General features: G+C 45.4%; 4 protein-coding genes, 5 long non-coding RNA genes, 1 other non-coding gene and 1 pseudogene across 14 annotated transcripts; 6 read left to right on the top strand and 5 right to left on the bottom strand.

Moving 5' to 3' along the window:
• Nucleotides 1-42,805: 42,805 nt before the first annotated feature.
• LOC144340778 (uncharacterized) lies at nt 42,806-43,479 on the bottom strand (annotated as a pseudogene).
• An 8,333-nt stretch (nt 43,480-51,812) lies between these two features.
• On the bottom strand, nt 51,813-58,089 carry LOC144340689 (uncharacterized). Its single transcript, XM_078001084.1, has 2 exons — nt 57,931-58,089; nt 51,813-52,993 (listed from the first exon to the last, which is right to left on the bottom strand). The coding sequence occupies exon 2, from the start codon at nt 52,984-52,986 to the stop codon at nt 52,144-52,146; it is 843 nt and encodes a 280-aa protein (XP_077857210.1). The 5' UTR covers nt 52,987-52,993; nt 57,931-58,089; the 3' UTR covers nt 51,813-52,143.
• Nucleotides 58,090-86,862: 28,773 nt separating this feature from the next.
• On the bottom strand, nt 86,863-96,018 carry LOC717853 (uncharacterized). Its single transcript, XR_013416122.1, has 5 exons — nt 94,981-96,018; nt 93,951-94,224; nt 93,323-93,577; nt 89,717-89,842; nt 86,863-87,844 (listed from the first exon to the last, which is right to left on the bottom strand). It is a non-coding gene; the product is annotated as an uncharacterized LOC717853 (long non-coding RNA).
• Nucleotides 96,019-99,064: 3,046 nt separating this feature from the next.
• On the bottom strand, nt 99,065-126,196 carry LOC114677426 (uncharacterized). The gene is made up of 5 exons (XR_013416121.1): nt 125,787-126,196; nt 123,485-123,690; nt 115,527-115,592; nt 104,726-104,887; nt 99,065-99,988 (listed from the first exon to the last, which is right to left on the bottom strand). It is a non-coding gene; the product is annotated as an uncharacterized LOC114677426 (long non-coding RNA).
• LOC144340240 (uncharacterized) lies at nt 125,697-126,098 on the top strand. The gene is made up of 2 exons (XR_013416124.1): nt 125,697-125,818; nt 125,898-126,098. It is a non-coding gene; the product is annotated as an uncharacterized LOC144340240 (long non-coding RNA).
• A 98-nt stretch (nt 126,197-126,294) lies between the features above and the next one.
• PDCD2 (programmed cell death 2) lies at nt 126,295-133,490 on the top strand. 3 transcript variants are annotated; one of them, XM_001086513.5, is made up of 6 exons: nt 126,295-126,591; nt 127,141-127,383; nt 127,695-127,826; nt 130,760-130,863; nt 131,902-132,015; nt 133,136-133,490. In XM_001086513.5, exons 1-6 carry the CDS (start codon nt 126,309-126,311, stop codon nt 133,292-133,294), a joined length of 1,035 nt encoding a protein of 344 aa, XP_001086513.1. In that variant the 5' UTR covers nt 126,295-126,308; the 3' UTR covers nt 133,295-133,490. The 3 variants fall into 3 exon arrangements, 2 of the variants coding, with proteins under 2 accessions (XP_001086513.1, XP_014993238.1); XR_003728696.2 differs by lacking the exon at nt 130,760-130,863; XM_015137752.3 differs by lacking the exons at nt 130,760-130,863; nt 131,902-132,015; nt 133,136-133,490 and adding an exon at nt 128,557-129,737.
• A 4,531-nt stretch (nt 133,491-138,021) lies between these two features.
• TBP (TATA-box binding protein) lies at nt 138,022-157,158 on the bottom strand. Of its 3 annotated transcripts, XM_028846940.2 has the most exons (9): nt 157,064-157,158; nt 154,799-154,821; nt 154,463-154,664; nt 149,354-149,757; nt 146,272-146,359; nt 143,861-143,952; nt 141,085-141,252; nt 139,383-139,477; nt 138,022-138,701 (listed from the first exon to the last, which is right to left on the bottom strand). In XM_028846940.2, the coding sequence occupies exons 3-9, from the start codon at nt 154,514-154,516 to the stop codon at nt 138,622-138,624; spliced, it is 981 nt and encodes a 326-aa protein (XP_028702773.1). In that variant the 5' UTR covers nt 154,517-154,664; nt 154,799-154,821; nt 157,064-157,158; the 3' UTR covers nt 138,022-138,621. The 3 variants fall into 3 exon arrangements, with proteins under 3 accessions (XP_028702773.1, XP_014993245.1, XP_014993246.1); XM_015137759.3 differs by lacking the exon at nt 154,799-154,821; XM_015137760.3 differs by lacking the exon at nt 154,799-154,821 and having other exon boundaries at nt 154,463-154,667.
• A 1,021-nt stretch (nt 157,159-158,179) lies between these two features.
• On the top strand, nt 158,180-176,928 carry PSMB1 (proteasome 20S subunit beta 1). The gene is made up of 6 exons (NM_001260636.1): nt 158,180-158,368; nt 162,670-162,777; nt 165,886-165,967; nt 168,341-168,470; nt 174,729-174,835; nt 176,639-176,928. Exons 1-6 carry the CDS (start codon nt 158,256-158,258, stop codon nt 176,822-176,824), a joined length of 726 nt encoding a protein of 241 aa, NP_001247565.1. The 5' UTR covers nt 158,180-158,255; the 3' UTR covers nt 176,825-176,928.
• Nucleotides 176,929-177,790: 862 nt separating this feature from the next.
• LOC144340239 (uncharacterized) lies at nt 177,791-232,845 on the top strand. The gene is made up of 3 exons (XR_013416123.1): nt 177,791-177,984; nt 229,996-230,061; nt 232,618-232,845. It is a non-coding gene; the product is annotated as an uncharacterized LOC144340239 (long non-coding RNA).
• Nucleotides 232,846-272,982: 40,137 nt separating this feature from the next.
• Nucleotides 272,983-281,655, top strand: LOC114677427 (uncharacterized). The gene is made up of 3 exons (XR_003728698.2): nt 272,983-273,113; nt 279,587-279,770; nt 281,525-281,655. It is a non-coding gene; the product is annotated as an uncharacterized LOC114677427 (long non-coding RNA).
• Nucleotides 281,656-287,848: 6,193 nt separating this feature from the next.
• LOC114677775 (U6 spliceosomal RNA) lies at nt 287,849-287,955 on the top strand. Its single transcript, XR_003729221.2, has one exon. It is a non-coding gene; the product is annotated as a U6 spliceosomal RNA (small nuclear RNA).
• The last annotated feature ends 403 nt before the right edge of the window (nt 287,956-288,358 follow it).

A 288,358-nucleotide genomic window follows, 5' to 3' on the forward strand; every position in this document is an offset into this window, starting at 1 on the left:
GCGACACAGAGAAACACCACTAACCTCAAAGACACCTGCTGCTTTGTAATGAGATGAGAGACGATGTGGACGGACTACTGTAAATATTCGAAAAGGAGAAACAATGCAAGGAAAGAATCGTATCAGTTACCCTTTACATTCTTAGAAAAAACGATTTTTCTTTTGGGATGATTTTAAAAGAAAATGACATTTCTGGATTTTTTTTAACTTTTCTTTCTGAGACAGGGTCTTGGCTCTGTCGCCAAGATTGGAGTACAGTGGAGCAATAGCAGCTCACTGTAGCCTTAAGTGATCTTCCCACCTCAGCCTCCAGAGTACCAGGGACCACAGGCACGCACCACCACACTCAGCTAACTTCTGTTATACAGATGGGGTCTTGCTATGATGTCCAGGCTGGTCTTCAACCCCTTGGCCTCAAGTGATCCTCCTGTCTTGACCTCACAAAGATTTAGCCTAAGCGACCATGTCTTATCGGAAAACAGACATTAGAGCAAATGCATTTCTGTAAGATTTTCTACCTCTTTTCACTGGGGAAAAAGGTAACTTGCCTCCAAGGGTCGGAGACAAAGACGTTACTGCAGAGAAGAGCGCTGTGCATCCCGGGAACCGCTACACCACGAGGCACGGCCGTGCACACTGGACGCAGGAGTAACAAACGAGGCTAGCACAGGCCGATGCTGGCCCTCTCCAGAAGCAGGCCTATCCTTCCTCCTCTCCTCAGCCCCCTCTCCCTTCAGGCCTCAGTGGCTGCTGACAGCGGAGAGGCCACAACTAGAGGAGGCTCTCAACTCCACCAGGGACAGGAGTCCCGGACGCTGGGGACTCAACTGCTGTCCTCCGCATCCACCTCCTTCTGGTCCAGCCTTCTCAGGAGCCAGGCGTGGCCACTTTGACCCTCTTTCCCTTCTGTGGCTCCTACAAAAAACCAGTGCAGTGAGCCCAGGCTGCCTCACACTCCAGGGATATCTGGCACAGGCCCCCTCCATGTCCTTATCCAAGCTCCTGGGGCCAGAAGGGTCTTGCAATATTTCACTTTCCAGTTGACCATCCCCAGCCTGAAATCCAAAGTGCTCTAAAGAGCATTTCCTTCGAGTGTCATGAGGAAGCTCAGAATGTTTCAGGTTTTGGAGCATTTTGGAGTAGGGACTCTCAGCCTTAATTTGAACCCCTTCAAGGAAGCCACACACTGAAGCCCCTGATGTCCACCCTACACAATCCCAGCACACCATCTGAAGTCCTCAGCAACAGATTTTCTTTCTTCAAAAATAACCACAAGTCACAAACTCACACGCAATCACAGAAGGGGGTTGTGGACACCCACACAGATGATGAAATTTAACTGTCACATTTTTACCTAGGTAATTTAAAGTCATTCCTCAAAACACACCTGTTTTACTGAGTTGCATTTTAAGGTGAACACACACAAATCATTTCAGGGAAACAAACGTCACTTTGGGCTGCGTGTGGTTTCTTGACTCCCGTGAATAACTCAGCGTTCACCCTCACTTCTGGATAAGGGAGATGATGCAAAGAAAACTGTTAAAACAAAGACATGAAAACAAGTTTAAGAAGGGTTTGAAAGGTTCCTCCTGTCCTCCTGGAGGGGAGACGAGGATGCCTGGAAAGCTCACGGGGGACAGGAGCACAGCCTCCTCGGTGTGTCATGGACGCTGCCTCGCCAAGGGGAGAGGATGATGCCTGGAAGGCTCACAGGGGTGGGAGCACAGCCTCCTCAGTGCTTTCTACACTCAGCAGCTTCAGAAATTCCTGCAGAAGCAGAACACATCATGAGAACTGAGACTGGAACACCCCAAAGAAAGGGACGAGGGGTCAAAAAAAGCATTCGATCATTACCAAGGAGCGCGGGCATGAAGCCGCTTCAAAGACCGTGTGAGAAGTCACTCATAGGCGTTTCAGAAAATAAGGGTAGTGCGAGATTGCGCGATCAGCTCAAACAGGCTGCCGTCCCTCAGGCCATGAAGTCCCTGAGATGAGCCTCTCACTGAGCAGAAGTCACTCGTATCTCTGCCAGAGAAAGTACTACAAGCTGACACATAACCTCATGAAACCTAGGCTTCAGCCGGTCGACAACAGTGAGTCTGACATGGTACATCCCTCCAGATAGTTAAAGGCCCCAGGGGTTCATCAGACAACCTCGAAGGGCTGTGTCTGTCCAGCTCCTTTTCCAAGTTCTGGATGATTTTTCCTAATGCACTATAAGCAGCATGTTCCAATAGAGATGTAATTAACTGGATGGGTGTCCTCTTAATTTTGAAATTAGAAACACACTTGGCCAGGCATGGTGGCTCATGCCTGTGATCTCAGTACTTTGGGTGGCTGAGACAGCTGGACTGCTTAAGTCCAGGAGTTCAAGTCCAGCCTGGGCAACATTGCAAAACTCCATCTCTACAAAAAATACAAAACTAAGTCAGGCATGGGGACACGTGGAACATGTGCCTGTGGGTCCTGGCTACTCAGGAGACTGAGGCAGGAAGATCACTTGAGCCTGGGAGGTTGAGGCTGTAGTAAGCTGTGCTCACACCACTGCCTGGGTAACAAAAAGGTTTTTTTGCCTGTCTCAAAAAAACCAAAGAGAAAAAGAATTATATACCTGACTAGGCCAAAATAAAAGAGGCCTTCGCTGCCTACATAAAGGGCTTTCAGAATTCACTTCCATCCTTAGGAAAGGGGGCCAACACCAGGCTGTCTCCCTTAAGATGCCCTGTCTCATATGGGAAAAAAAAAATCAAGAGAAATCAAATAAAGGCCATAAAATACATCAGTTTCAACACTAAAATTTGATAGTACGCTTTAAATTGAAGATGAGTTAAGTCACATTTCCAAACCTCTGAAAGCACGGTTACTGGGAGGGAATGGTTTGCAACACACAAACGCAGCTCTGTAGAAGTGCCCAGGCTGGATGAAGGCTCAAACGTCAGTGCAAGGAGAAAGTCTGAACAAACGCTCTCCTGCCCTGCTGCTGTCCTCTTCCAAAACACACTGTTTATCTGTCAGTTTAGAACAAGGCCTAGGGAGGTGGGAGGCAGGCCTGGGAGGGTCACCTAGCATCCAAGCTCCTCACCCACACAACTGCACGAGGCTGAGCTGAGCAGTACACACAAACACGACTGATTCTCCCCAAAAAGAAGACGGAAGGCAGCACACTGCCACGCCAGGCACCCTGCAGATGAGAAGATTGAGGGGAGCCAGAGGTACCTTTAATCTTGCTTGCATGGTGGAGGGAGAGGAATAATGCCACTCACTTGAGTGTTGCACAATTCTTTCTAGCACTGAGTGGCAGAAAACAAAAATTATAGATGCTTCCTCAGATAAATGTTTCTGAAGAACTGAACATAAATTACGTTCAGGAAATAGCATTATGAATGCCTCAAGTGCTTCTGTTTTCAATAATCCCAGAGTAATTCTATAAACCCGGGAATCAGTCTCACCCAACTCCAGGATCACGGCCCAGGTGACGTGGGCACACACATATCCTGAAGCTCCAATGCTCAACTAAAGTGGCGCGAGTGAAAATGATCCTGGGTATAATTTACACGGACACAGGAAGGTGGCTGAGCCCCAAACCCCTAAACCAGGAAGACCAGTGTCCTTCAGGGGCCTCACCTCTGTCCTTTCGCAGCCTCTGGGAACCACCACTCTGCTCTCTACTGACAGAAACGCCCCTCCAAGGTACAACCAGGAAGATCATCATTCAAAACTGAGGAACGTGGCAGAACAAAGCTGTCAGGAGATTTTAATCACCAACACCACTTGTTACATGACCCAAAGATGATTAAAATCCCAGGCCCTTCAAGACTGAATGTTATCTATACTTAAATGCATTTCATCACCATATTGGGGGGTTATTCCTTTGTTTTGCTGCAAATATATCCAACTGCTGTAAAAGGAAAAGGCAATTTGTTAACGAAGCTTCTTGGAGTGTCTCAACAGGCCTCGAGGTAGCATAAAAGGCAGGACTTCCTGGCAGAAACGCTCAGCTCTGAGGTCAGGTGGAGTTCTTGAGCACCAACCAAGGCAAAATAAGGTCGAAGACCACACTACACTTTCCTCAATCACATCTTCATTCCACCTTTCCTTCTATTTCTCACGACTTCACTGGGAGAAATTGTGCTGAAAGAAAATGGAAACACACACAAACACAGGAGACCCTACGGATGCTGAGAATGGGTGCAGCCATCACAGTCCGAATGTCCTTTCAGGACCATCTGACCTGGCCGGGATCCAAGTATCCAAGTGCAGGATTGTATGTCAGACCCGTGAAGCCAGGATTACAGCCACTGAACGGCAGTTTTCCATCCCACGGAAACCAGCCTTGCTAGGGGCTTCCTCGGGGACCACTGACCTCACGCCACCACCCGTCAACTACTTCAACTAACCTACATCATGGCAGAGGCCTCCCTAGGCAGACCAGCCCTGCCCAAGTCTGCTTCATGGCAAACCCTCCAGACAAACGTCCTTGGCCTCCTCCGGGAGGCTGTGCTCGGAAGGTGCCCTCATTTACTTCTGTGGCTCTGAGACATTTAACTAGAGCCCAACACATTTCTTCCTGTTCACATAGTATTGAGTTAAAAGATTATTATGAGTAAACTTTCACTAGGAAAAATACCATTTCAGGAGCCCCAGTGACCACAATGAAAATGTTTTTACCTTCCCTTACGTGACATCGGCAACGCCAGGTCCAGGAAACGTTCTGGATCTCACATAATGGCGTATCCACTCATAGTAAGTCTTGGTCTTGTTTCACAAGCTATCAAATGCTGCCCAGAAGCAGGAAAAACCTCACAACGTGGCAGGGAGGGGCGACCAGCGTGAGTTCTAAGGCCAGACCACCTGGGTCTGCTGACAGCGTGGTGAGGGGCAAACAGTGCAGGGTCTGAGGCCAGACCGCCCGGGTCCCACTGACAGTGTGGCTTTAGGAGTTTCCTAAATCCTCTGCTCTTCAAGTTTCATGTCAGAAAAATGCAGTGATAACCGTGTCCACCTCGTTTAAATATATATATACACACACACACACATATATATATATATACATACATATACACACACGCACATATATATACTCCAAAACTACAGCCCTATAAAGGTCATTAATCCTAGTTATCCTCAAGGCATTGAGCGACCAATAATGAGCCATTCCCCTGCTGCTGACCTGCCTCAGCCCCACCCTCTGGAAACCCCGCATCCACACCAGCCACACAGGATGAGGCCGAGGAAGGAGCAGGACTGTGTCTTGGGAACTTAAACTCTGGAAGCTGAGTTAAATCAGTGCCGCTCAAATCTTGTCACCAACTATCTTGTTAAATTGGGAGATTCCATCTCTGGGGATCTTGAAGGAACCTGAGGCTCTACATTGAGTGAGGTGAGCACTCGTGCTGCAATGAGACGGCAGGGAAAGCAACCGAATCTGGGGTCGCAGCTGCCTGAGGCTTGGGTCCCACCGGGAAAGTGGCACCAGGGCCCTCAGGACAGTGGCGGAGGTCCCAGGAGGCAAGTCCCGGCACAGAGACTCATGGACCCAAAGATTGCTCCAGGGCCAGAAGGGGCTGCTGCGCTGACAGCCACCAGGCAGGCAGCCTTCGAGCTCCTCCAGTTGCCATCCTGCAGGCAGGGAGGACAGTGCCCAGACCACCCCGGGGCTCCCCCCAGCCTGCCAGGCTGGTACTCTTACTCTGACAAGAGTCCCCATGTTCCAAGCTAGGTTGAAACAGTGCCTCAGGCCTCGGGGCACATGCACCCCCCTGCAGGGCGACTCCTACCCAACACCTGGGGATGGCTATTCCCACACATCCCCAACTCACAGCAAAACTTAAAAATGAAAGTCGGAAGATACAGCCAGGAAACCAATGCTCAAGAAGGAACTCCAGGGTGACTCTTCCTAGAGCCATTGCTACTGAACATCTTTAAAAACATTTCCAGGATGACTTCCTAGAGCAATTGCTGTTGAAAATCTTTAAAATTCTTCATTTCAAAATTAGCTTTTATTACACTGTCTTCCCTATTCTACCAAGACTCTAGAAAACAAAACCATTACAATTTCCAATTCTATCTTATAGCAAGTTAGAAATACACATGTTTCCTCAAAGGATTCTACGTGTTTTCTTGGCAATATCCTTTCCATGCCCCATGCTACTGCCCCCAACAGGGAAGGCTTTTCCAACCCAACCCAACCCAACCGCTCTGAGACAGGCCCCTAACGAATCGTCTACAAACTCTTGAGACAGGCTTGCCCTGACAAATCATCTGCAAACTCCATCTTCCACTAAAAACAGTACCGAAAATGAGCATATTACCACTTTTAAAAAATTACTGTAAAGTGGACAGTGTTCAGTTCTGTGAATTTCGGCACAAATATTCCCATAATCGTCATCACACAAGCAGAACAGTCCAACAGCCCCAAACCCACTCACGGGGCCTCATAACCATACCCTCCCATTCTCAGCAACCACCCTCTCCGTGTCCTCCCATCCCCCAGGTCTATCTTTTGCGAGTGTTGTCGCAAAACACTCGCAAAATCACGATTTCCTGGGCATTGTGCTTGGAGGTGCACCCGGGGTGTCCTGTGATCAACAGCCAGGCCTCGGGGCTGCTGGGTATTTATTATTCCACATATGGCTGTGGCACATTGTAACCTGTTTTGGGCAACTATAGACAGTGCTATTAACATCTGGGCACAGTTTTTCTTAAACATCAGATTCTGTTTCTCTAGGGTAAATACCTAGGATTGGGGTCACCGGGCCCCACGTTTGTGTGAGTTCAGTTTTGTAAGAAACCGCCAAGCTGTCTGCACCGTGCTGAACCCCAGCATCGCACAGGAGTCCCGACTGCCTGTCCTCACCAGCACCTGGGGCTGTCGGAAGACCTTAGTCAGGCGCTCCAGCAGGGGTGTGAACAAATTCACTGCGGCTTCGGTGCACATCTCGGTGCAACCAGTCATGCTGAAGGTCATTTCAGATGCTTTCGGGCCATCCTCCCGTCCTTCTCAGCGAAGCATCTGTTCAGGTCTCTTCCGCTTTTAAGTCAGGTGGTTTGTTCTCTGTCATGAGCCGTGGGAGTCCTGTGCATTCTGGATACGAGTCCTTGGCCGGCTGCATGGTTCGTAGACATCTTCTCCCCATCTATCGAAAATGTGTCTCTTCAATTCCCTAGGGGTGTCTTTTATATTAGAAGTTTAATTTTGATGAGTCTTACCTACTTTTTTCTTCCTTGATTATGGATCATGGTATGGCTAAGAGCTCTCACCCTAGGTCTCCACAATTTCCCTTTCTTCTGCAGGTTTTGTAGTTTGGTATTTTACATTCAGGGCTATGGTCCACCTTAATTTTCATACAGAAATTTCTCCCTGTTTTCACTCTTTTGCATACGGCTGTCCCATAATTCCAGCACCATTTGTTGAAAAGACTCAAATTCCACTGAACTGCTTTTGCATCTTTGGATCTGTTCTGGACTCCACTCTGTCAGCTGACCCGTGTGTGTGCATCCTGAGCATAATTTATGACTTTAGTGGCTGTCTCTGTGAAAAAAAGTAACTCTGTCTGGAAGCAAAAACTACATTAGAAGCGCTCTAAATAAGATTCTTCCTGTTGTCAGGAGAGCAAAGCCACTGCCCTAAGCAGAGGTGAGGCCTCAACAGCTCCCAGGCACAACCTTAACACACAATGGGGAAGGGAATTCATTTCAAGGGCCACAACATGAGACCAGCATAGCCATGAAAACTGCAATAATTTCACAACAGAATGAAATTCATAAAGAATTGCTGAGAAGCGTGTGATAAGTTACATAAATCACTGTTCCTTAAATTCTGACGGTTGACTAGAACAGATATAGCTTCACGGTACAGTTCAAACAGGAGAAAGGTAGGTAAGGGTGGTTTCCACACCACACAGGGCCTGCAGGAAAGGGACACTCTTCCTCTAAACGGGAGATCCCGGGAGTGATGTGATAAGCCATGGTGAGAGTCACAGAACTGTGCAAGCCGGAGTCGCGGCCTTTGCCCCACCACGGAGCCTGTGTCCATGAACGATGAGGCTCAAATGTCAGGCGGGGGCAACCGAGGCAGTTATCAGGGGACAAGAAAACGAGCGCACGGTGGAGGCAAAGGTCTGAAATCGCGCAGCAACTTCGAGTCAAGTGGGACAAACTGACTCAAAATACAGGTTCCAAAAACCACCACAGAGAGCTGTTCCTCGGCTCTGGAAAGGCTAAGTGACTAATGCCCACACTGAGCATCTGCTCCCAGAGACGACCCTGGTGACCTAAGGCCCAGCTCCTCCGAACCCGCGCCGAACCTCAGTGAGGAACTTTGTTGGTATCTTACAGCACATTGACATGTTCCCTTAAAATCTGGTATTTCATCAACAATGCAGGCGCCAGCTTTGACTCATACACATTTCGATTAAACAAGATAATTTACACCCTGACCATGCCAGGTAAGAGGTTTACTACAATCTTTAAACAGAGCCAGAGGCTACAGTCTGCTCCTACACAACACCATGTCTCTACAAGTTCCATGGGTTTTTACTTTCCATGTCTTCACTTGCCTAGTGCTAGAAAGCAGATTAAAAACAGAAGGAACCCAGAAACACTATTGAATGAGACTCAAATATCTTGCAGTCATCATCGTGATGAGATGTTTATTAAACGGAAATGTTCTCCCCTATAGAAAGCAGCACACAGCACACATCAACACGCACTGATAACTGTCGCCAGCATTCCAGATCATCTTCCCTTCCATGGCCACAGTGCAGGGCAATAGACCACGCACACCTGCAGACCCACGGAAAGCGGGGTGACACGGCCGATTCTTGTAGCAAGCAGGCCAGGGTGCACTCAAAGTGCATCTCTTTCCAGAGGGCCGCCATGGAAAGTTACACATTTATTCTACGAGTTAATGGCACTGCACCGAACATTTCTGTAAGATTCTCTAAGCAAGCATTTCCTTCTGCCTAAAATGGCCCGACACAAACTGAAAAAGCTCTTGGAGCTGCCAAAGACTTCAATATCCCCTTAACTATTGTCATGCACATCCATGTGAAGAGACCACCAAACAGGGTTTGTGAGCGCAACATGGCTGTTTATTTCACCTGGGTGCAGGCGGGCTGAGTCCAAAGAGTCAGCGAAGGGAGCTAAGTGTGGGGCCGTTTTATAGGATTTGGTTAGGTAAAGGAATATTACAGTCAAATGGGGGTTGTTCTCTGGCGGGCAGGAGTGGGGGTCACAAGGTGCTCAGTGGGGGAGCTTTTTGAGCCAGGATGAGCCAGGAAAAGGAATTTCACACACACACACAAAATCATCGCTTAAGGCAAGGACCGGCCATTTTCACTTATTTCTGGTAGAATGTTATCAGTTAAGTCCAGGCAGGGCATTTGCACTTTTGTGATTCTTCAGTTACTTCAGGCCATCTGGGCGTATATACGTGCAAGTCACAGGCGACGCAATGGCTTGGCTTGGGCTCAGAGGCCTGACAACGATAGTCTTTACTTTTAAGGTGTGGGGTAAGATCATATAATCCCCAACTAAGCTCCTGATGCTGTGTGTGGCATCTAGCAACAGCACGTTCCATTCCTGGATTACATTTGACTCAAGAGTCCACAGTGAGAACGATTTCTGGTGAATGAAACACCAGGCAGGAGGGTGATTCCGCTGGGCAGCTCTTCACACACAGCCCAGGAGCTGAGGGGAGAGGAAGAGGCCCACGCGCGTCCACCGTGCTCACGACCCCTTGGAATGCGCCCCACTCCTAGAGACCCGGACCCAAGGGAAATCTGACCTGAAAATGGGCAAACCCTCACTTTGGCAGAGGGACAGGGACTCGGCCCACAACTTGACCTCAGAGCAACACAAGTGCAGACATAGCACCCCAGGACACCCTCTCCACCCAAATTCAAGGAGGAAAACCAACGCCCCGCCCCCTTGCGGAAACCCCCGGCTGCTGGAGCAGACACCTGCCGGCGTGTGCAGCCTCTCCTGTCCCACGTTCCGGGCTCAGCACCTGTGCCTCAGCCCTGGCACTGCTCGCCACACCCACCAGGTGTTCCAGGAGGGGCAGGTCCTAAGGTCTCCACTGCACCAAAGCCTGCAAGGCAAAGGGGCAGCTCCCTCCAGCAGGAGTCCAGAAGCACACACTGCACCAGCGTCACAGCGTGAGAATTCTCCCCTCGGTCTCCGAGTCTCCAGTCTGTTGCCCGCCACGGTCTTCTGCCAACGGTGAGGCCCAAGCTGGGCGGCACATTTGGTTCTCACCATTTCCCTTGTCAAATCAATACTGCAAACATATCCAATTCATCCTGTCACTAAAAATGAAATAATCCGCCATCTCCATCACAGATGATGCAATCAGGTTTTCATTACCGGGTTTTTGTTTTGTTTAGTTTTTTGTTTTTTTTCTATTTTGAGATGGAGTTTCTGCTCTGTCGCCCAGGGTGGAGTGCAGTGGTGCGATCTTGGCTCACTGCAACCTCTGCCTCCCGGGTACAAGTGATTCTCCTGCCTCAGCCTCCCAAATAGCTGGGATTTCAGGTGCCTGCCACCATGCCCGGCTAATTTTCATATTTTCAGTACAGACGGGGTTTCACCATGTTGACCAGGCTGGTCTCGAACTCCTAACCTCAGGGGATCCACCTGCCTCCTTCTCTCAAAGTGCTGGAATTACAGGCATAAGCCACCACTCCCGACCATTACTGGTGTAATTTCTAAGCCACTCTCTCTCACACCCACTCCTTTTTTTTTTTTTTTTTTTTTTTTTTTTTTAAAGAACCAGCTTTATGCCTATATTTTTTCCAAGAGAACCAGTTACCCCATTTCAAGTACAAATAAGACATGGTGTTTAAAAACCAAAAATGCCCATTTGCACAGAAGTCTCCAAATACCCAGTCGATTGAGAATAAGATCAAGCTGTTGGCTGAATACAACTTCCCTTTCCATCTGTCTGCCTGTGAGTTAGACACAAGGACGAAGCCACGAGCTGGGGACATAAAGGCAGGAACCACCAAGGTAGCCGAGACTCCAAATAAAAGCTGGAAGGACCAACACAAATGCACCACACCCTGCACACCCTCCTCTCCTTCCTTTTCAGAATTTCCAGAGGATGAAACAGGGACCTTCTCAGACGTCCCACGGTGCAGGCGGCCAGAGGGGAAGGCGGCGGCAGCCTGAATGAGGCGACCGGGAAATCACATTCCACAAACAGAAATTCTCCATGTGCTTTACATCCTCTGTCTCTGAAGAACTATGCCAGTCTAACAGTCGCTAGAAAACGACATTCAAGTGTCATTTCCCATTTCAAGCAAAGAAAACAGTGGTGGGGCATGAGGGAAAAACATAGCCATGTGTTCTGGGCTATTAAATAAGGTTTTTTCTGTTATAAACGTATAATTTTACATTCTCAGATTTCTGTATAATTGATATGCTTCCTAATTAGCAGACATAGTAATAAAAAGTGAATTCCAAGTGTAAGATCGGAGGAACCGTTCACATGGCTTCAGGTTCTGCTACTGGGTTTCAACTTAAGAAAATGGTTCTGTGTGTTGGTAACAAGGCCTGAGAGTCTGTGTGAGAGTCAGTGTGGCTGTAATCAGGGTTCGTGTTGGTTCCCTAGCAGAGGATGTTACACTGTTACATTATCTTCTACAAAAAATCCTGAAAAAAATGAAGGCTGAATAGACATACACACCCTCCCAAAATAATCCAAATGTCCACCGATATGAAAAACAGATGAATTACGGCTTCCATCGTGGAATATTCTTCAGCAGTGAAAACAAACTATAGCCACAGGTGCCAACTAGGATAAAGAAAACCTTTTAAACACGCTTAAAGTGAACTGACTAGGCAGAATTCCTTGATTACAGGCATCTGCTCCAAAAGGGTACTGTTATTAATCCTGTGATGTAGAATGATAGTTAGCAACCCTGTTTCGGGGCACATCTAGAAAAAAGCAAAATAATGACTACACAATTTTAAATTCTTTGTAAATTATAACTATTACTATGAAAATTCTAAAAATGTGAAAATCTTCCCAACTGTTATTGGACACGCTTCAAAATAAATACCCTGGCATTGCTTGCCACACCCACAGTTGTGCCAAAATAAATGAAAATATAACCCAAGGTAGTAGAATTGAAACCTGAAGATGTACGAGCCGTCCCTGCCTCGCTATCTATACATCGTGTAGAAATTTAAGAGCAGGTAGTGACACTGCAATGCAAGGCTCAAACCAACTGGGTATTTGGAAACTTCTATGCAAAGTGGCATTTTCGGTTTTTAAACACGGTGTTATTTGTACTTCAAACAGGTAACTGTTTGGTTCCCTTGGAAAAAATATAGCCATAAACCTGATTTTTTTAAAAAAATACGGGAGTGGGTATGAGAGAGAGTAGCTTAGAAATTTTAAAAGTATCAGCAGGGAGCAGTGGCTCATGCCTGTCATCCCAGCACTTTGAGAGGCAGGCCCAAGGGGCCTTTGAGGACACCGGTCTCCTCTGCTGCCTGCCTGCTGGACTGGCCCCCCAGGACATTCACTGGGTTTCCACCCCGTCTCATTCAACATCCCAAGGGTGGTCTTCATCCTCGTCTGGGGCTCAGCTCTGCCCCAATTTCCTAAATCTCTGCCTTCAGAGCCTGAAAACACCCACGCCCAGGGTCACCCTAAGTCCACGTTTACCCCAGAGAGTCCCCATTTTATGTTTTCCAGGCATCGCCTTAGTGATAATTTATCCTGTAAATTCCAACTGCCTTCACACCTCACCCTTGCTGTCTTCCAGCAGACCCCACTCAGATGCACATGCCCCAGACCCAACACCCAGGTCTGTACATGCTGCCCTGCTCTACCCATGTGGGGACCACCTCTCTTTCTTGAGGAATCAGCTGGCGATCATCTCCTTGTGGAGGGCTGCCCTGACTTCCAACTCTCTCCAGCAAAGGCAGAAGCCGTCCTCGGTAACTTCCTCAAAACTCAGGCCAAGTATGAAGATGGCGCAGATGCTAGCTGTGCCTGGGATGCCAAGGGCAGGGTCCACAGATGCTCTGCACATGGCCCGGGGCACCGCCTGAACACAGCAAGTGCTGAAGAAATAAAACTGACATGCGATGACCTCTGATAGGGCCTCCTTCACCATCCACATCTGTCTCCCCACTGGACAGTAAAATCCACAAGACACGGAGGGCTTGTCTCACTCATCTTCAAACTCCCAGGGTCACCCTGGTAGGTAAAGGGGACTCAAATGTCTTCTGAAGGAAGCAGCTGGTTAGCTGCCGAGTTGAAGGGCCTCTGAAATTCAGAGCTCTGCATAGGAGTCCAGCACACTTTATTATGAATGACTCCAACCACGGCAGAAGTGGCCGTGGAACCAGTGCTAACCAATTCAGGGTTTGTTCACTGTTTCTCAGTTCATTATCACAACTCATTCTCACAGAGCAGCTGCGCACAGATCCTCAGACATCTACACAGAGTGGGACGATGGCGCCAAGTCACGTCAACGTCCTGTTGCAGACTGGGAGACACCAGTCAGACACGGACCCAGGTAGAGCACAGACCTCGCGTTAAATCGGCTCCGTGTAAACAGCACTCCCTGCCAGGCCCTTTCCTATCTGCACAGCTTCTACAAATTCAACTCTCGCACCTGACACCTAAGAATACTGCACACCCCCGAGTGAATCCCCTACTCACCTCCCAAAATGACCCGGCATGGCCGAGTACAAAAAATTTCAACATAAGGGAACTGGAGGGCATGTGGGGCTTTCTCGAGTCCCTGCTGCCTCCTGATGGGAGGGCCCAATGCTTCACACCCCTAGTGAAGGGCAGGTCTCTTCGGCCCCCAGGCTTTGACCTGGAGCTTAAATTAGCATTAACTAATTTCACTTTCCAGGACCAACTTCAAAGGCCTGCAAAGCTAGAGAAGGGAGAGGAGATGGAACACGCCCTCACCTCAGATCTGCTGCAAGCACACACTTCTCAGATGCGTCCCAAGGTGCACAGCGTGTCCGATGCCTGTTTCACATCCACCGACCTGCAGGTCTTCTATGTGGCATCAGCCTCCTGGGCACTGGGAACAAGAGGTATAATGGCAAGTCCCCTATGCAGCAAAGCTGAGGCAAAGGGACCCAACACGTTGGAACTGACCTTTTTCTGACAGTCTCAAAACAGAAGGAAAATACTGTACAGCCAACTTCCCCTCACGCAGGTTTATTTACCTGTGACTCAGAGGCCATGACAGACAACTTCAGGTTCTCACCGATTCCTATTTTCCCCATCCAGGAAGCCTTTGTTTTTAATATCGTACGAACTTGCCATTTTGTAGGCCAAAAACAGCAAATATCGGCAGTTTCCTACAGTTCAACTGAATAAAATATGATCATGGCCTTTTGTGAAACCATGAAGAAAAGGTGGATATCTCAATATGTGTTTCCAGACTGGTTTTGTTCCTGAAGCGGTAACTCTGTTCACTCAGGATATTAGACACTGAAGAATAAACATCAATATCCCACCAAGAAAACCAAAGGAATGAAATAATTTTGCATCCACCTTGGAGCCTTTTTAGGACAAGGCAGGACACAAACTTCTAAAAAGCTGCAATTCTCCCTCTGTATACACAGGGACATGGATTCCAGAACATGCCCCGAGTTTACCCAAATCTACGTATCCACAGGACCCCACGGCCACCCTATGGAACCACATGTAGGAAACGTCGGCCCTCCACAAAGCCAGGCTTTTTCAGTAAGGGTTTGGTTGGAAAAAAAATTAACACAAGTGATCCTTCGAAGCTCAAAACCCATGTTGTTCAGGGTCAGCTGCATTTATTACTTGTGTCATATCTGAGGCCTGAAAGCCATCATTCTCGATACCTTAATGTGACGGTTAACAAACTAACTGTTCCGATTAGAAAGAGGAAAAAGCTTATTTTTAAGCTGACAATGAGAGTGGATGCGGCTACAGTGAACGGAGAACAGACCTAAGCAAGCACCAAGGCTGGGGTGACTGCCTGTGCTCAGACCCACCAGGGCCTGTTCCTCCATCTCCCTCTGCTGAAAGGGATAACCGCTTCTCCCCCACGGTTAAAGGGCCTTTTTAAAATATTCACACGAGAAGTGCTATGAAAAGCTGAAAGGTCACAGATAACATTTTTAAAAATAAACATTAACGTAAGCATTTAACAAGCCAATTACGATTTAAAGGAAAAAAAAAAACGGTATTAAGTTCCTGGGTGCAGGGGCTCATGGCCGTAATCCCAGCACTTTGGGTGGCCGAGGTGGGTGCATCACCTGAAGTCAAGAGTTTAAGACCAGCCTGGCCAACATGGTGAAATCCCTTCTCTAACGAAAATACGAAAATTAGCCAGGCATGGTGGCGGAAGCCTGTAGCCCCAGTTACTTGGGAGGCTGAGGGAGGAGAATCACTTGAACCCGGGAGGGAGAGTTTGCAATGAGCCAAGATCGTGCCATTGCACGTCAGCCTGGGCGTTGAGTGTGAAACTCCATCCCAAAAAGAAAAAAAAATATTAAGTTTTCCTTCCAATGAACCTATCATTCAGCCACCGAGGTATCCTATAGCTACTTATTCAGCCATGAGATACACCACAGGCGATATAGGCGAACAGGACACAGTTCTTCCCTGAAAGAAGGCTGCACCCTCAACAGAAGGGAGGCACATACTCCGAATGGAATCGGCATAGGGAACAGATGCTGCTGCATGTGGAACTGGCTGCACAGAGCACCCACTCAAGTGTCTGAGAAACAAGGAGCCTTTGGTGCCATCACCTTCCATACTTGAGCTGGGGCAGTGGGGAGCCTGTCATCACCAAGGACAAAAAGCCCCAGAACCACACAACGAGCTTACAAACTCACCGAGGCGATGACTGAGCAATGTGTGTGGAGTGATGCGAACACGCAGATGTCAGGGCCACGCGCGGTGTTGGTTTTGTGCATCAACCTGAGCGTGCCCAGGGTGCCCAGATGGCTGGTTCTGCATTATTTCTGTGTGAGATGCATGTTTGCCTCTGGACTGAGTGGAGACCCATCCTCGCCGGTGTGGGGGGGCACCACCCTATACCCCCAGGGCCCGAGTAAAACAGCAAGGCGGGGAAAACTGGGTTCACTCCACCTGTCTGGCTGATGGGCCAGTGACATCTGTCTTCTGCAGCCCGTGCTTCTGGGTCTCAGCTCCTCAGACCCCGGTGGGATCTGCACCCTCCGCTTCTCAAGTCTTCAAGCCACACCCTCCCAGGACTCTAGCTTGCAGCCTGTGGGTCCTGGGGCTTCTTGGACTCTGTAGCCCCTGCAGCAAGCCTCGCCCTGGAGACACACGCACACCCGGCTGGCTGTCTCTCTGGAAGCCCTGACTAAAAGCCGCCCCTAAAAGTGGTCTTCAGAATTTCTTTCTAGCCCTAAGATCCCAGCGCCCCTCCTACAATTCTAGGCGGAAAGGTGAACGGAGACCAATGGACAGAGGTGTGTGCGAGGACACGCCAGGCAGCAGCACTGGGCAGGAGGGCACTAACGCTCACTAAGCAAAGAATCAATGTTGGTTGCCACAAAAATGAGAGCAGTAAAGATTTCTTCAAACAGAAATGAGTTTGTTTCATGATTTGCTCTTAATACATAAGAAAGCATAAAATTAGGCCTATTAACAATTACGTAAGTCTTTAGAGGCCCTTGAACTACTTCTGCCCCGAGTCCTTCCCTTGCTATTGATGGAAATATGGGAGAAACCAGGAGGTCTGAGCGTGGACCTGGCCGTGCTCCCAGGGGCCGAGGAAAGCACCCATCTGTCCAGTCTTTCCTCCAGCCCGCGGTTCCCTCTTACCCAGACTCTTGGGCTGACGCGGCTCATGCACTCAACAGCGCCATCATTAAACGTTTAGCTTCGCATCACGAGGGCCTCCTCTGGCCTCTTCTGACCACTCCTGAACCTCCAGTCAGCATTAGTCTGCAGGACACACGTGGACAAAGTTGATGGATCACGGCCTCCAACGAGGAAGGTGCCAGGCAAGGAGTCGGAGAGCCGGGGATGGAGCAGCCCTCACCCAGAGAGGCGAAGGCCAACAGCGGCCACCACCGAGGACCTCCCTTCCCACCCTGAGGGCAGCTCACCCAGGGAAGCAAAGGCCAACACCGGCCACCACTGAGGGCCTCGAGGGCTCTCCCCATCCCGAAGGCGGCTGCGATCACATTTCCCATCGCACCAAGAGACCCCTGTATTGAGCACAAACCTTTCCAACCTTCGAATCAATAAGGAATCACAACACAGACATTCCCTCAATCCAAATGGCCAGCCCACAAAACAGACACGCAATCATACACATTTCCTGTGGGAAAATCAGTCAGTCTCTGGGGCCTCGCGCCAGGGGTGGGGGAGCATCATGGGGAGACGCCCCAGCCCCAGCCTGGCTCCTCCCTCTATAGCTCCTTTTCCCTCCTCTTCCCCCCGACCCCTTCCCAGCCCCTTCTAGCCTCAGAGGCTCCTTCCTCAAATTCTTTCCCCTTGATGAAGTCATTCATGCCCAAAATACAAGGCAAAGTCATGGGGGCTCAAGAGAAAATCCATACCGTGGCTCGCGTTTTAGATTCTCATAAGTTTGAGAATAACCAAGCAAGAATCTTTGGCATCTGAATGTGGTCTGAAGGATTCTGAGCACAATGCCCGGCACTAGCCCGGAGTGGATCATGGGTGTCTCGGACATCTTCACAACTCTACATCAGTTATTTTGAAACACACCAGCAGAATAGAACCATGTGAATAGCTGCTTCTCAGTTAAAAGTAGGAAAAGACTCCAAAAGCTGCCCTCAAGGAACATCCTTCCCATGAAGAGTTTTCTGCATCGGGCCCTTCAGGCAGAGGCAAGGCCCCTGGGCCCAACTCCCTCATCCCTGCGTCATAAAGCAGCAAAGACGGTGGGGAATAAAGCAAGTGAAGGAGTCAGTCCCGCACAAAACGGGCTCCAGAAGCCACAGCTACTCTCCCAGTGTGGGAGCCAAGTTCAGAGACCTGGAAACACCAGCATTCCCAGGGAGGAGGGCAGAACAATGCCATTTCCCCCTAGTTTAGGGAGACACCACCCCACGTCCTCTGGCCTTAAAAGAGGAGAGACTTCACATAAATGATTTCAATGACTCCACCACACACAGAAAGTGGGCTGAGGGCTAACACAACCATATAAATGCCTGGCAAAAACACATTAAATGAACACACAGATAAGCAAGGTTCTCCTGTTATCCACGAAATATTCAGAAACAAATCCAGTAAGCAATCTCTTTGCAATCAAAAGACCAATTCAGAGGTGCAGATTAAAAATCAACATACAACTGAACCCTTAATACACCGAGAACCAAATTCCACGGAAGTGTTATCACATCACCACCTCCCAGCTGAAGGAAGTAGCACTGGCCACTGACCAGCTGTTCACTCGTGGATCAGTGAACGAAAGGCAGTGCTGTCCAGGACAATGATGAGATGTTAACCTGAAAAGGGCAAAATTGCAGAGGCTGGAGGGACCTTCCAGGTAACCCGGCCCCCTCAGTGGACAGAGGACCCCCGTGGGACCACAGAGCCCAGAGCTCCAGTGTGTTCGGGGCAAGGACTCAACTGCAACCCTGATGATGTCTGAACGCCTTCTGCCCTTCTGTGTCTCGGCCCCACTAACAGGGAATCCGTGAATGCTAAGGAAATGTAACGCATTTTACAATACATGTAGATTTTTAGCAAATTAAAGATAAACAGTGACAAACTTTGAGAATTAACTAAAATATAGTTCAGTGAATGCCCAAACTCAAAGCTAGTCTCCAAGAGGTGATAAGCTGTGTGTGGTGGTTAACGCCTGTAAATCCCAGCAGTTGGGGAGGCTGACACAGGAGAATCACTTGAGCCTAGAAAGTTGGGGTTGCAGTGAGCTGTCATTGCACTACTGCACCCAGCCTGAGAAACAGAGTGAGACTGTCAAAAACAAACAAACAAAAACAAATTAAAGGAGTTCAAATGAACTCGCCCATACCCTTTAAATTTTCATTTGGGTACATGGGGTGATCTAGTTCCTTTTTCCCTTGCAATACATGAATAATCTAATAATTAAATATAATCTAACAATTACATGGGAAAATTTAATTATTTTCCCATTTCATTATTCCCTATCTCAGGGAAAAAGTTAAAAGTATTCCCTATTTCAGGGAAAAAGCTAAAAATCATTTTAAACCTTCCTTCCACAAAACAGTATACTCAGTCATCTCTATCTGCTTGATCATGTGGAATTCAGCTTCACATGTCTACAATACGGTTTTTGTTAAACAGCGTTTATGTAGACAGGCGAGAGAAAGAAACACTTGGTCTATGTAGAAGCAGCAGAAGACACGTTTTAACAGAAAAGGGAGAAGATACCACCGTGTGAATCTGGAAATTCTGTCCTCATCTTGTCCACACACACAGAAAACACCCAAGCACGTGCCTAGTGTCCAACAGGAGCACAGAAAGGACAGAGATCCCTCCAGTTGTTTAATGACCAGCCCCACTTGTCACCGCCACATAACAAAATCCGCACGGCAACTTCAGCACGTTTCATTCACGATTCCACGGAAATCAGGCTAAAGAACATATAGATGTTTTGCCCACATTTAAAAATCCAAGTGTGGGACTCAAAGAAATAAAACACATTATGGGTTCACTTAACTTTTCCAAATTTTTACTTGGAGAAACCTATAAAGTTCTTGTCAGTTACATCCTTAATTTTTTCAATAATTTTTAAATGCAAAGGTCGGGCAAGACTTGTAAAGAGGTACACACATACGGCCCGGCGTGGTGGCTCACACCTATAATCCCAGCACTTTGGGAGGCCGAGGTGGGCAGATCACGAGGTCAGGAAACCGAGACCATCCTGGCTAACACGGTGAAACCCCGTCTTTACTAAAAATACAAACAATTAGCCAGGCGTGGTGGCGGGTGCCTGTAGTCCCAGCTACTTGGGAGGCTGAGGCTGGAGAATTGCATGATCCCGGGAGGCAGAGCTTGCAGTGAGCTGAGATCTCACCACCGCACTCCAGCCTGGGTGACAGAGGGAAACTGTCTCAAAAAAAAAAAAAAAAAAAAAAAAAAAAAAAAAAAAAAAAAAAAAAAAAAAAAAAAGGAGGTACACACATACATGCCACATTCTTCTCTCAAAGAGACGGGCCCTTTTTTAAGATTTCAGAAGTAAATGTGGTTGTCACCCTGCTTTTGAGAGGATGGGCTGTGTTTTAAGCATGAACAGACTTTCCTCCATGCACCAAGGATGCACCATGGGGGCAGTGCTGCCGCCGCCTCCCCAGTCTCTACTCAGGGTGGGGCAAGGGGAGCTCCGTTGTCTCCCGTATACACCGTCAACAGGCCAGGTGCTCAGAAGGAGGCTTCCAGGACTCGCTGTAGGCATTCGTCAGCAGGGCAGGCAGTACCTCGTGCTGGTGGGCATGCAGCAGTAAGGGGGTCTTGCACTTCACTCCCTGGGCCCAGCCCCAGACAGAGGGGAAAGAGACACCTGTATCATAACTCATGTGTATTTATAGATACACAGAGACTCTGAAGTGCAAGGTGCAGAACTAGAAGGAATCATGGAAATAAGAGGGAAGACATTTGGTTACGACTGGCAGAGTCACCTCAAGCCTCAGCACTTCCTGCCGGAGCCCTCACTGACCAGACTCCTCCAGGGTCACTGCCACTGCCTTGCCCAGCTCATGACAGTGCAGACAGTGACAGAGCCTCAGAACAACCTCCCACTCCTTCCTCACCAGCCCAGGGGATGAGCTGTTCATGAGTGTCCCAAAGCCTGAATGCGGGAACACAGAGGTGACTGAGCAGAAAGGGGGACAGCCACAATGGCCGCGCGTGTGCAGATATTGCGGGGCACCCCAGCAGCCCTTTCCGTCTTAAAGAGGACGGCCACGGGTGTGCTGATGCTCCCGCGTGACCCAGCCGTCCTCTCCACCTTATAGGGGAATGGCCACGGGTGTGCGGATATTCCCGGGTGCCCCAGAGCCCTTTTCACCTTAAGGAGATTTTCACAGTCTCATATCAGTCTCCAAACTATTCAGTGAGGTTGGAGGAGTATCACTGTGGACCAACACTGATTGGCACCAAGTAAGGGCAATTTTATAACCATGTCTCAACCATGAAACAATCAGGTCTTTGGCCATCTGGTCTAAGCTTTTTCTGTAACAAAGTTGGATAATTAAGTTGAACTTTGGTTTTCCAAAGCTTGTTACAGAAACCACATCTTCCTAGGTGTGGCTCTGTGGTGTCACGTGCACACATCAGTAGCCAGGCTTGCCAAGACTCACGACACGTTACACGTTCACCTGAGAAGGCTGCTGAATCATTGAGGGCTCTGGCGTGCTCTGAAATGAATTTGCCACTTCAGCCTACACTCTACTCCCTTGTTTGGTTAAAGAAACCCAAAAAGCAGAATTTGTTTTGGCCAATCGCCTGCTGACCCAACTGCAGAGGTTTTAATTAGAGTACTTTCATTGCATCATAGAAAGCAAAGTCATATAGATCAACTCATTATTACCACTCCAAAGGTTTAGTAAATCTCCAGATAATCAGGCAAACATTTTAAGAAGCTACATTAAGGTTTACGATACTCAAAATTTAAAACTACATCCATGCTTCAAAAAACCACCATTCTCATTTTAGATGGCCAAATGCATATGAGAAAGAAAGAAACGTGCTGAGCGCATTTTTTGGGTAATCTTATGGAGAAACTGCCACTTTAAAAATGGCTCTAGTTCCTGGCTCCAGATGGGTGTGGTGGGTTGCCTCACTCAATTTCAACTCCACCTGAAGCTGGGACACTAGAAATCCATTCGCAGACTCCACGGCACCAGAATTCCCACTTCTGGAAACAGCCAGGAATGCAGACGTGTAGCAGAGAATTCTTTCCTGCCCACCCTAACCGTTCTCTGTGGAAGGCAACAGTCAAAGACAAGTCCACCCCCCTAGGCACAACTGCACCACGAAGAACCATTTCAAGGTGGGAAGTGATTGATCAGTGGGAACAGGCAGTTTAGCTAATCAGTTATAAGGCAGAGAAGGGGGGTTTGAAGGCCTGTATCTGGTCTTGTCCTCGGTAAATGGTCATCCGCCAGTCAGTCTAAGCCACATGGGAAGGGGCTTCTTGCAGTAAAAGTGGGGGCGCAGTTGTGGGGAGGGGGAATGTCTTAACCATCACTGTTTTACAGGATCACAGGGCTCAGGCAATGTTCAGTATTGTCACACACCAAGGTTTTTACAGTCTGAAGAAAACTACAGTCCTAAGGTGTCTGTTCTCAAAGCCCTTAAGTTCCTCCTGCTAAGATTCCCAGAGAGTCTCCACTTCTTGCACCGAACCCCAACTTACACAGGCACCTGCGTCTTCCTCCTGCAGCAAATGCAGATAAGAAGCTGTGGCTCTGCTGCAGTAATGATGCCATGCAGCCCTAACACCACAGCAGAGCAATGGCTCTGGCCTGAATGTCCCCAAAACCTCATGCTGAAACCATCTCCAAAGAGATACATTAAGAGGTGGGGCCTTCGGGAGGTCCTGCTCTCAGGACTGGGGTTGGTGTCCTTGTTGGGAGGCCTAGAGGAGCCCTCCTGCTCCTCCACCACGTGAGTTCTGACGAGACGACCGCTGCCACGCAAGACCTGTTGAGATGCTGCTGTCTGTGAGCCACAGGCCCTGGGGCACCAGATGTGCAGGTGCCTTGACCTTGGACTGCCCTGACCTTGGACTTTCCAGCTTCCAGAGCTGTGAGCAATAAATGTCTCTTTACAAATCACCTAATCGACAGCAGCTGGACAGAGGCAGTAATGTCACAACATGAGTAATGTCACAACTTTCTCAGTGGGCCAGAGGACTCCCCATGAGCCACCACTGTAAAGCAAGAACTCCCTGGAGGATGGAAAGGGGTTCACAAGGAATTCTACCCAGCACCAGGGTGTCTGTCCTTTCTTGCAGGAAGACAGCTGAGCCATGGCAGGAAACTACAGGGTAGGTGGGGCTGGACAGTAATGTGTCACCTGCTCATCTAAGCCTCAGTCTCCTGCCTCTCATCACGACAGTGGGGGTAACACCCCCCTCACCTGAGCTGTTGGGGGAGGTAAGAGTGCTGGGTGATTAACAATTGTTAGTTCCACAGAAATAAGGCAAAGAATCTGCCCCATGACTTATAAAACCAAATCAGCCCAGGAATTCCACATCACTACTAATTTGCATGGGAAAATACCAGATTCTCCTAAGTTCTGGCATGCCATTTGTATTAATAAAGTTTGCAGAGTTTTCACATACTAAGTATATAAAACAGGAAAATAAATCATGCAATTTGGAGGCTGAAGCAGGAGAATCACTTGAGCACAGGCGGCGGAGGTTGCAGTGAGCCGAGGCCTCGCCACTGTACTCCAGTCTGGGTGACAGAACGAGACTCCATCTCAAAAAATTAAAAAAAAAAAAAGATTTTGCTGCTTCATACTAGTAAAGTGGGCAGACTCTACATGCCAACGCTTATTCAAAGGTCGCCTAACACTGACTCAGGAACTCTGGCCCTCATGTGCTTGGAGTTTTAATCCTAACAGTGTTAAAGACCACTCCCCCAGGAGCTCTGAACAAGTACTCCAGGTATACGCTGAACAAGACCACACACTCTGACCGAAATCTAACTTCCCAGACCCAAACTACAGAACCACAGAAGACACTGCTTCTGTCCAACTTTGTGTTCTGCCATCGTTTGTGTCCATTATTTCCTACAAACCATCTCATTAGAATTTAGGGCACACAAAAGGCCAATACAACAGGGTTACTTTTCAAAGGTTTGGAGGTGAAGAACAGATACAATGCATTAGCTTCCTATTGCTGCTGCAACAAATTACCACAAATGCAAACCTCCTCTCAGCCCTGGAAGTCAGGAGTCCCAGGGCTGAAGTCAAGGGGTCAGTAGCTTGTATTCCTGCCTGGAGTCTCCCAATTCATAGAAGCCACCATGCAGCTTGACTCACAGCCCCACACCCCTCCTACCACTGCCCTGGCCTCAGCCCTGCACCTCCTCCGGACCCTGCCCCTGCCCCACACTCGTCCTCACCCCCACAGCCCTCTGGCCTCTATCTCGTCCTCAGGTCTCCTCCTCTGAGGCAGACCCTCGTACTGCCTTCTCAAAAGGCACATGTGAAGACACTGGACCCACCTGGACAACCCAGGGTCCTCCCCCATCTCACTGTCCGTTACACTCACATCTGAAAGCCTCTTTTGCCATGGAAACTTCATTATACTAACAATCATTTAACAAGTCCATTCTAATGATGTGAAATTTGGCATTGTTTTCCTCCTAATGAACAGATCAGTCACCCATGTAACCTATAAATATTTGACTATTAAATATACAATACTGTAGGAGACAGAGATGAGGAAGACGGTTCCTCCCTGAAAGACGACTGGACCCTAGACGGAGGGATAAACATTCTGAACAGAATCAACATAACTCAACATTTGAGTCGGAGAGGTCAAGCAATAAGACGTTCAAAAAAGCAACCAGAAAGTATGTACTGTGCCTGTAGTTCACATCTGCGCCTGGCGTCATGAGCACGAGCATGCGGAAACGCACACAGGGCCCAAGTTTAAGATCAAATATAAGGAGCTTTCCACTGTAGTATTTAACTAGATCTTATTACAAAATAGCCTCCTGATTGCAGTTTTTATCCAAAAAGTTCTCTGTAATTAAGGAAATTAATTTTCCCCTAAAAGGCAGTTCTCTAGCTATCATTCTATATAAACTAAATGGGCATATTAAAGAAAAAAGACAAATGTTTGACTTCGGGGATTTGCCTACGACTTGGATAAGCATGATTTTCTTCTGGCCAAGCAGGGAGCAGCTGGACCAGACTGGAGGGAAGGAAGAACAAATTTCCACTCTGACCTCAGTTGGGCACCAGAGTCTTCCCTGTCAGAATGTGGGTGTGGTGCTTCCCACACACCAGCCTCTGACGAAACTCAGCCCAAGGGTGTGGGAAAAGGCTGTCTACTTCTGAAAAATCTACAAAGTGCAGACACATCAAAAGCTTCAGAAGACTGTAAACGGCCAAGGAGACCACTACACCCTTGGAGTTTACAGAAAATGGTCAGCATCACACTTGCCTGAGGTCCAGGGTCAGCTCCCAGCTGCCGCGACGCCGTGAACGCAGCCCTGGCTTCCCCTCTGATGCAGAGAGCTGGTCACTCTGCCAGCAGCACTCAGAGCTCAGAACATTCTAGAGGAAAGCAACGTGTTCCTTTGAAAATGAGGAACCGGGGCCGCACAACCGAAGCTCTACGACTGTCTCAACTACTGGGTTTCGGGGTAGCATTAGGAAATCGTGAGAATCCAAATCTCAATTTCATACAGATTCCAGATTCACTGCAGGTTCCAGAATTTCCTGAGACATTCTTCCAATTTATCACTCAGGATTCCCTTGCCAAAGCTAATGAAGTCTACATTCCTTAAGGAAAACCCACCATAAGCACCACCACAAATAAGATCAACTGACGCCCGCCCTTCGCACCAAACATAGAAACTGTTACTCACACAAGACTGTGCTGGAGGCAGCTCTCAGCTGAAGCCGAATCCGTGAGACTTCATTATCCCCATTTTGGATCGAGTGTGAAGACTGTCAGCGAACCAAGGCCCCAGTGTAAAGCAGAGAACAGATCCTCTGATGCCTGCCTGAACATTTCCTTCCCACCTCTGGCTTGGATATTGAACACCCTCAGAGCTACTGAGTCACCCACATTTGCAGGTCATTTATCCAGCCACCAGGATAACACAATTATGCGATAAAAATGCCTTCTCAGGGCTTTGTCATACTCAACAAAGAAGCTCAGAAGGCTAGGTAAGCGCAAGAAAGGGGGAAGCGTCCTCCAAACAGACAAAAACCAAGGAAAACCGTGCAGAGACTCGAGAGAGAGAGCAGAAACACAGCCCGCTGTAGCCTTTCAGGTCCTGCTGGCCGCAGCCCTGCGTTAGGTGGCACCATTTCCACAGATGCATCCTGCTGGGCCCACTTGAAAGGTCCCGCTTGCGAGACACTCACCCCCACTTCCAGCTCCTGCAAGACCCGCTGCAGCCTCACTCCATCCTGGGGGCCGACTGTGCAAGTCTTCCCGGCGAGACCCCTCAGAGCCTACTCAGTGTCTGAGACTGGGAAGCACCAAGGATCCAGAAAGGCACAATCCCGTTCTCCTCGTGCTGCTTTCTGGGTTCCAAGTTGTCTAACGAGTCCTGCATAAACCCCGGGCTGGGGAGCCAGCCAGGGCCCAGCAGCACCCAGCTCATGCGCTCCACTCACCCCACAGAGGACCACGGAGGCCCCAGCACGCTCTGTCCGCGGGGCAAGACACCAGAAACAGCCACAGTTCAGGGTTCTGCCACCCGCCCCGCTGCCGTCATTACCTCCTGGGATCTGAATTCTCATTGGTTGGAAAGGTGATCCCACAGCTCCGCTGCCTTAATTACCTGCTGGGATCTGAAATTGTATTGGTAGGAAAGGGGATCTCATTGCTCAAGCACTCCCTGCTGCCTCCTTGCAAACAACATAAAAAATCCAAAACCCCTTGTAAAGAACGTTTACTATAACCTCAAAACAAGACACATCCCGAGACCAAGGAAGATACACACGCACATCTGACACCTGGTGGACGTCAGTGACCGACGCCACGGCTTCCGTGTGGCGTGTGAAGCAGGAGGCCTGTCACGGTGACTCAGGCTGGGGTCTGAATAGGGGTCTTCCAAGCAACTAGGCAACCAGGACGCACACCCCAAAACCCAAGTCCCCGCACTCATGTACCTGGCAGAAATGCTGCGTGGCCATCGACACCAGTTGTGAACCAAGACCGATCTGTGTCCTGTGGCCCTCACAACGTCCGTACATGCCTGGGCCCAGCACAGGCACGCAGGGAACCCTGCTCGCCTCCAGTGGGGTTCTCTCCTGCCAAGGGGGATGGCCCTGAAGTCCGTTGAGATTTCCAAAGCTCTACAAAGTCGTGCTTCCTCCTGCTTGTTCAGAAGGCCTAAAGCCCTGAAGACACCAGTGAGAATTGACCTAGCCTCTTAAGGCAGCTCAAATACCTAAACACAGGAACGCTGGACCTCTCTGCCCTCGAGAGCAGCTGATAACACACTGGGCTAAGCAGAAGGTACAGATGTCACATCCAGAAGCCAGTGGCGCTCAAGATTGCATTCCAGGAGCCGCCCATGTGAGTCCCTCCCAAGGCTTCCAAGTCCCACTTGATTGTTTTCATCGTATCTCTGTAACATCAGAGACATTATATCTCACGGTATCTATGAGATCGTCTCTACTTTTATGAGCACATATGCTCTCTGACTTACAATGGGATGAAACTGTTCCAATAAACCAACATAAGCTGAAAATATCCTAAATAGAAAGTGCATTTGACATCATAGTTTCAACTTACAACGGGTTCATCCAGAGGCAGCCCATCTTGGGCCAAACAATGCACTGAGTGTGACTAGTTCACACCATCACAAGGTTGAAAAAAAAAAATCAGAAATGTAACCATTGGGAGCCAGGGACCATCTGTATTGGGGCTCCTGTCTTCAGAGACAACAGAAACCTCTTCTTAGACAAGAATCACAATTTATAATCCTCAAAATGTTAAACTTAGTTTAACAATGTAGAGGTTCAAACAAAGCCAAAGTAGGCACACAAGGCCGTTTGTGTCATTCACTAAGACGCACGACTCTGTAATAACCCTCACCACAGCCCCTCAGGGTGGGTCGGTCCCAGAGGCGGTTGAGGCTTGTGGCTACGGACACTAACGAAACCAAAATCAGAGTACGCAGGTGCAGTCAAGTCATATGACTTCTCCACTAGCATATGCACAAATGTTCATCAGCAAATCTCATCTTCGCTTTACCTCCCTCCCATGACCTAAAAAGGAGTCCACCACACACACCCATACACACACACACCACTTCAAAAACATAATTAGTACTTGCATTCAATTCTGGGCATTCGGAATAGACCTAATGGGTGATTAAATCTCTCCTCCAACCCATTGCTTAGTCTTCTTAGAAGATGAAGGATTTTGCATAACACAAGTCAACATATAAAAGATCTGCTATAGAAACAGACTTTCAAGTGGTCCTCATTATAGTGATTCAACTAATATACAAAGGACCCAACACACAGCACAGTGTATATTAGAAGAATGATTAATTTGTTCCCCTAAAAATCCTAATATCTACACAGAAAAAATACCCAATACACATTTTATCATTCTTTACCAGTATAGTCATACAAAGGAGTATCACAAAAGCAAAAGAACACATTTGGTTTGACTCGCAGTTCTAAGTTTAATATAAAATTGCTAAAACCACCAAGACAAACATGACTATGAAATATTTAACGATCTTCACCTAAATTCAAGTCACCATTCAACCACCAATACCTCTGCTCAACTTACGGGAACTTTCCAAAAGTAAATTCTGGAATTAACAGGACAAAATTTTCTGGTGATAGAAATTAGGAAGAAATTGGTTGAAGGCGGTTCCTTGGCTGTCAAACTTTTTCTCAATAATATTTTGTAAAATAAAAGCGTCAAACAGATCTTTACATTAACTTACAATCTATCAAGCAATACTGGAGCAAGTTTTAAATATTAGCCACATTCTGTCAGGGCTAACATTAAATCAGTATCAGTCTCATGTCTTGCAGGATCCACAGATCATCTTCTTAAAACCACTTAAGGTTTCATAATTAACTCAATTAAACAATGTAAGTCATCTCCTTGATCTTTGACATGAAGGGGTAATTTTCCCCCAAAATAGTACCTCTTTCCTTGACATGATTTAATCTGTGGTTAGAGTATTTAACAGGATTTCTTTCCCTCTTAGAAAATAAAATATACACCTTTCCAATATGAAAAACTCTAACTGATAATGCCATAGCTTACCCAGGTCAAAAGCATTTTTTTTTTAAGTTAAAAAAAGAACCTAACTGCATCTTTGGACCTTATGTGAGGTAGTGTCCAGGGTCACTGGGACCCCTGCTTGGCCAGTGTAGCTGGGTACCAATTAAAGACAGAAACCCGAGCATTCACTCAAAGCCCCTTCCTAGCTGTTCATCCTAGTGGAAGAAGCCATTAGTACAAACGAATGCGGCATTCTACGGAGGGCTTTGGGGATAGGCTGCTTGAGAACATCAAAGTGGCTCACGTCCCCCGAGTATAAAGCCAGTGACTGCTCTCAGCTTCCATCCACAGTAGCCAAGGTCTGGAATCACCTGAGTGCCCGTCAACAGGGGATGAAGGGAACGTGGCCCGAACACACACAGGAACAATACTCCATCACACAGCGGAGAGCCCTATCATCCGCGGCAGCATGGATGGAGTTGGAAGACATTACGTTAAGCAAACGAGTCAAGCAACGAAACGGCGCATGTTCTCACTCATAAGCAGGAGCTGAGAGCAGATCTCGTGGAGGCCAAAAGTAGGTGGTCAACAGGGCCCAGCAGAGCCCACTCATAAGCAGGATGGGCAGAGGCTGGTAACGGGCACAAACACACAGCCTAATGGGAACACGAGACCTACTACTGATAAATCAGCAGGGGGATGGCAGTGGGTCATCTACCGTGTATTTCAAAACAGCTAGGAGAGAATAACTTAACACAACCAGCACAAGGAAAAGAAACTATTTAAAGTGAAAGACATCCCAAGTACACAGATTTCATCAATATAGGGGTGAATCGAGGTATCACATGCACTCTGAAAATATGTACATATATTATGTATCAACAGAAACAAAAACCAATGACAGAACCATTTGCGAAGCACGTGGAGGAGAAGAATGGGAAGCCTGACATGGTGTGGCTGTGTGTCCCCACCCAAATCTCATGCTGAACTCTAACCCTATGTTGGAGGTGAGCCCTGGTGGGAGGTGATTGACTCATGGGGGTGGTTTCTAATGGTTTAGCACAATCCCCCAAGTGCTGTCCTCATGATAGTTCTCCTGAGATCTGGTTGTTTGGAGGTGCATGGCACCTTCCCCTTCACTCTCTCTCCCCTTCCAGCCATGTGAAGACATGCCGGCCTCCCCTTCACCTTCCATTTTGATTGTAAGTTTCCCCAGATGTAGAAGCCTGTACAACCCACAGAACTGTATGCCGATTAAATATTTTTTCCCTTATTACCCAGCCTCAGATAGTTCTTTATAGCAGTGGAACAACAGTACAGTCCTCAGGACCAGCAATGTTTTCCTTCTACCCAGCGGCCAACAAGGTCCTACACCGTAGCTGGTTTTCCAAAGCTTTGCCAGAATGCTGAAGCTGTTTTGGGGATACTAACTTTCCCCATCTCTGGCAAACCAGATGGGGCATCCTATTTGCCTCTTACCACCTTTCTCAGAGAAACCCCACCTCTGAAACAGCCTCCACCAGGGGCCTCCTTCAGCAGCAGCAAAGCTGAGTGTTCCTTGCACTTCCCTTCTTCTGAACAAGTAAACATCTTAAGCTTGTTTTTCCATCTTCCCAGCTCATTGAAAAAAATATCTTATGCTATTTTCCTAACACACACACATGGAAGAGAAGTGCCGTGAGGGCAGGGGCTCTTGTTTTCCCGGATCTGAGCCTGGCCCTCAAACACTAGGCGAATACTAACACTATATCCAGAGGCAGAAATGCAAATATCCATATGACTTCAAATACCCTAAGGACCTAACAGGCCGAGTGGCCCATGTAACTATGGTGTGCTGGGCCATTCAACTGGTGTCCAAATCCCCGACCAAGTGAGCTCTTTAATTTCGAGACTTTTCAGACAGCTGTTTTGTTGTTGTTGTTGTTCTGTTTTGTTTTTATTAAAGGGATATGTTACAATTATAATCAAGAATATCCCAGGCCGAGTGTGGTGGCTCGTGCCTGTAATCCCAGCACTTTGGGAGGCCAAGGTGAGCGAATCACCTGAGGTCAGGAGTTCAAGACCAGCCTGGCCAACATGTTGAAACCCCGTCTCTACTAATACAAAAATGAACCGGCCATGGTGGCAGGCACTTATAATCCCAGCTACTCAGGAGGCTGAGGCAGGAGAATGGCGTGAACCAAGAGGTGAGGCTGCAGTGAGCCAAGATCGTGCCACTGCATTCCAGCCTGGGCAACACAGCAAGACTGTCTCAAAAAAATAAAAATAAACCAATACTCCCAGTTCTTCACCAATGTCAGATACATCAGTTTAAAGAAAAATATGAAAGCATGTTTTTATATTTCAGTGTTGAATTTAACCATATCTTTTAAGAAGATATGAAGATAGAAGTTCCCCAAGGATCGGGGGAGAAAAAAGCAGTTAAGAAAATTTTAAAACCTCAGGAGAAAAACAAATATGGGTTAAGACCTCAAGGCAAAACTTTTTCTTTACACTTTGATTTCAAAAGAACAGAGATGCCCAAATTATGAACTCTCCCATCTGCATTTTATATTCGTCTGTGTCCTTTGAAAGGCTGGAGATGGGATCCCAGGTTCCAAAGTGCCTGGCCATGGCTCACATCAGGCAGCATCTTTCACAGCCGTTTACTCCCCTGACTGTGCCTAGAGAGCTCTGTGGCCCAATTTACAAAAAAAAAAAAAAAAAAAAAAAAAAAATAGTCCTAATTTACTCACGTTCATCACTTTGAGCAGAGTCTCAAGAAATGAGACAAATATTGAGACTCCACAGAAGCAAGTACTCTCTTCCAAAAAGTCAAGTGTCATGTTCCCATGAGCCAGGCAACTTGCTTACAGAAAGCACTGGCTGACTTGCTGGTTTAATGTTAAATGCATTTAAAATGTTAAGTGATCAAACGCCCCTCCTAGTGGGTGTGCGCGTTGAGCTGGCTGCAGTAGTGATGCAGACCACGTTCTTTCCTTTGGTTTTGCTTCAAGCAGAGCACCCCACACCCAGGAAGAGGCTGAAGGATGGCATCGAGGTCTAGGACAGATTTAAGGAGAGCTGCAGGCTGACTGCCTCATCTGCAAATAGTCTCTCATTTCAGAGAAAATCACTGAACAGAGTTCATAACACGTGAATTTTTAAAATTCATATTTCTAATTTCATCCCATTAGAACTTTTGAACCTCCACCTCCCACCTAGAGAACGTCAGCTCAAGCCGATCACAGCGCAGTGCGATTTTCTATAAATAATGTGCACGCCTGCATCTGAGCTGAGATGTGAATGTCTGGAATGTGCCTGCCAGGCCCAGGAGGAACTGCAGCAAGTGTGGGGACACAAGCCGCTAAGGAATCTGATTTGGAGGGAACTGGAGGCAACTAAAACTAGGTCCACTGGTTTTTCTTGGTAAGGTTTGACCAGGCAAACTGTTATCACTGTTGCTAATTTATGGTAATTGGCATGGGGACTTAACAGTAAGTAATTAGAGCAATTACAGAATTTGCTACTCAATTACAATGGCACAGATTCCTGAGAATGGAAGAACTGTTGCCCAGGAATAGAGTTCAAGAGGTCCTCCCCATGCTCCGAGGAACATGGCATTTCCACGCACCCCTGCTTTGGTCCCTGGCCACCACCATCCTGATCTCGGCCATCTGATGGCATCAGTCCCCAAAGCTGGAAACACCTGACACCTCTTGTCACCCTCCCATCTGCCCTGCCTTCCTCCAGTCCGGGATATTCAGGGATGCCCACATACAGGACCAGGACACCAGGGTTATCCCAAACCAGTGCCTGCATTCAAAGTCCTCCACGGCAGCACAATCACCAATGGCCAATACTCCCAGAACCTTCCACCTCAAAACGGGAGCACATCTGGATTCAAGCTGACAATGCTGCATTCTCTTTGCCATGTACACATGGAGGCATGTCAGGTTCCACCTAAAGGTATCAGGTTCCACGCTGGTCAGGAGCCCAAACCTAGTCACTCTGCATGATCTCAATTCACCATCCACAGAGAAGCCTGCAGTTTTCCTCTGGTGCACGGTGTGGATGGTGGATGGTGGATGGTGGATGCATTTCCCCTGAAGACTCGGAAACAGGAGCCTGGCCAAGGAGGCCAGTCACCCCATCCCCTGCAAGGCCCGGACATGACCCTCTGCTGTCTGCACACAGTACCCAAGTCTAGCAGTGCTGGCTCTGTGGTGGGATCCATCTGGGCCTGCAGAGGACCCGGGGCACAGGAACCGTGCAGCCTGGCTGCAGCCGGAGGCCTAAGGGATCCCCACGAGGCTCTCCAGCCTAGGTGCCCTCACCACAGGCAGAGCCATGCAAGAGAGTTGCCTGCTGAACTGCAAACGCCCCAATCTGCTCAGCCAACACAGAAAGACAACAGCCACCTACAGCTGCTGAGCCCCGAAACGTGGCCACTGGGCCTGAAGGGTTGAATCTGGAATTTAATCTGTGAAGTTCTTTTCAAATGTGTTTAGCTATGTAATCAAATCTTTATTCTAATTAAATTTAAAGGAGCCTCTGGCTATGGGTTCCCTTCTCGGGCTTCACAGCTCCAGGGAGTAAGAATGGGAGAGAGAGAGGCCCAGAGCCTCTCTGCATTCTCCACGTTAACTCAACAAGTCATCATAAGGAAAGGCACTCCAGCAGGAGAGGTGTACACGGGAAGAACTGGGTTGGCCCTGACAAGCATGACCCCCATGGCATCACAGCTGCCTCAGGCAACAGGCAAAAGACAATGATGTCCACCTAGACAGGCCACCGGATGTGATGATGCACCCCCAAGCCCTAGTCCCACAGCAGCCAGAGACCACCCGCTGCTCATCCCGGGTGAAACAGGCAGAGCTACCCGAGCTATCAAAAGCAGGAAGAATTAAGGAAGCGATTCCCACGACACACGTGACACTCCTTGGAGACAGGCACAGGCTTCGCTGTGAAAGTGCAGAGGACAGTGGTGTCCCTAGGTGGGCTGCTTCTTCCAACGATCAGGAAGAAACCAGATCCATTTCCTTGTAGGAGAATCATTTGTACCGTGATTAGACAGAAGACAGAAGGTGGCTGATGTTATCAAATAATCAAGCACCTCACGGCTGCTTCTCCAAGGAAGGCCTGGAAATTTGCAGCCACCCGCGTAGGGGCCGCAGTGTTTACAATGGAGATAAGGGTGACTGAGCTCTGGCTTCCTCAGGGAAGCTAAATTTGAACTTTCACCACTGAGGAATCGGTCATTTACAGTCACTCACCCTCAATGCAGAAGAGGGCTCAAGACACTGCACCAGACTTCAACACTCAGGGTTAGGGTTAGGGTCAGGGTCAAATTCACAAGTTTTACAAGATGTATTTACTTGGCATGCCAGAAGAGATGCAGCTTCACACCCCCGACCTCCATGGTTTGCTTAGCCCCTTCACCAGTGGATCTCACCAACAGATGACACATCCACACCTCATCCATGGCAGCACAGAAAACCACTTGGAAGACAGCCACTCCCACCAAGCTTCCTGGCTTTGGTGTTTAAAATCTCCATCGTTTAAAATCTGTATCTCATACGTGAGATTACACTCCTCTGAACAAGACATTGCGACTGTCATTTCACCCAAAAGCGTTTTAGGAAATGACACGCGGTCCAGACGCCAGAGGTCACCGGCCGCCTTACTCTAGCCTAATTCCTTTGTGCCTGTATGGAGGCTTCACAGATACAGCCCATTAATGACTGTATGAGAAGCTCAGGGCATAGACGAACTCAGTGCTGAATTTTTTCCATTTATCACCCTTTGTTTTGTCCAGAAGACAGCTGAGAAAGGCAGGGGCAGATCATCTCCTCGAGTGTAATGACTCTAGCCACTTCTCTTCACCCCAGGTCACCACTCAGTCAACACGCTTTTGAGAAACCAAAGCAATTCTGTTCCCTTCACTCTGGGTTCCAAGCACTAAATTCCTCCATTTTATCAATTAGATTATCAAGCAGCCATTTGTAATCTGGACTGCAATCTGATACGAAATTTAAAGCTAATTTAAGTTGCGGTAATAGCTCCTATTTACATTATAGGTAAGGCATGAATGAAAACTTTAATGTTCATAGGACCAACTTTGTAAACAAACCAATTATTCAAGCAATGATTGTCTTCAGTTAGATGCAAATTACTTTGCTCATAAAAGATTTTCCAGTAGGAATTTTTAAATCCATGGTCTGTCTTTTCTGAGCCTGTCTCTGCACCTTCCCCTGAGTGCACAGCAGGACTTCTCAGGGCATCCCATCAGCAGGCCCACTGAAGAGAATAAGCCCGCAGCCCCCAGCCCCCAGCCCGGGAATCAAGTCCGAGCCCCAGCAGCCCCTCGTCCAGCCGGGGCTTCCTCACCAGCACAGCACCCAGAGGTCTTCCAAGTTTAATGCCACGTGTGCGTGGAAAGTAGAGTGCTGGAAGGAACACAATAGACATTCAACAATGCAAATTCCCCCCTGGAACAGCCCAGCATCCCTCTGTACCTTCCCCAAAGTACCCATGCCAGGCAGGCGTAGAGTCCAATGGGGTGCCTAGGAATCAGCATTTAACACTATTCTGATGAATAAAAGTTTGAGAGGTCGGTCAGCGAGAGGCTGTCGTGGCCTCCACTCATTTGCAGGCTCTGAAGAGGCAGATTCAGGTAACAGGCCAGACAGGGCAGGACAAGGATGGGGAGGTGGAGGGCAAATTCCATGGACCACCAACCGCCCCGCCATCCCCACTGAGACTCCGTGATTTAAAGAGAGGCAAAGCCAGGGAGAAAAGATGCCCGCACCACACGAGCGACTGAGATTTCACCTAAAGCACGCAGCATGTGGCTGAGGGCCAAGGTTGGGCAAGCCAGGAGCACAGAACGGGGTTCACAGGCCCAGAGGTGTCTCCCACACCCACACCCCGTGCAGACCTCCCAAGCACTGCCTGTGTCTCCTGCCTGGTTTAGTTCCTCCCCCCCTTCTACTGTGTTGGTTTCTCAGCCGCCACCCACCACCACACAACCCTCTCTACAAGCTTGGTGGACTGAAAAGAGCGGGGGCGGGTAAGATCTGGGCTCTGGGGCCAACGTCCTGCCTGAGACATTAGTTCCAACCCACCTAGCTGTGATGTGAGCCCCCGAGATTTCTCAAATGTGAGATGGGAAGGTAACTGAACCCACTCACCAGGACGGCTGTGCAGACTGAGATTACATATAGCCACACCTCGGCATCCACCACACGTGGGACCCCAGTCGTGTTGCCCCTGATGGGAATCCCTCTATCTATGCCCCTTCTGCTACCAGAGCCAACTCCCAGCAGTAGCTGTGGAGGGTGCATCCTCTATTCCCACTCCACTCCCATCGCTCCACGCAGTGACCTACCACGCAGCGGCCACCAGCAAATCCGGCCCCACTGGATAACCAACCACCAGCTCCCCCTCACTTTGGGGCGTCTTCCACTTGCAGTTCCGAAGCAGGCCAAGAAACTGCCCTCAAGGGCAGTCACCTGTTCCTTAGTGCATGTAATGACCTGCCACGCAGGACCACCAGCAAACCCAGCTCCACCATCCAGGCTCCTGTGGATAACCGAACCCCCACCCCCCACCTTGGAGCGTCTTCCACTTGCGGTTCTGAAGGGGGCCGAGAAACCGCTCTTAAGGGCACTCACCTGTTTCTTATTGCACTTAATGACCTGCCAAGCAGGGCCACCAGCAAACCCAGCTTCACCGTCCAGGTTCTGGTGGGTAACTGCCCCCGTCCCCCGCTTCCTCCTGGGGTGTCTGGGAGGCTCAGAAACTGCCCTCCAAGGGCACTCATCTGTTCCTTATTGCACTAATACCTCATTTACAGAAATCCACTTTGACTTTCCAGCACTGCAGTTGTGACAATTTAGCAATCCTGCTTGCAAGCTACAAGAGCTTGAGGTCACGTCCACCTCACCAGTATCCCAGAGACCCAGCACTATCCCACTGTGTTTAAAATTCCAAAATACTCCTGCAAAATGCTACTGGCATTTGCTTTGCACATAAAATGCCAAAAACCTTCAAGTGAAACAAATATCTTCAACAGTTTGATACAACGACATGTGAGTTACACATCTGCCAAGTTGTAAAGCCTCATGCATTTATAACATTTTATGTACGGTGAAATGGTTCATTAATATAAATTATGAGAATCTCTAAGAAACAGGTTTTTTCTGGCATTAGATGACCAAAGGAAAACTGGGTTCTGGCTGGCTTGCGGGCCTATAGAGGCAGACATATCTGCTGACACCAAGCTCCTTCCCATTGATGTGGCCTCATCCCAGGCCCCTCACCCGGATGCCTGCAGGCCCCTGGAGGAGCAAGCTGACCTGTCCACATTTCTCAAATGCACAGCTGTTGCTCACACTGCAGATAGAGTTCAAGGCACGAGCAGGCCACCACGCTAAAAATACCACGCAGCGTCCACGCCAGGTGAGGGTGGTTTTCACTCCATCCCAAAGCCCCAGGTATGAGTTTACAGCCATGATTACCACATGGATTTTTGGACCCTCAAGACATACTTTGTTTCCTTTTATGCAACCAAGTTAAAAGACTATCACTCAGATATAGGCTCTGAAACTGTGGAATAATTATTTGGGAACAGAGCCTCTGCCAGATCAGGATTAGCACTTGGGACAACACCCCGTGACCTCGGTCCACACAAACCCATCCAGACCAGAAGCCTCCCGCACTGTAATTTCTGTGGATTTCTGTAAACGAGGTATTACTGCAATAAGGAATAGGTGAGTGCCCTTGGAGGCAGTTTCTGAGCCTCCCAACCACACGGCCACGTTCAGGCTGAAGCCGTACCACCTCCAGAAACACTGTCCCTCGCCGAGGTGTGCCTGGCTTCTCCCTTTTTCCAAAACTTAACAAAACCTGAAAAGGACAGGTCTGTGTAGAAAAACACAAACTACTTGCGATTCCTCTTCCCAGTTCAGGCTGTAGGAAGCTCGTCTTGGCCCTCACCGTGTTCTGACTGTGGCTTGGTTCCCATAAGAAATAAAGTCAGAATTCTAGTCCCTGTCTCCTGGGCAGTGTGGCAGGCATACATACCTTCAGTTATATGAGGAAAGGCGTGGCGAGCCCCCTTCCTTCAGTAAAACTGCACAGTTCCCAGAACCCCGATGCCATCCCCCTCACACCACTGTGAACACCTGGACAGAGCACATTTCAATGCGTGCACCTTTGTGGGCTAGTTTTCTATTTCTCCACTAAATCACCCCAAATTTAGCGCCCTAAACACTGACTTATTTTCTCACATTTCTGGAAGCTGGAGTCCAAAACAGGTCCCACCATCTAACGTCGAAGTGGCGGCAGGGCTGGCTCTGGGGAAGCGACCGTCTCCTTGCCTCCCGCAGCCTCTAGAGGCTTCCGCATCCCCTGGTCCATATGGCACCCACTGTCTTCAGGACCCACAGCGGCTCTGACGGCCCCTCAACTGGAAGACGCAGAAACATCAGGAGACCGGGATCTAGTGCTAGGGCCAAGCCTCCCCTACCCTCCCAGCTCCTCACACACTCCCGTGTGAGCTAATATAGATTCCACTTTAACTAGTGTCACCTGTGTAAGGGGTAAGTGCCCAGCTGTGAACTGGTTAACCTCGCCCACACAAACCCCGAGAATAAACTCACAGGCCATGGACCACTCCACAAGCAATAAGTGACCACCTGCTCAGGGACCTCCATGCCCCAGCAGAGCCCTCCGGTACCTCCTTGTGAGCTCAGACTGGCGGCAGGGGTCTGCAGCGCCACAGGGCCCTGGATAAAAAAGACAGCTCCCATGTCGGGAGGCACCCGCCCGCGGTTGGGTTCTCAGTACTTTAATTGCCCAGGTGGACAAGCCGCTCCGCATGCAACCCCATCACCAGAATAACGGCTGCACGTGGCGAGTGCACGGGTGGCCACCACTCAGCCCAGCTGGCCGCGCTAAGCACATCACCACCGTGACGCCCAATCAGACTCAACTGCTGGAACAGTCCCGGCATCGGCCCCCACAACATTCTGGATCACAATTCAGAGTAGTGATTGCGATCAGGGCCACACGTGGCTGAATGTTTTTACAGGAGGATGCCACAGCTGGACTGACGCCACAGCTGGATCGGGCTGGACTGAGAGCATTTCCCACTGGACATCCTTACAACACCATTTTATTTGCGCTTTATTAAACTTCTATGGCTTTTTTCTGCTTATCTACCTTATGGGAGTGTTTCTTGTTCTTATGACTGCGGTGATACTTCAAGCTACAACTATCAATGTGTAAATTAGTTTGGAAGTCGCCTTATCATTAAACATTTCACAAGCAAGCAGTCAGGCACCTAACCCGGAGGCCTCTTTTCTTCTCTGAGCCAAAGCTACCTTGGACTCAAAGAAAACGGCACATGGAGAGGGGCTGGATCTCCAGCACCCATTCCTAGGGAGCCTCCTGGGGAGCAGATATGGAGGGAGAAGCCCTGGGTTAAGGCACTGTCGTACTAAAGAAAAATCTATTTGGGTAAAGTAAGCACCAGACTTAAGAGATTAAGCAAACCATGAAAAGAAACCACTAACCACAGCTTCTCCAAAACAGAACTAAACTCCCTTTAGTTTGAATTGGAAAAGCAGAAGTGATGATCAGGATACAAAAAAAAAAAAAAAAAGAAATGACACAGTATTTGAACACAGGAGAATAATCAAGGGCCACTGTCTCTTCCTGTGTCAGTGGGAGCCTCGCATCTAAGCTGGATTTAGAAGGTTGCTACTTTGGACTGAAAGGTATCCCCAACTCTAGTTTGTAAGCAAGTGGAGCAGAATGCTTCAATTATTTCAAGGTTTAGCGGTAAAGCTCTGCGACTCTCACAACCATTTTAATTGGTGTGAATTTTAAAGTGACTCAATCTGTTGGCTGGAGTATCTAACGGCTTAACCACGGGGTCACGTTGGAAAATTTTTCCAATTGCTTTTGTTTTTCCTACTGAAGATGCATTTGAACGTTCTTGTAGTTTGCAGTTGGCTGGTTCTGATGTTTGGTCCTGAGGAGGCCCAAGTATCCGTAGAGGAAGAATCTGAAACCTCAAGCCACTCGAGTGCTGTCTGGGCAGATGGAGACCCCAACCCGAGGGCCACTGACGGACTCAGCATGGGCGCAGGGCCGCCCGACGCAACGGGCCACGTATTTGCCGGTTACAAAACAACATAAGCACACACCCCCAGGTGTGCACACACGCTCTGTACACATCTGTCCCTATCAACACCAGCACACACCCCCAGGTGTGCACACACGCTCTGTACACGCTCACGTCTGTCCATGCCAACAACAGCATACACCCCGAGGTGTGCACACACGCTCTGTACACATCTGTCCCTGCCAATGCCATCACACATCCCCAAGGTGTGCACACACATTCCATACACGCTCACATCTGTCCCTGCCAACGCCAGCATACACCGCCAAGGTGTGCACACACGCTCTGTACACACTCACATCCCTCCCTGCCAATATGAGCACACATTCCCAGGGGTGCACACAGGCTCTGCACGTACTCGTGTCTGTCCCTGCAGCCTGAGTCAAACAGTCACAGAGAGGCAGAGGAGGAGGAAGAAGGATGCGATGGGCACTAAGGTCCTGGGCTGGTTCCCCTCCCTACCTCCAGAGAGACCCCTCATGTGATCCTGCCATCACTCACCCTTCCGCCTCCATCCTCCATCCTCCCACAGGGATCAGGAGGATGCCCACTGCACAGAGCTGTGATGAGCATGAACAGAAGATGGCAGGAGCTCACGCCAAGGTGCTGAGCACGGGGCCTACGGAGTGCTTCTTTCTGCTGTGGCTGACATCATCAAACAAGAGACTGACACAGCTTCTGCAGAGAATGTCACTTGCTGAGAACTGAAACGTGTGACCTAGGAGCCTGTGAAAGTCTAAGAACAAACCAACAAACCAAACGGTTTTGTTTGTTTTTCAAACACCATAGCCTGTTTTTTCTTTTTTTTTTTCATGCTCTACCTTGGGTATCATTTAGTTAAATTTCAAAGTAAGTCCAATAAATACACAAAATCACAGGACTGAGCATGGAGCATTGTTTCACTTCATGTCCTCCAGCCTTTAGGACACATTAAGGAAAGACATGATTCCAGGATTCCCATTAGAAAGGCTGCCCTGAGGCACCTGCTGGGGCAGCCAAATTGCAGCTGTTGATGCTGCCCCCAAGCTGCTTGGATGAAGCAGAAGATTCCGGAGGTCTCCTCTCTTCTGCCCCTTGTCCAGGAGAGAAGGTGGGGGGAGAAAAGTGAGAGAAGATAGGAAGAAGGAGGGGGGAAGGAGGGAGAGAGGAAGGGGGAAGGAGGGAGAGAGGAGGGGGGAGGGAGGGATGGGGGAGGGAGGGAGGAGGGGCATGTTCCATCCACCAAGGCAGCTACACTGCAGAGAGAATGGAGGGTGTGTTGCCTCTCAGGACAGCAAGTTCAAGCTGTTTATAATTGTTAGCGTAAACAGTGACCAGCTGAGGACAGGGCTGTCATTGGAGTTGACGTTTTATTTTCATAGTTGATATTGGGGACCTGGACCTAAAGCAGCGTGCCTTGCCCTTTTGCCAGATGGGCCTATGCTTCTCTATACTTGAGTCTATTTGACTAAATACCCGATATTGACTAGGAATTATGACGTGTAGGATACCCCTTACCACAGTAACGTCAAACTCATGTTCTAAATGCAATTTGTTCAGGGACTGGCTTCTAACTCTGGGTGGGAATGTTAAGCTCAGTCCAGTTCAATTCAGTAAGCATTTATCAAGAAACTCCTAGACCAAGAGCTCTGTTAGACACTGGGTATGGGGTGATGGGGATACGAAGATGTGGAATTAGAACTCGAGCAGCTCAAATGCTTCCATTTAATTCCCTAATGCAATTACTAAGCTTCAACCTGATGGCTGTAATGTCTAAATTCACTTTTTCTTTATTCCAGTTCTACATAACAAAGCGTAAATAATCACAGAGGAATGATTCTGTGTTGGACTATTCAGTGGACAGAGAAGAGCATTCTGACCAGTGTGAGACACTGTCTCCGTTCCCAGGGAGCCCGTGAGGTGGCTGCACAGAGCACACGCGTGAAGATTCAGGAGCACGAGCGTCAGGTGATGGGAGGGGCACGGAGGCAGCACCACAAAGATGCCTGCCGAGGGGCCGCTGCAGCCAGCGGGAAGGTCACAGGAGTGGGCACAGGCATCTCCCTCCAGCCGCACTTGGTTTTCAAGAGGACACATACAGGGAAGGGGATGACACCGAAATGCTGTGGCGCTGAGGGAAGGAGAGGAGGGACACAGGGCCAAGGGCTGGCCACCATCCCTTGCGTCCCTGCCTCTATGATCGCTGCCAAAATCAGCCCCAACGGGGAGAAGTGAAATGGGTGAAAGAGGTGGACAGACTTGGCTTCCATGGAATTCACAGATTCCAGTCATTAAAAATCCCTTCTGAGTTTTCATCTGGAAAACTTTGCAAATGTATTTAGCGACAAGAGGCAGAAGATGAAGCCAACACAGTTGGGCTCAAACCGCCGCCCTTCTCCTTCTCTCTGCATCCAGGACCCGCCCTGAGCCCCTGAGTGCGAGGACCCGGAGCTGCCCAGCCCAAGGGAGCGGCCCCTGACCAGAGGAGGGAGCCGCACGGCGGGGCCCCCAGCACGTGGATGGCAGGATCTGTGCTATGTCAGTCCCAGCGCCCCAAGCAGAGAAGGCCTGGGGCTCCCAGCTGAAGTTTTGCTGTCTCCTCTGTCACCAAAGTCGAGAAGGACTGAGTGAGACCAACGTCGGACCTGCTGGCTCCTCGGTGGCTGCCGATGTTGCCCTCAGGCTGCGGGTGAAACCCTCTAGGGAAGCCGAGACAGTGGCTAGAATCACAGCCACGAGTGTTCCTGGGGCCCTAAAACACAAGCGCAGCCTGAGGAAGGCAGCGCCCGCTCAGATCCCCGTCCAGGCTTGTGTGCCACACTCGAGAGGCACACGGCACCAGAACATGGTGCTTTAAGTGGCTTTGTGGGGTGTAGGAACACAAAGTGGGGCCTCGAGTGGCTCAGAAGTCACTCTCACTAGCCCGCGGGGACCCGGGCGGCCCCTCTGGATGTGGCTGGCGTCTCTCCAGGGCGGGCTCCAAAGTCCTATGGAGGAGGTGAGTGTCGGTCTTGCTCTGAGGAAGGACCCTGACAAGTATCCTGAACACGCGGGCACACAGCTGGCTGACTCATCTGAAGGGACCTGTTGAGCCACTAGCCAGGGAAGGCTGGAAAGAACTCGACTAACACACGATCCCTGCCCAGGCGCCCACCTGGGCCGCCCACGAGAAAACTAGGGAAGCTGTGAAGACGGAGGTGTGCACGGGGCTGGGAGAAACCTGGGAGAAGCCGCACTGGGGACAGGGAGGGACGGAGGGCTGGGCCCCACAAGCAAACGAGGGAGGCGCTCAGTGCCATGAAGACCCCGCTGCACCCACAGCTGCAGGCCTGGCTGGCAGCATGACCGTGGCTTCAGGCGCGGGCCCAGGAGCACGTGTGTTTGGCAGGAGCTGCCCTCCTGGAGCCACACTACGGGTACCGTCATTTTAGAGGCAGGTACCTGATATCAAGGATGACAATCCACCATGCCACCCTGAATTACAGCCATGTCCTCAGCGGGTCACTATTTACGCTGACAATTACAAAGAGTTTGAACTCGCTGTCCCAAGAGGCAACAAGCCCTTCATTATCACGGCCGCAAGCCTCTTTGCGGCCCTCCTCCCCCTCCGCTTCCCGTCGGGGCAACCTGAAGTCCCATGACAGTGACTCAGAGCCAGCCCAGTAGCTTCAGTGCAGGAAAAATCACAAAAACTCAAACACATCCTAAACATGGGCAGTTGGTAGGAGCTGATTCCTAAATTAAACCTGTTCGGAGGCTTTCTGGGCTAGCACAGCTCTGATAACAGGCTTGCGCTTTTTGCTCCCCCTGAAGGGCGGCGAGGAGGCCGGACTCTGCCATTCTGCAGGCTCCAATACATGGAGCCTGCCCTGTGGCATCGGTGGCATGTGCCAGACAGTGTGACCGTCGCCCGCAGTGAACACTCGGCACAGCAGAGCAGGCTTGGGGAAGAACAGAAAGTGACCTCTAAGCCTGCAGAAGACACTAAGCCACACACGGCCTCACGTGCACTGCGTGTCAATCACGGCCGAAGCAGGAATGAGCTCTTAATAGTTCCAGTAAATGCAAAGGCCGCCCTGGAAAACTGCGTGAACCTTTCTGACAACTCACAGGTAGGTAGCTACTGCCTGAGACACGAAGGTAAAGAATTCACCTGAAACTGCATATTATAAAACTTATTTTTAAATGATGGCACTTAATTTGAAAGACTCCCAAAGAATACTGCATTAGAAAGTGACACAGTGAAACCGTGAAGCTGACCACAGGAGTCCCTGGAAATTTCACCAAATGTTGTGTCAAAACTGGGAAACAGAAGAACCGCACCTGATGAAACATTCGATTAATCACTCGAGTCCTCCCCACATACGAAGCTATGTTAAAAAGTGTTCCAAAGGTGGAGAGGATGATATTTCTTCCGATTTCGCAGGGGATGTACACCACCCCTGCAATATGGTTCCTAACATCCATGGGGCGAGAGGATGATATTAGTCTCAATATTGCAGGAGGTGTACACTCCCTAGTGACATTGTTCCTAATATCCAGGGAAGTAGAGGAAGATATCACTCCCAATAGAGCAGGGAGTGTACACCCCTTCTGTGACATTGCTCCTAATAGCCAGCGGGGGAGAGGAAGATATTACTCCCAGTATTGCAGGGGATGCACACCCCCTTGTGATATTGTTATATCCTGGGAGGGAGACGATGATACTCGTGGCAATATCGCAGGGGGTGTACATATCCACTGTGATATTGTTCCGAATATCCAGAGGGAGAGAAAATGATGTGACTCCCAATATCACAGGGTGTGTACATCCTCCTGTGATATTGTTTCTTATATTCAGGGAGAGAGGATGATATTACTCCCAATATCGCAGTGGTTATACACACCTCCTGCGATATTGTTCCTAATATCCCGAAAGGGAGAGCAACATATTTCTCTCAATATGGCAGGGGGTGTACACCTCCTTTGTAATATTGTTCTTAATATCCATGATGGGAGAGGATGATATGACTCCCAATATCACAAGAAGTGTACAGTAGCCTGTGATACAGTTCCTAACGTCTAGGTGGGGAGAGGATGACATTACTGCTCATATCGCATGTGTTGTAAAACTCCTTTGATATTTTGCCTACAATCCTGAGGGGAGAGGGTGATATTGCTCCCAATATCGAAGAAGGCGTACACCCCCCTGTGACACTACACCCAATATCCACGTTGGAAGACGAAGACATTACGCCCAATATCGCAGGGCATGTACACCCACCCTGGGATATTGTTCCTTATATTGAGAGGGGGAGAAGATGCTATTGCTCCCAAAAACGCAGGGGCTGTGGCGGTACACCCCTCCTGTGATATTGTTCTTAATATCCTAGGGAAGAGAGGATGATACTACACCCAGTATTGCAGGGGGTATACACCCACCCAGTGATATTATTCTTAATGTACTCCACCTCCCACCACCAGGGATATCGGTCCTAATATCCAGGGGAAGAGAGGATAATATTATGCCCTATATCACAGGGGAGTGTACACACCCTCTGTGATGTTGTTCCTAGTATCCAAAGGTAGAGACGATGATATTACTGGCCATATCGCAGGGTGTGTACACCCTTCTGTGATACTGTTTTTGACATTCAGTAGGGGAGAGGACAACATTAATCCTAATATCACAGAAGGTGTACAGACCACTGTGATGTAGACCCTAAGGTACAGGGGAAAGAGAAGACTATTGCTTTCAATATCACAGGGGCTGTAACCACCCTGCCCCCTGTATATTGTTCCTAATATGCAGAGGGGTGGAGGCTCATAGTACTCCCAATATACGAGAAGGTGCATACCCACCTGTGATAGAGTTCCTAATATCCAGCGGGAAAGAGGCTGATTTTACTTTCGATATCGCAGTGGGTGTACACAGCCCCCAACCCTAGGATATCGTTCCTAATATCCAGGCGGGAAGAAGATGACATGGCTGACAATATCGAAGTGGGTGGACACTTCTTCAGTGATATGGTTCCTCTTATTCAGAGGGTGTGTGGATGATACTACTCCCAATAAAGTAGGAACCATACAGCCACCTTGGGATTTTGTCCTTAATAACCACAGGGGAGAGGTGATATTACTACCAGTATTGCAAGGGGTGTACACCCCTCCTGTGATACTGTTTCTTATATCCAGGAAAGGAGAAGATGGTGTTAGTACCAATATTGAAGGGATGGACAGCTGCCATGGGATATTGTTCTAAAGATACAGGTTGAAAGAAAATGAGATTCCATCCAATATAACAAGGGGTGTATACCCCGCCTGTGATATGAATCCTAAAACCTAAAAGAAGAGAGAATGACATTGCTTCCAAAAACACACAGGGTGTACACCCACCCTGTGATATTGTTCCTGTCATCTAAAGGAAGAGATGATGATACTACTCCCACTACCGCCAACCAACTACCACTTCTTTAAGCATCTTGACAACTTTTTGCAGGGAAAACAAGTACACAACCAGCAGGATGCAGAAAATGCTTTTCAAGAGTTCATCCAACCCTGAAAGCACAGAATAAACAAGTTTATTTCTCATTGGCAAAAATGTATTCATTGTAATGGTTTCTTTTCTTTTTCCTTTTTTTTTTTTTTTTTTTTTCCACAGAGTCTCACTCTGTCACCCAGGCCAGAGTGCAAAGGTGCAATCTCGGCTCACCGCAACCTCTGCCTCCTGGGTTCAAGAGATTCTCCTGCCTCAGCCTCTTGAGTAGCTGGGATTACAGACACATGCCACCACTCCCGGCTACTTTTTGTCTTTTTAGTAGAGACGGGATTTCACCATGTTGGTCAGGCTGGTCTCAAACTCCTGACCTCCTGATCCGCCTGCCTCAGCCTCCCAAAGTGCTGGGATTACAGGCGTGAGCCCCTGTGCCCAGCCCATTGTAATGGGTTCTATTTTGATTAATAAAGATGTGTTGCAGCCTAGTTATACAAATTTAAAATTCATGGTCCAAAACCATAATTACTTTTGCACCAACCTAATAGTTTAAGAATTAAAAGAAGCCTTTATATTAGAGAGCCCATGGATGATAAAATCATAAAGAATATTACAATCTCCATAACCCACAAACTTGGTAACTTAGACCAACTGGATGAATTAAAAGACACAATCTATTAATACTAAAACACAGGAGAAATAGGTAATCTATATATATTGATATCTACTAATAAAATGGAATCAATACCTAATAACCTTACAGAAAACTTATATATTCCATAAATCTGACATTCTATCATGTTATTCTAACTGGTGGGATTCAGGGATTTCCATTTTGATAAGAACATAGGTGAGTCTCACACACTTAATTTTAGTGCTCATTGGTCAGAAAAGCCATGTCCATTATAGGATACTGCGGAGCAATGCGTTATGGAGAATTTAGGCAAGATAATATGATTTTCAGAGTTAAAGGAAGACAACCTGATTTATGTACAGTAATTCCTCATAATATCATAGGGGATACCATATTTAAACTTTGGGGTATCCCGAGGTATAATTCTTATTTGAGCCACCTGTGAATTTCAGACACGGAGGCTTCCGAACTTTGGTGGCTTTCAATAAATGTGGAAGTTAACTCACAACCTATTTTGTGGAGGCATAAAATTCAATGAGCACTCATTTAACCTTTTATTTTAAATATTATTTTTGTAAACTTGCATTTCCAATTAGTTGAAATTTTTAACCTGTTTCAGTTCTTATCCACTTCCCCCCCCCACCCCGAGACGGAGTCTTGCCCTGTCACCTAGGCTGGAGTGCAGTGGCATTGTCTCGACTCACTGTAACCTCCGCCTCCCAGGTTCAAGCGATTCTCCTGCCTCAGCCTCCCGAGTAGCTGGGATTACAGGTGCCTGCCACCACGCCCAGCTAATTTTTGTATTTTTAGTAGAGATGGCCCTTCCCCATGTTAGTCAGGCTGGTCTTGAACCCCTGACCTTGTGATCTGCCCACCTCGGCCTCCCAAAGTGCTCGGATTACAGGCCTGAGCCACCGCACCCGGCCTCTCCAATCTTTTCAGGTGGAGGGGAGTAAGGGTTTCTTGGAATTAGGAGGAACTCCCATGTACCCAACCCATTTGGGTAAATTTCTTCCTTCAGAGTTTTTCAAATCAGCATCACCATTGTTAAAGGCCGCCCACATGGTAATAATTGTGCTATAGGGTTTTATAAACGTGAAGTTTATGTTTGGCTGAATGAACCTCCTTGCTGTGGCACAAGGGGGCCACAGGTGTTTTCACCAATTATGAAGCGGGTTCACTGTGCAATGGCTACCAACTTTTCTGAGTACAATGAGGCCAAATACATTCATAGATAAATTCCATGAAGTGAATTTATTACTTACAAATAGCAAACAAAAGACAACAGAAGTCTAGGATTCAATATGAACCACTACCACAAGATCAGGAAGGCTACCCAGAGCAGACGGATGGAGTTTTGACTATAAATGCTTCACTTGCACTACAACTGAGGGACCCCAGAAATAAGCCCACATTGGGTTTTCTCCCAGGATGTGGTTTGCTGGACACAAGCGTTAAAGGCAATTCCGTTTCGAGCAGGGCCTATAACAGAGGCTGGGCTGTTCTGACCAATGTCACTTGATTATCAGGATATTGCCTTCCCAGCATACCATACAGTTATCTTGAGAACTACCAGTAAGAAAGGGAAGAAAATGGCCCTGCACTCTTAAAACTGAAGGATCAGGATATTTGCTGTGACAGAGGCACAGACAGTAGCGACAGAGTGTTCTTGTGAGCCATCTACTAGTTCTCTTAACCGGAGCGTGGCACCAGACTGCTTTTCTATTTCCTTTCAATGGAAACTATTTCAGAATATTTTGAATTTCTACATCTATAGAGTTGTGGCACATGATCACTGGCAGTGTAGACTCTCTGCATGGTTAAAGGAAAGAGTTCAGAAGCCCATCAACCCACATTGGAGGAGACCACCTAATCCTCCAGAGAGTGTCACTCCATCTTCCTGGGGTTAGCTCCACATGCAGTAAGGCCACTATAACTAAGGCCGTCAAGACTTGCAGTCCGAAGATGAGACTTTTGACATGCTGATAAGCAGCAGTGATAAGAAAAGCCCACACACTGGTCAGGAATTTTTCAATGAAAGCAGCTGAGACGCTTCTTCATATGCTTCGGTAGGGGCTAATATCAAACTATTTCTTCCCATTTTCTTTACTCAGCAGTGCCTGAACCATGAGGCACCATAGATGTACACCTCATCAGGAGGGTGTATGGTACAGCAGCAAGGGGAGCAGCAGCACAAGAAACAAACGAGGCCACTACTTCTGCTTACATAATAACTATTGTCTTGGAGTGTAAAATAATTAATAATGTTCACATGGCTGCCCTAAGCACACAGAGATGGTGACCAGAGCAGATGCAGGGACTACAGACATACAGCCTGATTCTTGCTAATTAGGACTTATGTGTTGGCTTACGTGCTGTGCTTTTCTGCATTCATAAGCCAGGGCCTCAAAACTGCCTGCTAAGCACAGGCCAAAGGTCATGCTGGGGTGCAGTTAAACATTGATGTCTAGGAGATGAGAGCATTTTTGTGTGGAAGAAGATGACAACACCTGAAGACCACAAAACACTGTGCAGACCAAAGGGAACGCCCATCGTCCGCTCACGGTTCTGACCCAGGTGACTGCTGATGTGTTACGGAACAGTCAGCCCACAGCAGGTAGGTCAAGTTGAGCTGGTGTCCTGCATGAGGGCTGGTCCATTCCATTCGTGTTGCCAATTGTTTCAATAGCGTCTCATGCACCCCACTGGTGAGGAAGGAATTAGCACCCTACGTTTACTGGCACCGTTGAACATATAACATCTATTACTAAACAGATAAGCCAGATATCAGTTATTAATTACATACAGGAGGATGGTGTAAGCTCTCACAGGCCCAAACAGGGATTAACTTGAGTGTAGAGAGTGGTATAGCATTTAAAAAGTGAGGATATTCCTTTTTTTTTTTTTTTTTTTTTTTTTTTTTTTTGACACAGAATCTCTTTCTGTCACCCTTGCTGGAATGCGGTGGTGTGATCTCGGCGCACTGCAAGCTCCGTCTCCTGGGTAAACTGTATGTACTTAGGAATTAATACCAACTCATTATTAGCAAAAAATAAGTATCTTTACATCAAGAGTAGTTTTTCATTTAATAAAAATAGGTGGGATGTGTATAATGGACAAGGGATAATCAAAATTTGCCAAATGAGGCTAGTAAGACAATCCCAAGAATTCACAATCATTACTCACTGGTCCATTAATCACAGGACAATACATACAAATGAAACTTACCTGACCGGGCGCAGTGGCTCATGCCTGTAATCCCAGCACTTTGGGAGGCCGAGGCGGGCAAATCATGAGGTCAGGAGTTCAAGACCAGCCTAGCCAACATGGTGAAACCTTGTCTCTACTAAAAATAAAAAGAATTAGCTGGATGTAGTGGCATTCACCTGTAGTCCCAGCTACTCGGAAGGCTAAGGCAGGAGAATCGCTTAAACCCAGGGGGCGGAGGTTGCAGTGAGCCGAGATCAAACCACTGCACTCTAGCCTGGGCAACAGAGTGAGGCTCCATCTCAAAAAGAAATAATAATGAAATAAAAAAATTAAACTTACCTACATATTAGAAAAACATCCAAATTCAACCATGAATCCAGCACATTATCAAATGAATAGACAAAAATTCTACCAACAAACTGAAGAAAATATCATCTATGAAATTCAAGTACTACTGCTTAAAGAACATTTACAGAACTCTCACCTCAAGGTTTCCCCGCAAAATAAGGTGAAATGCATACTCAAGACTCTTTAAGAATGGGCCACTGATAAAAACAATATACTTGTAACTTGTGTAACATTTCATAGATTTTTTTCAAGCACTGCACGATAATTAATTTGCATCAGGCTTTCCAAATTAGAAAAGCTTCACTTATAGAACTTCTTTCCCGTGGGAGTTTTCACACGGCTTTTCAAGTAAATGTTAAAACTGAAAATATTCTTGCAGTTTCTAAACTATTAGAGTTTTAATCCTGTGTACGTTCTTGTATTTACAAGGTCCAGCCAGCTACAGCGTGCATTTTCATATGTCCTTGAGTGGGTATGAGAGAAATGAAACACTCAAACATTCTGGACATTCATAGGGTTTTTCTCAGGAATGAGCTGATGTCTTCAAATGGAACTAATACAACCGAAGGCCTTACCATAAATTTAAATTCAAAACCTTTTCTCCACTCTGACCCCTCCCAAATCTTCAGGAAAATCTGAAGTCTTGACCACATTTCCTACATTCTTAAGGTTTCTCTGCAGTGTGAGCTCTTTCATGTTTATGAGGGAATGGGAAAGAGTAAATGTTTTACCACATTTCTTACATTCAAGGGGCTTTATTTATTTATTTATTTATTTTTGAGATGGAGTCTCACTCTGTCGCCAGGCTGGAGTGCAGTGGCACAATCTCAGCTCCCTGCAACCTCCGCCTCCTGGGTTCAAGTGATTCTCCTGCCTCAGCCTCCTGAGTAGCTGGGATTACAAGCATATGCTACCACACCCAGCTATTTTTGTATTTTTAGTAGAGACGAGGTTTCACCATGTTGGCCAGGATGGTCTCGATCTCCTGACCTCGTGATCCGCATGCACAGGGCTTCCCCCCAAGCCCCTGTGGCCTTTTATGTCCTTGAAAAAGAACTAAGGCAACTGAAATGTGCCACCATGCCCAGCTAATTATTTTCTTTGTTTTTGTTTTGAGACGGAGTTTGCTTCTGTCGCCCAAGCTGGAGCGCAGTGGTGCGATCTCGGCTCACTGCAAGCTCCGCCTCCCAGGTTCACGCCATTCTCCTGCCTCAGCCTCCCGAGTAGCTGGCATGAGCCACTGGGCCCGGCTTTATTTTATTTTTTGTAGAGACAGGGTTTCATCACGATGCCCAGGTTGTTTCACATTGTTTTAATCCAGGCTGGTTATGAACTCCTGGGCTCAAGCAATACACACACCTTGGCCTCCCAAAGTGCTGGGATTATAGGCTGAGTCACTACACCCAACCTCTATATCATGACTTCTTTAGTGGCGCATAAGGTAACTGGAACGAGTGTAGGCTTTACCGCATCTCTTACAGTCATAGGGTTTTTCTCCAGTATGAATTCTTTCGTGGAGGTGAAGGGAACTGAGGCGACTGAAGGCTTGGTCACATTGTTTACATTCATAGGGTTTCTCTCCAGTATGAGTACTTCTATGGTTACAAAGGGAACTCAAACAACTAAAGGCTTTGCCACATTGTTTACATTCATAGGGTCTCTCTCCAGTATGAATGCTTCCATGGTCATGAAGGGAAGTGGAACAGCTGAAGGCTTTATCACATTTGGTACATCTCTCTCCAGTGTGAGTCCTTTCATGCATCTTAAAACAAGAAAATCTGAGTGTTTTCCCACATTCCTTACATTCGTAGGGTTTCTCTCCAGTGTGAGTTCGTCCATGTATTAGACAAGAACCGGAAACAGTGAACGCTTTACCACATTGTTTACATTTATAGGGTTTTTCTCCTGTGTGAGTTCTCTGATGTCTTTCAACTGAATTGAGAAAATGAAAAGCTTTCCCACATATCGTACATTTATAAGCTGGATTTCCACTGTGCATTATCCTGTGTCTTCTAACACCTGGAAAAGAAACAAAGAGTTTCCCACACTGTTCACATTTATATTGCTTCTCTCCATATGGTTTGTATCCTGAGTGAGCTAGGATGTGCCTATTAAGGAGGGAATGATGTACAAAGACTTTTCCACAAATACTGCATTCACATTGTTTTAATCCAGTAGAAATGTTCTCATTCAGATCAAGATTTGGAATGTGGCTGACAGCTTGTCCATACTGACTGCCTTCTTTGCTTTCACACAGTCTCTGTACCATATGATTTCTGTAAAAAAATGACAAGCACATTACTATTGGTTGGTTTAATAACTTTCTACTCATTCATAGGTCTTCGACTTACACTGCTACCAATACTAGGGAAAATGCATTTTTGTTTTGTTTAGTTTTTGTTTTTGTGCCATGACTGAATTATTTGAAAGTAAATGGGCTACTACTGAAAACACAGCTACCACCTACATGGCTATGACCAAAATAGTAACATTCATATATACAATTTTGTAGTACTATTTTCAAGTAAACTGTTTTCCAAACACTGACTGCTACACTGATGTATGTTACATTTTGGGTGAAATTTTTCTAAAAGGAAATGAATTTCAAGTGACTCTTATTTGCTTTGATTGCTTGTTTTTAAATTCATGACATGCTAAGATTCCTTCAGAGGACTTTATTTCCTCTTCTCGGTGCAAATTATCTTCTATCTTTCCCGTTTTTTGAAGTGATCTTCAATATTCTGGTCTTTCCGTTTTTTCCTAAAATGCAGATGCACAAAATTATCATGAATTATTTCAAACTATAGAAACATTACTAGATTTCATGTTCATTGTACACAGTGCCCATGCCTGATTTATTCACCAAATCATTCCCTTGCCCCATTCCAAATCACAAATAGCACTGATGATAGGGAAATACTTCTGTAATTAAGTGAAATGTGTTGTCATTCTTAGCTACAGAAGCCAGGTTCCTGCAGGTTTCCTGCATCACTTCTCTGTAGAGATTCTTCTGAGAAGAATCTAGCAAAGCCCATTCCTGCTGGGTAAAGTTCACAGCCACATCCTCAAAAGCCATGGAGTCCTAAAACATTCCACATATGTGGATAGAAGGATGAGTGAGACTGAGAGCACTGGGAATGTATACTCAATTCATAAGCTGTTTACATGATTCTAAAATTTCCAAGCATTTATTCTATGACTTGATTGTCACAACTCTTACTCTGTTCACACATACTCCCTCCCACACAGCAGTACTAATGCTAGAATTGAACTATTCAAAAATGCAACAGCAAAGTAGAAACACCCATCTCATTAGAGAATCCAGGGAGTGAGATTACGATATGCTGCTAGGAGTTACCTTTTAACTTCACTTTGTACATTTCTAGTACCTGTCATACTAAAGTCCTACCTGATGTGCATAAGTGAGTTAATATTATCAGTCCTGAGACTACTTATTCTTAAAAATACCTGCTCGCAAAGTTCAATCTTTGTTTGTATTAGGAACTTACATTTTGAGAGGGATTCCACCAACCCAAGTAATAAGAATGACTCACTGCATCTAAATGGCTTATGCAGTATATTTTCCAAAACTTCTTCTGCTGAAAGTCTATTATTTTGTGTCACTGCAGTGGTGCTTAGGGAACCAGACACAAAAACACAGTCTGAACACTAAGTGTTCAATGAATTTCCCTGGTAGACAATATTTTACATGTGCTGTCACTTGTTAACTGTGGAAGTGAACCCATTCCACGTGATTACACCAAGAGAGAATAGGCTTATTAAATTTAATTGAGTAGTAAATAAAACCAATAATTGATATTTAACAATACTAATACAACAATTTTTCAAATTTCTATTGCACAATATCAAGGCAGAAAGGAATAAGAGGAAATAGGACACATGCTTTTTAAAATGACATTAATGTCACCACTTCCAGATGCTATTCCTATGAAACCACATAAATTCCCAAATCAGGTGGTTTTAGGCAAGAAAAGCTACTCTTTCATATGCAGTAAAAATGACCAATGTCTAATCATTTTTAGTCATCTAAAAAAAGAGTGATGGCTTGTCTAACATACTTCTAAGATTTTCAAGCAAAAATATTCAGGACAGCACAGTGTTAGCAAAGAGATGAGCAAGCAGACCAAAGGAAAAAAAAAGTCTTAATGACCCAGCATCTATATGGAAAGTTGAAGAATGATAGAGTAGGCACTATAGAATAGAAAAAGAAATTACATGCACTTTAAAATATGAGGCAAACCAGGCTGGCATCTACTTGGGAAAATGCATTGCATTCTTCTCTATTCCATGAACAATAATCATCTTATTATATATTCAAATACAAAAGATAAAACCAGAATACTTTCAGAAGTCACAGGAAGATTTTTTTTTAATGAAGGATTAGGCAGAATTTTTTTTATGTAAGAAAAAAGTGATAAAGGAACAGACAAACTCAAACATATTAAAATTTAGGGGATAAAAGGAAAATAGAGTGGGCCAGGTGTCGTGGCTCACGCCTGTAATCCCAGCACCTTGGGAGGCTGAGGCAGGGGATCACCTGAGGTTAGGAGGTTGAGACCAGTCTGGCCAACATGGCAAAAATCCCGTCTTTTTGTTGTTTGTTTGTTTATTTGTTTTTGAGACGGAGTCTCGCATTGTCCCTTGGGCTGGGGTGCAGTGGCAAGATCTTGGCTCACTGCAACCTCCATCTCCTGGGTTCAAGCAATTCTCTTGCCTCAGCCTCCCGAGTAGCTGGGATTACAGGTGCCTGCCACCACGCTCAGCTAATTTTTTCGTATTTTTAGTGGAGACAGGGTTTCACCATGTTGGCCAGGCTGCTCTGGAACTCCTGACCTCGTGATCCAACCACCTTGGCCTCCCAAAGGACTGGGATTACAGGCATAAGCCACCGTGCCAGGCCTAAAACCCTGTGTTTACTAAAAATATGAAAATTAGCTGGGTGTGGTGGTGGGTGCCTATAATCCCAGTTCCTCGGGAGGCTGACACAGGAGAATCACTTGAACTCGGGAGGCGGAGGTTGCAGTAAGCAGAGATGGCGCCACTGCACTCTAGCCAGGCTACAGAGCAAGACAGCATCTCCAAAAAACAAAAAACAACACTCAGACACCCAGATAAGAGGATACACATGTGTCCACTGTCATAAATTCTTCACCAAGCTATAAGAGGGGAACTGACATTTTGGTGAATCTTTATAAATCATCAATTTATCTAACACACTTTTATTTCACCAGTAGCATTTACAAAGCTAAGTCCTACAATTCCATTTGAAATTACCCTTAAAAAGAACAGAACTTTAAAACTTACTACACTCACTCTGGGGAAGAAATAAATACGAATTTTTAGCAAATGAAATACATCATTTTACCCTACCTCTTTGGAAATAGTATTTTTATCTTTCAAGCTGTACTGACAAAATGTATCTTACAGTCAGTGAAAACCTGAAACTCAAATAAGAGGACAAGCCTTTTCAAGGTAACAAACTCAGGGAGAGGCAGTACTGACTCCAACGCAGACCTTTCTAAGTGTCACGGCAGGCCATTCTATCCCTTAGGACACCCATCCTGTTCAGTAAAGTACTCAATGACCACCTACGAGGCACTGACACTGCTCTTTGTCCTCCTGTGTGCCTTAAGTGCATTTTAATATTCAGGTTCTTGCACATCCTCTCTGGGGTGGGTTTTCCTTGTCCTTTGGGACGGTTTTTCTCTCTTCACAGGTCTGAGACAAGCTAGAGAGCAGAAATCATTTCTGCCTTTTCCTCTCAATATCAGCATCCAATTGGCAAACCATCAATGTGTCTTCGAGGAATAAAAACTCGGGCCGGAGGAATAATTTTAATGACCTAACTTTCATGACATTACATTGTATTGTCCATTAATTTTAATGTCCTAAAATTTTAATGACCCTAAGGGGTCACCATTTTAGATGAAACTATACCAGGAGATTCCTCTAAGGCCAAGAGCATCCAGCTGCTCCCCTGAGAGACTCTACCCCATACCTCAGGCTGTCCTTGGGGATGAGATGACCCCGGGGGCTGATACTCACTAGACCCTCCAATAGACATGGCCACAGTGGGTATCCTGGGTCATCCCCAGACAGTTCTAAAATGCCAGGACTAGGAAAAGACAGGAGAGTGGCTGAGGACACAACACCCTGTCAAGTTTTCACGGGGGGACCTCAACCTAAAGACATTTTGGTAATATGTACACTTAGGAAAGATGAAAAGAAGAGAGGTACAAAGATTTTTTTTACAGTAGAGTGTCAGATGATTTATTCTCCGCTTTTCTCTCATGTAAAATGTTTGGAAACAGAAAAATATTTTGGCCAAGGTGCCTCACGCCTGTAATCCCGGCGCTTTAGGAGGCCGAGGAGGGTGATCAATTAAGGTCAGGAGTTCGAAACCAACCTAGCCAACATGGCAAAACCCTGTCTCTACTAAACATACAAAAATTAGCTGGACGTGGTGGTGGCGCCTATAAGCCCAGCTACTTGGGAGGCTGAGGCAGGAGAATCGCTTGAACCCGGGAGTCAGAGGTTGCAGTGAGCTGAGACTGCATCATTGCACTCCAGCCTGGCGACAGGGTGAGACTCCGTCTCAAAAAAAAAGAAGAAAAAAAAAAAATATATATATATATATATATGTGTGTGTGTGTGTATATATGTATATATATGTGTGTGTATATATATGTATGGTTTGCTTCCTCATTCACCTTATCAAAGACTCTCATTTACGCCCCTCCCGTGGACCCCAAACCACAAACCATGACTGCAGTACCCGTTTATGAATCGCGTTTGCTCAAGCACGCCCTTTAACGTTTTAACAAAGCCTCAGGTTAATTTTAGGGGGAGAAAGGTGGGACTGGAAGCTCCGTGAACCACAGCTCCTCCCACGCTGGAACCCCGCACACCGAGTCGGGGCTCTCCCGGATCACCCTCCCGTGGTCACCGCACTACCTGGGTGGGGGAGGCGCGGGGTTCCCGAGAGGGCTCCGGCCGGCGGAAGTGGCGCCCGCAGGTACAGACAGGACGCAGGGGTCCCGCTGCCCGCCCCGCCCGGCCCTGCACAGAAGGGGACTGAGGCCCGGCTGCGCCGCGGAGACTCAGTCCGGAGGTTCCGCAGCCCATGGCTGGTTCCAGCAGGTTTCACCCAGCCCTCTTCCCCACTTCGGGAAGCCAGGCGCAGTCCACTCACCGTTCCTCGGCTTCCCGGGTGTCCCGGCGTCAGCTAAGGATGTCCCAACACCCGCAGGTCACAGGGTGGCCGAGGCTGCTGCAGAGGCACCGGGCCTCCCAGAGCCAGGAAGTAGCAGCGGAGACTCACAGGAAGAGCCTACGGTGGCGAAGGCGAGACAAAGCGCCCGCCAGCCGGATCCCGGAAGCCGCCCTCTCCTTTCCGGCGGCGTGCCTGATTGACGGGTCGCCACCCCAGCGCCCGTGATTGTATGGGGCTTCAGGCCCCGCCCCCTCAGGCCCTGAGTGACAGGAGATTGCGATCTCACGTGAGGCTGGATGTGGCCAGAATGACCGTTTTGGCCTAGCGGTTTATAGGGGGTGTGCGTCCTTCCTGCGCTGGGATCTGACCAGGCAAGGAGCACATTCGCATTTAACCTTGTATACGAGATTATAGCTATTTTACGTAATAAGATATAAAATTGCAAGCAATATAATGGCAATTCTGTAACTGCCCAGTGGGTTCACCTTGCCCGCTACCTAGACAGAGCCGATTTCTCAAGACGGAGGGAATAGCAATAGAGAAGGAGTAATTCACGCAGAGTCGGCTGTGCAGGAGACCGGAGATTTGATTTTTATTTTATTTTATTTTATTTTATTTTATTTTATTTTATTTTATTATTTCTGAAACAAAGTCTTGCTCTGTCGCCCAGGCTGGAGTGCAGCCTCTTAGTTTTATGATTATTCAAATCAGTCTCCCTGAGCATTTGGGGATAAGAGTATTTAGAAAGTTTATTTTGCCAAAGTTGGGGATGCTTGTGCATGACACAGCCTCAGGACGTCCTGATGACAGTTGCCCAAGGTGGTCAGAGCACAGCTGGGTTTTGTTGGAGATAAATGCTCGGTGACGCAAAGTGAAACCAGCACTTAAGCAAAAGTTTTCTCAGCAACGCAGTTTACCTCTGCAGAAGCGTGCTGCTCGCATCAATCACAATCGCAAGAGCACACGGAACAAAGAAAAGCAGGGGTTTTTATTCCTAATGCAATCCCTACCTCTGGCATGGGCTGGGGCCAGACCTCAAGATCTAAACTGACCCCGTTGGCTATTTGTGAATACTTTCCCAAATAAGGAAGGGGGAAGGGAGTCGTGAGTTACAACGGTGGGACGTGTGGTTTCGAAGGGAGAAATAGGTGCAGAGCAGGTAACCAAGGGAAAAGATGTGAGTTATTGATTAGAACTGACGGGGGGAAGGTTGTTTACAGTAACTAAGGGCAAGGAGGCATGGAGAGCAAGAAAGTTGAGTTTGAGAACAAAACACAAGAACGTTAACTTGTCAAACCTTGGAAGAGAAACTGACTGTATCTGACAGTTTTACACATTTTAGGGAGACAGGAGACAGCAATCAACATATGTAAGATGAACACTGGTTTGATCCGGTACAACCTGAAGCAAAAGTGAGTCAACTGGAAGCCAGGAGGGGGCTTCCAGGTCACAAGTAGGTGAGAGAGGAACGGTTGCATTCTTCTGAGTTTCTGATGAGCCTTTCCAAAGGCGGCAATAAGATATGCATTCTTCTAAACGAGCAGCGGATGACTGAATAGAATGGGAGGCAGGTTTGCCCTAAGCAGTTCCCAGATTGATTTTTCCCTTTATCTTAGTGATTTGCGGGGCCCAAAATATTTTCCTTTCCAATTTCCCCCTTTTGTAATATTTTGGAGAAAGCATTTTAGAAGAAAATCAGTCTCTGGTGGCAGGTTTTGTCTGACTTCTCATGGAGTAGCTGAGATTACAGGCGAGCGACACCACACCTAGCTAATTTTTTTTTTTTTTTTTTTTTTTTGGTGGTAGAAACGGGGGTCTCCCTTGGTTGCCCAGGCTGTCTCTGGTGCCCAACGCAGGGCTCCCCGTAATCTCTACAAATAATCCAGTGAAGGAACACCAGAGCGTGGAAAGCTGAGGACGACCGACAAAGGACTCCCGAGTAGGTTTTCACTTCAAGCTCTAGGGTAAGGAGGGCGCTCGGGGAATTCCAGGGAAACCTCGGGAAAATGTGGGTTGAGCTGAGAGTAAGTTCGCTAATTACTTAAGCCTTGTGCAGCAGTTACTGCGCCTCGGAGGGGTAATTGTCAGCACCCAAAATCTCACATCTTTGTTCCGTCTGGTAGACAAGTATTCTCCTTGGTTCCTGGAATATGGAATCATGAATGTAGAAGATTGGGACAAGGTGGGGTCAGACTTAAAACGAGCACAACAAGTGGGCCACGATATTCCCGTCTCTGCTTGGTCTGTGTGGTCTGCAATTAAAACAGCCCTGGAGCCCTTCCACACTGAGAAGGAGAAGGAGGATTTTCAGGATGACATAGGAAAGTTGAATAATCAGGAGTCTAATTATCAGCTAAGTGAACCATGACAGTCTCGTTTAAAAAAGGGTGAGAAACGGGAAGGTATGTATACTAATCTCCAAAGACTTATAAAAGAAACTGTGCCACCTACTGCACCTTTAGGGGAAGGTCTGGAATGGCCACCCCCAGGCCAGCCTTGTGAATATTTGGAAGGGGAGCCTGAGACCCGCGCCTTGCCGCTCCCATTGTTGCAGGCCCCACCAGTAACTATGGCGAAGGGAAGCTTCAGGCTTGTCCAACAGCCAATTAGGATGAGGGAATGATCTAGGCTTGCCCACCTGTTAATTATGGTAGAGGAGTGCTGCGAGTGGGTCCAAATACAAATTACGGCACAGGGACAATCCAGGCATCCATTCGCCAGGCACAAGAAATGGGGGATTTGAATGCTTGGCAGTTTCTGGTAATTATTTCACCAGCTGAGGAGGCCAGAGAACTTACTCAAGCATGCTGGGAGCCATTTCCTTTTAAAATATTAAAAGACTTAAAGCAAGCAATTGGACAATATGGGCCAAATTCCCCTTACGTTCATTCCTTGTTACAATGTGTGGCTTATAACAGACTTTGAATACATATGGATTGGGAGGCATTAGCCCGATCCACCCTGTCCCCCTCTGAATTTCTCCAATTGAAAACCTGGTGGACGGATGAAGCAACAAATCAGGCAGAAATGCTCAAGCCCAATGTCCCGTTAATATCACACCTGATCAATTGCTTGGAATTGGACAGGTATGGGGTATGCTAAATCAACAGATGGTAATGGGTGATGAGGCTGTAGATCAGCTCAGAACTACATGCCTAAGAGCCTGGGAAAAAATTCACGACCCTGCTACTGCTTATCCTTCTTTTCACACATTTCAACAGGGTCCAAGGGAGCCTTATCCTGATTCTATCGCCCTTTTGCAGGATGCGGCTCAAAAGGCTATTTCCAATTCTCATGCCAAGAAAGTGATCGTTCAGCTGCTTGCTCATGAAAATGCTAATACAGAATGTCAGGCAGCAATTAGAACTATTAAGAGAATGGCAGATCTAAATGAGGAAAAAACTTAAAGTGAATACATTAAAGCCTGCGATGGCATTGGGGGGCACTTATATAAGGCCAGCCTCCTTATATAAGGCCAGGGGGATAGAGGGGGATGCTATTACTCCCCATATCATGGGGGGTTTCTCACTCCCTGCGATGTGGATTGTAACAGTGAGGGGGAGAGAGAGGATCGCTATTACTCCCCTTTACGATGTGGATCTTAATAATTATTCCCCCCTGAAATGTGTGTTCATTATTAGCAGTCTCTTTTGTTCACGATATTAGGAACAATTTCACAGGTTATATGTACACAGCCTGCGATGGGAGAAACATTACCATCCTCTGCACCTCCCGATATTAGGAACCATATCACATAATGGGTGTACACTTTTTCAGAGATTTGGGGTAATGTCTTCCTATTTTTCCCTGAATATTAGGAGACATATCACAGGGTGGCTGTACACCCACTAATCTCTTGGCAGGAACATCATACTTTACCTACTGGAAATTAGGAGCAATATCACTGACTGGGTGTGAAGCCACTGTCATACTGGAAGTAATATCATGCTCTCCCACCAAGTTATGAGGAACAATATCACAGGGGGGTGTGTACCTTCTCTGGTACGGGGAGTAGTATCATCATCTCTTCCTTTAGATGACAGGAACAATATCACAGGGTGGGTGTACACCCCGTGTGTTTTCGGAAGCAATGTCATTCTCTCTTCTTCTAGGTTTTCAGATTCATATCACAGGCAGGGTGTACACCCCTTGTTGTATTGGAGGGAGTCTCATCCTCTTTCAACCTGCATCTTTAAAACAATATCCCATGGGGGCTGTCCATCCCTTCAATATTGGTACTAATACCATCTTCTCCTTTTCTGGATATAAGAAACAATATCACAGGAGGGGTGTACACCCCTTGCAATTTTGGTAGTAATATCACCTCTCCCTTGTGGTTATTAAGGACAAAATCCCGGGGTGACTGAACGGTTCCTACTTTATTGGGAATAATATCCACTCACCTCCTGGATATCAGGAACCATATCACTGAAGAAGTGTCCACCCACTTCGATATTGTCAGCCATGTCATCTTCTTCCCGCCTGGATATTAGGAACGATACCCCGGGTTTGGGGGCGCTGTACACCCACTGCAATATGGAAAGTAAAATCAGCCTCTTTCCCGCTGGATATTAGGAACTATATCACAGGTGTGTGCACCTTCTGGGATATTGGGAGTACTATGAGCCTCCACCCGGCTGCATATTAGGAACAATATACGGGGGGCAGGGTGGTTACAGGCCCTGCGATATTGAGAGCAATATTCTTCTCTTTCCCAAGTACATTAGAGTCTACATCACAGGGGTCTGTACACCTTCTGCGATATTGGGATTAATGTTGTCCTCTCCCCTACTGAATGTCAAAAACAGTATCATAGAAGGGTGTACACCCCCTGCGATATGGCCAGTAATATCATCGTCTCTACCTTTGGATACTAGGAACAACATCACAGAGGGTGTGTACACTCTCCTGCGATATTGAGCATAATGTTATCCTCTCTTCCCCTGGATATTAGGACTGATATCCCTGGTGGTGGGAGGTGGAGTACATTAAGAACATTATCACTGAGTGGGTGTACACCCTGCAATATTGGGTGTAGTATCCTCCTCTCTTCCCTAGGATATTAAGAATAATATCACAGGAGGAGTGTACCTCCACAGCCCCTGTGTTATTGGGAGCAATAGCATCTTCTCCCCCTCTCGATATAAGGAACAATATCCCAAGGTGGGTGTACATCCCCTGCGATATTGGGCATAATGTCTTCGTCTTCCAACGTGGATATTGGGCATAGTGTCACAGGGGGGTGTAAGCCTTCTTCGATATTGGGAGTAATATCATCCTCTCCCCTCAGGATTGTAGGCAAAATATTGAAGTGGTTTTACAGGTCGTGTGATATGAGCAGTAATATCATCCTCTCCCCACCTAGATGTTAGGAACTATATCACAGGCGGCTGTACACTTCTTTTTTTTTTTGAGACGGAGTCTAGCTCTGCCACCCAGGCTGGAGTGCAGTGGCCGGATCTCAGCTCACTGCAAGCTCCGCCTCCCGGGTTTACGCCATTCTCCTGCCTCAGCCTCCCGAGTAGCTGGGACTACAGGCACCCGTCACCTTGCCCAGCTAGTTTTTTGTATTTTTTAGTAGAGACGCAGTTTCACCATGTTAGCCAGGATGGTCTCGATCTCCTGACCTCGTGATCCGCCCATCTCGGCCTCCCAAAGTGCTAGGATTACAGTCTTGAACCACCGCGCCCAGCCTTGGCTGTACACTTCTTGTGATATTGGGAGTCCTATCCTCTCCCATCATGGATATTCAGAACAATATTACAAAGGAGGTGTACACCCCCTGCCATATTGAGAGTAATATTATGCTCTCCCCTTCGGGATATTAAGAACAATATCGCAGGAGGTGTGTACAACCCCTGTGATATTGAGAGTAATATCATCCTCTCCCCCTGAATATAAGAAACAATATCACAGGAGGATGTACACCTCCTGTGATAGTGGGAGTCATATCATTTTCTCTTTCTCTGGATATTCGGAACAATATCACAGTGGGTGTGTACACTCCCTGTGATATTGCCAGTAGTATCATCGTCTCCCTTCCAGGATATAAGGTATACACCCCCTTGTGATATTGGGGGTAATATCTTCCTCTCCCCCGCTGGCTATTAGGAACAATGTCACAGAAGGGGTGTACACCCCCTGCTCTATTGGGAGTGATATAGTCCTCTCCATCCCTGGATATTAAGAACAATATCACTAGGGAGTGTATACCTCCTGCAATATTGAAACTAATATCATCCTCTCGCCTCCTGGATATTAGGAACCATATCACAGGGGTGGTGTACACCCCCTGCGAAATCAGAAGAAATGTCATCCTTTCCACCTTTGGATGTTAGGGACAATATCACGGGGGAGGTCTACGCCTCCTGCGATATTTGGAGTCCTATCATCCTCTCCCACCCAGAATATAAGGAGCGAGATGACCAAAGGGTTGTACACCCACTGCGATAGTTTCAATAATGTCATCCTCTACCCCCTGGCTATTAGGAATAACATCATAGAGGGGTGTACACTTTCTTCGATATTGGGAGTAATATCCTCTCCCCGCCGGATATCAGGAACAAGTCGATTAATTATTAAATTAATAAATATAAGAAAAATTAAGAGTAATCATTGATGTTATAATCACAATAAGGATAGTAAAAATTAATACTCGTTAAAAATGTTAATTATTAGTATTAATAATTAATAGTAATATCACTGTTAATAATAAAATAATGATATCAGCAATTAATGTTACTTAAATCAATGCTAAGTGATGCTGGTAATAAAAAATAATTAATATTAAGAACTAATAATATTGTTAAACGTGATTAATGTTAATAATTAATTTTAAGTGTGCATAATCATATGTTTAAAATAATTATCCATAATAAATGGATTCCTATTAATTAATAGTATCATTGATAATTATTAAAATTGATCATTGATGTTTAATAATTAATTATATTATTACTCCTAATACCGCAGGGGGTGTACACCTACCTGTGATGCTGTTCCTAATATCCAGGGACGGAGAGCATGATTTTAGTTTTAATATCGCAGTAGGTGTACACTCACCGCGTGACACTGATCCTAATATAAACGGGAGTAGAGTATGACATGACTCCAAACATAGCAATGAATTGACAGCCACCCGGTGATACTGCTCCTAATATTCATGGAAAGTGTGTATTATATTACTCCCAATATCACAGGGAGGGTACAGCTCTTCTGCGATATTGTTCCTAGTATCCGGAGGAGGAGAGGATGATAATAATTCGCAGGCTGTGTTCACCCTCCCAGTGATACTGTAATTAATATCCTGGGAGGGAGAGGATGATATTACTCCCCGTCGAGCAGGAGGCATACACCCAGCCTGGGATACTGTTCCAAATATCCATGGAGGGGAGCGGTTGATATTACTCCAAATATGGCAGGGGATGTACATCCACCCTGTGACATTCTTCTCAATATCTCAAGGCGGAGAGGCTGATATTACTCCCAGTATCGCAGACACTGTACACCCCCGTGTGATACTCTTCCTGATATCCCGAAGGGGAGAAGACGGTATTAATCCCCATACTGCAGGAGGTGAACACCCACTCTGTGATATCTTTCCAAATTTGCAGGGCTAGAGAGGATAATATTCCCAATATTGCAGAAGATGTACACACCCCCTCCCCCTGTGATATTATCCTGAATATTCCAAGGCACAGAAGATGATGTTACTCTCAATATCACAGAAAGTGTACACCCCCCAGGGATGTTGTTCCCATGATCCAAGAGGGGAGAGGATGATACGACTTTCAATATTGCAGGGTTGTACACGCCCCCGGTGATGCTGTTCCTAATTTCCACCTGGGAGAGGATGATATTACTCCCAATGTCGCAGGGGTCATAAACATTCCATTGATATTGTTCCTAATACCCAGGCGGGGAGAGGATGATATTCCTCCCTATATTGCAGAGGGTGTACACCCATCTTTGATATTGTTCATAATGTCTAGAGGGGGAGATGATATTACTCTCAGAATTGTAAACACGCTGTATGTCCACCGTGGATCCTAATATCCAGGGAGGGAAATTACTCCCCAAGACGTGGGGGGTGTCCACCCCGCCTGTCACATTGTTTCTTATACCCAGGGAGGAGAGGATGATATCGCTACCAATATCGAAGAAATATTCACGCCCCCTGTGATATGGTTCCTAATATCTTCGTTGGGAGAGGATGATATTACTCTCAATATCACAGGGGTTGTCCATCCCGCCTGAGATATTGTTCCTACTATCCAGAATAAGAGAGAGTGATATTACTTCCAATAGTGCACGGCGTGTCCCCCGCCATGTGATATTGTTCTCAAGAGCTAAAGGAAGAGAAGAGAATATTATTATTTGTACTGCAGGGGGTGTACAACCAACTGCGATATTGTGAGGCAATATGAATTGTGAAAACAAGAAAGACTGGAATTTGATGAGACTCCAGTACCACCTGGGCAGCTATGCCTTCCCCACAGTCTCTCCAGCTCCCTTTTCTGTCCCGTGGGTGTAGGAGAACAGCTCTCCGCAGCAGGGTCCCACCCAGGGCTTCAGAGGACTTGATGGATTCACTCTTTCCTTCTGTTAGCAACACCAGGCACGGCTCTCTGCTGCGGATACTAACAAAACATTTTCTCTGTTTAATTTCTGAAAGGAATTTCTCTGGGATTTCCTGAACCATCAGGAGGGTCCCCGCGTAAGAGATCATTTAAGCCATGGGGAGATCAACTTACATGAATTTTCAAAAGAAACAACTAATCAGTTGCTTGCATTTTCTGTTGTACTGTTACTCAGATCTGTTCATGAAGGTCTACTATCAGTTTTTAAGGTAATTTACAGGGAAGAAAATCATTAATTAGATTAACTCATTCAGCTATGAAAGGATATAGTTTATTTTTCAAATGTAATTAACTATTAATCATCTTTTAGTATATCTGAGTTACAGTATCCTCCATCAGAAAAAAAAGTGATTGGATTACACATAAGTTTATATTCTCTATCACAGATCAATCAATATTAATCTTAGCTAAAATAATTTAACTTGTTTCTTAAAAACACATTTGCTTTTGTATGTAGCAGCAGCTAAGTATTGAAAATCAAAGAGCAAATTATAAAACAGGATTAACCAAATATTAGGAAACTTTTACAGATGTTTGCTACATCCATGGGGTAGGATATTTGCATCATCAATAAACTAATTCTTTTATTATTTCAAAGTAAATAATTTAGGTTAGAATGTTTGTTATTGACATTTTAATCTTTTTTTCAGATTATACATTTGACAGTTATTTTAAAAATGTTTAAATGTTCAAAGAAAAATTACTAGAAATAGAAAAACTAATGTGAAAAGTAACAGCCCTCAAGAATTCCATCTCCCAGAAATAACTACTGTTAATAATTAGGTAGTATTGCTACCACATTTTTGCTATGAGTGTACCAAACTGAGTTCGTAGGAAGGTACGTTGTGTTTTATAGCTAGCATTTTTCATTAACAGTGTGTTTTTGGCATCTTTGTTCTGCCTTATTCTTTTTGTCAGCTGTTTGATATTCCATTTTATCAATATGTTATTATTTACCTAAGCAGTCTTTCATTGATGGATGAGTTGTAATATTCCCTGATGTAGAAAATTCCTAATTATTATGCTGAAATGAACATCTTTGTTCATTTGGGCACTTATGTAAATACTCTTAAAAAGTAAAGTTCTAAGACAAAATATATCAATAAGGTTTTTAAAATTCTTTTATTTTATTTATTTATTTATTTTTTATAAGACAGGGTCTCGCTCTGTCACCCAGGCTAGAGTGCAGTGGTGCAGTCATGGCTTATGATAGCCTCGACCTCCTGGGCTCAAGCCATCCTCTTGCCTCAGCCTCCGGAGTAGCTGGGACCACAGGCGCGAGCCATCATATCCAGCCAAGATTATGTTTTTATTTTCATTCTTTTTTTATGTTTACTAGATGTTTATAATTATTTCATTAATTGCCTATTAATGTATTTTCTCCATTTATTCCAGTTTCATTTTTCCCACTGGTTCATTAGCCTTATTTGTGTACATATTGCTTTGTTATTTGTTCATAGGTTTTGATTTTTTTTTCCTCTGGCTTCACATTTGGAGTCATTCTGAAAAGAATCTTTGCTTTTCAAAATTAAAAATATAGGTGTACATTTTCCCTGGTACTTCTATTTTTTCTTTTTCTTTCTTTTTTTTTTTTTTTTTTTTTTTTTTTGAGACAAAGTCTCACTCTGTCACCCAGGCTGGAGTGCAGTAGCACAATCTCAGCTCACTGCAACCTCTGCCTCCTGGGTTAGAGCAGTTCTCTCCCTCAGCCTCCCGAGTAGCTGGGATTACAGGTGCCTGCCACCACGCCCGGCTAGTTTTTTTGTATTTTTAATAGAGGCGGGGTATCATCATGTTGGTCAGACTGGTCTTGAACTCCTGACCTTATGTTCCACCCGCCTCAGCCTCCCAAAGTGCTGGGATTACAGGCATGAGCCAACGTGCCCTACCTATTTTTTCTTTATTTTCCATTTATGTCTTTGGATCCAACTGGAATTTATTTCATCTTGAGAGTAAGGTACAGAGTCTAGCTTTACTTTAAAAAAAATTAATAGTTATTATTCTGTGTAAACTTGGACAAACATAAAACCCCCAAAACAAATAAGAACACCTCATGGATTGAGTTAGGGATAATTGACATTTTTCACAATATTGAAGCTTATTCAGGGACACAGTGTCTCCCCATCTTCATTCCTCAAGTCCTCTCACCTACGTGGCACCTCCAGCCTCCCAGGTGGCTGCTCAGGTTGGAAGCCTCAGATTCCTCTCCTCTCTTCATACTCCGTCCTTGGAATAGGTTTTAGAAATATGTTCCACAGTCCGGGCACGGTGGCTCATGCCTGTAATCCCAGCACTTTGGGAGGTCAAGGCAGGTGGATCACCTGAGATCAGAAGTTCGAGTCCAGCCTGGCCAACATGGTGAAACCCTGTCTCTAATAGAAATACAAAAACTAGCTGGGATGGTGGTGGGTGCCTGTAGTCCTGAGAATAGCTTGAACACGGAAGGCAGATGTTATAGTGAACTGAGATTGTGCCACTGCTTTCCAGCCTGAATGACAGAGCAAGACTCCGTCTCAAAAAAAGAAGAAGAAGAAAAAAAGAAATATGTTCCACATCTGCTTCTTCCTGTCCCTCCTGTGCCACCACCTGGCCATACCGCCTTGGTCCCTCCCTGGAATGTCGCTGGCACTGACTGGTCTGCCCACCGACTTCTGCGAGCCCTTCCCCTTGTCATAACACAGCAGCCAGACTGATCCTTCTGCAACATGTCATCCTCTCCTCAGAAGCCCTCAGGTGGGTTCACGTCTTGGAACAGAAGCCAGGTGCTCTGCAGTGGCACACATACACCGCTCTGCAGTGGGATATATACACTGCTCTGCAGTGGCACACATACACTGCTCTGCAGTGGCATATGTAGGCTGCTCTACAGTGTCACACATATGCCACTCTGCAGTGGGATACATACGCTGCTCTGCAGTGACACACATACACTGCTCTGCAGTGGGATATATACGCTGCTCTGCAGTGACACATACACTGCTCTGCAGTGGCATATGTAGGCTGCTCTGCAGTGGCACACATACGCCACTCTGCAGTGGGATACATACGCTGCTCTGCAGTGGCACACATATGCTGCTCTGCAGTGGGATATGTACGCTGCTCTGCAGTGACACATACACTGCTCGCAGTGGCATATGTAGGCTGCTCTACAGTGGCACACATACGCCACTCTGCAGTGGGATACATACGCTGCTCTGCAGTGGCACACATATGCCGCTCTGTAGTGGGATACATACACTGCTCTGCAGTGGCACACATATGCCACTCTGTAGTGGAATACATACGCCGCTCTGTAGTGGGATACATACGCCGCTCTGCAGTGGGATACATACGCTGCTCTGCAGTGACACACATATGCTGCGTGTGGGTCTGCCCTGTGGGGACATCACCCGTGCAGGCACATGTGTGTGCCTCCCGTGTTCTGCCCAGCACACTCCCTGGTGCACTCCAGGCTCTCACACATCTGAGTGAAGGGAAGGCCAGCACATTTCTTCTGTAGTTAACATCTAGCTACTTGAGTTGTTTGTTTTGTGCTTTTAAGAATTGTAGGTAGCGGCCCGGGTGCAGTGGCTAACACCTGTAATCCCAGCACTTTGGAAGGCCGAGGCAGGTGGTTCACCTGAGGTCAGGAGTTCAAGACCAGTGTGGCCAAACGTGGTGAAACCCCGTCTCTAATAAAAATACAAAAAAATTAGCCAGACTTGGTGGTGGGTGCCTGTAATCCCAGCTACTCAGGAGGCTGAAGCTGGAGAATCGCTTGAACCTGGGAGGCAGAGGTTGCAGTGAGCTGAGATCGCACCAGTGCACTCCAGCCTGGGCAAAAAAAGTAAGACTCTGTCTCAAAAAAAAAGAAAAAAGAAAAGTAAAAAGAACTGTAGGTAGTTACAGATTTTTTAATTTGTCAACTATCAATTCACTGACTTCGTTTCTCATAGGTTTCAGTTGACTGACTTGGATTTTTAAGTTATGTGGTTATATTAGCTTCAAATTATGTAATTTTTATGCTTGTAAAAATATGTATGTGCTTAGCAATTAAATGATTATGTGATTTTTTTTTAGTTGTATTGTTTTTTAGTGTTTAAGTAACTATTTCCTAGTTAAATTTCCAATTGTTTGGAATCCTTTTTTTCTTATTCATCTCCAGTTTTGTGCAGAGAGGGTGGGTGTGGCCTTTGTGATCTATTATTGTTAATGGCCTCCATTTAAAATCATTTTATTGGCTGTGATTTCCTTGCCATGTGAAACCTATTTTAGTGAAGCGTTTTAGTGAACCTATTTAGTGCAGCTTTTCTAGCTGCAAAAAATTGTTTGAAGAAAGATAATGAGAAATGGGGACTCTAATTGGCCTACAGTTCGATAGAAGAAAACTAAGTCTACCCAAACACTATAGTAGCCACTGTTTTCTCTAAACTAGGAAAAAGCAGCAGTAGAATTGTTGATTAGTCTTGCAGAAGGCTATAGTTCTCGCTGCCATCCGGTTTTTCAGCCTAAAAAACAGGTATGCCGAATGCAGGGTGCTGGGAGGGGTGTGTACGTCTCTGAAACCACCTGTCTTTTGCAGAGATGCTGGAAGGGTGCAGTTTGCCTGCTGAGTCAGACTTTGAGTTGGGCAGATCCAGCTTTCTAGCCAGCGTGGTGCTTGCTGTGGCCCTGGCCTGGTTGCTCAGTCTTCTGAGCCTCAAGTTCCATGTCTCACGGTTGAAAGTAATGCAGTGCTGATGACACTGAGGTTTTTAGTGTTAAATGGATGAGCACTGGGAAGTGTTTTTGCTGAATCCCCTGGCAGGCTTTTATTACTGTAGGCAGTAATGCAGAGCTGGGAGCAGTTTTTATTTGTCAGTGGTGAGTAATGTCAGTTTTTCTTCTCCTACACGGACTAGCTTTTGTTAACTTACTGAAACAAACAATTTTTTAAGCATTTCTGCCAGGAAGCTCCAATTTGGCAATCAGCGAAGGGGCTTTATTCTACATACGGGAGGATACAAGGGTAGTGCAAGGGGATGAAAAAGACAGTCTCCAAGAATATAAGCATCGTAACAGCTGTGCAGGTGAAAATTCATGAATGAGACTACCTCTAAAACGAAGCTGTAAAATCAACATACAGCGGGTCAGGAGAGATTTGCAAAGGTGCTTTAAAGAAATGGTGCCTTGAGAACTCGGAGGCCTCCTTGAGAATGCCTTAAGGAAAATACTGTCAGAAGGGGGCTGTCAGCAGTGAGGTTGGGAAAACAGCCTCCTGGAGGTGTGGCTTGGAGGCAGAGCATCGGGCTGCACTGGTCGGATGCCATTCCCCGTTGGCGCTGCAGACCAGCTTTACCAGTGGGGATTGACGTGCTTTCCAAGTGCAAGCCCTTAGGAAGGTGGAGCAGGGAAGATTTAGGAAGGAAGAGGAGCTTCAAGAAGGCAGCCTTTGTCTTCCAACCAGAGCAGCTGAGGCTCCAGACCATCCTCTCCCGTGCCCCACGGTGGCTATTTGGGTCCTTACCACTTCCTGTCCCCCTCCTGGCATCTCACAGGTATTCAGGCAGCTTTGCATCCTGGGCTTTCGGATATTCCTGCTGTTGAGACCACTCACGCTCTGTGGTGTCAGCAGCCACCGTTTGACTTGTTCATATGCTAGTGGGTTAGAAATGGGGAGCATCTGCCGAGGGATCTGTCCTGTGGCCTGGCCTGGGTGTGGACAGCTGTGGTCCCCCAGGGCTTCGTGGATGTTGCGTCTGAGAAGACTGGAAGTTGGCCAGAGGCCTCATGGGGGTCCTGCAGGGACAGTCTCAAGGTGACAGCGGCTGCACCCCAAGGACGGCCTGAACTAGAGAGGCACCTGCGCCTCTGACATGGCTTTACATAACACGCAGCATCTTCACACCTGCTGTGTTCTCCTGGTTCCAGGCCAGTCACCAGAGCTGGTACAGATTTGGTGGGGTCCTCCCTCTCAATGGCAGGTGTCGAAAGAACCTGTGGATATGGTCATAGCCACCCCAGACGTTCACTCCCTACCAATCCCCTGGTAGTTTCCCCAGCCTTCCCCCATCTGTACTGAAGAACTGACACCCACCATCTGGTTTTAAAATGTTTAGAATTTGTAATAATTTTATAGATACGTATTTTCTAGAGAGAGATGTAACATCCATAACAATCTAAAAACAGATTTTCTAGGAAGTTACCGTGAAATCTACAAAATCAATAAAACATTTCATCGCAGGTGCTGAGCTTTGAGGAGAGTATCAGGGTTTGGGCTCTGCTGCCTTTCCCCAAAGGACTCACTTGGGAAGCAGTCAGGTACGTGGCATCCTGGGGCCTGGCTGACCTCAAGCTTGTCTGGTACTGTTAGTTTCAGCAGCATTTCTTCTTTAGCGAGGCTGTTGGAAGATAAAAGGGGAAGGAGGAATTTCTGGGCCTTGGTGGCTGTGAGGAGCTGCAAGTGATGCTGAACGCGATCTTCCAGCTGGCCTGGGGCCCTGGTGGAGACTGAACATGGAACGAGAGGCAGGTTTTGAGGGTAGACAATGGCGTCCATGAGAACTACTGAGTAGGCAGAAAGAAAGATGGGTCTGAAGCTCAGGAGAGAAGTGGGGATGGAGGCATGCATTCTGGAATCGTAGACAACAGCAGACATACTTGTTCAGCAGGAGGAATACGCAGGTGGTTCGTCGTCTCGTCATCAGTCATCATTGGACTTTGCTTATGGCTTAGGGCATCGTTTCTTTCTCCACTGTCCCGTGATGGTGGCTTTTTACATTTTATATTTGGGGAAACTAAGATTCACAGTCAGGTTGCTGCTCAGTGAACCATTAACCATTATTGTGCATGGGCACTAATGTGGGCATTTTAATTGTCATATATCTTTAAATATTTTCTATTTTTCAGATTAGAAGATAATTCTGAAACAAATGCCAGCCACTCTTTAATTACAAAAATGACGGATGGACTGTATCATCATGTGCCTGAGAATCATTGTGTTTTAAAGGACTTGGATCATCTTCCTACTGAGACGTAAGTTCCAGGACATCCTGACAACTGTTGAAACATTGATTCTGCAGATTAGCATAGCAAACTTAGACATTTTCTATGTTTTAGATTTTATAAAGTAGTCTTAGAATCCCACTGTAACTGCTCCAAGAGGAATTATGAGATCAGTTATGACAATCTCTGTGCAAGCGTGGCACATCTGATGAGGCTGTGAATGTCACATTCTGTTTGCCACAATTCAGTGTATTTAATTAACACTTGCCGCATGTCACGGTTGTCGCTGCAGACCCACCAGTGATACGCAGCTAGCCCTGGCTCCCAGAAAGCCGCAGCCTTGCAGGTACAGAAGGAGAGTGAGGTACAGGTGAGGATCACAATGCCTGCTCCAAGTCTGGCTCTGTTTGCAGGTGGCCCCAGCTGCTCCGTGAGCTCTGCAGCACACCCTTTCCTACCCTCTTCTGCCCCAGGATTGTGCTGGAAGTGCTTCTTGTGCTCCAAAGCATCGGCAAGCAGTGTCACCACGTGTCTGGCCAGGTCACCATTGCCTCGGAGCTGAGACACAGGCAGTGGGTGGAGAGGACGCTGCGGTCTCGCCAGCGGCAGAACTACCTGCGTATATGGAGTAGGTGTGCGCTCACTTTCCTGTTTTGGAGGGGCACTGTGGGGCAGGAAGCTGTCACAGATGCAGTTCCAGTCCCTACTGAAGACACACACAGTAGGCCCCTCACTGAACCCATCGACAGGTGTTGGTATACTTGGAGTTCACAACGGATAGTATGAACCCAACGTATCTGAGACAGGGCTCAATCCTTTTAGAAAGTTTACCTTCCCAGGGTTAAGGACGTGCTGTGACAGCCTCAGGAGATCCTGACAGCATGTGCCCCAGGTACTTGGGACGCAGCTTGCTTTTATACATTTTTATACATTTTAATTAGACATAAGACATCAGTCAGTAGGTGTAAGGTGTACATTGGTTCCATCTGGAAAGGCAGGAAAACACAAAGGTGGGGGCCTTCCAGGTTATAGGTGGACAAGAGACAAAGGATTGCATTGTTTTGAGTCTTTCGAAAGCCTTTCGGTGAATACACAATTGACTTGTGAGTGGGGGTAGAGGAATAGTGACTTACACCTTAGTGTGGCTCAGTGAAGCTGCATTTTACACAGGGCAGAGGAAGCAATCATATAGGTATTTGTCTCAGGTGAGATGAGGGATGACGCCCTGTCCCACACCTGGGAAGATCAGCTGGCAACTGCATTGCCAGGGTGAAATTCAGCAGAAGTCTTTCCAGGTAGAGATCTTGAGGCCCACGAGGCATTTCCTTGTGGACAAACTGTGAGGGAGGTCTGTATGTAGCTTTTTTCTCTTGTAGCCACCTTATTTAGGAATAAAATGGGAGGCAGGTTTGCCTGAGGCAGTTCCTAGCTTGACTTTTCCCTTTGGCTTAGTGAGTTTGGGGTACTGAGATTTATTTTCCTTGCACGGTGGAAACAAAAGTTAAGTTCCCACAGCATGTTTCTGGTCATAAAAATATTGCCAAACTTCTAAAGAAAGATCCAAAACACTTACAGTGTTAAACATTGAGGCACATATGAGCTCTATGGACATTTAAGAAAGATGAATAAAAACAAGTGAGAACTACTCAGTGTTTGGCGAGGCAGTGAGTGACGGCAGTCCTGTGGTGGTTAAATGAGGCAGTAAATGTTTGCAGAGCGAGACCTCCCCAGGCCCGCCCCCTTCCCCCCACCCACAGCTCCAGCACCAACAGGAACAAATCTGTGGGTCACTGAGCACTTTTGTACCGACACGCACTGTCAAGCACTTGTATGATGATGGTAGACTTTACAAGTTCTTATAATTTGTATTCATTCATTCATTCATTCATTTTCCAACTTGTTCATTCCAGTTCAGAGTTGTGGGTGGCTGGAGCCTATCCCAGCAGCTCCGGGTACAAGGCAGGACCCACCCTGGATAGGACATGGTTCCTTCGCAGGGCCAGTCACACACCCACACTCACTCTGGGACCATGGAGATGTGCCAGTTCACCTAATGTGCACGGCTCTGGGATGTGGGAGGAAACTGGGGGATGGGAGAAAACCCATGCAGAACGTGCTTCTCCACACAGACCGTGGCCCTCACGGTGTATCGATTTCTTTTCTCATTGATGTTGTGATGAAACGGTGTGGAATGAAATGATGTTACCTGAGGACTGTGAGGACTCCCTATGCTGATTTTCATAGAAAGTTATAGTACATACTATTTTAAATAGTGTTTGTAATTTGGCCTATGGAAATGTGAGTTCTATCTACCTAAATGAATATTTGGATTTAAAGTATAACAGCAGATTAACTGGATTTGGATTTAAAATATAACAGCAGATTAACTTAATAGCAGATTAACAGCATTATGGTTCCTTCACTTACAGTATATATTTTAGAATGTGCTACATCCTTAAGAAATGACCATTTTGGATACATTTCTAGAACTTTTGGGTTGAGTGGTATCTGTGTTTTTAAAGTTTTAAATATATACCACTGGATTCCCCTTCAGAAGGGTGCTACTCAATTTACACTCTTACCAGCAGTTTATAAGACAAGGTCATTCTCTTATTAACACTCTCCAAAACCAGAATATTTTTAAATGTCTCAACTAGTTTCATGGGAAAAATAAGATCTTACTATAGTTGGGATTTCTTTAATCTGGTGGCATTGAGCGTATTGAGGCCATTTGTTTTCCTCTGGTGAGAGTCCCTCCCTAGATGTCAGAGGGCAGGGAGCAGGGGGGCTGCTGGGCGCAGACTGGGCCTGCCTGGTGCTCCGTGAGTGTGCAGAGCCCCTGGCAGCCCTGACGTAGACCGTCAGATGTCTGAGAGTCTCAGATGATGACTGATGAGCAAGGAATGCGGACGTGCAGGATGGGCCGGGAGCAAGGGCTACACCGGGCACTCCTGCCAGCCACAGGCCTGGGGGCTGGAAGCAGGCATTGGGATCTGAGGATTAGGAAAATTATTTTTTGAGAAGTTGTAACTTAAGGATGTTGATGTGGTGAAACATCTTTTTCCTGATGAAGGTGGAAAATACCAATGTTCCTCACGTTTGAATTTACTTTCATCTGTTTTTATTATCAGACTACTGTCCCCTGTGCTCAGCCTGATCCTGTTCCTCATTACGCTGGAGTTGGTCAACGTTCATGCTGTTCGTGGGAAGAATGCGCATGAGTATCAGCAGTACCTAAAGTGAGTATGTCCCACTTCTCTGTAGTCGCATTGCATCGTGGGAAAGATTGGGGGTGAGCCTGTAGGAGTGAGACTGGGGCAGCATGAGGGCCACCATCTCCTTGGTGGCCCCACCGCCGTCTCAGGCAAGGGTCTGACATCTGGTCTGCAAGAAAAACTCCCACATCCAAATATCTAAAAGCCACATTTTGTTTGTTTGTTTTTCGGAGACAGAGTTCCATCTGGAAAGGCAGGAAAACACAAAGGTGGGGGCCTTCCAGGTTATAGGTGGACAAGAGACAAAGGATTGCATTGTTTTGAGTCTTTCATAAGCCTTTTGGTAAATATACAATTGACTTGTGAGTGGGGGTAGAGGAATGGTGACTTACACTTTAGTGTGGCTCAGTGAAGATGCATTTTACACAGGGCAGAGGAAGCAATCATATAGGTATTTGTCTCAGGTGAACTGAGGGATGACACCCTGTCCCACCCCTAAACCTAACCCTAACCCTAACCCCTAAACCTAACCCCTAACCCTAACCCGGACCCTAAACCTAAACCCTAACCCGCACCCTCACACTCACCCTGACCATAACCCCTAGCCCCTAACCCTGACCCTAACCCCGAAACCCTAACCCTAACCCCTAAACCTAACATTATCCTAACCCTAACCCCAACCCTAAAACTAACCTTTAACTCTTAACCCTAACCCTTAACCCTAACACTTAACCCTCTAACCCTAACCCTAACCCCCTAACCCTAAAACCCTAAACCTAACTGCTAACCCTAAGCCTATACCCTAAACCCTAACCCTAACCACCCTAACCCTAACCACCCTAACCCTAACCCTCTAACCCTAACCCCCTAACACTAACCCTAACCCTAACTCTACCCCTACCCCAACCCCTAACCCTAACCCCAAAACACTAACCCTAACCCCTAACACTAACCCCTCACCCTCACGCTCAACCTCACCCTCACCCTCACCCTGACACTCACGCTCACCCTCACCCTGACCCTAACGCTAACCCTAACCCTAAACCCTAACCCTAACCTTAATCTCAACCCCTAACCCCAAAACCAACCCCAACCCTAACACCTAACCCCTAACCCTAACAATAACCCTAACCCTCTAACAATAACCCTAACACTAACCCTAACCCTACCGCTAAAACACCAAAACCCTAAAATCCTAACAATGACCCTGACCCTAACACCTAATCCTAAACCCTAACCCTAACCTAACCCTAACCCTCACCCTAAACCTAACCCCAACCCCTAACCTAAACCCTCTAACCCTCACCCTCACCTTAACCCTACCCTAACCCTAACTCTACCCTAACCCTAACCCAAAAACCCTAACCACTAACCCTACCCCTAAAAGCTAACCCTAACCCTAAACCCTAAAACCCTAACACTAACCGTACCCTAACCCTAAACCTTAACCCTAACCCTAAAACCCTAACCCTAACCTCTAACCCTAATCCCTAACCCTAACCCTTAACCGTAATATTAACCCCAATCCCTAAACCCAACCCCAAGCCCAACCCCAACCCTAACCCCTAACCCCTAACTCTAACCCAAACGCCTAACCCTAACCATAACCCTAACCCTAATACCATAACCCAAACACTAACCCTAACCCAACCCTAAAACCCCAAAACCCTAAAACCCTAACCCTGACCCTGACCCTAACCCCTAACCCTCACACTCACCGTAACCCTAACCCCAACTCCTAACCCTAACCTAACCCTAAAGCGAACCCTCTAACCCTCAGCCTCACCTTAACCCTACCCTAACCCTAACTCTACCCTAACCCTAACCCCTAACTCTAACCCTAAACCCTAACCCTAAAACGCTAACCCTAACCTAACCCTAACCCTAAACATTAACCCTAACCCTAAAACCCTAACCTCTAACCCTAACCCCTAACCCTAATCCCTAACCCTAACCCTAAAACCCTAACCCTAAACCCTAAACCTAACCCCAAAACCGAACCCGAACACGAACCCTAACCCTAGCCCTAACCCTAAAGCCCTAGCCCTAACCCTAAAACCCTAACCCTAATCCCTAACCCTAACCCCTAATCCTAGCCCTAGCCCTAACCCTAGTCCTAACCTAACCCCTAACCCTAACCCTATCTCTACCCTCTAACCCTCACCCTCACCCTCGCCCTCGACCTATTCCTAACCCTAAAACCCTAACCCTAAAACCCAAACCCTTGGGTGGAGAGAACCTCTGTGCGCAGGATTCAGAGGGGATTTCAGTTTCCCGTTTTCCACTCTGAACCATTCTAAGCAGTCTCTGACCTTCGTTATTCAGGGCTAGAAACAGGAAGGATTTTATTCACTGTGGATGCGGCCCCGAGTTGTCGCAAAGCGAGGCGGTGCCGCCAACGTCTGTGCTGAGCACAACGCAGCTCCGCCCTCGCGGTGCCCCCCACGCCAGGGTCTGGGCAGGGTAGAACGCTGCTCTGTCTTCACGGTACCCCCGAGGTCTGTGCAGAGGAGAACACAGCTCCGCCCTCGCGATGCTGTCAGTGTCTGGGCTGAGGAGAATGCAGCTCCGCCCTCACAAAGGTACAGCTGCTGGCACTGGCGCAGACCCGCGCGCCAGCGCGATGCAGGCACAGTCACAGACCAGCGCAGGTGCACAGTCGCAGGCCGGCGCGGCCCAGGCGCAGAGTCGCAGGCCGGTGCAGCGCAGGCCCAGAGTCATGCCCCGGGCGCGGCACAGGCCGGCGCAGGCGCAGAGTCGCGCGCAGGCGCAGAGTCGCAGGCCAGCGCGGTGCAGGCGCAGAGTCGCCCGCAGGTGCAGAGTCGCAGGCCGGCGTGGCGCAGGCGCAGAGTCGCCCGCAGGCGCAGAGTCGCAGACCGGCACGGCGCAGGCGCAGAGTCGCACACCCGCGCGGTGGAGGGGGAGGGTCGCGGTGCAGGCGCAGAGACGCACCCGGCCGGGAGAGCAGCGCAGAGAGGGGCGAAACATCAGTAATCTGAAAAGCCGGGCTCCGGTGCCCCCTGCTTGCAGCCGCGCACTACAGGGCCCTCTTGCTCACGGTGCTGTGCCAGTGCGCCCCCTGCTGGCGACTAGAGCAACTGCAGGGCCCTCTTTCTTACAGTGGTGGCCAGCGCCCCCTGCTGGCGCCGGGGCACTGCAGGGCCCTCTTGCTCGCAGTATAGTGACGGCGTGCCGCCTGCTGGCAGTTGGGGACATTGCAGGGCTCTGTGGGTCACAGTGTAGTGGCAGCACTCCCGATGCAGGCAGCTGGGGACACTGCCCGGCCCTCTTGCTCCAAGTGAAGTGGCGGCTGGCTCCGCAGCTGGCAGCTGGGGACACTGCCGGGCCCTCTTGCTTGCCTTGTAGTGGGGGCACGCCCGCTTCTGGCCGCTGGAGGCACTACAGGATCCTCTTGCTCACAGTGTGGTGGCAGCACGCCCCCTGCTGCCAACCAGGACACTGCAGGGTCCTCTTGCTCATGGTGTGGTGCCCGTGCGCCACCTGCTGGCAGCTAGGGACACTGCAGGGTCCTCTTGCTCACAGTATAGTCTCGTACGCCCCCTGCTGGCAGCTGGGGACACTGCCGGGCCCTCTTGCTTGCCTAGTAGTGGGGGCACGCCCGCTTCTGGCCGCTGGAGGCACTACAGGATCCTCTTGCTCACAGTGTGGTGGCAGCACGCCCCCTGCTGCCAACCAGGACACTGCAGGGTCCTCTTGCTCATGGTGTGGTGCCCATGCGCCACCTGCTGGCAGCTAGGGACACTGCAGGGTCCTCTTGCTCACAGTATAGTCGTCGTACGCCCCCTGCTGGATGCTGGGGACACTGCCGGGCCCTCTTGCTGGCAGTGTCATCGCAGCACAACACCTGCAGGCAGATGGGGACTATGCAGGGCCCTCTTGCTCCAAGTGTGACGGCTGGCGCCCCCTAAAGGCCGCCTTCTACACCACTTAAAGTCAGAGTGCCAGTTATTAAGCGCCATCAGTTCTGGAAATTGATGTCCCAGTTCTTGTCTAACTTGGAAGATTTTCACCAAGGGGCAATACAATGATGGCAGATAACTTCATTGAAAAAAATACAGTATGAAGAGCTTATTGTAGAAAAATAGGAGTAGATTGATCGTGCAGGAAAGCAGCATAAGAGTCCTGTGCAGGGAATTTTATTTTGGACTTATTCACATTCCTGCCTCTGTCTCAAGTCTCTGCCAGTTTTCTTTGTCTGGTTTTCCTGCTCCTGCCTTAGGTCCCCAACTTGCCCCACTTAGGCTTGTGGGACTTCCTCACTGTTGGTTGAGGCACATGTGTGGAGATTGATCCAAAGCCATTCTGGTACCAGGCTCCTTCCCGCCATCCCAGGCAGGCTGACAGCGGTCACATTTGGACCTACTGCGTCTATCTCTTTTGAATGTGCTTCTCTGCCCTAATCTGTACTTGTGGTGCCAGGTTTCTTTTAAGAATGTCCTCTTTGTCCTTATCAGCATGTAGCCAGCAGTATTGTGACATTATTACTGTCGAGTGAATGATGACTGGGGCATCTTAAGAGGAGTTGTAGGGTGTTTCTTTCTGCATAGGTACCTCTTCTCCCTCCTACCCACAATTGACAAGTGCCTATCCACTCCAGCATTACAGATGCCACTAAATGTGAATTTTTGGTGGTCCCTCCAGGTGAGCCTTCCCAGACTTTCCCTTTCCCAGGAGCTCCCCCTCCTGTTCATGTCTAGCTGTCTATCTGCTCTAACAGAGCCCACTATCCTGTGTCTTTCCCAAAAATAGTGAGGGGATGATTATTGGAAACCATAGGAAATGATATGCATGTACATGAAAACTTTACAACTTACACAAATAATCACTCAAAATCATCCTTACACCAAAAATGCAAAACTATACAATTTTTAGAAGAAACTATGGAAGAAAAGCTATGTGCCTTTGGGTTTGGTAATGAATTTTAACAAATGACACAAAAGGTTGACATACACAGAAGAAATGACAATGTGGATTTCTTAATATTTACAGTTTACACTCTGGAAAAGACCTTGTTAATGGAACAAAAAGACAAGCCACATATTGAAAAAAATTTGCAAAATACAGGTCTGAGAAAGAATTTGTATTCAAAATATATACAAAATTCTTAAAACTAAGCAATAAGTTAAACAGCTCAATTAAAAATGCACACAGTTCTGAACAGACACCTCACCAAAGACGATCTACAGATGGCAAGTGAACATACAAAAAGATGCTCAACATACTAGAGAACTGAAAACCACAATGAGATAGCACAGCTGGTCTATATCTGTTAGAACTGCTAAACTCTAAAAAAATGACAAATTGCTGGAGGAAAAACAAGAACTCTTTTCATTGCTGGTGGAAGACAGTGTGTAAGACCAGAATATGCCACCCCAAAATATGATGGCAGGAAACCAGAATATGCCACCCCAAAATATGATGGTAGGAAAACAGAATATGCCACCCCAAAATATGATGGTAGGAAACCAGAATATGTCACCCCAAAATATGTCCCTTTGGCATAAGAACTATTCTGAGCTGATGACTCTGAAAAAATGCTAAAAAGGAAGTTCTGAAAACAGAGAAGTTACCCTTGTGTAAGGAAAATTTACATCTATAAACGAAATCCCCATTTAAAAGATCTCTCTCTCTCTCTCTCTCTCAGCACCAACCAAGAAGAGAAGGATGACTAAATCACTAAAGAGTCTTATCAACAGAGAATGCATGGAGTTAAGTCTGTATAAGAAAACTTACCCTTGTCTACTGTGCTTTTGCTTGTTACCTCCCCACTACTGAGCCTCAACTCTTCTTTCTTTAAGTTGAAGATAGCATTTACACTTGAATTGAAAGCCACCTGTTGGGGATTTACTCATTTTTCCCTGAATATCTCCCATGTATCCATAAGGTATACATGTTTTTAAACTTGTCTACTTTTTTCTCATTTTAATCTGTAATTTGTTACAGAGGGTCTCATCTAAGAATTCTGTAAAGGTAGAGAGAAAATTATTTTTCCTCCCCTATTACAAGTTGGGCAGTTTTTCCCAAAGCTAAACAAGTCTCACCTTACAATCCAAAAATCACATTCATAAGTATTTTGACAGCTACTTTGATATTATTTCCAAACAAAAGCTACCATGCAATTATGTACAGAAGCCCTATTCATAATGACCAAAGGAAAAAAAGGAATCAGAAAGTCTTACGACAGATGACTGTGTGGGAACCCACTCAGACATCAAGAGTTGTCATAGGGGCCAGGCACGGTAGCTCATGCCTGTAATCCCAGCACTCTGGGAGGCCGAGGCAAGTGGATCACGAGGTCAGGAGATCGAGACCATACTGGCTAACGTGGTGAAACCTCGTCTCTACTAAAAAAAAATACAACAAATATTAGCCGGGTGTGGTGGCGAGGACCTGTAGTCCCAGCTACTTGGGAGGCTGAGGCAGAAGAATGGCATAAACCTGGGAGGCGGAGCTTGCAGTGAGCCAAGATTGTGCCACTGCACTCCAGCCTGGGTAACAGAGCAAGACTCTGTCTCAAAAAAAAAAAAAAAAAAAAAAAAAAAAAAAGAGTTGTTATAAAGATTATTTAAATGAAAACATTTGAGATACCGAAGATAAAGAAAGAAATCTTACCAGAGCTTACTTTATCTAATTAAAGCAGAGCTCCCAGAAAATACAGCTGCCATTAACCCCATCCAAAGAGTTTCTTTCAAATTCAGCTGCCAGGAAGACAGCCTACACCTTCCCATTAGCACTGATAAATGAAAATGAAATCCTAAGCTCCCAACTGACTGAACAGACCCACTCTTGGCTGAGGGGATCCCAGAGTGACTTTCAAAACTGAGTTCTCAGATTTACAGAGGGTCCCATCTTAGAATTCCGTAAAGGTAGAGAGAAAATTATTTTTCCTCCCGTATTACAAGTTGGGCACGATAGGAAGACAGGGGTCAGATACACCTCATTATATCCCCTCCTTTGCTAACCATGATGAGGCTTTCTTCCCTAAGGATTTAACAGAAACAAGCCTTTCAAAAGACTCCACCACTGATTTCAACCAACTGCCTGAAGCTGCCTCTCCTCTCTTGCCTGATAAGAGACCACCCATGATGGAGAGGTTCTGGACAGCGTACACAGGATGCACAGAGAGAGTTTTCATATCCTCTGCTTCAATTTTTAATGTCAGAGGGCTGAACACTCCACCCTGGGATCATGTTAACACTGCCATTTTTTTGTACATTGGACCCATGAAGGAGCAAGAAACTCAATTGTGCATGCATGCATTTCTCCTTTCATAAATATGCATGACTCCTCCTAGAGCTTATTAAATATATGTATTTGGCCATGCCACTCAGTATAAATTACTATTTCCTTTACCTCTCCCTTGAAGTGTCTGTTTCTGACTTCTGGCTGGAGGTTATGCTTCCTAGCCTGTCAGGACTATGCTGCAGGCTGCAACCCTTTACAGGAAATAAATCTCTCACAGGGTGCAGTGGCTCATGCCTATAATCAAAGCACTTTGGGAAGCCGAGGCGGGTGGATCACCTGAGACCAAGAGATCAAGATCATCCTGGCCAACATGGTGAAACCCTGTCTCTAACAAAAATACAAAAGTTAGTTGGGCATGGTGGTGCATGCCTGTAGTCCCAGCTACTTGAGAGGATGAGGCAGGATAATCGCTTGAACCTGGGAGGTGCAGCTTGCAGTGAGCCAAGATCACTCCACTGCACTCCAGCCTTGGCAACAAGAGTGAAACTCCGACTCAAAAAAAAAAAAAAAATGAAATCTCTCCTTTCCGAATTTATGAAGCTCATCATTCTCCAGTTGACAGCATTAAAAAGTTCAAAAAGACCTTCCATACTCTCCCACAGAAGCCCTAGAAATCTCCATTTTGTTAATCATTTTAGATGCCTGAGAACTTGTAATCCAATGAGTAGAAATGTTAGTACCCCATTTATGGTTGTCATCCTGCCAGTTCTCAGGAGTTTGTATAAGTCTAAATCTGCAAGGGTCTCATCCCATAAGGACCCTTGTCTCTTTCTTTGTTACCTTTGCCCACTGGCTCTGGCAACAGGGGTCTTTCTTTCTCCTTGGCTATCTTTGGATATGGGGGCTCCATCTTCTGTGCCACCTTAGGGAATGCCTTTTGCATGCAGGGCTAAGTCATTAAAAAGCCTACAGTTTGAATAACATTTTGAGTGAGTACTCTCTGAAGGTGGGTTGGAATCTCAGGCTTCTTTGTCTGAAAGGTAAATCTTGGGCTAGAAGTTTCTTATCCTAGCTTTGGTTTTGAGGCCTCTATGTTCTCCTCTTGGGTTGGAAGTTATTCCTGGCTTTTTGTTTCATGGTGTCTCTGTGATCTTGATCTTGCTCCTTTCATGGGAACTTCTCAGTTGACTAAATTCTCCCTTCTCAAACCTCTGCTGTGTGTTCCACCAATATGGAACTAATTCTGTCTACTTCCTTTCCTGTTTGCATGACTTTACTAAGAATTATTTAGAACTTTAATAGTTCTTTTGAGAAAATTTTGATCTTCCAAATTGCCTCCTTTAGACCTTTCCTTTCCTAATTGAGTCTCTCAACTCCCTATAATCACTGAAATTTTAGGAACCCCACTCCATGCCTTGGAGGCTCTCAATGTGCTCAAGGATCTGCAAAAGCAGACACCTGAGGCTGAAAAATAAAATAGAAAAAATAAAATTTAATTATCAGCTTCATAAGATTATATGTCAAAAGAAAATCTTGAAAATCTTAAAAATCTCCAAAAACATTGGTGATAAAAAGCTTTAGCCCTCATATGAAGAAGATAATAACTTGTTCCATTTTCCAGCAACACAGTTATAATACAAACATAAAATGGGGTAAAGACAAAAACCAAGTCTTCTATATAAACTAGTAAATTTTTTATTATTGTCATCACATTAGTCAGGGTTCCCCAGAAAGGCACAATCTGTAGGATATATGTATATAGACAGATGAGAGAAGGTTCACATAATTATGAAGGCTGAGAAAGTCCATGATAGGCTGTCTCCAAGTTGGGGAACCAGGAAAGCTGGTAGCATTGCTCAGTCCATGTCCAAAGGACTCAGAATCAGTTAAGCCAATGGTGTAACTCTCGTTCTGAGGCCAAAGGCCTGAGACCCTGAAGTTCTGATGTCAAAGGCAAGAGAAAGATGTTTCCGTTTCAGAAGGAGATAATTCACCTTTCCTCTTCCTTTTTGTTCTATCTGGGCTCTCAAGCAATTGGATGGTGCCTGTATTCGTCTGTTTTTATACTGCTATGAAGAAGTACCTGACTCTGAGCAATTTACAAAGAACAAAGAGGTTTAATGGACTGACAGTTCCACATGGCTGGAGGGGCCTCACAATCATGATGGAAGGGGAAGCAAAGATATCTTTCTTCACATGGCAGCAGCAAGAAGTGCTAAGCCAAAGGGGAAAAGCCCCTTATAAAATCATTATACCATGAGAACTCACTCACTATCATGAGAACAGCATGGCAGTAACCACCACCATGATTCAGTCGTCCCCAACCGGGTCCCTCCCACAACATGTAAGGATTATAGGAGCTAAAATTCAAGATGAGATCTGGGTGGGGACACAGTCAAATCGTATCAGTGCCCATCCACATTGGGTCAGAGTGGATCTTCCTTATCTCAGTGTCTTCCAGAAACACCCTCACACTCATGCCTAGAAACTGTGCTTTACCAGCTATGTTAGTATCTCTTAATCCAATCCAGCAGACATCTAAAATTAACCGTCAGAATATTTATGCCTGATTCGTGACTAAAATTTCAGGATGAAAGCTATGAGATCTCTATTTGTGTTTGTATGTCTATTAATGTATGTTCTGTATGTGATTTTTCTTAACTCTGGATAGCACTGCAAAATTCATTTATAAAATCCTCTAAAAGTGTTCTATTCTAACTTGGCTTGGAAAAAAAATCATTGATAAATAAATATTCTCCAAACTCCTAGAAATATAAGAACCGATCCAAATGTTTTTCAAGTTAACATGATTTGGATACAACTTAGTTAAATAAGATAAATTTAATATTTTTTGTGTAATAAAACAACTATGTCTTCAGAGGAGTTACCACTATTAAATATAAAACAAACAAGTTTTTTTTTTTTTTTTTTTTTTGAGATGTAATCTCTCTCTGTCACCCAGGCTGGGGTACAGTGGTGCGATCTCGGCTCACTGCAAGTTCCGCCTCCTGGGTTCAGGCCATTCTCCTGCCTCAGCCTCCCAAGTAACCAGGACTACAGGCACCTGCCACCGTGCCCAGCTAATTTTTTTTTGTATTTTTAGTAGAGACAGGGTTCCACAGTCTTAGCCAGGAAGGTCTTGATCTCCTGACCTCATGATCCACCCTCCTCAGCCTCCCAAAGTGCTGGGATTACAGGTGTGAGTCCACATGCCCGGCCAACAAACAAGTGTCTATTCTGCTTGAGTGCTTACCAGAAGCTAATATTATACTTACTAGATAATTAGAATCAAATCTATAAGCGTAAAGATTTTAAGTTGTCATTCTTATGAAAAACATTATTTCCTTTTTTTTATGGTGAAAACATATACATCTATTTAGAATCAGCCAGCTGGAATCAGTTTAGATGATCCCAAGTTTTTTGGCAACATCCAAAGCATCCTAATCAGGAGCCAGTCGAACATATTCCTACTTCTCTCTGTCAGGCCGAATCAGGATGTTGACCGTGGCCACATCCACGTCCCAGAGCTTCTTCACAGTCTGTTTGATCCGGTGCTTGTTGGCTTTAACTTCGACAGTGAACACAAGCATATTGTTGTCTTCTATCTTCTTCATGGCTGACTCAGTGGTCAGTGGAAACTTGATGATAGCATGGTGGTCAAGCTTGTTTCTCTGGGGGACGCTCTTCCCAGGATATCTGGGCTGCCTCCAGAGTCGCAGTGTCTAGGGATATTGGAAGGTGGGTGAGGTACAGATCTTTTCTGGGGGGGGGGCTGTGGATACATTTCAACCCTGCTTTCTTGGCCTTTAAAGCCTTTGCTTTGGCTTCAGCTTTAGGAGGGGCAGGAGCTTCTTTCGTTTTTGGTGCCATCTTGTGAAAAGCGAAAAACATTATTTCAATAATAAGTTTTTTACAGTAAATCTGCCTAATAGTAGTTTACAAAATACTTTTGGTAATTTTTAACCTTAAAGTTAAGCTAAGTAAAATATTTCCATTAAATATCTACATCATTTATAAATAAGATATAATACTAAAACATTAATTACTGAACATAAGTAATTCAGGTTTATATACTTTTGGCTTCTTATTTTTACAGAGAAACTAGAATTTTGGCCTGTTAATAAACATGTTTTTGCCTATCACATTGAGAAATTGAGACGGAGCGACACTCAGTCTCAAAAAAAAAAAAGAAAAGAAAAAAAAAAAGAAATCTCTTTCTCTTAAGCTAACTCTTGTTTTTTTGAGATGGAGTCTCGCTCTGTCGCCCAGGCTGGAGGGCTCACTGCAAGCTCCACCTCCCAGGTTCACGCCATTCTCCTGCCTCAGCCTCCCGAGTAGCTGGGACTACAGGCGCCCGCCACCACGCCGGCTAATTTCTTTTATTTTTTAGTAGAGACGGGGTTTCATCATGTTAGCCAGGATGGTCTTGATCTCCTGACCTCGTGATCCGCCTATCTCGGACTCCCAAAGTGCTGGGATTACAGGCGTGAGCCACCGCACCTGGCCACTCTTAAGCTAACTCTAACTCACAACAATTTTAGTAGATTATGCTTTTGTAAACAGAAATGGAGCATTTATCTTTTTTTCCCCACCTGATTTCTCTAGAATTTTGAAATTCTTACTGAATACTCTTACTTTCATGACAATATAGTTGTTAGCAAAAGTCCAGTAAGAATCTGTTCACCTTGTAACAGGACATAATTGGAAAGTTTGGTTATATTATCAAGGCTTTTACTGAAATATCATATTTAGGAAGTGTACCTCAGACTAGTTATGACTAGCAATTGTAAGGAACTAAGGTTGAATTTTATGGAGTCAATGCTTACAAAGCACTCTGAGAAAAGCCAGTCTGATACCTAGATTATGGGGTTCATAGCCTTACAGATTAGTAAGGGAGGACATTTCCTTGTAGGCCCAGGAATTTGGGGCTATTTTGAGGGCCTCAAGCAGAGAGGAATTCACACAAAGCTATAAGGACTGCAGCTGAAATTTGATAGTATGTTCTTGGCTTGGCTTTTAGCCTCAATAAGGTCTTTAAAAGTCCAATCTGAGATTCTGTATGAAAATTTGCAGCAAGGAAGCTTGAAAGCACCTATGTGGTCAACTCTTGTTCTTGCTGCATTTACATAAATGATCAGGCAAAATCTAACAAGGCTAGACTTATTTTTGAAACAAGAATAATCTTACTTTGATTATCTATGATCAAAAATGATGGTTACTACAGAGATAAATTTTATATTTCAATGGAAAACTATAAGTTGGATGGGCGTGGTGGCACATGCCTATAATTCCAGCACTTTGGGAGGCCAGGAGTTCAAGACCAGCCTAGGCAACATGGTGAAACCTCGTGTCTACTAAAAACAGAAAAATTAGATGGGCATGATGGCATGTGCCTGTAGTCCCAGCTAATCAGGAGGCTGAGGAGGGAGGATCGCTTGCACGTAGGAGGTAGAGGTTGCAGTGAGCTAAGATTGCACCTTTGCACTCCAGCCTGGGAAACAGAGCCAGACCCTGTCTCAAAAAAATCTTTTTTGAGGAAAACTATATGTAACGTAAATGATGAGTAGATAGGTGCAGCAAACCAACATGGCACATGTATACCTATGTAACAAACCTGCACGTTGTGCACATGTACCCTAGAACTTAAAGTATAATAAAAAATTTAAATAAATAAAAGGAAATCTATAGCCTTTGTGGGTTATCAGATTCTAGTCTAGTTTCTTGTCTTTGGGCTAGTTTTACCTGTTTGTAAACTGGATCCTGCCATCTGATGAATTTTGTCCTACAATGATACTTGTGGAATAAGAAGCCAAATATTGTCTCTCCTATTAATGTATCTATTGTCAGTTAATTTGAAGGTCTCCAACCCTGGAACAAAGTTAGAAGAGGAAGGTTTTGCTCCCCAAATGCATAACCAAATTGTGGTACATTCATGCAATGGAATACTATTTAGCCGTAGAAAGGAACAAGCTACCAACTCACACAAAGACATTAGTGAATCTTGCATGCACATTGCTAAGTGGAAGAAGACAGTCTGAGGAGAATATACACAGTGTGACTTCATTTGATGAGATTCTGGAGAAGGCAAACTACACAGATGGGAAGCCATTGGTTCCATGGAGTGGGGGTTTGAAGCATTCCATATGATACTTTAATAGTGGGTACCTGCCACTATGCATTTGTCAAAACACGCAGAATTTTACAGCCAAACAGGTAAGCCAAACTCTATTCAAATTAAATAAAATTATTCAGGATGTGGAGTATCACAACACAGAATACATCATGTGAAAAAGAAATTAACTATGCTACAAATTACTATGGTTTGGATGTGGTTTGTCCCTGCAAAAACTCGTGTTGAAATTTGACCCCCAGTGTGGCAGTGTGGGGCGGTGGGGCCCAGTGAAAGGTGTTTGGGTCATGAGGACGGATTCCTCGTGAATAGGTTAATGTCCTCCATGGGGATGAGTGAGTTCTGCTCTCACAGGAATGGATTAATTCCTGCAGGGGTAGGAGTTAACAAGAGTCTGGGCTCCTTGGCTTCCCTCCTGCTGTCGCTCTTGCCATGTGATCTCTGGTGCACCCCTTGCTCCCCTTCCACTTTCCACCATGAGGTGAAAAAGACTGAGGCCCCACCAGATGCAACTGCCTAATCTCGGACATTCCAGCCACCAGTATTGTGAGCCAAATGGACCTTTTTTACTTATAAATTACCCAGCCTCAGGTATTCTGTTACAGAAGCACAAAGTGGACTAAGACACAAATGTATGAAAAAACTTACTGAAGGTGTAGAGAAAATGGTGTTGACCTAAGTCACTTCAAAAATGAATAGACTCTGTAGGCTGAAGGCAAATGAACTACACTTCATCACTGGATTCCATTTTATAAAGTTCTTTCCAACAGGAGTAATTGTGAACAATTGTAAAACCACAGTATCCTTATCTGGAATAAAACAATGACTTACATAACTTGCAGATGGTAGGAACCAGGTCTCTCACTGTTGAAGTGGGAGATTACAAATTAGCAAGGGGAGAAGGCTAGAATGATTCATATGATAGATCAGAGGTGGAGACATCAACATAAACTTACATTTGGTTTAATATAGATACATACAGTTCCACACAGAAACCTTTATAATTAGGGGTGTATAGGTCTGTTAGATGCACACGTATACTTCCTAGCATTGCTAAGGAGGGACAAGATATAATGTGCTCATTCAGCAGTCAGATGTAAGTTTTCCTACCATTCTCAAAGGAATCAGGCTCTTTGAAGAAATGTCTGGTACTAGAACTGGGACAGTAAATATATGAGCCAGATAATCTTGAAGTATCAGAAAGTAAATATGTACAAAAAAAATTAAAATATGTCATAAAAATAAATAAAAATTAATTCTTTTATTGAAAGAAAAATAGGAGCCAATAAAAAGAGCTACCCATGACTAACACAGGAATGAATTGTGCAACATAATGCTGTAGTGCTGAATAGTATCTAAAGCTTTAGGTAATTATCTAGGTGTCTGTGTTTGTATACATAGGTGAATAAGCAAATGGAGTTGAATAGAAATCACCTTTGCAAAAGAATTCCAAATAATTGAGGTAGACAGTCAGCCGTCAAGAAGGTGGAGCTCCTCACTCTGTAAGTGTGGGCTCCACATAGTGACTTGTTCCGAAAGAACACGTGCAGTATGGACAAGGAGGAAAAATAACATCACAGTGGAGAAACCTGACAAACTAGCTCTGCCGAACAATCCAAGTGAACATCAAAGGCGACAGTTCACCATGAGAAAATGAAGTGACAAGAGTAGCACTTCACCTCTGTGATCTACTTCTTCCAGACCCAGAACCCCAGTCTAATTATAAGAAAAATTCCATGTTTAATTACAATGGGGGACATTCTACAAAATTCCTGACCAATCCTCCTCAATACTGTCAAGGTCATCATGAGATGGAAAGCCAGACACGCTGTCACATCCAGGAGCCACCTACGTGATGACTACATGTCATGCGGGATCCTGGATGGGTCAGGGTAAGATGGAACTAAGGGAATCCAAATGAAATATGAATTTTAGTTAATAATAGTCCATCAGTATTTGTTCATTAACTGTGACACATTATGTAAGATATTAATAAGCCACGTGAGACACACTGACAGAAGATGTTAATAAGAGAAGAAAGTAGGTTGACGCTACAGTGGAAATCTCTGCAACTTTTCTTTTTTGCAATTTCTGTGTAAGTCAAAAACTGCTATAAAATATAGCTGTATTTGAAACATTGTTATGTTTTTCTAACACTTCCTTGTTTAATTATTTATACCATGAACTGCTAGTAATTGACACTGTTAACTAGTCCTGTTTTTTAAATAAGAGCATTTATGACACAAAAAAATTAAACAATACAGACTGATATATAAATCAAAATAAATGTTCTTTACATGTTTTCTGTTACAGTGGTAACACATATGTGTAAACTTATTTATCATATTTTTTTCTTGTGCTGTGGTTGTATCCTGGGTTCATTCTCTAAAATGCTGTTCACTTTAGACCAGGAAAAAAAATAACCTACCAGACTCTGTTTCAATTCATGACAAAATATTTTCAAAAGAGTGACTTTGTAAAAATATGTTCCAATGGCAAATTGATTCACTGTGACTGGATCACTTCTTCCAAAGACTTCTTGTCTTTATTTTGTTCCATGCCTACTTTTTAGCCATAATACAACAGAATCAAATATTGGCCACTGGGAAAAAAATATTCAAAGAAAGAAAGAATGTGAACAGAACTTGTGACCATGAATATTCAATGTTTTACCACAAAGATTTCTAAAACAGAAGCGTGTAAAAGGATATTAAAAGTCAATTTCCTCAATGAGGCTTTGCAGAAAATGGGGAAACTAGAGAAAAAAAATGAAAGGACATTCTACGGGTGATTTTAGATGTTACTATGCTTTACGGAAAAAAAATACTTTACCTTTTAAAGAATCACAAAGAAGTATTAGAAACCAAAACTCTGGAATGTTTCCAAATTTGGTTGAACCTCTATGTTGTTATGTCTATAGAGCTAGTCATGAAGTTGATGATTTTTTAAAAATCTGTGCCTTGTGTAATAAAATACCCAATGAATACTTAATGCTCATAGGAAAACATGTTAGACCTTGTGAAAGGAAAATCAACCTTGGGGACCCAAAATCACTAAGCTAAAGTGAAAAGTCAAGCTGGGGCTGCTGAGGGCAAACCCGCCTCCCATTCTGTCCAAAGTCACCCGTCTGCTCACCAAGAGAAACGTGTATCTGAGTGCCTCATCGGGAGAGGGTAACCGGCAACTCAAAAGAATGAAACTATTTGTGTCTTACCTACCTATGACCTGGAGGCTCCCTGTCTGGCCTTCTCTTCAAGTTGTCTCACCTTCCTGGACTGAACCAAGGTACATCTTTCACATATTGATCGATGTCTCACGTCTCCCTAAAGTGTGTAAAACCAAGCTGGGCCCCGAGCACCTTGGGCCTGTGTTGTCGGGACCTCCTGCAGAGGCATCAGGGGCGCATCCTCAAACTTGGAAAAATAAACTTTCTAAAAAATCTGAGACCTGTCTCAGACTTTCACGGTTCACACCTGTAATGTAGGATGTCAATGTTTATAAAACAGATATTATTCTATCTACTATTAAAATATGCTGCCAATTAACCTTAGACTTTCTCAACAAAATAAAAAATGTTGATGAGGTACAAATAATATATTTAAACTTAAATAATGTTGCAAGTTTTAATATGCCTACTCTTCAATTTTTCAATACCATTTTTACTACTTTAACACTGTAAGAAAAATGAGTAATGAAAGCATGAATAAAAGTGTTTACAGGGGGTGCACATGTTTCCTCCAGCCTCCACCCATCCCCAGCTTTCATCCCAACTGTCCTGAGGTGGCTCTAAGCATTGCTCCTTTCTCTGTACCAAGATCTCCCCGCTGAAGCAAACCCAAATCTTACCATATGTTATGACACGCTGTGATGATGAGCAACCAAAGCCTCGAGGAAGGGATGCTTTTGTAAAACAAGATTTGCAGGATATAACGTGTGAAGTAAAGCCCATGGCAGAGCTCCCTTTAGCACCCAGGGAGCAGACAGGAAGCTTTTGCCTCACGTTCCTCACTGGCCCACAGCCACGTCTCCCCAGGTCAGTCTTGAGGACAATGAAACTCTAGTCTTCACTGTGGACACACTACCAGGTGCTCCAAAGTCATGGCCTCTTCTCTGGTGGGTCCTGAGGAGAACAAATCTCTGGTTCTAATCCTAACCCCAATCCTGTCTCTAGACTTTGACCCTAACCCTAAACCCTGATCCCTACCCTGGTCCCTAATTCTGACCCTGACTTTGACCCTGACTCTGATCTTGACCCTGACCATGACCCCACCTCTAACCATACTTCTGGCCCATTCCAACCCACCTGCTTAAAGTTTTGCAAGACCATATAGCTTTTTCTTTTCTTTTTTTTTTTTTTTTGGTGCCAGTGGAGGTGAGAAGAAATAACATGTGACTTTTTCAGGAAAAATCTCTAATAACAGAGTTCTATTCAACATGCTCTTTTCTCTTTTCTATAGCAATAATTTTAGCAATATTAATAGCTTCAAAAACTAACTTAGCTATTAGGTTTTTAAAAATGTCTTTAGTCTTCCAGTTTGTAAGCCACACTGATCAGGACTACAGAGTTGAATTATTAGAAGTGATAAAAGAAAGATAATGCTTATCTTTTGAAAACATGAATTACCTGTTAAATGGGCACAAACAAGTTTTGTTCTATTCATCAGGTAATACACAAAACTTTACACAAAAAGTGAGGGTCAGGGAATGCAGAGAACACACAACTGACTTCATGGCAGGAAGATTCTTAGTGCTAATTCAATGTTACAACTTATTAGCCACAAAATATAATTATATTTGAAATTTTTATCGTGGACACTAACCATCATTACGGACACAGGATGGCCATTAACCAATGAGAAAAGATGGTTTTATCTACCTTTGGTCTTTGATGATGGTGACGTAAAGATGGGGTTTTGGTGTGGATGTCCTTTCTGTTTGTTAGTTTTCCTTCTAACAGTCAGGATCCTCAGCTGCAGGTCTGTTGGAGTTTGCTGGAGGTCCACTCCAGACCCTGTTTGCCTGGGTATCAGCCACAGAGGCTGCAGAATGGTGAATATTGCTGAACAGCAAATGTTGCTGCCTGGTTGTCCCTCTGGAAGTTTCATCTCAGAGGGGCACCTGGCTGTGTGAGGAGTCAGTCGGCCCCTACTGGGGGATGCCTCCCAGTTAGGCTTCTCGGGGCTCAGGGACCCACTCGAGGAAGCAGTCTGTCCGTTCTCAGATCTCAAACTCCGTGCTGGGAGAACCACTACTCTCCTCAAAGCTGTCAGACAGGGACATTTAAATCTGCAGAGGTTTGTGCACACTTTTGTTTGGCTATGCTCTGTCCCCAGAGGTGGAGTCTACAGAGGCAGACAGGCCTCCTTGAGCTGCGGTGGGCTCTACCCTGTTAGAGCTTCCCGGTCACTTTGTTTATCTGCTCAAGCCTCAGCAATGGCGGGCACCCCTCCCCCAGCCTCGCTGCTGCCTTGCAGTTAGATCTCAGACTGCTGTGCTAGCAATGAGCGAAGCTCCGTGGGCATGGAATCCTCCAAGATAGGTGCAGGATATAATCTCCTAGTGTGCAGTTTGCTAAGATCCTTGGAAAAGCACAGTATTAGGTGGGAGTGACCCGAATTTCCAGGTGTTGTGTGTCAGGGATTCCCTTGGCTAGGAAAGGGAATTCCCTTACCCCTTGCACTACCTGGGTAAGGCAACACGTCACCCTGCTTCGGCTCTTGCTCGGTGGGCTGCACCCACTGTCCAGCACCCACTGTCAAATGCACCCCAGCGAGATGAACCCGGTACCTCAGTTGGAAATGCAGAAATCACCTGTCTTCTGTGTCACTCACGCTGGGAGTTGTAGCCTGGAGCTGTTCCTAATCGGCCATATTGAAACCACCCAGCTTTAGCTTCTTTCCAGGTAATGCTGCAACTGCATTTGAGACCAGAGGCATTAACAAGGGTTAAATTGTGAAACTGTCTAGCATTAGATATGGCAGTAGCAACTAGGTGTTCAGCCATTTGATTCCCTGCAGTCAAAGGTCCTAGAACCCGAACCCGAACCCTAACCTGAATCCAAACCCAAACCCGAACCCTAACCAGAACTCTAGCCCTAGCCCTAACCCAAACCCGAACCTGAACCCGAACCCTAACCCAAACCCTAACCCAAACCCAAACCCAAACACGAACCCTAACCCTAATGCTTAACCCTAATCCTAACCCTAACCCTAACCCTAGCCCCTAACTGTAACCCTAACCCTCACCGTAACCCTCACCCTCACCCTCATCCTAACCCTCACCCTCACCCTAACCCTCACCCACACCCTCACCCCTAACCCTCAACCTCACCATCACCCTAACCATCACCCTAGCCCTTGCCCTTGCCTAGCCCTGACCCTGACCCTCGCCCTGACCCTAACCCTCACCAAGACCCTCACCCTCACCCTCACCGTAGCCGTTACCCTGACCATAACCTGAGCCCCAGCCGTTACCCTGACCCTGACCCGAGCCCCAGCCATAACCCTGACCCTGACCCAAGCCCGAGCCCTAACCCTGACCCTGACCCAAGCCCTAACCGTAACCCTGACCAGAGCCCTAGCCGTAACCCTAAACTGTAACCTTGACCCTAACCCGAGCCATAACCTTAAACCCTAATAATAACCCTAATCCCAACTCCAACCCTAAACCGTAACCCTGACCCTATCTCTAACTCTAGCTGTAACCCTAAATTGTAACCCTGACCATAACCCTAGCCCTAGTCATAACCCTAAACCCTAACCATAACCCTAATCCCAACTCCAACCCTAATCCTAACCCCAAATCTAACCTTAACCCCAATCGTAACCCCAACCCCTAACTGTAACCACTAACCCTGAGCAACCCTAACCATATGCTAGTGGCTACATTTGTGTTGATTATGTCAGTGTTCATTATTGTGAGCACTGTATTGGGTTGCAGCTTGCATGGGGAGTGAGGATTTATAACATTTTCGTTTTTAGGTAGTGTGCCAGCATTACAGATGTTTGGTACATGAGTACTGCAGGTGTTGTATTCGTATTTCAGATGGCATGACTGCATTATGAAGAATGCCTTTGTGTTCTGAGGCTGCAGTATGGACCTTGCACTGCAGCCATCTCGCCTTGGGTGGGGAGAACCTCAGCGCATAGGATTTAGAGGGTCTTTTGGTTTCCAGTTTTCCACACCGAGCCCTTCAAACTAGTCTGTGACCCTCAAGATTCAGGGCTGCAAACAGGAAGGATTTCGCTCACCGTGGATTTGGTCCTGAGTTGTCCCAAAGCGAGATAGTGCCTCCAAGGTCTGTGCTGAGGAGAAAGCAGCCCTGCCCTTACAGTGTCCTCTGCGTCTGTGCTGGGGAGAACACTGCTCTGCCTTTGCAGTGCCCCTGGGTCTGTTCTGAGCAGAATGCAGCTCTGCCTTCGTGGTAACCCCTGGGTCTGTGCTGCTCAGAACGCAGGTCTGCCCTCACAGTGCCCCCCAGTCTGTGGTGAGCAGAATGCAGCTCCACCTTCGTGGTGCCCTCTGGGTGTGTGCTGAGAAGAATGTAGTTCCGCCCTCACATAGGCTATGCACGGCTCTGGGAGGCAGGCAGGTGGCAGAACCTCAGGAATCTGAAAAGGCTAACTCAGGCACCCCCTGTTGGCAGCCGAGCACTGCAGGGCCTGCTTGCTCATGGTGCTGTGCCCATGTGCCACCTGTTGGTGACTAGGACAACTGTAGGACCCTCTTGCTCACAGTGTAGTGGCAGCATGCCCCCTGCTGGCAACGAGGGCACAGCAGGGTCCCCTTTCTCATGGTGTGGTGTCCGTGCGCCCCCCTGCTGGCAGCTGGGGACACTGCCTGGCCCTCTTGCTTGCCGTGTAGTGGTGGCACACCACCTGTAGGCATCTGGGGGACTATGCAGGACCCTCTTGCTCCAGGTGTGAGGCTAGTGCCCCCTACTAACCTCTTTCTGCACCACTTAAAGTCGGAGCACCAGTAATTCAGCGCCATCAGTTTGGGAAATTCAAACTCAAAAGGAGCTGTCGCTGGAGAGAGCTGTTGTCCCAGTTCTTGTCTAACTTGGAAGAAAGATTTTCACCAGGAGGCAGTACAAAGATGGCAGATAACTTCATTGAAAATAAATACAGTGTAAACAGCTTATTGTAGAAAAAAATAGGTAGGACCCAAGGGAAGAGTGGGCTGATTGTGCAGGAAAACAGGCCAAGTGTCCTGTGCAGGAAATTTTAATTTGGGTTTCTTCACATTCATGCCTCTGTCTCAAGTCTCCACCTGTTTTCTTTGTCTGGTTTTCCTGCTCCTGCCTTAGATCCCTAACTTTCCCCACTTGGGCTTGTGGGACCCCCTCACTGTTGGTTGGGGCACATGTGCGGTGATCAATCCAAATCCACTCGGGGACTGGGCTCCTTCCTGCCATCTCAGGAAGGTCTCATGGTGGTCACGTCTGTACCTACTGCACCTGCCTATCTCTTTTGAATGTCCTCTGCCTTAATCTGTACTTATGGTGCCAAGTTTCTCTTAAGAATGCTCCCTTCGTCCTACTTATCGGCATGTAGCCAGCAATATTCTTTTTTTTTTTTTTTTTTTGAGATGGAGTCTTGCTCTGTCACCCAGGCTGGAGTGCAGTGGTGCAATCTCAGCTCACTGCAAGCTCCATCTCCTAGGTTCACACCATTCTCCTGCCTCAGCCTCCCGAGTAGCTGGGACTACGGGTGCCCGCCACCACGTCTGGCTAATTTTTTGTATTTTTAGTAGAGACGTGGTTTCACTGTGTTATCCAGGATGGACTCAATCTCCTGACCTCGTGATCCGCCTGCCTCTCGGCCTCCCAAAGTGCTGGGATTACAGTCGAGAGCGACTGCACCTGGCTTACAATTTCTGGAAGAAAACATAGAAGAAAAGCTATGTGTCTTTGGGTTTGGTAATGAATCTTAACAAACGACACAAAAAGTCGATACACATAGAAGAAATAATAATGTGGATTTTTTAATATTAAAAGTTTACACCCTGGAAAAGATCTTATTAAGAGAATAAAAAAAAACAAGCCACATACTGAAAGACAATATTTGCAAAATTCAAATCTGAGAATTTGTATTCAAAATATACAAAAAAAAAAACCCTTAAAACTAAACAATAAGTTAAACAGCCCAATTAAAAATGCACACAGATCTGAACAGACACCTCACCAAAGAAGATCTACAGATGGCAAGTAAACATACAAAAAGATGCTCAACATAGTACAGAACTGAAAACCACAATGAGATAGCACAGCTGGTATATATCTGTTAGAATTGCTAAACTCTAAAAAAATGACAAATTGCTGGAGGAAAGACAAGAACTCTTCATTGCTGGTGGAACACAGTGTAGAAGACCATAATATGCCACCTCAAAATATAATGGTAGGAATCCAGAATATGCCAACCCAAAATATGTCTCTTTGGCTTAAGAATTATTCCAAGATGATTATTTTGAAAAAATGCTATGAAAGAAGTTCTGAAAACAGAGTAGAAGTTACTCTTGTGTAAGGAAAATTAACATCTATAAAGGAAATCCCCATTTAAAAGCTACCTATCTCTCTTTCCACCAAGAAGAGAAGGATAACTAAATCACTGAAGAGTCTTATCAACGGAGAATGCACGCACTTAAGTCTGTATATCAAACTTTACCTACTGTCCTTTTGCTGGTTACCTTCCCATTACTGCACCTCAAATCTTCTTTAAGTTGAAGATAGTATTTACACTTGAATTGAAAGCCAATTGTTGGAGATTTACTCATTTTTCCCTGAGTGTCTCCCATGTATCCATAAGGTATACATGTTTTCAGACTTTTCCACATTTTTCTCATTTTAATCTGTCATTTGTTACAGAGGGTCCCATCTAAGAATTCTGAAAACAGAGAGAGAAAATTATTTTTCTTCCCCTATTACAAGTGGGGCAGTTTTTCCCAAAGCTCAACAAGTCTCACCTTACAATCCAAAAATCACATTCCTAAATACTTTAGCAAATACTTTGATGTTATTTCCAAACAAAAGGTACCATGCAATTATGTACAGAAACCCTATCCATAATGACCAAAGGGAAAAAAAGGAATCAGAAAGTCTTACAATAGATGACTGTGTGGGAACCCACTCAGACATCAAAAATTGTTATAAAGATTATTGGAATGAAAACATTTGAGATACTGAGGATAAAGGAACAAATCTTGCCAGAACTTACTTTATCAAATTAGAGCAGAGCTCCCAAAAAATACAGCTGCCATTAACATCATCCAAGGAGTTTCTTGCAAATTCAGCTGACATGAAGACAGCCTGATCATTCCCATTAGCATTGATAAATGAAAATGAAATCCTAACCTCCCAACTGACTGAACAGATCCATGGTTCAATTATCTCCCCCCAGGTCCCTCCCATGACACGTGGGGATTATAGGAACTACAATTCGAGATGAGATTTGGATTGAGACACGACCAAACCATATCATTCCACCCTGGCCCCTCCCAAATGTCATGTGCTCACATTTCAAAACAGAATCATACCCTTCCAACAGTCCCCCAAAGTCTTAACTCATTACAGCATTAACTCAAAAATTCAAGCCCAAAGTCTTGTCTGAGACAAGGCAAGTCCCTTCTGCCTATGAGCCTGTAAAATCAAAAGCAACTTAGTTACTACTTAGATAAAATGGTGGTACAGGCATTGGATAAATACACACATTCCAAATTGGAGAAATTGGCCAAAAAAAGGAGCTACAGGCCCCATGCAAGTCTCAAATCCAATAGGGCAGTCTTTAAGCTCAAAGGTCCAAAATGATGTCCTTTTACTCCATGTGTCACATCCAGGTCATGTTGATGCAAGAGGTGGGCTCCCATGGCCTTAGGCAGTTCTGCCCCTGTGACTTTGCAGGGTACAGCTCCTCTCCCAATTGCTTACATGGGCTAGCATTGAGTGTCTGTGGCTTTCCCAGGCACACAATGCAAGCTGTCAGTGGATCTACCATCCTGGGGTCTGGAGGACAGTGGCCCTCTCCTCACAGCTCCATTAGGCAGTACCCCAGTGGGGACTCTATGTGGGGGCTCCAACCTGACATTTCCCTTCCACACTGCCATAGCAGAGGTTCTCCATGAGGGCTCTGGCCCAGTAGCAGACTTCTGCCTGGACATCCAGGCCTTTCCCTACATCCCCTGAAATTTAGGCAGAGGTTCCCAAACCTCAATTCTTGACTTCTGCACACTTACAGGCCCAATACCACGTGGAAGCTGCCAAGGCTTGGGGATTGCACTATCTGAAGCAACTACCTGAGCTGTATGTTGGCCCTTTTTACAAATGGCTGGAGTGGCTGGGACACAGGGCACCAAGTGCCAAGGCTGTACACAGCAGGATGGCCCTGGCCCTGGCCCAGGAAACCACTTTTCTCTCCTAGGCCTCTAGGCCTATGATGGGAGAAGCTTGCTGTGAAGACCTGTGACATGATCTGGAGAAATTTTCCCCATTGTTTTGGTGATTAACATTCAGCTACTTATTACTTATGCAAATTTCTGCAGCAGGCTTGAATTTCTCCCCAGAAAACAGGGTTTTCTTTTTTATCACATCATCAGGCTGCAAATTTCCCAAACTTTTAAGCTCTGCCTCCGCTTGAATGCTTTGCCACCGGATACCCTAAATCATCTGTCAAGTTCAGAGTTCCACAGATTTCTAGGGCAGGGACAAAATGCCCCCAGTCTCTTTGCATAGGAAGAGTGACCTTTACTCCAATTCCCAACAATTTCCTCATCTCCATCTGAGACAACCTCTACCTGGACTTTATTGTCCATATCACTGTCCGCATTTTGGTTAAAGCTATTCAACAAATCTCTAGGAAGTTCCAAATTTTCCCACATCTTCCTGTCTTCTGAGCTCTCCAAGTCTCTAGAAAGTTCCAAACTTTCCCACATTTCCATAACTTCTTTTGAGCCCTCCAAACTGTTCCAGCTTCGGCCGGGCGCGGTGGCTCACGCCTGTAATCCCAGCTCTCAGGGAGGCAGAGGCGGGAGGATAGCTTGAGCCCAGCAGTTCGAGACCTGCCTGGGTAATATAGCGAGACCCCGTTCTCCACAAAAAGGAAAAAAAAAAAAAAAAAGACAAACTGTTCCAGCTTCTGCCTGTTACCCAGTTCCAAAATTGCTTCCACATTTTGGGGTATCCTTATAACAGCACCCCACTCTCTGTGGTACCAATTTACTGTATTAGTTTGTATTGGGCTGCTATAAGGACACGCCCAAGACTGGGTAACTTATAAAGAAAAAAGGTTTAATTGACTCATAGTTCTGCAAGGCTTGGGAGGCCTCAGGAAACTTACAATCATGATGGAAGGGTAAGCAAACATGTCCTTCTTCACATGGCAGCATAAAGGAGAACTGCATAGGGAAGTTGGGGGAAAGCCCCCTATAAAACCATCAAATTGCATGAGAACTCACTCAAGATCCCAAGAACATCATGGAGGTAACCACCCCCATGATTCAATTACCTCCCACTCTGTCCCTCCCACAACACATGGGGATTATGTGGACAATTCAAGATGAGACTTGCATGGGGATACAGCCAAAAAATATCAGGAGACATTAAAATTAAATGCGGCCAGGCGCTGTGGCTCAAGCCTGTAATCCTAGCACTTTGGGAGGCCGAGACGGGCGGATCACGAGGTCAGGAGATCGAGACCATCCTGGCGAACACGGTGAAACCCCGTCTCTACTAAAAAATACAAAAAACTAGCCGGGCGAGGCGGCGGGCGCCTGTAGTCCCAGCTACTCGGGAGGCTGAGGCAGGAGAATGGCGTGAACCTGGGAGGCAGAGCTTGCAGTGAGCTGAGATCCCGCCACTGCACTCCAGCCCGGGCGACAGAGCGAGACTCCGTCTCAAAAAAAAAAAAAAAAAATTAAATGCAATGTGTTATCCTGTATGGGATCTTGGAACATTAAGTTAAAAAGGACATTAGTTAAAACTAAGGAAATCTGAATAAAGTATGAACTTCAGTTAATAATAATGTATTAGTAATGGCTTCTTAATTATAACAAATATACTATATTAATATTAGATGTTAATAATAAAGAAAAATGGCTATGGTGTATATGGGAACTCTGGGTGCAATCTTCACTTTCTTTTTTTTTTGTTTTTTGGAAATCTAAAACTTTTATTTTCTTTTCTTTTCTTTTCTTTGAGACAAAATCTCTCTCTATCACCCAGGCTGGAGTGTAGTAGCATGATCTCAGCTCACTGCAACCTCTGCCTCCCAGGTTCAAGTGATTCCCCTTCCTCAGCCTCCCAAGTAGCTGGCATTACAGGTGTGCACCACCATGCCTGGCTGATTTTTGTATTTGTAGTAGAGATGGGGTTTCACCATGTTGTCCAGGCTGGTCTTGAACTTCTGAAGTTCAGTGATCTGCCTGTCTCAGCCTCCTAAAACTTTCCTAAAATAAAATTTTATTGTAAAAAAGGGATCATAGAGGAATATTACGAGTAACTGTATGCTAACAAATTGGATAACCTAGATGAAATAGGCTCATTCCTAGAAAAAGACACAAACTACCAAAACTGACTCAAAAAGTAGAAAATCTGAATAAATGTATAACAAGAGATTGAATTAGTAATTTTTAAATTCTCACAAAGAAAAGTCCAGACTCAGGTGGTTTCACTGGTGAATTCTACAAAGTGTTCACAGAATCAAAATCAAACATTTACAAATTTTTCCAAATAATAAGAGGGAATGCTTCCCAATTTATCCTATGGGGTCAGTTTTCACCTGATATCAAAATCAGAAGAGGACATCACAGAAAAAGAAAACTACAGTACAATACCTGTTATGAATAGAGACACAAAAATTCTCAAGAAAATACTAGCAAACCAAATCTAGCAACATATAAAAAGGACCACACACCATGACCAGGGAGATTTATCACAGGAATTCAAGGTTGTTTTAACATTCCAAAATCAGTCAATGTAATAAACAATATTAAATGGACAAAAGCCGTATGATCATGTCAATAGATACAAAAAGAGTATTTGACAAAATATAACACCCTTTATGATGAAAAACACTCAACAAACTAGGAACAGAAAGAGACTTCCTCATCCTACGTAGAGAACATCTGCGAAAACTCACAGTTAACATCATACTTAATGGTTAAAGACAATGATTTACCCCGAGATCAACAAGAAAACAAGAATGTCTATTTTCACATCATCTATTTAACACTGTACTATAGTTTTGACCCAGGACAGTTAGGCAAGAAAATAAATGACATGAGATTGTAATGAAAGAAGTTAAAGTATCTCTATTCACAGATAATATGCACTTATATGTAGAAAAACCTAAGGAATTCATAAAAATACCTTATCAGAGTTAATAAATGAGTTCAGCATGGTTTTAGTATACAATACCTGCACAGAAAAATAATTGTATTTCTAAACAGTAGCAATGAACAATCTAAAAGTTAAGAAAATTCCATTAACAACAGCATTACAAGTGATAAAATAGGAATAAACAAAATAAGTGAAAGATTTACACATTGAAAATTACAGAACATTGCTTAAAAAATAAAGAAGATCAAAATTAATGGAAAGACATTTCATCCTCATGGATTAGAAGACTTACTTTTTTCTTTTTTTTTTTCAAAATGAAGCATTTCTCTGTCATCCAGCCTGGAGTACAGTGGTGCAATCACAGCTCACTGCAGCCTTAACCTCCTTGTCTCAAATGATCTTTCTGCATCAGCCTGTTGAGTCTGGAACTACAGGCATGCGCCACCACACCTGGCTAATTAAACAAAAAAAAATTGTAGAGATGGGGTCATTCCTATGTTACCCAGGCTGGTCTTGAACTCCTAGGTGTGAGCGATCCTCTTGTCTTGGCCTCCCAAAGTGTTGGGATTATAGGCAGGAGCCATGGCACCCAGCCAGAAAACTTAATATTGTTAAGACAATAATACTCCCCAAATCGATCTACAGATTCAATATGACCCCATCAGAATCTTAGCTGCATTTTCTGTAGTAATCAGCAACCTGATCCTAAATTGAAAGGACTCACTATACCCAAAATCTTGAAAATGAAAAACAGAGTTAGAGAACTAACACTTTCCAATTTCAAAACTTACACATAGTACTAACATACAGATGTATAAATGACCAGAGTAATAAAATTGAGAATCCAGAAAAAACCCTTGTATTTGTCATCAATTTATTTATTCATTCATTTTTTGAGACAGGGTCTTGCTCTGTCGCCTAGGCTAGAGTGCAGTGGCATGATCTTGGCTTACTGAAAGGTCCTTCTCCTGGGCTCAAGCAATCTTCTCACCTCAGCCTCCCAAGTGGCTGGGACTACAGGTGCACACCACCACGTCTGGCCAATTTTTGTATTCTTTGTAGAGACAGGGCTTTGCCATATTGTCCAGGCTGGTCTCTAACTCCTGGACTCAAGTGATCCACCTGCCTCAGCCTCACAAAGTGCTGGGATTACAGGCATGGGCTACTGTACCTGGTAATCAATTTATTTTTGACAAGAATGTCAAGATAATCCAATGGGGAAAAAGTAGTCTTTTCAACAAATGGTGCTGGGACAACGGCATATCCACATGCAAAGCAATAAAGCTGGACTCCTACCTCATGCCATATATAAAAAGTAACTCACATTGGATTACAGACTAAATGTGAGCTAAACTTATAAAACTCTTAGACAAATACATAGAATTAAATTTTCATTACTGGAGTTAGGCAATACTTTCTTAAATATGATTCCAAAAGCATAAACAACAAAAGAAAAAATAGACAAATTGGTCTTCATTAAACTTAAAAACCTTTGTACTTCAAAGGACACCATGAAGAAAGTGAAAGATTAATCTAGAATGACAGAAAATATTTGCAAATCAGATGTCTGATAAGGGACTTGGTCCAGGCATATTAAAAGAAAACTCTTAAAACTCAATAATAAAAGACAATCCCATTAAGAAGTGGGCAAATAATTTGAATAGACATTCTCCAAAGAAGATGACCAAAAAACACATGAAAAGATGCTCCACCTCCTTAGTCACTAGGGAAATGCAAATCAAAAGCATAGGGGTTACTTCTTCAGACTCACCAGAATGGCTGCAATAAAAAAGATAACATGTTGATAAGAACGTGTAAGAATCTTAACCTTCACACATTTTTGGTAGGAATGTAAAATGGTGCAAATGATTTTGTCAACAGTCTGGCAGTTCCTCAAAATGTTAAATGTAGAGTTACCATATGACCCAGCAATTGAAGGCTAACTAGAAGCCATGTTCAGAAACATGAAAACCCCAAGGATAGCACCAGCAGGCACTCAGTGGAGACTCTGCTTTTGCTCCAGGCAAACAGGATGTTCCAAGGGACCAAGGGAGGCCAGCATCTGCTGTAAGCACACAACCCATTTAGAAGATGAAGAGTTAAGAACTCCGGGAAGGCTCGTGCCTCATCGCTGCTGGGCCTTACAGAGGAGGCACAGGATATGAGGTTTGGTCCAACCCAGCTGGCAGGGCTGGCTTTTTCAGTTAAAATGGGCCCAACTTGGCTAGGTAAGGAGGACAGAGGGCAGGCACTCCGAACAGGGTTGAACTTGCCTTCCCTCACATGCCTGTCTCCACCCTGACCCCAAACTACGAAAGTCCTCAGTCCTTCTCTAATTCAGGAACCAAAACTGTTTATGAATGATGTTTCTGGAGTCACAGGGCTCTGGCAACATAAATCTATTTTCATCATTCAACTTCTATACTAAAGGATAATTCATCACGATTACCATCATTATATCTTATATTCCATGTTAAAATATACTACAAACAAAGTTTTCTTGATACCTAAGAGGGTCTATCTAAACTTACCATATGTTTAAACAAATCAGAGCATGAATGATTCTAGAATGTATAAAACTCTTTCTGTCTAAAACAGAAATCAAAAATCCTTTTGGCTTGCCTGATTGCCTGGTTCTTGATTCAGTATGTTTTGGACAAACCTCCTGATCATGTGAGGTTCTCTCACTGTCAGCACAAACAGGGCTCATGTTTGGTGTGTACTTCAAGGCTGGATATCTGTCTTCGTGCCCTGAATTAAATCATAAGCTTCCTGATTGAAAGTGACCTTCTAAGCCCCTGCACTGATGGCTCAGAGAGGGTGAGAGACTTCTCAAAGCCACAGAGAAACTTGATTCCAGGCTGGAAATAAAATCCTTATTTCCTGACGCTGACCCAGCGCTCCAACTGTGTATGCATTCTTCTTACCACTGAAAACATAGTCCTGCTGGTTTCATCTTAAACTCAGTTACTATTGACTTAAACACTTTAGGATGTCACGCTTTTGCTGATCAAGGTGCAGCTCTGGCTCAGAACCATCCCCAAAGGAACCGCCGCACCGTTGCTCAGTCTACACATGAAGTGGCCATCACCCGCATGTTGGACTTACGTTTGCATTTCCTTCACGAGCATCCAAAATAATGAAAAGGAGAATTTTAACAGTATTTTCTTGTACCTAGGTCCTTTTACACTAGGGAGGACCCTTAGGGCCTGAACTCATGTGATGTTCTTTAACAAACCAAAGGGAGGGAGGCTCCTGGCCATTTCCATCACTCATGCAAAGGCCCATGCCATGTTGAAGCTCTCATAGCTACTTCAGCATGAGATGCACATATATTATTTTTAATCTTTAAGCACTTGGGAGATGTAGCGTCCCCTTTATAGAGGCAGATAACCGAATGCCCCATTCACGGTCATCCTGCTCACTCTCTGCCACAGTGCCTGACTCAGTTCCCTCCCAGCTAACCTCCCCCTTCAGGCTGGTTTTCACAAAAAAGCAAAATTAAACTTGAAGGGCAAATGTTTCTGACACTGCATTTCTATTGTCCTTTGTCATTTCTTCAAAATACTCGTGTTTTTTAAAAGCATTCTTTCTCTCTTTTGCACCCAAATCAAGGTAGTGTTGCCTGAAGTAGTCAGAGAAGCTGGGGAAAGTAGCAAGTTTCAATGTAGATGCCCCCTCCCACATGCACAAGACATACAAAGAGGGAAGTCCAGGTCTACTGTGACACCCAAGGTGCTGCCAGAGGACAAGAAGATCAGAGCACACCTAGTCATCTCTGGGCTGCTCACAAGGGCCCCACACAAGGACGTCTAACTGTGCACATCACCCCACCAGAAAGAAAGCCACTCTAATGTGTTAGAAGACATTCTTCCAGGCTTCTTTAACATGTATGTTTTTAAAAAATTAGGATCGTACACTGTTATATTTTTCTTTATAGTTTGAATAGAGCTATATAACCACATACCTCAACATTCAAAAGGTATTTAGTGAAATCTCCGGCTACCCAGCCCACTCCCCAGAGGTAACCAATGACTTCAGCTTTTAATGTGCCCTTCCAGAGATTTCTTACGCATATGAAGGCAAACAAATGTGAATTGTCTCTATCTTCCCTCTTTTCTAAACAGTGGTACACACTACCCACACTGGCCCACTTCATGCTTTTTTCATTTAATTGGAGTATTTTGAAAACAGTCTTTTGCTGGATGTTCATAGTTCTACTGGGGCAGTACCCCTGATTCACAGCTGCCCCTGAACTGGAGAAAGATTACGTCTCATAATTATAAGGTGCCCCCAGAGATGTGACAGGCTCCTGTCACACTGGCCAGCAAAGAACCAGGCTGAAGACCCAGGCATTAATTTATCAGTCAAAATTTGCTGAGGAACAGGCCACTTCCCAGACCCCAAGCAGCCATACATTTAAAAGTTTTAATTGTCATATTATGAGTGGCAGGAAACTGCTGTGGCTTACCACTGACTACAGGCACACAGCAGGCACTGGAATCTTCACTGAATTAATGAATTAAACCTGTTGACCAGTTTTTTTTTGTTGTTGTTTATTTGTTTTTTGGAGAAAGGGTCTTATTCTGTTGCCCAGATTGCAGTGCAGCAGTACTCACTGCAGTCTCAACCTCCCATGTTCCAGCAATCTTCCCACCTCAGCCTCTCCAGTAGCTAGAACTATAAGCTCACAACCACCACACTCTATTTTTTTTTTCTTTTTTTTTGTATAGACAGGGTCTCACCATGTAGCCAGTGCTGGTCTCAAATTCCTGGGTTCCAGTGATCCTCCTGCCTCAGTCTCCCAAATTGCTGGGATTACAGGTGTGGCCTGACTTGACCAGTTTTAAAATAAAACTCTAAAATTTTATTAAATTGATGTTGGCTGACAATGTCAGAAAACAGGAAGACAGCACAAGGTTTGAGCACAAAGTCATGAAATGTGTTCCATGCCCCTTATAAAGCAATGAGTCCCACCAGTCCGGCCTTGTGGACATTGCATTTGCCATAATCTTCCCCCATCTGGAGCCAAATATCAGCATGCAGGTGAAGATGTTTTCAAACAACAGAAACAGGGAGGCAAGGTTTCAAAGAATACTTGCACACGGTGACAAGAAGCAAGGCTGTTTTCTTGCAAAAGGCTTTGCTTCCAAATAACTCAAGAAGGAAGCACTGAATTGCTCTGACCAGCTCCCCCCTTCTTCTGGTCAGACTTGGGTGGGAGCCACCGGGTCACACACACTAGGTGGTGTTCCACACTAGCGACTGCATGGCAGGCACTGCGTCTGTTGCAGGCAAGTGGATTCTCCTAAGAGTCTGAGGACTTCCCACCCACTCCCCATCCCACATCCTTCCCTTCAGCAGAACAGACCCTAGAAAGAGAAGAACGTCTGAGAAATCCCATTTATGAGAGGGCAACCCCGGGAACCACCAGGCCACCAGGGCTTCAGAAAGGCCAGGAGGTTCACAGAAGTGTCCTCTTGAGTGGCTGTGTCTCTATTTGAACTCACTTCTTCAAGCTAGGTAGAAACTTACTCATTGAATCCATATTTTCCTGTGCTGGGCTGAACAGTAAAAGAAAATGTGGTCTCCATTTTATCCCCAAGAGAGCTTGGTATACAGTAGATACTAAAAGCGTTTACTAAATGACAGGTGACCAGCATGAGGCAGGCCCTACCTTTGTTCAAGGCCTCTGAGCACAGCAGGAAAAGGGCCCAACCCAGGGCTCAGGAAGTCGCATCCCACGGGGCAGACGGCAGTGAGCAGTGAGACATGTTGGCCAGGCTAGTCTCGAACTCCTGACCTCGTGATCCATCCGCCTCGGCCCCTCAAAGTGCTGGGATTACAGGTGTGAGCTACCACGCCCAGCCAGAAGTGATATTTTAAAAGGGTTTAGGGGCTCAAGGAAGCCTTTACAATGTAGTAAATTTAAACACACACACACAAGAACACAACACCGAATCTGCAGTGAGGTCCCAATTAGGTCAGAAGTTACTTTGGCACAACACAGCACAGATGGGCAAGGCCCCTGGGCTAGGAATCCTGTCTAAGCCAGGAGCCACTCAGGCCAAAGAAGTCAGGACCTCTGGGCTGGGCCCAGGCAAGGTCGTTTCAGAAAGTTCTAGCTCCTGCTCCTCAAGGATATTCCTTGAACCAGAATCATTCCCTAGAGCCAGCTGGAGATGTTCTACACCAGACCCAGAGTCCAAATCTGCACTCTCACGAGATTCAGCATTCATGTGCACATTAAAGATTGAAAAACAGGGTAATAAACAGCCCAGTAAGCATCTCACTAGTCACACCTATCGGCTGTCTTTCAGTGTTCATTCATTCAACAAAATGAATGCCAGAGAGGCCTGGGCCTGAATGGGTGTTGACTCCAAGGTGCTGAACAACTGACCTGTCTTCATGCGGCTGATGGTTTGCTCGAGTCAGAAGTTAAGACAGTAATCACACATGCAAATATGTAATTGCAAACTCTGAGAGACGCAAAAGAAGACTGGAAAACACAGGCCCTGATTTAAACTGAGTGTATAAGGAGTGGAAATAATCAGGTGAAGCATGAGGACAGAGAGCATTTCATCCCATGGCACAACCAAAGGAGCCTGGAGAGTCCCAGGAACGAGGAGGACGGTGTGGGCAGCCAGGCAAGCAGGAGCTTGTGTGTGTCTGAGATGCTCCAGGGAAACGCTGACACGGGAGTTGGCTCCAGGACGTGCTGGGGGCCTTCAAGTGTCTCCCACATTCCCCCACGCATCCAGGTGGGTCACAGGGTCACAGTATCACCACATCAGAGGAAGAAGACCCTCAAGTCTCACTGTCAGGGTGGGGTCACATGCGCAGCTCTAAACCATTCACTGGCAGGGGCTGAGACTCGCCTTAGACTGTCAGAGCTCCTGGCCTAGAGCAGGGTCTGTTGGGAGGGGATGGCGATGCTGGCCTACCATCCAAGCCCAGGGATATTCCAGCTGTAAAGGAGCTCACGCGTGTGCATGGCAAACATGAGCCGCCTCGGACCTTCAAGCCAGGGAGCACATGTGCACATCTGTGTCCTGTAGGAAACTAAGAAACACAGAAAGAACTCCATGTAGGAAAACAGAGTGCAATCGGTCTTAAAAGAAATACAGGCGGACATCCTAATGAGGAACCTGCTGGAGCATGGGACTCGGCAGTTGTTTGCTACGGAATGACTTCCTGGGCTGGCACGTTGGGACCATTTAAAATCGGGCCACACACCTATGAGTCAGATGAGGTGGAGCCTGGCGCCTGCCCAGGTGCTATCCACCCAAGATCCACAGTGATGATGGCCCAGCCGTTGGCACTCGCAGAACTGCCCAGACAAGCATCGTGTCAGACTGCCCAGGGTGATGGCTAAACCCACTGTACCCTGTGGTCCCCTCTGAGCAGAGACAGTCGCTGCAGAGGGCCTGCCACTCTGGTTCACGCATGTGTTCTGCATCGACGCACCCAGCCCTGATAATGTAGAAGTTGGGGAGGGGTAGAAGTGGAGGACACAGAGGTCTATGAATGTGGTCTCTGTCCAGAAGGGATTTATCATACAGGAGAGAAGACAGAGTCTATGCCAAGCTTTGTGTGCATGCTGTCTTTAATCCTGATGGCAACTCTAGGGAGGTGACATTGTTCCCACTTTACAAATGAGGAGACTGAAACCTAGAGGGGTTTAATAACCTGCCCATAGTCACAAGGCTAGTAAATGAGGAGCTGAGGCTGAATTCAAGAAGGCAATTTTGAAAACACCTAAAGAGCTACAATGATGGGAGAGAGAATTCCAAATGGAAGGTTAGATACAAGGGGTGCCCTTTGTGGGAAGAAACACCCCAGGTGGGAGGAGATGCCCCTCACGGAGGCAATGGACAAGGATGGCCCATCAGCAAGGGAGCAGGATGAACGGGCCAGGGCCACTCCAGAAACAAGTGAAAGCTCAGGAGACTCTAGTGCTGAGAGGTGGGGCCAGGGGAGGGGTGCTAGGGAGTTGGCCTGGGCCCAAGTGTGTGAGGCATGAGCACAGGCTGTTCATCTGTCCCTGCCTTCACAAGACTTTCCTGAAAGGTTAATTCACTTAGGCAGATGCCTAGAACTCCAGCCTGTGGAAGAAAGTGGGGTCCCATTCCAATGTGAGCTCATGATACATGGAGGAATTAGGCAGTTCTCCATCCGAGCTGTGCTGCCCCCTGGGAGGGACTGAGGGGATGCAGACTGGGTCACTGGAGTTGTACAAATACAGACAGAAAACACAGCAAAGTTGCAAAGAGCCAGGCTCTGAGTGGACACACCTGGGTTCCAATCCTCACCTGTATTGGCTGTGTAACTTTGGATAATTTATTTAACTTCTCTGATCCTGTTTCCCCTTTGTAAAATGGATAAAAACATTCATCCCAGAGTAGTAGTGCGAATCTAATATGAATACATGTTCTGTGCTCAACACAGGCCCTGGTGAGTGAATAAGACCCCAGCCAATGGGAGCAATTCATACACTCAACTTGCTCACCAAGCTGTTTGTTCTCCCCCAGGCCTAGAGATGGGTTCAGCATCTCACAGCCATCCACAGGGATGGCTGCTGAGCCCTTCTCAAAAACCCAAAGTTGCAAGCACAGTAAAGAGTGACCTCTTGCATGTGTGGCATTATAATAGTACAGAATAGTAAGTCTGTTTTGGGCTCACACTGTGGGCCTGAGCTGCTGGCAGATTCAGCCTTCCTGCAGCTGAACCACAAGCCCTCATCTCTGAGTAGAAGCCAATGCTTTCCTAGGCCTGTCCCTTTACTGCTGGTAGGTGGCTGTTTTCAGGGCACTTTTTAAAAATGAAAGAATCTTTTCATAATTCCATGAGCGAAAAGCTGTGTTGAGTGTGACCAGAGCCCACAGCTCTGAGTGGAGATAAAGAGTGGTAGGTTCTGTCCCCACCCCCCAAGCCACACAATTCAATCGGCCTCTGCTAGGTGACATCCACACCAGGGTCTATGGTGGGTGGGGTGGGTCACCAGGAGTACTCTGACCTCCACTACAGAAAGCCTACTGCAGGGCTGCTGACGGAAGTGGATGAGGTGGCCAGGCCTGCAGTCCTGGGCCTGTGCTCCCTGCATGTATTAGTCTGTTTTCATGCTGCTGATAAAGACATATCTGAGACTGGGAAGAAAAAGAGGTTTAATGGGACTTACATTTCCACATGGCTGGGGAGGCCTCAGAATCATGGTAGGAGTTGAAAGGCACTTCCTACATGGTGGTGGCAAGAGAAAATGAGGAAGATACAAAAGCAGAAACCCCTGATAAAACCATCAGATCTTGTGAGACTCATTCACTATAACAAGAACATAGTGGGGGAAACCGCCCCCATGATTCAAATTATCTCCCACCAGATCTCTCCCACAACATGTGGAAATTCTGGGAGTATAATGTAAGATCAGATTTGGGTGGGGACACAGAGCCGAACCATATCATTTTACCCCTGGCCCCTCCAAATCTCATGTCCTCACATTTCAAAACCAATCACACCTTCCCAACAGTCCCCCAAAGTCTTAACTCATTTCAGCATTAACCCAAAAGTCCACAGTCTAAAGTCTCATCTGAGACAATGCAAGTCCCTATGAGCCTGTAAAATGAAAAGCAAGCTAGTCACTTCCTAGATGCAATGGGGGTACAGGTATTGGGTAAATACAGCCATTCCAAATGGGAGAAACTGGCCAAAACAAAGGGGTTACAGGGCCCATGCAAGTCTGAAATCCAGTGGGGCAGTCAAATATTAAGGCTCCAAAATGATCTCCTTTGACTCCAGGTCTCACATCCAGGTCATGCTGATGCAACAGATGGGTTCCCATGGTCTTGGGCAGCTCCGTCCCTGTGGTTTTGCAGGGTACAGCCTCCCTCCCAGCTGCTTTCACAGGCTGGCACTGAGGGTCTGTAGCTTTTCCAGGCGAACAGTGCAAGCTGTCGGTGGATCCACCATTCTGGGGTCTGGAGGACTTTGGCCCTCTTCTCACAGCTCCACTAAGCAGCGCCCCAGTAGGGACTCTGTGTGGGAGCTCCAACCCCACATTTCCCTGCAGCACTGCCCTAGCAGAGGTTCTCCACGAACATCCCGCCCCTGCACCAAACTTCTGACTGGACATTCAGGCATTTCCATACATCTTCTGAAATCTAGACAGAGGTTCCCAAACCCCAAGTCTTGACTTCTGTGCATTTGCTGGCTCAACACCATGTGGAAGCTGACAAGGCTTGGGGCTTGCACCCTCTGAAGCCACGGCCTGAGCTGTACATTGGTCCCTTTCAGCCATGGCTGGAGCAGCTGGGATGCAGGGTACCAAGTCACTAGGCTGCACACAGCTCGGGGACCCTGGGCCAGGCCAACAAAACCATTTTCTCTTAGGCCTCTGGGCCTACGATGGGAGGGGCTGCCGTGAAGCTCTTTGACATTCCTGGAGACATTTTTCTATTGTCTTGGGGATTAACATTCGGCTCCTCATTACTCAAGCAAATTTCTGCAGCTGGCAAGAATTTCTCCTCAGAAATTGGGTTTTTATTTTCTATCACATTGTTAGGCTGCGAATTTTCCAAACTTCAATGCTCTGCTTCCTTTATAAAACTGAATGCCTTTAATGGCACCCCACCTCTTAAACGCTTTGCTGCTTAGAAATTTCTTCCACCAGATACCCTAAATAATTTCTCTCAAGTTCAAAGTTCCACAAATCTCTAGGGCGGGGTAAAATGCTGCCAGTCTCTTTGCTAAAACATAACAAGAGTTACCTTTGCTACAGTTTCCAACAAGTTCCTCATCTCCATCTGAGACCATCTCAGCCTGGACCTTATTGTCCATATCACTATCAGACTTTTGGTCAAAGTTATTCAAAATGTCTCTAGGAAGTTCCAAACTTCCCCACATTTTCCTGTCTTCTTCTGAGCCCTCCAAACTTCCAATATCTGCCTGTTACCCAGTTCCAATGTCGCTTCCACAGTTTCAGGTATCTTCTCAGCAATGCCCCACTCTACTGGTACCTATTTACTGTATTAGTTCCTTTTCACACTGCTGATAAAGACATACCCCAGACTGGGAAGAAAAAACGGTTTAATTGGACTTACAGCTCCACATGGCTGGGGAGGCCTCAGAATCACGGTGAGAGGTGAAAGGCACTTCTTACATGGTGGCTGCAAGAGAGAATAAGGAAGATGCAAAAGTGGGAAACCCCTGATAAAACCATCAGATCTCATGAGGCTCATTCACTACCACGAGAACAGTATGGGGGAACCACCCCCATGATTCAAATTATCTCCCACCGGGTCCCTCCCACAACATGCGGGAATTATGAGAGTACAATTCAAGATGAGATTTGGGTGAGGACACAGACAAACCATATCACTGCACCTGCCCCATCTCCACCAGACAGACCTGACACAGGGACAAACACACCCACACCAGCATTCATGGGCAGGATCAGAGGCTCAGGCTGCTGAGAAGAGGGTCTAGGATGCATGAGGGCATTTAGGAAGCAGCTCATCCCTGAGTGGTGTCCTTCCTACAACCCATGGGGCCACATCCCTGGGGAACTGCTACCAGCTCGCGGTGCAGGACAGGTGAGTGTGGGCTCACAGGTAAACCCTTCTGAGGGGCAGACCTCCTTGCACACAGGGACCTGGGGCTGCTCATATGCTGAGGAGTGGAGTGAAGCCTCCTCAACAGTGAGACCCTCAAGGGACAGACCTCCACACATGCAGGGATCCCAGCTGCTCACCTCCTGAGGAGTGGAGTGGGGTTATATCAACATACCATTTATCTCAATCACATCTCTCTGATGTCTGCTGCTCCTGTCCATGCAGACACACAGTGTCACCTTCCAGGCAAACTATCCCACCTCTGGCAAAGGAGCATATTCATGCAAAGTTTTTAAACAAAACAAACCCACCTGAGGTGGCATAGGATTTAATACTCAGCACCAATCACTCGTGTGCCACCGCATAGCCAGTTGACTGGCACTAGTGGGCCTCACACAGGACCTCATGCATATGCGTACCATCTATCCTATCTCAGAAGTCAAGGCAAAAAGAGAGATCTGACATCACAGAACTGATTTGTAATCCAGCTTTTGACAAGCGTACTGATGTGATAAGAGAAAATAAATGCACCCACTCAGCAGGCGGGCTTTTAGGAGGAGCAGAGAAATTCCCACAGTGCTCTGACAGCCCTCGAGACAAAGGCTTCACAAACACCCTCCCATGAGTGCAGAAGGGATGAGCTGCCAGCCAGGCAAGCCAGGCACACCTCCCAGGCTGAAGGTGGAGTGCAAGCTCTTGGCCCTGCGGGTATCCACAGCTCATCACGAGTGAAACTGCTGTGAGGTCTTCATTCCACACGTGAAGCTCAGGCACGTTTTCCAAGAAAGATTGTCCAACTTTCATTGTACACAAAGAGCCCCGGCACAGAGATGTCCTGGGACCTCTGGCACAGTGCCAGGCCTGTTCTCATCTCAGGTCCCAGCTTCTCCTACAACATCCAGCCCACCAGCAGGGCCCCAGAGATTGGTCAGCTGGTATGAACTCAAGGAAAGCCAGGAAATGCATAAGAGCAGCCAATCAAACCACAGAATTAGAAGAAGCGCTGTGAAAGCCCTTCACACATCAGCAGCGGGGACCTTAAATTTTGTAAGATAAAGGATCTTTTCCAATTTTGATTAATCAACAAACAGCTAATAAGCTGTGGTTGAAGTCCTCCAGGATGTACAACTGCCTCACCCCAAATCCAGATAGGGGTCACAGTCTCTGTGTACACTGGAACCAGGAACAATCCCAGTGCTGAGTCGTAGGTAAGATCAATGACAGAGACCACCCCCATAGGGCAGATTTGCATCACTGAAAGCCAGTGTTAGTGGGGCATGGTGGGGTGCGCCTGTAATCCTGGCTACTCGGGAGGCTGAGACAGGACACACACAAGCTGCGGTTCACTTACACAATGGAATACTAAGCCTCCATCAAAAGTAAGGTCTACTGATACATACAACACAGGATCACTCAAGCCCAGGTGGTAGAGGCTGCCGTGAGCCATGATTGCATCACTGCACTCCAGCCTGGGCAACAGAACAAGACCCCATCTCATAAATAAAGCTGTCATCCTAAGTGGCTAAAGGTCATGAGCATGAGTTTCCGTGTGAGTAGTCAAAACAGCAAGCATGTTATGTGCCGAATGTGGCCACCAGAGAACATGGGCTAGAACATCTGCTGGGAACAGCCCCCACCTCCATCAGCAGGACACACACAAGCTGCGGTTCACTTACACAATGGAATACTAAGCCTCTATCAAAAGTGAGGTCTACAGATACATACAACACAGATGGATCGTGAAGACATGACATTGAACTAGAGAAGACAGAAAGTGCTCAGCCTAATAATAAACTGGTCTTTGGCAATATAGACCCTGATAGTGGTTACCCTGGGAGTAGGTACTCACTAGAAAAGGGCATAAAGGAACCTCCCTGGATGCTAGAATGTTCCACATCTTGATCAACAAGCTGTACACTTAAGATGAGTGTACTTCACTGTAATACACACATTCACTGAACACAGCAGACACTGTCATTGGGCTAAGGGGGTCTGGGACAGCTTCCTGAACAGGCAGTGAATTGAGCCCTGAGGCAGGGATGCAGAGCTGAACTTCCACTGGCAAGAGTAGGAAAGGTTCAGCTTGCTGGGAGGTCACAGAATGGGTGGGGGGTGCGGGGGGGAGGGAGGTGACAGACACCTGCAAATAGAACTTTCCTCATTAAAGTGGTATGTTGGATACTGTGATTTTCCCCTGATATCCATTTCTCCCCTTTTTAAAAATTGACTATCTCCATCTTCTTCAATTTTAGCAAGGTCTATCCCACAGCCTCCCTTGCAGCTAGATGTTACCACCAAAGCAAGCTCTGGCCAATGAACCTAAGTGGAAATGATGATCTACCCATTATCCACCACCCCACCTTGCCCATTGCCTGTTGGCCTAGGATTAGCAAGCAGTGGAATGCTTGGCTCTGGGTGGGAAGCCATGGGTTAGGGATGGCAGAGTGGCCCTGTCAGCCCTGGAGCATTCTTTCAGCCTGGACAGTGAGTGTGTTTGGAGCTTTCAGCTGCTTCATTTTAGTTGTGCTGTATCCAAAACTTTAGTAACTGAAACCAAGTGTGTTCTCAATTTCCCCATGGATATGACTCTGGAAGGAAAAGATTTAAGGAGAACAGATGGAACATTGTAGAACCTTCAATGTGCAGGGCAGCAAAGTCTGTAATGACTCAAGTTCTAAATAGCACAGCTATCTGGTGGTAACAAGGTGGGATTTGTATTAAGACTGCATTTATGCAGCAAGCATAAATGTAACCATATGATTCAGTTGATCATGTAAATGGGGGTCCAATATCCCCATGAGCCATCTTGTGCCTAAGTAGCAGGCCCATAATATTGTCTGATTCTCTCAGAGGGCCATTTATCTGTTTTTCAATTTCTTATAGCTATGCTTCTCTTTTCATGGGAAGCACAGACAGGGAACCCCAGGAGTTCACCTGTTTTTATGGGCAGTAGGAAGAAAGATGGCTTAATAGTGCCAATAACACAATTACCTGCCTACTGGTCAGGTAATTTGGTGCAAGCTCTATGCCCACATATCCAGTATAATCCAGTGGGGGCTGTCCAGTCCTGGTTGGACTCCGGGTGGGTCCACACAGTTTGCAACTTTGGGAATTTACTCAATGGATTTCTCTCTGTGTGATTTGAACTCCATCAAGTGACTGTTTTTGTGGTACCATTATACAGTTTCTGTCTCAGATAACTAAGTTGTCCTATAGGGTGAGTGAATTCTTTTCCTTCTCTAGCTATGCAACATTGTCCAATAATTGAGGCTTTTAGGACCTAGAAATTATCAGGGTGATTCTTTTGAGTCAGGAATTCATCAGGAACTGGGTCTGTAGTTACTAATTCTCGGGCTTCCCATGGCCATTGATCTCCCATTACAGTTCCTCCACATACATAACATGAAGTGACATTGAGAGACTGGGCTACATGCTAGGCTAATTGTAAAAACAAATTTCTTGTTTTTCTTGGAATTTCTACTGGCACATTTAGTTCATCATAGAAAGTTTGAAACACTGGCTGAGAGCGTTTGTAAACTCTCCTTGAACCAAGATATTTACTCAAGGATCCAGTCCAGCTCCGTCAATTCCTAAGGTCACACACTCCTCTTTTTTCCAGCGAGGATCGGGGGATTGGTTATTACTAGCTCTAAGGGGTTACATTGTCTCTTAGTACAGGAAGGGCCATTTTTTCCTTTCTGAAGGTGAACTGGATCCTTTTCTTTTTTTTTTTTTTTTTTAAATCTAAGTGGCCTAGATGACACAAGACCAATATTTACATTTATTTCCACACAGTCTTAATTTATGACAGATGTACTTATTTTCTGTCATATAGCCTCTTTTCCAATTAAGAGAACCACACCTTATTCCTAACATAATACTATTAATGACAGCACAGGCATCAAATTTTAAAGTGACTTGTTTGGGCACCCCTTTTTCTTCTGTTTTGGCTAACACTTTACTTGTATCGTTTATGAGCCCCCACCAGTCCTCAGTCCTTAATCTTATTTTTTTAAATGTGGTCATGGAAGGCTCAGATGGAGAATAACACACATCAGGTTGGTCATTTCCTGGGCTACATACCTTGTATAGAATAACATTATACAAACAAGTTCTTTTTAAAGAGTTCCAGTACACTTATAATAACCATAAAACAATAGGACTGTAGCAACCTCTTGTCCTACTTCAGTGACTTGATGTATATACTGGGAACAGTCCTCAGTCTAGGAAGGTCAGTTGAAGTCCTTACTGTAAAAGTCCAAATTTTAAGGAAAATGAGTCCTGCGATGAGTTTCCTTATGCTTCGGCTGTGCATGGACCAATCAGCTTCTGAGTGTGACTGGAGTAGGGCTTGTCGTCAAAGCTGCTGCCGTCCACGTACCGCTCAGTCTACTGATGTTTAAGGATGGTCTTGGAGGTTGGGCCTGCTAGAAGAAACTGAGTCCAATACCTCTACACAGTTATATTTAACTGGGCTCTCAGATACCAGGAGCAAGGTGGTGGGGTTTAGGGTGTTGCAAACTTCAATGGCTATGTGGGGATTTTCACATAGCAAGCTTTGGTACTTGGTTAATCTAGTATTTGTTAACCAATGATGTCTTTTGGTAGTCATTAAGTTACCACAGCATAGGGGACCTTTATATTCAGGTTTTGCCTAAGGGTTACTTTATCTGCTTCTTGTGCTAACAGGGCCATTGCTGCTAGGGCCCTTAGACCTGGGGACCAGGCTTTGGAAATCCTGTCCAGTTGTTTTGAGAGATAGACCACTGGCCTTGGCCAGGGCCCCACAGTCTGGGTTAAAACTCCAACTGCCATTTTTTCTCTTTCTGACACATACAGTGTAAAGAGTTTTGTCAGGTCAGGTAACCTCAGGGCTGGGACTGACATGAGTTTTTCTTTTAACTCATGAAAAGCTCATTGCTGTTGGTTGTAATAGATGTAGTTTATGTAATCTACATTTTTATTAACTGTCACCTACTAAAATATTGACTGAAATCCTGCAGCTATTTGATTTCAAGCTTTAAATTGATTTAGTATTCCTCATGGGACTTCATTTGTGTCTAAATAGACATGAGAGTCGAAAGCCCCATAAGGGGCTTCTCTCGCTTTCCAATGTCTTATTTTTTTTCCTTCTGGTTGATGAAATGCCAGGGTGAAAGGGATAGCCAATTGGACTAAAGTGCAAGTGCCACTCCAGTTATTCGGCAGAGTGCCCAGTAAAGGTCCACCACAATACCACCACACATCTGCTTGGGGATGAACAAGGGCTAACTGATTGATAAGCTCTTGAAAATTCTTAAGCTCACTGCATCCTTTCAGGTCTCCAAGGAACACTAAGTTTTCTCCCTGTTGTGAGAGACACGAAGTGAACTTAGTTTTGGGAGATGGAAGCTGGATGGCCCTCAGGGGCTGACTCGCATGGTGCTGGACTTTGGCATATAGCAGAGAGAGCTTGGCATGACTTATTACTCCAGGCTGTAGAATCCTTGAAAAGAGCTACCATGCAGCCCACACCTGGTCAACTGGAGGACCACCTTAGTGGAAAGGGGACAATCTGGGCCTCTGGCCTGCCATGTGCACAAGTGTAACAATTGCTTTTGTTTAACATGCAGATGGAATATTTGATCTATTTTAACCAGGCATTTGCATCTTGGTATCCTATCTTAATTGCTAAAGTTTGTTTTAAGTCTTTAAATTCTATGATCCTCTAGTAAAATGAATGTGTGGTTTTAAGAAATCACAAAAACTGGTTGGGGCAGTCCATCCTTGCTCTTTAGTGGTCCACAGAACGTTGGACCAACTGTGGCATGAAAGCTCTACATCAGGGGGCAACACTCCTGATTGGCACAGGGGTCTTTATCGAAATCTCCCTGGATTAAATGGTCCCAGTTTACTAATGCCCAGTCTGAGGAGAGTCAGGAGGGACAGAAGTACTTTTCTGACGTAGAAAGCTGTCTTTGACTTGGCAAGTCCTCACAGGTTATAACAAAGCAAGCATTAAATGCAAGAGTTAGAGGTGAAATTGACTTGGTTATGTTAATAACTAGATGGTCAGCAATAGAACGAGAAAAGAAAAAAGAGTAATAGAATAGATGAAAAGAGTTAAATTTTTCTTAGCTTTAATTTGGTAGGGTTTTCCACTGGGACTATGGCCCATGACTCTGGAGGTCATGGCACTTTCTTGACTCGGGTGTGATGAGTCCATCCTTTTTTTTCTTTCCTTAGGATTCTTCTGAACTGGTGACGTGTGCTCACAATGAGGTTTCCTCTAAGAGTTTTTTGTGTTTTTTTTACTTTTTTTTTTGTTAGCAAAGCAGTTGCTGCTACAGATTGAATGTATTTGGGCCATCTGTTGGTTAACGGGTTAAGGATTTTTGATAGGAAGGCCTCAGTGCTTTCAGGATAAGTCCTTGTTTACACTGACAACAAAGTGGTACAGGAGTGTTATAAGGTTATGGAGAATACCTTCAATTATCAATTATAGGTTTTAAATTTACCTTAGCTTTTAAAGGAATAGGGTACACTTTCTTTTTAACTACTTGTATATCTCTCTCTTTGACTTTTCTTTTGACTGTATCTGTTCTCTCTCTCTGCCTCTTTCTTTCTCTCTCTCTCTTTGACTCCCTCTTTGTCTGTCTCTTCTTTTCTGTCTCTTCCTCTCTCTCTTTGCCTTTTTTCCTCTCTGTCTCTTTGCTTTCCTTTCTCTGCTGGTCTTTCCTTGCCTCTGCCAGCCGCTTATGCTGCTGTTCTCTCAACCACTGTGTGTTGGGGGCAGGGGATCTAAAACCAGCTGTAACCAAGTGTCTATGTATAGGAACTGCTCTGGGTTCCCTGGCTTACAGGTTACCTTGTGCCATACCTTTGAAACAAAGGACCTCTCCAGGCTTCCTTACAATGGCCAACCTATTTCTAATGCTGGCCAGTCTATCTTACACAAAGTTTTGTTTTCCTAGAGTCATAGTACTCCATAGTCTCCTTTAAATTCTTTCTTGACATTTTTCAATATAGTTCCTAGTAGCATGGGCTTATTTGTGCCTGACCTATGCTTCTTTGAGACAAAACACCATGCTCACACCACATGCACACCACAAAACAAAGAATGGGTAAAAAGGGCACACACACACTTTTGCAGTTTGCGCCAAACTAAAACCAAAACCAAAATCAGAGTATCCAGAAATCCAAGCCAGGTCAAAACCAAAACCAAAGTATCAAGCAATCAAAGTCAAGTCAAAAACAAAAACCAAAGTGCCAGTACAGGCACACGAAGGGTGATCAGGCCATCCTTCCACTCAAATGGAGTGGGCAAGTTCCCAAGACCAATCCTGTCAAGCAATTCAAACCAAGTCAAAACCAAAACCAAAACCAAAGTGCCAATAAAGGCACGCCATGGGTGATCAGGCCATGCTTCCACTCAAACAGAGGGGGCAAGTTTCAAAGACTAGTCTTACCAAGTTTTAGATGTCCAGCCTCCAAGTGCCCGTTCCTTCCCGGTGTTCAGCTCCTGCATTGATTCTCCATGGGGGCCTGACACACACTGCTCTGGCGAGGTGTCCCACCGGGGCAAATGCCTACTTGGGAGCGCTCTCAGGATCCACGTCACTCGGGCTGGTCGGGGTCCCCCACAGGGATGTTCCACAAGTCGCAGACAAAACTCCTCAGACACCGAGTTAAAGAAGGAAGGGGTTTATTTGGCTGGGCGCATTGGCAAGACTCCTGTCTCAAGAGGCGAGCTCCCCAAGTGAGCAATTCCTGTCCCTCTTAAGGGCTCATGACTCTAAGGGGGTGCACATGACAGGGTCGTGATCGATTGAACAAGCAGGGGATACGTGACTGGGGGCTGCATGCACTGGTAATTAAATTGGAGCAAAATAGGATAGGAATTTTCACAGTGCTTTTCTATACAATGTCTGTAATCTATAGATAACATAACTGATTAGGTCAGGGGTCGATCTTTGACTACCAGGCCCAGGGTGTGGCGTTCAGCTGTCTGCTTGTGGATTTCATTTCTGCCTTTTAGCTTTTACTTCTTCTTTCTTTGGAGGCAGAAACTGGGCATAAGACAATATGAGGGGTGATCTCCTCCCTTAAAAGGGTAAAGTCAAGCTGGGAACTATGTCAGACAAACCTGCCTCCCATTCTATTCCTAAATAAGATATAGCTACCAAGATAAGAGGCTACATACCTCCCTTAAAATTTGCATACAAGGAAATTCCTTGTGGAAAAAGGACGGACAGAACTCAAAAGTTATCCCTCTAAGGTGCACCTGAGACAAATGCATATATGATTGTTTCCCCTCCCCTACTGTTTATGTAAAAATGATGATTCACTGAGCCAGCCTAAATTGTGTATTCAGTGGAAGGCTGATCAAGGACTCAAAAGAATGCAATCTTTTGCCTCTTATCTACTCATGACCTGGAAGCCCTTGCCTCAAGTTCAGCTTTACCTGACTAAAGTACATATTACACATACTGATTGATGTCTCATGTCTCCCTAACATGTACAAAAGCAAACTGTACCCTGACCACCTAGGGCACATGTTGTCAGGGCCTTCTGGGGCTGCCATGGGCGCAACCTTAACCTTGGTGAAATAAACTTTCTAAACTGATGGATGCCGGATGCGGTGGCTCATGCCTATAATCCCAGCACTTTGGGAAGCTGAGGCGGGCAGATCACCTGAGGTCGGGAATTTGAGACAAGCCTGGCCAACATGGCGAAACCCTGTCTCTACCAAAGATACAAAAATTAGCTGGGTGTGGTGGCACACACCTATAACTCCAGCTGCTCAGGAGGCTGAGGCAAGAGGATCACTTGCCCAGGAGGCAGAGGTTGCAGCCACTGCACTCCAGCCTGGGTGACAGAGCAAGATGCCATCTCAAAAAAGAAAAAAAAAATTGATGGAGAGTTGAGATAACTTTTGATTCACAATGTAAATGTTTATTTAAAAACAGACATTATTTTATGTACCATTACAAATATACTACTACTCAACTGCTCGGGAGGCTGAGGCAGGCGAATGCTTGAACTGGGGAGGCGGAGGCTGCAGTGAGCCAAGATCGCGCCATTGCTCTCTAGCCTGGGCGACAGAGTGAGACTCCATCTCAAATAAAACAAAAAGAAAACAAATATACTGCCAATTAAACTGTGATTTTGTCAAAAATAAACGTTGATGACTTTACTTCCATTAAAGCCACTGTAGTAGCCAATGGAAAGCTTCCTTTTTGTTCTCTGAAGGTTCACTGAAAAGTCAACTGACAAAAGGCAGATTAATTGGAGAAAGGGCATACAAATTTATTAACATGCACATGGGGGAGAACTAGAGTGATTTTGCTGAAGCCCCAAATGGGGTTCAGAAGCTTATATACCATCTTGAGGTTACAGAATGGGGGTTTGGATTGTGGCATAACAGGTTATGGGAGTGGGAGACCTGGCTGACAACCACGGTCTTGTTATGTAAATGAGACCTCACAGGTAGAAGTCTTCAGAGAGAACAGCTGGTGCATGTTTCTTTCAGACCTCTGCAAACCAACAGTAAAATTCGAAACCCTCCAACCTACTGATGGACCCTCTGCTTGCCCAAGGGCATTCTTAAGTTAACCTGAAAAACCAGTTCAGGCAATGACGGGTGGGGGTTGGCCATGCCTCATAATACACGCCTCCCTTGGAATTCAGGCACAGCAAGCCAGCATTAACGTTAAAACAGAGACCTTAAGACTGACAGAAAAGACTCTTTTGCAGAGGCTTCTTCATTACCTTCAGGGCACACAGGATTCTCGCTTTCCACTGTACGGTCCTCACTTTACCTGTTCAACCTTCATTTACCTTTCACTGCCTACTCCTGGGTAACACTTGGCCAACGCACAGGTTTCCCACATCCTGAGGACACCAGCAGGCAAGGTTTGAGTGACGGCTCTGCCTGGCTGGCGGTCACCCGCAGGCCCACAGCAGGACATGAGCAGAGGTGAGGGGGGCGCCGTCACCAGCTCTGACTCTTCCAAAGACCAGAACCATCCCTGAGCACCCGGAGGAACCAGGTAAGCGGCTCGGAAGCAGAGGCGCCAGGGGCGGGGCCAACGCTGGGAGGTTTCCTTGCCCCGCTCCCTCGCTTGGGTCCTGCAGCCGCTCCCGTTAGACGCGTTCCCGCCTCCTGCCCTCCGGAAAGTGCCCGCCTCTTGCCTTCCGCCCCGCGCCCGACTTCCGCCTACCGGCCCGGCTGTGGGCTGCGCCCCACGCCCCTCACGCCAGCCCCGCCCCTCACGCCAGCTCGCGCCCCGCATGGCTGCCGCCGGGGCCAGACTTGTGGAGCTGGGCTTCGCCGAGTCAGCGCCGGCGTGGCGACTGCGCAGCGAGCAGTTCCCCAGCAAGGTGGGCGGGCGGCCGGCATGGCTGGGCGCGGCCGGGCTGCCCGGGCCCCGGGCCCTGGCTTGCGCGCTGTGCGGCCGCCCGCTCTCCTTCCTGCTGCAGGTGTACGCGCCGCTGCCCGGCCGCGCGGACGCCTTCCACCGCGGCATCTTCCTCTTCTGCTGCCGCGAGCCGCCGTGCTGTGCCGGCCTGCGAGGTGAGCCGCCAGACGGGGTCGAGACGGGGCCGAGACGGGGCCATGCCTCCCACGCGTGCGCGTTAATTCCGGGAGCCAGGAGGGAGACGGCGGAAAGCACCGCTGCCGCCCCATCCTCGAGCTCCCTCCCCCGCGCTTCCCCAGGAGCACCTTCTCCCGGGCCCTTCCAGGATGTCCTCATTTTTACTACACAAGCTTCTAACTGCCCATGCGCATCGGTAGCCCCCAGCTTTTAATCAGTGGGTGCTAGGTATGGTGCTATTCAGATAATAGAAATTGTCTTGGAAAGATGGGTCCCAGTAGCTTTTTCGTATTTTTGGCAGTCGTTCTTAACGATCAGTCTTACTAATTGGATTAACTCAGACTAGCTCCAGGAGGCAACTCAATTGCGTACCAGACGAAATCTAGTTTCGGGATTTTAAAAGCTTATTCCTGAAAGCAAAAACTTTCATTTTTTAAAAAAGTATTTTCAGTTTTATGTGTAGAGGATGAAATATTTGAATTGCTGTTTTGTTTGAAGATATAACTTTTCTCTGCATTCTCTTTTAGTTTTTAGGAATCAGCTACCCAGGAAAAACGATTTTTACTCATATGAGCCACCTTCTGAGAATCCTCCCCCAGAAACAGGAGAATCAGTGTGTCTCCAGCTTAAGTCTGGTGCTCATCTCTGCAGGGTTTGTGGCTGTTTAGGCCCCAAAACGTGCTCCAGATGCCACAAAGCATATTACTGCAGCAAGGAGCATCAGACCCTAGACTGGAGATTGGGACATAAGCAGACTTGTGCACAACCAGGTGAGTAATCTTTTTTTAAAAATCTCAGTTCAGTTTCATCGCCTTTGTCAACCCAAATATTTCCAGGATAACTTTAAAGTTAAAATTAGGGAAGGTATAGTACTTCAAAATTTTTCATACCTGGAACACCTTTGTAAAAAAGAGGCTGTAAAGTCTGAATCACTGAGTAATGTCACCATATAGGCATTTAATTTATTACCCTTTATCTAAAATGCCAGAACTATAGGGAATACAGTACTTTAGAGACAACCATTTATTAAACTGTCTTCAAAACTAAATGATTACTAATAGTGCTGTCCCTTTCGTTTCAGATCATTTCGACCATATAATTCCAGACCACAACTTCCTTTTTCCAGAATTTGAAATTGTAATAGAAACAGAAGAGGAGATTATGCCTGAGGTTGTGGAAAAGGAAGATTACTCAGAGATTACAGGGAGCATGGGTAAGCAGTTTGAGGACTTCATCCATTAAGTGGTTAAACATAATGCTTGGAAGAAAGCTCAGTGTGTCTAGAGCAGAGGTACCTCAGCTGAAAATATACTTCCCGGACTGTGTTTTCTGACACCTATGAGGTGTGTTCCGCTCCCTGTAAAGACAAGGGTGGGTATCCAGATGGTCGCATAAATAGGGCTGCACAAGACGCTGGAAGCTTGCTAAGTTCCTCTGGGTCCCAGATCTGTTTCTCAGGTTGGGATAGTGTGAGTGCCTAGCACAGTGTCGGGCATGCAGAAGGGCCCCTTAAAAGTTTCTCTTTCATCTGGCCAGTTTTAGATACACAATTTTGTCAGTTTACTTACAGTGCATACTCGGGTAGTACTTGTGCTGACCAAGTATCTTAGAGGTTTATTTTATTATAGTAGCCAACATTTATCCTGCACTTACCTTACATACTGTTTGTGCATGAGCTCATTAAAATCCTGACAGCAGACCAGTAAGTCAGAAACTGCCCCATTTTGAAGGTGAGGAAATTGAGGTTCTGGGTATAACTTGCTTTGGTCACATAATGTTAAATTTTACAATTTGAGCCTTGAGCCATACACAAAACCGCCACAAAATTAGATTTATAGACTCAAAATGAAAACATTAGCTTACTGGTTTGTAGTTAATACCAGTCCTACATTCCAAAACATGTTTGAGTCTTACTCTGTGCCTGACCTTGTGCTTGATAATAGGGATATAATGGGAAGCAACACTCCAGTGGTCAGATGCTCACAGTCTCATGGAGGATCCCAAATAATACTTGGGGAAGTTACATTCCATGTAATGACTGATAAGAGTATAATACTGGTGCCATCAGAACACATGTGACATCACTGAAGACTGCCTGGAAGGGACCACACGTGTGTTCATACCTGTACGATAAAAACAATCATGAAAATGCTTACCTTTAGGAGAAGGCAGAGCCTAGAGTAGGAGGATCAAGGATGAAAGCTGGACTTCAAATATGCCTTATTAGTATAAATGTGACTGTGGAACTGTGTATTTTAAGATTATGAAGTAAGGTAAGTTAAAAAGCAGTCCCTAATTATCACAAGTAAAAAACTCTTGATGTAGTCATATAACCACACTAAGAACTCTTCTAGGTGACTTCAACACATGGGACAGTACATCTCTAGTGGAATATACCCTGAGAATGAAAAGAATGTAACAGTGTTAGTATTTTCAATAAACATGTTATTAATAACCTGTTGCTGTTATTTTGAGATGGTTGTGTGTATATTGGGGGGATAAAGGAAATGAGTAATTATGTTGGTGTTACTGAAAACTGAGGCGCTGGGCGTAGGAGGAAGATAATGTTGATTGTGTCTATGTACCATTTCTCTCTAAAAGGAACTCCAGGCTCTTTGGAGAGGTGGTTGGTTCCAGAACTGGGTCAGGAAATGTTCATATAATGTGGGAACGTGGTCATATCAAAGATTAAGGATGCCAGGAAGGATTACTAGGGCCATGTCAGAACTCAAGCAACATGAAAAGGCTCCTGCTGGCAAAAGATGGACAGTTTGAACATCTCCAAGGACACTAACTGCATCAGATATGTTTAACGGGTTCAAAATGATACTTTTAAAAAACTCAGTAATCATCTTTGTAGGATACTTAGGAACAGACTTATTTTCAAATTGGTAAATAAAAGGAAAGAGTTTGAGTTCTAGGGGTACATAACTTAATTATGAATAAAGTGATATGTGTGGGATTTACTTCAGAGTAATGATGGAGTTGGAAGTGGCAGAGAAAGGAAACACTGGACTTGATAAGTGTTGAAGCTGATTAATGGTACATGGCGGTTCATTATAGTATTTCCACTTTTGTGTATGTTCAAAATGTTCCAAAATAAAAGGAGAATTAAAAAGAAAAATGCTTCCTGGAGGTAGCCGTGTTTTACCTGAGACTTGAATTTGAGTTCCCAGATGAAAGAGTTTGGCAGGAGGCAGTAGGGCCTGAGGGAACAGCGTTTACAGTGTCCTAATGGTTACACTGAAACTTTCCTCGTATAATTGATGGAACATCAATCTGAAGGCATCCTACACTTCCTCCATCAGACCTGATGGTGCAAGTGAACACCATCAGTGTCTTTCCAGTTTCATCAGTTACTTTAGCTTCTCTTACTCAAGGTATATCAGTTCTATTTTAATGTACATTACAAAGACTAATGGTTATACTTAGAGACATGGGTCTGCTGGGGACAGCAGTGGCTCAGGGTGGCTGTAATCCCAGGAAGAAATGTGGAGAAGGAAATGAACATTTTTTTTTTTTTTAGGACAGAGTCTCACTCTGTCTCCCAGGCTGGAGTGTAGTGGCACCATCTCGGTTCACTGCAACCTCTGCCTCCTGGGTTCAAGCAACTCTCCTGCCTCAGCCTCCCGAGTAGCTGAGATTACAGGCACCTACCACCACGCCTGGCTAGTTTTTATATTTTTAGTAGAGACGGGGTTTCACCATGTTGACCAGGCTGGTCTTGAACTCCTGATCTCAGGTGATGTGCCCACCTCAGCCTCCCAAAGTACTGGGATTACAGGCGTGAGCCACTGCACCAGGCCAGAAATGGGCTGGAAATGAACATTTGATGACTGAGTGAGTGAGCCTACCAGCTGAGGATACTAATGATAAGAAGGGCTCACATTTGTTGGGTGTCCTGTGATGTGCTGGGCAGTCCTAAGCCCTTGACCATTCTGTTATTTTGAAGCTTTAAGGAAATGCACTAAATGGGAGCCCATATAATAGAGCTGCATGGAGTACCTGGAAATTCAGATGGTCCAACTTGAATGAGTGAATAAATAGGGAAAGCTATCTGATTAAAAGGGGGTCCCCTCTCCAGGTGTGAATTGACAAGTTGTGGGGATTACTCCTGTTTTCATAATAGTTACGTTGATTTTTCAGGTGAAGCACTTGAGGAAGAACTGGATTCCATGGCAAAACATGAATCCAGGGAAGATACAATTTTTCAGAAGTTTAAAACTCAGATAGCCCTTGAACCAGAACAGGTAAAGTGGAACTCACAGCTCCTCACTGTGTTCTCTTCAGGCCATGTTTTATGAGTATAATCTGTGAGAAGAAATAACTTCATAGTAACACTAGTCTGTTCCTTAGGAGCCTATAAAAGCAGGCTTTTGTTATCTTGTTAGAGGAGTTTCTCACACAGATGGGCCATGTAGAAAGGTGCTTTGCAGTGCTGATCCATTTAATAGTTACTAAAAGACTAAAGCTTATACTGTTTATCATACAGGGTTCATTTTCTAAAGAAAGCATCAGGGATGGGAGATGAATGAGATGTTGCCTGAGGTACATGAGGTTTAGGCACAAATGGCCCCCCCACAAAAAGAAAAAAGGTGATTTTTGCCCATTTCCAACAGGTACCTTTGGCTTGTAAAACAAACGTGGCATGTTAACATTTTCTCCTTAACCTCCCCTACCATAAACGTAAATCACGGAGGAAAAACCCATAAACCAGTCACTGGTTCAAATAAATACCCAGGGGTTTATAGGAAGAATAGATCTAGGTCTTAAACACTAAGGCAGTTTTTAGCAATGCATATGCTTTTAGACAAAATACAGAAAACTACTCAGTTGCTGTAGGAAGCTTATTACGGTGAAATGTTACTTATGTTTGTAGTAGTTTTCAAAACACTGTTTCACTTGGTATTTGTCCCTCCTAAAATTTTTTAACCATGAAGGCAGGCACAGACTCTGGGCAGAACTCTGCAATCAGAGCAGAGGCTCATTCTTAGTCCCTTCACAATATATTCATAGGACTAACATTCCAACATTAGGTAGTAAAAGCATCATCTAGGAAATATATTTTGATGCCCTCCGAGTCAGATAAGCTGAAATAGTCACTTTGGGGTATTGAGAAGGCATTAATGGCACACTGGCACAGCCAGGTCTGATGGAGGAACTGTGACATGCCTTTTGGGTCAGTGCTACATCAAGAGTAGGAACATTCATGGAGTAGATAGCATGTTACCATTGGAAACTTTTAGGTAAGGTATTGATTATTTGAACATGATCCTCATTGATTTTAGATTCTTAGATATGGCAGAGGTATTGCCCCCATCTGGATTTCTGGTGAAAATATTCCTCAAGAAAAGGATATTCCAGATTGCCCCTGTGGTGCCAAGAGAATACTGGAATTCCAGGTATGACCTAAATAAGGACGATTTTAGTGTGTAATCACCATGATTGTTTTAAACATTAAAAACTGCGCCAAGGTAATTTGTGCACATGGGTCCAATGGCAGTACGGAAGGGTGGCCTATGATGAAAACCGTCAGTTTCCTGCCTCACCTTGGGGCTAGTTCCCTGGAAGGAACTGTCTTGTCTTTTTCTGTTTCCTAGTTTTCAGACACTGTCTGTTGACTGACTTCTGTGAAGATGAGTGTATCTACACTGTCTCACCTCCAGTGTGGTTACGTCATTATTGTTAGTGCCTCTGTTAACTTTTGTTATTTTAAATAATTTATACCTTCCTTGTTCCATTAATTGAAGTCTTTGACTCCATACTTTATGAGAGGAGTCTTTACTGTTTAATCTTAGTTTGTGGATTTGTTAGAACAAATGGATATAAGCATTAAAGAAAAATGTGCCCCCCTGCCCAAAAGGATCTGTTAGCATCAAAATACCAAAATCCATTTTGGGTGGAAATGCTCTTGAGCTATGGATTCACTAATCTTCCCAAAGTCATAGCTAGTATTGGTTTGTTTCTTTGGGTAAAAAAGGAATTATGAGGACCATAACCAAAACTCTGCTTGGTTCTTAGTGCCAGAGCTCTCAGGGTCCAAAATGAGGTGACAGGATGGTGGCTGTTCTGCCTATTCACTCTTTCAATTAGACTACTTCTGAGATTCTTCTCTGGTCTCTATAACTACATTGACAGATGTCCTTTTTGTATTCATGACTAGTAATTAGTGTTTCTTGAGTCAAGAGTAACAATATCTGCAATGATACAAAGTAAAAGTTGCCTAAATAGAAGCCTCAGCCCTTTTGAGTGGCATATTAGTAATGAAAATAATTTATTAACAGCCACTTGTGAACTTCTTTCTCAAATGGAAAACATCAAACAGAAGGTGAGAGGGGCTTTGAAGTCATAAGGAAGTTTTAGATTGTTAAAACATGTTAATTGTATAATGTCTATAATCCTGCTTTGTAGTATGAGGATTGAAAGACCAAGATTCCTATAATCATCCTGGCTGAGAAGGTCTCTTAAAAGTAGTGCTCCCTGCTGTGAAGCGGCTTTCTAACTGTGTCACCCTCTTCTCAGGTCATGCCTCAGCTCCTAAACTACCTGAAGGCTGACAGACTGGGCAAGAGCATTGACTGGGGCATCCTGGCTGTCTTCACCTGTGCTGAGAGCTGCAGCTTGGGTACTGGCTATACAGAAGAATTTGTGTGGAAGCAGGATGTAACAGCTACACCGTAAAGGCATCTTAAAGCCTTGAAAAATGTTAATGCTCTTTTATACCTTGCAATTCCATTTCTGGGATTTTATCCTAAGGAAATACTTATACCAAAAATAAAGGTGCAGAGATGTTGAGAGATTGCTTACACAGTGTCTACATATTACTGAAACAAAAGTGTCCACTGACAGAGAATTAAATAAATTTTGGTACATCCACCGTGGAAGGCTACACAGTCTTAATTATAACACCTACATTGACAACCAAGATACCATTATAGGTGGTATTCGTGGTTTGATCCTATTCTTGTAAAAATATTTGTATGTACGCACAGAAATCTGCAAAGATGTACACTTAGTGCACTGGTTACCAACGAATGGTGGGACTAACTAAAATGATCGTTTTACTTATACGTGCATTTCTTTTTATAATAAAAATGGGTTATGTGCCTAATGAAGTCAAACTATCTCACTCTGAGAGCACTTCCCACCCTAAGTTTTTTAAAACACAAAGAAAAATACTTAGGTAAAACTCCAACAAACTTGTCTGATCATTAGCTGATTATCACAGGCTCTAGTATGTACTGGAAGCCCAGAACATTAGAAAAACACCAAACCTCAGGTTGGTGAGTACGAGAAACAGGAAACCCAGTCATTCTGAAGTAGCAGTATCACAGCTGGCAGATCAGGAACAGTGGCTTTGTGATCACAGAACTGGAACTGGAAGAGGCTCTACCTTCAGAACCGATCTTCGGCAGCCAGTGGCCCTGCTGACAGATGAGACACTGAAAGGCAAAAGGCGATGGTCTTCCCTTTCCATGTCAGCGTTGTACACATGTTCCCTGTCGCATTTACAAGGCTTATGGAATGTAAGCCAGGATAAGGGTCTGGCCTAGGAGGCAGCAGCCTGAAGAAAGGAAGGCCCTGAAGTCAGTTTTCAAAGGGCTGACCCTTGGCCTATTACGTTTCTGATATATTTGTTTAAGGACCTTGGCCTATTATGTTTCTGATATATTTGTTTAAGCAAGTGGCTCCGAAGACTACACTAAGGTTCCTTCCATCCCCTAGTAGCTCACACTTGAAAATTCCCAGTTCTCTCAGCACCAGTGATGCCTGCCCTGAAGACACATTGCTGTTGATCAGTGCCTGAATACTGACGGCTAATTCTGATCAATTTCTCAGGCTTATTTCCTTAATCTACATTGGCTCACATTGTCCCCTAACACATCCCTGTTAACTGAAATGCATTGCCACCATAAATCCTCACGTTTTCATAGGTAACGTCACTTGCTAATATAATTGTCTATTTGATTTGTAATTTAGAAATTTCTGTCCTAGTAGTCCGTATTATATAAGTATGTATATGCAATTTGTACTAACTGTGTGTGTAAGATGCAGTTATACATAGCACCATATGGAAAACTGCAGTATGGAGTTTCTCCCATGGGGAGGTTTGACACTAGGCTACTTAAGAGCTAGAGGGTACTAGTTTCGAACCTGGGATGGCTAAATCAATGAGAACCACCTATAACTATGGTGTCAGCCTGTGGCTACTGAAGTAAGTTGTCATCAACTAGTGACGAGTTGGTCACAACACTTAGTAGGAAGCACAGTGGCGTAAGGAAACCTGGACTAGTAGGGCCTTCATATCTAAAATTATGTATTATTCTGCATAGGCAGAATGTGTTAGTACGTTATGAATGCTACGGGCTTTTAAAGCAAACGTGTTATGGTCTTTCTGTGGTAAAAACTGTTACTTGATATGGACATTCTTGCAGGTATTTTGGCGTACTCAGCCAAGCTGTCATTGGTGTTTATTCCAGTCAACCTCCAGAGATGATCCTAAAAGTTTACAGGGCCTTTCCATTTGGAACAGGTATATCAAGAGGGAGACAAACTGGTCCAAATCACTAGAAAGAAAATGTCACAGCACCGACTGGGCATCTGTGTTAAAAAATAGCAACTATATTAAAAATAAACTGTACAATATAAAAAATTTAAATTAAAAAATGCATTAAGCAAGTTGCCTTTAGAAATGTGAAGACATTTTAAAACACTACAAGGTAATGAGAAGTCTCACCTACGTAATCATGGCTCCACAGACAGTGCTGTCCATGCATCCACCATTTCTCAATACCTACAAAGTTTTAAGATCTGCTTGGTTCAGATACTGTCCAGCCACAGCAGCTCTCCTCTGCTGTAGAGAGCAGCATATTCAGCTTTGCCTTTTTATTTCAGATACTAAATATCCTTTGACAGTTTCAGATAGTACAGCCAAAAAAAAAAAAAAAAAACGGTTTTAAGTGTTTTTGGCAATCATATTGGTGATAGTATTTTTGTTACTCTTAAGAATGGTATGGTGGAGGTGGGAGGATGATTTGAGCCTAGGAGTTCAAGACCAGCTTGGGCAACAGTTGAGTGACTTTGTCTCTACAAAAAGTAAAAAAAGTGAACTGGGTGTGTTGATGTGCACCTGTAGTCCTAGCTACTCGGGAGGCTGAGGTGGATCACTTGAGCCCAGGAGTTTGACTGCAGCAAGCCATGATTGTGCCACTGCACTCCAGCCTGGGCAACAGAGTGAGATCATGTCTCAAAAAAAATTGCACATATAACAGATAAAGTAATGATAAAGTAAATATGTAAAGTAAATGAGTAATTATGGGACATTCTAATTCCTCATCCCCTGTGTCTTTAAGAAATAAAATTCTCATTGTAGAAGGAAGAGTATATATAATATAGAATTGGTTAAATAAAAACCCTGTGAGCTTTGAATTGGACATATTAATATGAAATCATTTTATCTTGAAAACCTAAAAAGGGAAAGAAGCAAGTATTTATCCTGTTATATGGAGTATAATCCTTTTATAAAAGTATTCACATTAATAAATGAAAAAGAAATGACTAAAATGCCATTGCAACCCACTAATGAATTAATAGATCTAGGAATTACACGGCAGCTTCCAATTTGCAGGAAATACAGAGAATAGGGAAACTACACCATGAATTTCCAACTAGCAAACCCCAGACTATGGGAAGCTCTAAACACTAAATGGCCTGTAAATTGGAAAGAAAAGAAATGGATAAGGAACTTCAATTATCTTTAAATGCATGAGAGTCAGGATAATAGTTCCTGCTTGAGGGAAGCCAGGAGTGTGTGTCTGGAAGGACCATAAGGAGGGGCTTCTAGGACAGGCAGCAAAATTATGTTTCTTGACCTGGTTGGTGGCTGCAAGGGTATCTGCCTTTGAATAATACATTATGCTATACATTTGTTAGGTTTCCTGTATATGTAGCTACAACTATAAAAGATGATTTTTTTAAAGTTATATACATTAAAGTCCTAGGCACTGATAGGAAAAATATTGGAAAGGAAAACATAGAATTACTATTTACAAATGATTACATGCCTAGAACTTTCAATGCAATCAACTAAATCAGCAGTAATAGTAGTTCAGTAAACTTGGAATAACAAAAATATTATCAACAATAAATTTTAAAGTGTTAAGAGAAACTTCCAGTAATAAAACAACAGAAATGGTAATATCTTAAGGAAGTAATACTTATGAAATATAAAAGCCCTGTGTGAAAAAGATTGTAAAACTTTACTGAGGAACATAAGACCTACATACCCGAAGGGATACTTCTTTCTTAGATAGGAGATAATATTGGAATGATGTCTTTCCAGTTAATCCATACATTATTGGCATCACTAATGATTGGGAAACGCAAGAAAAGGGCATTTCATACGCCGTTCTCTTTGGACTGCAATCTGGTATCAACTGATTAAAACTTAGAATGTATAGTCTTTAGTTCTTCTTCCAGGAAAGTTTACTACATGAATACCTGCACTCATCCAAAAAATACACATACAAGGATGTTCCTGCAGCGCTGTTTATGATATTGAAAAACTGGAGGGCATGTAAATGACTGTAATTACAGGAATAGCTCAGTAAGTGAAGGTACCTAACAAGAGCATCCTAGATTCCCAATCATGGAAATAGGTTTATGATATATTGACTGAAAAAAGGGAAAGCTATACAATTGAATGTATTCTATCATTTTTTTCCAAAAATGGGATCAAATGCCAGAGAGGATAGACAGAATGGGCTTAGAAGATACCCACTAATCTGGTCATTATCTTGGGGAAAAAGGCAGAAGAGAAAGGAAGGAAGGAAGGGCCTCCCCTTTCTGATTTTATTCCTGAGTCACCTGAAGATGTACTTTTACAATTAAAAAAAAAAAAAAAAAAAAAACCACCCTAACAATGAAACCTAAGAACCCACAAATGTCCACCTGATATTCCATGAGAAAAAAACTACAAAACAAGCAAAAAAAAGTTACTGCAGAGAGTTGGCAGCCTGTGGAGAGGGCATCAGCTTCTACACCTGAAGGACTCACTAATTTTTACCACTTACTAACTGTGTAACCTCAGCCAAGTCTCAGCGGGGGCCATTATCTCCTCACCTCCAACAGAGGAACAAAACCTGACTGCAGCTCTGTGAGGATTCCAGGCACCGTATGGAAAGTACCTAGAAAACAGGAGTTGCTCAATATATAGAAGGTAATAAATACACGTTTCCTGAGCAACTGTGAGTTCTGATCATTAATTTGCTTTCATTGAAGCATGTAATGAAATATTGACTGAAACAAACAAGCAGACACCAAAATGGTTTCAGGCATTATATCTAAAATACAACTTTTTAGAAAACAGTATGATCACATGACTCTTACAAGGTATCATAACAACAATCTAACACTTTTATAAACTGCATTTATTGTACAGAGTACTCTGAAGAAAGAAAAAATATGTACAGCCATTCATTTTCATTAACACATGTATTCTGTCCTGCAATACTGGAGAGGCGGAATGTGTCTGGCACAGAAATAACCCCTAGGAGTTACAAATTAGAAAAACAACACTTTTAAAAAAGATTTTTACTTTTCTGGTAGAAATATAAAAACTGTGGTTCATGGGGAAAAACATTAAAATTAAAAAGTCCAATCAATTGTAGAGGTGGCTTTCACTCTTAGAGTTTTCTCCCTCAAACCAACTTGTCAACAGCAGTGTTTAAAATCTACATATAAATAAATGGGCAGCGCTGCCCAGATAGCAGCACAGTATGAGCAACTCACAGTCACGCTGCGCGGTGTTCTCAGTGCACAAATAATGCCCCTTCCCGGCATCCTGTGGTGGGCACTTACAGAAGGGCATCACCTGGTGCCACAACCTGCAACTCAACATCCATCTTCTCACACCACCACCAGTTAAAGGTACCAAAACAAACTGATTTGTTTAAAAAAAAAAAAAAAAAAAAACAGTGGGTGGGGGAGGCAAGGGTACATGACAGCCATTACGTCGTCTTCCTGAATCCCTTTAGAATAGGGTAGATGTTTTCAAATGCTTCATAAATTTCTGCTCTGACTTTAGCACCTAAGAAGACAAGTTGAAGTAGAGATGAGAGACCGAAATGGCACTTCTTAACATATTAAGAAGTTAAAATTATTATTACCTTAAAGCTGCAAGCACAATTCTCACCATACCCAGTCAGATTAAGGCATAGGCATGAAAACATTAATGGTGGAACCCCTTGTCACAAACTTATTTTTGTTTATAAAACGATACTTTTAAAAAATCATCTTAGTGACTCCAGCATCTCGCATCCATTCTACAGCTCAAGAGGCATGTGTTCACACTTCTCTCCTGGTCCTGAACCAGGCCCTAAACTAAGCAGGACGGCAATAACAACCGAATCTTTTTCTCCCAATTGCTGCCTTCAACTAAGCTCTTTTCTGAATCTTCCTTTCTTGTCTCATAATCATATTGCTGAAGAATCGTAAAGCTTCAGATAACTAATTCCAAGTGAAAACACCATCTTCTATTCAATGCAGTGCTCACCTCCTGACTGTAAATGGAAACCTGCTTGCAGGGCTGTGGTCAGACTTCCCTGCTCTCACTGTGCCTTTAGTGGGCACGTTTCTCATAAGACTTGGGTGGGAGGCCTTTGTGCAAGAAGCTAGCCCACTGTCCCGACACTGAAATTTCTTTTCAGCACTGAGAAAATGCCATACTCGAAACAGAAACGTTCAGATACTACTTCCTGTTACAACTTACCTGTTAATACAACTTTTCCAGAAACAAAAATAAGGAGAACAATTCTGGGTTTGATCATTCTGTAGATTAAACCAGGAAATAACTCTGGCTCATAACTGGAAGGAAAATTGCAAAAAACAGTTTAGAAATTAAGAGCTTTGTGTGCTTTTAAATAAAATGAGAACCTGTACAAGGAAAAATACTGAATAAACAAGCAAACTAGTCAAGAGGTAAAGCACAGTTCTTCAAGCAGCATCAAAGGATAGAATAATTAAAGCAAGTGAGGCCAACTTTTAGCCATCAGCTGATAACCATTGGATGGGAGGCTATTTGCCCTCCTATCACTTTACCCCATTTCTACTGAGTCTGGATTTTCTGATTTAAGAAGAGCCCTGTAGTTATGTCTGCAGTCTCTGATAATAATCACCTACTTTTACAATCCTAATAATTACTATTACCTACCTAATAATCATTTACTTCTAAGATCTGATACTATAACTTTTAATCAAATCTCACCTTAAATTGAAATATTCTCTAGCTATCAATTGTGTTCAGGAAATTCAATCACTCTGATATACTAGCCTGAGAATTAACCTATACCTGATTGAGCTGTCTGACTGAATGGACTATTGGGGGGTGTGTGTGTGTAATTTTTTTTTTTTTTTTGAGACGGAGTCTTGTTCTGTTGCCCAGGCTGGAGTGCAGTAGTACGATCTTGGCTCGCTACAACCTCCGCCTCCTGGATTCGAGTGACTGTCCTGCCTCAGCCTTCCATGTAGCTGGGATTACAGGCGTGTACCACCACGTCCAGCTAATTTTTGTATTTTTAGTAGAGACGGGGTTTCACCATGTTGGCCAGGCTGGTCTTGAACTCATGAACTCAAGTGATCCCCCCGCCTCAGCCTCCCAAAGTGCTAGGATTACAGGCTTAAGCCACCAGGCCAGGCCTGGTACATATTCTTCTAAGCCTAGTAATCTCATTTTTCTTAGTTCAGAGAGACTGAAAACAGGATGCCTCTGTTTCTGTGTGTCTGACCTAAGACAAAATTCAGGACAGGCTTCTCTGAGGAAGAGTGGAATGCGTAGACATACGGAACTCAAGTGGGAGCTTCCTAGGTGAAAAGGGAAATGAGTGTACTAGGCATAAAAGCTGCAAGTGCACAGGCCCATGGCAGGAGGAACCAAGTGAGCCCAAGGGGCACACAGAACTAGTGTGCCTGTGAACAGACACCAGAAGACCATGAGATGAGGCTGTGAGGTGGGCAGGGCTGCCTGCCTGTGAGTCTTCACCTGCAAGCAGCAGGGAAGATAATTAGAAAGTTGTTCCTACGGCTCAACTTCACACTTTGCTGGTAGATCTGACACAATGCTGACTAAAAGAGAAGATCCAAACTGGGAAAAAAAAAATTGATACAAGAGGTTAGGTTAAATTCATGCATTCCAAGTGTATTCAGCAATCAAATGATAAAACATATAGAAGCAGAATCAAATTCAGTCCAGTAAAGGGGAGTTATGGGTACTGCTAAGTGACAAGGGAAGCAGAGGCTGGTGAGAGTGATAAATGTCACTGAGAACATCAAGAAGACAATGCAAGAATACATACAATTATAACCATGTCAACTGTTCTCACATACTGAATATTTTACATGTGTTTTATTCTGAACAATGTTTAGATTATAAATGAATTGTTGCCAAAAGCAATCATAATACATTTCAGACTTACCTACTAAACTGTTGGTGGGTGAGCACAAGACCTTCTAACCTTATAGGAAACTTCACATCACAGCTCCCCACCATGTTCTGAATCTTGAAGTCCAAGAACTTAGCTGGAAAACCCAACTTCTGTACAACTCTAGCATATTTTCTTGCTGCCAGTCTGGACTGTTCTTCACTAGGGAAAGGAAAAAAGTGAGTTATTCATACTCAGACTCAGCTAAAATATTTATTTAGACTAATAACTTATAAAAAGTCCTAAACAGGAGACTAATAAAGTGTAAACTGGTCAGCCCCCTTGCAATAGGAGAAAAGACTGACAGACATTCACAATTTCCTTATAAAGTATTCCTGGATCCTTGACAGAAAACTGTAGGTCTGCCAAAATGACCTTTCAATCTGCCAAATTATTGTAGCCCTAGATTTTATAGATGTGAATTATCACCATCATCAATCATCACTATTTCTATATTTTAGCCCATGCATTTCTACTGAGAGGAAAACTAACAAACTTCATATTGATCAGAAAATGTTGATGAGATTTATTATTGAACAATGTATTCACTAATTCTATTCTCTTTTATACCAAGACTCATCATGAATAGACATTCCTATGATGTCATTTGTTGAGGCAGTTCAGAGCTTACATAAGAAAAGCAGAATGTGGGCCAGGCATGCTGGCTCACACCTGTAATCCCAAGCACTTTGGGAGGCCAAGGCAGGTAGATCACCTGAGGTCAAGGGTTCCAGACCAGCTTAGTCAACATGGTGAAACTCTATCTCTACTAAAAATACAAAAATTAGCCGGGTGTGGTAGAAGGCACCTGTAATCCCAGCTACTTGGGAGGCTGAGGCAAGAGAATCACTTGAACCTGAGAGGTGGAAGTTGCAGTGAGCCAAGATTGTGCCACTGCCCTCCAGCCTGGGCGACTCTGCCAACAACAACAACAAAAAAAAAAAGGAAAGAAAGAAAGAAAGAGGAGAGGAGAGGAGAGAAGAGAACAGAAAAAAAAAGAAAATAAGAGAGAAAAGAAAAGAAGGAAGGCTGGCTGGGCGCAGTGGCTCATACCTGTAATCCCAACACTTTGGGAGGCCAAGGTGGGTGGAGCACGAGGTCAGGAGATCGAGACCATCCTGACTAACAGAGTGAAACACCGTCTCTACTAAACATACAAAAACTAGCTGGGCATGGTGGCAGGCACCTGTAGTCCCAGCTACTTGGGAGGCTGAGGCAAGAGAATGGCATGAACCTGGGAGGCAGAGCTTGCAGTGAGCCCAGATTGCGCCACTGCACTCCAGCCTGGGCGCAGAGCAAGACTGTCTCAAAAATAACAACAACAACAAAAAGAATGTGAAAATATTACCATAAAAAGACTATCAGGCACAGGGGATCAGGAAGAACAAAAATCAAGCATATATATATATGCTATGCTTTTAATTTTCAGGTAAATTTATTGGTGGTTTCTTGTCTTGATGAAACAGTCATCCAACTAGACATACAATATTCAGTTTTCAGATGCTCTGGGACAAAAAGACTAAATGCTGCATGAAAAGTTTGCCTTGATAAACCAAAAGTTTCTGATATTCCATGCAGGGGAAAACAAGCAAACAAAAAGGCTCTTAATTAAAGAGGTTACTACTGCATGTTGTGGCCAAGGGGTAGTGAAAGGCAAGAACAGATCCTTGTCCTGCATTCTGAAAAAACTTGGAGACCAGGAGCCAGAATGTCCACACCAATGACATTCCCCTCACTGAAAGACAATTTCAAACTTCAGAATAAGCAAAAATATCCACAGCCCCCTTCTATGTGTTGACACCGCCAAGTACATTTAATACGCTTTCATTTAAAAAGTTTTAGTGTATTTGTTCAGTTCATTTATGAATGTAATGTCACTAATTTTCCCCCTAGTTTTTGACTTCTATCAGGTATATGAGCTCTGTTTAGAACAGTCAGGGCCCCAGAGCACTAACCTTCAGACAGGATCACTTCAAACGCAGAATACAGGCAATGACATGTTATAACAGGGGTACATTCCTTAGGATCTGCACAACTCAAACGCTCATAATGAATGCTAGTTCCAGTGAGACGGCAGGTTTCTGCAGTCAACACATGTGGTGTTGTCATGCTGTCCGGCCCAGTAAGGTCTGCAAAGCTCTTACACCATTAGCTTAGAAGTTTACACCATTAGCTTGACCAATTACACCATTAGCTTACACCATTAGCTTGACCAATTTTTTCTTCCATTTCAAGATGTATTTGTGTTATTTACAACATTTTTCACAAAAAGGGAATTTTATTAATAGTTCTGATGTTGTATTACATCTTACCTAATTTTATTTTATTTTATTTTCTGGGAACAGAGTCTTGTTCTGTCTCCCAGGCTGGAGTGCAGTGGCGTGATCTCAGCTCACTGCAACCTCCGCCTCCCAGATTTAAGCGATTCTCATGTTTCAGCATCCCAAGTAGCTGGGACTACAGACATCCACTACCACACCTGGCTAATTTTTGTATTTTTAATAGAGATGGAGTTTCACCATGTTGGTCAGGCTGGTCTTGAACTCCTGGCCTCAAGTGATTTGCCCGCCTTGGCCTCCTGGGATTATAGGTGTGAGATACCATACCTGTCCATATCTAATTTTTAAGAAAATGAAATCACTGGTATCTACAATTAATAGAATCAACCATTTTAATAAGAAAGCAGTAATAACATGTTAAAGTGCTAACCTAATAACCTAAAAACTCGTTCACAACCCATAAACCAGAAGAATGAATTTCTTACGGCTACCTCTTGGCTCCTGTGCACACCATCTTCCCAGAACTGAAAATCAGTGCCGTGGTTCGTGGCTCTCTTATCCTCATGATTACTGCAGCAAACCGCTAAAATAGAGAGAATCATTAGTGAGGTCATGCCAAACTGCTCAATTTTGTTAGGAGAACTACACATTGACAAATCACAACTGGTAGGAAGGACATAGTACATCTAGTTATCAAAATATTTGTCCTGTATTTCTGCGTATCTGTAAAGGATTTGCATACACCACATGTAACAAATATTCCTTTGCATAAGGAGCAGAAAATAATCAATTGTGACAAAGTTATACCAAGATCTGTATGTTCTTTCACATGAGCATTCCACCAACAGAAATGTTTGCAAAATTTGGTCATGTTCTCAATAAATACCAGTGCTTCGGTTTCTACTTTATATTTGCTGCTTATCATGACTATAGTTTCTCTAATGATAAATTTTGTTTTATTAATATAAATTTTGAGGCAAATAAACCAATAAACGTTTTCTACCTTAATGGAATTAATAAATCAGATTACAAGCATACCAGTATGTAATGAAGTAAAATCCTGCTTCCAATTGGCCTTTAGAAACAATATTAATGTATTAAACACATATAAATGCAAATTAGGAAAGAAACACAGTTTTAACTTTTATTTTCTGCTTTTTATGCTTGAAACACGTTAATTCTTTCAGAAAATTTTCTTGCTAAGATGGTAACTCATGGGGAAAATATTTCAACTGTGGGTTGAATTAATGGCCTCAGTTATTAGGTACATGATAAAAAGCAAGTAATTACTTTGAAACAACTTAAATATTTTAATACATTATATTTAATTATACAATAAAAACCTATGTATTTCTAATTGAGATGACTCTGACAAACTAGATTGTTTTAACAATTTTATTTTTTTAATTTATTAATTTTTTTTTTTAGAGACAGAGTCTCACTTTGTTGCCCAGACTGGATTGCAGTTGCCCAGACTGGAGTGCAGACTGGAATCATGGCTCACTGCAGCCTCGAATTCCTGAGTTCAAGAGATCCTCCTGTCTTGGCCTCCCAAGTAGCTGAGATTATAGGTGTGTGCCACCAACCCCAGATAATTTTTTAAATTTTCTGATGAAACAAGGTCTTGCTATGTTGCCCAGGCTTGTCTCGAAGGCCTCAAGCGATCCTCCCACCTTGGCCTCCCAAAGTGCTGAGATTACAGGTCTGAGTCACCGTGCCTGGCTTTTAACAATTTTAGTTTAAAAACTGCTCTATGTCTTCCCTGTGTTTTTATCAACATCTAAAAAAGCTAGCAGTGTATAGTAGTTTATCTAAGTCCCAGGAAAAGCCTAGCTATTTTGCATTTCCAGAATTTCCTCTACTATTTCTATTGGTTAAGTATCACTTCACTTAAGATCATAAAGTAATAAAATTATGTATTCAACTAAATATTATAATAGATGAAAGATTAATTCTTAAAATGCTACATGTCATACAGACTCATTATGAGTGGTTAAAAGGAGATTTTTCAGACCCCTAGCTTAGCTATCTTTCAGATCTTAGGCATTATGTTTCAGGGGTTTTAAAATGCACCCTAAGTCCATTACTAACACTTCTCTCAACCCAGCTAATGTTTATCCAAATTACTTTGCCTACTATAGCTGGCAAACATCATCCCTATACATATACAAAATTCTTCACATGATCCCAATACAATATATATGTAACTTAGCTTGTTTTATAGACTGCTGTATTCCCAGGGATTCTGATATCACAGACACTCAATAAAAGATACAAAACAATGCACATTTTACTTTAGATCTTCATTTTGTTGGTGTCAAGGAATAAGCATAACACAAACTCTTTGATATACAGATTTTTTTTTTTTGAGATGGAGTCTTGCTCTGTTTCCAGGCTGGAATGCAATGGCGCGATCTCCACTCGCAACCTCTGTCTCCCAGGTTCAAGTGATTCTCCTGCCTCAACCTCCCAAGTAGTTGGGATTACAAGCACAAGCCACCACTCCCGGCAAATTTTTGTCTTTTTAGTAGAGACAGGGTTTCACTATGTTGGCCAGGATGGTCTTGAACTCCTGACCTCAGGTGATCCGCCCACCTCGGCCTCCCAAAGTGCTGGGATTACAGGTGTAAGCCACCAAGCCTGGCCGATTTTTCTTTCTTTTTCTTTTTTTTTTTTTTTAAGAGACAGGGTCTTGCCATGTTGCCTGGGCTGGTCTTGAAGTCCTAGGCTCAAGCAATTCTCCCTCCTCAGCCTCTCAAAGTGCTGGGATTACAGGCATTAGCCACTGTGCCTAGAGTGATCTACAGACATTTGTTACATAGCGTGAAATACATTAAAATATAGAGACATGACAGAGAAGACAAAAAAGAAAAAAAAAGAAACACATTAAAATAGATCTAACCTTGGGATTATATTCAGCATTTCGGGCACGAAGTGCAATGGTCTTTAGGTCAAGTTTACAACCAAGATTCACTGTGGATACAATATTTCTGTAAGAAATTTAAAAAGAAAACATGACTATTTAAATTACTTAACCTTCACTGGATGAGGTGTTAGAAATTATGCACACATTTGATTATTTCAACCAGGCTTTAATTTTTTAAAATTGCTCACATTTATTGTTTAACAAGTATCATGCACATGTTGAGCATTTTATATAGATTATTCCATTTAATACTTATAATGCACTATGGTAGAAGCTACCAGTATTCCCACATTCGGATAAATAAGCTGAGGCTTAAAGGTAGTGCAACTTCCTCAGGATGCACATGGCTCCCAAGTGGAGGTGCCAGGATCTGAGTCTGTCTCCAGAGCCATGCCCTTAGCCTTCTCACAGACAAACTCATTTCTCACCTGTGAGCTCTGAAAAGCCACCACCACCACCACCCTACTCCTAAGTCACTTTTTTTCTTTTTTTTTTTTGAGACGGAGTCTCGCTCTGTCGCCCAGGCTGGAGTGCAGTGGTGCATTCTCGGCTCACTGAAAGCTCCACCTCCTGGGTTCATGCCATTCTCCTGCCTCAGCCTCCCGAGTAGCTGGGTCTACAGGCGTGCGCCACCACGCCCGGCTAATTTTTTGTATTTTTAGTAGAGATGGGGTTTCACCATGTTAGCCAGCATGGTCTCGATCTCCTGACCTCATGATCCGCCCGCCTCGGCCTCTCAAAGTGCTGGGATTACAGGCATGAGCCACCACGCCTGGCAAACCTAAGTCACTATTTATTATGAAAATGAGTTCTCTCAAAGTACGTATCTTTTGAAAAACAACAGCTAAGTGTCTTTAGCAAAAAAAAAAAAAAAAAAAAAGGCAAAACCCTGCTTTCTCTTCTAATTATCTCTCAGTAAATAAGGATAAACGGAGCCATCTGGGTCCACTGACCCTTTACATTTCTCAGTGTTCTTACATCACTTAATAAATAACTTATACAAGGATAAAGATATACTAAAAAGCAACTCTATTAGAAGTTTTAATAAAAATTTAAACAAAAACCTACATTTTCATTATACATTTTTTCTGCTTATGAAAGTATATATACTTGGCCAGGCACAGTGGCTCACGCCTGTAATCCCAGCACTTTGGGAGGCCGAGGTGGGCGGATCACGAGGTCAGGAGATCGAGACCATCCTGGCTAACACGGTGAAACCCCGTCTCTACTAAAAATACAAAAAAATTAGCCGAGCATGGTGGCGGGAGCCTGTAGTCCCAGCTGCTCAGGAGGCTGAGGCAGGAGAATGGCGTGAACCCAGGAGGTGGAGTCTGCAGTGAGCTGAGATCACACCACTGCACTCCAACCTGGGCGACAGAGCGAGACTCCGTCTTAAATAAATAAATAAATAAATAAATAAATAAAGTACATATACTTGAAATGGGCAATGTCCTTTGAATGCAATTAACTGCGCAACAAGTGTCTTGCATGGACCTGGCAATCACCATCCCAAGAATATAGAGTCCAGATTTCAAATACATAGGTTCAAATACAATAGGTTATAGCTCACTGTTGCTTCTGGTTCTTTTTCTTATACTGTCAAAATGCAAAACTTTTGAAAACTTGATGGCTCATAATTTTGTTCAAAAGAGAATGGCAGTCTATGATACACAACCGTAAAGCCAATTAGGTTGATCCACACAATGTTTTCATTTCCATATCATCTCTTTCCTTCCAATCACCGTTGTATACACACCTGGCTTTAGCATTTGTCCACTGATGAACTATATCAAGTAGATTTTAGTACATCTATCACAACTTTCATCACATAATTGTTAAATGTATTCTTATATGTTTTCATTCATGAAATATTTGCCTTAATCCCTCTTAAGCCTACAAGACTGAGAGGGCACTGAATTACCACGCAGGAGGGTTCTTAGTAGAGAGCAGCTCAGGGACGTGGATGACTGGATGCTCTCGGGAGTATCAGAACAACAAAGGCACGGCAAGAAACAAACACCTGACTGTACTGTTTATACTTTATTATTTAAATCAGAAATGCAAACTTAAATTTTCCTGGGAGTCCGACAAGCATGCTGGACACATGGGAGCGGTACAGACAAGGGTGAGCTAAAAAGGGCTGTCTCTAAAATCACTAAAATTACTTTGTTTTTAAAATTGTGTGTGGGGTCAAACAAAATTGTAGAGGCAAGATTTAGGTCTTTGGGTAAAAGTCAGCATCCACGATTACACACCACTAAGTTCCAAAAATGATCAGAGATAGCTTATAAACAACAACCATATATGTAGCAAGGTGAATAAATGCAAATAGGAAATACTAGATCTAAAGGGAGTATGAAGGAGGAAGGTATCTGTACAAGAAAACTGAGGAGATGCAGAGACTGCAAGTAACCTTTTAATTTGGTCATAAGCTTTCTAACATGAAAAGCTGCACGCTTCTTATTGACGGGGATTATTTGGAAATATTTGTTGTTTTTTCAGGAAGATGAAATTATTTCCTATCCCTAATACCCTGTTACATATAGAACCCACTTCACTTAGGTAGAAAAATCCATTTAGGACAAGAACAGTCATCCTCATTTTGTGGGAAGGACGCAGACCTTCAAAGATTCATATGCAGTCCCCACAGTAAAAATAAAAAACAAGAACTGCCAGAAATTATACTGATACTGTGACTAAAGACCTAAAATAGCATAAGGGAAAGAGACTACATAACATTGTGATTTGGCGATATCAGATACAGGGAAATGTCTATAATATAATAATAATGACAGTGAAAATCACATTAAATTTTATTGGCTCAGGTATATAAACACAAATGACCACATTCCTAAACCTGTTAAGAACCTTTTACTGAGGGCACTGACTAAGATGGCTTTGCTTCCCTTTCCCAAGTGTGAGATAAAGCAAATTTTGATACACAATTGCTGTTAGTGCCATTCCCTCCCTTAATAAAAGGATCCATCAGAAAACAGAGCAGGAACACAACTCAAAGGGACTCCTAAGTGGGAGGAAACATAAAACACCAAGTACTCACTGCAGCTGCGGTACAATCCCAGAACTCTCCGAAGCCGGAGTGGCAGGAGTGATGGGGGTCATGGGGGTCACGGGGGAGGGATACAGTGGAGTGGTGCCCGGCAAGGGTGCAGTTGTGAGAGTCTGTGAGTGGAAGAGCTGTGGTGCCTGGCCTGAGGTTCCCTGTGTTGTCTGCTGGGATGTTGACTGCTGAACGGCTGCAGCGGCCACTGCCTGTTGCTGCTGCTGCTGCTGCTGCTGCTGTTGTTGCTGTTGTTGCTGCTGCTGCTGCTGTTGTTGCTGCTGCTGCCTTTGTTGCTCTTCCAAAATAGACAGACTATTGGTGTTCTGAATAGGCTGTGGGGTCAGTCCAGTGCCATAAGGCATCATTGGACTAAAGATAGGGATTCCGGGAGTCATGGCACCCTGTGGAAAGCAAGGAGAAAAACAGGTTAGGCTGGCTGCTGCTGAGTGTTTGTGGAAGTTTCTTGGTGGAACAGCAGGTGAGATGTGCAAAGACAGACGCCCTCTGAGAATAATGGGGTTATTAATCTTTAATTACGGAAGAACCAGCTATTCTTATACACATTGCTTTCTTCTTTAATACCACACAGTGGATAAACATGAAGAAAAATGGATAAACTGAACTTTGGAAAAATTAAAAACTTCTGTTCTCTGAAAGACACCATTGAGAAAATTAAAAGGCAGGCCACAGATTGGGAAAAAAATAGCTATAATACATACATCTGAGAAAGGACTGGTAAACAGAATAATAAAGAGCTCTGACAACTCCATAAAAAAAGATCAACAAATAAAATAATGAAAAAGGACAAAAGATGTGAAGGGCATATTACAAATGAAGATACAGGCATACCTCAGAGATACTATGGGTTAGGTTCCAGACCATCTCAATGAAGCAAGCAGCATGAATTTTTTGGTTTCCCAGTGTCTACAAAAGTTATGTTTACACTATAGTCTATTAAGTGTGCAATAGCATTATGTCTAATAATATGTATATACCTTAATTTTAAAATGCTTTATTGCTAAAAATGCTAACAATCCTGTGAGCCTGCAGCAAGTCATAATCTTTTTGCTGATAGAGGATCTTGCCTCGATGCTGACAGCTGCTGACTGATCAGGGTGGTAGCTGTGGCCATTTCTTAAAATAAGACTGACGAAGTTTGCCACAAGGACTGACTCTTCCTTTCACTGAGATGTCTCTGTAGCACACGACGCTGTTTGACAGCGTTTTACCCACGCTAGAACGTAGTTCAAAACTGGAGTCAGTCCTCTCAAACGCTGCTGCTGCTTTCTCAACTACATTTATGGAATATTCCACAGTCATCAGTTCTTCACCAGGAGTCAATTCCATCTCAAGAAACCACTTTCTTTGCTCATCCACAAGAAGCAACTCCTCATCTGTTCAGGTTTTATCAAAAAATTGCAGCAGTTCAGTCACATCTTCAGGATTCACTTCTAATTCTAGTTCACTTGCTATTTCCACTACACCTGCAGTAACTTCTACCACTGAAGTCTAGAACCTCTCAAAGTCATCCACGAGGGCTGGAATCAACTTCTTCCAAACTCTTATTCATGCTGATATTTTAACCTCCTCCCATGAATCACAAACGTTCTTAATGGCATCTAGAATGGTGAATCTTTTCCAGAAGGTTTTCAATTCACTTTGCCCAGATCCATCAGAGGAATCACTATCTATGGCAGCTACAGCATATGCCCCTCCCTGTTTCCTTTCTTTGAGACAGGGTCTCCATTGTAGCTTTTAACTTCTGGACCCAAGTGATCCTCCCGCCTCAGCCTCCCACGTAGCTGGGACTACAGGCACATGCCACCATGACCAGCTAATTTTTAATTTTTTTTTTTTTGTAGCAACAGGGACTTGTTTTGTTATCCAGGTTGGTCTCGAACTCCTGCCTTTGAGTGATCCTTCCACCTTGGCCTCCCAAAGTACTGAGATTACAAGCATGAGCCACCATGCCCTGCTCTATTTCTTAAATAGTAAGAATTGAAAGTTGAAATTACTCCTTGATCCATGGGCTGAAGAATGGATATATTATTTAAACAGGCATGAAAACAATATTAATCTCCTTGTTCTTCTCTATCAGAGCTTGTGGACAACTAGTCACACTGTCAGTGAGTAATATTTTGAAATCAATCTTTTTTTCTGAGCAGTAGATCTCAAAGAGCTTAAAATATTCTGTAAACCATGCTGTAAACAGATGTGGTCTCATCAGGTTTTGTTGTTCTGTGTGCTGAGAACAGGCAGAGTAGATTTAGCGTAATTCTTAAGGGCCCTATGATTTTAGAACAGTAAATGAGCATTGGCTTTAACTTAAAGTCACCAGCTATATTAGCCCCTAACTACAGTCAGCCAATCCTCTGAAGCTTTGAAGCTAGGCACTGACTTCTCCTCTCTAGCTATAAAAGTCCTAGATAGCATCTTCTTCCAGTAGAAGGCTGTTTCATCTACATTAAAAATCTATTATTTAGTATAGTCACCTTCATCAATAATCTCGGCTAGATCTTCCAGATAACTTGCTGCTTCACATTGTATTCTTATGTTGTGGAGAAGGCTTCTCTCCTTAAAGCTCATGAATAAACCTCTGCTAGTTTCAAAATTTTCTTCTACAGCTTCCTCTCCTCTCTCAGCCTTTACAGAACTGAAGAGAGTCAAGGCCTTGCTCTGGATTACACTTTGGCTTAAGGGGATGTTGTGGGTAGCATGATCTTCTATCCAGACCAGGCAAACTTTCTCCATATAAGCAATAAAGCTGTTTTGCTTTCTTATCATTTGTCGGTTTACTGGAGTAGCACTTCTAATTTCCTTTAAGAACTTTTCCCTTGCATTTACAACTTGGCTAACTATTTGGTGCAAGAGGCCTAGCTTTTAGCCTGTCTCAGCTTTCAACATGCCTTCTTCACTAAGGATAATCATTTCTAGCTTTTGGTTTAAAATAAGAGATGTGCAGCTCTTCCCTTCATCTGAACACTTAATTAAAGATCACTGTAAAGTTATTAATTAGCCTAATTTCCATACTGTTGTGTCTCAAGGAATAGGGAAGACCAAGGAGAGGGAGAGAGATGGGGGAATGGCTGGTCAGATTGTAGACATTTATCAATTAAGTTCCTATATTATACGGGTGCAGTTTATGGCATTCAATAATAATTACAATAGTAACATCAAAGATCACTGATCACATTAACAGATAATAATGAAAAGTTTTGACTGGGTTCAGTAGCTCATGCCTGTAATCCCAACCCTTTGGGAGGCCAAGGCGGGTGGATCACTTGTAGCCAGTAGTTTGAGAACAGCCTAGCCAACATGGTGAAACTCCTTCTCCACTAAAAATACAAAATTTAGCTGGGTTTGGTGGCACATGCCTATAATCCCAGCTACTCAGGAGGCTAAGGCAGAAGAATCGCTTGAACAGGGGAGATGGAGGTTGCAGTGAGCCGAGGCTGCACCACTGCAATCCAGCCTGGGCAACAAAGTGACTGCAAAAAAACAAAACAAAACAAAACAAAAAAAGAGAAAGTTTGGTAACAATAACAGATAATAATAAAAAGTTTGAAATCCTGCAAAAATTACCAAAATCTAACCCCAAGTACACACTGTTGGAAAAATAACACCAACAGACTCACTGGGTACAGGTTTATCACAACCTTCAATTTGTCAAACATGCAGTAAAGTCAACTGCAGTAAAGTGAGGTGGGCCTGTGTATGAGTGGCTGCCAAGAACTTGCCAAGGTGCTCAGAAACATTAGTAATCAGGCAAATTAAAAATCAAAACCACAGTAAAATATAACTAAGCAATCACTAGAGTAAAAGTAAAAAGATTGACAGCACAAAGTGTTGGTGAGGATGTGGGGCAACTTAAATCTCTTATGCTGCGAAACAATATAGCCACTTCAGAAAACAGTTTGGCAGTTTCTTATAAAGTTATACATACACTGATATAGGACCTAGCAATCCTACTCCTAAGTATTTACCTATGAGAAGTAAAAACAGTACATTCAAAGTCTACACAAATGTTTATAGTGCTTTTATCCATAATAGCTCCAAACTGGGAAGACCCCAAATGTGAGCAACTGGAGAATGGATGAACTGTGGAACATCCAAACAATGGAGTGATACTTAGCTATACAATGGATTAACTACTGATATACAAACAGTATCAGACATACACAAAAAAGCACACACTGTATGATTCCATCTATATGAAATTCTAGAATAGACAAAACTAATCTTCAGCATTGAAAAGCAGATTCAGTAGTTACCTGGGGCCAACAGAGTGACTATAAAGGGGAAGAAGGGACTTTTTAAGATAATTGAAATGTTCTGTAACTTATACATGTATATATAATTATCAAAACAGACACTTAAAATGTGTTTTTTGTATGTAAATTATATTTCAACAGAAGTTATTGGTTTTTTGTTTTTGTTTTTGTTTTTTTTTGAGACAGAGCCTAGTCTTGCTCTGTCCACCAGGCTGGAGTGCACTGGCATGATCTCTGCTCACTGCAACCTCCACCTCCCGGGTTCAAGCAATTCTCCCTGCCTCAGCCTCCCAAGTAGTTGGGATTACAGGGACCCACCACCATGCCTGGTTAATTTTTGTATATTTAGTACAGATGGTTTCTCCATGTTGGCCAGGCTGGTCTCAAACTCCTGACCTCAACTGATCCACCCACCTCCGCCTCCCAAATCCCTTTGGGATTATAGGCGTGAGCCACCGCACCCAGCCTGAAACATTTTTATCGTAGATGGGTGGTTGAGAGCTTGAAATGTAAAAGGGGAAAAATAAAACTAGAAAATAATCTGGTGAGGGTGATTTTCAAAATCAAAGACCCTATATAATCACTTGGAACATTCTCCTAAGTGTTTATCAAAAGATTACGTGTTTTATAGATATATAACTTCCAAACAGACTCCCCAAATAAACACTATTGTGCCCATTCAAAACCTAATAGAACATCTCAACAAAATCAGGCTTAAAAAATATATTAAATCATTTTCAAAAACAGATCATTAAATGCCCTTCCTTGCCTTTTGATACCATCTCTTGCCGTTCAGATTTCCGCCCTCCCTATTCTCTCCCTCCTGCTGTATTACCTGAGGGGAGGCCAAGCCCTGAGCGTAAGGTGGCAGGCTGTTGTTCTGATCCATGATGTTCACTTTCTTCTTGGCAAACCAGAAACCCTTGGGCTGGAACTCGTCTCACCATTCAGTTTTTTCCTAGAGCATCTCAGGCACACTCTTCTCAGCAACTTCCTCAATTCCTTGGGTTATCTTCAGACACCAAGAAACAGTGATGCTGCTTTGGAAAAAAGTCTGAAGTTTAATTTAAGGATCCAGGTAACCTATACAGTCCTATAAGCCAGTTCCATGGCTATACAAAACACAAACATGAAAACCAATGAAGCTATTCTGGAGTACATTTGTTTTTACCTTATAATCCCAAAGTCTTATTCCTTCCAGGTTTCCGGTGATTGCATGTAAAATCGCCAACAAAACAAAAATCATTTTGTTACACGTTTAAATACTCAGATAATGCTCAAAATTAAGCTGTCATAACCAGCATTAAAAACTTTTGAGGAAAAACACCTACAGAAAACTAATTCCAAAAGAAACTGTAATATCAGAGTAGGATATTTATTAAGCACTGTATACACAGCACTGTTAGGCAAAGTTCAGATCTTTAAATATCCCAATTTTACATCCTCTACAATGTCTTGGGCAAAAAATTAAGTAACTATTAAATTCAATCCAATATACTTCAGAGTGATCATTTATCAAGCTCCTACTGTAATGAAACTATAAAAAAAAAGCTGCACAAAGATAAAGCTCTGAATTTTTATAAACGTAATAACCTTACCTCTTTAGAACACAATAGTGCAAACTGTGCGTTTTATCTGACTATTCTTAAATCGTCATCACTTTACTCACTATACATCTGAAATGAGTTTATAATAACATATTCTCACATGGAACTTAGAGGTCTCAAAGTTACAAATTATATGTCCAAAGACCCTTCAGGCATATGCACTTCAAGCATGTGCTGGTACAAAGTAGACACTCACATATTTGCTGAATATATGAAAGACTCTGACGATCACTTTGAAAGGGCAAAGGCCCCCAAAAACTATCTATGCTATATACTCATCACTGAAAAACAGACCAAAAAAGAAAGCAAGCTGTGCTTCTGGAAATAAATGTATCAAAGACATTTTTTAAATTATGCTTTTTTTTTTTTTTTGACAGTTATCCTATAATAACAAAAGTGCTGCAGATGAGGATATAAAGATAGGAAGATGTAGTCCCTGGCATCAAAGTGTTCAATATGAAGGGTATGCAAATAATTACTGTAAAACATAGTATTATAGTAGCAGGTATGGCCTAAGCTAAGTCTTGAAAGTCTACATGTCTTTGTGATCTCTGCATCTAGCACTATGCCTGGAATGCAGTATGTGATCATGAATGAGCCCATATACACCCCTGGAAGAGAAGACAATAAAGACTAACAGCCAATTACTATGAAGAGAGGGCAGTGTTTTCACAAAGCAGGGACCATCTAACTTGGGTCTCACAAGGTGAGTAGGAATTTACAAAACAGGGCTTCAGACAAAAGAGAAATCAAGCAGAAAGAGATAACAGATTGAAAAAAGATGCAGAATGCAGGCGACAAGCTTAGTATGACTGTATAGAAGGTCACTGCAGATGAAATAGCACATATTGGTGGGCTCATACTATCAGGAGTTTTAAATGTTACTGCATAGGCAATAATAACAGTTATGGAATTTTGGAAGTGCAGTATGAATAGATCTAATTTGGCAAGACTAGACGAATTTGAGAGGAGTAAAACTAGAGGCTGGAAGTTCCGCTTCAGGGATCTAAGGGTGAGGCAAGAGATAATGACGGCAGGATTTAAACCCATTGTAAGTAGGACTAGAGATTTATTTATCCAGGACCTGCGGTGGCTTCAGGCCACTTTTTGCAAGTAAGTCTACAGAAGAAACCGTACGGTGATTACTGCACTAATTTATCTCAGAAAAGAGTTGTTTGCTGGGTATCTTCAGCTCTTGGAAATTGAAACATCAAATCCGGTATTTTTTGGAGGCAATCAAATTAATTCTGCATAGCCTTCTAGTGTCTGTATAACTAAATGAAGCACAGTCTTTTCACAGAAAAGCCTACCTAGAGATTTGGAAAACCATGATGGCCTGACCGAGAGATGGGAGGCCCCGTAAATAAATGGTGTGTATTATATCTTAAGCGCTACCGTGCCCGCTGTCTCAGGATTCTGACAAAATACTTAAGTCTCAATGTTGGTAGCAAAACAGGCGGGCACAGACCAGGGTGAATCTGCCTTCTAACATGGAGAAGAAGCGGTGGCAGGACAGGGCAGGGTAAACTTCAGGTCTTCGATGCAAGGGACTGTCCTGTCCCGCCCGCCGCCGCCCCGTCAGTAGTACCCTGCGCCCCACAATCGTACGATGGGAAGCCGCTGGCGACACACAGCAGAGTAGGGCACCAGGCGGGAGCGGCGGCCGAGCGGCCGTTACAGGCCGGAACGGCGGCAGCACGAGAGGGAGGAACGTCCCCCGCGGGGCCTGCACGCGCGCCAATTCCTCTTCTCTTCCCCACCATTGTCCCCAGGCCTCAATGCAGTGGTCGCCTCCGCCCGAACCCTCAGAAAAGAGTACAAGCTGTTACCTGGGTCACTGCAAAGATGACCATGGGCCAGAGGAAACGAAGTTTCACAGCCGGCGGCCCAGGCGCCCGCCACAGCGAACCTGCCTGACCTCACTGAACTCCTGGCGCGCGTTGATAATGTCACTTCCGCCAGCTCTGCCCTCGGCTTCAGCGAGTTGCTCCCACTAGGGCCGAGGCCCTGGGAAGTGTGGGCATAGGTCACTTCCTGTGTTTCCATAGGCGCGGAGCTTAAGGTAAGGAGGGGCGAAGCTCTTGAGGAGTTCCGGGGCGGGGCCGCCGTGCCACAGCCGTCTCTAATTGGCCCTTGCTGGACATAGGACAGATCGATTTTTAAATGGTTATATGTGTGTGTGTTTTGTTGTTGTGGTGGTGGTTTAAAGCAACTAGCGGTGTTACCTTTGGCAAGTTACCTGACCTCTCCCCCGCAGTTTCTTCTGTAAAATTGAATAGTGATAATAGTGCTTACCGTTGGGCTGTCGGGAGATTGACAGAGACTGACAGTACTTGGCACTCAGTAAGCGCGTGCTCCTTACCTGTGCAAGAACGCTAGCTGATCTTCAAGGGTGTAGAATGACAAGGAACACTAAGCAAAACAAACGGCTTGTGTTTACACACGCATTTATATTCAGTTCTGCCACTCCCGTTTCATGCACTGTGGTCACAAGGCTCTATCCGCAGTTGTTTCTTAGTGGGACTAGAACTTAGTGGGAACTGATTTTCCCTTCTGTAGTTCATTGTGGCGTAGTCACATGTTATACTGCTCGTTTTCTTTGTACTCTTTATTATCAGTGAGGTTGTGAGCTCTTTAAGGATAGGAAATGTTATATACATTTTTTATTAGCCAGGACAATTAACGCGCTCACCGTTATTCGAGTTGGCGTTGCGCCATAGTTCTGCCAATGTTTTTGTATGGTCAGACTTAAATTTTCGTCCATTGGGGTGAATTCCAATGTTTTCTTCGACGGGGGGCGGGAAACCTTTACTTTTCTGTCAGCTTTTTTGGAATGGGCGGGACCCAACTACCAAAGGGACAGGCCGCCCTGCAGCCCTCCAGGAGCAACGACTAGCGCAAGATAGAGAGGCCGGGAGCGAACTTCAGGAGAAGCCGGAAGTGGCGTAACGTCCGGTCAAGGCAGCCATCTCGCCGTGAGACAGCAGGTGTCGGAGCTGGAGCTGCAGGCGCAGCCGTGCGATGTTGTCCTCCGTAGCCATGTATTCGGCTCCTGGCAGAGACTTGGGGATGGAGCCGCACGGAGCCGCGGGCCCTTTGCAGCTGCGATTTTCACCCTACGCTTTCAACGGAGGGTAAAAACCCCAGAGAGCTCCGCTTTCACTTTCGCCCTTCCCCCATTTGCTGAAGCCTGTTTAGGAGTCACCGCCGTCAAGGCGCTGCCCCGGTCCCCTGCAGGCCTCAGAACCCTGAGCTGAGTGGGTCCGCACAAGGCCGGTCTCCCTGCCGTCCTCTCATGCCCTGTGTTTCCTTCTTCAGGCTCGCTTTGGTCAAGTTTACTTGGTGATTGCGATACAGCCTTGGTTTTTAGGGTTTCCCATTACAGCCCTGTCATTTGGGTTTTTATGTGGACCGGAACTCCATGCTCCTTGCTGCTGTACGACGGTAAAGTAGAAATTGAAACATAGCCTCTGCTCTGTGGAAGACCAAACTGGACCTCATGTACACGTTCCTTATGCCAGCAGGCGAGGGTAGAGGTTTAGCGTCTGAAACTTAAAAGTTAGGATTGTTTGGTCTGTGTTGTTAGATGCGTAGCTGGGTTGGTAGCGGAAACGTCTTAATTGTAGCCGCCTGATTTCTGTTATTTCTAATTGTAGCAGTTTGATCATTTTATTTCAAATAGAAGGTGGGATTGGTTGAGCAAACTTAGTTTCATAGATAAGTGCTTTTTTTTTCTTTGTCAGGAGGAGTCTCACTCTGTTGCCCAGGCTGGAGTGCAGTGACCTGATCTCAGCTCCCTGCAAGTTCCGCCTCCCGGGTTCACGCCATTCTCCTGCCTCAGCCTCCCAAGTAACTGGGACTACAGGCGCCCGCCACCACGGCCGGCTAATTTTTTGTGTTTTTAGTAGAGACGGGGTTTCACCGTATTAGCCAGGATGGTCTCGATCTCCTGACCTCGTGATCCGCCCGCCTCAGCCTCCCAAAGTGCTGGGATTACAGGCATGAGCCACCGCGCCCGGCTTTTTTTTTTTTTTTTTTTTTTTTTTTTTTTTTTTTTAAACGTTTAGCTTAAGTTCAGGAAAACAAAATACTCAGAAGATGGACCTTTTAATATGTGTGATCTTGTATGTTGTGTTCAAGTTTTGGTTTTTATTTCAATTACCAACTTTATCTTGAGTAATATAATTTTCCGTGGTGGCACGCCAGAGATACAGGGTTATAGAAAGATGCTTTGTTTAAGACTCTTGACAGGGAAGAGCTGTAAATTGAAGCAGTGGTTATAGTTACTAATCAAGCCTTGTACATTAAAATATATACATTCAATTTGAATGAACCGATGGTTCTTAAAGAAAACAAAAAGTATTGGCTGGGCACTGTAGCTCGCACCTGTAATCCCAGGACTTTGGGACGCTAAGGCAGGAGGATTATCGCTTGAGGCCAGGAGTTCAAGACCAGCCTGCGCAACATAGCAAGACCCCATCTCTACAAAAATAAATTTTAAAAACAAAGCAAAAATGTTAATTGGTTCCTCATAAATTTGAAATATTAATGCATATTTTTGGAGTGTGTTAGAAAGACAATGAAAGTCTGATTTTAGTCTTAGTTCTGCCACTAAAGGACAGTCAGGTCTTTGGTTACTTCTGAACTTCTTGAACCTAAATTTTCTTCATTAGTAGCTTCATAGTTTTTGGTGAGAATCGAGAGAGATGTATTTGGTAAATTGCAAGCCGTCATCTTATTTAATCATCATGAAAAGTGAATGTTCGATGATGTTAGCATCCTAGGGTCATATTAGACATTAAACTGTCAGGGTCAGAGAGCTGGTGTGAAGTTGAGCCAGGACTTAGCTATTTCACCACTGAGTTTATTCATGCTTTTCCATTATACTCCTTAACACTTCCTGTGATGACTAATTAAGTTGTACATTGTAGGGAGGGTTATTAGACCCATTTCATAACGCTATTCTCTATAAATAAGAATTTTCAGTGTTCAGTATGCCCTACTCATTACTCACTTTTTAATCCCTAGTAATCCAGTTTAAGCCATTACTGCCCTAAAAATTACTTAGAACTTTCTGATTACTTTTTCTCAGTCATTGTTCTTTTTCTTTAGTGTTTACTGCAGCTGACTTTCAGGCAGCCTTTGCTTCCACAAAATGAGGCCTCATTCTCTTTTTCTACTCTGTCTTTAAATGTAGTTAAACAAGTCATTGGCCCCCTTGTTTATCACTCAGCACTCTTTCATGTCTCATCGCTGGGAGGATAACTCCCAAATCTGGTTTTCCAGTTCTGCCTCTCATGAGTCCCTCAATTCTGGCTTCTTCGGTAAAATATTTCTAACTGGTTTTTCTGCTCTCACAATAACTCGAGACAGCTAACAAAACAAAAAGCAAGCTAATTATTCCCCTCAATCTCCTCTTCTCCTTTTTTATTATTATTTTTTGAGACAGAGTCTCACTCTGTCACCCAGGCCGGAGTGCAGTGGTGCAATCTTGGCTCACTGCAACCTCCGCCTCCTGGGTTCAAGCTTTCTGCCTTAGCCTCCCGAGCAGCTGGGATTACAGGTGCCTGCCACCATGCCTGGCTAACTTTTCTATTTTTAGTAGAGATGGGGTTTCACCATGTTGGCCAGGCTGGTCTCGAACTCTTGACCTCAGGCAATTTGCCCGCCTCAGCCTCCCAAAGTGCTGGGATTACAGGTGTGAGCCACCGTGCCCGGCCTCCTCTGCTCTCCTTTAAAATACTTTTTATAATTATGCCATGATTCTGCTCATTTAAGTTCTAAATCTTGGATGTCATAATTGGTTTTCCCAGTTCCTAACACATTTACGTAGGTATAACAACTTGTCTATTTTGTGTGTTTGTGACAATTTCGGATTTACCTGTTCACCCTGTTACCTTACTATTGCATTAGTAGTATTAGAACAGTGTTTCCATCCCATTTCATGTACTGTTATTGTCAGAGTAGTCTTCCTGAAACCCCACTTTGTAAATGGAACTTTTCTCTCTCTTGCATCTTTTTAAAAGACCAGATCTCCTGCTAATGCCCAGGCACCATCATAGCTCTCTGCAGGGTTCAAGCAGTCCTCCCACCTCAGCCTCCTGGTAGTTACAACTACAGGTCATTCTTGCTCAGAAAACCTTCGTGATTTCTTGCTAAAATTCCAAAATCTTTAGCTTAGCATTTGGGATTTTCTACAGTAGGAACCCTGTCCATCACATAAACCTTATGTCACTACGTGTGTTTGTGCAAAAATGGCTGCCTGAATGAGTTGCTTGAATGTACTATTTGAATTATTACCTGTTTGCCATTGCATGCTGTTTATATTACCTGGAATGCCATCCTTTTCTACGTGAGAGCTTTAGCATAAATCCCTCCTCAGTGAAAATAGTGGTTAAAGTTTTCTGAGTGCTTACGTCTGTGAGGCACCATGCCTTTAATTTCCACTATTGCATTGAAGCAGTGGTTATAGTTATCAATCAAGCCTTTTACAGTAAAATATACACACCCAAATATACACACCTTGTAACACAGGTACTGTTACCATCAACTTGGATTTGGAGAATTTTCCTAAGATCACATACCTAGTAAGTAGCAAGAGTGGGTCTCTGTCTCATGTAATTCCAGAGCCCAGGTGCTTAGTCATACTCTAGTGCCATAGCAGTTATAGCTAACACTTACTAGAGGACCAGTTACATGTCAGGGACTGCTATAAGGGCTTTACATATTTGATTCTTTGAACACCCTATTGAGGTAGCAACTGAAGTGATCTCTGTTGTATTTATGATGAAATTGAGGCCTTGAGAAGTAACTACCCACAGTCTCATATCTGCTAACTGGGAAAGCCAGAATTAGAACCCAGGCAGTCTGCTTTTGGAATTCATACTGTAAATTTCTTTGATAAGCTGTCAAATTGTACAGCCACAGAGGAAAAAATTTACTGTTTGTCCGTTTGTCATTGTATAAGGACTTGGGTATAAAGAAATAAGCATTATATAGGCGTTACATAAGGACTTGGCTATAAAGAGAAAGAAAGATAAATCCCATCTTCTCGAAACTCCTAGAGCTTGTGTTGTAGTACCGCTGTCTGTAGTTAACCCTCAAGGGCTCAGACGTGGTGTTTAGTTGTTCTGTATTAGTAGTACCTTGCACAAGTAAGCATTTAATGTGTTGGTGATGATAATTCATTGACTTTTCTGTTACCTCCTGCCAAGGAGACTTTGCCCTGATTTAGGCTTATTAATAATTTGTTTTTCCAGGCAACTTGTAACCAGGGGTTCATTCTCTTGCCGCTCATCTTTCCTCTTCCCATTTGAATCATGTTTTGTTGACATCTAGAGTATTTGATCCCAGTATGTGCTATGGAGCATTCTTCTATTTGTAGGGATAGGATTACCACCCTGGAGAATTAATGTTTTTTTTCTTTTTTCCTCAGTACTGTACTGGCAATTGCTGGAGAAGATTTTGCAATTGTTGCTTCTGATACTCGACTGAGTGAAGGGTTTTCAATTCATACCCGGGATAGCCCCAAATGTTACAAATTGTAAGTAAATATTTCTGAAGACATTTCACAATGCCTTTGTAATGATTTAATGCTGTGAGAGTTTCTACTTCTAAATGATTTGTTTCATGAGTTTTTAAGTTGCTGTTGGGAGCATTTTTATTAGAAAATCATTTTCTAAGTTAATGTTTCCTAATAATTCAATGTGCAGTCTTAAAAATATTTGCTATATTCAGGGTACCAAAAGTGCTTTCGGTAACTTAAATGTGTTCACCCCAGCATTTTACCATGAAAATTTTCAAATGTGCAACAAAAGTAAGAGAGTTTCATAATGAAAACCCGTATGCCATCACCTAGATCTTACTGTTTGTATTTTACTATAATTACTTTGTCACTTTTTCCATCTATACATTTGTCTTAGTCCATTTTATGCTGCTGTAACAGAATGCCACACACTAGGTAACTTATAATGGACAGAAATTTATTGATTTACAGTTCTAGAGGCTGCGAAGTCCAAGATTGAGGGGCTGGCATCTGGTGAGGGCTTTCCTGCTGTGTCTTAACATGGTGGAAAGCCAGAGAGAGAGAAAGAAGAGCGAGCGAACCCACTCCTGTGATAATGTCCATTCATGAGGGCTGAGCCCTCAGGACCTAAACACCTGGTCCCAACTCCCAGTACCATCACAATGGCAATTAAATTTCAACATGAGTTTTGAAGAAAGCATTCAAACCATAGCACCATTAATCATTAAATGGTATTTTTTAAAAATCTGCCTCCCCACACTGTTTTTTTTAACTTGAAACATTCGTTTTAGAAATACCCTAAGCCATTATATCCATAGCTCAGTTTTAATAGGCTAGCTGTGTTTTTCCTAAAACATGAAAATAAAGCCAAAACTTAAAAAAAAAAAAAAGCCTGCATAAATCAGCTAAATACATACTGCAGATTAGTAGTGGTCTGTATTTAACAGTTTTGGAAATACTTGTAAATGGTCATGAATTCCTGGGTTAGTTACAAAAGTCTATTAAACTTGAATTGTAATAGGAATGAATGGGACTTAGGAGGTTTAGGTCCTTTGGACAGGCCGTCCTTGTACTGTAGGAAGTAGGTACAGAAGAAAAGATACGTTTTCTTCCCTGGTCCCAGGGATAGCCCACATCTTATCCCAAAAAGCAGTGAAGTTTGTTTGCATCTTCCCGGTTCTCTTTCTGTCCACTTGCATCTTCTGATACCGTCTTTCTGCTTTCTGTTCATAGTGTTCTCGTGTTATCTTTTTTTCTCCTCGAGGATGACACTTGTACAACTTGAAAGTAGTAAATATTAGAAATAAGATTTTAAAACAACTTTATGGATACCATCCTTGTACTGGCTTTTACTCATCTTTTAAATGTTGCTTTAGTTACGTTTGCTGCTGAAGTGAGCACTTTTTTTTTTTTTTTAATGAAACACATCAGATATAGAGATAGAGAATAAGAACAATACAGCATTAACGAATGCCTGTATATATCTCTCATCCCATGTCCTGTGGGGCGGACCTAGAACTAGGGGTGCCTCTTCCAAACCTGTTGGAGACTATATTCTTTGCATGAAAACTCCCATTCCTTTGGTGGTACCTGGATATTTGGGAAAAGCATCTTGAAGTTCTAAGATTTCTGTCTTTCCCTGTTGGTATTGTCAGCCAATCTTGTTAGTAAAGGCAGTAAAGCCTTGTAGGGGATTGGAGTCTTCACCTCAGTGCAGTGAGGTTGGTGGTAGGGATAGAGTTGATGTTAGTGATGACCCTAGAGGTGTCGGCTGCTCTCCTAGTAGGACAAGTATGGTTTGTGCGGGTCATTCATAAGTTTCCAAAAGGAATTGTGGCCTCTGCAAAATATTGTGTAGGTTTCTTTATAGATTCATATAAAGATCTAGGAATTAATTTTTGAATTACATGGTTGAATTTGTATGTCTATGCCAAATTTTAGTCCTTTCCATACAGATGGACATTTGGCTTTTGTTTTGTTTTGTTTTCTTATGGGGTGCTATTTAAATGAATGCTCACTAGTGAGTCTAGAGCATCCCTCTGCATGCTGGCATAAGTATATTGACAAGATGGATGTCTAGCAGTAGAATTGGTGAAAGTGGTGTGTATTTAAAATTTTAATGGATACCACCAAATTGCCCATCTAACAAGTTAATCAGTTTATACTATTTCCACAACCTCACCAGCATTTAGTTAGGCGTTTTTAGCCATTATGATTGGTTGAAATAGTCTCTTTTTTAGATTTGGATTTCTGAGTAACATAGAGGCTCTTATGTTTATGGTGACTTAATGTCTCTTTTTTCTGTGACTTGTCTGTTCATAGACTGTTACCCTTCTTTTCTTTGTGTCGTTACTGCTTTTCTTATTTGTAAGAACTCTTTGCAGAATTAAAACTAGACTTTGATGGTAGGTGCTACCAGTATATTTTCTTAGGGTTTTAAAAAGCTATTCATAAATTTCTCTGTAGAGTTTTATGTAGTCAAATTTATGAAATTTTTCTGTGTGGCCCTTGGATTGTGTTATATTTAAATCTACCTTCATGAGGCTGGGTGCAGTGGCTCACACCTGTAATCCCAGCACTTTGGAGGCCAAGGCTGGCGGATTACCTGAGGTCAGGGGTTCAAGACCAGCCTGACCAACATGGTGAAACCCCATCTCTACTAAAAATACAAAAATTAGCTGGGCTGGTGGCGGGCGCCTGTAATCCCAGCTACTTGGGAGGCTGAGGCAGGAGAATTTCATGAATACAGGAGGTGGAAGTTGCAGTGAGCCAAGATTGTGCCACTGCATTCCAGCCTGGGTGGGTGACAAGAGTGAAACTCCATCTCAAAAATCAATCAACCAACCTACCTACCTATCTTCCCCAGCCCAAGATAGTAAAAAAATTCACCCATGATTTATTTAGTCCATTCATAGTTGCATTTTTAAAGTCTTTGATCCACCTATAATTCATCTGGACTGAGGGGTGAGATGTAGGAATACAGAACCCCCTCCCCAGAAGGGTGGCTGCTTGTCCCATTACCGTTTAGGACATAATGGGAATAGGGGTTTTAAATTTAAAATTGCCGAAGATATGCTTTGCTGTACTGTCTAACCAGCTCCGTTTTCTGAAATATGCTTTTTACAGAACAGACAAAACAGTCATTGGATGCAGTGGTTTTCATGGAGACTGCCTTACCCTGACAAAGATTATTGAAGCAAGACTAAAGGTAGATGCTTTTATACATTTCTACACTATTTCAAATTAATAGCAGTTCATTAAATTCTTTCAAGCCTACAGCATGACTGTTGGTCAGAATAGCTAGAGAGTCACTAGGTTAGTAGATGAATTATAAATGTATGCTAGAAATGAAATGATATCATTAAGGCAGGGTCATTAAAGTACCATAATGTGAAACAGCAGCACATTCCATTTGTTAGTCTTGTATCACATGAAGGGTTCTCTACCCTTTTAGAAGTAGCCTGGGAGGAGTTCTTCTGAAGATACTCTTCCCTCAAAAACAAAGCAAATCAATTTCTATGGCAGGAGAGAGCCCAGGAAAGATTTGACACAGGAGCTTGGTTTGCATCACTATCAGCTGATAAGTTTTTCCTCTTTACAATGCTGTGCTCTTAGTTGGCAGGATGCGTGAGTAGAAATACGAAAGAATGAATAAGCCAGGAGCTTGGACGAGAGGCACAACATGCACCATTAATTTCTGTTACCTGACAGGCTTCAGTTGATAGCCAGCTGCTGGAAGTCAGGGGTGATCACATTCTGTTTTGCCTATTTGTGAATAACACTTGAAATTATTTACACTTATGAGTGGTTACTGGAGTATGTAATGTATTTATTTAACTGACAGATGCTTTTTGAATGTGTAGAAAGGATTTCACTCAGTGTTTATCGGTTGTTAATACTTTTTTAGAAACTTATATTGAAAGCTATAGTGACTTACATTTACTGGCATATTCATATGATAATTCCTAATGTTTATTTTATAAATGGGAGTTAGAAGACAAAAGTAAACATGTCATTGTTAATAAAACAACGAATGGTGAATTCAACATAATGCACACCCCTTCCTGAAGTTTTTCTCTCATGCTTCATTAGGTGCTGAAGTAAATAAATGTTGGTGCTTGGTTTCAAAATGAAATGGAATGAAATTTTTTTTTTTTTTTTGAGACAGAGTTTCACTCTTGTTGCCCAGGCTGGAGTGCAATGGCATGTTCTTGCCTCACTGCAACCTCTGCCTCTTGGGTTCAAGTGATTATCCTGCCACAGCCTCCCAAGTAGCTGAGATTACAGGCACCTGTCATCACCCCCATCTAATTTTTGTATTTTAGTAGAGACGGGGTTTCACCATGTTGGCCAGGCTGGTGTCGAACTCCAGACTTCAGGTGATCCACCCACCTCGGCCTCCCAAAGTGCTGGGATTACAGGCGTGAGCCACTGCACCCGGCCTATGAATAATTTTTTATAGTTTTTATGTTGGAAAGACATTCCTCTGTAAAAATCTTATCCATACTTATAGTTCATTTCTAATCATTTTTCAGTGTTTTGACATTGTTTAATTTTACGGTACTAATTAGGTATCTATTTAGACACAGCGTCTCGCTTTGTTGCACAGGCTGGAGTACAGTGGTGCAATTGTAGCTCACTGTAGCCTTCATCTCCTGGGCTCAAACATTCTCCCACCTCAGTTGAGATTACACATGTGAGCCACTATGCCTGGCCGTTAGGTTTCTCATTAGAGATGGTTGCTATATGGTTAACAAAAATTGGTGATCTTGAATTCATTTTATGTTTATAATTTTTGTGATGTTTCTCTCCCAGTGGATAATGTAGGGTTCCCAAGGGTGTAGTAAAACTAGGATTTGCAGTCCCTGTATTGTCATGCTAAGACCCTGTTTTGGATGCTTGTGTTCTCTACTGGAGATGTTTGAAGGATCACGACCACTGCTGTGTATTAAAATCATGCAGAGTAAGGGTGCTGCCCTGTGTCTTCTGTTCTCACAGACATCTGCTTCACAAAGAGAGGGACTTACATCTGGGTTTGATCAGGGATTGGCATAATTTTTTCTGTAAAGGACCAGATAGTAAATATTTACAGCTTTATGGGCCATTTGATCTCTGTCATGACTATTTGTTTCTGCTTTTGTAGTGAAAAAGCAGCCACGGACAATATTCATAGAAATAGGGGGTAGGCTGGATTTGGCCCCTGAGCCAAACTACAGGGGTTGTTTGCTGACCCCGGTCTATATGCAGAGTGAGGGAGAGAGATGGATTTAAACCCATCTTCCTTAGGCCACTTCATGTGCCCTCGCATGGACATTAGCTCTTGGATTAGCAGTACCCAAGAGTACCCAAGATAAGGGTGGTATGGAAAATAGAGCCTTTAAACCAGAGAGCTGAGGGCAAACTTAGTATTCCTTCCCTTAAAGTTTTATCTTAGTAATACTGTGTTGGTTGATCATGAAAGAAATAGGCATGCTTTCCCCTTTCACTGTGGTATGCATTTATTCACTGTATACTGTGGGTTGTTCTAGTCTATAATAGCCTCTGCCTCTACATGCCTGTTAACTTTCATCAATAATTGCAGATGTATAAGCATTCCAATAATAAGGCCATGACTACGGGGGCAATTGCTGCGATGCTGTCTACGATCCTGTATTCAAGGCGCTTCTTTCCATACTATGTTTACAACATCATCGGTGGACTTGATGAAGAAGGTAGAATTCCTTTTTTCTGGAAAATGGTGGGGAGGAGGAGTTATTATTTCCTAGATGTGTGTGTCTCCACCTAGAGTTGAAAAGAACCATAAATACCATCTGACACAAGTCTCGTTTCATTTCTGATAATGAAAGTGATGAAGAAACGGAAGCTAATATACGACACCCAAAGGCATATTGAAAGCTCTAATAGTGAATGTTGAGCAGCCGGTTATTTTGCTGTTTTCTCAGGATCTTGCATGAGTTAGTAGTAAATAATTAGGAGTTTTTATCTTATAGAAAGAAATGACCTAAACGTGATTCTGAGTATTGAAAATTTTTTTATTAACAAACATACTTCAGAAAAGTTCTTTAAAGGTTTTAGAAGTCATTTGGGGTGATTAATAATAAGCATCTATTCCAGTGTTTTCAGAACTTTTTGAAACACGTCTTTGATTTTCTGTCAGAATAAGACCAGGAGTCCCTGAGAATGTTAGTCTTGTTACTTAATATTCCATCCCGTTTTTGATCCAGAGCTACATTACCCCACATGGGCACCAATGTTTTCCACCAGTTCGTGTTTGGATTGGCTTCTGGTTGCATCTAAAAAACCAAGTACAATCTCCCAGGACAGATCTGTGTCACCATTTATAGTAGTCCATTGAGATAAGAAGTTACAGAAGTGTCTAGACGAGGACGTCGTTGGTGTAAGCCCATATTCTGTGTTCCTTCTGGCTGAACTTGTGGCTGAAGTAGCCCTAAAAGTGGGGGCAGAGGAATTCCTGTAAGGGACTGTCCTGAACCTAGTTGGGGTTCCAGAACACTAAATCTCAGGGTAATCAGTCAAAAGCATTTAGTGCTGCAACAGTCCTCTCAGCAGACAGCAGGAAAAGATGTGTCCAAGGAGAGGGAGTTGATTTGAGTGTTTAAGGAATTTGGTTCAGGGCCAGGGATAATTTCTCTGTGTTTAGCAACAGGGGTAATTTCTCAGTGTTTCAAGCAATAGCCTAAACAACATTATCAGTGCCTGGGAATGTTCAAGGCAGGCCTTGGCTTGGGTCAGAGCCTCCAGGGGAATACATGCAGCTGGCCACATCACAGAACATCTCAGTTGGACGCAGAAAGAAACAAGGGGACTGGGGACCCTAAATCCTGTGAAAGAGTCTAAGAGGAAAGAGCCAGGCTTCATTTCAGCGCCCTGCCTCTCAGGTGTTGACTCCTATCCCTTTCTGTTCCATGAGCATTTTCTTTGCACGCTCTATCTCTGACTCAACATCCACCCCCATACACAGCCTTGGGGAGCATTTTGATCATTTTACTACCAAGGTTTAGGTGTAGACAAATTAGGTTGACACAATTTCTTTTTAAGGCTTTCAACCTTACTTGAAAACTAAGAGAAAAAGTAAAGCGTAGAAATAGTAAAAATAGAAATGAATTACCTTTAACCTGGGTAATTAGATTCTAGCTACAAATTAATTTGCCTAACTTTGCATGCTGGATGCTTCTGATGTCTTTTTTGACTCACGTTATGCCTGGCTTTAATGTCAGATTAATAGATTCAGATTTTAGCAACATTAAAAATAGGTGTCAGCAGGCCAGACAGCATCCTTTGAGTTTTTCCGAGCGTTAGAGAGTCTAATCTGGGAAAGCTGATACCTACTAAGCAGCAGACCTAAGATTCAGGTTTGACTTTGTTTCATGTCAGAGCCCTGTTCTTCGATTTCCATGTAACAGTGTTGCTAGTTTTGGTGACAACCTCAAGTGTCTCTAGAATTGTCTTTCTAAGGTTGTCTGGTTGACTTTAAGTGTTCTTTAAACTAATTGTTATTTTATAGGGGAATTTGTGTGAATAATAAAGCAGTCCTCTATCTTCTTTTTCCATTGCCCTAAGACATTTTTCAACTCTTTTACCTGTATTTCCTGGTACTTACCTCCATTTTCCAAAACTCTATATTTATACTGCACTCTTTTGAGATATCTTTTGGTGTTTTCTTCTGGTAGATGATGGTTCTTAGTTCTTCTGTGTCCTCTTCCTCATTAGCATCCTCCTGTAACACATTACACTTCTGATAACATAGACCTTTAATATTTTTACTGTGACCAGATAGATATTGATCTTCGTTGCACCAAGTAGCATGCATTCATATTTTCTTTCTTGTGTAACTCGTTTTTTTTTTTTTCTCAAGTTAACTCTCTCTAATTGGCTCAGAGTTCTTTAAACTTTTTGTCAGTTCCTTGTACGTTCTCTGAATACAATTCATCTGGTTGTCAGACCTCACATACTAGGTGGATCTCTTTTCCCCTTGCTCCAGGATGGACCACTGCCATCCTGAGATTCCCGCACATCCTGTGCTCTCCTCTTTTTTGATTTATTTCCTTATTTTAGAGGCTTACCTCCTGAGAGATTTCTGAACAAAACAAAACCGGACCTTTTTGAGACTTTGCTTTTAGGATCTTTTCTTTACCCTGGTGTTCTGAAATTGTATAGTGATATTCCTTGCCTAGAGTTTCTTACTTATTTTGTCCTCTTTCTCCACCTTCTTTCCTCTCCTCCTCCCCTACCCTTCCCCACCTTCTCCACAACCACCTGGATTATGACCTGGTACTTTAGTTTTGACTCCACATGTTACCCATCTCTCTCTTTTTTCTTCTACTTTATGAAGATTTCCTTACTTTTAGCTTTTCATCCTTTACTGATTGCTTTTATTTCTGGTGTCATTAATTTCCAAGAGCTGTTTCTTATTTTTTAGCTTTTTTTAAAAAAAATTCTGTTTTTGTTAGATGTTTTGTACTTTCTTTGTATATTTCATCAGAGTGCTTTTTTTTTTTCATGTTGTATGTTCATTTTTGGCCTGTGTCTTCTGTGTTAGAGGCTTCCTTCAACTTTCTGATTTTTTTTTTTTTTTTGGCTGTCCATTCACATTGAAGTGTTGTATGAAAATTTGATTATAAAAGTCCTTGTTTACATAGCTTGTCAACTGACAGCCATTAACTGGGTGCTTCAATAAGCAGCATTTTCTTCAGATGAAGAATTTCTTTAATCTTTTTTCCTGGGGTGAGGTGGGACTACAGGAGGAGAAGCCTGGTTGGCAGCATTTTAGGCCTCGGAGGAGGAAGGGGCCTGATGGTCTGTGTTTTGTTTACACCAACTTTCCATTTCATGTGTTTTGCTCCTACCCTTTGCCACTCTAGAACCTGGTCCCCTAAGTCGAGAGCCTCTGCTAATGTATCAGGAGACTTCATTTACTGTCTTCTGTGTTGGTGGATGCAGGGACCTGGAGAGCAGTGCTCCATATTGAAACCTTCAGGACAGCAAGGTCCACAGCTCTTTCCCTTGGTGTCAACCGCTGTCGGCACTAACCTCTCTGTCTTTATTCTCTTAGCTGCTGTCATGCCTTTTAAATATTTTTCTCCCAAATTAAAAGTGGCTTTAGTTTTTCGGTAGTGAAAATAATCAATCAGTACATGTTTATACATACACTCGTGCAGTTTTATATAAGTAGGACTTTGGTATCTGTTTTTCTGTAACTATACATTGTCTATTATCAAGGAGATCTAAGCTGTATGCATAGTGATTTTTGTATTTAATTAAATTTTTTTTTCTTCTGTTTTTGCTGCTGTAACACATAGTTTTTAATAGCTGACTTACACAGTATGGCTGTACCATCATTTACCTAACCAGTCCTCTAAAGGACATTTTGGCTTCCTGTTTTCTTGATATAAACAATATGATGAACGTCATTGTACATCCATTTTTGTGAACTTCTCCAATTATGCTTGTCTTGCTAAAATAGACTTCTAGTAGTTGAAGTATTGGGTCAGATAATTTTTTTTGTATTTTGTTGACTGTACCCTTTCTGAAGGACATGCCAGTACCCCGAGTACCTGGTTTTATGTAGCCTTCCCAGTATTAGAATTAACACATTTGGAAACATGTTTTTCCCCATTGAACAGTCTATTATTTTCATTTATATATATTTTTGGGCATGTTTTCATATGTTTATTGAGTTTATAAATTTCCTCTTTGGAGACTGATTAATGTGTTAACTGTTGCCCATTTCCTTATTTGCAGGTTTTCTTCTCATTGATTTTCAAGAACTACATTCAACTGTGTCAAATGTCTGTAATATAGACGACCCCAAGAGTGTTATTTGTCTCTTTTGGGCAGTGCCTTTTGCTACACAGAAATTTCTGTGTTTCATACAGTCTAATCTGTCAGTCATTTCTTTATGACATTCAGTTTCTTGCCTTGTTAGAAAAACCTCTCCCATCCAAAGCTTACCTGTGTTTCTTTTAAGACTTGTCTGATTTTTTTACATTGAAATTATTGTGCTTTTTGGATTTTACTTTGATGAGGAAAAGCACTTTGTAGTCAAGATTTATGCCATTCTACATTTATTTTTATTTTTATTTTTATTTATTTATTTTTGTTGTTTTATACTGATTTTAGTAGTGTCTCTCTTCCTTCTTCTAGGGGATCTTTAAAGCTGTGTTCTTGGACGTAGCCCACCATTTCTTCGGTTTGTTTTTTCAAATTTGTTGTGTGTGGTTTTCTGAGATAGGTCCCATCCTTGGGTAAAGCTTTTGGACCTCAGTTTATATGTGGCCCGTCGTCCTCATGAGAGATATAATCATTTTTTTGCCTTTACACCTTATATCTCTTTCTTTTTTTGTATATTAAGGTTAGTGGATTGCCTGCTGTGATCTCGTGTCTTGTCCCAAGCTTGCTTTCAGCAAAAATACTTCCCACAGTTTCTTAGGTGACCTCAGATGGTGCCTTCTCCACCAGAGAATTTCAGTTTACACAATTCTTTTTTTTTTTTTTTTTTTTGACACCAAGTCTCGCTCTGTTGCCCCAGCTGGAGTGCAGTGGCGTGATCTCGGCTCACCACAACCCTGCCTCCCGGGTTCAAGCGATTCTCCTGCCTCAGCCTCCCAAGTAGTTGGGACTACAGGCACATGCCACCACGCCCGGCTAATTTTTGTATTTTTAGTAGAGACGGGGTTTCACTATGTTGGCCAGGCTGGTCTCGAACTCCCGACCTTGTGATCTGCCCACCTCGGCCTCCCAGAGTGCTGGGATTACAGGCATGAGCCACTGCGCTTGGCCAAGTTTACACAGTTCTATAGTAGAAAACATACAAAGCTAACAGTGGCAGTTGTACATAGTTAGTAAGAAGACTGTCCCTATATCACATCTCCCAGGGTACTGAGTTCTGGTATATAATGTGTTTTCCAAATCAGTTATGTTTTTAAAAAATCATACGTTGTAAATGATTCATGATTTCTCATACCCAGAACACAGTTGTTTTTAACAGGCCTTTTTAAAAATTGTAGAATTACCTGTGTTCTTTTTAAAACTCGAATAATATAGAAACATAAGAAGTAATTCCTTTCTTTTCTTGCCTCTAATTCAGTGCTGAAAGATAACCAACCACAGTCTGTTATTTATCTTTCCAGACTTTTTTGTGCTTGTACAAAGAGTTTTCTTATTCTTTTAAACAAAAATAGTATTGTATTATACATGTTACAGAATTCTCTTCATTTTACTTTGTCTTGCGGATGTGTCCCTTGGACCTGTCTATATACATAGGTAGTGCTTTCCTTCAAGTTCTCCTCTTCATTAGCTTAGGAGAGCCAAGATATAAAGACTTTCTTATAAATTACTGTTTGAGTTTGGTTGATGTGCCCTACACAGACCTTACTGTCTCTCTGTGTTCTCCCTACTCTCTTGTGGGTCCTTACCTACTCCCATGGCTTGGATTATTTTTGTGAATTCTCATGGCTTCCAACTCTTTTTACATCTGCAGTGGTTAATTCTCGTGCCATCTTTACCTGAAGATCATAAAAATGCCCTTCTCCCTCTTACTCACCCTTTCTGTGTTAATATTGTATTTTAACTCCCAAGCATAGTTTACCCTTGAACAACACACCAACACAGGGGTTGGGGCTGTCTGCTGGGTGGCACCTGTGCGATGGTGACTGTGTGCTGGTTGTCACCTGTGCGATGGTGACTGTGTGCTGGGTGGCATCTGTGCGATGGTGACTGTGTGCTGGTTGTCACCTGTGCGATGGCGACTGTGTTCTGGCTTTCACATGTGCAACAGTGTGTGTGGTGCAGCTGTCACCAGTGCAACAGTGACTGTGTTCCAACTGTTCCCTGACGTTTTAGCCAAGGTGATAGTCCATTTTGTGTCACGTTTTGACTTGATTTATTTTTGTGATGATTTGGGATTGTGATTGGATGCCATCCTTATGGATACTATTTTCTTCTTTAAGGAAAGGGGGCTGTATACAGCTTTGACCCAGTAGGGTCTTACCAGAGAGACTCCTTCAAGGCTGGAGGCTCAGCAAGTGCCATGCTACAGCCCCTGCTTGACAACCAGGTAATGATATGTGTCTAATTTGTCATAGTATTCATTTGAAGTACTTTTCTCCAAGTTCTCTTCATTAGCTTAGGAGATCCAAGGTATAAAGACTTTCTTATAAATTACTGTTTGAGTTTGGCAGATGTGCCCTGCAGAAGCCTTACCATCTCTCTCTGTGTTCTCCCTACTCTCTGGTGGGTCCTTACCTACTCCCATGGTTTTGACTGTTTTCCTGTATTCTCATGGCTTCCAACTCTTTTATGTCTGTAGTGATTAATTCTTTTGCCATCTTTACCTGAAGATCATAAAAATACCTTTCTCCGTCTTACCCACCGTTTCTGTGTTACCCAGTATTGTACTTGAACTCCCAAGCCTACAACTGACCCTTGAACAACACAAGGGTTGGGGTGCCAATTCCCCAAGCACTGGAATATCCACATATAACTTTCGACTCCCAGAAAACATTACTAATAAGCCTACTGTTGACTGGAAGCCTTGCCAATAATATAAACTGTGGATTATCACGTGTTTTATATATGTATTATGTGCTGTATTCTTATGAGAAAGTAAACTACAGGAAAGAGAAATGTTATTAAGACAATCATAGGAAGAGAAAATACCTTTACGATACTGTATTTGTTGATACTGTAAGTTTACATCATCTGTTTACAAGGAGAATCATCTGGAGTGGTGGACAACCACAGCTGCAGACCTCAATCTACAGTACATATCAAGCAAGTCAGCCTTTTCTTGTAATGTCATAACTTTCCCTGCTCTTTGGGGAGCACTTCCAGCACCACTAGTAGCACTTTGTTTGGGTCACTTGTTATTTAAGGCTTATAATATTGCACTAAACACAATGAAAAACAAAGGAGAACCTTGAGAGATCACTTTAACTTTTTATAATCAATTTATGTGTATTTTATGGTAGTGAATGATAAAATAATTAGTATCTACATATAGTTTATACATTTGTGACATACTTTTCTCTTAATTTTTAAAATATTTTTAGGCTACTCAGCTCATCTGAGTTTTTTCAAATTGTTGCAGATCTCCAAAAATGTTTCAGTATGTTTATTGAAAAAGTTTATGTATAAGTGGACCTGAGCAGTTGAAAACTGTGTTATTTAAAGGTCACCTGTATTTCTAATTTGTCCCTCTTTTTGATTACTGCTGGCTAAATTCAGACCTACATTGTTAGATTATTGGATTTATTTTCTAACATCCTTTCTGCCTGCAAGCTTACTTCCCTAATTCATCCTGCTCAGTTTTCTGAAGTGTGTTATGTATAGCTACTCCTCTGCTTATTGCTTATTGACCTCATCTCCTGTCACCCACTACACCCAGACCCTAACTCTGCTTTTCTCAGAAAAGATGTGCTTTTCCTGACTCCATCCCACTTCTCCAGTCTGGAATGTTCTATGCTCTTCAGTGTAGCCTTCAGCACTCACCTACTTAAAAGTCCTTTCTGCTGAAGCCTTTCTTCTTCTAGGAGACTTAGTGGACAACTGTTGGGGCTCTCCTGGCTCTTAATTTCTTCTTAGTTATAACAATTCTCTCATCACTTTGCTTGCATATGTCCGCCTCTCTAGGTCATGTGCTCCTCGAGTGAGAGCTTTGCCAGTGAACCTTTGTCAGATTTCTGGTGTGTGTGATTCATCCAGGTCTGGAAGGGTCTTCATTCAGTCTGAGGGACATTTTAATTTTGTGTAGCATTTTCATCACAAATCCTCGTACGCATGAGGGTGTTGGAAGAAACTTGAACCTTTCCTTTGTGCTTACTGTCACGTGACATCTCACCCACGTTTCCTGTCCCACCAGGTTGGTTTTAAGAACATGCAGAACGTGGAGCATGTCCCGCTGTCCTTGGACAGAGCCATGCGGCTGGTGAAAGATGTCTTTATTTCTGCGGCTGAGAGAGACGTGTACACTGGGGACGCGCTCCGGATCTGCATAGTGACCAAAGAGGGCATCAGGGAGGAGACTGTTCCCTTAAGGAAGGACTGATCTGTGTGCTGTTGTCACCAATCAGTTCAGAACTGGTTGATTTTGTACTTTGGAACTGTACCTTGGATGGTTTTGTTTATTAAAAGAGAAACCTGAAGTACTCATTGTGCTGTAACTTGTCTTCTCTAAGCAAGACAGATATAGGAAGTAGAATTTCTTTTAATTTTCTTCATTTTCCCCACCCTTTTCTATTTTTCCGAGATTTTTTTTTTTTTTTTTTTTTTTTGCATTTGAAGTAATGAAAACAGGTCATGTTAGTTTTCCCTTACACTAATGAGCTAGGAATTTATCTGTAAAAGTTAACCTTCTGGGCAAACGTACCTTATGAAGAGGGCTCTGATATTTATTCAGCCAGCTTGCCTGAAGGGTCCTTTCAACCATCCCTAAGGGAGAGTATTTTCCAGGGTTTTATTAAGACTCTAATGGTTATAAATGAAATATCTTAAGATTTTTCACTTCTGGGATTGTTGAGCAGTCTGGAATAGCTGTTTTGGAGAAAAATCTTCAACCAAAATAAAACTGTAAAAAAAAAAATAGGCCTTTATACAAGCTTTAGCCAGAAATCTGGGATAATTTTTACAAGCGCTTTAGTAATGTTATAATTGAGACCTAAGTTTTGATAGAGCCAAAATTTTTGTTTTAGATCTATTAAATACATTTTAACTCCATTATAATATTTGGGTAATTTTCTTGTTATTGAACAAGTCAAATTATACATAACATGGGAGTTATTGTTTGCTTTGTACCAGAGGAACCTGTGGTATAAATGGAATTTTACTAAGTTGGTGGTTAATCTTAGATACCACTTTTGTTTATTTTGCCTTTTATAAATAATTTAATTCAAATTATCAAAAGCCTCTAGTAGATACACATTGTAAACATTTATTGCACAAACATCAATGCTGTCACTCACTATCAGAGGCATTGGGGACACAGTGATAAGACCTGGTTCATATTTCTCTTACAGTGTCTGTATGAGGATTCTCCAAAGACTCAGAACCAATAGGATGTATTTGTATATAGAGAGATGTGAAAGGGTTTATTAAAGAAATTGGCTCAATTATCGAGACTGAGAAATCCCACACCTGGCTATCTGCAAGCTGGCGAACCAGAGAAACTGGCAGCATGGCTCAGTCCAAGTCTGAAGGCCTCACAACCAGGTAAGCTGATGGTATAACCCTTGAAGTCCTGAAAATAAGGAGTTGGGTGTGAGGGGTTGCAAATCAAGTCCCTGGCTCGAAGAGAAAGACAGTGATTTCTTTGCCTTTGCCTTTTGGTTCTATCTGGGTTCCATTCAGTTGGATGGTGCCTGCTCACACTGAGGCTGATCTGCGCTTAGTCCACAAACTCCTAGGCCAGTCCCCTCCGGAAACATCCTCACAGACAAACCCAGAAGTAATACTTTACCTGCTGTCTTGATATCCCTTAATCCAGTCAAGTTGACACCTAAAATTATCCCAATGTCTCAACTAAAAACTGTAGACTATCCCATTTCGGAACTACATTTTTTCATCTTTATATATACTAGGTGTATTCTTTTTCTGAAAGATTTCCCATTTTGGAGTTTTCTGTTTATATAAAGTTGTGTATCTAGGATTTTCTATAAGGTTCTCACCTCCCAAGGTTTATAGGGAAGTTCTACAAATTGAGGAATGATTGATGGCACATAATTAGTGTTTCATGATTTTTTTTTACCACCTTCAGCTAACATTGTTTTAATCCAGTGTTGCTGTAGACTTTGAACATGGTCTCAGTTTTGGAGTCAACATGACTTAGTCCAGAATGTGCTTGGCACGTGGCTCCTAGAGCTAACCTGGCTACTGATTATGTGGGTAGCTTTTATAGATCATTCAGGCACATTCCTTGTGTGAAAAGAAAACCTTTGATAAAGATTAGAAGTATGATGCATTCTTAAGAGTTAGCCTTGAAGAGTCCAGTGAGAAGCTGTTCTTATGTAGAGACTTTCTCTTCATTACTGCCTGCAAGGGGATTGGAAGTATCTGATGATATTATAAATGATTGATGGAAAACTGCTTGAGAGGTTGGCCATGACTCCATTTATACACACTGAATGCGTGTAGATGTTTGGATTTGTCTTAATTATCAGACAGATGGCATAAATACTTTCTGGCAGTCTGCTCAGGGGGGCTCTGCTGACTGGGGAGGTTAGACACAAACTCAGCCTGTGGCTGCCGGGTACCACTCATGCCTCCGTATTTCCCATGCAACCATAGCTCCTGCTCTAGTCACAGTGACTTTGCAAGCCTAGCCAAGAAGAATGTAGACAACTTAGTAGGAAAATAGTATTTCTTACCAAAATGTCTCGGCCAAGCACAGTGGCTTACGCCTGTAATCCTAATACTTTAAGAGGCTGAGGTGGGGAGATCACATGAGCCCAGGAATTTGAGACCAGCCTGTGCAACATGGCAAAACACCCTCCCTACAAAAAATTAAAAATTAGACAGGGGTGGTGGCACACGCCTGTAGTCCCAGCTCCTCAGGAGGCTGAGCTGGAAGTATCACTTGAGCCCAGGAGGTCGAGACTGCAGTGAGCTGTGATTGCACCACTGCACTCCAGCCTGGGTGACAGAGCAAGACCCTGTCTCAAAAAAAAAAAAAAAAAAAAAAAAAAAAAAAAAGAAGGCTCAAATACTAGCTTGATAGTGTTCCTTTTTCTGCGTTTCTGTACCTGTTAACCTGGGTGAGCGCTTCATGGCCCCAAAGTGTATTAACATGCTTTCTGATTCTAGGTCTCTCATTCCTTGTATTTGTGAATTTCAAACTGTAAATGGGAGATTCTCTGTATCAGAATTACATAGAGCACTTGTTCAAAATGAACTCCTAGGTCCAACAGACCTATTGTCTCAGCCTCTGGGCTAGAAATCCCAGGTGATTCTTACACGTACACAATTTGAGAACTTCTTTAACTCCTCATCAGTCAGGTTCAATCAGAGAAACAAGCCCTAGGAGACATAAAAAGAGATTTATTTCAGAGTTTGGCCTCACATAAGAGGAGCTGATTAGATGATCTTTATGAGCCTGTTTCTATTTGGTCTAAGAGCCCCATAGCACAGGCTATCGAAGGGGCAATGGTGTGAATGGAGGAGGGTCAACAGGCTGGATTGGGACCTGGGAATGTGGGGGACACCTGTGGCAGTCCCGCTGCCTTAGACCTTTCACGTCAGTGATCAGGTACTGGCCTCCTTTGTCATGGCCAGACATGCACCTGGCCCAAGAGCTTGGGAGAAGTTGCAGAAGGGCCTGGCAGGAGCTTCAGGAGCTGGGAGCCCATGTGCAGCCCATGCCACCAGCTGAGTCAGCAGGTAAAGAACACGCATGAGCAGTGACAGCCCATCATGCTCTGCTCAGCAGCACAAGAACAGATGGCTGCTGCCTCACTGCACCTTCTGCATCTTAGGCTCCCTTGTTTGAGTGCGAACCCACCAGAGTTGTTCAGTACCCATCAGTGGTCTTCATTACTGCATGAAGTCCAAGTCTTTCTTCTTTGCTTTGTGAAATTAATTCAGACTTAAAGCTGTTGGAACGTTAAATTATTCTGAGCCTTGAAAGAAATGTGGTTATGCAGCCTGAGTCATGTGGGGCATGCAGGTGCGACTTCTGCCTTTTTTCCCCCTTGTAAATAATTAAGACAAAAGGGCACCAGATATAAGACCCCTCAAATCACTCCTCCTCCTCACAGAGTAGTAAAGCAATCTTGAAATGAGCGGCAATCTGTAACCAATCAAATTGCTGTGGCGAATGCACTGGTCTTGTATGGAAAACGTGATCCTGCTAAAATTTCTAAGTGAAACCTTCTCCACTTTGAAACATTAACCTTACCGGTTCAGAGTCAGTGCTTCCAGGGGGCCATTCTCAAGCTTTGCGCTCAAATTAACTCTCTACTTGATCATATTTTCTAAATCTTATTATTTAAGGTTGACAGTTTTCAGATCCCTCTGTGCTATCCTCGCCTCCCCACCCAACTCCCTACCTCTTCGACATACTTCTTCAACTGGCTGGGCTGCTTTATTAAGTGGGTGTGATATTCTCATTCTTAATACAACTAACATTGTCTGACTTCGTGTACTGTCCCCTTGAGCTTTATAAATCATACTCTTAAAGTCCAGATCAAGTTTTATTTTATCTATTGAGATTTTCCCAACTTTTTTAGATTTCATGAATTTCTTCTGAGCTTCTATTAACTTGACACTTATAGTTTATGTTAAATATGAATGCAGTTGTTTGCTGTTATTTCTTAAATACTGTCCCTCCCATTTACTTTTCTTATATACACATTACACAAAGTTTGGACACATAGGAGGCGCCTAAACCTATAAAGAGACATGGAACTTGCTAAAGGATCCAGGAGTGATCCGCTTGTTGGCGTTGATTGAAAATCCTTCTTGCTACCTGCTTCTGATTGTGAGAGAAACATGAAATCTGTGAGCAGGACAAACTTCTTTCCCTCCCTCCTCTGGAGTTCCTAGCGGCAGGCCTGGGTCTCAACTTGGGAAGGAGCTTCAAATCCTTTATTTCAAGTTGTCACTTCTTTGGAGGGGTAGTAGCTCTGTCCATGGGCAATGTGGGATGTTGGAGGAGCCTGAAGGCAAGTGAAGTTAGGAATACAAGTGTCTCACCGTCGAGTTCCACTCAGCAGGACGAAGAGTGTGGGTGCATTACATCACCCACAGGATCGCTGCTGATTTATCTGTTAACATACCGTGCCTGTTTTCTCCCTAGACAGGGAGGGTCCATAGTGTATGTGGATGCATTTCAAAACAGCCACTTTGTATGGCCACTATGTCCAATGAAAACAGAGGCCCGTGGCCCCACTCTTGCCATGAGCACCCTCCCAGCCAGGCTCTACTCTTGAATGAGTTAACTTCCAAGTTGCTCTCCCTTGTCTGAAAGGCTCTTGGAACTTGTGGATCATCTTTGAAAAATATTTCTATAATGGGAAAATATTTTAAAAACAGCATGGGGTGTGAGCTGATGTCCACAGGGCTGATTGTTAGAAGGTATAAGTGATCGAAAGTGTGATCCTCCCACTTTGTCCTCAAGCCGACCAATGGCCTGACCTCTTCTGCAGTGAGAACCTGCTGGAGAGTTGGCTGAGATTCAGGAAATCAAGGGACCTTCATTCTTCAACAAAAACCAGGCTCCACATCAGCCTCCAAGAGGCCGCCAGGTGGCAGTGTTGACCCATCCTGCCTCTGAGAACCATAGTTTTCTAATGCTCAGAAAACTGCTACCACAGTTTTCTAGTGCACAGACTTTACTGAGTGACTAGGAAGGGGCCTTGAGTCTGATCATAAATCCTGTTTCATAACCTGGAAGAAGGTACACCTTGTGTACCAGCTATTCCTCAGATCAAAGTGGAAAGGACAGGAGACAAACTGAGCAAAATTGGTAGTAACCTATGCTGGAGGTATCCTAGGTGTGTGTAGGGGTTGGGAGGTGGGTGGGTGGGGGAGAGGGAAAGGGAGGCGGGGGAGAGAGAGAGAGGGAGGAGGAGAAGGAGGAAGAGGAAGGAGAAAAGAAGAAGAAGGAGGAGGAGGAAGAGAAAGAAGAAGAAGAAGAAAGAGGAGGAGGAGAGAAGGGAGCAGGGGACTGGTTGTGGTAAGAAGAAGAGGAGGAGGAGGAAGAAGAAGGAGAAAGAAGAAGAAGAAAAGAGGAGGAGGAGAGAAGGGAGCAGGGGCCTGGTTGTGGTTTGGAGAGACAAAAATCAGAACACAGAATTTTTTCGGAGCTATAAACTTTTATAAACAAGGAAAATAATGGGCAGAGAATACATTAAAGTGCTCTGTCCGGGTTGCTGACTAGTGGCAGAACAGATTAAGACTCAGTGTTTAGTTTTTCTGTTTTTCTCTCTCTCTTTTTCTGGGTTTTCTTTGTTTTGTACTATCGAGTTCTTATTTCTTTTACTTCAATAATTTTTTTTTTCAAATGAATCTAGATGTTATGATGATCTGAGGACACAAGTTGATAAATGCAATTGAGATTCTTGGTTGAAGATTTTGTGTAGGTGATATTAGTAGAAAGTATCCACAAAGTCATGGAGCAAGATCTCAGATTTACAAAGTTCTAGGTCCACCTCGACCTTCCAAAGTGTTGGAATTATAGGAATGGGCCCCTGCGTCTAGCCTTATATTGACATTTTTCACTTACATTTTAGAATTGATTGTTGAGAACCCCTTGAGTGACCTAGAAGGTCAAGAGACTGCTAATCTGTCTGTGATCTGTTTAATATTTTTTTCTCCTCACTGAAAATGCTAAGAACATTCATTGACAAAAACTGGAGACACTGGTAAGCTCTTACCTCTCTCATCCCATGGGACTGCACCAGCCTGTCTTACTGCTTCCTGGGAAGTTCTATGCACAAATTCTCTGGGACCTTCTCAGGTTAGGCAAGACCTCCAGAAGACCTGCCAGCCATCTTGCTCCTGAAGTTCAAGGCTCTGAAAGCCTTAAATGTCATGAAGCATGAAGCATTTCCAGGAAATTTGTGGTTTCCTCCTGAAACTTCTCAAGGATAACTTTTTCTGAAAACTGCTTACAGCAACTTGATGGAGAACAGCATTTCCGAGGGCCCAGAGGAAGGATCAGAGAACAAGGACAGGGATAGGGAGATTTGGTCATGACAGTCAGAGGCCCATATGGTCTGCAATACTCCTTTCTGGAGGCTCTAACGAATATGAATAATCGAAGATGCCATCTGCATAATGAGAGCATTGGACACTAAAATATAACTTTTCCGAGAAGTTGAAATTTGCTTATTTATGTTGTTTATTTAGGGGTATGGTTGGGATATTTTATTCAGACACTCAGTGTGCTCAATTTTTTCATTTTTTCAGCAGTATTTCTGGAGCTCATATTATGTTCTAGGCACTTTCTGAGTCCTGGCGATATAGCAGTTAATAGAGAAATGAAATCCCTGCTCTCTTGGGATGCAGAGCAGACAAATACACCAGAAAACCTCAGAGGGCTATGAGGAGAATTCTGAGTGTGAGGTGCAGGTAGTGGGCGGGCTTCAACTCTAGACCATGGAAGAACTGCACTGAGACTTGAATAACAAGAAAAAACAGTGATGAGAGCAAGGGTCTTGGCATCATCTCTGTGGCAGGCACTGGGGATGCAGCAGCAAACAAAACAGGGAATAAGCCCTCCTCTCAAGGTGCTCACGTTATATTCTAAGGGGGAAAGAAATACAGTCAGTCAAAGTGAAACTGTGTGTAATCACGCATTTGAGACTCTGAGACACTCAGGGTGCTGGGGGAATCGAAGCAGGCAGGGTGGGAAGCAGGGGCTAAACTTTGAACAGGGACCACTGGAAGGTGATGGGCTTGGAGGGATGAGGGAAGATTGACAATGCAGACAAAAGCCAAAATAGACAAATGGGATCTAGTTAAACGAAAGAGTTTCTGCACAGAAAAAGAAACTGCCATCAGAGTGAACGGGCAACTTACAGAATGGGAGAAAATTTTTGCAATCTACCCATCTGACAAAGGGCTAATATCCAGAATCTACAAAGAACTTAAACAAATTTGCAAGACAAAAATCAAACAACACCGTCAAAAAGTGGGCAAAAGATATGAACAGACACGTCTCAAAAGAAGACATTTATGCAACCAACAGACACATGAAAAAATGCTCATCATCACTGGCCATCAGAGAAATGCAAATCAAAACCACAATGAGGTACCACTGCACACCAGCTGGAATGGCGATCATTAAAAAGTCAGGAAAAAATAGGTGCTGGAGAGGATGTGGAGAAATAGGAACACTTTTACACTGTTGGTGGCAGTGTAAACTAGTTCAACCATTGTGGAAGACAGTGTGGTGATTCCTCAAGGACCTAGAACTAGAAATACCATTTGACTAGTGATCCCATTACTGGGTATATACCCAAAGGATTATAAATCATGCTACTATAGAGACACAGACACATGTACGTTTATTGTGGCACTATTCACAATAGCAAAGACTTGGAACCCACCCAAATGTCCATCAATGACAGACTGGATTAAGAAAATGTGGCACATACACACCATGAAATACTATGCAGCCATAAAGAAGGATGAGTTCATGTCCTTTGTAGGGACATGGATGCAGCTGGAAACCATCATTCTGAGCAAACTATTGCAAGGACAGAAAACCAAACACCACATGTTCACACTCATAGATGGGAAGTGAACAATGAGATCACTTGGACACAGGAAGGGGAACATCACACACTGGGGCCTGTCGTGAGGTCGGGGGAGGGGGAAGGGAGAGCATTAGGAGATATACCTAATGTAAATGACGAGTTAATGGGTGCAGCACACCAACATGGCACGTGTATACATATGTAACAAACCTGCACATTGTGCACATGTACCCTAGAACTTAAAATATACCTATACAAAAAAAAAAAAAGATTGGCAATGCAGGGCCTGGGAAGGATCTTCTTGCAGGTAGAACAGAAACAAAATGACACTTCCCTCCATTCTAAGGCAAATAACCTAGTGGTTCTTCTATGTGACTCAAGAGTGCAATTGAAATCCTAACCCTGAAGTCATTTTGTAGAGGCCTCAAGCTTCTTGTTGTGAGATGTTTCCTGGTTCCCTTCAGAAAAGGGCTCTGACGGGGTTTAGCAGAGCTATTGCTGGACGACTTGGCATGAGCACGTCTGGATACATCAGAACTTTGTCACAAGAATGGGTTTTAGTTTTAAATTCCTTAAATAACCAACAATTGGGATATGGTTAAGTAATTTATGAAATGTTCACTACATTAACTATTTTCTGGCCATTAAACGTGGTGGCCGTGAAGACCTTGCAGCAACATGTCAGAATATTAAAGCAGAACATTAAATGAAAATCAAAAGGATACAACATTGTACACACTGACTGCAGGTGTGTGAAAACATAAAAATGCAGAAGAACAACATCCAAACTAATGTAGTGGACTGGCCCCCTATAAATTAACTAGTGGACTGGTTCACTTTATTGATCATTTTAGGACAAGATTTTATACATTTTGGAATTCTATATTTAATAGCTCCTCTTGAATTTTTGCATGATTTTAAAAGACCAACCAAACTTCTTATAATGTTTAAGTTTGATTGTGGCAGCAATCTAGCGATCAATTTAATGAAAAATATCTAACTGGAAACTTTGAGTTGGTAAAAAATCTGTTTGATAGATTATTTCACTTTTAAGTAGCCTTTTGCTATCAATAGATACATCTGATCATCTCCTAATTAGTAAATAATGAAAACTATTGTTTTCACAAGTATGAACAGGCCACACATTTTCTGGGGTGGGTTGCTGGCAGGAGGAAGATGCTGACTTGCTGACTGAGGAGTATGAGCCCTGTCAGTGCCGCTTCTGTACGTAAACACTGTTAGTTTACATGATGGCCTCACCAAAATAATATTCTGATTTGTCTGCTTGATTATGAAAGTGCATAATTAGCAAGAAAAATCTGAGACTTTTTAGACAGACATAGACAAAACCTCTGGTTGTCTCGAGAAAACCCAGAAAGCACTTCTCTCAGGCTTCATGAAGGGGAAAAGGAGTTTTAACCTGTAGCACACATTACAAAAACCTAATACGGCAAATGATACTGAGAAGTGGAGCGTTTCACTAAAAAATATCGGGCTAATAAATGCTTAGAGCCAATATGTAAACACACACTCACACACACTCACGCAGGAAAAAGCTGATGGGAAACAACTAAGCCCCTTTTTATTCCATTGGAAGCTGTGAGTAATGCCAAATGTTCACACTTGAAAATGAGACACAAACACGTTTTCTCTCATGTTTTTCACAAATGTGAAGAAACGATTATCAGTCAAGACTTGTCAGAAGATTTGGTATAAGTTTGAGGGCATATTTACTTTCTCTTATCACTTTAACAAGTCTATGTTGTTCCCATGTCCCTTATAAATCTGCTAGAAAAATAAGTTTGGAATTTCAAAGTAGAAAAACCTTGGAAATGAGATCTTCTGTGGCTTGAAGTTTACACCCAGCCTGGAGCTAGGCCCTCCACATGCATCAGCACATCTCATTCTTGGGTGAAATTTTAAAAATTGATATGTACTATTTGTACATATTTATGGGGTACGTGTGATATTTCGTTATTGCATAATGATCAAGTCAGGGTATCTGGGATGTTCAGCACCTTGAGTTCATCACCTTTCTATGTGTTGGGAACATTCCCAGTCCTGTCTTCTAGCTATTTTGAAATATGCAATACATTGTTCTTAACTACAGTCACTCTACTGTCGAACATCAGACCTCACACTCCTTCCATCTAATTGTCTGTTTGTACCCATTAATCAACCTCTCTTCTCTCCCCCACACATACCACCTTCCCACCCTCTGCTAGCGACCATTCTACCTTCTACTCAGCACATCTCTTTCTGACTCTTCCATCTGATGTGGGTAAGGGTATAAGTGCATCTGTCCTGAATTAGAGTTGTTTTCTAGAGGGCACAATCTATCTTTGTTTATCATTTAAAGTGTCCAGCATGCTTTGATTTATTACTAAGCATGAGCTATTTTTTACTTGAATTTCTATAATGCTTTGTTCATTCATTCGTGTTTTTTATTACGGAAATGTCAAATAAGCCCCTTGTATATTTCACCCACTTCAGTAACTATGGTAATCTTATTTTATTATCCTTGTTTATTTTGGAGTAAATCCTAGAAATCCTATAATTTCATTAGTAAATATTTTAGTGCTCCTAAAAGATAATGATTGCATTTAAAAATATAGTCACAGTATCACAATTGTACCTTTAAAAATTAACTGTAATCCTTCAACATTCAATACGCAGTCCATGTTCAGATTTCCTTGATTGTCTCATGAAGGTAGTATTAACATGTCATTCACATCTGGAAACAAGCCTCTTTCTCTCTTTCTCTGTTTCCTTGAAATTTACATGTCAAAGAATCCCAGTCGTTTGTCATGAAGAATCCTCCACATTCTAGATATAACTGATTGCATTCCTGTAGTTTCCATCCTGTCTTTTCCTATAAATTGTTAGTTAAATGTAGAGGCTTGATTAGATTATGTTCACTTTTTCATCAATAAAGCAAATTCTGTTCATATAAATCTTATCATTGCTTAGATGAACAGATTAGATCTGTTTCCTTTTCTCTTTTCTTTTCTTTTCTTTTTGAGAGAAGGTCTCCCTCTGTTGCCCAGGCTGGAGTGCGGTGGTGTAATCATGGCTCACTGTAGTCTCTGCATCCCTGGGCTCAGCGGTCCTCTCACCTTAGCCTCCTTAGTCGCTGGAACTACAGGTGTGTGCCACTATACCTGGCTAATCTTTGTACTTTTTGTAGAGACAGAGTTTCGCCATGTTGCCGAGGCTGACCTCAAACTCCTGGGCTCTAGGGATCCACCCCCCTCAGCCTCCCAAAGTGCTGGGTTTATAGGCGTGAACCACAGCACCTGGCCTAGACCTGTTTGTATTGGTTAATGATAATGTACTAGAAGAGAAATCTTTTTGTGATATGACGTATCTTGAAGTATCATTGATTTTTGAGTTTGTGTCAGTATGAGATAAACTTTAGTTTCTAAAAATGGCCACAAACTTTCTTCAGATCACAGAATCACAGATTTCAACTTGGGCAGGACTTGAGCGTCTCACTCCTGTAGGATCCCTTTCTACCTTCCTGGAGGTACGGTCACCTGTGCTTTGCATGACCAAGTCCAGGATGAGGACCTAGTTACAGGCAGACAGGCCCCTGGTAAAACCTCTCACAATTTTCCAGCTTTCCCTTCATGGCTTTTTTCTTCTAGGGTTGTTGTCTATTTTGTTGTTGTTGTTGCCTGTTTGTAACAGGTTTTTATTCTATCGTGTTACCCTCCTCTGTGTTAATAATATAAATACCTAACACATTTTCTAGACTATCTAGCCCTTTAACCGAGGTTTTTATTTTTTCTTGTTCTTGTAATTCTTTTTACAGCTAAGCCCTTATACTTAACACTCTCTTTTCTATGCTACTGATAGTTAACACCTTGATTTGCATACTTTATTCGAGGGATAATAGTAATACTGTATTGCGAGTAGTCTCAGTCACCTCTGTGTCATCTTTCCTGCTGCTGTGTTGAGACTATTTTGGGGAGTATGCCTCAGCGACAGCTGTGAGCCACATTTAACCCACCAGCTGAAGTCTTGCCAAGTGCCCTTCATGTTCCCGCGTGTGCAGATGGCTCTGCCTGAGACCCATGGCAGCAGCAGGGTATATGTGACTGGGGCGTCTTCTGGGGAGGCTCAGGTGGTCCAGGTTCCCTTTTAGAAACTTCAGAGTCAAGCTATTCGTAGTGATGACTCTTGCACGCTCCAGCTGCCTGGCCTGTTCCCTACCCATGGGGGCTCAGATCCCTGATGGCCTTAAAAGGAGAGGGCTTGAGAAAAATGCCACCCTGAGTCAGGGTGTGGGCTGCACAGGCCAGCAGCTTGTCTCTGAGAGTGATGCCAAGGGAGTGGTTTGCATGAAAGAGAGAGGGTTCTCCAAGACATCAGCCTCAAAATAGCCTGGCCATCCTGAACTTCCCTTAATAGCCTGCCACAAATCAATCACCCACAATCTAGGTAAAGCCTTTGTAAGCCTATTTGGACATTAGGCTTGTGCCACCTTGAAGAGCAATTGAATTCCACCTATTATTCTGAGGCATAAGATATTTTTCTGTCCTGTTTTCCTAAAACTAAAGCTATCTTTAAGTTTTGAGGGTATCCTCTTGCCTCTGTGGCCTGGGAATGGTGGAATGTGATGAGAGTGACGGGGTGGCAGCTGCACCCAGGATGCTGACTCGGGGTCACTGTCGGCTTCAGTTGATGTGGCCACCACACGTTAACCATGTGACATCAGTTTCTGGGCAGAAGCTAAGTGTCTTGCCTTCTGCAGTAGATTTTATCTCAAAGAATTGTCCAGAAAAGGAAAAGCCTGTTTATCTTAACTTCCTCTGTGACTGTATTCCAAAATAAGCTTCCATAGGAAAAACATTCCATGCAAGTATGGCAAATGGCCTGGGCTAGGCCACTGCTATTCTCCTTTCCTTTAGAGAAGTACAGCCGTGTCAAGTGTGTGTCCCCGAGGATTGCATTAAGGAAGACTTTAAGAAGAGTTACAGATTGGAAGGGAATTTATGTGATTTTTCCCTCCAGAATGCATCTGAGGGGGGCTCACTCAGCAGGTACATGGTCTTGGGTCCTCAGAGAAATCCTGGGTTTTCCAAGGGGCCCTGAATGTTTATAAGACATCAAGTTAGAATGGGAGTCCAGGGGCGATATGTTGGAAAACCTAACAAGAACTGGAAATTTACAAGAAGTAAGGTGCAAGGGCTGAGGAGACGTGCTGTTTCTTTACTTTTGCAGAACAGCTGTGCAGCCAGTCCCTGGGATGGGCTCCTGTCTGGGGGTGTGCACTCACAGGCTGCCAGAGTGAGCAGTGGAAATGCAGGTTAGGCTTCTCCCCTTGCTGCTCAGGCCGCTGTGTTCCATGCAGCCTACAGGAGGCAGCCCAGCTCCTCTGCTACATGTACTGTCAGGGGCTGGTCACCTCCCCTCACTTTTAAGGGTCTCTGACCGTCACTTTTCTGGCAACAGCAAGTTGTTATCGTTGCCCAAAGATACTGAAGTGGTTGTAGGCTCTGGAATCCAAAAGACAGAGAATCAGGCCTATGCCATCTCTTCCTGTCTGTGGCCTCAGGCAATTATTGGAAGTCCCTAGGCCTTGCTTCCTCACTTACAAAATGTGGATGATAGTACCTTCCTCATAGGCACCCAGTGAAGAATACGTGAGATAATGTTTGTAAAGCTCTTGTTCCAGTGCCTAACACAGTATGTCCTCAGTGAATCACAGTTATTCCTGTTACGCCTTACATGCTATTCTCTCTGCGGGGACCCACAACCGCTGCACCCACCCCCAGCTCCCATGTGCCTGGAAACTCATATTCATCTTTCAAACGTGAGTCAGGTTTTGACTCAAGTGTGCCTCTCTGTGAAGCTGCCTCTGATCCCGTCCCCCACCTTCTTTTTCTCCGTCCATTTCCTAAACCTAACCCTCACTTTGCAAGCCAGAGAGTAACTTCTGACCCAAATGTCCATTCGAGTCTATTATTCACTAGAGGGTAAGGACCTCCCTATCTTTCTCCCATTGGCTCTAGCTCCATGGCTACCATTATTGCATACTAACTATTTGTTAAAAGAATGAGTTCAATCAATTCAGTGGTGTCTTGTGAATAAAACTTTGGCTGGCAGCGATAAATGTCTGATTCTTGAAGAATCCATTGTCACTAAATGCAGTTTTGGAGGAAGAACCTTCCAAATACACGGTGGGCAGTGGGAGGAGATGAAAGGGATTTTTGTTAAAAAATGAGGAACCACGGGGCTACCATCTCCTCCCCGCCCAGTGGGAACTTGATCTCCATATTAAGTATTTGTTTTCTGAGCTTTGGTGCCGTGCTTTGCAGCTGACCAGTGTCCTCCTGGGACCTGATGTGGCTTTTTCCCTTTGTCTGACTAGACACCCTGTTGGCCTTCCTGGAGCCTCCAACCCCTGGCCACTCTCCAAGGTCCCTTGCAGTCATTTGGCTGCAAATAGCCCTGAGATTCAGACCCTACTCTTCTCATCCTCTGCCTCTGTTTTGCAGTTAAAATTCTAAGTGTGCAAAATTTTATAAATGACTCCACATAACATGATGACTATATTTTCAGGTCCCCAAACTGAGCTCACCAATGAAGGATTGATTTCCGATCTATGAACTGATTAAAGGACAACACTTATAAAGTTACAAATATTAAATCAGATTTAATAATGTACTTTTAAAAATGTGTATGTAGAATATGATTTAAATTTAGAACCATTTCAGAATATTTACAACATGGTAACCACACAGGTCTTGCGGTTATTCAAGCTTCAGTAATTCAGATTTACAGATTGATACGGTTTGGCTGTGTCCCCACCCAAATCTCATCTTGAATTGCAGTTCCCTTAATCCCCACATGTCATGGGAGGTAATTGAATCGTGGGGGTGGATACCATCATGCTGTTCTGGTGATAGTGAGTGAGTTCTCATGAGACCTGATGGTTTAATAAGGGGCTTCCCGTAACCCCTCTGCTCTGCGCTTCTCTTTGCTGCCACCGCGTGAGGAAGTATGGGTTTGCTTCCCCTTCTGCCGTGACTGTAAGTTTCCTGAGGCCTTCCCAGCCCTGCAGAACTGTGAGTCAGTTAAACCTCTTTCCTTTATTAATTACGCAGTCTCAGGCATGTCTTTATTAGCAGCATGAGAATGAATTACAGTAAAATGGTGCCAGGTAGTGGGGCACTACTGTAAGATATCCAAAAATGTGGCTTTCACAAATGTGTAACAGGCAGAGGTTGGAACCATTTGGAGGGCTCAGAAGAAGACAGGAAAATGTGGAAAAGTTTTAAACTTCCTAGAGACTTGGAGGGCTTAGAAGACAGGAAGATGTGGGAAAGTATGGAACTTCCTAGAGTCTTGTTGATTGACTCTGACCAAAATGCTGATAGTGAGATGAACAGTGAAATCCAGGCTGAAGTGGTCTCAGATGGAGATGAGGAACTTGTTGGGAACTGGAGTAAAGATCTTGCTATGCAAAGAGGCTGGCAGCATTTTGCCCCTGCCCTAGGTATCTGTGAAACTTTGAACTTGAGAGAGATGATTTGGGGTATCTGATGGAAGAAATTTGTAAGCAGAAAAGCATTCAAGAGGAAGCAGAGCATACAAGTTTGGAAAATTTGGCTGGGTGTGATGGCTCATGGCTGTAATCCCAGCACTTTGGGAGGCTGAGGTGGGATCACTTGAGGTCAGGAGTTCAAGACCAGCCTGGCCAACGTGGCAAAATCCCATCTCTACTAAGAATACAAAAATTAGCTGTGAGTTGTGGCACACACCTGTAATCCCAGCTGCTCGGGAGGCTGAGGCAGGTGAATTGCTTGAACCTGGGAAGTGGAGGTTGCAGTGAGCCAAGATTGTGCCATTACACTCCAGCCTGGGTGACAGGCGAGACTCTATTTAAAAAAAAAAAAAAATTGGAAAATTTGCAGCCTTATGATGCAGTAGAAATGAAAAACCTACTTTCTGGGGAGAAAGTCAAGCCCTTGGCAGAAATTTGCATAAGTAATGAAAAGCTGAATGTTAATCACTAAGACAATGCAGGGGAAATGTCTCCAAGGCATGGTTTCATTGGCTAGGCCCAGGGGCCCTTGGTGCCCTGTGTCCCAGCCCCACCAGCCATGTTTTAAAAGGGGCCAAGATATAGCTGTGGTCATTGCTCCAGAGGGTGCAAGCCCTAAGCTTTGATAGCTTCCATGTGGTGTTGGTCCTGCTGGTGCACAGAGGCAAGAGCTGAGGTTTGGGAACCTCTGCCTAAATTTCAGAGGATGTACAGAAAGAACTGGATGTCCAAGCAGAAGTCTACAGCAGGGGTGGAGCCCTCATAGAGACCCTCTGCTAGGGCAGTACAGAAGGGAAATGTGGGGTTGGAGTCTCCACACAGAGCCCCCACTGGGGCACTGCCTACTGGAGCTGTGAGAAGAGGGCCACCATCCTCCAGACGAATGAAAAAGGCTCCACTTTTTTTTTTTTTTTTGGAATGGAGTCTCACTCTGTCACCCAGGCTAGAGTGCAGTGGTGCGATCTCTGCTCACTGCCAGCTCCACCTGCCAGGTTCACGCCATTCTCCTGCCTCAGCCTCCCAAGTATCTGGAACTACAGATGCCCACCACCACACCCGGCTAATTTTTTGTATTTTTAGTAGAGATGGGGTTTCACTGTCTTAGCCAGGATGGTCTCTATCTCCTGACATTGTGATCTGCCCACTTTGGCCTCCCAAAGTGCTGGGATTACAGGTGTGAGCCACCACACCTCGTCAAAGGGCTCCACCTTCTTGGGAGGAACCACATCTATCTTTTTATTCCTGTCCTAGAACAGCCCTAGGAAGTATTGAAATCATTGCCTCTTTCCTATAGCCATTGCTCCTTAATTCCTAGTTCAGATCCTAGTATCAAGCCTGGAGACTCCAGTAATATCCAAGTCTCCTGGTCTTACCCTTGCCCATGCTCCAGAAAGTAAGGGGAGTGATCTGCCTTACATGCAAGTATGACTATGACCCTGCCAGTTCCCTCTTTAACATTATTAATTGCTTTTTAATTCACTTAAGAATATTTACAGACAATGAAATAAACTCTTTTAGGTACAGTTCTGTGTGTTTTGACAGATGCATACAGTTGGTAACTACCATCTCAATCAAGATATATAATAGTTGCTTCACCCCACAAAATTTTCCTCTGCACTTTTGTAGTCACCTCCTCTCCTAATGCCCAGCTCTTGGCACACTGATCTGTTTTCTGTTCCTCTAATTTTGCCATTTCCAGAATATCATAAATTAAATCATACAGCATATCATTTTTTTAAAAATTAAACTTTTTATTTTGAGGTCATTGTGGATTCACATGTAATTGAATACAGAGAGACTCCATATATCCTTTATGCTTCCTCTCCTAGTGGTAACATCTGGCAATCAGATTCTGACATTAGTACAGTCAAGACACAGAAAATTTCCACCAATACAAGGATTCCCTATGTATCCCTTTTATAACCATACCCGATTCCCTCCTTCACCCTTCCTTAAACCTTGGAAACCACTAATCTGTTCTCTATTTCTATAATTTTGTCATTTCTAGATTGTTATATAAATGGAATAATATAGTATGTAACCTTTTAGGATTGGCTTTTTTCACTCAGCGTAATTCCCTGGAGGTCCACCCAAGTTGTTGAAAGTATCTATAGTTAATTTCTTTTTACGCTAAGTAGGATTCCACAATATGGAAGTACTGCAGTTTTTTAGCTCTCCTCTGCCAATATACACTGTTTCAATTGCTGTAGTGTAGAAGATGCCTTGAAATTGGATAGGCTGATTGCTCTCACTTTATTCTTTTTCAAAATTGTTTTAGCTATTTTATCTTTCCATATAAATTTTTGAATGATCTTGTCTATCTCTGTAAAAATATTGCTGGGATTTCTTAGCAACCATGTGAACCCTGTATATCAACTTGGGGAGACTTCACATTTTTACTATGTTCAGTCTTCCAGTCCTTGAACGTGGATCTCTATCCATTTATTTAGGTCTTCTTTGGTTTCTTTCATCAGTATTGTGTAGTTATAGCACACAAATCCAGTACATGTCTTAATAGATTTACACTTAAGTATTCCCTTTTTTTTCCCCCTTTTTCAGACAGAGTCTCGCTCTGTCGCAGGCTGGAGTGCAGTGGTGCGATCTCAGCTCACTGCAACTTCCGCCTCCTGGATTCAAGCAATTCTTGTGCCTCAGCCTTCTAAGTAGCTGGGATTACAGGCATGCACCACCACACCCAGTTAATTTTTGTATTTTTAGTAGAGACAGGGTTTCATGATGTTGGCCAGGATGGTCAACTGACCTCCTGACCTCGTGATCCACCCGCCCCGCCTCCCAAAGTGCTGGGATTACAAGTGTGAACCACCACGCTTGGTCAGTTTCCATTTTTTGAGTGATTGTAAATGGTATTGTATTTCAATTTTTGGTCCATGTGTTTATGGCTGGCATATAGAAATATAACTGATTTTTGTATTTTTGTTTTCTATCTGTGACCTTGCTGAACTCACTTACTAGTTTTAGGATTTTGTTTTTATAGGTTCCTTGGGATTTTCTATGTAGACAACCCTGTTATCTGCTAAAGAGAACAATTTTACTTCTTCCTTTGCAATCTGTATTTCTTTCATTCCCTTTTCTATCTGGACTGCACTGGCAAGACCTTCCAGCACTATATTGAATAAGAGGGGTGACGGCAGACACCCTTGCCTTGTTACACAGTCTTCACTGTGTTGAATAAGAAGTGTGATGGCAGACACCCTTACCTTTTTCTACAATCTTAGGGGGCCAGAATTTAGTCTTGCACCATTAAGTATGTTACCTCTAGGCTTTGTGTAGATGCATCTTATGAAGTTGAAGAATGTCCCCCTCTATTTCTATTTTTTTCCGAGAATTTTATCATAAATGAGTGTTTGATTCAGTCAAATGTTTTTTATGCATCAATTCATATGATCATGTGGCTTTTCTTCTTAAGTCCGCTAATATGGTGGAATATATCCACTAACTTTTGAACACTGAACCAGCCTTGTATTTCTAGAGTAAACCCCACTTCATCATAGTGTATAATTCTTTCAATACATTGTTGATTTATGTTTGCTAATATTTTGTTAAGGAAATTTCTGTGTATATTAATCAGAGTTATTTGTCTACAGGTTGTTTTTTTTTTTTTTTTTTTTTGTAATATCTTTGTCTGCCTTTGGTATGAGGGAGATACTGGCTTCATGAAATAGAGAAGTGTTTCCTCCTCTTCCATGTCCTGGAAGAGATTATGTAAAGCTGGTGTTAATTCTACTTTAAATATTTGGTAGACTTCTCCAGTGAAACCATCTGGGCCTAAACACATCTTTTTAGGGAGTTTTAAAATTGCAAATTCAATATTAAGAATTATAGGGCAATGAAATGATCTATTTCATATTGGGTAAGTTGTGGTAGACTGTATTTTTCAATAATTTGTCCATTTCTTCTAAATTATATTTATGTGTGTAGAGGTGTTCATAGTATCCCCTTACTGTGCATTTGATGTCGACAGGGCTTCTAGTGATATTCCTTGTTTCATTTCTGATAGTGGTTATTTGTAGCTTCTCTCTTTTTTTTCTTTGTCAGTCTTACTAGAGGTTTAACAATCTTATTGATCTTTTCTAAGAATAACCTTTTTGTTTCATTGATTTTTTCCTATTATTTTTCTGTTTTCAATTTTATTGATTCCTGATTGTTTCTTCATTATTTTTTCCTTTCTGTTTGCTTTGTGTTTATTTTGCTCTTTTTTAGGTTCTTGGGGTGGGAGCTTTGATTATTAATTTGAAACAAATAGAATATGTTTCTGACCACAGTAGCTGGGATTACAAGCAAGCACCACCACGCCTGGCTAATTTTTTATTTTTAGTAGAGACCAGGTTTCTCAATGTGGGTCAGGTTGGTCTCGAACTCCCAACCTCAGGTCATTGGCCAACCTCGGCCTCCCAAAGTGCTGGGATTATAAGCATGAGCCACTGCACCCAGTGCATGTGTCTTTTTGGTAGAATGAATTGTTGTCATTTGGATACATACCCAGTAGTGGGATTGCTGGGCCAAATTGTAGTTCTGTTTTAAGTTTTTCAAGAAATCTCCAAACTGCTTTCTATAGTGGCTGAACTAATTAACATTCCACCAACAGTGTATAATCATTCCTTTTTCTCCACAGCATCACCAGCATCTGTTGTTTTTTTGACTTTTTAATAATAGCCATTTTGATTGGTGTGAGATGGTATCTCATTGTGGTTTTGATTTGCCTTTCTCTGATGATTAGTGATATGAAGCATTTTTTCACATTTGTTGGCTGCATGTCTGTCTTCTTTTGAGAAGTGTCTTTTCATGTCTTTTGCCCATTTTTTAAATGGGGTTGTTTTTTGCTTGTTCATTTGTTTAAGTTCCTTATAGATTCTGGATATTAGACTTTTGTCAGATGTGTGGTTTTTGAATATTTTCTCCCATTCTGTAGGTTGTCTGTTTACTCTGTTGATAGTTTCTTTTGTTGTGCAGAAGCTCTTTAATTATGTCCCACTTGTCAATTTTTGTTTTTGTTGAAACTGCTTTTGAGGACAGAATTACAAGTTCTTTCCTAAGACTAACGTCCAGAATGGTGTTTCCTAGGTTTTCTTCTAGGATTCTTGACAGTTTGAGGTCTTACATTTAAATCTTTAATCTACCATGAACTAATTTTTGTATATGGTGAAAGGTAGGAGTCCAGTTTCATTCTTCTGTGTATGACTAGACAGTGAACCCAGCACCATTTATTGATTAGGGAGCTTTTCCCCATTGCTTATTTTTGTTGACTTTGTTGAAGATCAGATGGCTGTAGGTGTGTGGCTTTATTTCTGGGTTCTTTATTCTGTTCCATTAGTCTATGTGTCTGTTTTTGTGCCAGTGCCAAGTTATTTTGGCTACTGTAGTATTATAGTATAGTTTGAAGTTGGATAATGTGATGCCTCTGGCTTTGTCCTTCTTGCTTAATATTGCTTTGGCTATTTGGGCTTTTATTGTTCCATATGAATCTCACAATAGTTTTTTCTAGTTATTTGAAAAATGACATTGGTAATTTGATAGGAATAGCATTGAATCTGTAGATTACTTTGGGCAGTATGGCCATATTAATGATATTGATTCTTCCAGTCAATGGGTATGGAATGTTTTTCCATTTGTGTTACCTATGACTCCTTTCAGCAGTGTTTTGTAGTTCTTCTTGTAGAGATCTTTCACCTCCTGGTTAGAAGTATTCCTAGGTATTTTATTTTCTTTGTGGCTATTGTAAATGAGATTATGTTCTCGATTTGGTTCTCAGCTTGAATGTTATTGGTGTATAAAAATGCTACTGATTTTTATACATTGACTTTGTATTCCAAAACCTTACTGAAATTGTTTATAAATTCTAGGAGCCTTTTGGTGGAGTATTTGGGATTTTCTAGGTATAGAAACATATTATCTGCAAAAAGAGATAATTTAACTTCTTTTTTTCCTATTTGTATGCCTTTTATTTTTTTCTCTTGCCTGACAGCTTTGGCTAGCATTTCCAGTACTACGTTGAATAGGAGTGGTGAGAGTGAGCATCCTTATCTTGTTCCAGTTCTCAAGGGGAATGGTTCTGGTTTTTTGGCTATTCACTGTGTCATTAGCTGTGGATTTGTCATAGACAGCTCTTGTTATTTTGAGGGGTGTTCCTTTGATACCTAGTTTCTTGTGGGTTTTTTATCATGAAGGGATGTTGGATTTTATTGAAAGTTTTTTCTGTGTCTATTGAGATGATCATATGGTTTTTGTTTCTAATTCTGTTTATGTGGTGAATCAGATTTATTGATTTGTGTGTGTTGAACCAACCTTGCCTCCCAGGAACAAAGCCTAATTAATCATGATGAATTAACTTTTTGATGTGCTTTTGGATTCAGTTTGCTAGTATTTTGTTGAGAAGTTTTGCACATATGCTCATCAGGGATATTGGCCTGCAGTTTTCTTTTGTTGTTGTTGTTGTGTCTTTATCAGGTTTTGGTATCAGAGCGATGCTAACTTTGTAGAATGAGTTAGGGAGAATTCCTTCCTCCTCGATTTTTGGGAATGCTTTCAGTAGAATTGGTACTAGCTCTCCTTTGTACATCTGGTAGAATTCAGCTATGAATCCATCTGGTCTGGGGCTTTTTTGTTTGATAGATTTTCAAATTATGGATTCAATTTTGGAACTTAATATTGGTCTGTTCAGGGTTTCAATTTCTCACTGATTCAATCTTAAGAGATTTTGTGTTTCCAGGAATTTATCTATTTTTTTTTTTTCTAGATTTTCTAGCTTGTGTGTGTAGAGGTATTCATAATAGTCTCAGAGGATCTTTTGTATTTCTGTGGGATTGGTTGTATAACATCACCTTTGTCATTTCTGATTTGTGTCTATTTGGATCTTCTCTCTCTTTTTCTTTGTTAACCTAGCTAGTGGTCTATAATCTTGTTTATCCTTTCAAAGAATCAACTTTTGGTTTAGTTGAGTCTTTGTATGGATATTTCAGTCTCAATTTCATTCTATTATTCTCTGATTCTAGTTATTTATTTTCTTCTGCTAGCGTTGGATTTAGTTTGTTCTTGTTTTTGTAGTTCTTCTAGGTGTCATGTTCAATTGTTAATTTGAGATCTTTCTTTTTGAGGTAGCACTGCAAATGTTCCTCTTAACACTGCTTTTGCTTTTACAATCTCCCAGAGATTTTAGTATTTTGTGTCTGCTTTTATTTATTTCAAAGACTTTTTTGGTGTTTGCCTTAATTTCATTGTTTACCCAAGAGTCATTCAGGATAAAGTTGTTTAATTTCCATGCAATTTTGTGACTTTGAGAGGTCTTCTCACTATTGACTTCTATGTTTATTCTACTGTGGTCTGAGTGTAAGGTTGGTATAATTTTGATTTTTTTGAATTTATTGAGACTTGCCTTCTGGCCAAGAATATAGTTTATCTTGCAGAATGTTTGGTGTGCAAGATGAAAAGAATGTATATTGTGGGTTGATAGGTGTATTCTGTGAATGTCTATTAGGCCCAATTGGCCAGGTGTTGTGATTAAGTCCAGAATTTCCTGGTTAGTTATCCACATCTATGATCTGTCTAATGCTGATAGTTGGGGATTGAAGTCCCCCACTATTATTGTGTGGCTGTCTAGAAGTACTTCTTTTATGAATCCTGTTGAATTGAACTCTTTATCATTACGTAATGGCCCTTTGTTCTTTTTAACTGTTGTTGGCTTAAGGTCTGCTTTATCTGATATAAGAATAGTGATCCCTAATCTTTTTTGTTTTCCATTTGCATGGTAGATTTTTCTGTAACCCTGTGCTTTGATCCTATGGGTGTTGTTACATGTGAGATGGGTTTCATGAAGATAGCAGATAGATGGATCTTGTTTTTTAATCCAACTTTCCACTCTATGCCTTTTGAGTGGGGTGTTTAGAACATTTACATTGAACACGAATATTAATATGTGAGGTTTTGGTCATGTTGTGAAGTTCTTAGCTGCTTGCTTTGTAGTTTTGATTGTGTGGTTGCTTTGTAGGGTCCATAGGCTATGTACTTCAGCATGCTATTTTGGTAGCCAGTATCACTCTATTGCTTTCGCGTTTAGACCTCCTTTAAGGATCTCTTGTAAGTCTGGTTTAGTGGTAATGAATTCTCTTAGCACTTGCTTGTTGGGAAAATATTTTATTTCTTTTAGCTTAGTTTGGTGGGATATGAAATTCTTGGTTGGACTTCCTTTTCTTTAAGAATCCTGAAAATAGGCCCCCAGTCTCTCCTGGCTTGTGAGATTTCTGCTGAAAAGTCCACTGTTAGCTTGATAGTGTTCCTGTTGTATGTGATTTGACTTTTTTCCGCAGCTATCTTCAAGATTTTTTCTTTAGGGTTGACCTTGGACAGTCTCATGACTCTATGCCTTGGTGATATTTGTTTTGTATAGTCTCTCACAGGTGTTCTCTGGATTTCTTGTATTTGCATGTCTACTTCTCCAGCAAGAATAGGGAAATTTTTTTATTTTTTATTTTTTTTTATTTTTTGAGATGGAGTCTCACTCTGTCGCCCAGGCTGGAGTACAGTGGCGTGATCTCGGCTCACTGCAAGCTCCACCTCCTGGGTTCACACCATTCTCCTGCCTCAGCCTTCCCAGTAACTGGGACTACAGGTGCCTGCCACCACACCCAGCTAATTTTTTGTATTTTTAGTAGAGCCAGGGTTTCACCGTGTTAACCAGGATGGTCTCAATCTCCTGACCTTGTGATCCACCCGCCTCGGCCTAGGGAAATTTTCTTGACTGATTCACTCAAATATGTTTTCCAGATTCTTTACTGTTTATCCTCTCTCAGGAATGCCAGTAATTTATAAGTTTGGTCTATTTGCATAATCTCATAGTTCTTGAAGAAGTTGTTCATCTTTAAAAATTCTCTTTATTTTGTATGACTGGGTTAGTTCAAAAGACTGGTCTCCAAGCTCTGAAATTCTTTCTTCTGCCTGGTCCAGTCTATTGGTAAGACTTTCAATTGTATTTTAAAATTTCTTAAGTGAGTTTTCAATTCCAGAAGGTCTGATTGATTTCCCCCTTTGGAAGATGTTTGTCTCTTCCTTCATTTCATGGATTGCTTTGAAAGTTTCTTTGTGTTGATTTTCAACCTTGTCTTAGATTTCATTCAGCTTCCTTGAAATCCATGCTTTGAATTCTTTATTTGTCATTTTTGAGTTTCCATGTTGGTTATAGACCATTGCTGGAGAGCTAGTGTAATTATTTGGTGGAATCACTATATTCAAATTTTTCATGGTGCCATAATTCTTGTGCTGGTTCCTTCTCATCTGGAGATGTTGGCACTTCTAATTTTTGTAATTATTTTCATCCAGGATTCTTTTCTTTCTCTTTCTTTTCCTATAGTATTATTATTATTTTTCTTTCCTTTTCCCTTTACCCCTCTCCCTAGGGGTGCAACTGTAGAGAATGCTGGGTGGGGTCTTTTGCCTTTATTTCTATAGCCCTGTGCACTTCTTTCAGGTTTTATATTGGGCTGTGCAGTTCAACCTACAATCCAGTAGATGGCACTTATAGGTAAGAACCAGCAGCAGCCAACGTGACTGGGTCTGTACTTGATCCTTCCTTTTTTTTTTTTTTGAGAGGAAGTCTGGCTCTGTCGCCCAGGCTGGAGTACAGTGGCTGGATCTCAGCTCACTGCAAGCTCTGCCTCCCGGGTTTACGCCATACTCCTGCCTCAGCCTCCCGAGTAGCTGGGACTACAGGCTTGAGCCACCGCGCCCGGCCTACTTGATCCTTCTTTACTGGCCGAAGCTCACCATTGCCTCAGGCAATGGGGTGACTCTGGATTACACAGTGGTCTGAGTCCCTGCTCAGCCCTAGGGAGTGAATGGGGGCCACAATGGGCAGGGCTGGACTGGGCAGGTCTGCCTACAGGTCCACCAATGGCAAGCACAAGCATCCTTTTACTTTCAATCTGCCTATATCATTGTATTTGAAGTGAGTTTCTTATAAAAAGTGTTTATTTGGGTCACGCTTTAATTCACTCTGCCAATCTCTTCCTTTTAACTGGTTTATTTAGAGCATTTACATTTAATGAAATTGTTGATACATTAGGTCTGAAGTTGCCATCGTTTTTAAAATTTTCTGCTATTTCTCTCTGTGTTTTGTTTTTCTGTTATCCCTACCTTCCTATACATTTCTTGAATATTTTTGTTTTACAGTTCCACTTTGATTTATGTATTGCACTGTTTATCTCTTGGTGTAGCTTTTCTACTTATTACACATAACACAGTCTATCTGTGTCAGCATTTTACCAGCTCCCATGAAAAGTAGGAAAAAAGGTGACCTCCTTTATGTCACCTCACCCTCCTCATTTATAATTTAGTAATCATAAATATTTAATAATAATATGTTTAATGTAATTGTCTTAAATATTTCCTCTGTGTGTATTTACAACCACATCAGTTAGGGTTATAATTTTTGCTTCAACAACAAACATAATTTAGAATATTCAAGAGGAGAAGGAAAATGTATCATATTTATCTATATTTTTACTATTTTCCTTGTTCTTTTTTTCTTCCTAATGATTGAGAACATGTATCAGAGCAGTCTGAGCAATGTGAGATATGAATTTTTTTTTTTTTTTTTTGTGAGAGAGACAGGGCCTTACTCTGTCACCCACACTGTAGTGGAGTACAGTGGCATGATCATAACTTATACAGCCTTAAACTCGTGGGCCCAAGTGGTCCTCCTGCCCCAGCCTCCGGAGTAACCAGGACTACAGGCATGTACCGTCATGTCAACTAATTTTTAAATCAATCTTTCCTTCTTTTCTTTTCTCTTCTTTCTTTCGTGGAGACAGGATCTTGATCTTACTGTGTTGCCCAGGGTGGTCTTGAACTCCCACTCTCAAGTGACCCTCCCCCCTCAGCCTCCGAAAGTGCTAGAATTATAGGCATGAGACACCATGCCTGGCCTGATATGGAAAATATATCAGACCCACAGAGACATGAGCATGAAACTCCAGTCATGTCCCCTGCAGCCATACCTGGGTGCAATTTTTAAAAGGCATTTTGATTCTTTTTCCTTTCTTCTAGTTTCCAGGCTAACTGATAAATTACCTGAAATGTTACCACAAGTTGCACAGTGTAACTCTCATCCATAATCTTCATGTTCCTGGAATTTGTGATACAAAGAAAAATGTATAGCCAACTGATCACTTTTGTTATTTTAATAAAGCAAAGTAAATTCTTGGTAAACAACTTAAGGACAGCACTTCTTTTTTCCTTTTACAAACCACTTGTAGCTACTGTTAATTGGAGCATGTGTCAGGGCAAATTACATGTGTCTCCTGGGCTTCAGTCCTCAGCTTCAGCCAAGATAAACTCCCTACTTATATTAATTTTGCCTCAGTTTTTTCCTTTAGGTTGACATGATCTAAGATTCTTTCTTTTATTACTTCTTATCTGTTTAGAAAACTTCCCTCAGCCATTATTTTAGAGGAGGTCCGCTGGCAACAAATCCTCTTACTGTTCTTTCATGTGAAAATATCTTCAAGTCCCCTTCATTCACCTTTATATTTTCTCTGGATAAATAATCCTGGGTTGACAATTCTTTTCTTTGAGCACATGAAAAATATTGTTACTTCCTTCTGGCTCCCTGGTTTCTGATGAGAAATTCCATATCATTCAAATTGTTTTCCGTTATAGGTAGGTGTTATTTCTCTCATTGCTTTCAGTATTTTTTCTTTGTCTTTAGTTTTCAAAAGTTTAGTCATATCATGCTTTCGCAAGGATTTCTTTAGGTTTATCCTATTTGGAGTTAACTCAACATTTTGAATCTGTAGATTTATGTCTTTTGCCAGATTTAGAAAATATTCATCCACTATTTATTTGACTACTTTTTAAGTCATGCCCTCTTTCTCCTCTCTCTGGGACTCCAATAACATAAATGTTAGACCTTTGATTGTGATCCTATAGGTCTTCGAGGCTCTGTTTATTTATTTCTGCTGTTCAGATTAGGTAATTTCTTATTTTATTTTATTTTATTTTCCTGTTCACCAGTTCTTTCCTCTGTCCCCTCCATTCTGCTGTTGAGTCCATCTATTGAGTTTTAAAAACATTTCTGTTATTGCATGTCTCAGTTCTAAAATTTCCATTCAATTATTCTTAATACCCTCTAATTATTTGCTGGAACTTTCTATTTTTCTAATATATTTCAAGTGTTTTTGTATTGCTTGTTGAAGCATTTTTTTTTTTTTTTTTTTTTTTGAGACGGAGTCTCGCTCTGTCGCCCAGGCTGGAGTGCAGTGGCCGGATCTCAGCTCACTGCAAGCTCCGCCTCCCGGGTTTACGCCATTCTCCTGCCTCAGCCTCCCGAGTAGCTGGGACTACAGGCGCCGCCACCTCGCCCAGCTAGTGTTTTGTATTTTTTAGTAGAGACGGGGTTTCACCGTGTTAGCCAGGATGGTCTCGATCTCCTGACCTCGTGATCCGCCCATCTCGGCCTCCCAAAGTGCTGGGATTACAGGTTTGAGCCACCGCGCCTGGCCTTGTTTATTTTTATTTTATTTATTTATTTTTTTGAGACAGAGTCTTGCCCAGTCACCCAGGCTGGAGTGCAGTGTCACGATCTCGGCTCACTGCAATCTCCACCTCCCAGGTTCAAGTGATTCTCCTGTCTCAGCCTCCCGAGGAGCACACGCCACTATGCCTGGCTAATTTTTGTATTTTTAGTAGAGACAGGGTTTCACCATGTTGGCCAGGCTGGTGTCAAACTCCTGACCCCAAGAGATCTGCCCGCCTTGGCCTTCCAAAGTGCTGAGATTACAGCTGTGAGCTACCGCGCCTGGCCTGAATTATTTCTATGATGGTTGATCTAAAATATTTGTCATAAAATAATTGACATCTCTGCCAGTGTTAGTCCTTGTTTCACTCTCTCATCAACATGTGACATTGTCAGAGCTTTATTAAAGCCATTTTGCTAGGTGTACAGTAATATTACATTGTGGTTTCAATTTGTATTTCCCTAATGACTAATTATATTTTAAAACATTTTTATAATGGGTCATTTGTTTTCTTATTATTGTACCTTCATTGGGTTTTAAAAAGCTTCCTAGCACCTAAAACACTCCTTATCATGGCAGGTTAAGGCCCTGTATAATATAACCCCTGCCTCTCTTTTCAGCTTCATCTTTCACTTAAGTACTCTCCATATAGCTTGATACTCTCCTGAAACAAGTTATGCTATCATAATAGACCTCCTTCATATTCCAGCTCCCAAATCTGTAATTCTACCTGCACCTTTTGCCCTTTATTCCATCCACATAAAACTGGAGAAGGTCTCCCCTGTTAACAAAAATCAAACCCTTCACAGGAGATTTTGATCCCATTTCTCTCATGGGATCATTGTCTAGAACTTCTTTCTTTTCTTTTCTGTTGTGTGCTATTGATCTTTCATTAGTATTTAATCATCACCAGTAACTAATATGCCTTATTACCTCCCATTATAAAGAAATAAGAGAGCCTCCCTTGTTCCCTACTTACCCTCTAGCTATTGTACCCTCTAGCTGATTCTTTTCATAGTCAAACCTCTCAAAAATGTTGTCTATAGATGCTGATCCCACTTCTTTCCATCCTTTCCTGCTTTCTGATCTGGCTTTTGTCCCCACTACACTAAAGTGATCTTGTCAAGATACCAGTGATCTCCTTGTGGCCAAATAGCATGATAATTCTCTTGATTGAAGCAGTCTATTCTCTTAGCTTTGGTGATGCCACATTCTCTGAGGTTTTCTCCTGTTTCATTAGCTGCTTCTCAGTTTTCTGTACACTTTCTTTTTCTCTATCCAACTTGTAGTTGTGGGCATTTCTCAAGGCTTCTTTTCTCCTTCCACTCTCTCCCTAAGCTTTTCAACCAGCCCCATGGCACTACATGCCATCTATATGCTAAATTTATATTTCTAGACTAAACCTATCCTTTCAATCCCAGACTAAAATATTCAATGACTGTAACATCACTATTGAGATTCTCCAATAGAAACATGTCCCAAAGTGAATGTTGGCATCCAGCTGTTCCTACAATCTGTTCATCCAGGAGTCTTCCTCCTGTACCCTTTCATCAGTTGCTCACACTATAGACCTGAACTGCTGTCCTTGCATTCCTTATATCTACTCCACCACAGATCTTGTCAGTTCTACCTGCCATACATATCTCAGACCCAACCACATCTTCTCGTCTTCAGTAACCATCATCCAACTTATCATCTGCACAGGTCTGGGCCATTCCGGTAGCCACTGCACAAACTTATCTAGCTATTCCTCCACCAATCTCACCAAATAGCCAGAATGACCTTCTTCAAGTGTATGGAATCATACCAATTTCTCCATCGTGTTGTGTTGCTCATCCACATGGATTATCCATGTGCGGCCCCTGTGTGTGTGTTCCCTCCACGTGGCTCATCCACATGTGGTCTGTGTGTGTGCATCCCCTCCAGGTGACTCATCCATGCGTGGTTTTTGCGTGTGTGTGTCCCCCCTGCAGGTAGTTAGTCCATGTGTGGTCTCTGTGTGCGTGTCCCCCCCAGCTGCCTCTCGTCCCTCATTTCAAGCCCCTCTCCCATTGACCACCATCCTCCAGCTCCCCTGACCTCATTTTTTCCCTTGAACCTATAGAGTTATTTTCTCAGTGGCTTTGGCCAGTTTGGTGTCTCGACCTTGCATGCTCATTCATGCATGGTTCCTCGTTCTTGCTTCTCAGTACTTGCTGCACCTCCTAATAATAACCTCCTTTTAAGAAGGAATAGGTTCCATACTTCACTGTTCACTGTGGCCTAGCCTGTTTGTCTCCTTTATAACATTTACCCCATTTGCATTTTTATTAGTTTTTTATTTCCTTGAACTCTCTCAGTCAATAGATGATAAATTCCAAGTGGGAAGAAACTATGTGTTCTATCTATCAACATATTCCCAGCATCTACATAGTATCAAGTGTATAATAGGCATTCAATAAATATTCTTAGCAAACTATTTATAACTGACACTCAAGTTCCTTCACTGTTTCACACATCTAATCTTTTGTGTTGTGGAGGTATTCTCTTGCCTGACTGATCCCACCTTCTTAAGGAGTTTTTAGAATGAAAGGTATTGGAGGTCTAAATGATCATTGGCTTCATAGTTCATACATGTTCTTCTCTTACTGAGGATGTAAAGTACCCACAACCCCCACCGCACCTGCAGGAAAACGATGGGAATTACCCACAACCCCCATCGCGCCTGCAGGAAAATGAGAGTGATGCTCACTAGTCGTCAGAATGCAGGCGATGAGGCTGCACATGAGCACGTGGCTGAGACAGGTAGAGTGGAGACTGCCCTGTATCCATAGCCAGGCTGCCCAGTGGCTGGGACAGGTGGAGTGGAGACTGCCCTGTATCCATAGCCAGGCTGCCCAGTGGCTGGGACAGGTGGAGTGGAGACTGCCCTGTATCCATAACCAGGCTGCCCAGTGGCTGGGACAGGTGGAGTGGAGACTGCCCTGTATCCATAGCCAGGCTGCCCAGTGGCTGGGACAGGTGGAGTGGAGACTGCCCTGTATCCATAACCAGGCTGCCCAGTGGCTGGGACAGGTGGAGTGGAGACTGCCCTGTATCCATAGCCAGGCTGCCCCAACTCAGAGAGGTGGCACATTTCAAGTATTGTAGTCGTAGTATAAGAAGAGGTTCTTAGAGCTAAGAAAACCTGATTTTTGCCAGCTGCCATCTGAATTCAAACTTTAGATTAGATCTGAACTCAAATTTTTGTCTTATTGTAAAGCTTAGTTTCAAGAGGAAATGACTGTGCTGTACGTTTTGTATGTTTCCCGTGATGTTAATGTATATGTAAAAATTTGGTAATTAATGTACGAAATCAGAAATATTCTGAAATCTAAATCTGGGTGGCAAAATTTTGGCAACAATTTGAGACTGTCAAACTTGTGAAAGTATGTTGCTTTGGTAAAAGCGTTGAACTAGAAATTTAAAGATTCTATCATTGATGTAAACCCCAAAGTACAAATGACAGACCTCAAGTGACATAGCCCACAGTCTAGTAGAATAAGTTAGTCAGTCACGTGTAGACGTGCATTTGCATTGGCTTTATTTTAGATTGAGGGAACATGTGCATGTTTGTCACGTGGGTGTAATGCATGCTGGTGATCACTGGGCTTGTAGTGTGCCCATCACCCAAATAGTGAACACTGTAACTGACAATAAGTTTTCAACACTCGCTCCCCTCCCAACCTCCCCACTTTTGGAGCTCCCAGTGTCTATTTCCATCTCTATGTCCATGTGTACCCATTGTTTAGCTCCCATTTATAATCGAGAACAAGCAGTGTTTGATTTTCTGTTTCCGAGTTAGTTCACTTAGCATAGCGGCCTCCAGTTGCATCCATGTTGTTGCAAAGGACGTGATTTCATTGTTTTTTATGGCTGCTGATTAAGATTGATCAAAGGCTAACACCAATCTGTAACTGGGCACTTGTGTATAAATAGTCGATGTTCTGTTAACTGCTTTGGGGAGAGCAGGAGAAGTGACAGGGAAGGGCCCCCCAGGAGAGGATGCCAGACAGGAATGCAGAGCAGAGAAAGCCACGGATGCAGCAGGAGCAGCGTGAGCACATGCAGCTCACACAGCGTGAACGCGCAGCGAGTGGGGAAGGCTTGCAGGGGCAGCTCCTTTTGGGCCTTGGGGAGCATGTGACGGATGATGACCTTTGATCTCAAGACCACAGGGCAGTCAGAGAAGGGAGCCACACAGCCAGCCGTTACCCTGGTTGCTGTGGGGAGTGGTCTAGGGTAGTGCTGGTAAGAGTGATAACGGCACAGAGGTTGCTGTGGTGTCCAGGTCAGAGATGGACAGCTAACAAGCTCTCCCTGTTATCTCAGTGAAGACCACGAGGCCGCCCTTAAAGAAACTGGAAAATGCTTTGCTTTGTTACTTTAAATATTTTCATTTATACTCTGCTATGTAAATATATATTAATATTATTATTGAGAATACCCCACAGTTACATAAAGAGTGGAAATTCCACTAACCACTCACATGCAGCCCACTACCCTCCCCAAAGCCAGCTAGGCCCATAGCTGGCCTCTCCAGACACCGTGCCGCAGGCCGCTGGCAGCCTGGTCCCTCCCGTCTCCACACTGCTGGCAATGCCTCGCCTCAGGTCTGCAGCACAGGTTACATCTCTCAGCTAGCCTGAGTATTTATTCTTTTTCAGAGCAACCTGATTATTTTGTTCTGGAGAAAGCATAACCTGTAATTATTTGTTCACTTGAGTATCATCTGACTCCTCCATTGTAATGAACCCTCTGAAGCAGCGGCGTGGTCTCAGTGTAGCTGCCCCAGTGCTTGAAACAAACACGATGTCAGGGAGAAGCACAATAAATAGTTGGCAACTTCTATGGGGCAAGCTTTGGGGTGCAAATATCCACATTTTTTTCTTTCCACATGCGAGTCTTCCCCTCTCTAGTTGATCCTCATTATTCATGGATTTCTTATTTGTGAATCCACCTACTCACCAACATTTATTGGTAACCCTCAAATCAACACTCTCAAGTGCACAGAGAAGTGAAAAGTTTGTGTCTTCAGAGCACATGTTCCAGCTGAATGAGGTGATGCTCAGCCTTCTGGCTTCAACGCACGCTGTAAGCAACTGTTTTCTTTTCACAGTTTATTTAGTGCCACTTTTTTCCCCACATTTTTATGCTTTTTGTTGGCGATTTCACTGTTTAAAATGGCCTCAAGCACAGTGTGGAAGTGCTGCTTAGCGTTCCTGAGAGCAAGAAGGCTGTGAGGTGCCTTTTGGAGAAAACACGCATTAGACGAGCTTCATTCAGACAGAAGTTATAGTGCCGTTGGCCATGTTACTTACTCCACAATACATACTAAATAAGCTGTCTTTAAACAGAAACATACATAAAACAAGGTTTTATACTGATGGGTTGATGAAAAAGCTGTGTCCTGAGGCTCACGGGAACCTAACCCTGTCTTTCCTCCATGAGCCATGGTTCACTGTTCACTAATTCAGTGTTTGTGCTGAAAAAGAAAAATGACATCCTAAGCCCCTGAGCTGACTGAATGGACTCCTTCTTGACCAAGGGAGCCCTAGAGAAATTTTAAAAACTGAGTTCCTGGCCGTGATGGAATGGGGAGGTTGGACGCACCTTGTTATACCCACTCCCTCGCTAATCACACGAGGGTTCAACAGAAGCTACAGCCCTTTCAAAAGACTTGCCAGACTCCCCTTCTGTGGTTTGGACACAAGACGGACCAGCATTCCTTCGTGATGAGAGCCCAGCGACCACGGACTGATTCCGGCCGGTGTACACAGGATACCTCTGTGTCCTCCATTTCATCTTCCACATGCAGAGCCTAGTTTTAGTGCATTTAGACGTTAAGTGCTTACCCCAGATTGAATGTGGACAGACAGGCATGCATGTGTGCTTTCGACGCATGCATCCACCCATCACGAGTCACCTGTTAGATATGTATACTTAGCCAACCCATTTGGCATAAATTCCTGTTCCAGCCTTTCCTCCCTCAAAGTGCCTGCTTTTGGTTTCTGCTTCCCAGCCTGCAAGATGGCCAGCCTGCAGGGTGCAATCCTTTGTAAGAAATAAAGCTCCCCTCGCCAAATGTGTGAACCTCGTGATTCTTCAGTTGACAGCAGTGACTTCACAAAACACAACCTACAAGTAATGAGCATACTTGTTTATTTTGCTCAAACTTGCCTTCCCCTTACTAACAGTTGAGGAGGAGGTTAGAAAATAAATGTGTATGCGTATGTTTATTTATATATTTGTTTCTTGTCTATCTTCTATGAATCGCCTGTTTATTTTTTGTCCATTTTTCTATTGAGTTGTCTTTTTCTTATCAGTTTGAAGAACTCATTTATAAATTATTCATATTAATTTTTAACCTCTTAAATACTTTGCAAATATTTTATTCCAGTAGACACCTTAAAAAAAACTTCATTTATGTTTGCTTTTCTCATAGGGTGGTTTTAAGTGTGTGTGTGACGAAGTCTGCCAGTATTTTCCTTTGTGACTCCTGGGCTTGTTTCTTCTATATTAATACAGGCTGAAGGCTTTCTTCAAACTATGCTGATAAAGTGTACTTCTCTGTTTTCACTAGGTTTTAAAAAGTGAGGCTTTTAATTCATCTGGGATATTTTCTGGTGTGCTACGGCATAGAAAACTGTTGAATTTAAGCAACTCGTCAGTCTCCTTTTCCTGTTCTTTTCAATCGATGTACAAATAATGCCTTCAGTATTGTTGTATTGCTGCTGAGTGAGGAGCTCTTTCCTCCCCTTTTCCTCTTCCTGTATTGCCTCCTCCTGCTGCTGTCAGTCTAGAGAGTGGGCTCAGAGCCGCTGTGGTGGGAGCTCTGTGACCCAGAGTTGGTTCTCATTTGCGAGAATCTCCATTCCATTCCCCTCTCCAGCAGCAGGTCCCATGGGCTTCCAGTTACACTTTATCTATACTTTGAACAAACCTTTAAAATCTTTATGGATATGTTTAGACTAAAGTCTAGACTTAAGTAAGACTTTAATGGGGAGAGATCCTTTTAAACCTGAAGAGACTGGGAGGAGCAGAGTGCTCCGGTCCTGTCAACGTAGATGATGCTGCTCTCTTATGACTTATGTCCCCGAGTGCTCCTTGTTGGCCGCATGCCAGCCTCATCGTGAAGACGTCAGGCATCAGCCAACTGGGGCAGCAGGGCCTGGCACCCTGCCCTGAATCCTTGGGTGTCTGATCACGTCACTGAAGAGAGACAACCTCAGCCGGACGCCTCTGGCAGGATCCTCCGTGCACAGCAAGACAGACCCTCCCTGCCCTGTCAGCTGGCCGTGGGCTCTTCGTAGGCGAAATTAGGTTTCCTCACATCAGTGTGGGGCTACACTTTGCTTTTTGGCCTTCACTGGGCAAGAAGTTAAGGTGCACAGATGAGCTTCCTGCTCCCATCGCCTTGTCCTTTCGTGTCCCTAGCTCAATAAAGCTAAGGATGGTTAGAAAAGAACGTGGAAACTCCAGAGATGTGTTCTGTCACTGAGCCCAGGGCCACAGGGTGCACAAACATCCAGAAACAAAAGGAAGTGAGCAGAAAAAAACATCCTAACACAACAGCCATCAGCATGAGAATGCTGGAGCCTTAGGGTCTTCCTTCCAGATATTCAGTAAAGTCTCCAAAAGCCTCCCCAGTAGAAGCAACCTTCATTTCTTTCATCCTCCACAGGCCACATGTCCAGAACTCTGTATTGTTTCTCAGATTCTTTAATGGAGTTAATTATTTTAAAGGGGAAAAAATGCCTAAAGATTTTAACCACTAGGCTTATTCCAGGGCCATATTTTCCTGGTGATCAGATGTTCACAGACACGGTGCAGTGATGGTGAGGGAAAAGAGGTTTAAGCATAACAGCAGAAAGGATCTTGCTCCCTCTCCTTCAGGGGCCTCTGAATATTCTCCAGTGGGTTGTGAGGTTGGTGCCGTATCTCAGGAAGTCATACCAGCTAGACACCTGTAGAAGCCAGTGTGTTCCCTTACTGTGGTGTGTGTGGGTTAGAAAATAATTTCCAAGTGTTTGCTTTTCCATTAAGCTTCATGAGATCAGAAGAAAATCTTACCCGCTGTCCGGAGCACTTGCTGGTCTCTCGCGCTTCCTGCTCTGCTTTTCCCTGGTGCTTTTGTAAATGAGGCAGGTGCTCAGAGAGCCTGACCAAGAAGGGCAGCCTTGGTTTCCCACTCAGCAGGCAGGAAGCCACCTTCTAGATCAGCAGAGGTCCTCCCTGGAGACTCCATGGGCCTGTGGGACACCAGCTTCTGTGGCTTGCTTGGAAGACTGGGAGGGAGCTGGACAAGCTTGATGCCTGCTGTTTGGTGACCTAGGACTCACTCCTACTCCCCTTCCCAGGTGGCTGCAGGACTTGCATTTAATTTCCTTCTCCAGACAGCTGCAGGGTGTACCCTTCATTCCCTTCCCCTGATGGGTGTGGAACATGCCACTCATTCCCCTTCCCTAATGTGCCCATCATTCCCTTTTCCTGATGGGTGTAAGACATACCGGTCAGTCCCTTCTCCCGATGGCTGCAGGATGGGCCCATCGTTCCCTTCCCCTGACTGGTGCAGGACATGCCCATCAGTTCCTTCTCATGATGGATGGAGGACATGCCCATTATTCCTTTCCCCTGATGGCTGCAGGATGTACCCATCATTCCCTTCCCCTAGTGGGAGCAGGACATGCCACTGATTCTCTTCCCTTAATGGGTGCAGGACATGCCCCCTCATTTCTGTGCCCCAATGGCTGCAGGATGTACCCCTCATTGCTGCGGGGCATGCCCTTCATTCCCTTTCCCAGATGGCTCCAGGATGTGACCTTCATTCCCTTCTCTGATGGCTGCACGATATACTCCTCATTCCCTTCCCAAGTTGGTTGCAGGACATGCCTCTAATTATTTTTCCCAGATGGCTGCAGGACATATCCTTTCCCTTTCCCCCAGATGGCTGCCAGATGTGCCCCTCATTCTTTTACCCAGATAGCTGCAGTACATGCCCCTCATTTCCATCCCCTGATGGTGTGAGACATGCCCCTCATTTCCTTCTCCTGGCGGTTGTGGGACATGTCCCTTATTTCCATCCCCAGATGGCTGCAGAACATATCCCTCATTTCCTTCCCCTGATGGCTGTGGGTCATGCTTCTCATTTCCTTCCCCTCATGGCTGCAGGACATGTTCCTCATTTCCTTCCCCTAATGGCTGCAGGCTGCCTCTCATTCCCTTTTCCTGATGGCTGCAGGACATGTCCCTCATTTCCTTCCCCTGACAGCTGGAAGACATGCCTTTTATTCCCTTCCCCTGATGGCTGCAAAACATGTCCCTCATTTCCTTTCCCTGATGGCTGTGGGACATGCCCCTCCTTTCCTTCCCCTGATGGCTGCAAAACATGTCCCTCATTTTGTTCCCTTGATGGCTGCAGGACATGCCCCTCCTTTCCTTCCCCTGATGGCTGCAGGACCTGTTCCTCATTTCCTTCCCCTGATGGCTGCAGGACCTGTTCCTCATTTCCTTCCCCTGATGGCTGCAGGACCTGTTCCTCATTTCCTTCCCCTGATGGCTGCAGGACCTGTTCCTCATTTCCTTCCCCAGATGACTGCAGGACCTGTTCCTCATTTCCTTCCCCTGATGGCTGCAGGACCTGTTCCTCATTTCCTTCCCCTGATGGCTGCAGGACCTGTTCCTCATTTCCTTCCCCAGATGACTGCAGGACCTGTTCCTCATTTCCTTCCCCTGATGGCTGCAGTGCATGCCCCTCTTTTTCTTCCCCTGATGGCTGCAGGACATACTCATTTCCCTCTCCTGATGGCTGTGGGACATGCCTCTCATTCCCGTTGGCTCTGGCAAATGACAGTTCCTCAGAGAGGTCAGTACTGCTCTGCTTTGGCAATGCCTGCTTGTTGTTTATGGACTTGTTCTTTTTGGGCCGGACATTCTCTCTTCTAGTCTAGTAGATGGGAGCCTGGCATTTAGTTCAGTACATGCTTGCGGAGTGAATGCGTGGGTCCAGCTCTCCTGCCTGTGCACTGGAGCTACATGGCCATGTGACATGGAGCAGGTGACCTCTTGTCTCAGCCTCAGCTGCTCACACCACATGGTTTTTGAGGGAGACTTATTGATTTGGTCATAGAAGTGCCTGAGAAGACAAAGCAACACCAGGAACCACAGGCAGGAAGTGAGGCAACCGGCTCCATCAGTGAGCAGACAGTGGGGAGTCATCCGAGACCAGAACTAGAACCACGGGGGCAGGGAGAGTCAGAAACAGCAGGGGCAGGGGGGTGTGACTGAGGAGACAAATATAATACCAAGAGGCCAGAAGAAAACCCTCCTGGTTAAGGGTTTCAGACCCCTCTGTCATCAGGACCCTCATCCCACCCCAGGTAGCCCACTCTGGGTGGTTAAGGGTTTCAGACCCCTCTCTCATCAGGACCCTCATCTCACCCCAGAGAACCCACTCTGGGTGTGAAGCTGCATTCCCAATTAGGGAGGGGTGTGTCTTATGTGCACTGCAGTTCCACAACTGAGAGATAAGCTTAGTCAGAAAATCAAACAGGAGGGAAAGGGAGGGTCCAGTGACTGGTCAAGGGCCTACAGGCCAGGAGGATTCCTGAAAGGCCTTAGTATCAGGCAGCGGTCTTTGGGTCTGATAGGGAAGGTCCACTTTCCTGGGGGGTCGATGGTCAGGGACAGATTTCAGGGAACGCCAACAGGGAGGGATCTGGAGTGGGCCGAGGGCCTCCGTTAGCCAGGCCCCGCAGGGAAGGTGTTTTGGAGAGCCGGCTTTTCCACTCACCCTCCGGGGGGTGGGGCTAGCTCCATGTGCCATACCTTCTCTGTCCGTCTCTCATTAGCTCTCTGGGGGCACTACAGTGCTCAAATCAGGATTCTAAAGTTCACAACTGGCTGTTCTGAAGAAACGTGAGCCACTCACGCCTGTAATCCCAGCTCTCAGGGAGGCAGAGGCGGGAGGACAGCTTGAGCCCAGGAGTTCGAGACCTGCCTGGGTAATATAGCGAGACCCCGTTCTCCACAAAAAGGAAAAAAAAAAAAAAAAAAGACAAAAAAAAGAAACGTGAGCCCACAGAAGGGCCCTAACCTCATGGAAACTCTCTAAAGCAGTGGTCTGAGCTATGGCACCCAAAACCGACATCTTTTGCTTTCAAAAGCCTCTGCACTCCAATCAATACATGTGAGTCCTTCCCCGCTCCCTCCCTACGCCAACCCTGAGTGTGGGCTGGATTTAGAGGCTTTAGAACAGAATGTTAAATAGAAAATCTAGTTACTTACAGTGGAGAAACCTGGCAGACCCACCTCAGCCAGGAGATGAAGGCTAACATCACCCAAGCCACATTGCTATAAGGCAGCTCACATTCTTCCCCAAAGCCAACAACCTCAATTTAATCATGAGGAAACAGACAAACCCACTTCATGGGATATTCAAGGAAAGCCTGAGGAACTGTCACAGACCAGAGTGCCTGAGAAGGCATAACACCTAAATGCGGTGTAAGGTCCTGGATGTGTCCTGGGGCAGAAGAACGGGTGAAATCTGAATATGGTCTGGAGCTTAGTAGTGGTGGTGTGCCAATGTTAACTGCTAGTTTTGATACATGTGCTAATGTTAATTCTTAGTTTTGATACAAATGTCAACATAAACTCCTAGTTTTTATACATGTGCCAATGTTCATTCTTGGTTTTGATACATATGCCAATGTTCATTCTTAGTTTTGACACATGTCTATGCTAATTTTTATTTATTTTAATTTTATTTGTTTGTTTACTAATTACCGTCTATGGACTCACAGAACCAATGTTAATTCTTAGTTGTGGTACATGTACCCAGGTTACACAGAATTTTGACATTAGCAAAGCTGGATGAAGGATATATAGAAACTCTGTACTATCTTTTCAACTACTCTGTAAATCTCAAAGATTATTCAAGAACAAAAAGTTAGAGGAAGGCCCGCAGTCAGATGCCACTGTTTCACCTGGGGTGCCCTGGTCACTCTGGCCCTGGGGCAGCCATGCAGTGGGTCCTGCCTGCTTTGCTACTCCCTTCATTCTGTTCACGCATGTTAGCCATGGGCTACCCCAACTCCACTCCCCACCCTTGCAGCCATACCCCGGGCCTCCAAGTGTCCAAGAGGGTCTTCAGACTAGGTGGGGGACAGTGTCCAGGACCTTCCTCACAAGTGGGGCAGTTCAGGCCAGGCCAGGTGTGGTGGCTCACACCTATAATCCCAGCACTTTGGGAGGCCGAGGTGGGCAGATCACCTGAGGTCAGGAGTTCAAGACCAGCCTGGCTAAAATGGTGAAACCCTGTCTCTACTAAATAGACAAAAATTAGCCGGGTGTGGCAGGTGCCTGTAGTCCCAGATACTTGGGAGGCTGAGGCAGGAGAATCTCTTGAACCCGGGAGATGGAGGTTGCAGTGAGCAGAGATCGCGCCACTGCACTCCAGCCTGGGCGACAAAGCAAGACTCTGTCTCAAAAAAAAAAAAAAAAAAGAGGGGCAGTTTGGGAATCTCAGCCCAGGTCAGCTCCCTGACCATCTCAGCTGCTGACAACCAGCCAACTGGAAACTTTCAACTGAAATTCTGTGCCGTCATCAACCTGCCCTCATCAGTAAATTCCTGGAGGGCCCAGGCCCAGACAATGGTTGTATTCAACTTGAAAGCAGACATATTTGAAGACAAAGCCCCTGCCATATGTCTCGAGCAAGAGCCAAGCAGAGCAGTGGGCTTAAGGGGAGGGGCACAGCCGACAGTCTCTCCTCTCTGGGAGACTCTGGGAGGAGGATTACTTCGGGCTGCAGACATAAAAGGAAAGTGCTTCTTGCTCCTCCTGGGTCTGCAACTGGGTTTTGTTAGCCACTGTAGGTCAACAAAGGTAAGAAAGGAGCTTCATGTTAACCCAACCGGCCCAGAATCCAGGACAATGAGCTGGCACAGCAGGAGGCAGGAACAGGAGAAGGCAAAGGAGCCTGCCTGTGAGCTCATTGTGGTGCTAGGCTCTTTCAGTGCGTTATTTCATTTCGGACAGCACCTCTGTTTTGTCACATAGATGGAGAACCTGGGACTCAGAGAGGTTCAATTCTTTTCCAAAGGCACGCTACCTAGAAAGTGGAAGAAGTTGAATCTGACCCCAAAGCTTGTAAGATTACAGATCTTTTAGCTTCTTACAGTTCACTGAAAACTACAAACAACAGCATAATGTTTCCGAGTTCAGGCTCTGAAGTAAGATGACAGGGTGTGAATCTTGGCTTTGTCATCCAGTAACTGCCACCTTGGATAAGTCAGACTATCCAATGCCTCAGTTTCCACATCTGTTAAAAAGGAGGGATAATGGTGGCATCTATTTCATTGGACTAAGTAAATCAATTAACACATACAACCTAAAAGAGTACCTGACATGAAATAAGTGGTCATTATAAATAATAGCTGCTATTGTTACATTTAAAGAGTTATTACAATGATTTAAAAAATCTGTCTTTGCAGATGTATCTCCTGTTGCTTGCTTAACTTCTAGAACAATCTGTAGTTTCTTGGACTTCCCCTGCTTTCCTGCCTCAACATCTTTATTCACTGCGTCTACAGGACTTTGTAGGTTATGGGTAAAGAAAAACCCAACTAAAAATGGCTTAAAGAATAAAGGGACTTCAGGCGAGACTTGGTCCAGTCACTGAATCCAAGTTTTCCTTCATTTATCTGGTTTGCCTTGTGTATTTGCCTCTTGTGTACTCTAACATCACTGATTCTAACTGGGCCACAAGCCTGTCCTTGAAGTAACTGCTCTCATCAGGAAGATGGGAGATGCTGACTGACTGAAGCCGCTGAGGACCCAGCCCTGGAGCTGGGAGTGAAGGTCGGCTTTCCCCAGTTATGTGAAGAGGGAGCAGTAGTTTTTGAGAGGACAACCAGGGCCCTATTGTCAGAAGACAGAACCAATTCACTCTGCCGGTTGCCTTACCTACTATTCCCTCAGCCCTCCATGCCTCCTTTTCCCCACTCCTCTGTAGTTCCTCCAACGCAGTCAAAATTCTATTCCCCCTTTGGGTCCCTCCTAAATGCCTATGTGCCTGGGACATAGTGTGTGCCCAAAAGATTTGTGCTGAGTGAATGAAATTCCCTCTTCAAGAAACCTTTCCTGATACTACTGATAAAACCATTTCTGCCTTCTTCCAGCTTCCACAGATCTTGTTTCTGTCTTGCTTATGGCATTTAGTCTTTCTGTTGTTGCTTCTGTGCTTGTTCTGATCTCTTCATTAGACTCTCCAATACTTTGTATGTGGCCATTTTTTCCTACCCTTTCTTTCCTGGTATGCAAGAAACCCCATGAATCTTTGGTGATTTATTTAATAAATGAATGAGGAAGTACATGGCAGATTAATAGACTGAAAACAGCCATTTAGGTTCTGAATTGTTGTAGATTGAAAGCATGGGTCTGGGTGAAATTTCTGGGGAAGAGAGATGAGCCGTAAAGAACCCGGGCACACCCGCATCTGAGGGCTCAGCAGGAGAGACTAAAAGAGCAGGAGGCAGGAACAGCCGTCTGGCAACCTCCGTGCCCAGCAGTGCATGTGGCCTTGTGGTGGCAGCTGGAAGCTCCCCTAGCTGTAGGAAGATCAGTAACATTTTGCAAAGGAGAATGAGGAGAGGGCAGGTGGAGAGCCCTGGACTTCGTTCTGAAGGCTTCAGGAAGCCAACCAAGCATTTTAAGTAGGGGGTGAGTGGTGAGACTTGGGATTTTGATCAGTCATTCCAGCAGTTGTTCAAGTTCAACGGGAGGAAGAGAGACCAAGTCACAGCCAAGGCTGGGTTCTAAAAAAGAGGCTGGGCACGGTGGTTCACGCCTGTAATCCTAGCACTTCAGGAGGCCGAGGCGGGTGGATCACCAGAGGTCAGGAGTTTGAGACCAGCCTGGCCAACATGGTGAGACCCCGTGGCTACTAAAAATACAAAAATTTGCCAAGCATAGTGGCACGTGCCTGTAATCTCAGCTACTCAGAAGGCTGGGGCAGGATAATCACTTAAACCAGGGAAACGGAAGTTGCAGTGAGCCAAGATGGTGCCATTGCACTGCAGCCTGGGAAATACAGTGAGACCCTGTCTCAAGATAAATAAATAAATACGTAAATATTAGAGTTGTGGTGCAGAAGGGTGGTGAATTGAGAGGTGCTTAGGAGGCGGATCTGCAGGACATGGTGATTGGCAGGTGTGGGGAAGAGGAGCAGCTGCAAATCTGCCTTTCAGGGATTCTGAGATCCTGGAGCCTCACGCTCACGTGTCACCTTCCTCTCCTCCCCACCTCCTCACCTCCTCTCCTTCTCTCCTCCCCACCTCCTGGTCCTCATACTCACATGTCCACCATCCTCCTCACCTTCCTCTCCTCCTGCCCTCCTCCCCTCCTCACCTTCTGGTCCTCATACTCACATGTCCACCATCCTCCTCACCTTCCTCTCCTCCCCCCTCCTCACCTCCTCTTATTCTCTCCTCCCCACCTCCTGGTCCTCATACTCACATGTCCACCATCCTCCTCACCTTCCTCTCCTGCTCTCCTCATCCCCTCCTCACCTCCTGGTCCTCATACTCACATGTCCACCATCCTCCTCACCTTCCTCTCCTCCCCCCTCCTCACCTCCTCTCCTTCTCCCCACCTCCTGGTCCTCATGCTCACATATCCACCATCCTCCTCACCTTCCTCTCCTCCTGCCCTCCTCCCCTCCTCACCTCCTGGTCCTCATACTCACATGTCCACCATCCTCCTCACCTTCCTCTCCTCCTGCCCTCCTCCCCTCCTCACCTTCTGGTCCTCATACTCACATGTCACCATCTTCCTCACCTTCTTTTCCTCCCCCCGCTCCTCACCTCCTCTCCTTCTCTCCTCCCCACCTCCTGGTCCTCATGCTCACATATCCACCATCCTCCTCACCTTCCTCTCCTCCTGCCCTCCTCCCCTCCTCACCTCCTGGTCCTCATACTCACATGTCGCCATCCTCCTCACCTTCTTTTCCTCCCCCCGCTCCTCACCTCCTCTCCTTCTCTCCTCCCCACCTCCTGGTCCTCATGCTCACATATCCACCATCCTCCTCACCTTCCTCTCCTCCTCTCCTCCCCCTCTCCTCACCTCCTCACCTCCTCTCCTTCTCTCCTCCCCACCTCCTGGTCCTCATACTCACATGTCACCATCCTCCTCACCTTCCTGTCCTCCCTCCCTCCTCACCTCCTCTCCTTCTCTCGTCCCCACCTCCTGGTCCTCATGCTCACATGTCCACCATCCTCCTCACCTTCCTCTCCTCCTCTCCTCCCCTTCTCCTCACCTCCTCACCTCCTCTCCTTCTCTCCTCCCCACCTCCTGGTCCTCATACTCACATGTCACCATCCTCCTCACCTTCCTTTCCTCCCCCCGCTCCTCACTTCTTCTCCTTCTCCCCTCCCCACCTCCTGGTCCTCATGCTCACATGTCCACCATCTTCCTCACCTTCCTCTCCTCCTCTCCTCCCCCCTTCCTCACCTCCTCACCTCCTCTCCTTCTCTCCTCCCCACCTCCTGGTCCTCATACTCACATGTCACCATCCTCCTCACCTTCCTGTCCTCCCTCCCTCCTCACCTCCTCTCCTTCTCTCCTCCCCACCTCCTGGTCCTCATGCTCACATGTCCACCATCCTCCTCACCTTCCTCTCCTCCCCACTCCTCGCCTCCTCTCCTTCTCTCCTCCCCACCTCCTGGTCCTCGTTAGAAATAGGCACAAAGAGCAGGACTAGGAATTAAGCGTGGGTGACGGAGTCGGACCATCCTGGGACCCGGGAGGCTGCTAAGGCAGATGGCTCTAGACAAAGGAGTCCCACAGGTTCCTAGAGCACAGCCCCATTTTCTTGGATTCAACAGTCTCATCTGGTAAGAAAGTAAGTCTCGCAGAGCCCTGTCCCCTCTGGGCCCCCTGGGACCCTGTTTGTGAGTGGCATGTCTACAGGGAGAGGGTGGCTGTGCTGTCACAGGCTAGAGGTCTGAGGTGGCCAGTAGAACCAGTAGCCAGGTAGAGAATTGCAAGAAGGCCTGGGCCAACCACTCCCAATGCCCAGGTGAAAGGGCTGTCCTGGGGGCTCCTCCAGGAAATGGGAATGAATGTAGGACTTTTCCCAGAGCCTGGGATCTTTTATTCCTTGGCAGGGGTAGTAGCAATCACTTTCACTGTCACCACAGTGACATTAATAGTCATGACTTACTGATGTTGAACACTGGTCACTGTGATCCATGATTGACACATATTATCCAGCCCAATCTTCACAACACTCCTTCGAGGTAGATACTATCGTTATGCCTACTGTGTAGATGAGAAAACTGACCAGGCGTGGTGGCTCAGGCCTGTAATCCCAGCACTTTGGGAGGCCGAGGTGGGCGGATCACCTGAGGTCTGGAGTTCAAGACCAGCCTGGCCAACATGGTGAACCCCATCTCTACTAAAAATACAAAAATTAGCCAGGGGATGGTGGTGCATGCCTATAATCCCAGCTACTTGGGAGGCTGAGGCAGGAGAATTGCTTGAACCTGGGAGGTGGAAGTTGCAGTGAGCTGAAATGGTGCCACTGCACTCCAGCCTGAGTGACAGAGTGAAACTGTCTCCAAAAAAAAAAAAAAAAAAGAAAACTGAGGCACATAAGTCAAGTAATGCATTCGTATACACCTAAAGTTTTGACCTGCAGGTTAGGGATTAGGAAATGGTCACCACCAGAATCCACGTAAGCAAACACTACGCTGAATTCTATGGGAAAATGTGGCTTTCCCAGTGACAGGGGAAAGAAAGTTTTATTCCCCTTGGGAATGTTGGACAGTGTGTTCATGTGCCCTGGATGTAGAAGGAGATTAACATCTTTCAGAAAGAGAGAAAGCATAGCAAACATTGCTAGAATACCTAGTATCCTAGCATTACTACACAACCCTGCATGTGCCCTGTTTCTAACCCAGCATTCAAAGATTTCACTGAAAAGTGAAGATTTCTCACCCTGTGAACAAGAGTTGTCTGACGGCATCCATTAGAGTCAAACAGGCACCCCCAAAACCACAGCCCTGGGCTCATATAGGCCCTGGAATGCAGGATCCTGAACAAGAAACTGGTCTTCACCACAGGCAGTTGTATGTCATTGTTTTCTGAGTCAGTCTGCGGGAGTTGAAACTACAGATTAGTGAAATAAATTAATAAAATAGGGGTTCCCTAATGTTAGCAAACATACAAAGAAACTCTGATACAATTAACACAATGAATGTAATAGGTGTTAGTTATAGAATACTAGCTGCCATAACCAACAAGCCTGAACTTTCAGTGGCAAAACACAGTAGAAGTTTCTTTCTTGTGAAGCTCACTAGGTGACCCTGAGGAGCGGTTACAGCAGTGGCGGGAGGTCTCTGCTCCACGTAGACATTCAGGCACCCAAGCCGACGGGGTTCTGCCACCTTCCACGTGTGATTTCCAAGGTTGCCCTGAGTCTCAATATCCAGCAGGCAGATTGGAAAAGAGGGAACATGGAGAATCTGTCTTAGTCTGCTCAGGCTGCCATAACCAAATATCATAGACTGGGTGACTTAAACAGCAGGAGCTTATTTTCTCCCAGTTCTGGAAGCTGGAAGTCTGAGATCAAAGCATCAGCAGGGTCAGGCTGTGGGGAGGGCTCTCTCCTCGGGCAGCAGATGGCTGCCTTCTTGCTGTGTCCTCACTTGGCCTTTCCTTGGTGTGTTCATGTGGAATGAGAAAGATTTCTCTTCCTCTTCTGGTAAGGTGACCAGTCCTATTGGCTCGGCCCTATTCTCGTGACCTCACTTAACTTTACCTCCTCAAAGCCCTATCTCCAAACATGGTCACACTGGGGATTAGGCCTTCAACATGTGAATTCTGGGGCGCATTCGGTTTATAGCAGGCCACCTGGGAAGGTTTTATGAGTCAGGCTTGGAAGCAGGATAACCGCTTTGGCCCATATTTCACTGATCGCACCTCAGTCCCCTCGCACCCAGCTGCAAGGGGGCTGAGAAGTGCAGTCCAGCTGTGCCCTGGGAGAGCAACATGAGTTAGGGGAACAGCTTTGTCAGCTTTGTCGTTCCACGGTGCCTGCAAGTCTCCAGTTTCACCAAAAGGGATAGGGCATTTACATTAAACTTCAGCCTTGGCAACTGTGGTATCTCATAATAGGCATAAGGTAGATAAAGGTGGAAGTCTGAGCTATCTATTGACGCATGACAAATTACCCCCAAATTAAATGGTTTAATACTAAACAGTTACACTCTAACACAGTCTGTCAGTGTAGCTTTGCTGGGCAGTTCGGGCTTGGGGTGTCTTAGAACACTGCCATGAAGCTGGGCTGAAGTCGTCTGAAGGCTTGACCTTGACCTCGACCTGGTTGGAAGATCTGCTTCTGAAATGGCTGAATCCCATGCCTGGCCAGTGAGTGTTGGCTGCTGGGTGGGGGGTTTCAGCTCCTCACCACAAGGACTCTCCATAGTGCTGCTTGAGCGCCCTCACAACATGGCAACTGGACTCCCCCAGAGCAAGAGACCCGAGAAAGTGAGCAGGGTACACACGCCTTCTTATGACAAGCGACACCTCTTCATTGCTTCGTGTTCTGTTTGTGCGAAGGGAGTTGTGAAGCACTGCCACGCTTACAGGAAAGGAAGGAGACTCTGCCTTTGGAAGGGAGGAATATCAAAGAATTTGTGGACATATTTAAAAATCATTGTGATGGGTATGTCTAAACTTAACCCATAAAACTTGACCCCCAAGCCGCCTTATAAATGCTATTTGGTGATCTTAATTTTGTTGGTAGGTTTGTAATGCAATATCACCTAGGCACATACCAGCTGTGGGAATGTGGGCTAATTCCTGAGTGGTTTTGTCAACTGTTGAATAGGGAAGACTTGTGGCAGCCCCACTCCCAGCCCCGGGGACACCTTGTCTCTTGAGTGTGCACAACGCGGTGGGTAGTCGCAGAATCTGCCTCATAGCAGCTGGGTGAAGACTGAAGGCAGTGAGAGAAGCCGGCACATGGCGCAGCGTGGCTTCCCCACTGTGAACCGTTTGTGTTACTAATGGCTGCGCCCCGTGCCTGGGATCTGGCTGTCTCTGAGCTCTGTTCGTTTTGCAAAGACCTGTGGCTCCTCCGCTTTCCTCCTTTCCCCCAGCTTCTGGCCTTAAGAATAAAAAAGGAGGGGAGTAAGAGTTCAATTAACTGCTCTTATACGCCCCTTGGAGATGGATGGTTCTGCCACTCAAGCACAATGGTTCTGTGGAAATTAGCGAGGACGTGGGAAGCTTTGACATGGCCACGGTGTGGCTCTGCCTGAATTTTCCATCTGCGTTTTGTTTTCTTCCTCCTTCTTTTGTGCTGGGGTTGCTGGTGTGGGGTTTGCTGGGCAGCACACCCTCCGTGGAGTTTCAGTGTCTGAAGGAAGGAAGGCCAAGCAGCTTGGATGTCACCTGCTGAGCCTGAAGAAGAACTTGAGTGAAAATAATCCCTCTCGCCTTTGTTCTTCTCAGTTTGCTTTTTGTTTGCCTGACAGATGTTCAGCCTGGTCCATAGGCACCGACTGGCTTCTCAAAGCCTCCTGAGTGAGTCTCAGCTTATTGATTTCTGCACATCCGTGTTTTTGTCATTGTTACTTATGATGCCTGAGATCCGCCAGCACCTCCGGCCTTCCCTTGGAACCCCTCACTCTCCCCCTGGTACACCCCAAACACGGGGCCAACGCCAGGAAGCTTGCAAAGCATAACTGCAGAGAGTTTGGGATCTTTCCTCATGACTTTAGCAAGTGCTATAGTACTAATGAGGCCACATGTTCCTGTTTCTGATGTAGAAGATATTACCATTCTTCTAGAGGAGCCTTCTTTCTCTGTGGTTCTTCTTACTCTTTCTGCTGTGCTCAGATGTTTGCATTAATAAAAATTTGGTGTAAAGTCTGAAGCTAGAGTGGAAAAGAAAACCTGGAATTAAGAGTCTAGGTTCTTGCTTCGTTCAGTCTATTTAGCAGAACCCCCCAATCTGCGTCTGTTGCTTTGTTCAGTCTATTTAACAAACCCCTCAGTCTGTGTCATCTGGTGACTTCTAAGAATTTGCATCTTAAGCAAACAGAATTAGGAACTCAGAGTACTGTATTATCTTAGGTTGAGATTAAAATTATACTGATATCATGTCAATACTGATATCCATCCTGTGAGCTAGGGCAGAGACCTAGAAATATGACCCAGAAAATACAAGTTTATTCTAGAAAGCTTAGAAAATACAAATAAGTAAAAAGAAAAACGAAGCAATATACAAACCAAGACAACCACTGTTAACCTTTTCTTCAACGTTCTTTTTGACCTTTTCTACACACTCCCCATCGCTCTCTCTCACGCATCCACCACAACCATGCTGCCACAAGCCACTATCGTCTCTTGCAGGATTTATCTGGAAACTCTCTTTCCATTTGTGTATAAATCAATCTCATTGGCTACCAGAGCTATTTCTTGGAGGAATAAAAGCAAACGCCTGGGCACTGAGGAGTGGATTGGTAGGTGAAAATAGTGGGTTTTGATGATACTTCTAAAATTTTGATTGTATGTTTAAAATATGTTTAGAAAACCACATTGGAATCATGCTCTGCATATCAGTCCAGACTCCTTTAATCCCAAAAGACAGGAAACTCAATTCGTCTGGACCCAAGCAGTAATAGAATGCATAGGCTTTACCAAACTGAAACTCCAGAGCAGGGTTACCTTCGGGGAGATGTGAATAAGTGATTTGAATGAGTTGGTTTCTCTTTCTCTTCACTCTGCTCTCTGAGCTGGCAGATCCACTGTCCGCATCTCCACCAAACGTGGCAGCACAGTAATCTGTCATCATTCTGTGCCACTCGGGGCAAGAGAGACGATCTTACTGAGTGGCTTCTTAAGAAGAAAAATAACATTTTATTTTTTACAGAAGCCTCAGGAAACTCTCTTACAATCTTATTTTTCATAATTGGGTGCCATGGCCACAGATGTGGCCAGTTGGATGGGATGTGCTGACTGGCTTATGCCAGGGGACACTCCTGAGGAGGCAACCCCTCGGCCACGTGGTGAGGATGGAAAGAGGTGGTTCTTAGAAACAAGTTTGGGTGCTGTTCCTAGAAAAAAAGGAATGAACTTTGGACAGCAAACTTTTGTTGTGAGCTTTTTTTCTTTACTTAATAATGCTGGCCAGGCACGGTGGCTCACGCCTGTAATCCCAGCACTTTGGGAGGCCGCGACAGGTGGATCACGAGGTCAAGAGATAGAGACCCTTCTGGCCAACACTGTGAAACCCCGTCTCTACTAAAAATACAAAAATTAGCTGGATATGGTGGCGGATGCCTGTAGCCCCAGCTACTCGGGAGGCTGAGGCAGGAGAATCGCTTAAACCTGGGAGGCAGAGGTTGCAATGAGCCGAGATCGTGCCACTGCACTCCAGCCTGGTGACAGAGCGAGACTCTGTCTCACATAAATAAATAATGCTACATCAGCCGGCACAGTCACTCACACCTGTAATCCTAACATTTTGGGAGGCCAAGATGGACAAATCACTTGAGCTCATGAGTTCCAGACCAGCCAGAGCAACATGGTGAAACACTATCTCTACCAAAAACGCAAAACTTCGCCGGGCGTGGTGGCGTGTGTCTGTACTCCCAGCTACTCGGGAGGCTGAGGCATGAGAATTGCTGGAGCCCAGGAGGCAGAGGTTGCAGCGAGCCGAGATGATGGCACTATTGCACTCCAGCCTGGGCTACAGAGCAAGACCCTGTCTCAAAAATAAAAAAATAAAGAATAAAGAAAGTATTACATCATGAACAACTTTGAGGACAAGCACATTGTTAGAGTTTTGTTTATTTATTTATTTGTTTTTATTCATTTATTTTTGAGACAGGGTCTCACTCTGTTGCCCAGGCTGGAGTGCTGTGGGTCAATCCTGGCTCATTGCAGCCTCGACCTCCCAGGTCCAAGTGATTTTTCCCACCTCAGCCTTCCGAGTAACTGGAGTAGCTGGGACTACAGGTGCATGCCACTATGCCTGGCAATTTTTTTTATTTTTTGTAGATCAGGGCTTCACCATGTTGCCCAGGCTGATCTTAAACTCTTGGGTTCAAGGGATCCACTTGTTTCAGCCTTCCAAAGACTGGGATTACAGGCCCGAGCCACCCAGAGTTTTATTTTTAATGGATGCATGGCTCAAAATATTTCCAAAGGTATGTAATCTGTCCTGTTTGTGTGTGTGTGTGTGTGTGTGTGTGTGTGTGTGTGTGTGTGTGTGTGTGTATATATATATATTTTTTTTTTTTTTTCCTTGAGACAGTTTCTCTATTGTTGCCCAGGCTGGAGTGCAATGGCATGATCTCGGCTCACTGCAACCTCCCCATCCCAGGTTCAAACGATTCTCTTGTCTCAGCCTCCTAAGTAGCTGGGATTACAGGTGCCCGCCACTATTCCCAGCTAATTTTTGGTATTTTTACTAGAGATGGGGTTTCACCATGTTGGCCAGGCTGATCTCGAACTCCTGACCTCAGGTGATCCACTCATCTCGGCCTCCCAAAGTGCTGGCATTATAGGCGTGAGCCATTATGCCCGGCCCCTATCCTCTATTGTTATTTAAACTGTTCACACTTTATTGATATAGTATTAATATTATACAAAGCCTCTTCAAGCATATCTTTTTGTTCACTTGTTTGATAATTTCTTTAATTCGTTTGAACATTTTTATTCAGCACCTACCATGTGTTGGTCACTCTGCTCAGTACTGGGAATTGTTTCGTGAGTGAAACAGATAAACATGCTCCTTCGTGGAGCTCATATTTTAACTGCAGTAAACAAATGCACAGCATGCGGGCAGGTGGTGAGTGCTGAGAGTGCAGGGAAGAGACACTGTAAATCTTTTCATCCTCTTCCTCCCCAGTTATTTTGCACATAACTCTGTAATGCACCTGTCCCACATTGAGAATATTGACCTCCCCTGTGAAAAGCACCTTGAAGGCAGGAAGGGATGATAGAGCTTCTACACTCACATTCTCTATGTGAATGTAACTGCCAGGTGGTAGCTGATGTTCAGTAAGCACTCAGCAATGCAATTCCACTGCAGTCAGTACTGGGCTAAGAAGGCATGGACTGTTTGTCACGGTGGGTGCACAAGCATTCTCTTTTCACTGTGTCTGTAGACTGGAGGACCATGCTAACTGACTTTTAGCTCGCTGATTGAGGTTGCGACGTCAGGTATTTGTTAGGTAGGCTTACATTACTCAGGCCCTAAGATTCACAGTGTGAGATGGGATTTGTGTCAGTCGGGGTCCAGACAGGAAAGTGAAAACTGCACTGGTAATTCAAACAGAGGGAGTCGAACCTGATGAATTGGTTACGTAGGTGCTGGAAGGCTGGAAGGGCAAAATGGGAGGTGAAACAACCCAGAGATTAGGAGCTAAAGCAGCTGCCACTCCATGGCTGGGGGGGGTGGTGCAAAAAAAGAGAGGGAAGGTTACCAGAACCTACGGCAAGCAGTGCTCAGAGCAGGGTTCCTTACCACTGGTGCTCAGCATGAAGTGGGTGGGACTCGACTGGGGCTAGAGCCAACCGACAGAAACAGGAAAACAGGAGGAAGCAGCTCCTCTCTTTCCATCTTTCAAACTCCTAGGAGCTCCCATTGGCAGAACCTAATAAGAAGTCTGCTATCAAGGGAAAAGCAAGTGCAGTTTGCAGAGTGCTGTGGTTTGAGTGTTTGGCTCCTCCAAGACTTGTGCTAAAATTGGGCTGCCAGTGTGACAGTATTAAGAGGTGGAAAGTTTGAGGGTGATTAGGCCAAGAGGACTCTGACCTCATGGGCGGAATTAATGTTGTCATGAAAGGGTAGGTTTGACACCTCTTGTCTGTGCCCTGCCTCCCTTCTCAGCCTGTCTGCCTTCTGTCATTAAAGGACACAGCAACGGGACCCTCGCCAAATGCTGTTCCCTTGATCTTGGACTCCCTGGCCTCTGTAGTGGTAAGAAAATGATTTCTGTTCATTGTAAATTTCCCAGTCTCAGATATTCTGTTACAGCAACACAAACTAGACTGAGAAATGTAGTGTTAGCCCCAGCATTACAGAACAGAATATAGACAATGAGTCGAGAGACTAAGGTAAACGGTAGGCACAGTCCTCCTACTTGCTTCCATTGATTCCCTTTACCCATGTTTGAACTGCCACACAAAACACCTTCATGCTTGTTCCCAATAAGATGCAGCCATAATTTGTACCAATTACATTGCTCTCATCCAGAAACGTGAGGCGAAAGTTCCATTAGTTGCTGTGTCCATCTCAGTGTGATGTAAAGTCCCTCTCGAGTCCAAGCAAACTCCCACCCAAATGTTCTAAATCTAAAAACTAAATTGTACAGTTAACTACCATCAATGATTATTATGTAAAACAATAGGAGAAAAGAGTAGAGGAAAATAATGTATACAAACATACACATAACCAAAAGGAAGAAAATTCAAAGCTGCTATGGTCTTATTTGTCCAGTAACTTATCTCTAGGCCTCAGTTGACCTCAATCGTGTTCTTTTTAAAGAGGAATTTAGTAATTTACAGAATGTGTGCATCATAGTGTATTGTATATCTACGAAAACACTGACATCCAGGGACATCCATTGGGTATTACTGAATAAGAAAGGCAATATTTGGAAAAGTGATAGAATTATTACACCCTTGTTAAGCAGTGACCCAAAGGCCAAATATGTCTCTGTACCTATATTTGTATTTGATTATATGTGCATTAAAAACATTGAAAGGTGGCCAGGCAGAGTGGCTCACGCCTGTAATCCCAACACTTTGGGAGGGCGAGGCAGGTGGATCACTTGAGGTCAGGAGATCGAGACCAGCCTGAACAACATGGTGAAACCCCGCCTCTGCTAAAAATGGAAAAACTAGCTGGGCGTGGGGGCACGTGCCTGTAATCCCAGCTACTCTGGAGGCTGAGGCAGGAGAATCTCTTGATTCTTCCCAGGAGGCGGAAATTGCAGTGAGCCAAGATCACACCACTGCACTCCAGCCTGGGTGACAGAGCGAGACTGTGCCAAAAAAAAAAATATATATATATATATATACACACATGTATGTATGTATATATATGTATGTATAAAGGTATACAGCAATTTGATAGAGCAGGTCTACTGGTGATAAGTTCTTTTAACCTCCATATGTTTTAAAAATGTCTTTCCTTTGTTTTTGAAAGATATTTTTGCTAGGCATGGAATTCTAGATTGACAACATTGTTCTGTTGGTACTTGAAAATTGTTGATCCACTGCCTTCTGTCTTGCATTATTTCTGACAAGGAGTTGGCTGTCATTCTAATGTTTTCCTTTGCACATTATGTGTGTTTCTTGACTGCTTTTTGTGTTTTCTTTTTAATCATTGGTTTTAAGTAATTTATAATGTACCATGGTTTATTTTGTTTGTTTCTTGTGCTTGAGTTGAGTTTTTTAAATCCATGGCCTACAGTTTTCATCAGATTTGAGACTTTTTCTACAGCCCACTGACACATTATTCATTACTTTAAATTAATAGGCTTTTTTTTTTTTTTTTTTTTTTTTTGAGACTGAGTCTTGCTCTGTTGCCCAGGCTGGAGTACAGTGGTGCAATCTTGGCTCACTGCAACCTCTGCCTCCCGGGTTCAAGCAATTCTCCAGCCTCAGCCTCCTGAGTAGCTGGGACTACAGGTATGCCCCAACATGCCCAGTTAATTTTTTGTATTTTTAGTAGAGACAGGGTTTCCCTATATTGGCCAGGCTCGTCTCAAACTGCTGACCTCAGGTGATTTGCCTGCCTCAGCTTCCCAAAGTGCTGGGATTCCAGATGTGAGCCACCATGCCTGTCTAATAGACTATGTTTAATGAACAATTTTAGATTTTTAGAAAAATTGAACTATATGCAGAAACTTCTCACATGACACCACTCCCCTCTCAGCACACACATTTTCTCTTACTGTTCACGTTTTGCATTAGTGTGGTACATTTGTTCCAGTTAGTAAACCATACTGATACATTATTAACTAAAGTCTCCATGCTTTACAGTAGGGTTCACTCTTGGTGTTGCAAAGTTTTATGGATTTGGAGGAATATCATCTATCTATCGTGACAGTGCCATATGGAAAAGCTTCAGTGCCTTAAAACCCACCTGTGCTCTGCCCGGTTTTTCCCTCCTCCCAATCTTCCATATGGAATCGCTTCACTGTCCTAAAACCCTCCTGTGCTCTGCCCGGTTTTCCCTCCTTCTCCCAACCTCCAGAAACCACTGCTCTTTTTATTGTCTCCGTAGTTTTGTCCTTTCCAGATTGTCATGTGGTTGGAATCATAAAGGATGTCGTCTTTTCAGACCGGCTTCTTTTACCGCGTGACACGAATTTTAGGTTCTGCCATGTATTCATGGCTTCATAGCTCGTTTCTTCTTACGACTGAATAATAATTTACTGTCTTATATACCACAGTTTGTTACCACACTAGCCTACTGAAGGACGGTGTTTGGTAATTATGAATAAAGCTGCTAAACATTTGTATGCAGGTTTTTGTGTGGACGTATTTTCAACTCTTTTGAGTAAATACCCAGGAGCGTGATTGCCAGATTGCATGTGAAGACAGCATTGAGTTTTCTGAGACAGACCATCTTTCCAAGTGGCCGCGCCGTTTTGCATTCCCACCAGCAGTGAATGAGAGCTCCTCTTTCTACACGTCCTCACCAGTGTTTGGCGTCACTTTAAAAGATTGTGGCCATTCTAATAGGTATGTCCTGGTATTTCACTGGTTTAATTTGCAAGTCCCTGAAGGCATCTGCTATTGAGCGTCTTTATTTGTTTTGGGTTTTTTGTTTTGGCTTTTTGTTTGTTTGTGTTTTGGAGACAGGGTCTCAGTCACGCAGGCATCAGTTCAGTGGTGTAATCATGGCTCACTGAAGCCTCAAACTCTGGGAGCATCTTTTATATACTTACCTGCCATCTGTGTATCCTCTTTACTGAAGGGTCTGTTCAAATATTTTCCCCATTTTTAACAAGGTTACTTTTTAATTGTTGAGTTTGAATATACTCAACATAATATGTACATTATATACAAGCCCTTTGCCATAATATGTTTTGCAAATATTTTCTCCCAGTCCATTGCCTGTCTTTTAATTCTCTTGACAATGTCTTTCACAAAATAGAAGCTTCTAATTTTAGTGAAGTCCAACTTAACAACATTTCTTTTCATGCATCATTATTATGGTGTATTTACAAACTCATTGCCAAGCCTAAGGTCTCGGTATTTTCCCCTATATTATCTTCTAGAAGCTGTGTTTCATGTGTGTGTTTTTTTGTTTTGTTTTGTTTTTTGACAGAGTCTCACTCTATTGCCCAGGCTGGAGTGCAGTTGTGTGATCTTGGCTCACTGCAACCTCTGCCTCCCAGTTTCAAGCGATTCTCCTGCCTCAGCCTCCCTAGTAGCTGGGACTACAGGCGCCTGCCACCACTTCCAGCTAATTTTTTTTTTTTTTTTTTTGTATTTTAATAGAGATGGGGTTTCACCATATTGTCCATGCTCCTCTCGAACTCCTGAGCTTAGGAAATCCGCCCTCCTCGGCCTCCCAGAGTGCTGGGATTACAGGTATGAGCCACCACACCCAGCCTTTGTTTTATGTTTAAGTCTATAATCTATTTTAATTTTGTGAAAGGTACAAGTTCTGTATCTAGATTCATTTTTTTTTTTTTGCATAATAATTTCCTTTTCCTACTTTTTTTTTTTCCCTGGATTCCATTTGCCCTTATCTATTGCCTCATCTTGACAGAGTTTTTTTTACATTGTGAGGTAACCCAAGCCTTCATTTCTGAAGGGTCTGAATCTTTTGTGTTTTTACCTTTGGCACATTGCTTAATTTTCCATTCATCTTTACTTGGATCTGGAAATATCCCTGAATTCCAGACATAGTCTCTCTTCTCTCCTTCCATAGCAGCAAACCAATTTCCCTCGGGTAACTAGGATCAATTATCCCAGCACACACAGTAACCCCTTTCTTTGTCTGTTGATTCAGTAGCATGAGGAGCGTGAAATGACCAGGTGGCAGTTTCAACTTCCATTCATTAGAACAATTATGTCTTCTTTTGAGAAGCAAAACCTCTAAATCAGCCTAAGTTAAAGGGACATACAGCAAAGGTCCTCGCATGGGTTAGTAGACAGTGCAGCAAGACAGACCACTTTCATGTCTCTCCTTTGATTCCTGGGTTCGGCTATGGGAGAAACTGTTGCTGGATCGAAGCTCACACGATATCCTGTTAGGGGAGCACTCAGATATTAGGGGTGTAACTAAGTTAAGCCATGCCGTTATTCAGCAGCCAGATGCTTGTAGTTGCTGGGTGTGGGAGGAGAGCCGTGCTTGGTACTCAGCAGGGAAACTGTGCCTCGGTGGCTCCCTGCCAGTGCGTTCCTGCCGTTTTAGAAGTGGGTGAACCAAGTCCTGGCAAGTCAGTGCTAGCCACCAAGGTACTCAGAGGCCCTGGGCTCTGAACCTTTTCCAAGATGTTTTGGAGGTCTTCCAGAATCAGTGGCTCTCTTTTCAGTTTCAGAGCATGAATGGTTTTGAGACAGAAGCAGTGAGGTGATTGCTTAGAGCCAGAAGGGCCAGGTGGGGTTGTCTCAGGTTATGAGCCCGTTCTGTGAGCCCAGTGTCCCTATGCAGAGACTCTGCCAGGAAGAGCGGGGGCCTGGCTGACCGTCCTGTTCTGGGACCCTGTTCAGCTGGAATGCAGTTTCTGTCTCTGCCAGGAAGAGCAGGGGCCTGGCTGACCGTCCTGTTCTGGGACCCTGTTCAGCTGGAATGCAGTTTCTGTCACTGCTGCCCTCTAGGAGGCTTTGGGGAAACCATCAATATCTTGAGATAGAGCCTCGTTCTGTCGTCCAGGCTGGATTCCAGTGGTGCAATCTCAGTTCACTGCAACTTCTGCTTCCTGGGCTTAGGCATTCCTCCCACCTCACCCTCCTAAGTAGCTGGGACTACAGGTGCTCACCCCCACGCCCGGCTAATGTTTGTATTTTTTGTAGAGACGGGGTTTTGCTATGTTGTCCAGGCTGGTCTTGAACTCCTGGGCTTAAGCGATCCGCCCGCCTTGGCCTCCCAGGGTGCTGGGATGACAGGCGTGAGCCACCGCGCCCTGCCTACCATGTGATGTTTGACTCATAACTCTGGAGGAGTTCACACAATCGCGTCCTGTTGCTCAATGAAACTGTACATGGACAAAATTTCCTCCATGCTTACACCCCTCCAAATAAACACTAGGAAGATAATTGATGCTGAACCCTCTATCATTCCAGTAGTAGGTATTAGCCGCCCAGAGAAAAACTAACTGGAAAAAACTCCCAACCTCGTCCATCTCATCAACACATACATTTTAGCATAAATTTACTTTGAATGTTATTTATTTGTCAAAATTTATAGCATATGTATGCTCTTTTGTTCAATTATATACCACTAACAAGTTAGTAGTTATGTGATGATGATGCAATTCAGAATGAATTTCTTATATTTGGAATAGAGTGGGATTATTAATTTAGTGCGTTCATGAACTCGAATGAAAAAATTACTTTTTTTCCCACTAACTTCGAAGTGAAATTTAGCATTTCCTTCCATTATGCATGCAAATGGCAGTGGTCTTGAAGTGTCTGTGACTTTGTCACCAAGAGAAATCAGAGATAGTTTCTATCACACACATTATAATCGTTGCAGATAACTTGAAACATTGTTTCTGCTTAGCGTTGCTTCAAAGTTGCAATAGTTACTGGACTTATATATTGTTACTAGGATTAACAAACTAGATCTTGTTAATGTGTGTGTCAGGAAAAATTCTCCTCAAACCGTGTTTCTCCTCTGCTCTCACACCACGGCAGTCATCAGCACAGAAGAAGCCTTCTGTGGCCAAATGTGTGGGGTTTTCCCACACACCTAGCAGCTGACACCAGCTGGGTGTGCTCTGGGTGTTCTGACACCATCTTCCCAGATCCCACAGGTTGAGGGCTCAGTCCCCAAGACTGCCTGCCCCCCACACCGGCCACAGGCCCAGGCTTCCGGAACTTCCAACAGGCCGGCTTCCCATGGCTCCCTCATTGGGTTCGGCTAATTTGTTGGAGGAGCTCATAGAACTCAGAGAAACACGTTGACTGATTTATTATAAAGGATATTGCTACTCCAAAGGATACAGATGAAGAGACAGGTAGGTCAAGGTATAGGGGAAGGGACACAGAGCTTCTAAGGTAGGTCGAGGTATAGGGAAGGGACACGGAGCTTCTATGCCCTTCCTGGGCGTCACCCTCCAGAAACCTCCAAATGTTCAGCTCTCTGGAAGCTCCCGGATCCCAGTCCTCTAGGGTTTTTATAGAAGCTTCCAGATATCAGCATACCTTCCCACAGGCTATAGGGGGTTGCTCTCATGGGAGGGTCTTAGACCCACAACCAGAAAGGCAGGGAAGATTAGGGTCCTCCCTTGGGACAGAACTCTAATCTGAAAGGGGGCAAGAGGTCAGAGGCTGCCCCTGAGACCTAACACAGCCAACGTTATAATAAAAGACTGTAACAAAGGGTGTGGGAGTTATGAGCCAGGAGCCTTGTACGAAAACCGGTATCTCTCATACCACCACAGTGTGTTAAAGGGGCTCATGCCTGACTGTATCATGATTAAAGCTAATTTGATGGGTGTATTTTGGTGCACTTGGTTTCCTGTTTGATCTTGTGTATTTTACTTTCTGCATTGAAGGACATTATTCTGAGAAGAGGTTATGGGTTTCACCAGATCACTAAAGGGATCCATGGCAAAAATTTAAAAAACACAAAATTAGTGGCTTATGGTGACAATATATATTTTTAAATGAATTTAATTTTTATTGAGGTGAAATTCAAAAAATATAACATTAACCATTTTAAAGTATACAATTCAGACACGTTTAGCACATTTACAATGTAGAATTCAGTCACATTTACAGTGTAGAATTCAGTCACATTTACAGTGTAGAATTCAGTCACATTTACTGTGTAGAATTCAGCCACATTTACAGCGTAGAATTCAGCCACATTTACAGTGTAGAATTCAGTCACATTTACAGTGTAGAATTCAACCACATTTACAGTATAGAATTCAGTCACATTTACAGTGTAGAATTCAGTCACATTTACAGTGTAGAATTCAGTCACATTTACAGTGTAGAATTCAACCACATTTACAGTATAGAATTCAGCCACATTTACAGTATAAAATTCAGTCACACTCAGCACATTTACAGTGTAGAATTCAGTCACATTTGCAGTATAGAATTCAGTCACATTTACAGTGTAGAATTCAGCCACATTTATGGTGTAGAATTCAGTCACATTCAGCACATTTACAGTGTAGAATTCAGTCATATTTACAGTATAGAATTCAGTCACATTTACAGTGTAGAATTCAGTCACATTTACAGTGTAGAATTCAACCACATTTACAGTATAGAATTCAGCCACATTTACAGTATAAAATTCAGTCACACTCAGCACATTTACAGTGTAGAATTCAGTCACATTTGCAGTATAGAATTCAGTCACATTTACAGTGTAGAATTCAGCCACATTTATGGTGTAGAATTCAGTCACATTCAGCACATTTACAGTGTAGAATTCAGTCATATTTACAGTATAGAATTCAGTCACATTTACAGTGTAGAATTCAGCCACATTTACGGTGTAGAATTCAGTCACACTGAGCACATTTACAGTGTAGAATTCAGTCACATTTACATTGTAGAATTCAGCCACATTTACGGTGTAGAATTCAGTTACACTCAGCACATTTATAGTGTAGAATTCAGTCACATTTACAGTATAGAATTCAGTCACATTTACATTGTAGAATTCAGCCACATTTACAGTGTAGAATTCAGCCACATTTACAGTGTAGAATCCAGTCATGTTTACAGTGTAGAATTCAGTCACGTTTACAGTGTAGAATCCAGCCACGTTTACAGTATAGAATCCAGTCACGTTTACAGTGTAGAATTCAGTCACGTTTACAGTGTAGAATTCAGTCACGTTTACAGTGTAGAATTCAGCCACGTTTACAGTGTAGAATTCAGTCACGTTTATAGTATAGAATTCAGCCACATTTACAGTGTAGAATCCAGTCACGTTTACAGTGTAGAATCCAGTCACATTTACAGTGTAGAATTCAGTCACATTCAGCACATTTACAGTGTTATGCAACCATGGCCTCTATCTAGTGCCAAAACATTTTAATTACCTTCCCAAGATAGTCTTGACAATAGGGCTATTTTTTAAAAATCAGTTTTGATTACATAGTTTTTTTTTTTCTTTGTCAGAGAAAATAGGATGGGGTAATCAGTAAATTAAAAAAAAATTGTAAAGCCTAAAGATACTTTATACTGCTTTAGGATAAAAGTCTGTGGGGGGTGAGGGGAAATGACTGGGAATATGAATTAAAGGAGAAAAGGAAACAATGAAAAATTTCTGGTGGGTTTCAAATACCTATTGCATTTAGAACCCATTGGGTCCATTTTAAAGGGCTATATGACAGTTTCATTTTAAAATGTAAATGTTTGTCCTAGGCCAGAAACAACATTCTTTAAAAAAATCATTATAACTCTTTCAGGTTTAGGGCTGCCTGTGCAGGTTATACAGGTAAACAAACTACAGAGTACTGTATAAACTGGTGTACAAATTATTTCATCACCCAGGAAATACATGTAGTACCCAATCGGCATTTTTTCTGTCCCCCTCCCACCCTCCCTCCTCCCACCCTCCAACCTTGAGTAGGCCCCAGTGTCTCTCGTTTCCCTCTTTGTGTCCGTAAGTTATTTTAGAAGCAACATTCTTTGTAATCATTTCAATGCATGATAAAAAATTTTAAATGTCAACTTCAAAATATTGGCGAGGGGTTCCTAGTTTTAAGAACTCTCTTAGGGGATGCAAGCGGCGTTTTATTTAAAAACGTAGGGGAGGGGGTTCCTAGGTTCCCAGTTTTAGGAATTCTCTTAGTGGGTACAAGCAGAGTTTTATTTCAAGTGTGTGTGGCAGGGCTCCCAGTTTTCAGAATTCTCTCGGAGGGTGCAAGCAGGGTTTTGTTTCAGGCGGCTGTGGAGAGATCCAGAAGGGTCACTGCCTTGCAGAACCTTTTTGTTCATTCACCAGTTAAACCTGGTTTCCCAAGCAACTGCTGTATGTCAGGCATTCTGCCAGGTGCAGAAACAGAGCTGAGCTCATGGCCGGGTCTTGTGGTTGCTCCTGGAGGAAAGGGAACCTGAATGCTGGATGGAAACAGTCCTATGAGGAGGCTGGAAAAGAACCTGTCAAGTTCAGCTGTGAGCACCAGAGCCTGGGCAGGCAGAGACAGACAAGAAGGGGCAGGTGGCAGAGGAGCAGCGTCTCTGTCCTTGGCAGTGTGAGCATCTGTCTGTCAGCAGCTGCCTGTGGTGGAAACCTGCAGGCAGCTTGTACCTCCTGGAAGCAGAAGGAGACACCCAGCCCTGAGTTGGGGAGGTGGACTGTCAGCAAGGGAGGGAACTGTCAGTGAGGGAAGGAGGGATGTGACTTCAGTCACATCTGTGAAGTCTTCTCCAAGGCCTGAAAAAGAAGGAGCCATCTAGCCTAGAAAGATGGAGCTCTAGGAAAGGATGGGAATTAGGGCATTTGATACAGTCCCAGAAAAACTGGACATGTGAATTGAGGAGCAGGTGCAGCCCTGCAGGAAGTAGGTGAGGCAGGCAGGTGGTGTGAGCAGCTTTGCAGATGTGGTCACAGTGCAACCTTCAGAGTCTACATACAGACACATCTCAACATTTGCAGTGTGTGTTTTTTAGGCTTTTTAAAATTTATTTTGTCCTGGTGTTGTGGCTCATGCCTGTAATCCCAGGACTTTGGGAGGCTGAGGCAGGTGGATCACAAGGTTAGGAGTTTGAGACCAGCCTGGCCAACATAGAGAAACCCCAGGTCTACTAAAAATACAAAAAAAATTAGCTGGATGTGGTGGTGGGTGCCTGTAATCCCAGCTACTCAGGAGGCTAACTCAGGAAAATCACTTGAACCTGGGAGGTGGAGGTTGCAGTGAGCCAAGATCCAGCCTGGGCGACAGTGCGAGACTCTGTCTCAAAAAATAAAATAAAATAAAACAAAATTGATTTTCCTTCTTATTTCGAAGTTATTTCTTAAAATAACTTTGTGGCAAGATAAAGTGCCCTGTATTTCATATATTTCCAGGAATGCTGGGAAGCAAGGAGAGAGACTATGCTTTTTGCAGTATCACAGACGTTACTGGACCGTTCCTATCAATGGGACTATTTCAGGGCTGCACTTGGCCAGGGCATCACAGTGGGCTGCTGGATCAGACCAAGAGGCACCAACCCAAATGCCCCTATGTGAGGTGGATGGGATGGTTATAAACGGCAGAGCTCTGCCTGCTATCAAGGATTAGAATGAAACTATCTGAGCAGCCTCAGCAGACAGTAGCTGGTGACCCCTCGGGAAAGCCCTGCCTTCCAGGATCCCCAGACCCAGCTCTTGCCAGCCTCGAAACAACAAAGGGAGTGGTCCTGAGGACACCAGAACAGTCTGCAGAGATTAGGAACAGGGCAGCTTCTTCCAGTCAAACAGCGAGACTAAAAAGGAGTCTGAGGCTGCAGCCTCTCCAAATTCCTCCTGGCCACACGTGAACATGGTCTCTGTGGCCGTCGATTCTTCTGAGCCCAGCTCTTCCTCGTGAATACAAATGCTTGTCTACTTATGGTCTGCGAAATCGCACAGACTCTGGGTCAAACAGATTAGAGTGTAGAGTCTGGCTTAGAATTCTAGACCCACCTCTTCTTCACTGTGTGATTTGGGGCGAAATAACTTAGCCTCTGGAAGCCTCCGTTTCGTCTTCTGTAAAATGAAAGCAGCACTATTTATCACCATGCTGTGCCAGCACACTGCCCGTCTAGATCCTAAACAAGGTGGACCCCAGCTGGCTCCCTGGTGACCAGCTCCAAAATGCCTTCATTTGGACTTCGCATTCTGTGAGAGAAGGCAAACCCTGACATCTGGTTTTATCCAGTAACTTAGCTTTTCAGTGACAGGCGACTGAACTCAATATTCTCAACTGACTGATCCCCATTGCATAGGGTTACTGTAAAGAGCATATGAGATCACAGGTGTTAAGGTGCCAAACCATGTGACTTATTTAGGACTCCTGACTTTCCTAGTGTTGCCTAGAGGATATTTAATCATATAACAGTTAAATCTGGCATAGTGGGTTACCGAGAAGAAGGCAGGGTTCAGCTCACCGTACTGAGAGAGAGGTTGAGGCAGAAACTCCCTGGAGGAACAGTGGGCAGCAACAGCAGAGGGAGGGCAGGTCACGCGTGCACACCAACATGCACACACACAGGCATGCACACATATCTGTACACAGGCACACCCGTCTACACACACACACGCATGCATACATGGACACCCTCCAGCACACACGTGTTCAGACCATGCTCTCATTTACACGTGCGCACGGGCATGCACACTCATGCATGTGTACTGTCGACTCTGTCTTGGATTACATGTTGAAGCCATGATCTCTATAGACACTGGGAAAGTTTGGTTCAGTACTTACTTGTTTATTGATATTCCATTTAGCATTTGCCAAATACCTTCTGTGTAACTTGGCTAGGCAGTCTTTTTTTCTCAAAGAAACGAAATCCAGTACAAATCCTCCCTCATCCATGAAGTCTTTCTGGGTTCTCCAATGGGATTGAACCAGTCCTTCTCATAGAACTTCACTTACCTTCAGAGTAAAATTGTTGCACACACTTCTGTTTCCTTAAGTGGCTGTGGGAGCTGACATCCTAGGCCCCAGCGAAGAGGTCTGTTCCTGAAACTGCATCTCAGTTCTTGGCTTGAGAAAAACACAGCTGGTTGGAGGTGCTTACACCACGGAGGCATGAAGAGGATGTGAGGGTGACTCATTTTAAAAGCAACGTGTTTATCTTATCTTCCAGTGCGAAGAGAGAGAGAATCCCCTACTTAGAGCACAGAAGCTGGTGCACCATCCCGTGCCGCACTGTCCTCTATCTGCCTGCTTGGGGAGATCCCTCTCCCCTCCCCTTCCTGAACGCAGGCACTAGGATTTGTATATACGTGCACATAAATATGGTATTTCCCAGAGGGCCTAGCATAAACATTCTTCATATGTGCTTGTTATATTGCAGTGAACTAACACCCATGGTCAGTCAGGAAACAAAGCGTGTTTCGTGCTACCTGGGGAACAGTCCGCAGAACCTTGATTTCACCTGGAGAGTCTCAGACTGCACTTCCGGCATGTGGGAGGTCCCCCAGCTGCCAGTCCAGGAATCCCAGGGTGATGGCCATTTTCCAAGGGTTACATCCCCCAAATATGTCACAAAACGTATTTAAACAAATACCTTGGCTTCTGCTTTTTATCTATACAACAGTTCTCAACGTGGCCACAGATTAAAATCAATCCTGATGCCTTGTTGGAGTGTACATTACCAGGCGCCCCAGGCTGACCGAGCCAGAACCACGCCTGAGGCCAGAGCATGTCAGTGGTCTCAGAGCACACAGGAGATTCCGTGGTACCCTGGCTAGAACACTGGACCAGATGGTCTGCAGGTTCTCCTCCAAGTCCGATGGTCTTGTCTATGTTAAAATGTCTCCAAAGAAGATAAGTTTTAACTCATTTAAATAAATATAAGCTACATGGCACTTTGAATAGAGGGAAGGGCTATGTCCCCCAAACAGTCATCCAGCATAGACATACTGCAGCCCAAAAGCCATTGCCAGTCACCCCTTGGGCTTTATTTGCTGAAAAGCATTGGCATTTGCTGAGATGGCTGTGCACCTGACTGTATCCACAGAAGCTTGTCAGGCACTCTGAGCCTTTCTGGAGCAACTCAGCCCCAAAGGGAAGACTCCTCCTGTGTTTGGTTGGGGGTCTTCTGAGGAGGCTGAGGAATAATGTGGAAGAAGGAGAAGAAGACACAGCCTCCAGTTCAGGGTTTCTGTTCGTAACAACATTCTCCCCAGAAGAAGGAGGGGGAATTGGATAGCTCTGGGAACCAGTAATGGGATAGGGAATTTTTAAAACCTGTATAGACCACCTGTTTGAAACTGTCTCACAGGACATGGGGACCAAAAGCCACTGTCGCCTGACAGCTGCTTGGTGGGAGACACGAAATGAACAGGGTCTCATTTTAGTGCCCAGAGGGACCAGTGTGCCATGGTCAGAGCACACCCTCCGCCTGCACCTCTGTTGACAGAGTCCAGGGTGACCATCCTTCACGCTACTTAATTCATTTGTTTGTCACAGGAGCGGTTATGGTGCCAAGCTCACAGTAGGGTGCTGAGGGGTCGATGAGAGCAGCTTCTGCAGTCTCAGCACAGGGTGCATCTGGATCTGAGCCTGGGCACATCTAAATTATGCCTGTTTTAGAAACCGACTGCACTTTCTCCTCCTCCCTGTCTGTGGAGCGAAGCCCAGCTCTGGCGTGGGATGGAGGCAGATTCTTCTAGAGGGGGCACCTGCTCCATCTACAGCTAAAGGGTGGACCTACTTGAAAATTTTGTCAAATTTTGTGACTCAGACCACTAAGATGCTGCTCTTCGATGTGCCAACACAAAGGGGTAAATGGTGTGGGTGTCAGTCAGGCTGTCAATGGTGTGGGTGTCAGTCAGACTATAAATGATGTGGGTATCAGACTGTCAATGGTGTGGGTATCAGGCTGTCAATGGTGTGGGTGTCAGTCAGACTGTCAATGGTGTGGGTATCAGTCAGACTATAAATGGTGTGGGTATCAGTCAGACTATAAATGGTGTGGGTATCAGACTGTCAATGGTGTGGGTATCAGTCAGGCTGTCAATGGTGTGGGTGTCAGTCAGACTATAAATGGTGTGGGTATCAGACTGTCAATGGTGTGGGTATCAGTCAGACTGTCAATGGTGTGGGTATCAGGCTGTAAATGGTGTATCAATCAGATTGTCAATTGTGTGGGGTCAGTCAGGCTGCCAATGGTTTGGGTATCAATGAGACTGTCAGTGGTGTGGGTATCAGTCAGACTGTCAATGGTGTGGGTGTCAGTCAGGCTGTAGGAAAACTGTTGAGAAAGCGATGACTCCCTTGCAATGCTGTGTACATAGTTTTCATGTTGGCAGATGTTTGAATAAAAATGATCTATTCTAGGAAATATTTTTCTATTAACAACCATCTCATTACTTCATGGCACATATCAGCTATTATAGGGACAATTTCTTGTAGACAAAAACCTAGTTGTTCCTGAAATGGTATTTTGTAGGGTTTAGGATGCAGGGTTCAGGCAGGCCACCTGGAATATGCTGTGTAAGGAACAAAAGATCCAGCTACTCAGACTTATTGCTGCAAAAACAAACCAAAATGAGCAGAAACAGCTACCAAAACATCGTTTGAAGAGTTTCAGGCAAAATATTGTTCTATGACATGGCTCAGCCACAGGCAATGTTATATCAAGCATAAAATCATTCACTAGCCTCCTAATAACACCATCTGGGTGCCATCTTAGAGATTTACCTGAGTGCACTCATTTCACGTAGACGAGGGGCTAGAGATACCTGCGGGAATGGCCAGTGCAGTTGCTCTCGTTAAAGCAAAGCCAGTTTCACAGGAAAAGTTTGGGAAACTCAGTTGCCTACAGAATCCCTGTGGATCCACTCCAGCTGCTAGCTTCAGTTTCTCACACCTTGACGTATCCACCCATTCACAACAGTGTCCCCTTCTCCCTCTTTCTCCTTCAAGATGGCTCCTCCTGGTGAAGGCCTATCAATCAACCTCAGAGTCTAGCTTGCAGCCTCACCCTCTGGTTGCACAGCTGTGCTGAGAGCACCTACTGGGGGAGTGGGTGAGAGAAGGGGGAGGTCCGGGCCCTTCTGGGGCCTTGGAGACACCCAGTCAGCTTGGGGAAAGCAGGATCAGAGGCCTCAAGCCAAGGAACTGTGAAAAAAAGGATCCAGTGGGATGTGAGTTCCACAAACGCCTTCTGTAATGTAGGAGGGGACGGACCTTTTATCTTGTCACCCCTATGGTGGCTTGGCTTGGGGACACCTTTTGAAAGTTCAAGCTCACTCACCTTTGCAGATGACGCTGCAGCCAACACAGTCCTCCCCACCTTGGGCCCCTCCACCCCCAGCAGGTGTGAATTCCTGTCCTCTGAGGGCAGTTGTGGGGCTGAGCAGCAGAAGCCAGGGCGCTGGCCCCTTTGATCTCTGACACTCCTCAGGGCCATTTGTGAGCAGAGGGGGAGGAAGGCAGAGAGGCCCTACTTCTCAGCCAAGTGTTGATGGCTTAGCTCCATGAATCCCTGAGTTCACAAAGGAGCAAGCCAGGCAGCCAGCCCTGTGAAGCACAGACCAGCGACATGGTGTTGATGGTCTCTCATGGGCGGGGAAATTCCCTAACTCTCCCAGAGGGAGGACGGGTGAGGGCCAAACCTCCTGTTTCACACTTTAACACTCTTGTTTTATGTGGAAACTTTTCTCTCTTACAGCTTTGTGTTTTACCCATTCATGGGCTCCAATGAGTACACTGGTGGGAATTCGTGAGGGAAGGAATCCAAAAAGGTCCTTCAATCCAGCCTGCTGTCTCTTGGCAGAACCACACTTCTCGGGGATCTGGGGCTGGTGTGAGTCAGACGGGGGGTGCAGAGCAGCGCGGGGCCCCCTTCCTCAAGTGGGAGGCTTGAGAACCTGCCGGCTACCCCAGTCGGCCGCACGGAGCAGAGCAGGCGTGGGAACTGCCCATGGCTGTGGGGTCAGGATCAGGCGTCTGGGGTGCAGGTGAACTGTGGGAACCCGGGGCTGCTCACAGGACACCAGGGCTACCCTGTGAGGGGTTCAGACAGGCAGGCTGCTCTGGCCTGGGTGACAAAGACTTTGGGCCTCTAAGCAAACGACTGGGAAAAGGCTGCTTGCCTCTTGCAGGCTGAGAAGTGCTCACCATTGAAAAGGGGCCCCTTTTCTCTTCCTGCCTGATAACTTCTCCCATAGAGGCTGCCATGGAGGGTCTCATGAGCGCCTGGCTGAGGTCCCCAGAAGCCTCCGCTCCTTGCACCCCTGACTGCCCCCTCCACTGTGACTGCATTTCCTGCAAAGCCCACCCCATGCTGATTTGTAACTTGATTCCATTTCTATAAAAATCTGGGAGCAAGGGGTTGAGTGATTGGTACCTGTGCCAGCCCCCTCCTCCCAGTTGTCCCTGGAGCTAGACCCTCTTTAAGAAGAACACCTTAGTCCTTCTCCCAGGCTGGGCTGGGGCAGGCAGGTGCTGATCCAGGAAGACACCTGTTGTTGTCCTCGAAGCCACATTGCTCCGGCCAAGGCCACTGGTCACTGAGCTGGGCTTCCTCTTCAACCAGAGAGAGCCTGTCTGCAAAGGTGGGGATGTGAAGACACGCTTACGTCCCCTCGGGAGCTGGGAAAATCCATATCTGTGATCTCACACACTCTGCAAAGCTAGTCTCTTCCTCTTACCCCTTTCTTGGAAAACACCCTCACCTGATGGCATCTGCAGCTCGCCTCTGTCCTTGGGCCCAGGCTCTCTGCTGCTTTTCCCATTCTCCCTCTCCTCCTGGCCTAGTGGGCCCCCTGTGTGCCTGACTCCAATGCTGCCATCAGTTCCACGCGTGGAGGGAGCCCTGGCTTCCATATCAAGTCTGACTTGGGAAGCTTCAGCAGCAGCTGGGAGTGGAGACGCTGAGACTGTGTGATGTGAAATCTCCCTGGTGCCTGCAGATGCCGACCTGCTCGCTGAGCCGCCATCTTTGCAGGCCTCTCTGAGGGCCTCTGTCTTCACCCCCATCCCAACACTGAGAAGCTTTTACTAGGTGCTCAATACATGTCTGTTGCTATTGCTTAAGCCTACTAGCAATTTTAATTTACATTACTGACTTGACACAAAATGTGTGTCAATAAAATCAATTTTTCTCTGCACTCTACACATTACGCAAGCAACTGGCTGTGAGGAGGACCACCAGAGGCCCAGGACTGCCTGTGGAAAGAACCAGCCGAAGAGCAGGGATGTTCTCTAAGTTGTCTGCGCTCTGGCTCTGTGGAGCGATGCCGTGCGCCCTTTCTCTTTGTTTTTGGTGCTGACCATCAACCCGATGGACTCGGGTTCTACTCTCAGCAGTGGAAAGATGTGAGTGTGGGTGTGTCCTTGTGTGCATGTGTGTGTGAGGATGTGTGCATGCAAATGTGTGAGTGGGCACATGCGCACCTGCGTGAATATGTGTGTGTATAAATGTGCACATGTGCAAGATGTGTGTGGCGTGCACACGCATGTGAAAGTGTGTGCATACACACAGGTTTTGTGTGAATGTATGGAGCATGCATGAGTGTGAGTGCATGCATCTGTGTGCACAAGCGTGTGTGTGTCTGCATATGAGTGTGGTGTGCACATGGGTGTGTGCATATGATACATGCATGCATCTGAGTGGTGTGTGTGCATGCGAGTGTGTGAATGTGAATGTGAATGTGAGTGCATGCATAAAGATGTGTGCACATATGTGTGAGTGAGAGTGTATGTGTGAGAGCATCTCATACCCAGGAATGGGGTGGGAGCTTGGGTTAGGGTTAGGGTGAGCCACACACAAGTGCGGGGAGGTGGTGTTTGTAACCCAGCACTTCAACCTTCCCACCTTGCCACCGATGTGTCGCCATCTGTGACTTCCCACAGATTTTACAAGTGAGACTGAACACATGGTCATTTAAAATTCTTTTTTCTGAATTTCTTTTTGGAGGGGGAGTTCTTTGCACATTCATGTTTTTCTGTTTCTCTATTTCAGAAAAAGTGAGTTTCTGGGGTACTTGGAAAGTTCTATCTTGATCTCAGGGCTGGTTCCCATATATACACATACGTAACACTCTACTGAGCTATGCGTTTTACTGCATGTATATTATAGCACAATACATACATTTTTAAGAGATGCGTTTGCGACAGTTAAAGCAACCAGAGAAACAAAGCCCAACGTCTACTTGATTTTTATACGGAATGTCCCTCTGTGAAGTCTTCCTGCAGATCTATTTCATAGATTCCATGTAAACTCTCTTACTGCATTAAAAATACCAGAAATCTTATTACTACACATTTTAAAAGCTATCGCCAAAATTCTCTGTGATAGTTAAATGCCTTAATTTGTGCTTCTTTGCAGAATTTCTGAGACCTCTTTTTCTTTTCCTTGACTGAAAATCCCCTTTCTTGAAGGTCTGGCGGGAGAATTCCCTGGCACGGGGCGAGCGGTGCTGGTCCCAGGAGTATGGAGGGTCACACACCAGGGCCTGGCCAGTCTGTGCTACCCAGGTCTGGCTCAATGGCCTAAGTTGGAAACTGGGTGCTGGGTCAGGGCCTGGACAGGGCTGACCACCCTGACTTTTGTTCCAGCAGCCGGGGCTCCTCAGACACATGTGGCCATTGTTTGCCTCGTTCCTTCTGCATTCGAAGTGAGCTGGGGGGTGGAGCAGAAAGGTGAGGACAGGATCCTGTGGTCCAGTGGGGAGCATGTGCTTTTGCTCCCCTAAAACAGACGTTGTCTTGTGCAGCAACAAGACGACGAGCTCTTCTCCTCAGGTCCTCCCAGGGTCTACCTTGCTGCCCACATTCCTGTTTATCTTTTCCCACGGCGGCAACTTCAGAACTGTTCTGTTTGTTTCAAATCCGGCTCCCACCTTCTGGGTGATACCTTCCGCCCTCCTGTGCTTTGAACAGCAAGAGCTCCAGAGTGCTCCTGCCACCCAGGCTCAGCCACTGCCACCCTTATCTGGCTGTCTCGGGAAGATGCTCCCTGGCCTCTTACAGTTTGAGGGTCCTGGAAGGAAGACCTAAAAGCTTAGTGCACTGAGGCTGAGCCGTGCCCGAGGCCGGAGCTCCTTCCTCCAGGCCTGGCTTCCAGCTGTGGCCTTCCCTGCTCCCCGCTGGGCCTCTCTCTGCAGGTTCTCTCCTCATCCCCACGCTGCCAGCAGTTCTCAGAGGGACCTCTGCGGCTCCAGTGGCCACAACAACTCAGGCCCTAAATCCCAACTGTTCACAGAACACCTCTAGTCAACTCGGCATCAGCTTAAACGCAAGGTGTTGGAGACGACACTACCGGCCTCCTGGTCCCGTCCTGGACACTTGCCCCTTCCACTTTCTTACCCTGCACATGCCACCAGGACACTTGCCCCTTCCACTTTCTTACCCTGCACATGCCACCAGGACACTTGCCCCTTCCACTTTCTTACCCTGCACATGCCACCTGGACACTTGCCCCTTCCACTTTCTTACCCTGCACATGCCACCAGTCTACGGGTCAAAGACCCAAGTGTCAGGGCAGACTTTGCCTTTATCTACTTTGCTGGGGCCACAAATACTTTTCTAGGAAAGGTCTCAGGCCCTTCTTGTACTCTCCAAATCTACCACCCCTACCTCATCCAAGGCCACCTGGAGCCTCTGACAGAGCCAGTTTTCTTCTCTCCAGACCTCCCCTTCCGCTGCCAGGGCAGCCCTGGAGGAGCTGCTGCCATGTTCACAGGGGCATCAGAGCCTCAGCACGGGGGCCAGCATGGCAGCCAATGCCCCTCCTTACAGACTGGGTGTCGCCCTCCCTTGGTCCCGACAAGCTTCCCCAGACCCAGGTCCAGCCTCTGCAGCCTCCGCAGCCTCCACAGCTGCTTCTTCCCTCCACTCTTCCACTTCTTCCCCGTCCCTCCAGGTCCAGCTCAGGCACCACTTCTGACCCTCCCGCCCCTGCCTGCTCAGCACCTCCCCTGACTGCCCCAGGCATGCCTGGTTCCCTGGCTGCTTTGGAGATGAGTCGTTGGTGAGCGTTACAGCTAACGTCTCTGTGGCCATCACCGCTTTGTGCACCCAGATGATCTCACCATCCCACCAGAGCGTGTGCGTGGCTCGGTGCTTTGCAATGTTTGCCGGGTGGAGGCCTCCGTTCCAAACATGCCCGATGCTCCAGGTGGGCTCCCCGGGAGTGGGGGATGCGTGGTGAGCTCTGAGCCTGCCCACCAGGGCCAGTGAAGGTTACAGCACAGCACCAGCCCCCTCCCCATCCCTGCCCCTCAGTGGCCTCTGCCTCAGTTTCCTCCCCCTCTGGCCTCCTCAGAGCCTTGGTCTGGGCAGGGTTCTGTCAACGCCGACATGAGCGGCTCCGGCCCAGCAGACCTCAAGCCTCTCCAAAAAGGAGCTGGTCCCTGCTCCTCGCGATGGGCACTGGGGTCCCCCACTCCAGAGACTCCAAAGGCAGGCGGGACTTGGGTGGCTCGCTCTTGGGCAGCTCCTATGTGGTGGGCCCAGATCCCAGCCCAAGCAGCCCCAAGGCAGGAATGTGGGTCCCTTCGGGATCCAAGCTCCATTTCCCTTCCTGCTTGGACTCCCAGGACTTCCACTCCCAGGACCCCTCACCACTGAAAACCGTGTTTCCGAGTGACTGCTGGGTTGAGGGGCGTTATGTAAATGCCTTGATAATAACACGTTAAGATAGGGGACGGAGGGAGGAGGAAGAGCTAAAAGGTGCTCTGTGGTGAATGCACACCCTGGTGCTGCTGCTCTGTGCCTGTTACCCCTCACTTTGTAGGACTTCCTGGTTTGTATGAGACACGCAGCCTACTTTTAAAAAGCCGCCCCGAAGTCCTACGAACGCAGTGTTGATGTTCATTGCTGGACTTACCTTGTGGCCACCACCAGCTGCAGGGAGGTGGAAGGTGGTGGGCTGGCCTGGGCTCCTGGCCTTAACCGTCTTCAGGAGTCTCGGTGACTGGGGCTGTGGCCGGACCACCTGCCGGATGGTGGGTTCCATTCTGTCTGCCTGGTCCTCTCCGCAGGGCAGCCATCGGGTAACCAGCTTTGCGGAGCCAGCAGTGGTCGGGGCTGGTGCCTGGGCCCAGGAGCCTGTGTCACCAAGGAGCTGGCCCGAGCCAGACCCTCACAGAACTGCACCTCATTCCCTTCACCGAAACAAGCGTCATAATCTTTGTGACCAGATCTAGTTTTAACCTGGGACTTGCTGCAGGATTGTGCCAGCGTCTCTCAGGGGACGCTTTCTTCCTCTCCAGGAGCCTCAGCCCCTTCCCACTTCCTTCAGCTCCCAGACTCAGATCCCCCTCCACCCTGCTCTGCACCTGGGGGACAGCGAGGAGTGGGAGGCTGGGCCAGGCACTCCCAGCTCCGTCCCGGGGCCCAGCCCCAAGCACCGCTTGGCTCCGGTGGCCCTCGCCACTCACTCTGGGCCCGGCACCTCTACAGCCTCTTTTCTAAGCCCTCCTTCAGCCCCTCACTGGACGGGTGTCTGTTCCCCAGGACAGGACTTGGCTCTCACTTCTCTCCCTGCCGGCATCTCCCACCCTTCCCGTGTCTCCGTCCTGAGCTGCCTCTTTCTCATGCTCATCCTGGGCAGTGAGGTCATGGGCCTAAGTGTGCCTGTCCCTTCTGCATTCCCTGCAGTGCAGCGCTGTGCTTGGTTTTTATCCAGGTGCACCCGTTCCCCTGCGTGCGTGGTTTTTATCCAGGTGCACCCGTTCCCCTGCCCTCCTGGGTGGCGTTCTTCTCCTTTCCCTTCTTGGACCTTCAAAGCACAATTCTTCAGGTTCTTTCCAGGTCTTCAGGCCAGATCTGTGGAACTGTACTGTGATTTCTCAGAAGCTTTGTTTCATAAGACTATTGGTTGTGTTAAAGGAGCATGACCTGTGAAGGTCGGTGACAAAAGAGGAAAGTGAAGGGAAGGGCACCCTGACCCACAGCTCCTGAGAGGGGCATCCCCCGGGCAGCTGCAGAAGCGAGTGAGCGTAACTCCACTGCATCTCAGAGCAGAGCTCCCCCAGCGCAGGTCCCCCAGCACCACCTTGAAGGCGTGGGGGGTCAGGGGTGAGGAGGGGTCCTTTGGCCTATTTGTGGATGGACAGGAGCTGAGAAGCCCCTCCCTGCATCCTTTTCTGTCTTCTGGTCATCGCCGGGGAGGGAGAGGGTGCTGGCCACAAGCCACTCGAACGCTGGGGGCTAACGGGAGCAGGTGTGGAGAGGGGGCTTGGGGAAGCCCATCGAGCTCTTTGCCTGGTGGATGTTGCTATGAATTTTGGATTTTGATTATACGATGATAAAAATTACACAAAAATGCAAATGCTCTGCTATTCATTCAAATTTGCAACAAATATCTGAGTACTCGCCATGTGCCAGATATTATGAGTGTTGTGTCTGCCATCATTTTTCCTAGAAAATTGTCCAGCATTTCTTAGGCTACTCATGGGTGTAATTATTCCTGACCTGCCAGGCACGCCCAAGCATCTAGCCAGAGCCTCGGGTGCCTCATCTCTATGCCTCTGACGCGCAGGTCCCTGGCCTGTGTTTTGTGGTCAGAGCAGTCAGGAGCTGCCCCTTTTGTCTGAATGCACGCGATATGTGTGTTTCATCTTTACCATTGGCTACAAGGGATTCATATGTATATAACACTCTATATATTTAATAGCCATTTTTCTAAGAAGCTTAGCACAGTGGACACCGCCAGCCGCACAGGTCCTCATGTGCTAAGGATGAGTGGAGGCCTCCATTTCCCACCCCCATGCCCAAATCCGCAGTCATGATGCCTCTCTAGGGAGAGGTCCGAACCCTAGGGGCTTCCCGGGGTCCTCAGTGCTTCTCTGCTATCTCACTTGTTTCTGCTGAAATGGAAAAAAAAGGAAGCTGTCTTCAGGAATAGGAGGTTACCAATTTGGTTTGAGGGCAAAGTGAAAGGTTCTTTGTGGCCCTAAAACCACAGGAGGACCACTGAACTGTGGCTTTCCCAGGCCCCAGTGCATGCAAAGTGCTTGACACTCAGCTTGGAAAAAGTGGGGTATTAGGAGGAGGAAGTCGCAGAGCTCCTCTGGCATCACTCACTGCTTCTCTGTCTCTCTCCCTTTCTCCTTTTTCTCTCTCTGTCTCTCAGGCTTCAATTCCTTGACCTCTGGAGGCTCCATGCAAATCCCCCCAAATGTGTGAAACTGCCTCAGCAGCCCACCCGAAGTGGAACTGACAGGAAGTATGTGAGGGTTGAGTTGCACTGTGCCCATATGCACTGTCCTCATAGATGGGAAATTTTGTTTGTAAGCATTCAAACATCAATTGGATTTTTTCTTTCATATTTTGGAGCAAAGAATCTTTGTTCCAGTTCTTATGTGTTTTTGGGAACCCTTGCAGAGCTCATAGACCCCATAACCCTGGGGCACAGGGTTGGGGGTTTGACACCTCAAGGTCCTGTTTCCTGCTGAGGGACCTGGGCCAATGCCTCTGGCAACTCCTATTTCAAGCTTTAAATGAAGTGTTTCTTGGCTTCCCTTTCCGGCAGCAGGGCACGTACAAAGCCCCAGGGTAGTGTGAGAGGAACTTCGGAGCAAACCAGCTTAGCCGGCCTGCAGCTGGGCCAAGTGAGCCGTGCTGGAAAGGTGAGCTCTATGTGAGCTGCTTCAGAGCCCTTGGACGTCAGTGCCAGCTCCTGACTCGTAGGAAGGTCCCAGGGGCCCAGGTCAGAGCAGGCCCAGCAAGCAGGGAGAGGCAGGGAAGGGTGTGTGTGGATCACAGAGAAGCCCAGAGAGCATGCTATCCATCCTACCTGTCAGAGGCTGTCCTGTGGAGAAGGCAGGCAGAAGTCCAGGCTTCTGTGCAAAATCGTTAAAATTCTAAGTGTTGGCTTGAATTAGAACAAAACAAAGCTCCTGGCCAACATGGTGAAACCCCGTCTCTACTGAAAATACAAAAATTGGCCAGGTGTGGTGGGTGGGGCGGGCGCCTGTAGTCCCAGCTACTTGGGAGGCTGAGGCAGGAGAATCGCTTGAACCTGGGAGGCGGAGGTTGCAGTGAGCCGAGGTTGCACCACTGCACTCCAGCCTGGTGACAGAGCAAGACTCTGGAAAAAAAAAACACCAAACAGCAAACAAACAAACAGCAAACAACAACAACAATAACAACAACAAAACAACCAAAACAAAAAACAAGCGAAAACAACAAAGCACAAGACAGCCCATCCAGAACATGCCTGCAGGTGGGCATGATGGACGGGTTGGCCTGGTAGAGCGGGCGGGGAGGTACCAAGGGGGCCGAGGCTGTGGTTGAGACTCACAGGGACTCCAGGAGGAAAGGTGCCCCCGACGTGGAGTGGAGAGGGCGCCCCCAGAGAGCAGACGTGTGGTGCCCCAGTGGGAATCCAGGGGGCAGATATGGGCGGGGGATGGAGTGCAGGAAGGGCTCTGTGGTTTGGCTGGACTGAGGGGATGTGCCTGGATATCCACGAGAGTGATTGAGGCCATTCCCAGGAGGGTCTGTTGTGCACCCTCTGACTTGCTGGGTTTTTTGTTTTGTTTTGTTTTGTTTTCCCCCGAGACAAAGTCTTGCTCTGTCGCCAAGGCTGGAGAGCAGCAGCGCAATCTTGGCTCACTGCAACCTCCATCTCCCAGGTTCAAATGATTCTATTCCTCAGCCTCCCAAGTAGCTGGGACGACAGGCAGCACCACTACACTCAGCTAATTTTTTGTATTTTTAGTAGCAATGAGGTTTTACCATGTTGGCCAGGCTGGTCTCGAACTCCTGGCCTCAGGTGAGCCGCCCGCCTCAGCCTCACAAAGTGCTGGGATGACAGGCGTGAGCCACGGCACCCAGCCTGGCTTGCTGTTCTTATTTATGAAGTTCACAGTGGCATGTCCGTGTGACGGAAACCAGGTCATCTACACAGATTCTGTAGGGAACGCATTCTTCTGTGCACAGTAGCGGGCTCTGCGCTGCCGTTCTCAGGGCAGTCATTTCATCAGCACACGCAGCCTCCCACAGAGCTGATCCAGTGTGAACTTCTGGTGGGTCCGGAATCTGGGATGTGGGATGTGGGCTCGGGGTGTGGACACGGGGTCAGGCGGACCCTGCTTCCATCCAGACCCTGAAACCCACAACCTGCTCAGCATTGGGGTTGGTGTTTCTCTTCTGTGAGTCTCCACTTCCTTTTCTGTAATGTGCTCGCCTCTCGGCTGCATGACTGACAGTTGCATCAGGGGTGGGCAGAATGCACCGTGTGGCACTCAGCACCCACCGGGCACCGACAGGCACCGTGTGGCAGGGGAGGCTGGAGCCGAGGCCAGCCCTGGGCTCTGTTTGGACGTCACCACTTCCTCTCCCTGCCAGTCCACCCAGGCCTGCTCTTGCCAGCTCTGCCAGGCCCCGCGTGGTCCTGGAATGCAGCCTGAGACTCCGAGGCATGGCGAGCACTCCACGGCCACAACATGCAGGAAGCTCGTTTTTAAAAACGACGCCACCCTCCACGTTCGTTTTCATTTTTCCCCAGAGCTGAGGTCACACATTGCCCCCTCGCATTAAGGAAAAAGCGAGAATGCTCTAATGGCCTTTGAGCCAAAGAAAGTTGGCGGATGACAAACGTGATTCCTCTGCACTCTGAGACCTACGTCTGCTCCCCGGGGCCTCACAGAGGACAGGCCCCGGGGCCCGTGGGGCCTGCATCCAGCCGAGCCCTCGGTGCGAGGCCAGGCCATCTGAGAGGCTTTGCCGGGTCCTGCGGCCGTGTTCAAGACCCAGGCTCCAGCACAGCCGAGGGAGACGCTCCTCCCTGGCAAACCCGGGCCGGGCTGCCCCTTCTCCCCGAGCAGGGCCCTCCATCGCCTGCATCACCTGCTCCTATCCATCCACCTCTCTCCCCTTCTCTTTTTCCTGGAGAGCCCTTGGGAAACTTTTCAGGTCCTTATTAAATGCAGCCAGCCACAAAGCCAGCCCTGGGCCTTGGTCATTCGCTGTCGTGGTGTGAAATGGAATTACAGTACGAAGTGAGGGCTTTCCCACAGCTAGCAGAGGGGGATGATGGGAAGTAAACGAAGTGCTGGGGAAAATGAGAACTTTGATAGAAGAGAAAAGAGGCTGAGGTGGGAGCAGGTCACCACTTCCTTCCTGTCCGGGACGGATGGATGGAGGATGTGGGTGGTACAAGAGGGTCAAATGGCCTGTCCTTCCCAGAAACTACCCACAGGTAGGACGGCCTGTGGTAGGAGGACGATGGCCAGGTAAAATATGGGTGTCCAGTTGCATCTGAATTTCAGGTGGGATAAGCGTGTCCCAAATACTGCATGGGACTGCGTATAGCGAACATGAACTCTTCTTGATCTGAAATTCAAATTTTAACAACTGGCCATCCTGCTGAATGTTTTCCGTTCATGTTTGGCTGTTTTGCTAAATTTCTGGCAACCGTCGGTGAGGCTGCCTGGGGGGTGTGTGAGGGTCACCTGGCCCATGGGGATCACGGAAGCTTCCTGTGGATGGCTCCATGGGTGTTTCAGGGCACCAGGGCCGGGGGCAGGGTGGTTCACTCTCGCCTCTTCTCACCGCACTCCGAGTGCCCTCCGTGGGGACTGTTTCCAAGGTGTGTCTGAGAGAGGTTCAGGACTTCAAGAGGTTTCCTCGGCCCAGAGTGCAGAGGGGGAGGGTTTGAAGTGTGATGTGTGTGGTGAGGGTGGCCAGGCAGAGAGTGCATGAGGACCTGGTGTCCTCCTGGAAAGGACCTGCCGGCCATCTCAGGGTCTTTCTGCTTCTGAGCATCTGGGAGCTGACCGGGGAGGAAGGAGGTGCCTTTCCTCAGTGCCATGGCGGTGGGAACACAGGACCGACACCTCCTGCCGGCCGTGCAGCCGGCCCTTTCAGACACACACTTCAGTTAATTGGGTCACTGTGCCCCTCCCCTCCCCAGCAGCCTTCTGGGTGGGGACTGTTCTAATTCAGCAGGGACAGGGACATGGGAGCCCACACAGCGCTGGGGGCTGAGCCCAGGTGGGCAGGCCCTGAGGTCCGCGACTGGGGCTGCCTGGGAGAGACCCACCTCCAGATACTTGGAGATTGACTCCCATATTGCAGGGGACATGGGAGGGCCCTTGGAATGTGACGTTCCCATGGGGCGGGACAGGCGGTGCCTTCACCGGGGAAGGCCGGCAGATGAGGCAGCAGAAGCCTTTAAAGTTACTTCTCGGCTGTCTGCATCCGCCGCTCACAGAGAAAAACGACTGTCTTCCTGCTCTGGATTAGGCTGCGGTAACTGATCCAGTATTTTGGTACCATTTCCATGAAGACGAGATGCCATCTGGGGAGTTAATATTCAGAGGCTATTGTCCAAGGGTGCTGCACGCGTTAGAGGAGGAGCTGGGGGAGGCTGCTCCCTCCTCCACTCGGGGCCCTTGGAAGCTGCTCCCAGGTGCCAGGGACAGACAGGCTGCTCTAACCGGCAGCTGGGGCCACCTTTTCCCTGTCCCTGAGGCCTTGGGTTTGGGAGCTGTCCCCACTCTGTCCTGAAAGATTGGGATGAGAAGGTGAGAAATGGCACAGGGCGGAGCCTCTTCCCCTCGGGAGTCGGAGGAGGCTGAGGAGGCCCAAGCAGCTGGGATCCTGGGCTCCTCACTCACACACGTGTGCACGCAGGCACACTCACACTCTCACACCGACACACACTCACACACACACCCCCACTCTTCCACTCTCACAGGTCTACACTCACCCTGTCTCACAATCACTCTCCTACATACACGCACACTAACACACACACACCCTCACTGTTCCACTCACACACACTCTCATACACTCTCACACCGACACACACTCACACACACCCCCACTCTTCCATTCTCACAGGTCTACACTCACCCTGTCTCACAATCACTCTCCTACATACACGCACACTAACACACACACACCCTCACTGTTCCACTCACACACACTCTCATACACTCTCACACCTACACACATTCACACTCACACACACCCACTCTTCCACTCTCACAGGTCTACACTCACCCTGTCTCACAATCACACTCTCCTACACACATGCACACTAACACACACACACCCTCACTGTTCCACTCACACACACTCTCATACACTCTCACACCTACACACATTCACACTCATCCACTCTTCCACTCTCACAGGTCTACACTCACCCTGTCTCACAATCACACTCTCCTACACACACGCACACTAACGCACGCACACCCTCACTGTTCCACTCACACTCTCACACACTCTCACACCTACACACACACACACACCCCCTTCCACTCTCACAGGTCTACACTCACCCTCACTGTCTCACAATCACACTCTCCTACACACACGCACACTAACACACGCACACCCTCACTGTTCCACTCACACACACTCTCATACACTCTCACACCTACACACCTTCACACTCACCCACTTTTCCACTCTCACAGGTCTACACTCACCCTGTCTCACAATCACACTCTCCTACACACACGCACACTAACACACGCACACCCTCACTGTTCCACTCACACACACTCTCACACACTCACACCTACACACACACACACCCCCTTCCACTCTCACAGGTCTATACTCACCCTGTCTCACAATCACACTCTCCTACACACACGCACACTAACGCACACCATCACTGTTCCACTCACACACACTCTCACACTCACACTCTCTCACCTACATACATGCACTCCCCTTCCACTCTCACACACACTCTCACACTCTCACACCTACACACACACACACACCCCCACTCTTCCACTCTCACAGGTCTACACTCACCCTCACTGTCTCACAATCACACTCTCCTACATACATGCACACTCACACACGCACACCCTCACTGTTCCACTCACACTCTCACACCTACATACACTCACACACACCCCCCCACTCTTCCACTCTCACACACTCATACACTCTCACACCTACATACACACACGCACCCCCCTTCCACTCTCACACTCTCACACTCACACTCTCACTCCTACATAACACTCACACTGACACCCCCCCACTCTTCCACTCTTACAGGTCTACACTCACCCTCACTGTCTCACAATCACACTCCTACATACACGCATGCTAACACACGCACACCCTCACTGTTCCACTCTCACACACACACACTCTCACACCTACATACTCATACACATGCACCCCCACCCTTCCACTCACACACTCACACACACCCTCACTCCTACATACACTCACACACAACCCCCTCACCCTTCCACTCTCACACACACTCACACTCCCACATACATTCACACTAACACAAACGCACCCTCACCCTTCCACTCTCACACACCCTCACTCCCACAACACTCACACTAACACTAATGCACACCCTCACCCTTCCACTCTCACACCCTCACTCCTACATACACTCACACTAATACACACACACCCTCACCCTTCCACTCTCACACACACTCTCACACCGTCACTCCCACATACACTCTAACACACCCTCACCCTTTCACTCTCAAGCACACACTCTTACACTAAAGCACACACCCTTCCACACACATACTCTCACACTCCTACACACACACCCTCACCCTTCCACTCTCACACACTCTTACATAATCACACTAAAGCACACACCCTTCCACACACACTCATACTCTCACACTCCTACACTCACACACACTCTCACCCTTCCACTGTCACACTCACTTGTACCTTCACACACTCACTCCTACATTAACACATGCACACCCTCACTGTTCCATTCTCACACACAATCACACACCCTCACTCCCACATACACAAACACACGCACACCCTCACCCTTTCACTCTCACACACACATAATCACACTAAAGCACACACTCACCCTTCCACACACACTCATACTCTCACACTCCTACACTCACACTAACACACACACCCTCACCCTTGCACTGTCACACTCACTTGTACCCTCACACACTCACCCCTAAACACACGCACACCCTCACCCTTCCACTCTCACTCCCTCCCACTCTCACACACACTTGTACCCTCACTCCACAGCCACACTCTCACACACCCTCTCCATGTCTTTGTGAACTCCAGTTGTCTACGGCTTCATGGAAAATGCAGTAGCCACGAGGGATATGTCCAGGGACGGGGCCCGTTGCCGGCTTGCTGTGATGTGAGCGCTGATGACAGGGCTGGCTCTTTCTAGAACACACCTCCGCCATGCCAAGCCATGTCCAGAATATCGCGGCCGGGATGGTGCTGCTTGTTCAGAGAGGATGTGAGGCTGGGTCACAGCACCTCTGCCCAGGGCTTTGGGAAAGTGGAGCACCCGGTCCAAGAAGCCACAATAAGACCCAGGAGCTCCAGGGCCACCTGGGAGGTTCCAGCCAAAGACAGGACTGGGCATCTCAGCTCCCAGAATTCCAGCGGGGTGTCCAGGCCATGACGGGATGGCAGGTGCCTCTGTCCTGTGGCTCTCGTGCCCTTCGCCACCACCCATCTGAGCCCCGCTCTTCTGCCTCTGCCACCTGTCCTCCTTGGGGATCCTAATTCTTCCCATAGCTCCAACCTTTCCCTGGGAAGATTCCTGTTGCTGCCACCCCTCTGGCAAGGGATGTGGATGAGGTGCCACTTTGACCCCGTTTGGCAACTGTGTCTCACTCTGGTGCTTCAGACGACCACGGGGTCTCCAGCCAGGGATCTGCAGGGAATCCTGACAGAAGACTCGGCCTCCTCTGCTTCTCTGAGTGGGCAGCACCCATGGTGGGGAGAACTGATGTGAGAACGCGTGGGCCATCTGTGGGAAACGGTCCTGACCCTGCACAGCCCCGGGGGCCTTCTGGGTGTGGTGCGACCCCAGGGGCATGGGCTGCCCACGGCCAGGCCAGGAGAACTGCTCCATTGCCAGTGTGGTGCCCTCAAAGCTGAGGTGTGCCTCATGGTCTGTGTGTTACCAGGGTAGGAACTTCACATCCACGTCTTCGTTAGCTCAGTACCTGCTACGAAGTCGGCTTGAGGTCTTTGGAGGTTTCTCCGTTCCTTGTCTGGAGGCAGCACCCCTGGGGAGCCTGTTGACCAGCTTTAGCTGACCTTTAGCTGACCTTTCGTTGGTCGGCCTTTGCTGACCTCTCCTACTCCTTGGGTAGCTTGCTGAGTCAACCCCTTTGGGTGTCTGTTTCCTCTCTGAAAGGCTGCCATCGCCTTCCTTTAAGGACTGGGGCGAGGACAACGGAGCGAGGACCACGTATGAGGACCCTCATATGAGGGCAGCACCCGGCACAGAGCGTGGTCCCCTCCTCTCTCTGGAAATCTGCTGTGGCGGCAGACGTGGAGGCCTGGGCTGGGTCTTCGGAGCCTCAAGGAAGGGCTTGGGAGCCTGGCACCCACCCAGCATGTTCCTCCCACGGCCCTTCCACGCGGCTGCTCACCTCGCTCCCAGGCGCCCTGTTAGCGGCCCAGTCGTGGATGGGCAGGTACAGTGTTCTGGTGACCCGAGAGGCACAAGAATGACACAGATGAGAATCCACGTTTCCTGGACAAGATTTTTTTTTTTTTTTTTTTTTGACAGGGTCTCACTTTGTCACCAGGCTGGAGTGCAGTGCTGTGATCATGGCTTCCTGCAGCCTCGACCTCTGGGGCTCAGGTGATCCTCCAACCTCAGCCTCCCGAGTAGCTGGGACCATAGGTGCACCGCCATGCCCAGATCATATTTGTTTTTGCAGAGACGAGTCTCACCACATTTCTCAGGCTGCTTTTGAACTCCTATGCTCAAATGATCCGCCCGCCTCAGCCTCCCAAAGTGCTGGAATTACAGGCATGAGCCGCCGGCTACTCTGGACGCGTGTGACAGGCTGACGAGGCCACTCCTCCTTGGCCAACACCCTTCGTGGACACTGCAGCGAGGGCAAGAGTGGGTCCCGTCCACCGTGGCTCATCCAGCCTCACCATGGCCCTGGGCAAGAGGCACAGCTCTCTGGACTTTATTGAGGAGAAGGAGCCTTCCCAGGCGTCAGACTTTGCCTAAATCTGCTGTCAACTCTGTCAGGCCCTGTCTGCTCTTGGCCTCAGGGGCCTGGGCATTCTCAGTGAGAGTGGGGGTGACGCTGACTCAGAGCTGGTCCTGCTGGGTGCACCTGCGGATGTGGTTCCAGCAGCTTTTTAGACATTCACCGGAGACAGAAAAGGTAGAGGATGCTGCCGTGCACCTGCTACTGGGGGGCAGGGTCCAGGTGCCTACTGAGGGGGTCCCAGGCATTGAGGTGGCAGGATGGATGTGACTGGGGTCCAGGCCCGTCCTGCAGGGTTTCTGGGGAGGGTGAGGGCATGTGGAGGGTCCTAACGCAGCCCACGGCACAGGTGCCTCCAGGGGAGGATGGTGAGGCTCCAGAGGCACCCTCCTGGCCGTCTGAGCCCTGCAGGTTCTGGAGAGTGGACCCCACTGTTTTCATATGACTTGTTCTGGCAGCAGCAAACTCAGCATTGCCATGTTCCATCAGGGCTGGTTGGTGACGGAACCCACAAGGGGCCGGCATCTCTGGCCCTGGCCTTTGAACTGGGGCACGGTGGCTGGTGCGGGAGGGGCCGGCAGCCCTCTTGTGGGGTCGGAGTCACCGTGGGCCAGAGGCACTCTGCATCTGCAAACAGCTTCAGTTTGTTCTTGTAATTGTAGTTGAAGCTTTGAATGTCATCAGCAATCAAGTCCAAAGTTCTCAAAGTGTGGTCCCCACACCAGCGGCATCTCAGGGGTTGTGAGAAATGCCAGTCTCAGGCTCCATTTGGATCACGAATTCTGGGGTGGGGTCAAAGACCTGTGTTCAGCAAGGCCCTCCAGGTTCGGACGCACAGCAGAGCTTGAGAGCTGCCACCGTGTCTCGAGTTGCTTTGGTTTAGTCCTATTCAAACTGCTTAAGAAACAGGGCTCTGGGGCGGGGCGGGGGCTGAACAGAGCAATAGAGGAAACCTCTTGACCCACGTTTGGGTCTCAGGTGCTGCTCCTGCTCCAGGCAAGGGATGTCTGGCTCAGTCTCGCTGAAGCAAAGTAAGCAGCCCGTGCACAGCAGAGCCCATGGGAAAGGCCCCGTCTCAGCTTTGCCAGCTCAGGCTGGGAGGGTTCTCACATCCCACGTGGACAAGCGATGATGGGGCCATACTCAGCCCGGGGCACGGCCTGCTGGAAGCCGTTGCTGGGCGGGTGCCTGGGCTTCCCCTGAGGATCAGGCAGATCTTGCTTTCCAGGGTCTTGTTTGGCTCACTGTTTACAAACGAGGTGGGTCCTAAAAGGCTCCACACAGGGGCACCTGGCCTTTGCCCCTACCATCCTCTGCCAGGCATGGGCTGAGCTGGCCAGCGGCCGTGGTGGTGATGCGCTTGAGGGATACTGGGCCCATGCCCCTCCCTGCCCTAGGCCTCCTCCCCAGACTGCAGTCATCGCAGTCCCTTGCAGCAGAGGGTCAGGGATGGGACCCGACCCAGAAAGTCCCAGGGACTCCCCAGTGGGAACGCTCACAGTGAGCTCCCTGGAGCTGAGCTCTGCCTGAGCAGGAAGGAGGCAAGGGTGAGGTGGCTGCTGGCTGTGCAGCGACCCCGGGCCTGGCCTGGGAAAACTCCAAATGGACACTCACAAACTTCTGCCGCATCTTTGTGACAGCTAGTCTATGTCTCCTGGGAGGAGAAGGAAGAAAAGCACTGGCTCGACTTGCCTCAGCAGCAGCTGCTGTTAAGTATGTAATTAACACACACACAGACACACACACACACACACACACACACACACACACGAGACCCAAATACTGCAACATTGCAATAGCCCCTTCAACAGTTTCCCAAAAGAGTGTTAAAATCTATTCAATTTACTAATTACACATTCTTGCCATAAAGAAAGACATGGCTGCAATTCCTGAGCCTCAGCAGGTCCCTTAGAATGTTTAGAATATTAGAATATTACCACTGTAATGCCTATTGTCAGCGTGGGTGGGTGTCAGAAACAATCACCCGAGGTATTGAGTCAACATATTTTAAGATTCTTTTATGGAACGTGTGTTTTTTAAATGCAAATTCAGTAATTGCTAAATTGCCAAGTGGTGAGAAGGTGATATTGATCCTGGCTGTGATTGCAAAGCTGTCGCGTATGGTCTTCTGCAGAAGGGCTGTGTGCTGTGCTCTGAACTCCACCTTTCGGGGGGCCTCCGTAGCTCCCAGTGTGAAGCTGGGTGGGGCTCCTCTGCTAATGGAAGTCCCCTGAAGGAGTGTGGGGAGGGGGCACCTCAGGCCTCCTCTCCTCACACCCATCCTCTGAGGGGCTCTGCTCCTGTCTTCAGTGTCACGGGAGCAACTGGGAGTGAGGTAGCAGATTCGCTAAGAACAGTGGCAATTATCCAGCCATGGGGTGTGGAGCTTAGGGCCCGTGCCTCAGGGGCTCACATGGATTCTTGCAGGAAAAGGAAGGAGCAGGCTTTGGTTGAGTGCTTTCTATGCCCTAGGGGCTGCAATAGCATTTACATGAGCATTAGCTCAACCCCCCCTGCCACCATAATCCTATCATTAGCTCTTCTTGCTGGCTGAAGAAACTGAGGCTCAGAGAATGACTTGCCAAAGAGCACCGAGCTGGAATTAGAGCCCGAGCCAGTCCGCAGGCCAGCCCCGACCACCGGCAACCCCGAGCAGGTCCGCAGGCCAGCCCCGACCACCGGCAACCCCGAGCAGGTCCGCAGGCCAGCCCCGACCACCGGCAACCCCGAGCAGGTCCGCAGGCCAGCCCCGACCACCGGCAACCCCGAGCCGGTCCGCAGGCCAGCCCTGACCACGGGCAACCCTGAGCCGGTCCACAGGCCAGCCCTGACCACGGGCAACCCCGAGCCGGTCCACAGGCCAGCCCTGACCACGGGCAACCCTGAGCCGGTCCACAGGCCAGCCCTGACCACGAGCTTGACCACGGGCAACCCCGAGCCAGTCCACAGGCCAGCCCTGATCACGAGCTTGACCACCGGCAACCCCGAGCTGAGGCCCTTTCTCGCCATGGCCCTGCTTGGCTCCCAAGCCACCCATCATTTTCATGGTTTTGATGCTAATGCTTATCCTTTATTATTTTTTGTATTTGAAAAGTTACTTGTTTTTAGTTGTGCAGATTTATGGTGTATATGAGAAATGTTGTTCCATGTATCTAATGTGTAGTGGTCAAGCCAGGGTATTTCGGGTGATCAAAAGCTCAGGTAACAAAAACCAAAACAGGCGTATGAGCCAACATTAAACCAAAGGGCTTCTGCACAGCAAAGGGAACAATAGGGTGAAGAGGGAACTGGTTGAATGGGAGAAAATTATTTGCAAACTATTTATCTGGCTCGGGACTGATGTCCTGAAGGTACAAAGAAATCAAACAACAAGAAGAAAAATAATCCCACTAAAAAGTGGACAAAAATTCTGAACAGACGCTTCTCAAAAGCAGACAGACATGTGGCCAACAGGTCTATGAAAAAAATTCTCATCATCACTAAGTATCAGAGAAATGCAAATCAAAACCACAATGAGATACCATCTTACCCCAGTCAGAATGGCTGTCACCAAAAAGACAAAAAATAACAGATGTTAGCGAGGATTTGGAGAAAAGGGAATCTTAGATGCCGCTGGTGGCGATGCGAGTACAACCTTGATGGAAAGCAGCATGGAGAGCTCCCAAAACACGAAAACCAGAACTACCGTTCGATCCAGCAATCCCACTACTGGGTATCTGCCCAGAGGAAAAGGAATCAACGTCAAAGGGATTCCTGCACAAGCGTGTCTATTGCAGCCCTGTCCACAACAGCGAAGACGTGGAGTCTACCAGTGCTCATTCTCAGGGACGCTGTGCCTGCCTGCTGGCGTGCTGGGGCCCTGGCTCAGAGAGAGCCACGTGAAGAGCTCAAAGAAAGGAAATTGTGGGCCCAGGGAGGTGGGGGGCTCAGTCTGGCACCCCATGTGTCTAATGTCAGTCTGGACTGACCTGTGGTTCAGTCCCAGCCTCTCCCATCCTCTGCGCTGGGCAGCGTCCATCCTTCCCCTGCCCTGGGAGATGCCCCAGCCTGACTCTCCTCTTCCTGCTTTTTACACCTCGTGTGTGCTGTTTGTCAACTGACCCTCCTCGGAGAAGGGGTCTGAGACCACCCTGTCCACAGCCCCCAGCAACTGGCACGGTTCCCAGTGCGTAAGAGCTGCCACACTTGGCTGCTGGGTGAGAGCAGAGGACGCAGCCATCAGTGCAAACAGGCAAATGGAACAGAAGCCTCAAGGGCACTCACTGCCTGGCCTTTGGAGGCTGCGATCTCAGTCTTTCTGAACTCACTGAGAGAACACTGAGGGAATTAGTGTTAAGGAATAACTACATTTCAAAACTGCATCAACTTTTGAGATACCACAAGATTCCACCTCCATAGCCAGGCCCACCCCTGCCAGGGCGTGGGGCGCCGAGCAGAGCCTGGCCCCTGCACCTCCACCCACCGCCCAGGGAGCAGTGCCTAGAGGTCCATCCCAGACGGAGGTGCTTCAGGCCTCCGGCGTCTGCTGATCTGCCCTGGGTGTGATTTCCACCAGCCCACAGTACTCATCTCTGCCTTCGTACTCTGCCGACGATCTGGCCCTTACCACCAGGCTCTCCACAGGGCAAGCCCTTGACTCTGATGTTTTTGCAGAAGATCCCAGTTTTCAGTCAGAGGTCAAATCACAGGCAGGAGTTAGGCAGAAACAGGTCCGTTTACTTTTTCTCTTTGACTTATATTTAAGTCTGTCTTTTTTTTTTTTTTTTTTCTTTTTGACAGTTTTGCTCCTGTTGCCCAGGCTGGAGAGCAGTGACGCAATCTCCGCTCACCGCAACCTCCACCTCCCAGGTTCAAGTGATTCTCCTGCCTCAGCCTCCCAAGTAGCTGGGATTACAGGCACCTGCCACCACGCCCGGCTAATTCTGTATTTTTAGTAGAGACGGGGTTTCTCCATGTTGGTCAGGCTGGTCTCAAACTCCCAACCTCAGGTGATCCACCCGCCTTGGCCTCCCAAAGTGCTGGGATTACAGGCTTGAGCCACCGCACCCGGCCAAGTCTGTCTTTTAATTACAAGTGCTACACAAGCTTGTAACACATTTAAACAATAAAAAGGTAAAGGACATGGAGAGTGGTGGTCCCTGTCCGGGTCCCTGCCACTCACACGTCAAACGCCCTCCCGGGCGGCGCCGTCACCCTCTGCCAACGCTCTCGGTTGGCTCCACGGGTCATTTTCTAAAAGCCCCTCCTCTGGCCTCTCTCAGTGTCCTTTGAGCTCGTGCCCCTGGCTCACGGCTGCACGGGGCGACATGCGTGGCCTCACCACTCTCTCATGCGTTAGGCACCATCTACTTACAATTCTTAGCTGAGTCCTTGTGGCGTCAGTGTGGAGGTGCCTCAGCCTGCACAAGCGCAGAGCTGCCTGGAGGAGGCAGGGTTGTGACTGAGACCATCAGAATGGGCGGGAGGCAGATGGCGACCTTTGCCACACCACGAACGTGGCCTTGCTGGGCCGGGGAGCTCTCTGCCCTGCGAGCCCCCGTCTGGTGCAGGGATGTGGAGCTGAGATGCTCTTGGTGATGCATCAGGAGCTGCTGCTGGGTCCACGAGGGCCCTCTCCATGCCTGGGCCGGCAGGGCCCGCACCAGCAGCTGGCGTCCATTCTGACGAGGGGGTTGGTAAGCACGCTGGATACCAGCCACACAGTCATAGAGGCTCTGCAGAGACGACACACAGCCGTGAAGGGCTCCAGAGAGCTTTGGTGGAGCTGGCCTTCGGGAAGAAGCAGAGAGGAAGGGTGCCACCCGTGGGGTGCTGGCTCATGGCCCGCCAGGCTGGTGCAGCCTGCTGCAGTGGTGTCCTTCGAGGTCAAGCCCCCACCCCTTGGTAACCAGCTCCGGGGGGAAAGGCCACAGGGACACAGATGTGGGGAAGCAGAGCCCATGTGGTGTCGGTGGTCAGAGGGCTCTGGCCACAAGGTTCATGTTGGCAGATAGTGACAGCCAGCCTGGGTCAGAGCCCGCACTGAGGGCTTCGAACTCCCACTGGAGCTTCTGGTGTCGGAAGGGTGGTGGTGAGGTGTGGTTAGGAAGATCGGGAGGGCAGGAATTGGAAGGGCAGCTTAAAGGGAAGAAATGTGGCTGCAGCCCTTTGCTGTGTGTCCTGAGGGAGGCGCTGCCTAGTGCCCACGTGTCAGGAAACACTCGGTCAGGAGAATCCGACCAGGAGAATTCCTTTCACCAGAGTTTGTATCAGGTGGGTTCTCAGAATCAGAGACCCCAACGGTAAACCCACTTCCCTAGTTCCAGGGCCCTTAAACTCACTTCACGCTGAAGCTATTCTGTAATAGATAACTCCCATAATAGATAGCTCCTGTAATAGATAGCTCCCATAATAGAAAACTCCTGTAATAGATAACTTCCCTGTCTTTCCCCAGCGAATGCAGCCTACGTGACCCACCGGTTCTATCCTACTGACGTGGATTGTGTTGTGGGAAGAACGTTGACTGGCAGCAGGTAACTCTAATAGGCGGGTCCTCTCTGGGCTGCAGCAGAGTGAGACATCCTTGGTCACACACCCAAACTGAAGTCCTGGTGTGCACTGTGAGCTGGAGGAGACACAGGCCTCAGCTCCAGTCGGCAGGATTAAGCCGTGCTGTGATGGGCTGAGGCATAAGCTACTGGGAAATCCAGTAAAGGATGTTTCTCTGCCTTTTAAATTTTTAAATATGAACAAGGGACATAAAGTCCGTGTTTGTTTCTGAATTGTAGTGTGTTTTCTCCAGGAATTAATTCAAGGAGTAAAAATCTTCCACCCAGACATATGTCAAAATATCAGTAAGGAAGGAAAGGTCATATTCTGCTTCAGGAACTTTGAAAACGCATCCCAAACTATAGCTTAACAGGCTTCACAGCGCAGCAGCTCAGCTCGGACTCCGCAGACCACCCTTGGGTCTGGCCAAGGACGTGTGGGGTAGCTGACAATGCCGTGATTCCACCAATGGCAAATCCATCTGCTCCTGGCGCAGCTGTTTACTGGCTTGGCTGAACTGTTTGCGTGAAACCAAATAGCGAACGTGTTACAGTTGAGTCCCACTTGCAGGCGCGACGGCGACTTCACTAGCACCGTCCGGAAGGCGTCTCCGCACTCCTGTTCGGGGCCTGCTGTCAGAGAGGGCGAAGGCCAGCGGGAAGGCTGTTTCCAAGGGGAGCGACCGGGGCGAGCACAGAGCTTTGCCTTTACAGTTCAGCAGCGTGCCTGCGTAGGAGGGAGGGTGGGACACAGGCTGTCTTCCCTCCAGGCTCTGACTTTCATTAAAAAAAACAAACAACACTCACAGGTTTCCTTTCTTAGAAGCAAGGTCTTGATACAGAAGTGTCTATCCTGGTCTGCGTTCCTGGAGGCCCCAGCAGCTGGCCCCATTCTCCTTCTCACAAGGGACTTCTGGGCCCAGCAGAGGCTTCACCTCAGCCCACAGAACTCACTCTTGTTTTCAGGAGCACCGGGGGTCCCACAGGGGGCAGGGCAGCAGGTAGGCAGAGCAAGGGGCTCACCTTCCCACAGCCGGGCTGCAGTGGCCTTGCAGCAAAGCAACAAGCAGCAGACACCTCTGGAGCTGCATGAAGGGCACAGCACAGCCACTGCCTGGAACCGGAGCACAGTCCAGAGGGGCTGCTGTCTCAGGACCCCAGGGAGTCGCCCCCGCTGGGGCTGTCTCAGGACCCCAGGGAGTCTCCCCCGCTGGGGCTGTCTCAGGACCCCAGGGAGTCGCCCCTGCTAGGGCACACAGCCGCAGGTCTGGGCCCGGCTCAAAGAGCTTTCCATCAGGAACAGCTCAAGTGGGCTGCAGCCTCTCCGTGGCAGGGAGGGTGTGAGGCCGTCGGGGTCAAGGAGGATGCGGTGTGAGGTCCCTGACTCAGCCCCGAGCTGCACCCAGGAAGGCACGCGGCAGCCGGGGCTGAGGGGACAGGGTCGAGGGCGGACTGTGGACAAACCTGGCACGGACGGCAACATGGTGGGCGTCGTGAGGCAGGGCCATGCCAGAAGAAAAACCAGGGAGCCAGGGAGACCTCGCCTGAAGAAGCTGCCAGGGAAGGTGACTTGAAACTTTGCATTCTCCCTTTGGCTTTGATGACAGGAAACAACTTTACCTGTTGAGCTGGTGCCTTTTCTGAAAGCGAGTTCTCAAAGCCCTTCCAAGTATGTTCTGCCACCTGGACTGAGGCTTCTGCCCCAGCTTGGACAGCCAGGCATCGTTAGCGGGGATATTAATGTTTTATCAGGGCTGTTCTATGAGAGGCCGGGCGCCAGGTGTCCTCCAGACTAGACCCACCTGTGGGACTCAGCGCTCCAGCCCCTGCTCCTAAGAAGCAAGTCTGAAGAGGGCCGTTCTGCGAGGCAGTGGCAGAGGCCTTGGCAGGAACCCCTGAACCTGCCCAGTGGAGAGGCTGAGCTGTGTCAAGAGGGTGGCAGGGCTGCTCCTCCACTGTGCGTCCTCGCTGACCGAGGGTGTGTTTCACAGCAGTGACGGGCGCCGACTGATTGAGGGTGTTTCACAGCAGTGACCGGTGCCGACTGAGGATGTTTCACATCCGATGGTGATGGATGCCGACTGACTGAGGATGTTTCACAGCGGTGATGGGCGCCGACTGACTGAGGGTGTTTCACAGCGGTGATGGGTGCCGACTGACTGAGGATGTTTCACAGTGGTGATGGGCGCCGACTGACTGAGGGTGCTTCACAGCGGTGATGGGCGCCGACTGACTGAGGGTGTTTCACAGCGGTGATGGGTGCCGACTGACTGAGGATGTTTCACAGCGGTGATGGGCGCCGACTGACTGAGGGTGCTTCACAGCGGTGATGGGCGCCGACTGACTGAGGGTGTTTCACAGCAGTGACGGGTGCTGACTGAGGGTGTTTCACAGTGGTGACAGGTGCCGACTGACCAAGGATGTTTCACAGCAGTGATGGGTGCCGACTGACCGACTGACCGAGGATGTTTCACAGTGGTGATGAGTGCTGACTGACTGAGGGTGTTTCACAGCAGTGATGGGTGCCGACTGACCGACTGACCGAGGATGTTTCACAGTGGTGACAGGCGCTGACTGACTGAGGGTATTTCACAGTGGTGACGAGTGCTGACTGACTGAGGGTATTTCACAGTGGTGACGAGTGCTGACTGACTGACTGACCGAGGGTGTTTTACAGCGGTGACGGGTGCCGACTGACTGACTGACCGAGGATGTTTCACAGTGGTGACAGGCGCTGACTGATTGAGGGTATTTCACAGTGGTGACGGGCGCTGACTGACTGAGGGTATTTCACAGTGGTGACGAGTGCTGACTGACCGAGGATGTTTCACAGCGGTGACGGGCACTGACTGACCAAGGATGTTTCACAGCAGTGACGGGTGCTGACTGACCAACTGACCGAGGATGTTTCACAGCGGTGAACGTCCTGAAGACAGAAATGGAAATTCCCTCAGAACATCTCCGTTGTCTGGGCTCTCCCATCTTCACGGTAACACTCCAGGATGGTCTGTAGTCAAGAGCGGGCGGGTTGCCATGGTTCAGGTCTGCAGTCACTCCCTGAGCTGGAAAAGCCCCTGCGGATTCTGGAGGTCACACCTGCTCAAGCCCGTTCCTCCACTCTGACAGTGGTGACCCTGGGAGGTGGCCCTGGGAGTCAGATTCTCAAGGGCAGAGTCAGGGTGAGAAGCTCCGAACTTTGAGGGAGAATCTGTGCCTGCTCTGCTCTGCAGGGCTGAGCACACCCCGGGGCCTAACGAGAAACTCCCTTGACAGGTGAATGACGAAGGAGGAATCACAAACCAGCTAATGGCTGTGTGCTGTGTGAGCCTTTTCCAAACTCTAGACCTGGTCTGCTGTTGACGGCCACTTCCAAGCTTCTGTGGCCCTGCCTCTGCGAGTAACCACACGTACGCTGTTTCACGTCTGCAGGATCGTATCCGAAGAATAAATTCACAGGAATAGAATTGTTCACATGCATTTGCCATCTGATGGATGTGGCCACTTTTCTGTTCTTGGGAAGAGACGGGCTTTACGCAGCCTTCACAGCGCACGAGACACTGACTGCCCACACCCTGGTCCTGGGCAGGGCTTTGTGAGCAGGTTGAGCATTTTTTTCATGTAAAGTGCCTTATGTTTTGTTTTCTGTGAACTCAGTTGAAATCCTTTGCTTCTTTTTACTTATTGACTTACTGGTCTCTTTCTTATTGATTTAAATATTTGGAAATGACTTTCTGGTATTAATTGCAAATTTATTTTTCAGCTTGTTATTCTCTTTTGATTGGCTCGTGGTGGTGTTTCGTTCTAGGCAGAAGTTTTTTATTTTTGTGTCATCATGTTTCTTAGCATTATTATGGCTTCTGGGTTTCGTCTTGTGTTTAGATCTTCCATACTCCAATGTCATAAAAAATTCTCCCATGGTCTCCTCTTTGCTTCTTTTCTTCTTCTTTTTTTTTCTTTCTGGCAGTTACACCTTTGCTCTATTTGGAATTAATTTTGGTGTAGAACCAACTTTATGGTTTTTCCAGGAGACTACCTACTCAACGTCATTATATGAATATCCTGTTTCCCCTCATGATTTAAATGTCCTTATCATATAATTTGCAGTATTTTGAAGTCTATTTCTACACTTTCTAATTATTTATTTGCCAGTAACATTTTTAAGTGGACATAGTTTTAAATGGAATTTTATAACATGTTTTCATATCTGATCATAATAGTTTTCTCTATTATTTGCTTTTTCTTTTAGGTTTGTCTTATCTATTCTTAAATATTTCCTTACACACACTTAGATTTAGCCTGTCTGATTTTTTAAAGGTTAGCCTTTTAACTGGGATCCTATCATATGTGCAGAGACCAACTTTGCAAACTGAAGCCTGTACACCTGCCTGGCTTCCACCCCATCTGTGCGCGCCGCTCCGAGGCAGGGCCGATTTCCTGGTGTAGATCTTTCACATTTTTGCTAACCTTGTTGAATTACATTTTTGCACATTTTTTTCAATTGCTCCATCAGGGTTATCCAGATGTACAATAAAATAATCTGTAAGTAATCATCGCTTTCTCTGCTCCTTTCTCATTTCTGCACTTCCAGTTTCTTTGCCTTAATTGCACGGGATGTGCCTGCAAAGCAGTGAGAGAAGGCAGCCTGGAAACTCTGAGTGTCTTGTCTCCCTCACGGCTATGGCGCACGGTCAGGATGAGGCAGAGGTCATTTATCAGGTAAAAGAACTATTCACCACTTCCTGTTTTATCAGGAACATTTCAGTCTCTACTTCAAAACACAGAGGAGGAGGTTGACTTCCATCCACTGTTTGCCAGCATGTCTAGGGCTGGTCATACCACTTTTCTCTTTTGCTCTATTAAATGGTGATTGATATTAATAGACCCAACACTGAGCCACTGCTCCTTGCCCTGGGCAGCACAGCCCACACTGAGCCGTGGTGTGTGATTCTCAGCGTGCTGCTGGGCTTCGTTTGCTCTGTTTCACTGGGCTCTTTGCTTTGTTATTGACACTTTAGGTTGGTTGGTAGTTTGGGGTTTTTTTGTTTTTTTGTTTTTTTTAACTGGTCTCTGGTGGCAATGTCATGCTGGCTTCAGAAAAAATGTGGAAGCTTTCCTTCTATTTTCATTTGGGGCAGTTTAAATCCTGTTGGAATAGATGGGAAATGGCACAACTGAACATTAACATTTTCCGTTCTTTATCCAAGTAACCTTGAAATGGGTCTTTTAATGTGTCTCTGTCAGAACTTAAAATATAAATCAGACATTACAAAGAAAGTTCAATCTTATTTCAGTTGAGATAATGAAGTCTAAGAGCTGGAGTTTGGTGAAAGCCCAAGGTAGAGTTGTCCTTAAATCCGTTTGGTGCCAACACACATTTGTCGGTTAATTCAAAGGTTGTTTGAAGGCCAGATTTTAATCTGACTTAGGCAACACTCTTGATGCTTACAAGCTGCCATGGTGAATGATACAGAAGACTCCAATTCAGGGAGGGACAAATCCCTGTTTTTAAGGAGCGTAACGTCCTATAGAGCAAGGAGTCTCATGGGCCTGACCTTGCCCCGGACAGACCTTCGGTGACCACACAGTGGGTCTTGGAAGAGTTGGCGGGAGCTGGACTTTTGAAAGGGTAGAATCGAGGCCAAGAGGGGTCATCCAGCCTGGGAGGACCCAGGAAGGGAAGGTCAGTAGGGAGGGGTCACCAGTGCTCACTGCGATGGAGGGATGCTGTTGAGCTCAGGAAGGCTGAGCTCCCAAAATGGCCAGTGAGACCCAGGCTCCCGACGGAGGACCCGTCCCTTCCGGTGAGACCCGGGCTCCCGACGGAGGACCCGTCCCTTCCGGTGAGACCCGGGCTCCCGACGGAGGACAGGTCACTTTTACAAGGAAACTTTTAAAACAGATTTTGCAAAATTCTGGGGGCCACGAGTGATGATACCTGGGCCCAGGGCCTTCTCCATTCCAGGCAGAGCCATGATGGGCTGACTCCAACCAAGTGGTGGCTTCTCTGTGTCCAGATGGGATCTTTCAGGGGCACTGACTTCCCAGGGCGTTTGTGGGATGTGGGCGTTCTGTGTCACCCCACTTATGCTCAGCATCCAGTGACAAGAAGGCCCCAGAGAGCCCGGGGCAGAGCTCAGCCTCCGTGTCTGACGTCAGCTGTGCGGCAGGCCGGGCGACTCAATCATCTCAGCCAACGGCAGGCAGCCCAGGGCCTCTCTTCCTGGGAGCGAGGACGCTGGTGTGCTGTGCCCCTTGTGATAAAATGCCGTGGTTCCTGTGGACACAGAGCTCCCTCACCTGTGCTGTCTGAGACCCCGCGTGGCCTCCACATGCCATGAATGTGCAGTCCGCATGCCCTGAGGCCCAGCATTCTGGCACTCACGCCAGTCCTGTGCAGAGCAGGCCCACGCTGCTATTCTTAGTCCCAGGATTCCAAGCTCAGACGAGAGTGAGGAGGGCTCCCCACAGACATTTGCTACCAGACTGTGAGACGCTGGCAGAAATAGAATGTAGACTTTGTGACGCTCAATCCCAGGTCTCGCTAAAGAAAACGCAGGCTCAGTTTGGCATTAGTGTGTGCCTCGGTTTCTCCATCTCACGCGAGTGACGTATTAGCACTTGGCTGATGTCCTTAGCAGGGAGGAGGTGGTTCGCCTCTTTTGGAGACTGCCATGAACTGGCTACTGCAGCTTCCATTATCAGCTCCTCCACTCAAGCTAAAAACTCAGGAACTCCCTCCGGGGGGTGGGATCCGCAGCTCCCACCCCTCCACGATTGCAATGTGCCGTAGGTCCCTTCCGGAGCAACTGAGCAGAGCGTCTTCCTGGGACTGTGGTCCATGGACGGCCCTGCTAACCGCTAACTGCAGCCCATGTGTCCTCAGCACACCAGGTCTCCAAAGCGGCATAGGGGAGCAGATGTCCACTGCCGTGGGGCGGCTTCTGGACAGCTGCTGCCCCGGACTGGGAGGCTGAGAATCCTCAGCCTTAGATTCCAGCCTGCAGTTTGGGAAAGGCACTGGAGCCAGGTGAACAAGAACAAGCCTCCACCCAGCTCTCAGACTGGTCAGCCATATTCCCAGCTCTACCTGCTCTGAACTGTGGGGAGAAGGGCCAGAATGGAGGTGGGTGAGTGCTGAGGGAAAGGAGGTGGGAGAGAGGTGAGAAAGGAAAATGGAGAAGGGGAGCCTGGCCTCCCAGCTGCAGAAACCCCGGCTCCAGTCTGCCCCCCAACAGCCTGCTCCCCCAGCCCCAGACCATCCCTCAGCCTTCTGACCCCCCAGGTCCTTAGACCACGTCCCAGCCTGCTGACCCCCCAGCCCCCAGCCCCCAGATCATTCCCCAGCCTGCTCCCCCAGCCCCAGAGCACCGCCCAGCCTGCTGACCCTGAGCCCCCAGCCCATCCCCTAGCCTGCTGACCCCCCAGCCCCAGACCACCCCCTAGCCTGCACCCCCCAGCCCCTAGCCCATCCCCCAGCCCATCCCCCAACCGGCTGACCCCCCAGCTCCAAGCCTATTCCCCCAGCCTGCTGACCTCCCAGCCTCAGCCCACCACCCCCAGCCTGCTCCTCAGCCCCCAGCCCACCCCCGAAGCCTGCTGATGCCCCAGCTCCCCCCCCCCCAGCCCCATTCCAGAGCACAGATAAAAGTGAAACCTGAGCGGCAAATGTTTGTGGAGCCGCCGCCAATCAAGGGCTTCGTTGCCAGGGTAACCGGGACACTTCATCAGCTCTGAGAACAGATGGTCAGTGAGTAACAGGCAGCATATGTTCCCGTAAGCCCTGACACGGGCACAGATGGAGGGTGGGCGGGAGGCTCTCCTCCCTTCCCATGGGTGCGGCATTGCCGAGAGGCACAGAGGCCAGGGGAGCCCGCGTGGTGCTGGTGAGTGCAGATTACTAACACGCCAGGGCCGCTCCCAGCCTGGCTTAACCAGAGCGCTGCACTGTTAACAACACCGGGCACACAGGGCCGCGCGCTGAGCTGAATCGCATCCAGGAATCCTCACTAGCAGCCTGCCCACCTTCCAGTGTCACTGTCTCAGGCCTCTGGTTTCTGTGGATGTTTGCAGGAGAAATCAAACTGCCCTTTACAGGATCAAAGGAGAATCTGATGTCTTCCGGGCATGGAGGTGGGGGTCCCAGAGGGTGCGGCCTCAAAGCCGATCAAAGTCAATATACACAGGTTCGCGTGCGCTGGCCACTGGCTGGTGTGACAAATGATTCGTCTCTCAGACCTTGTATTCCCTGTATTTGATTTGGCCCCCCCAAAATGAGGTCCCCAGTCTCTCCACTGTCACCAACATGAGGATAGCTCAGGGAGCAAGGATCTTGGTGATTTCATCGTCGATTGCCAGCATGATTAAAGCAACTGCCTTTCACCAAACATCTACTATACCCAGACCCTCGATACACCTCTGGGATCCCATCTCTGCCGGCCAGCAAGGGTGGAGGAGGTGTCTAGCCTGGCTCTGAGTTCTACGCCCAGCTGGGCTCCAGGGAGGCGGTCTTGTGGTCACAGGCCACAGGGCAGGCCTGGCTGTGTCTGCACTGGGGCTATGCTGTGGCCAGGAGAAGCCAGGCACCCTTTCTCCCATGGACAGTCCTGCCAGCTTCAGAGAAGCCCTGGGCTCCTTTCTCCAGTGTCTGCTGGTCCTGGTGCAGCTCTGTCCGGAGTGGGCACAGCTTCCCAGCTCCCATTATGTCTCTGGTCTCTAATCTCAGGCCTGTCTGTGCTCTACACGAGTCTGCCTGGTTCACCAGGCCCCACAAATTCACTGCTCACCGGTACCCAATACAAGCACAGCTCTGACCCTCTGGGGTCCTGTAACAATCTTCAGTTGGATCCTATCCCATCCCAGGAATCTCCACAGCAGATTTCTGCTTGGGCTGGATGTGTTCCAGTCCTGAGCAGGGCTCTGCCCTATGGAGAGGCCTTCGTTATTCCGCCTCTAGGTCAAATGTGGTGGAAATCCATCTGCAAGCTCAGAAGTTATCAGGAAGAAGCCAGCAGGGGCAGCCACTCGACAGTTCTCCTTTCCATAACAAATCAGGTTAAAATCTGCAGGAGCAGGCTTGATTGACTAGAGGGATCAATCCAGTACAGAAACAAATGCCCCGGCATGCTTTGCAGGGAGCCTGGACACAGAGACAACGTTTGCATGAATGAGACCTGCCAGGTCCACTGGTGCCAGTGAACAAACTACTTATGGCAGTGCCCAGTCAGACGAGCTGCCAGGAAAGCCAGGAATTTCCTTTCACCTGCTTTCTGCTTGACTTGGTTTACCAACACTATACATCCAAGAGAAAAAAAATTAATGTGCATTTTCTCTTCAGGGGCACTTGTGTGAAAAACATGTGTCTGCCTGTCATCATCCCTGGGTGAGCCCACGGCCACCAATCCCTGGGTCACAGCTCCCCAAAACCAAGAGAAACAGCTGGCGGGACAAAGCCAGGGCAGCCCTAAACATGCCACATCACCCCAGTGCTATGCGAAGGAAGCTTCAGGGGCATCTTCAAGGAAGTGTGTGAATCTGAGTAAATTTTACAGATTAAAACTTTTACAAATTGTATAAAATTTTAATCATTCCAATTCAGCATTTAGAAAAATACTTGTTTAGTGGGAAATTTATAGCTATAAACGCCTATCCACAAACGAAGAAATGCTTAAAATCAATGACCTGAAGTTCCACCTTAAAATGCTAGAAAGAGAAGAGCAAACATAACACAAAGTAAGTGTTAACAAAAACTAAAGAACAGAAATCAATGAAATAAAGAGCAGATGACAGAGAAATTTAGCAAAACCAAAGTTGGTTCTTTGAAGAGACTGGCAAACTTGATAAACTCCAATTTTATAGAATGATCTATAGAATGATCAAGAAGAGCGAAAGCACAAGCTAGCAAGGCCAGGAATGGAGGAGGGTCATCATAACAGACCCTACAGGCATCAGGAGAATCAGCAGCAGATGGTCATTGTCCTGTTAGGGCTCAGACTCAAGACAGCTTTTTGGACAGAAACCTGTGTATCAATTGTGATAGTTACACGGGTATTTCCATTTGTTAAAAATGCATAATTTTGTTGGATGTACATTATGCTTCAATGAACTTGATATCAACAGTAAAAAGATTTTCCTGCCTTCTTAAGCAGAGATAAGTTTTCATGTTCCTCTGCCATAAATTCAGACATTCATTACACTTTTCTCTAATTCCACACACTGTGAGGCCCTTGGGAGGTGAGTGCTGGTTGCTTCTGCCACAGTGAATGCCCATAGCAGGGAGCAGTTGGACCCATCCTCTCCCCAGGGTCAACCCACACTTTTCCTTGGTGCCAGCCCTCACCCTCCAAGCCTCTGGTATGTGGCTTCCACCAGCTGCAGCCTAGGAAGCCGTGACATCAACAGGGTTGGCTCTGGGGCTGCCCAGGCCTCTGAAGGAGATGGGTGTCCTTGTGCTGTCAGGATCAGGTGCTCTGAGAGGGCCTGGGAGTCACCTGTGCTTTCCCCAGGCAGTAGCCACACTTAGGAGGAACCGGAGGTTGTCAGATGAATGAGCGAGGTGCCCTTTGGGGCCCACTAGGCTCTGGGATCTCTCATGACCAGACACGCATTTTTGCCTGTGTTTAGGCAAATAGAGCCATACACATAATTATTTCAGTTGGGCCAAATCTGTAAAAGGAAAAAAGAAAGATTTGAAAACTCACTCAAAATGATGCATTTTGGGAACAGGAATTTTACAAAACCCAATCAAATATTTGTCGGATACCCGCCATGTGAAGTCACTGTCCCAAGCCTTGTGGGGGACACGAAAATGAACAAAGCAATCCCCTGCCCTCAGGTTCTCACAACAGCCCAACCAAGGCTGTGTACCTCCCGTGCTGAGAGCTGGGCCTGAGCCTCGTGTCGGGGAGACCTGGAGATATTCCTGGGGAAAGGCGGCATCACGCTGAGGCCTTTGGTGGACAGAGAAAAAAACCTCAAGATATTTACCCAGCTTTCCACTCAATGTCCCAAAGTACTAAGGCTGCTTCAAGTTAGTTTGTTCTTCCTAAATCAGGCTCGTGTTGCTCGCAGTTTCTCCGCCCATGGAAAGCTCACCTCAGTAGATGCTCAGCTGTGCCAGGCATCTCTCGTCCTCCCGGGGTGGCTGGGGGCATTGACTTTTGCCCACCGTGAAACCTGCACTCTGCACACAGGGCTGGCTGTCCCGCGTGCCCGCTGCGGTCGGTTCCAAGCTGCAGGAGTGACGTCTGGAGTCTGGTTCTCGGGACCTGCCCATGTCTTCATCGCACAGATTCGCCTCAGGTGGAGGGAATGGAGGGGCTGCTGTGAGACCGTGAGTTTCTCCAGAGGACTTTGACGTCCTCCTGGTCCCCCAGGGTAAGCACTTCTTTCAGGCGCTGGTACAGCCAAATAGGGCAGTCAAGGTCACGGTGCTGAGTCACTGCGGCCTGCCCCATCCCCTGCAAAGTGCTGTCTGAAGCGAACCCCAGCCTTCCCTCATTGACGTGGTCCCAGGCACTGTCCCCCAAGCTGTGCTGCCTTCCTGGAGGCTCAACCTGGAACTTCCAGAGGCTTGAGGAACCTGACTAGGTTGCTATATGGGAATGCAGATGCTAAATTTAGCCCTGCCCATCTCAATCCCGAATTCCAAAGCAATGATTGACAAGTTTTGCCAGTAATTCATGACTCCAGAGCATGTAGTCCAGGCATCCACGAATCCTCAGCCATGGGATGGAGGGTAGCAGTGACCAACGGCTGCATGGACAAAGTCGGGACATGGAGGGTGGTGGGGGAGGGGAAGCTGCGGGAAGACCTGCGGTACCCACAGGCCTCACCGATAGCTGGGGTGCCAGCTCTGCACGGCACTGGTCGCCATGGACTTCCAGTCCAGCCACCCTTGTGTGTGTTTCCTCGGACCTGAGCCTGCAAGGACAGAGCACACTCATCTCCTCCCTGCTGTAACCTGAGCTCCCCATCAGCTGAGGTCCAGGCCAGGACCAGCATGTCAGGCTGAGTAGCTAAGAAAGGAGAACCCAATTCCACACTCAGGGTCTGCAACCAGAACTAAGACAAGGAGAGTGTCTGCAGAGAGGCGTGTTGTTTACCTGCAGAGGGGCCACTCGTCCGGTCTCTGCAGCCACCTGTGATTTCTGGACCCTATTGGACAGTGTTTTTGCTATGGCTGCTGTGATACATAACTACATACCTCGTGGCTTAAAGCAACACACGTTTATTATCGTACAGTTCAGGAGGTCAGGAGTCCAAAGTGGGTCTCACTGGGCTAAAATGAAGGTGTCGGCAGGGCTGGCTCTTTCTGGAGTCTCCAGGGGAGAACTGTTCCCATCTTTTCCAGCTTCTAGAGGCAGCCAGCACTCCTTGGCTCATGGCTGCATCACTCCAACCTCTGTTTCTGTCTGGCCTTCCTGCCTCCCTGTTATGAGGACCCTTGAGGTGCACGCAGGGCCCACCTGGATAACTCAGGACCATCCGATCCGACAGCCTCAACTTAATCACACTTGCAGAGTCCCTTTGCAGACCCCAGTCTGGTGGGGACAGCAGCAGTCCCCACCACCTGCCCGTGTGCCCCACCAGCTGCCCCATGGGCCTGCCATGCTCTGAGCTGTGTGTAGCATTGAGGCAGGCAGAGCTTGGCAACCAGTGACAAAGACAAAGGGGATGAGACCATGGACAGCAAGGAGCAAGGTACTGGGACCACACCCCAGTGCCTCTTCTCTTCCCTGGGCCAGGCCCTTGTCAGAGCCTTCCTGCTGTTCAGTGAGTGGGACAGGGAGGGAAGAAAGGCCTTCACCTGTCAACAGCAATCAGCCTCATGGGGCCTTGGAGGGCGAATTCCTCTGCAGTTTGCGAGTGTCTGAGAAGACTGAGTGCTGAGTGAGTGGAGAGCAGGCCTGGACATCCCACACAGCCAGCGCCTCCACACACCTGGCCCGAGCCACTGTGAATTATTTTATCCTGCCGTTGTCCCCTTGGCATGGCTAGAACCTTATTAATTGGCTCTCCATTGCTGCATATATATGCACATAGTTTACTACGGCACATGTATTCCCATTGCAATGCCTACTCCCAGATAAATATCACTTTCTGTTAGAGCGCCTGTCTCTGTTGTTTAGGTTTACGTAAGTGGTGTCTAGAGCAGAAGAAAGACCGTGATGGGAAGGAACTGGTGATTCTTACAGCTGGCGTGGGGTTCTCACCTGAGCCCTCTGAGCTCTCTGCGTCTGCCGCTTGCTTTTCTACCCTGGTGAGTCTTTGCTCAGGCCGAGTCTCGCTCTTTTTTGGTAGAGGCATTTTGATGTCATAGGAGTTTGTTTTGGTGATAAGGCCACCTTTAATCAAGGACCTTCCATCCCTGCTGAGATGATAAAAGACCTTGTGTCTTTTCCAGCAAGTCCTTTCTGGTATAAAGTGTCTGATTCCTGCAGAATCTCCATTCTGTCTCTGAGGCGTGTCTTTTTTAGTGAATTTGCTTTTGATTCTTTCTGTGCACCTAATTTGATATTTTGTTTGATGTGGCTCTTTTCTCTTGCTTGTTTCTGGAAATCTTCTAAGAGCAAAAATAAGCATTCTAAATGCTGGACACAGGATGGCTCACTAAAAGCCACTAGAGTGGTTGCCACTATCTAAAACACTGGTCCAGACTCCTGACATTCTCTTGAGAGGATTTATAGGATTTTTTTGCTCTCAAGAGATTAATAAGGAACAGAACGGGATTCTCAAACATGAAGATGTGCCAGGTATTCTGGGACTCCAGCTGTCTGTATTGTGGCCCATTCTCATGCACATTTTTAAACTGAAGGGGCAAATTACACCAAGGAAAATTCAGAGCTCAGTGGTCATTATCCGAACTTTCTAAAAGAAGATTCTACAACTATAGAGTTAGCATTGTAAGTCCTCTATTTTTTTTTCTGCTTATGTCCAATCTGCTGACCCTTCTGCTGGTATTGAGATAAAACTCACTGCTTATGATACTCCAGCCAAGGTTCTTTTAAAAAAGTCTTAAAGGGCTTTCAAATTACTGGCTTTACAAATTACAACAGCTCCATGGTAACCAACAACCTAGACACTTTTTGAAAATGTAAATTTAGATTTGCCTAACAGTTGCTTAGGGTGATGGAACAGTTAATTGAAGGACTGATAGTCTAAAAGGAAAGACCTAGATAAATGTTTATAAAAGTTAGGCTCTGAGATCAAACAGGTCAAAATCTGGAGCTCAGAGCAGTAATACAATTTTTTATATCTCTGGCATAAACATTGCTTTTTCTGTCATGCAGGAGCCAAGGGAAAAAAGCTCCCAAAACCTGCTAAAATGTTTCCCACCTGCATTGACCAGTCAGGGGCAAGGAAACCAGACTGCAGACAAAAGGCAGATGTTTTACTAATTCAAGGCTACTTGGACATTTTCTTTTTCCTTTTATAATTCAGCCAGTTCAAGGTAAAACATAAACATTAAAAATTTAACACTAAACTCATTTGAAACAAACAAAAATGTTTTTTAAAACCAAACTGCTTAACCCAACACTTTGCTGCACAGCCTTCATTAGACTATCTGCAGGGCAAAGAAAGTTTTCGCCATGTGAACAGTTCCCATTTTGTCAGAAAGATAATTTGGATCCAACTATCATTTATGAACCAGTGAGTTCGTATATTTTACTGTCTCATGACTAAAATTCTACAATGAAAGCTATGAGAGCTTTGTGTATGTATATACCTCTAGGTGTGTTTCTGCATATGTGCATGTATTATGTTTTACGTTGTATCTACATGGTGAAATCTGGCAGAGTGGGCCAGAAGTCCCTAAGAAATTCCATTGAGATTTGCTGAAATGAGTGCTCATATAAAGTATACAGCTATTAACCTAAATGTCTTCTATTTCATGTGACCTAAGTAGATCTTTGATAAATAAGCTGGTTTAAAAATCATTGGTAAAATAAAACTGGAAGTATCTTCAAAATTGTGAGTATACATTTTTGCCTGGGTTTACTGGTGTGATAGTTTTATATTTGTCTCTGCTAGATGTTTTAAGGTGTTCAGGGTTTGACACAAAAGTTGTAAAACTATAAACTCAGCCTAAAACAGAGTGATCATCGTGCAATTCTTCGATAAATAAGACTAATTTAATATTGTGGTTTAATAAGAACAGCTGTGTCTTCAGAGTTATTGGCTAAATGCCCATATATTTAACTTTAAGGTTCTTACTTAGATGAATGCCTGATATTCACAGGCTATAAAAATGGTTAACAGGAAATAACTTGAAATGATGACAAGCTTTGTCTAGTATCTCAGTTTTCATAACTAATCTAGGCAAATTGTTAAAAATAAATTAGGTAAATGTAAATGGAATAAATGCTTATAAATAAGCTTTTCATGTAATTTGAAATCTTAACATTATGTTCAGTTAAACAACAGATACTCATTAAATGTCTAGATCATTTCTAAATAAGATTTAAAAGCCTGAAACGTCAATTGCTAAACATAAATATAAATTTGTTCTTGTCTTCTTACATTTTATAGAAAGACTAAATGTATTTGGGTCTATTAATATATATAAAACACTATGTTATATGGAGAAACATATTTCTAAGAATTATAAAATGGCTCTCATCCATAAAATACCATTATGTGACAAACAGTTCAAAATTGCTTGCCAGAAATTAAGTTACTAAGAATTAAAATTCGAATATATATATATATATATAATTCTGCATATAAAACATACAAAAAAGGAAAATGTTTTTGATTAGAAAAATAAAAAAGGCATAAAATGGGTTCTTTATTGAGAAAAAAGAATAATTCTGTCTAATTCACAGGTTATTTAAAGGTTGTTTCCAAATATAGATTTAGGAAGGAAACAGAGGCAATACAGCAAGGAACCAGTAAATAGGAGAGAGAGATACGAGGAATGTTGTGGGTATGAAGATGCATTCTTGGTAAGGAAGGCTATTAAAAAGAAAAGAGAATAATTTTATATAAGAAAAAATCTTGAGTAGAAATTGTTGTCTTAAAACAGCTGGTTATTTAAGAAAGTGTAAATGGGGCACAAAGCAGAAATTCTAAGTATGTTGCCAAACGTCGCAATGAGTTGTGATGAGGTTTGTGAAGGATGAATTTATAAAAGGAATTAAGTTGGCTATAATTAGAAGGAAATTATTTATAAGTCTTTCTGAAGATTGAGCTTCAATATTAAAAATACACGAATACAAAACTAAAAACTTGGTACTCTATGTTAGAACAAGCTTTTCTTGAAATTTTGATCTCGTCTTAACAGCAGCTTTTCTCTTTTCTGTTTTGCAGTCTCCATTGAGTTTCCCTAGTTTCAGATTAGATCTGCTTTTTTCATTCAGAACAGTAGTTTCATTTCTCAAGGCAGCGTTTTCCTCTTGAAGCCTCTCAGGTTCATATCACAGAGGCTCTTCTGCTGGATCTCGCTGCACATAACTTGCCGGCCAGGCATCAGCACTCTGCTCTGAGGCCTGCGATGACAACTCTCTCCAACTTCATCAGCTCCTGTAACGTTTTTCTCCAGCTCTAATTCTGTTGTGAGGGCCTGAAGCAGAAATGTTTGCCTTGGAGACCTAGAAAAGCAATGCTTTCCCCCAGTATAACTTGATTCTGTACTCTTGGCTTTCTTGATGAGTCTGAATTGTTCCGTGCAACCAGGAAATCTCACATGCTGTCACTAAGAGCTGTGCACTCTGACTTGCTGAAGGTACTGGTTTTCTTACAATATGGGACACACTTATAAGTTTGGACACACTTTTTTTTTCTGTGTTTAATTAAATTCAAGTACCTTTCATCAGATTCAATTTCCAAGATACTTAGATGGGCTTCCCAGAAGGAAGAGCAATCACAGCGCAGGAGGGTTTCTTTACCTTCTTGGTAACTGGCCTAAAAAGCCCAAAGAATTTACCTTTTACCAAGACAGTTTCCTGTGTTGTCTTCATTAGGTTTTTGATTACTTAAGAAAACAGCTTGAAAAGGGTTAAGGTTTTAAAATCCATGTACTTTTCTGTATTGCTTGTGAAGTCTTTTGATTATTACTCTGATTAAATGACTGTATTCTGGTTAAATGAAGTTATTTCACTGTGACCTGTCATTCTGTTTTGGTCAAGTGTTTTGAACCTTTTTATATCCTTGGCAGGCTTCCCCAGGATTGAAATTCTAAATTCAGTCTTTTTGGCCTATAATTAACTTTGAAATTTTCTAGTTGGGCCCCTGGAGAGCCTCACAGAATGTTCTCTCTCATCTTGTAGAGATATTAAATAATAAGGCTTATTCGATAAATTATACGGAAAGCATTGTGAAATGATAAGTGATACTAGATCATTCAGTTACATTTATGTATGTTATGGATATGAATGTTTCAAAAATTATATAAATTCATAGAACTCCAATATGTCATCAGCCCTAATTCTGGATATTATGTTGTGTGCTATAAAAATAACTATGTCCTTGTTACTTGCTGATTATAATAAAATTCCATCAGAGCTTTAACCATGGCTATTCTAAGTTATTATTTTACATTCTCCCCTAAAAGCGTCTGCAGTCAGACTCATGGAAAAGATTTCAACAGGTGCTCTTACATATACATTTCTTATAACTTTAAGATCAATAGAATAAGTACCAATTTTTTTTTTTTTTTGAGACGGAGTCTCGCTCTGTCGCCGGGGCTGGAGCGCAGTGGCCGGATCTCAGCTCACTGCAAGCTCCGCCTCCCGGGTTTACGCCATTCTCCTGCCTCAGCCTCCCGAGTAGCTGGGACTACAGGCGCCCGCCACCTCACCCGGCTAGTTTTTTGTATTTTTTAGTAGAGACGGGGTTTCACCGTGTTAGCCAGGATGGTCTCGATCTCCTGACCTCAAGATCCGCCCGCCTCGGCCTCCCAAAGTGCTGGGATTACAGGCTTGAGCCACCGCGCCTGGCCAATAAGTACGATTAAAAAAAAACTCTAATGAAGAAACTGGTGGGCTCATGAAACTGCTCATCAAGGTCAAGTAGAACAAAGATTAATCACTTGAGATTGATAATGTTTTTGTTATTTTTATTTAAAACATTATTAGTTCTTTGTTTTGCTTTCCAGGTGTAAGGACATTTTCTCTCTTAAACTGTCTACAATTTACAGCAATTTGGTAAAGAATACTTTTGTGATGGAAGCATTTGGTTTTTTTTCTTCTTTCTTGATTTCTCCAAAATTTGAAAATCATTCATGAGCATTTTTATGGCAATAAAGTTATTGGCTAAGTTCAATAAAAATCGGCTCTCTCTTTACAACAGAATACCATTTAAAAATTGTTTCTTACTCAGACTTTGACTGGTGAATGTACACAGAATGCCTGGTTTCAAGGGTTCCCAGACATACAGTGAGTAGATAAAAATGGTCACTTCCTGGCAGGCGCAGGAACTTTAAGACTGTAAGTAAAATCTAAAGTCTGCTGTGGTTTGGCTTCCTAACCCCCAGAAGTTTTTAAATCTCAGATTCCTGTGCGACAAATGTAGGGATAAAATGTTTCTGAAGAAAAGCTATAATACACCTCTTATTAGATTGCAGCTCTGTGCATTGTTTTCAAGCTCTGGTTATCTACCTATAGACTAGACTTGAATTATCCTAACTCCTCCAATCCAACTTTCTTACATAGAGTTACTAAAATTGAATACTGCTCTCTTCCTGAAGCCCTTTAAGCTGAAACTATATAAATTTTAAGGAACAAGTCTCATGTCTGATGTTTGAGGAACACCCAACTTACCAAAACATCCACTGCCATAGCCAGAGACGTTCAAACTGCAAACCAGGCTGAGAACTGGATGGTTCCATGCTGTAGACAGCTTTTTCCGACGTTAGAACAGAACTCTGTATCATAATAAGACTTTTACCCCTCTTAATGCCCACCTATTTCACTTGACGGGATCATGGCCAATTGATTTATCCAGTTGGCTGCCTTTAAGCCTAGGTTCGTGGCTCAAAACCATTATGCAGACTAGGATAGTCACATTACTAATAATTTTACTTTGAATTTCCCCTTTTAAAACTTGGTATTTGTTACTTGTTAAATTTTTGTAGACGTGCAACTCCTAACAGAATAATGCTCGCCCAGCCCTTTCAGATGATAACAGAAGACTATGGAAAAAGACAAAATTGAACTTAATACTAGATTTTAGGTAGACTTAGCCTGACAGCCACTCCCTTCAAACCTCCCTTGTTGCTCAGATGTGGCTAAAGGGTTTTGACACTGATCCCTACCCACCCATCACAGCCCACAATGTGGGACCACACCAGCAACCCAGGGCAGGTCCATCTTGGCACCAGGGAGCATCAGACCTCATTGCAGCAGGATTGATCGGTGATACTTTTGGAGAGAGACCTTGATCAAAGTGGAAAATGTGGACGCGGTAAGAATCAAAATCAAAATGGGGTCGCTTCTGTTAACAAATGCTCTGACGTGCTTGCTTCGGCAGCACATAAACTAAAATTGGAATGATACAGAGAAGATTAGCATGGCCCCTGTGCAAGGATGACACGCAAATTTGCGAAGCGTTTCTTATTAAAAAAAAAAAAATGCTCTGATAAATAGAGCTGGGACAGACCCTAAAGGGAGGGTGGTCATGCACCACTGCGCAAAAACAATTGCAAAAGACTGAAAAAATCATCACCCTGCACAAACGCTGTTGCAACCTTACACAAAAAACACTTCTACATCTGTCCAGCAAGTGCCTGTCCGGCACTGAACTGGAATCTCCCTCGTTATCCATCTTTGCAGCCAAGGATACTTATCTCAAAACAATCCTGCGTTCCTCCTCACTTTTCCCTTAAAAACCTTTGTCTTCTTTGACTTCCCTGAATGTGCACAGCATCTACTAGGGCACGTGTATTTTCATTGCAGTGTCCTATGTCCCAAATCAATGTCATTTTCTCTTAGAGCCTCTCTCTGTGTATTTCTGCTGACAGCCTA

The sequence above is a fragment of the Macaca mulatta genome, chromosome 4 (assembly GCF_049350105.2).
Source record: "Macaca mulatta isolate MMU2019108-1 chromosome 4, T2T-MMU8v2.0, whole genome shotgun sequence".
Taxonomy (NCBI): Eukaryota; Metazoa; Chordata; class Mammalia; order Primates; family Cercopithecidae; genus Macaca; species Macaca mulatta.

Coding starts and splice junctions, on each gene's coding strand:
- LOC144340689 (XM_078001084.1), bottom strand. CDS start 52,986: ATGGTACAGAGACTGTGTGAAAGCAAAGAAGGCAGTCAGTATGGACAA.
- PDCD2 (XM_001086513.5), top strand. CDS start 126,309: ATGGCTGCCGCCGGGGCCAGACTTGTGGAGCTGGGCTTCGCCGAGTCA. Junction 127,384..127,694: donor GCAGACTTGTGCACAACCAG/GTGAGTAATCTT, acceptor CTTTCGTTTCAG/ATCATTTCGACCATATAATT. Junction 130,864..131,901: donor TAGCCCTTGAACCAGAACAG/GTAAAGTGGAAC, acceptor CATTGATTTTAG/ATTCTTAGATATGGCAGAGG.
- PSMB1 (NM_001260636.1), top strand. CDS start 158,256: ATGTTGTCCTCCGTAGCCATGTATTCGGCTCCTGGCAGAGACTTGGGG. Junction 158,369..162,669: donor CCCTACGCTTTCAACGGAGG/GTAAAAACCCCA, acceptor TTTTTTCCTCAG/TACTGTACTGGCAATTGCTG. Junction 174,836..176,638: donor AGCCCCTGCTTGACAACCAG/GTAATGATATGT, acceptor CTGTCCCACCAG/GTTGGTTTTAAGAACATGCA.
- TBP (XM_015137759.3), bottom strand. CDS start 154,516: ATGGATCAGAACAACAGCCTGCCACCTTACGCTCAGGGCTTGGCCTCC. Junction 146,360..149,353: donor GGGATTGTACCGCAGCTGCA/GTGAGTACTTGG, acceptor AATTTCTTACAG/AAATATTGTATCCACAGTGA. Junction 143,953..146,271: donor ATGCTGAATATAATCCCAAG/GTTAGATCTATT, acceptor TCTCTATTTTAG/CGGTTTGCTGCAGTAATCAT.